Below are 247,507 nucleotides of genomic sequence, written 5' to 3'. Positions count from 1 at the left end.
TCCTCCTACCTCTGCCTCCCCAGTGCTGGGATTAAAGGTGTGTGCCACCACATGCCTTTATTAGATTTAAAAAAAAATAATAATAAAGGACTTTTTTAAAGCAGATGTGACATCCTTTTCTCAAAGTTCATCTGGAAAAATAACTGGACAAAAAATGAGCTAAGATATTTTTTAAATGTTTTTGTTACAATATACTGAAATATAATGCTATAGTAGTGAAAATGTGTTATTGATGCAAGAAGGTCCACATGATATTGTAGTATTCAGATTCCTGAAACACACCCATGTATACTTACAGGAATCTAGTACACATACACACACCCTTTTTAATGGAGAGCCTGGCCTTGTTACTGGAAAGAAGCACGTAACTGAATCAACTGTATAGGAGAATCATTATCACAGAGTCCCAATGGAGATGCTTTCCTGATACCCATCCTTGGCAACCACTCCTACACTGTACTCAGATCCTCCTAAGTGGGCAATGTTTGCCATGTTTATTTTTTCTGTCTTCATATCAACAGATGCTTATGATGTGCAACTTTCCAAAAGCCTCCTCAAAGCCTCAATTTCTCTGTTTTGTGAAAAAATGCCTAACATTATTAACACAATCAGTAGTCGTTTGGGACGAACTTCCCTCTAGAACACAAAATATCTGCACAGTGACCATTGCATAGAAGTAAAGTATGTTGCAGAGTATATTCACTCCAGGACAGCTAAGTAGTTGGCTCCTTAGCCCAAGTGGCTTAGAGATGATAGAGGATTTTGTGAGAAAACAACTAGTTGTAAATCAAACACGCATATATACAATAAAATTGGTATATTACAGATAATGTACTGATTGATAATGCTAAATTATGCTCTACTGACTGGAAAACTAAAGTTGTATCCTGAAATGGAACAAATAAATATGTTCCAGAAAATAAATAAATTTCCAGAAGTGATTATTTGTAGGAAAAAAAAAAAAAGCAGACTTTTAAAGCACTGGAAGAAAACGTTGGGTGGCTTTTAACTATCATAGTGGAGGAGATCTTCTAAAGCAGTATATAACACAGAAAAGATAACACTTAGACGTGACTTCTAGGATTCTACAGGTATAAAAAGTCTAATAGATAGGCTGGAGAGATGGCTTAGCAGTTAAGGCACTTGCCTGTGAAGCCTAAGGATCCAGGTTCAATTCTCCAGGTCCCACATTAGCCAGATGCACATCATGGCACATGCGTCCAGAGTTTGCAGTGGCTAGAGGTCCTGGCATGCCCATTCTCTCTGTCTCTCTCTCTCCCTTTGTCTCTCTGTATCTAATAAATAAATAAAAAGATTAAAAAAAACTTTAATGTCTAATAGAGCTTCTTTTAGTGAAAAGAAAAATGACACCAAGGGTAGAGTTATCAAGAGTGGCACAGGAGCCAGCAAATCCACCAAGGGCGGCCCATAAATTGAATGGACTGCTGCCATGGGCCTAAAGACTGATGGAGCCATTCGTGCAAGCCTAGGGGCTAGAGCTATGATCCAAGCAAGTTGAGGCTTGTCTTAGTTCACCCAGGCTTCTGTAGCAGACTGCCTTAGACTAGATGGCTTATAAACAACAGAAATGCAATTCGCACAGTTCTGTAAGACAAATCCAGATGCAACATGCTTTCTCAGCTTCTGTGCCTGGAGAAGATCCACTTCTGGGGACATTTCCAGCATCTACTCACTGCTCCTCATAGGACAGAGGTGTGAGGGGAGGGTTTGAGACTCTCTTTTATAAGGACATTCATCTCATGCATAAAGACTTACAATTGTCTACCAAAGGCCCTGCCTTTTAATACCATCACATTGAGGACTTAGATTTCCACATATGAATCTTGAGGAAATAAAGCCCTTTCATCTATAGCAAACAATAAACCAAAGAAAGTAAGTCTCTAGACTTCAAACTCACTTAAGTTCATGCTGCTTTATTTCAAAGTTAGGGCTAAAGACCTCTTTATATTAACTTTTCAAAACTGTGAAAAACTAAGAAACCCCACTTAAAGGAGAAACGTTGACTTTGGCTTATGGTTTCAGCCAATGGTCAGTGGCCATATTGCCCCTGAGCCTTTGGGCCAGACCATCATTGAAGGGAAAATGTGATGGATGAAAGTTCTCATTTGCCAGCAGGTGGAAGGAGGGGCCAGGGTCTTCATTCTCCTCCAATGGCATGCCCCAATAACCTAGTGTTGTCTACGAGGGTTTACCTTCTCCAGGTTCTGCTACCTCCAACACATGCTGTTGGAGTGGATAGAGACATTTGGAAACGTTGGGATGTAGTGAATGTGTTTTATATATAGCTAGATGTGAATTCTGGAGGTCAGGAAGGCACACTTAAGCAGGTTGAATAATAATCCCCCCAAAGATATATCCAAGAAGTATTCAGAAACTGTCCAGATGACCTTATAAAGAGACTTATTTAAAAACCTTGCAAAAGTTCTGTAGTTATAATTAAACATGACTTTGAGATGGGGGGTAGGGCTTTAAGTACAGTGACAGACATCTTTACAAGTGGAAGGAAGAGGCAGGTTGGCAAGATAAACACATAGAGTAGTTGTAGACAGAAGTAAAGATTGTAGTGATGTGTCCACCAGCCTTGAGAGGCTAAGGATTACCAGCCACCACAGGAAAGGCATGGAGTATGTTCCACCAGGGACTGCACAAGGAACCAATCCCACCCCATCCTGATGTTGGACTTTCAGCCCCCAGAACTGTTGAGAATAAATCCATGGATAGAGCCATTTAGCTGGTGACACTTTGGTGCTGAAGCTCTGGGAAACCACGACAGGTTCTGGCACTAGGAGGGTAGGGTGCCATAAGAAATGCTAAGAAGAGTAGAGTGGCTTTGGAGTTGGGGGCATAGGTGAGGAGAATTTTGAAATGTCTGGTAGAAAAATTTTCATTGCTTTGAAGAGCCTATTGGTAGAAATGTAGCTGCTTAAAAAAAATAAAATAGATTATGGTAGGGGCTTAAAAGAAATAGCACGTTAGAGAGCTGTGGAGGTAGCTGACTCGGTAGAGTGCTCAATTAGCAGCCACAGAGCCCTGGGTTTGTTCTCCACTGACCACGGTGGCACATACCTGTCATCTCAATACTCGGAAGACAGAAGCAAGAGGATCAGAAGTTCAAGGTCATCCTTGGCTACATAGGCAATTAAATGCCAGCCTGGGCAACATGAGACTGTCTCAAGAAAAAATGGTAAAGGAAGGGGATAGTGTGCTAGAGAAGGCTTTTGTCCTTCTAGAGAATGGAAACATTGAATGTGTCTTTCAAAAGCTTTTTCACTTGCCTTCTTGTTGCTGGAACAAAACACCTAACCAGAGGCAGCTCAGGAGGAAAGGGTTCACCTCAGCTTCCAGTCTCTAGGGGAAGTTTCATCATGGCAGGGAAAGCATTGCAGGCCTGAGCAGGAAGGCTGCATCACATCTCCACCTTAGCAGGAAGGGAGGTCTCAGTGAGCTAGCCAGTACTGACAATGGGACTGGGCTAATAAACCTTAAGGCCTGTCTCCAGTGACACACATCCTCCAGCCAGACTCCACTTCCAAAAGACTCCACCACTTCCCCAAACTGCCACCAGCTCCAGAGCAAGGATTCAAACACATGAGTCCATGGGGGATAGGAGGCATTTACATTAGTACCACAAGCCTCAAAAGAAAATGAGGAATATGTTATTGTAAAGCAAAGGGGAGAAATCTGCTTGTTACAACATAGCAACAAACATAGTTGAGTTGTGTTCTGTCACTATATGGAAAACAGAACCTGCAAGTGAAAAACTTGGACATTTAGCTGAGATTTCTAAGTTAAATGTTGGAGGTATGGTTTCAGTCTACTTATAGTAGAATGGGAGAAAACAGTGAATGAAAGTAGAAGAAACAGTAAAGTGAAAAGGAACCATTAGGACTTGATTAGTTGGTAGGTTCTCAGCCTAGTTAGAATTGCAAAGGATGCTAAAATTGGGAAATTCATTGTTGGTAATACTCTGATAGAAGCACATAGCTAAAGAAATTAGCTATGTGATTCATGGATTCAATCAATTATCTCAGAAGAAGGCAAGAATAGGAACTAAATAGATAAGAGTCCTAAATAATCCATTAACATACTTCAGTTAATATGTTAAAGTTGATGTAAAGTTATGTAATGAAGGGTAAATCTAGCATTAATTAAATGTCCTAAGCACCAACCTAAAGATTTTTCATTTACTTTGAAAAGTAATGAGGATATCTTATGACGGATTTCTTTCTTTCTTTCTTTTGTAAGTTTTTAGTGGATAATTGATGCAATGAAGATTTTACTTTTTGAAGAGAATTCAGCAGCAATGGGAAAAGTGAGCAGTTCTGGAAAAAGTTTATAGCTAAGAAGCCAAATATATCTGAGAGGGTTGCAGTTTGAAAAATTAAACCCAAACAATATACTTGTTTCAATTTATAGTAAACAAAGTGGTCTAATCTCTAATGCATGCAAGGATTGTTTACAGGAATTCAGCATGAGTATAAATGTCTAAATGTAACACTGACAGTGCTTCTTATCAGATGACATGATTAATGATGTTTTCTTCAGAGTGCCTTCAGTTCGTGTTTATTAAGATGCTTCCCAAATCCTAATGCTGTTTCAGAGATGCAGTCACTGATTATACATATGAGGCACCCTGCAAGAAAGAGAAAAGATAAGGCAGTGATTGAATGGTTTTAAATAATACATTTCATCCAGATTAATTATTATGCAACTAGTGAGTTTCTTCTGCTTTTTTACTCATCATTCTGTTTCTTTCTTTTCTAGGAAACCCATTAATTTTTAACCCTGATTTCATTGCAAATGCTATGTAATAATTGGTATAACTCATCAGTTAGTATAAAGGGAAAGGGTCTCTCTTTTGTAACATTAAATAGGTTCTGGTTTGGGGATAGACAATGAGGAAAGTCTGTTTCAGAGTGATAGTATGTATTTCTTCTTCCTCCTTGCTAAGAAACTGGCTTTTCTATTGAACAGACCTATCATCACTTAGGGTAAGATTAGGGAAATGACCCTGTAGACTTCAGGCACAGTATAAAATGTATGGGCTTGGGCAGCAACTGCAAAGACTGAGAAGGAAAGATGTACATTGTTATCATTAGTTTGTTATTAGTGTGACAAAAGTACCCAAGACAATTGGCGAGAGGCAAGGCGTATGTGGCTCACAGCTGCAGAGGTTCAGGCTATGGGTACTTGGCCTCCCTTGTTTCTGGACCTCAGTAAGGAAGAATTTCCTGGTGAGCAGTACGCAACGGAGCACTGCTATCCACCTTGTGGAATCCAGGGCAGAGAGAGAGAGAGAGAGAGAGAACCAGAAACAAGATATACTTCTTAAGGGCATACCTTCAGTGACTGACTTCAACCAAGCCCTATTGCCTAACAGTCCATTCGGCTATGAATCCAGCAGGGAGTTAGTCCATAGACAAAAAGAGAGATGTCATGATTCAATCTCCTCTCCAGGCCCCATTTCTGAGCAGCGTTGTATTAAGGATTAATCCTTCAATACATAAGTCTTTGGGGACATTTCTTACCCAGATCACAACATACATGTTTAGAGCAACAGGAAGCAATCCTGAAGTGAAAAAAAAAAATATTAACTCATAAAGATGAGCATAGGGTAGATAAACTATGGCAGGCTTCAAACTTCTCTGATCACCAATTACCATCAAATTGGTCCTTGTTTGTTACATACCTGTACATACTCAAGCCTCTACTGGGAAGATTGTATCTTAAATCATTACTATTAAGTAAATATCTATCCTTGTTGGTGGCTTTCTGAATAAAATAGCAATTCACATAGTTCCAAACTTTCCAGACCATGGGATTCCTGCCTCTTTCTTCATATCTCTTGAGCCTCCATGTGTGAGACTTGGGTAACAATTCTATAAACATTTACTTTCAATAATTCATATGATCAAGCAAATTTAGGAAACAGTAAGCTGGAATACCAGAAATATCTGAATGCAAAAGAGAGTTTTGAACAGAGGCTTCAAATCACACCCTAGTTAAGTAGCATTTGTGGTATCTCTGGTCAACACATAATACATGGGCTGCCACTTTACCTTCTCATGATAGTGGTCTCCCTCCCCAATGGATCCCACATGTTTTTCCTGCTGTCTCTAGACAGAACCTCAGACTGCTTCTCCATGGACGGATCCTGTCAGCCACTGTCAATTGACACGTCCTGGCACAGAAGATGAGACTTCCATGCCGCCCCTCTTACAAGCTAATCCTTAGGGCAGGGGAACTTTTCAATTGAATGTTAGTTGAGGAAATACTAGATTATGACCTAGCAAAAATTGTCTTGGGCTGGAGAGATAGCTGGACCTTTAAGGTGCTTGCTGGAAAAGCCAGAGAACCAAAGTTCAATTCCCCAATACCCACATAGAGCCCGATGCGCAGGATGGTGCATGCATCCGGAGTTCATCTATAGTGTCCAGAGGCCCTGGCATGCCCGTTCTTTATCCGATTCTCTCTCTTAAATAAATATGTAAGTTTTTTAAAGTGGTCTGTGTGTGAATCTAGAGGGTCAATTTTATGCTATTAACTCAGCAATAAAAAGATTGATCATACTCTAGAACTGTAGTTTCTGAAAAAAATTAATTCCATTAATTTTATTTTGTAAAAGTTGATAGCTACAAATATAATTCTGCAAGGACAATATGAACAAAAAGGATCTTCATAATCATAAGACCTTAATTTTAATCCAGCTACTTATTAGCTACATTACTAACAAATTAATGTGTTTAATTCTGATTCTGATTTTATAGATTATGAGCTTTACTGTATGAGCACCTCACATGTTGGTCATATTCCCATTGGATTATACTGTTATCTCACTTTGATTTTAATAATGAATAAAGCCCTCCAATTATATTAACAAGAGCCTTTGTCAGCACTCAGAAGCTTTAAACTTTTTAAAGGGTTTATTTTGGCTCACAATTTGAAGGTACAGTCCATCAAGGTGGTGAGATCATGATAGCAAGAGCTTGAGACTCCCACCAAAAAATTCAAAGGAGGAGGGAGAACCAAGAAATAAGATAAATGAACAGAGGGTGGTAATGGGCAGAGGGTGGTATGGATGGAGAGTGGTAATAGCCAGAGGGTGTTAATGGACAGAGGATGGAAATGGACAGAGGGTGATAATGGACAGAGGGTGGTAATGAACAGAGAGTGGTAATGGACAGAGGGTGATAATGGACAGAGGGTGGAAATGGACAGAGGGTGATAATGGACAGAGGGTGGTAATGAACAGAGAGTGGTAATGGACAGAAGGCAGCAATGGAAAATGGGTGGTAATAGACAGAGGGCAGTAATGGACAGAAGGTGGTAATGGACAGAGGGTGGTAACGGATAAAAGGTGGTAATGGACAGAGGGTGGTAATGGATAGAAGGTGGTAATGGACAGAAGGTGGTAATGGACAGAATGTGGTAATGGATAGAAGGTGATAATGGACAGAGGGTGGTAATGGATAGAAGGTGGTAATGGACAGAGGGTGGTAATGGGCAGAGGTTGGTAATGGACAGAGGGTGGTAATGGACAGAAAGTGGTAATGGACAGAATGTGGTAATGGACAGAAGGTGGTAATGGACAGAATGTGGTAATGGACAGAAGGTGGTAATGGACAGAATGTGGTAATGGACAGAAGGTGGTAATGGACAGAGGGTGGTAATGGACATAAGGTGGTAATGGACAGAGGGTGGTAATGGACAGAGAGTGATAATGGACAAAGGGTGGTAAAGGACAGAGGTTGATAATGGACAGAGGGTGGTAATGGACAGGGAATGGTATGGACAGAGGGTGGGAATGGACAGAAGGTGGTCATGGACATAGGGTGGTAATGAACAGAGAATGGTAATGGACAGAGTGTGGTAATAGATGGGCAGTAATGGACTGAGGTTGGTAATGGACAGAGGGCGATAATGGACAGAAAGTGGTAATGGACAGAGAGTGATAATGGACAAAGGGTGGTAAAGGTCAGAGAGTGGTAATGGACAAAGTTGGTAATGGACAGAGTGTGGTAATGAACAGAGGATGGTAATGGACAGAGGTTGATAATGGACAGAGGGTGATAATGGACAGAGTGTGGTAATGGACAGAGAGTGGTAATGGACAGAGGGTGGTAATGGGCAGAGGTTGGTAATGGACAGAAGGTGGTAATGGACAGAGGGTGGTAATGGACAGAAGGTGGTAATGGACAGAGGGTGGTAAAGGGCAGAGGGTGATAATGGACAGAGGGTGGTATGGACAAAGGGTAGTAATGAACATAGGTTGGGAATGGACAGAGGTTGATAATGAACAGACTGTAGTAAACAGCAGACATTTTGCTAAGTCAAAGCTGTTTGTATTTCAGTTCCTGAACTGTATTCTCTGGGCTTATCACTAGCAATGGACACTTCATTGTCAAATCTTTGTGTTTAATGATTGCGTCAGGACACGTGGGCATCCTGTCTATTACCTTTGGGCCAGTTGCTCTGACTATCCACCTACATAATGGGGGCTATCTTGCTCCTTATTCCTATTAATAATGTCTGTATTCTTGGACCAGTACAAGGACTACATCCTGTTCTATGTCTCCCACCTCTCCTTTTTCAGCTAGTCTTATAGGAATCTGCTCGTTTCTCCATCAGTTGTAATATTTATTTATTTAGTTATTTATTTATGTGCCTCTGTGTGTGTGTGTGTGTGTGTGTGTGTGTGTGTGTGTGTGTAGCTTTGTCACTGCAAATGAATGCTGGACTAGACGCTGCCGCACCTTTTGCGTCAGACTTTATGCGAGCAGCATGGGAGGCTGAATCCTGGGTTGGCAGGCTTTGCAAGAAAGTGCCTGTAACCATCTCCCCAGCCCCTTTTCAGCCAATTCCAACAAAGGTTTTGAGTCTGCAGTCTCGACACAGCTATACACAGTGGTTGCATCTCCACAAGCCTTCTACTTCCCCTTTACACCAACATGGTCTTTATACCACCTAAGTTCTGCCCTCTGAAGACTAAGCCTTGGGTTTCTGGACATTCCTTGGCTTGGCACATTCTGATGTACCTCCCCATGTCGGCCATTAGAGCACACGTTTCCTTTGCTTGTGTACTTCTCCCGTATTCCATCAGCTCTGTGACCAGCTTCTTATTTACACTAGGGCCGTCCCCTGAGCCCTGGTGGTGTCCAGGTCCCAGAAGGCCCTAGTCTCATGTCAGTGACTTTCCTGAGGACAGGCCTGAGGTGATTTCACTCACACCTACTACTACATCTTGCCAGCTTTCTTGCACTAAGTCCTAGGCCTCCATCATCATGTGCTGTTAATCAGACTCACTCTTCGGGTGCTGGCACTCCCAGAATCGTGCCCATGCTGACCCCACACGGTTTAGGTGCTCAGCTTCTAAAAGTCCAAGCAGACCACATGCAATCCTCATTCGTCCTATACCCTAGCCACCAACTCTGTGAGTTGTCCTCCATCAGTTTTGGCCTTGACCTACTCTATCCCCTCCTGAGATTCCCATGTGCTTTCTCGTAAGATTCATCTATTGTCTCTACTTGTTTCCCCCACTACTTATGATCTACACAATTTTCTCTCCATAATGCTGACAGATAGATCTTCGCATCTCCAAGGGCACCCGTTTAATGTTATCATTCTCATGCTCAAAAGCCCAATACAGGTTAATTATCCCTTATCTGAATGCTTCAGACTAGAAGTATTTGGATTTTTTTTTTTTTTCAGAAGCTGCAATGCTTCCACATACGTGGTGAGATAACCTAGGGATGAGACCCAATTCTAAACAATAAATAGATTTGTTCATTTATGTGCTATGCACAAAGGAAAAAGGAATTTGGGGGCTGAAGGGCTGGCTTAGTGGTTAGGGCACTTGCTGCCACAGCCAAAGGACCTAGGTTCAACTCTGCAGGGCCCATGAAAAGGCAGATGCATATGATGGCACATGCATCTGGAGTTCATTGATAGTGGCTAGAAGCCTTACCATGCCCATTCTCTCCCTCTAGATAAATTTTTAAAAATAAATAAATAGAAAAGTGATTAAAAAAAGAAAAAATTCACACAGTAATTTTAGAATACTTGCATTTTGACTGTGACATATCACATGAGGTCATGTGTGGGGGTTTGCACTTATAGCATTATGTCTGCATAAAAAATTTAGATTTTGGAACATTTTTGATTTCAAAGTTCTAAGTTATGGCTACTCAGTTTGTAATAGCTGCCCATGCCTGCTGCAGCTCCTAAGTTCTGCTTGGCTTTATAAAGGCTCACCGAGGCCTGGGGAGAGGGCAGGACCAAGCACCTGCCGCACAAGCACAGATACCTGCATTTGGATCCCTGGACTCACATAAATGTCAATGCAGTAACCCCAGCATCTGCAATTCCACTGTACCTAATGCAAGCAGGGAGGGACAGAAGGAATCTCATGGATGTCAAGGGTCAGCTAGCCTAGTGAACACAGCAGAGAAGGAGAAAAGAAACCGTGCTTTTGACATGGTAGAAGGCAAGAACTAATACCGGAAGTCGTCCTCTGACATGTACATACTTGCAGCACCCATGTCTGCACACACACACACACACACACACACACACACACACACACACACACAGACTTCCCAGAATCTATTCAGTAATTCCTTAGTTTGACATGTCTTCCTTGCAGAACAAGTCCTTTGCTCATGTTTTTGGCTCTATATAAACAGGCCTTGTCATTATGACATTATACAAACTTGAGCAGAAATCTCAACATTAGGTCTTTACTGAGCCGTCCAACTCCTTGGTAAATTGACAGATTTTTTAAAAAATAGTCTCATGTTTAATAACTTTTAGTTGCTTTATATGCTTTTCAGCCCTACCATTCACAAGAACATTGAAAAGATTCTGGGAAAAAAAAATGATCATTTTCTGTACTTTTGTACCTAGATGTGACCTAGACTGGTAAAAACAGATACATGCAGTTTAAACTACACTGTGGGCAGGGCCATTGTTTCCACCGAAAGCACAGTAGTCGTTAAGCTGCAAAGTCTCTCAGTTACAGGGTGCATCCCTCCGGTAGGTAAGATGACCCACGCATCAGAAAAGACAGAAGGATAAGGACTTCTGCTGTTGCAAAGCAGAAGCCACTGTTAGAACCGAGGAAATCTGTCTGGGGTGGATACTGAGATAGTACCTGGCCTGGCTCAGTTAAGGGTCCTGTAAGTAACTGTCTCATGATGCTTCATTGAAGGAGATTTTCCAGTATATTTAAAATATTAATTTTTTTTTAAATTTTTATTTATTTATTTGAGAGTGACAGACACAGAGAGAAGGACAGATAGAGGGAGAGAGAATGGGCGCCCCAGGGCTTCCAGCCTCTGCAAACGAACTCCAGACGCGTGCACCCCCTTGTGCATCTGGCTAACGTGGGACCTGGGGAACCGAGCCTCGAACCGGGGTCCTTAGGCTTCACAGGCAAGCGCTTAACCGCTAAGCCATCTCTCCAGCCCTAAAATATTAATTTTTGTAATGTTCATTTCAAATAGCTAGTAGACTGAGGAAAAGTGAGAGGTGATAAGATATATTTATAGGAAAGGGTGAGAGACACAAAGGGAGTAGTAGTAGGTGGGAAGGAAGAAGGGAGAGGGAGAAGGAATGAAAAGATGAACAGACAGACTCTTCTGCTGTGGCCCAGCTGAGATTTATATGAGGAGGCGCTATGGGAGAGCCAGGCCTAACATCACATGCCCTGTATAGGAGTGGAGTGCTGGGAAACATTTACAAACCGACTGTCAGGAAACCTGATGTCCTGATGCACAGCATTTGCAGCTTTCTGTGGAATGAATATTCCCAGTGTTGCCAACAAGCTGCCAACAAGGCCCCCAATGAACACTGGGAAGAGCTGTCTTGAGACCCGGGAGCCAGTAAGAACCCACACCAGCACAGCCCTATCTATGTATCTGCTAGAGACAGCCACTTGGAGAACTTCCTGAAATTAACTTAAGGCCTTGTAACCTCTTATTCCGTTTCCTGAGAGGGCAGGTAGTGAACCCCTTACTTAAAAGGGTTTAATTGCTTTTATCAAAAGAAGACCAATGAAGCAGAAGCAGTGTTCCAGGAAGACTGCATCATGTTCTTCACATAGTCTTTGGAAGCAAGCAGCCAGTTTTGCAGAATATATACAAATATTTCTTGTCCTTTTCTACCTTGAAATAGTATCAGTTTTACAATTAATATTATTCTTTCAGATTCTTGCACTTAATGTTCACTGAGACCTGCTTGGCTCAAGTACTGTTAGAGATTAAAGACAAAAATGAGAACTGGAGAGATTGCTCAGTGGTTATAGGCACTTGCTTACAAAACCTAATGACTTGAGTTCTATTCCTCAATACACATGTAAAGCCAGATGCACAAAGTGGGACATGTGTCTGGAGTTTGTTTGCAGTGGCAGGAGGCCCTGGCATGCCCATTCTTTCTCCCCACCCTACTTTCCCCTCTCATTCTTTGTCTCAATAAATAAATAAATATAAAAATATACCTTAAAATATAAAATAAAATAAATGAAAATGAGTGGCTTGGTCCTTGGCTTTGGTATCTAGTCTTTCCTTTTGGTAGATGTCTTCAATGATTCTTATTAGAAGTATTTTTTTTAATAATACCCATTCCACATGACCATTAGAAACAGGATGAGGAGTGAAGGGTAGTACTGAGCAGGAAAGAGCTGGGGAAGAGTGAGCTAAAGCAAGGAACATGCACTTTAACTGGAAAAAGAAAACCAAAACCCTTTTCCCCAAGGCTGAACAAATATCTTAGCTATGAGAATTTTAGAAAAGTTAAGGTAAGAGAACATTTAAGAATTAGTTGACAAAAGGAAAGAAAAAATGAAAATTGACTAAAGCTAAAGGTTACAAACATAAATTGATATTAAAGTGATCTACCCCAAAATTATTTTGGACAACTTTGATTTATTTAAATGAATAAAAACAAAATGTTAATTTATGGACATAATTCGGTGGGTTAATTAGTCATGCAGTACAGCATTGCCCTTAGACAGTTTATTTCCATCCACAGAATTAATCACAACACAGCAGATGTAGTAGGGACAATCCAAGGTTAAAACAAATGATACAAAATAATGAACTAGAGTACAAGATGATAACCTGAAGGAAGTCGTGATTTATTATTCTGCCACAGTCCTCTGTGGATTGTGCAGCCACTTTAAGTAAGCCTGTCTCCCTTTCAACTAGATCTCTCTGATTGTAGTGATCTTTTACTTTGCATTAATTTTATCTGCCTTTGAAGGTAATGTAACTGTGATAAGAGCCAATTAGTTTTGCACCATTGGGAAACACAATGAAATGTGACATAAGAAAACAAAGATAAAATTAACTGTCTAAATGAGACTACAAAGCAATCTCATCTTTGCTATACTCTTATAGGACTAAAGCACCATACGTTCAGCATCATAAACTGAAGGACAGCTATAAGGATATTTGAGTTGGTTCAAATACATGCTGTAATGAACACAATTCTTCCAGAGTAACATTAGCTAGTAATTTAATGCTTACTTTCCACAGAACTTGAGAGCTGCATCTATAGCTTACATTACAGACAAACACAAATGTCACGGGATATGTATGTAGAACCAGCTCCTTTTTAGGCTTATCATAGATACGAATTTGTTTTTGAAATAAATGATCAAGAGGCTCTTCAGGTAGAAATCATCTGGCTTCATTCTGCCATCATCATTTCCCTAAGCTTTGGTATATCCAGGAAGATTCTAGTGGCTCAATTATAGTAGCATTGCAAACGGTAAAAATATTTGGTGGGATTATGCTTATGCAGTGTTCTTCTTCTTACTATTTTTTTAAGCTTTACTTCTAATAAGACTTGGATGCAACTAATGGGTCAATAACAGAATCTGTTTACATTGTTCTAGATCTGATTTGTTTTTTGCTAAACATCATGCCTCCATAATCAATGTTCTTTTTTTTTTGCATTAAAATGCCAACAATGAAAGGGGGATGGTTTTGTTTTATAAAGTAATGGTAGCAAAAAAAAAAAAATTGAAAGGGGGATTGAGAACTCAGCTTAGTCTAAAGCGAGTGCAAAGCCTCCAGCTTTGTTTTTTAGTATACACACACACACACAGAGAGAGAGAGAGAGAGAGAGAGGAATAAATGAATTTTAAAAGTTTGAGCTGGGACTATAGCTTAGTTGGAAAAGTCCCTAAAATGCACAAAAAGTCCTTGCTTTGCAGAGTGAGGGGACCTGAGGTTGATCCTCTGTATCCACATAAAGGTCTGGGGGAGGCAGAGACAAGAGAATCCCAAGGGCTTGCTGACTAGTTAGTTTAGCTGAATCATTGCGCTTTGGGTTCTGTGACAAACCCTGTCTCAAAAAAGTAAAGTGGAAAAGGCTGTGGAGATGGCTCAGGGATTAAAGGTACTTGCTTGTAAAGCCTTCAAGCTCAGGTTCAATTCCCTAGCACTCATGAAAAGCTAGATACAAAGTGACACATGCATCTGTGATCCCAGTGGAATTTTGACAATAGCAAATAGAGCCAGAAGAATCCTAACCTCATGTTCATTTGCAGTGGCAAGAGATCCTGTCTCAAAGAAGGTTGAGCACAGACCCCTTAGAGTTGTCCTCTGATCTCCATGTGTGCATGCATGCATGTGCATGTGCACGCGTGCGTGCATGTGCACACACACACATAAATAAATCAATAAAATCTTTTAAAAATGAAGTGGGTGGGCTGGGAAGACAATGCAGTGGTAAAAGTGCCCACTTGCAAAGCCTTACAGAGCAGGTTCAATTCCCCAGGACCCACTGAAAACCAAAATGCACAAAGTGGCACATGCACCTAGAATTCATTTACAGATGCAATTGGTTCTAGTGTGCCCATAATCTCTGTCTCTGTACCTCTCTCTCTCTCTCACACACACACACACACACAAATAAACAAATATATGAGCAAATAAAAATATTTAAAAATTACAAAAAATAAGATAGAGAATTATGAACGAAGAAATTCACCATTGATGTCTGCATCCACACACATGCACATGTGCATGTGAACCTACACATGTGAGCCCACATGCATTTGGGCACAAGTAGACGAACACACCAAACACAAGTATACATACAAAAAACTTGTTAAGAATTTCTTGATAATATTTTTTAAAATATTGAAAATGGGTCTGGAGGAATGGCTCCATGGTTAAGGCACCTGTCTGCAAAGCCTAACAACCCATGTTTGTTTCTCCAGTACCATGTAAAGTCTGTGATTTAGAATCTCCAGAGATCTTTTATTACTTCCAAAGCCCAGGTCATATTCCACACCAGTTAAATTTAATTTCTGACAATTAGATGTAAGAAAAGAGAACTTTTTTTTTTTTTTTTGAGGTACAGTCTCACTTTGGCCCAGGCTGACCTGGAATTCACTATGTAGTCTCAGGGTGGCCTCAAACTCACGGTGTTCCTCTACCTCTGCCTCCCAAGTGCTGGGATTAAAAGTGTGCGCCACTACACCCGGCCTCAGAAAAAAGATCTTTTTAAGATAACTATGTATCATATGCAAAAATTGTTTGGGGGCTGGAGAGATTGCTTAGTGGTTAAAGAGCTTGCTTGCAAAGTCAAAGGACCCAGGTTCAATTCCCTAGAATCCATGTAAGTCAGATGTACAAGGTGGTACATGTGTCTGGAATTCGTTTGCAGTGGCTGAAGTCCCTGTTGTACCCATTTTCTCTCTCTCATAAATAAGATTTTCAAAAAAAATTCTTTGGGAACTATTTCATGGAAAAATTATAGGGAAATGTTTATTATCATAAATGATATTCACAAAATAATCGTCTATTATTTATTTTTTATGAGGTTTTTTTGGATACAGGATCTCATTTTTGTAGCATAGGCTAGCCTCAAACTCATGACAATCTTGCTCCCACAACTGGAATTACAGGTGTGAGCTGTGGTGATTTGATTCAGGTGTCCCCTATAAACTTACATGTTATGAATTCTGGGTGTGGCTATTTGGGAATTAGAGCCTCCTGGAGACAGTGTATTGTTGGAGATAGACTTAGGGATATTATAGCCAGCATCTCCTGCTGCTATTGTCCACCTGCTTTGACCACGAGACGATGTCCACCCTCTGCTCGTGCCATTGTTTTCCCCTGCCATCATGGAGCTTCCCCTCGAGTCAATAAGCCAAAAATAATAAAAATCATAAGAATTTTCTTCCCACAAGCTGCTCTTGGTGGGTGTTCTCTGCCAGCAACGTGAAACTGACTGCAACACATACCTTACTAAATAATTCTTTGTTTGTTTTTTTTTTTAAATAAATCCTATACGCAAAACAGAGAGTAATCTTCAAACACTGTGCCCTACTTACAACCCTTACAGAAAGGACAAAAAGCAAATAAAAAATAGCTTGAGCATGCCCCAGTTTAGGACCGTGAAATTTAGGTAAATTCCTAGCAATTGGAAATTTTTAAAATTCTAGTGAAAGGCTCTGTTAAGGATGGACTTAAATAAAATGTGGAATTTCCCTGGTTGCTTCTGGTCAAGTCACAGCAAAATGAATGTGAATAGTGCAGAAAAGGCCACAGGATGTCAGCTAAGAGTCAGACTTTTGATATCTAAAAGTCTGTTAGTCAAGATGACTTCAAGAAGAGCTGAGGTAGTGAAAATTCTGTTTTCTCTTCCTAGGAGTTTTTCAAGTTTGAGTGGAAAGTGCAGTGACAAAGTGAGTTTTTTAAATGTGTGTGTGTGTGTTTTATTTATTTATGTGCAAGCAGAGAGAGAGAGAGAGAGAGAGAGAGAGAGAGAGAGAGAGAGAGAGAGAGAAGAGAAACACACAGAGAGAAAATGAGAATGCCAGGGCCTCCAGCTGATGCAAACAAACTCCAGATGTATGTGCCACCATGCATCTGGCTTTATGTGGGCACTGGGGAATTGAACCAGGTCATTAAGCTTTGAAGGCAAGTGCCTTAACTGCTTAGTCATCTCTCAAGTGGAATAAACACCCCACTTTCAACACAAGAAGGTGTCACTCTAGTGAAGGGCAAACCCCAAGGCAAGACTCCAAGTCAACAGATTCCCATCAAGGATGCCTGGACATAATGGAAGTCTCCAGTGAAAACAGAGAGTATATCCAGACATAGAATCTAACAATGATGACTAGGTAAACATAATAAACAAAATTTATGAGACCATGAACAAATACATGGTGAAATTGGAAGAAAAATCATCAAAGAACCAACAAATGCATAAATGAAATGCCAGAGATGCATCAACAAGAGCACATAGCTCTCATTTCTTCTCTCAACATAATAGAATAAAAGCATAGAAATCTAAATAGACAGATAAATGATTAGAATATGAATCACCAAATAGATGATGTTGCTGGGCATGGTGGCACATGCTTTTAATCCCAGCACTTGGGAAGCAGTGATAGGAAGAGTGCCATGAGTTTGAGGCCACCCTGAGACCACATTATGACTTCTAGGTTAGCCTGAGCTACAGTGAGACCCTATCTCAAAAAAAAGATGATGTTATCAACCAGTGAATAAAGCTTACTAAGGAAATAATCAAATGTAGGCATAAATTCCAAGAAGTGACAAAAAATTAAAAAAATGAGGAACTCAATAGAAGGACAGAAATAATTCAGAAAAATACAAAAGAGAACAAAATTAAATATCCCTCTTAAAAGTATCCTTAGAAAGCCTCACTAACAGAGTAGACAATGTTGAAGACAGAATCTCAGAACTTGAAGACAGGACAGAGGATTTGGATTGGGAATCAAAAACTATGATAAGTTCATGCAAACAATATAAAGGAATTGTGGTATACACTAAAAAGGCCAGATATCCAGATCGTGGGCATACAACAAGAAGAGTAAATATAGGACAAAGGTTTAGAGAGCATCTTCAGCAAAATTATTTAAGAAAAATTCCCACCCTTGCAAAAGAGAGACATATAAAAATACAAGAAGCTCACAGAACAAAAAATAGACAGGAGCAAAGAAGACACTCTCCACATCACATTATAGATAAAATGCTAAACAATGAAAACAAAGAGTGCTAAAAGCAGCAAGAGAAAAACAGATAACTGTATACAAAGATAAGCCCATCAGAATTACCTCTGATTTTTCAACAGAAACTCTAAAAGCCAGATGGGCTTAGAATGAAGCACCACAAACCCTGAGAGACTGTGGCTTCCAACACAAACAACTATGCTCAGAGAAAGTATCCCTCATCATAGAAGATGTAAGGAAAATGCCGTATGATAAAAGTCTATCAACCAACCACAAGAACCTACAAGAGGGAAAAAAAAAAAAAAGTAACCAAAACTGGAACAGATGTGAAAATGTATAAAACTCACCACAGCTCTTAAACCCACAAAGCCTTTATATGACAGGATTAAATCCAACCTTACAGATATAACTCTAAACATCAATGGTTTCAGCTTCCCAGTCAAATACAGGTAAGCTGAATGGATTAATCTATCTGCTGACTACAAGAAACCCAACTCACCATCAAAAATAGACACCACTTCAAGGCGAAAGGATGGAAAACAACCTTCCAAGTAAATGGGAATAAGAATCAAGAGGGTATGAGTATACTAATATTTTACAAAATAGACTTCAAACCAAAAATAATCAAGAGACAAAGAAGGCCATTATTTACTCATGTAGAGAATGATCCAACAGGAGGGTATTACAATCATAAACCTATCAGCACCAAACACAGGTGTACGACATTTTATAAAGCAAAATGTACTTGATAATAAATGAGAAATAAATCCCAATACCATCATAATGGGGGACTACAATAACCCACTATCATCAGTAGATCATCCAAGCAAAAAATCAGCAGGGAAATAATGCAGCTTAACATCATCAACTAATTAGACCAAACAGACAGCTATAGAACATTCCACCCAACTCCATAGAGTACATATTATTCTCAAAAGTTCATTGAACCTTCTCTAAAATAGATCATGTATTAAGGCATAAGACATGCCTACATAAATTGAGGAAAATTGACATCATTTCCTGTACTATATCTGACCACATGCTTCAAAGCTATTGAAAATTAACAAGAGAAACAACAGAAAACACACCCATTCCTGGAGACTAAACAACTCACTATTTAAACAATGAATGTGTCATTGAAGAAATCAAACAGAAAATTGTGAAATTTCTAGAACTCAATGATAACGAAAACACATCACACCAGAAGTTATGGGATATAATGAAGGCAGTCTTAAGAGGAAAATTCATAGCACTAAGTGCCTTCATGTCAAAGAGAGATCCCAAATTAGTAACCTAACCATTCATCTAAAGGTATTGGAAAAAAAAAACAAAAACAAGAACATTCCAATCCTGAGAGCTCTAGATAGAGATAATCAAGATCAGAATAGAAATTAATGAATTGGAAATTAAGAAAACAGAAAGACTGATGAAACAAAGAGCTTGTTCTTCAAAAGAAAAAGATAAACAAGAGCAGTAAATCCTGGGCTAATTTGCTTAAAAGAAGAAAAAAAAAGGAAGTCTCAAATTAGCAAGATCAGAAATGTAAACGTAGAGGTCACAACTGACACAAATGAAATTGGAAGAATCATCAGAACATCCTTCCAAAGCCTTTATTCCAAAACATTCGATAATATGGAAGGAATGGATACATTTCTAGACACATACTAGATGCAGAGTAGATAAACTTCCTAAACAAACCTATCATATCCAATGAGATTGAACACATAATTAAAAAATCTCCCAACTGAAAAGGTCCACAACCTGATGGATTTTCAGTTGAATTCTACCAAACTAAAACCACTTTTTCTCATGTTATTTCACACAGTTCATAAAGAGGAATGCTGCTGAACTCCTTCTATGAAGTCAACATTATCATGATACCAAAACCAGACAGAGACACAGAAAGAAAAGAAAATTATAGACTGATATCCTTGATGAACCTAATGCAAAAATTCTCAATAGAATCCTTTTACCTTGAATTCAAGAGTACATAAAAAGCATTATCCACCTTGAACAAGTAGGTTTCACCCCAGGAATGCAGGGATAGTTCAACATACAGAACTCAATTAACATAATACACCACATAAATAAACTTAAACACAAGAACCACATACTCATTTCACTAGATGCAGTGAATGCCTTCAACAAAATGCAACAAAACACTGGAAAGACTAGGGATGGAAGGACTATATTGCAACATAATAAAAGCTATATATATATAGCATCTAAGGCACAACAAATACTAAATGGGGAAAAATTAGAAGAGTTCCCATTAAGACTGGGAACAAGCCTAAGTGTGGTTTGGGGAATAGATTGAGTAAAGGAAAGGTGGAGGAAAGGCCAATCAAAATCTAAGAGGATATGAATAACCCATATGGAAACATACTTTTTTGGACAGTGGCACATCCAGAAGCCATAGATTGTTACTAGAAAAATTTTCAGTGCCAGGGATGGGATACCTTCCAGTGAGTTGTTGGCCGGGGAGATCTCTGATGCCCCAAAACACTACAGGCCATTGCCAAGTTTCTTGGTTTCCCACCAGAAAAAGATGGCAAACCTCTATTGCTGATGACTCCACATGCTTGAGCTGCAAGGTCACTGAGAAATCTTGCTGGAGTTGAGCTGAAAACTCCCTTTCCATAAACCAGCTGACAGAAAGCTGAAAGAAGTTACACTGCATGCAGCTCCATGGGAGAGAGAGAAGTCATCAGTGGGTACTGCAAACCTTAAGTTTAGCCAGCCAGGCCAAAGGAGCCAACAGTTGCAATAGTGGCATGTCTGTTATGGGGGAAAACAGCTGCTCTCTAATTGGACTGGAGGTCTGCTCCACAGGATGGAATTCATGCCTGATACTGAAAACCTATGACTGGGGAGGTCATGAAACCTAGGGGTATAATGCCTGCTGGTGACTAGCTAAATGCATATATTATGCTCACCAAACTGCCCAGTAAGCACTTCTCTTAATGTTCATACCTATATATTAATGCTACTCTCACTTTTGGTTAGAGAAGCTTCTCTTTTTAAATGGCATTGACCTCTGAGATAACTCAAAAGGTACCATAGTGCTGAGAAGAAGTGGCAGAGGAATAAAACATCTCTATCACACATTCCAAGGCTCAGGATCCCTTGTGATGGAAGAGGTGGCAGAAACATTGTAAGAGCCAAAGGAAGGGTAGGACTCTTTAAAATGCCTCTTCCAGACACAAAATGGTCTGGATATCCATGACCTCACAGTGCCTGGTACTACGTATACAACATCCTCGTCATAGGAGGAAAAAATGATGACATCAAAATAAAAGAGAGACTGATTGAGAAGGGAAGTTCTACGATGATGATGGAGAGTGGAGCTGTGAAGGAGAAAGTGGGAGAGGGAAGGGAATTCTCACGGTTTATTATTGGTAGTTATGGAAGTTGTCAACAGAAATTTAAAAAAAATTTTTTTTGTTCATTTTTATTTATTTGAGAGTAACAGAGAAAGAGGTAGATAGATAGAGAGAATGGGCATGCCAGGGCTTCCAGCCACTGCAAACGAACTCCAGATGCATACGCCCCTTTGTGCATCTGGCTAACATGGGTCCTGGAGAATCGAGCCTCGAACCAGGGTCGTTAGGCTTCACAGGCAAGTGCTTAACTGCTAAGCCATCTCTCCAGCCCAGAAATTTTTTTAATTTTAATAAAAAATCAGGAACAACTTTGAGTTTCTACCTTACTCTAGTTAGGATGGCAATCATCAAAATAATCAAATGACAAGAAATGTTGTGAGGCTGTGGGGAAAGAGGAACCCTCATTCATTGCTGGTAGGAATGCAAACATGTATAACCACTAGGGAAAGCAGTATGATGAGGTGAGGGCTCTTGAAAAAGTAAAAATTGATTTATCATCTGACCCAGCCATTCATTCCCTGGTATACACCTTAAAGACCAAACTCTCTACGTCAGAGATAAGGTTCCCAACCTTGTTTATCACAACTCTGTTTGCAATAGCTATGAATCAGAATCAACCCAGATGCCCATCAACTGGTGAATTGGTAATGAAGATGTAGCACATTTACACAATAGAATTATACTCAGCAGTAAGTGGTGATGGTAGTGGGGTCTTGGGGAACCAGAGGGTAAGAGGTAAACTACACAAAACCAAAGGCTAAAGCAGTCAGAACAACAGGAAACTTCCTCCTAGAAACCAAGTGGATGGACCAGACCTAAACATCCAGTACAAGGTAGAGAAAGCTTAATCCTTAAACCATGGGCTTTGGCTTTGGATACCATGGCCAGATCTGAGTTAACTCCCACAGCAAGCAGTGGGTCAGGGTGAACTGTGTGATCCCCCCACACAAAAAAATGCAGGCATTTGCCCAGTGCTTGGTTACCAGACAGCGCTAAAAGATAAGACCCTATTGCTGAAGACAATATAGGCTGCCATCTCACAACACAGAGAGAAGGTGGGAACTGAGAGGAAAGCCAGTTCTTGCGTGGTAAACCACTATGGAGCTGAAAAGTGCTATGGGAACTATTGCGTGACAATGGTCACTAAAACCTGAATAAAGCCAGATGATCTACCAGGTGGACAAGAAGCACACACCTGTGCAATAATAGTACACAGTTTATGTGGGTAACCAACTGTCCTCTGATTGGACATGAGGCCCATTCAGTGAGTGAGAACACATAACTGGAACTGGGGACCAAGTCAGCACCCCAAGGTCAGGAAAAATCACAATACTCAAAGAGAATCCTCCAGTGTTCCCTGTACAGGTCCAAAATGTCTCTCAAGCTACTAGGCATATTGCCTTTAATCAAAGCTGCTCTCACCCTTGGTCAGAGAATCTGTTTTATCTTGCAGATGGCAGAGGTTACTGGGGAGATCCAAGGCCCATCAGCACATGAAAAGACAGTCAAATGCTCCCAACGAGATGTGCCACCTCTTCCACATTTACCAGGGTCCAGATGAAACTGGAGAGGCAGCAGGAGCACGAATATTGTTCCTAATACTAGCCTGGCATCTACATCCAGGAAAAACAACACCAAGCACTGTGGTGAACAGAAACACATCTTAACACAAATGCAGAGGCTGCAGAAAAGTCAACAGTAACCAATAATACACCTGCCAAGGCTCAGGTACTGATGTGGAAGAGGGGGTGAGAAGGTGGTAAGAGCCACAAGGCAGGTAGAAATAACCTGGGGCACAGCTCCTCCCAGAGAGAGTCCCTACTTATCCCACACCGAATACCAATAACACTACTAAGGAGGGGGCCCTCAGGGAAATGGGGACCAGGAAAGGGACATACTACAACCCATGTTAAAATATTAATTTTTAAAAATGGAAAGAAAAAAGGATAAATACTTCCAAAAATTAAAAAATATTAAATTAGGATTAAACAGCATAGTTACAAATGGAAATTATGAAAATAGGGAGAAAAGGGAACAATATATACTTTCTGACTGAAGTGGCTTACTAATACATTTTGTTTTTGTTGTTTTGTTTTTGGTTTTTCAAGGCAAGGTCTCACTTGAGTCCAGGCTGACCTGGAATTCACTATGTAGTCTCAGGCTGGCCTTGAACTCACAGAGACCTCCTGCCTTTCCCTCTCAGGTGCTGGGATTAAAGGCGTGCGCCACCACGCCCAGCTCTGATACATTTTAACATAAGTTAATGTGAGCATCAGATAACTGACATTACATTCCATTAGCTATATTCAAAAGTATTGTTAACTGCTTTAATTAAAAATGTTAATATTTTAATACTGTGGAAATGGCATGTCTTGCAACTATTAAACCCATGATAAAATTTTTAAAAGTTGACTCAAAATTAATACTAGGGTATCTACATTTTTCAAAACAGTCTTAGGGAATAATAAAACAAAGAACTGAAGAACCATATAAAAGAACACTCTATTTAGTATTTAGTATTTCCATGGCCATTATTGGTTTAAAGTACAGAAAACACTTGCAATATATGGCTTACTAAATGAAAATAATAGCAATCACATTTTGGAATTTAAAAAATTTAAAGGAAGTGACAAATTTTATCTTATTAATGCTGTGTATATCAATTACATAAGATATGTTAACAATATTATAACAAAAATATTAAGGACTACAATAAACAATATTTATTGGTAAGTAATAGAATTATGAGTAATTTTTATTGTTATTTTAGTTTATCTTTTTATAATTTTTATATTTTGAGTAACTATTATTTACACTTTAGAAAAAAAATATATATATATATTGTTTTTTGGTTTTGCAAGGTAGGGTCTCACTCTAGCTCAGGCTGACTTGGATTCACTATGTAGTCTCAGGGTGGCCTTGAACTCACAGTGATCCTTCTACCTCTGCCTCCCAAGTGCTGGGATTAAAGGCGTGTGCCATCATGCCTGGCTGGAAAAATATTTAAAATAAAACTATAATGTAGGTCTGGAGAGATTGCTTAGTGGTTAAGGCACTTGCCTACAAAGCCTAAAGGCCCAGGTTTGACTCCCCAAGACCCACGTAAGCCAGATGCCCAGGGTAATGCATGCATCTGGAGTTTGTTTGCAGTGGCTGGAGACCCTGGTGTGCCCATTTTGTCTATTTAACACTTTTTCTCCCTCTATTTCTCTCTTTCTCAAATAAATAAATATGTTAATAAAAAACTATAATGTATATGTTTTTACCTAGATATCAATGACTTAGCAAAAGCAACAATAAAAGCCCTGTAGAATTTGATTTCTTGGTTTAAATTTGAAGGCCTATCCATGATAAATACTATAATAAAATCTTGTTTCTTGATCCTAAACTCAGCTGTCTTTATTGAGGATTCTCAGGACATTTATTCTGAACAAAGAGTGCAGAATCAGGTCCCTAATAGCAATAGTACATCACTAAAAATATGCTGTATAAGTCTTTATAAAAAGGCCAATCAGCAGAAAACATATTTTACCCAGGAATCTCCCACATGGCCCTGAATTATAACTTACCTTAACTAGAAATTATAGAAATGAAAGAACACAGAAATAGTAGTCGGCTTACATTCTACATTAAGTTTGAATTATTATTCTTTGAGGAGTTCTGTGGCTGTTCAGTGTGTATTAAATCTCCAACAAGTTACAGGTTTTTAGAACTGAACAGTAATTGGTTTGTAAAACTGGCTTAAGCATTTCCATCTGCACACATAAAATTTTGATTAATTTTCTTCCTAGCTATGTGGTGAGGCATAGCAATGCATTTTGACATTGAGCTCTTATCCACATTTAGAGGACTGAAAGGTCATTATACTTTCACTCTCTGTGAAGACATTTCTCGATAATAATAGACTATACAAAAATAGTACCAGGTGATACTTGGCTGGCCATCAGATGGAGCCCTGCTCTGTCTGTAATTGTAACTTTCAAAGGACTCCAGTCTACAAACACTAGACTGAATACTTGTGCTCTCATCTTTGATTTTTTGGCAGTATCCTGGTCTGAGGACTTTCTGATAGCCTTGTTTCAATACTTCTATTTCTTGGCATTACACATGGATCCACAATTTCCCTTTAATTTAAAATTTTGGAAACAAAGTTTTACAGGAAATGTATGTAAGAACATTCTAATAAGCAAAAAAAAAAAAAAAAAAAACAACTTAATCTAGCTTGTAGATTGATGAAATGGTAATTTCGATGTCAAAAAAAAATGCAAGTCTGACCATCATACCTTGAATTCACATTTAGTACAAATGCTTAAGTTCTTTCATTCTATGACTTATACCTAAATACTTAGGAAAGAGATTAGTTGAGTTATATTTCATACTACTCCACTAGATATGGAACTTGGTTGAAGTGGAACCATTTTTGAATAAATAGTAATGACCACTTGTAATGTACTTGAATTTGAGATGTAGACCTACTGGAGAGGAGAAACAATACCAAACCTTGAACTTGCCACCAAAATAGACTCAACTTAGAGTCTACTTTCCATTTTAATAAATTACTTATTTCTCCAAGATATTTCTGAACATTAATATTTTTTTTAATTTTTTTGCTTATTTTTATTTATTTTGAAAGCAACAAACACAGAGAGAGAAAGAGGCAGAGAGAGAGAGAGAGAGACAGAATGGGCATGCCAGGGCCTCCGGCCACTGAAAACGAACTCCAGATGCGTGTGCCCCCTTGTGCATCTGGCTAACATGGGTCCTGGAGAATCGAGCCTCGAACCGGGATCCTTAGGCTTCACAGGCAAGCACTTAACTGCTAAGCCATCTCTCCAGCCCTGAACATTAATTTTTTAAAATTTATTTTTGTGCATTTTTATTTGAGAGTTACCGAGAGAGAGAGGCAGATAGAGAGAGAAAGAGAGAAGAGAGAGAATGGGCATGCCAGTGCTTCCAGCCACTGCATACAAAGTCCAGATGCATGTGCTCCCTTGTGCATCTGGCTAATGTGGGTCCTGGAGAATCGAGCCTTGAACCGGGGTCCTTAGGCTTCACAGACAAGCGCTTAACTGCTAAGCCATCTCTCCAGCCCACTAATTTATTTTTTAATGTGTGTGTGTGTATGTACACGTGTGGGTGTGTATGCAGGTGCACTTGCACATATGTGCAGGTGTGGAGGCTAAGGGACAACCTTGGGTGTCATCCTCAGGGCCACTGTCTACTTCCTTTGAGACAAGGCCTCTAGCTGGTCTGGATTTCTCCAGTTAGGCTTCCTTAGGAGGTCAGCAAATCTCAGGGGTTCTCAAGCTCTGCTGCTCCTGCACTGATAGGCACATTCCATTCACCTAGCATTTTTGAATGTGTTTTATTACTACATAAAATTCTCTACAAAAGCAGACTTTTTGTGTTAAATTTTGCTATTTATCATTTTCTATCATGGTCTCATACTATAATTGTTCAGAAAAAGGCCTCCAGAAACCTTTCCTATTTTAGAGTTTGACAGAGACTACCAGAATTATAGAATTCCTCCTGGTGATATCTTAGAAGCGATAAACTTAAACACCCCAGTTCTGATATAATATTGGATGGGTGTTTGACATTTGACAAATGACATAGACATCTATAATAGCAATATTCACATTATTCAGCAGTAAGGAGTAAATGAGAAGGCAGAAAAATTCCCAGTACCACCTCTAACCCATAATAGGTCTTCCAGAAGTACCCTCTCACATCAAATCTTTTTAAAACTTTTTATTTTTAAAATTTTATTTATTTGCAAGCAGAGAGAAATTGAAGAGAGTCAGAGAGAATGGGCACACCATGGCCCAGCCACTGCAAATCAACTACAGACGCTGCGTCACCTTGTGCATCTGGCTTACATGGTTACTGGGGAGTTGAACCTGGGTCCTTGGGCTTCATGCAAGTGCCTCAACCACGAAGCCATTTCTCCAGTGCCTCACATCAACTCTTGAACTGTCTCCAGTTGGCTGAAATCTGTTGAAAATTTACTGTGGTGGGAAAATCTCAATGTGATAACAGTAAAAAAAAAAAAAATCACTAAATATGTGAAAACAATATTTTTGTTTTCCAAAGTCCGTGAGTTTGAATCATAGGTAAATTTATATTAAACTGTGTATTTAAAAAAATAACGTGCTGGAGAGATGGCTTAGTGGTTAAGCACTTGCCTGTGAAGCCTAAGGACCCCGGTTGGAGGCTCGATTCCCCAGGACCCATGTTAGCCAGATGTACAAGGGGGAGCATGAATCTGGAGTTCGTTTGCAGTGGCTGGAGGCACTGGCTCTCTTTCTCTCTCTCTTTGCCTCTTTCTCTCTCTGTCACTCTCAAATAAATAAATAAAACTAAACAAAAAAAAAATTTAAAAAAAAAACTGTTTTAGTTACTTTTCTCATCACTGTGACCAAATACCCAAGAAGAAGCCCTTTAACAGAAGGTCGGGTTATTCTGGCTCCTGGTTTAAGGGAATATAGTCCCACATGTCGGGGGAGGCATGGGGGTAGGCGGCTCCGTGGTAGACTAGCAGCTGCTAACTCACATTTCAGTGGACTAAGGGACAGAGACAGGAGGACAGGAAGTGGCACAGGCTATAACCCTGAAGGTCCACCTTCCTCTCAGAGAGCTACTTCTTTGATCTTGGTCCCCTTCCAGCGACTCCATAATCTTACAACACAGCACTACCAGAGCAGGACTTGGGTGTTCAAAGGGGCATTTCACATTCAAACCATGACATATTGAATTTGATGCTTGGTTTAATCATACTCAAAGTATTTATCTTATTGACGCATTTGCATAATGGTATACTTAATAATTCTGTCAATGTCAATGCTATTTATTTTAAACTTTTTAATTGCCTTTGTGCTTGAGTTATCACAGCGTTGTTACATCAAAGATTGTAAGTGCTTAAGAATTTAAGTCCTAAACAAATATGGTTTGATTTAACTAAAAGTCCTAATGTAAATGATGAAAAAAATATTTTCTGTCATGGATGGATTTACTTTCAGTGAAGATCAAATTAATGAAGGCTTACTGCCAGGGAAATTTTATTAACGAAACTCTCTTGAATATGCAGGATTACGCACAAAGCAATTAATGAAGATGAGTATCACTCATTCATGAGTGGAGAAAGTATTATATGATCATTTCAATGCTGTGGTGACCTTTGTTTCCCAGGCAATGACAACTTAGGTAGCAATCAAGCTTAAGCAGTAATTATCTTAGTGAATGGGCCAATTCCCATCCAAAATTTTTCTGGGGATTCCAAAGGTTCTTTTCCCGGTAGAGCAATTTTCAAAAAGCAATAGAGCCATATGTAATACTTTTATGGAAATTCTCATGGATATGTTAACAAAACAGGTTCATCTAAGGAAGCAATGTAGGATTTCCTTGTCAACTTCTATCTGTGAAGATCTCATAATTGCAGCATACCTTCACTGAATAAAGCATACACAAAACAGGAAACAGAAGGGAAATTTACAAACTATTTCCTATTGGAAAAGTTCTAGCTCAGTTCTACTCTTAACTGCTACCCTAAGTAGATAAAAGCTCAATGTAGTAAAATCTCTACTTATGCAGTTCAACATCACCATGGAAACATCTCCCCCTCAGTGAAATAATGAGATGGTAATGAAAACAGCTGCCACATAATGAGCCTAGGCACAAACAGAGGCCGAGTTACTCATGCCAAAAAGTGAATGACAGGAGGGGTCAAATAGCTGGGGGGAGACATGCTCGTGGAGTAAGAAGAAAGCCCATCAGTGGGTGTTATGAGAAGGGGCGGGAAGAATTGCCTAAAATTGCAATGTTGAAACACTCAAGAGTTTGTTATGGCAAAGTTTGATGCTGAATTTGTGACATTCTCATGCGGAGACAATGGGTTGTACAACTAGAGTTTTGATTAACTGAATTCAGCTTAACACAGACTCAAAATCTGTGGCTTAACAATCTTAGGATTGTATGTTCTGTCGGATCTTAGAGAACATGTGTAAGATGGGAGCAGCATTAGGATGCTGAGAGGATAGTTCCATTTGCAGGAAATGAGAGGATATGATGCCTTCCTCTGAAGCACTCCCAAGTGAGTAGAAACCACAGCCTTCTCTTCAAGGACCATCAGAGTGCACAGATTGGAACTGGTGGATAGATTTGCATGTTGAACAAGGGAGATAATGAACAACTGTCTTATGGAGAAATCTACATTAAAGGACATTCATTCAAAAGGTCTGGGCCAGGAGAAAGAAGATTATTATGTAGCAATTGGGGAGAAAACAAGGAAACCAGAGTGTAACAGCATGGAATGTATATGTACATAAGCATATATGTGTATAAAATTTGTATGTTATTCATATTTAAATATATATTATATATTTATATATTATATATAATATATATATATATATATATATATATATATATATCTCACAAAGAATTAATCTCAAAATCTCTCTACCATGGATCTTGAATGTCCCCCAAAGGTCAATAAATTAAAGGCTCAGTTACCACTCAGTGGTGCTATTGGAAGGTGATGGAAAGTTAAAGAGGTAGGGTCTAGCAGAAGGAAATTAGGTCACCAGAAGCCCATGCCTGAAGAAGATATTGGGACCCTGACTCCTCTCCTCTTTCATTGCTTCCCAGCCACCCTGAGATGATTAACTTCCCTTCACCCCATAATCCCCATAATGACATTCTGCCTTGCCACAAACCTGAAAGCTACAGAGCCAGCCAAGCATGGATTGAAACCTTTGAAAAGATGAGCCAAAATAAATCTTTCCTCCTTTGAGTTGATTCCTCTCAGGCATTTCATTACAGTGATAGAATCTAACACATTCCCTTAAGGCAAGAATTGTTCTTGTTGAATGAATGCTTTAGATCAGCCCTAGGGTGACAAGGATTATGATGTAGCTAGTCACTAAAAATAAGCAGAAAATCGTGTCTTATCTCAGACTTTATAAACATTAGTCCCAGAGGAAATATTTCAAAGGAAAGTGGGAGAAAAAAATGCAAATTTCTTTATTTTCATTTTTTTAGTTGTTTGAGATAGGGTCTCACTCTATCCCAGGTTGACGTGGAATTCACTATGAAGTCTCAGGCTGGCTTTGAACATATGGTGATCTTCTTACTTCTGTCTCCCAAGTGCTGGGATTAAAAGTGTGAGCCACCACGCCCAGCACAAATTTTTTTATTATTATACTATATAAGCAATGCTTGTTGGGCTTAAAAATCTGGTGATTGCTGCATACACACACACACACATGCACACACACAGAGAGGAAAACTATTATGAAAACAGGCATGGAGCAGGAAAACAAGTGAGGGTTCACATCAATCGGCACCACCAAAAATTTAAACCTTGCTGTTACCAGACATGGTGGCTCATGCCCATGATCCCAGCACTCAGAAGGCTTAGAAGGATTTTCATAAGTTTGAGGTCAGCCTGAGCTACCTAGTGAGTTCCAGGTCAATCTTGCCTCTAAAAATAAATAAAAACTTAATGTTGACCAAAATTTTATTTTTCCATGCCATGTATCTCTCCAATAACTTAACAGGACTTTAACAAGTGCCTATGAGACTAGGAATTATGCCTAGCAGAAGGTGGTGAGGGGAGTCAGGAGAGCGGTAAATTATACAGATATGTCCTCTGCCCTCATGAGTCTCACAGTCTCAAAGGTTGAGGCGAGAAATGTGAACTACTCTTCCACTGAAGCTTGGCTATGAAAATGATAATGAAATTAGCTGTAGGAAGTGGCCACATTAATGTTGGATTGATTGAGAGGAGAAAGATAAGACCATGTGCAGATCCCACAACCAAAGAGCTGGCAGAGAGAGGTTATAGATGTAGGAGAGGATAAGCGGTAAAGACAGACAGGAGAATCTAGGTTTGATCATTCCCCAACACATATTACAGGAAAGATGGAGCTGGGTTTGGATCGCAGGGGAGAAGTAAATTGCACTCTAGGCTGCAGAAGTTGACTCATGCTGGAAGTTGAGAGCACCTTCTGGAAATAACTGGAGGGCAGGAGGAGTCTCAGGGAACTATAGGAGAGAGCAGTGAAAGTGTAGAACAGCCCACTGAAAAGTACTCAACGCCATTTGGTGCTTAATATACGTCCCCCCCCACCCCGCTTCAGAAAGCAAATAATTTGCACCATACTTTCTGAAATCATAACCTGGAACAAATGACTTCACATGTCACGTGCTGTAGCAGACAGCTTCAGGTCTCTGAGATAAACTTCCAGACCAGGCACAGTTATGGAGGAAGGGATCTGGGGAAGTTCCATAACAGCAGAAGAAGTTGCCCTCTCTTAAAGGACCAGGTGGGGGCTAGAGAGATGGCTTAGTAGTTAAGCACTTGCCTGTGAAGCCTAAGGACCTTGGTTTGAGGCTCGATTCCCCAGGACCCATGTTAGCCAGATGCACAAGGGGGAGCAGGCATCTGGAGTTCGTTTGCAGTGGCTGGAAGCCCTGGCGTGCCCATTCTCTCTTTCTCTCTCCTCCCCCTCTTTCTCTGTCTGTTGCTCTCAAATAAATAAATTTAAAAAAAAAAAAGGACCAGGTGGAGAGAGAGAGAGTGAGAGAAAAGCCATACCACAGAGGACCCTTCAGGAACTGTAGGAGGAACTAGGCACTTAGCTTATCTTTAGATTGGAAGTTCAAACCCACCACTACATTTTAGGGCTGGACCCGAAGATCCGACCGTTGACACCTCCTCCCCACAGGGAGCTAGAAACTCAAGAAGTTTTAATAAACTCCTGGATCTATGGGGGGGGGGCAGTATTTATTCAAACTACCACACATGCAAATGTTTTCAGTGGTAAAATGAGGTTAATAATAGTGCATGCCATATGTTTCTAATGAGGATTAAATGAGATGATGTTTGTAAAACATCTATCCTAAAGATTAAGTTTTTTTTTTTTTTGTTTTTTGGGTTTTTTTTACAACGACATAAGTAGGAGACCTGGCAGTTACTAAGCCTTGGGCAGGATGCATATGAACACAAGACTGCTTTGAGTGTTCTCACAGTAGTGAAGGCCCAACGGGGACTGGTAACTCACACTGGAATGGCCTCATACTATACTTAGTGTCAGGTAATGTTTCATAACTCTGGTTCATATGTTTGAAATAACAGAATAAAAGGCCAAACAAATGGATATGCAGCTGAATCTCAGCAGGCAGGAATGGTCTCAGAACCTTTAAAAGCCCTGCTGAGAGATGTGTCGTTCACTGTGAGGTACCTTAGCGAATAACAAGAGTTGTGGGAACTTGGTTGAGAATGATGGTATTAGGAGAAACAGGTATCCTGGGTATGGAAGAGAAGCAAAAAGGAAGTTATAAGGAGCTCTCTAACTGATGAGGAAAGAAGGTGATTCATGACAGTGGCCAGTAGAACTTCCTCACAGTCCCATAAGGGTTGTCTGAGAGGTAATGTGACTATGACAGCAAATAGACCTGGCTGAAAGTTCCAAATGTTGCCAGAAAAACCCACATCATGGAATGCCCAGTTTCTCCTGATAGACCACTTCCTGTGCCCTGCCTGCTCCTCAGATGACTCCAGGGCAATGTCCTTGGCCACTCCCTCGAGGTCCCCGGCCTCTGCCCATTCATTGTCTGTCAATCTCCAAAAGAGTTCTGCCAGCATCCTCTCATGGAGTCGTGCTGTAGCATTGCTCTGCCTCAAGGAGACGGTACAACCATTCACTTTACATCTTCCCACGTAGCTCCGACATTTTGTTTCATGTTTCATAACTTTATTAGACTATCCTAACTATTCCTTGCCTAGTGAAAGTGCTGTATTCAGTTACAAGTATGTTAAAGCTCACCACTCTACATAGCTGGTCACAGGGTGGACATGGCTGTCATCAGCTTTCAGGAATGTTGTCACACACAAGGAACCCTACATGCCAGCCACCAACTGTCACTCCAAACCCAGAGCTTTTACAACAAGGTGAGGAGGGGAAATGTGGGTAATGGGAAGAGTGAATATGAGTAAAGTGTATGTACTTTATTATTTTGTGTATGTCTTATATGATATGCATATGTGAAAATATAATAATGAAACCCTTCATTTTGTATTCAAACTTAAAATTAAGCCAGGCTTGCTAGTGCACATCATTAAGCCCAGTATTTAGGAGGCTGAGGTAGGAGGATCACTTTAAGTTTGAGGTAAGCCAAGTACTATAGAGTGAGTTCTAGGTCATCTTGGGCTAGAGTGAGCCCTTACCTCAAAAACAAAACAAAAGAGAGCCCTAAAAATTAATTAAATGGTAAGTTGTAAAACAAGATGTGGAGATGGCTCAAGGTTTAGAACACTTGCTACCTAAACAAGAGGGCCTCTTGGGCCAGACACTGACAAGTTCAGCTCCCCAGAACCACCATAGAAATCTGAGCATGACCGCACATGTCTGTGACTCCATTCTGTGGTGGGGGCGGGGGTTGGAGATCAGAGAATTACGGGGACCTACTGATTGACAGTAACTCCAAGTTGAGGGAAAGACACAATCTCTAGGAAACACATGGAAGAGCAATGAGAAGCATGCCTGACATTCTCCTCTGGCCTCTACACACATGTACATGGGGCACATGCATTTACACACACACACACACACACACACACACACACACACATGCATATATTATACATCACAGATCTCACACACACACAAGATGAATGGAAGGGCCTAGAAAGTGAGACTTGATTATGCTCTGATTATGCTTTGCAGCTTTCCCCTTCGCTGGAAAAGACTGAAGACCCCCAGCTCTCTGAGTACAGCCCACACATTGCAGCACAACGGTAGCAACATGTAGTCTGTAAGTCGTGAGAACAAGCTCCTGCCTTCAAGCGGCTGGCGACAGGAAGCACTGCAGTTTGTTCTGCGATGTTCAGGCTCCCCCTTAGAAGACAACATAACTTTTCAATAAAGCCTCCACCGGAGTGGTAAGTATATCAGCTCTTGTCCAATTGCTGGGACAAAATACCCCATCAGAAGCAGCCTAGGAAAGAGTTTGTTTCTGCTTAAGAGTTCCCCAGGGTAGAATCCGTCATGTTGGGGAAAGCATTGCAGGAGTGAGAAACTGCTATCACATTGTCGCAGTAACGGGGGAGGAAGTGGGGAGGGAGAGGGAGAGAGAGAAAAGCAAGTAGGGCATGGCTATAGCACCTTTCAGCCCTGCCCTGGTGACACCCTTCCTCCAGCTAAACGCCACCTTTGAGTTTCCACGACCTCCCAAACACCACCATCAACAGAGGGATCGAGGGTTCAAACACATTCTGCAGCCCCCACAGTAGTGAGGGCGAATGACAGCATAAGCTCCAAGTATCCACATGAATGAGCACAGATGAGAACAAACCACCAAATGCCGCCTCAGAGTCAGCGGGCCGGGCTTGTTCGTGATGAGTGCCACGTATGGTGACAGATTTTACACACCCCACTGCCTCCGGAGCTTCCAGGAGACCACCAGCTGAGGCTGGCCTGCATCTCCTCCCACTGACTGGTCTTGGTTAGGGTAGGCAAGGGGGAGTACCAACGATGTCAACTTCTGTGTGTAACAGTCATAAAACCTGTGTGGTGACAGGTGTGGATGATGTACGGCAGTCACCATGACCTAATGTATCACTTTGGCACTCGTGTTTAATAAGTTTAAATTCTGGAATCATCACTCAGATATGCAAAGGGTAAAAATTGCATGCATTGTCATTCTAATATCTTAAGCTCCCTTCTGTGTGATGCACACACATGTGCAGATGTACACACCCCACATGCAGAGACCAGAGGAAGACATCGGATGTTCCCTTTTGCCCTTCCACCTAATTTCCTTGAGATAGAATCTCACTGACCCTGGACCTCAGCACTGTTTTGATTCTACCAACTGACCACAGGGCCCCAGCCATCTTCCTTTCTCCGATTCCCTTAGCTCTGGGGTTACCGGGAGATGCGGCCATTCCCTGCTTGTGTGCGTTCCATGGATCGAGCTCAGGTCCACATGCTTGAGCAGCAAGTCTGCTTACCTGCTGAGTCATCCCTCTAGTACTGTTTTAATTAATTTTTTTTTAACTTTTGTTCATTTTTTAAAATTTTTTTTTTGTTCATTTTTCTTTATTTATTTGAGAGCGACAGACAGAGAGAGAAAGAGGCAGCGAGAGAGAAAATGGGCACGCCAGGGCCTCCAGCCACTTCAGACAAACTCCAGACACATATGTCCCGTTGTGCATCTGGCTGAGGTGGGCCCTGGGGAATCGAGCCTCGAACCGGGGTCCTTAGGCTTCACAGGCAAGCGCTTAACTGCTAAGTCATCTCTCCAGCCCTAATTTAATTTTTTTTAAATTTCATATAAATTATAACTGATCACCTTGCCCCAGCTCCCACTACCCTGGAGACCCTCCTCAGTGGGGTTATGTTATTCACTGTAGGGTCATGAAGGACTCAGTCAATCCCTGTGCAGTAGTGGGGTACCAAGCCTCAAGCTATTCCTACCCACTCTGTGGCTCCTACAGTCTTTCTGCTCCCTCTTCTGCAATGTTGCCTGAGTCATGGCAGGTCTGTTGGCAGTCTGCTTTATCTGCACCCTCTAGATTTCTGCTTTGTTGGGTTTTGATTGAATATCATGTTGAGAGGTAGTAGGGAGTTAGGGTGATTGAACCCCTGAAAGTGAAAAAGACAGGAAAATCTGTACTTGCTAGAAATCAAAGATGACATGCTTTCTTATCTCTTGCCTAGTTCCCCAAACCTGTTTTTCCACAAACAACCTGGGCCTCCCTTTGGGAGGGAGGTCTTTCTAGGAAACGCTGTGGTTGATCAAGTTCAGCACCCCACCCCCAGAACTTGGTCCTTGCTGTCAGGGCTGGCCTTTCCTGAGACAGCCCCTAGCCCTAACCAATGAGCTGTCCCTCTGGTTCACCTGAGCCAGAAGGCAGGGCCCACCATGATAAAATAAAAACATTTGGGAGGGGAGGGCACAATCTCTGAGCTGCCTGACCACTTCGAAACTTCCAGCTGCTGATCAGTTTCCCCTTCACTGGGCCTGGGCTAAGCCAAGGGGCGGGGACCCCTAGCCCTTACTCTCCACATGGGCTCTTTATCCCCCCGGTTCCCCACAGGGCAGGAGCTCTTTAAGTTTTCTCTCTTTTCCTTCCATGGTTTTCACAAGCCTTCCACGTGGTATCTCTAGCCACATAGATGCCTTTCCGTGGCTCTGTATTTCCCTCAATTAATATAATTTAATGATCATTCTTCTCAGTCTTTTTTATTCAATTTTTCATTAAAATTAGAAACAAACCTAGGGCTTAAGGTGCAAGGTCTTTCTTGAACCGTGAGCACCCCATCACAGTATCTGTCACCATCTCCCTGGAGCCGGTTGTCAGGCGAGCAGTAAGAGCGTATTCATGTCACCACTTCCTCTGTCATTTCTCCTAGGCCCTGGCAGATGTGCTAGAGGCGACGCATCTTTTGGTGAGTAGTTGGCTATCTTGTCTTATTGATGGTTCTTGGTTCTCAGCTCTCCTCTGTTTTCTTTGCCATCTGTAAAATGAAGTAGATTTTCAAAAAAAAAAAAAAAGAGTGAAAGAAGCTTGGGTTAATGGGTGTATGCAATTTTATTTGAGATTATTATTATTATTTTGGTGTGCAAACCTATGCTTCTTCTCTAAAGAGCAGTGAGGGCTTCTCTCTGAAGTTGAGTTTCCTAAGGGATTCTGACTTGGTTTCCAGTACCTGATATTAAATTCTCTCCCACTGAATGGGCCTCTTGTCCAATCAGAGAAAAAAATGGTTACCTGCCGAGGCACGCCACTATTGCACAAGTGTGTACTTCTTGACCAGCCGGTTGATTTTATAGTCTGCAGAATCCCCTGCTTATTCATGCTGTTGGTGACCACTGTCCTCCAGCAGCTCCCATAGAGCTTTCCAGCACTATTGGGGGCTAGCCAGGTGATCTCACTAGTATTTTTTTTTTTAATTTAGTCTTTCATGCAGATATAAATGAATAAGTTTTCCTTTTACTCTCTTTTCTCCTCTTTGGTCTTGTGAACTAAGTTTTTCGGGAAACTACTCACTTTGCTGTGGATAGACATAATGGTCTGTATGATACCTGAGCCTTGTGTATTTCTAGGTTTTCTCAACCTAATTTCATGCTTTTCTAGTCACCCAAGCCTATCAGTTTTCCTATATCCCCTTTACAGCTCAAGGGCTCTCAGCTTTTCCCTTTCTTCTGGAATATGGCCTCTGTGAGTGTGACTCCAATCGAGGCCTCTCAGGCACTTTTTAGCTGCTGCCATCAAAGCCTTTTCAGCAGCAACAGTTTTGCAAAGCTTCTCTTATAGAACTGTGTTCTCAAGTGTTTTCCTTGAATTCCTCCTCAGTGGGTTTGGGTTTCCTAGCTTAGGCAGGCTCTAACCTTTAAGTTATCATGTTCTTATCTTCTCGACAGCTAGAAGAATTTTTCTCTTTTCATAGTGTGGAGAAATATGTCATGAAACTTCATGGTAAATTCTTCCCATTTTGTCATTTCTAATATAGACTAGACATTTTTTAAAAAGCTGTGACCCATTGGTAGTTTCAAAAATCAACTTGTAGGGGAGGTATTACTATGGGATATTTTTTATAATTATGGAAAATGTTAATAAAAATTGTGAAAATAAAAAAAACAAAAAATGATAAAAATAAAAAACAATTTTCTATAAAAAAAATCAACTTGTTTTTGTAATTAAGATTTAAATAAAAATCAAACAGAATAGCAAACTCTACTTGATCACATAAAAGTGTACTTATTTTTTTGCCAAACGTCCATTTTAACTTGTGTAAAATTTATTTCTGTCAGTTGTTGACCGAATTTGAAAGAGTCCAGTAACAACTTTGTTCAATTCTCCAAGATCTGACTTTTTGAACCCTTTAAATTACTCAGTTCGTAGAAGTCAAAATGCTTTCACATTTGATTGGTCATGATTGTAAATTTCCAGAATCAATATTAGTTCTTCATTCCAAGTTTCATCTTATCCTTATCTGACACAATAAACAGCATTAGATGATTGGGTAAAGACTTGTGTGAGAAGAAGAAAAGAAAGAAAACAGAAGCCGTGGACTATATCTTTAAGTTTTCCTACTAGATACTCTCAGAATGCATGTCAACAATTGACTCCCCAGAGGGTGAAGGCAGAAGTATTCAGCAGCTTCTATTTATATGATGCTATGGCCATTTTATACAATGGCTACATCTAATATTGGTTGAGCATCTAGCATGTTACAAAGAAGAGAAGACAGGGAAGAATAAGCAATTTCTGCTCATATTCTAACTAGATAGACAGCAATACATAGTAATTCACTAAGTGCTAACTTTGTAATCCAAAGGAAGAATGCTGATTGCATAGTTTAGAATATCTACTTCATCTAAACTATTAGATAAGCAGATGTTTCCTAGGCAGCAATGACATAAAAAGTACTCCAAACAAAGGCTGTAGCATCGTGATATGTTCATGTCTTATGTATATGCACAATACATGGCATGTATTATGCATGTTCACAGTAATTAGGCAGAAGGTGCAAGCAAAAGTGTAATAAAATGAGACTGAAAGCAGAGATTGTTGGCACTTTGAAACATAGGAAGTTGTTAAAATAGGATGGCAACTGCATATATTATTAATTTTATTGTTATTGACATGTTCAATGTTCATTTAATTTGTGGGCAAATCGGGAGCTAGAAAAAACTTTAAGCAAGTATGTGACATGTTGATATATTTTTGAAAGAGCAGGGCAGGGATATTACTGCAAGGTGTATGTGTTACTACATAGAAAAGTGAGGAGAGGGCTGGAGGGACGGCTTAGCAGTTAAGGAACTTGCCTGCGAAGCCCGAGGACCCAGGCTTGCTGCCCCAGTACCCACGTAAGCCAGATGCAGAAAGTGGTGCATGCTTCGGGAGTTTGTTTGCAGTGACTAGAGGCCCTGGCATGTTCATTCTCTCTGTCTGTTGCAGTTACCTACAGAAGCTTAAGCAATTATCAACAACAAAGTGCATGCCTATCATAAAGTCGGGCCTCTTAATCTATGTGGCCGCACGAGTGTGGGAGAATACATAGTCTGGATATAATACTAGTGTGGGGCATGTAGTGAGGTAGTAAATAGCTGAAACTGAGGAAGCCTGTGGCACCTGACAGAGAGACAGGTAATAGATGGCATAATCCCCTGAAATTAGTGTTTGCCTGCACTATACCTATCGTGGTTTGAGGAAAACCTCCAAAGAGCAACTTAACACAATAACATAGGGTCCAGGGAAAGGAGGGATCCCGACAGGCAGACTAATAGTAGTAAAGCATGTCAGCCAATGGCCTATTTATTGCCTGGCACCTTGGGAAAGAATTACAGTATCTATAGACCTGAAATGAAATACTACATAGGCATGAAATAGTGTCTTAGGTAGAGGGAAAACACACAAACAAACAAAGATTTAGGCATAAAACTGAAGGTACGGTTTGGGAGGTGGGTCTTGGTTACAAAGTTAGAAGTCTACTATCTAGGAAAATGTTGGAGAAAAGGTAATTAGTACTGAGTTCAATAATTTGACAATTAGCTAGGTTTGGTGTTGCACGCCTTTAATCCTAGCACTTGGGAGGCAGAGGTAAGAGGATTGCCTTGAGTTTGAGTCCACCCTGAGACTACATAGTGAATTCCAGGTCAGCCTGGACCAGAGTGAGACCCTACCTCAAAAAACCAATAATAATAATAATAATAATAATAATTTGACAATGTTTATCCACCTGGTTAGTATGAAGTAATCATCTAAGGATATTTAAACAAAAGCTTAGCTTAGAACCCAACTATGGCAATTAAAACCAGAACTGTGGGGCTGGAGAGATAGCTTAAAAGTTAACACACTTGCCTAAAAAGCCAAAGGACCCAGGTTCAACTCCCCAGCACCCACATAAGCCAGATGCACAAGGGGATGCAGCATCTGGAGTTTGTTTTCAGTGGCTGGAGGCCCTAGCATGCCCATTCTCTCTCTCTTTCTCTCTCTCTCTCTCTGTACCTGCCTATTGCTGTATCTCTCTCTCTCTTTCAAATTTAAAATTGAAATAAATAAAACCAGAACTGTGAATGGAACCAGGGCATTGTTCTGTAAAATTAAAAGTATCCAAGTGTTCTAAGCACAAGTTACTTAGAACTAGAGTGTTCTCAGAATTAGCTGTCCACTATAATCACCTGGATTAACAAAAAATCCTGAGAGACTACAGTAGTTTCTAATTTGAAAGCTTCATGATTTTACTGAAGAAACAGAGATTTTTATGCTCCAGAGATGACTCTAGAATGTGGCCAAAATATAATCATAATCTAGAACTATACTGTACATTATGGGAGCCACTACCTACGTATAGTGATTAAGCACCTGAAACACTAAAGTCTGAATACAGGTGGGCTTCAAGTTTAAGTCTTACTAGACTTCAAAAATTAACAATGAAAATAATTATATAAAATAATTCATTAGTAATTTTAATTGATTGTATGTTGAATAATTGTATAAAGTAGATTAAACAAAATATATCAATAAAATTTTTTTGGTGGGGACTAGAGAGATGGCTAAGCAGTTAAGCACTTGCCTGTGAAGCCTAAGGACCCCAGTTAGAGGCTCGATTCCCCAGGACCCAAGTTAGCCAGATGCACAAGGGGGTGCACATGTCTGGAGTTCGTTTGCAGTGGCTGGAGGCCCTGGCATGCCCATTCTCTCTCTCTCTCTCCCTCTTCCTTTCCCTGTCTGTCACTTTCAAATAAATAAGTAAAAATAAACCAAAAAATTAAAAAAAAAATTTGGTGGGAGACATTAACTTATTCACTTTTTTGACATCTTCATACATGCATGTAATGTGTATATATACATATATATATGTGTGTGTGTGTGTGTGTGTGTATATATATATATATATATATATATATATATATATATATATATTGAGGTAAGGTCTCACCCTAGCCCAGGCTACCCTAGAATTCACTAGTCTCAGGGTGGTCTCTAACTCATGGCAATCCTCCTACCTCTACCTTCCAAGTGCTGAAATAAAAAGCATGTGCTACCACACCTAGCTTACATAATGTATTTAGCTTACATAATGTATTCTCCCCAATTACCCTCTCTTCTTCCTTCTTCCCATTAACACACTTTTTATTTCCCATTAATCCCCATCTCACTTTCATACTTTTTTGTTTATTTACTTATTTACTTGAGAGTGACAAACAGAGAGAAAGAGGCAGATAGATAGATAGATAGAGAATAGGCATGCAATGGGCTCTAGCCACTGCAAAGGAACTCCAGACGCATGCGCCCCTTGTACATCTGGCTAATGTGGATCCTGGGGAATCGAGCCTCGAACCAGGGTCCTTAGACTTTCCAGGCAAGTGCTTAACCACCAAGCCATCTCTCCAGCCCTCATACTTTTTTTTAACTCATTGAGTTAAAAAAAAGGGTTACCTGCATGATCATGAATGGAAGGCTATTTACTATGGAATGGGCAATTCACCAGTGTGACTATACTACCAATGAACCTGACTCCCCTCTTCCAGCAGCCATTAACTGCCATTGGCTACTCTGGGTGGTCTGGCATCTCATGTAACTTTCTTCCATCAGTGGTCAAATATTGACAAGCTCAATCTTGTTGGTGCATGAATGTAATGGCCATATCATATCCAGAAGATAATGTTTCATAGCATTTCTCCCCTCTTCCTGCTCTTATATTCTTTCTGTCCCCTCTTCCATGAGGTTGTCTGAACATGGGAGGGAGTGGTTTACCTGTCTTGTTTGAAGCTGATCACATACTAATCACTTATTCTTGGAAATTTTGCCTGCTCTAAATCTCCGCATTAACCACTGTCCATTGTCGTAAGAAACTTCTACGATTAAGGCTTTAAGCAGTACCTATCTGTGGGGACAAATACAGATACTTATAAGGCAGTTTGATAGGCTTTATAATTAACATAATCACAGTATTGAGTTCCTCCCTAGGGCCTACGTCCCAAGCCACAGGCTTCTGGCCAGGCTTATAATACCAAACATGGAATTTCTCCTGTGGAGTGTGCCTCAGATCCAATAGAAAGCAGTTGGGGGGCTGGAAAGATTGCTTAGTGGTTAACACACTTGCCTGTGAAGCCTAAGGACCCATGTTTGACTCTCCAGATCCCAGATAAACCAGCTGTTTAAAGGTGAGGCAAGCACAAGGTCGCACATGCACAGTAGATGGTGCAAGCATCTGGAGTTCGATTGCAGTGGCTGAGGCCCTGGTGCACCAAATCTCTCTCTTTCTCTAAAAATAAATAAATAAATGAATAAAAATAAGCCAGGTGTGCTGGTGCCTGCCTTTAATCCCAGCACTTGGGAGGCAGAGGTAGAAGGATTACCTTGAGTTTGAGGCCACCCTGAAACTGCATAGTGAATTCTAGGTCAGCCTGGGCTAGAGTGAGACCCTACTTTGAAAACCCAAAAAATTAAAAATTAAATAAGCTTTGCAAAAGCAGTTAATTCCTCCCAGAACATGCATGACACTATTGCGCTATCTGAACATATGCTTTCTAGCACATTTGTTGTGGGGTACACAGGGTCCAAAGCTGGCTAGGATGGCTGGTGGCTTTTCTCCCCAGCAACTTTCACAGCACCTTCTGGTACACGGAATGCTAACCCGCAGGGAGGAAGCTTCCAGCTCTCTTCCAGCTTATCTTCCCTGGGTCCTGCAGCTGAAACCTGTGGATTCTGCCATAATTCAGACTTACCATCTAGTTTTGGTGGGCAACCAAGGGCAATGGAAATAGCCTATATTGTTTGAGGGGCCTCTGTAGCTTCCCTGAGCAATAACTCATTGGGAGGTATCTCATCCTCAGCACTAAAATTTATGATAAAAACCTGTGACTTCTGGGAGCAGCTTTACTCACCCACATAAGAGGTCTTCATTCAAACACCTTTAAAAATATTTATATTTTAATTGGCTCAAAAAGTAGTGAGTTTTCCTATGGCTTATTCATAGACCAAAATTTTGATTTGTCCTCCCACCACTCCCTCCTCTCCCTCAATCATCCAACCCCACCCCTGCTTAAACTATTCTCTCCCACTATTACCACCCTTTATTTTTCATGTCCCCATGTGCTCTCCTATCTCCCAAATAACCTCCCCTTCATGGGCCCTTTCCAGCTTATTAGCCTCTATAGATATTCTGCCTTATAGCCACTAACCTAGCAATGTGAACCTTTTAAAATGTAGTTACCAGAAAATGTAAGATGGCATATGTGACTCACAGAGTACTTCTGTTAGGTAGGATTGATTTAGTGAATAATAAAGTGTATTGCATGTCTAAAGTCCAGATTGGTCTTCAGGTCTGCAGTTGAACTGACCCTCAGGTCACTCAACAATGGGGAGAAAAGGCCACAGAAACTAAGTTCCATATCCTGACAGCCTTTGTCCTCCAATACCTTTCCCTTACACAACCATTATTAGTCATAATGGTAAAGAATATCAGAGTTAAAGGGAACATCAGAAACTGCCAAGTTTAGAGCCTTCATTTTATAGTAGAAAGTATATATTTCATTCCATTGTGTATAATTTAGTTTGCTTTGCTTTTTGAAACAGGGTCTCATGTGGCCCAAGCTAGTCTGGAGCCTGCTATATAGCTGAGGACGACCTTAAACTCCTGACCCTCCTTCCTTTACTTCCCAAGTGCAGGGATTACAGGCAATCTCAACTGTACCTGTATTACCTTTCTGGTAGTGATTCTTTCCACTAGCTATTTTTTATAAAATAAGAAACATCTTCATTTTTTTAAATTATTTTTTTATTTTACAGAGAGCGTGAAAGAGTCAGAGAGAGAGAGAATTGGCATGCCAGGGCCTCAGCCACTGAAATCAAACTTCAGACACTTGTGTCACCTAGTGGGCATGTACAACCTTGCCCTTGCCTCACCTTTGTGTGTCTGGCTTACGTGGGATCTAGAGAGTCAAACATAGGACCTTTGGCTTCACAGGCAAGTGCCTTAACAGCCAGACCATCTCTCTAGGCCTTAAAAAGATTTTTTTTTTAAGAAACTTTTTTTTTTTTTAACAGTTGCTAACAACTTACCATTAAAGAAGCTGTTATTGGTAGAGAATTCAAACAAATTGCTTCAGATTGTTTCTTTCTAAAGGAAAGCTTTCAGGAGCCAGTGGCATTGCTTTCCTCACAGCACCCAAGGCGGGGCTGTGGGGCAAACGTTCCTCTGAACTGGAGGGGCGGGAAGAAGAGCGGCTGGGTTCAGAGAGCGCTCTGCAGAGCTGGCTGCGTCTAGGAAGGAGGTCTAGGAGCCGTCCTGCAGGAAGCACGTCCAGCTGGAAGACAGCCTTACCCGGAAGTCTGAATGGGCTGAGAGGCAATCGTGGAAGGGCTCCAGGTTTAAATGCGGCCTGGGGAGTCGGGCGCAGCTACAGCCCCGGCTGCTTGGGAGGCTAACGCAGGAGGATCGCCCTAAGCTCGAGTTGAAATCAGCCAGCATGGGAAGAATTTATCTCAAGACTGTAGAAGAGGGGACAGGGGGAAGGAGAAAGAAAGATTGATTGATTTTATTTTATCTTATTTATTTTTTAAACAGTTTATTTATTTGTTTCTTTATTTGATAGAGAAAGTGGGAGAGAGAGAGAATGGGCACGCCAGGGCCTCCAGCCAGTGCAGAGGAACTCCAGACGCCTGTGCCCCCCTGTGCATCTGGCCAAGGTGGGTCCCGTGGGATCAAACCTGGGTTCTTTGGCTTTGCAGGCCTTAACGGCTAAGCCATCCCTCCAACCCTGATTTTATTTTATTTTTGAGAAAAGCAATACACTTTATTATTCTCTTGAAATATTACATGCACTTAAAAAAAAATAGCCCTTTATTTAAATATCTCAATAGCATCTTAACAATTTGGTGGCAGTAGAAACAAATATTCTGAAAAACATGAAGAAAAACCCATGACACAAAGTCCTATTTTGCACCTTTAAAAAATAAATTTTCAATGGCCGGTCGTGGTGGCGCACGCCCTTAATCCCATCACTTATGAGGCAGAGGTAGGAGGATTGCCGAGAGTTCAAGGCCACCCTGAGACTACCTAGTGAATTCCAGGTCAGCCTGAGCTAGAGTGAGACTCTATCTCCAAAAACCAAAATAAATAAGTAAATAAATAAATAAATTTTCAAAGAATAAAAATTAAAAAGAAATTTCAAACTATCTCCACTGCAACCCCACAATTTAGTTGGATACAGGAAATTTCAACATGTGTCACGTGACCTGGCTCCCCAGTCACGGGCTCCAATCCCAGGACTGCTTCCCTTTGGGGGCTACAGCGCTCAAGGGATGAGTGCGGGATACCCCAAATCCTGAACTGTGAGCACAGCCTGGGGGTCCTTGTCTGCATTTGTGTATGCCAAGGCAGTCTTAACCAGCGTAACTTAACAATTCTTAAAGTAAAACATTTCCAACATTGTAAGTGCCTGGAAGGTGATCAAATTACCCAACCTGCTCACTGAAGGCTACATATTAAATATTAATTCCGACCAAACCGAGACTCCCAAGAGTCAGGTGAGAAGGGCCAGGGTTAGAGGCAAAGCGGTAAGAAGAACTCCTTACTGTTCCTTTTCAGCCAGGTCCAGCGTAGCCTGAGGGTGCCCGTGGGTGACATCTCTTGATTCCTATCTGTGCCCATGAATGCCAACAGGAACAGCCTGGCTTGAGACCCAAGCGGTCAGTAGGAGTGGTGTTTGGACCTACCCTGCCCTTTTGGGTCCCTGCTTGGGAAAGTTCTTTTTATTTCAAAATGTTGCCTGTTCCTAAAGAAACCAAGGAAAACTAGACTTCTCTTTCTTACAGGTCCCCCAAATCTAGTGCTACAGTATTAAAGTTTAGTGATATCAGAAGCTAAGCAGGCTTCTGTGATGTGAAAAGGGCCCAAGTGGCGTGCTGATTGCTGAAGTGGGAAATCTCTCTCCAAACTTAGACCTATGTTGAAAGGGGGCACCTGGGGACGAAACCCAGCGCACCATACCCTGAAGGGGGGACCTTCTGTTCGTTGGAATTACCGTCTTGTCGGGAACTAACGTCTTGAGTATTCCGTTTCCTTCCAGAACCAGGTTTGCCCTCGCGAGCAATTCAGAGCACCAAGAACAGGCCGTCAGTGGAAAATCCTAACTGTAATGGTGATTTAGGAACCAAAGATTTCGTCTTTAAAATCCCATTTCTCGTACCTAGAGAAAGAAGTTTCTCTTTTCTCCTAACCTCTCCACAGGTGTGATTGTTGATCATTTACAAAACCAGTTTTAGCGCTGGGGAGATGGCTCAGGGGCTAAAGGCACTTGCTTGCAAAACCTATCAGCCCAGTTCCGTTCCTCAGTCCCAAGTACAGCCAGAGGCACAAAGCAGTCGGTGCATGTGTCTGGAGTTTGCAGCGAATAGAGACCCCCTTGTGCCCGTTCTCTCTCTTTCTTTCTCTGTCAAATAAATAATTAAATACATATTCTTTAGGAAAAAAAAGGAAAAACATCTTTGGCAGAGTCCTAAAAAGAAACTCTAGTGAAGCAAAGGAAACTACATGGGAAAAAGTAAAAATAAAAAGCCTGGCATGGTGGCACGTGCCTTTAATTCCAGCACTCAGGAGGCAGAGGTAAGAGGATCCTCGTGAGTTCGAGGATACCCTGAGACTACATAGTGAATTCCAGGTCAGCCTAGGCTAGAGTGAGACCCTACCTCAAAAAATAGATAGATAGATAGATAGATAGATAGATAGATAGATAGATAGATAGATGAGCACAAATAATATAACTCTTTTCAGTTTTAAACATAATTAGACACCTTTGAGGAATGGTTAATTTTCACACTTCAGCTACTACTGGTATCACCACCAATGCCCACACCACCTGGCTTGTTCCTATGTTCTCTTAACACATAAGAGGATACAGAGCCAGAGTAGACCCAGGCCTGAAACTTCAGAAGCAATGTTCTTCATGAGCTTGCTTCACTGGCCAGCTTCTCTGAGGTTTTAATCAAACCACTGATTTGTAAAAGTCAGAACAGTGAGACTAAAAGTAACCCATGTGTGAGATGCCAGGCAGCTGCGCCCGTGTCCAAACACAATCTCCTTTTGCTCTCAGAACGCAAAGCCACAGAGGAATGTGTTGCCATCTTCATTTGAAAGAAATCCCGACTAACCGTAGGATCAAGTTTAAATCCTTTGTATGTGTTTCCTCCTGCTGCTGGGCGGGAACTCGGAAATGAAAGAACTGTGAAGTACAGCAAATTTATGTGATAAGCGCTGGGGAGTTATTTTGCATAGCCCATTGTTTGGTCCCTTACAAAAATAGAACAGAACCTCTCACAGGGATGCATTTAGATGAAGGTGGTGGTTGTTTGGAAGCATGCAGCTCAAATATTTTGGACCTTGACCATTGACTTCAACTGCAGTTTCAGCTATTTGCCATCAGGGAGATGCAAAGAAACACAGACACGTCTCCATTATCTCTTTTCAAGAACCAGATTTTTCCTTTGATTCAGTCAATATCCATAAACAATCTCGGAAAATCCAGAGTCCTGGGTAGGGGCTCATAGTTCTGAATATTAGTATATTCACAGAGAAATTATTCAAACTAAATTCTGTTCTGCATGGTAAGAACGTGGCTTTGATGGAGAACTATTGCCATGATTTAAGAGGATTACATTCTTCAAAAAAAATTTGGTTATAAGACGTTCCTCCTTATCTGTTCTCTTTTGCTGTATCCTAGCAAGTTAATGAAACCAAGAATGACAAGATACATGGAAAACCGGCAACTCGAGCCATGATTTTATTCCGAAAAATCAAATCTATTTTTAACAGATACTGAGAGCCAGGAACTAATTTTTACACAAAATTATGCATTCATGAAAAAACTGTGAATGAACCTACTGCTTGTTTAAAGAACAGAAGAAGTGATGGAGTAAACTGCCACCTAGAGTTGAGATTTGAATTCAGCTCAATATTTCACACATTCCTCTAAACCTGAAATTTTAAGTGTCTCCTATTTAACATGAACACTGACCGTCTTGGCTGTTGTGCATTTGATCTTAATCTACAGAGTCTGTGGCTCTACAGATCTGAAGTCTTACCAAAGGGGGAGGACATTCTAAGACTACCAGAATTAAAATGTTATTTTATTATTTATTCATAAAAATAGTCTTAGAGAAACTGTTACAAATACAAATGCTCCAAAAGCCAAAAGTTACTATCCAGAATGCTTTACAAGTCCATGAAACAAAAATAGCCTATTGCTTTTGCTGTTCGCTTACATCCCCACCTAGGGCCAGAGGTTTCTACTGCATATTGGATCGCATCAGAGTCTGGAGTGAAAGCTGGGAGAATGGTTCAGTGGTTAAAAGAGCTTACTGTGCAAGCCTGAGGACTGGAGTTCGGATCCCTAGAGCCCATGAAAAACCCAACACAGTAACATATGTATCTATAATCTATGTGTGCCTGAGAGCAAGATGGAATATATAGTCAGGAGAATACCAGAACCTCATGGGCCAGCGATTCTGTTGTACGGAGGGGGAAACCAGAGAGATTCTTTCTCAAGATGAACGAAAAGACCAACACTCCTTCGTTGTCCTCTGACCTCCACACGTGTATTGCATGCATGTGCCTCCCACCACATACAAATATGAGTGAATGACTCAGATTTAACTATTATCGTTCATTGTCTTAAGGCCTGCATAACAGATATTTTACTTCCATAACTTTCATTCCCTAAAATCATATCTTAATCTGAACTAAGATGAATGAACCATCAAGACCAGAACCCAGAAGACTTAAAAAATTGTCAAGAGCCGGCCATGGTGGCGCAAGCTTTTAATCCCAGCACTGGGGAGGCAGAGGGAGGAGAATCCGTGTCTTCAAGGCCACCTGAGATGACATAGTGAATTCCAGCTCAGCCTGAGCTACTTCAAAAAAACAAAACGCCAACAGCTGATTTCCACCCCCAATTTTTTTTTAAATTTTTTTAAATTTCTTTTATTATTTATTTGAGAGCGACAGACACAGAGAGAAAGACAGATAGAGGGAGAGAGAGAGAATGGGCGCACCAGGGCCTCCAGCCTCTGCAAACGAACTCCAGACGCGTGCGCCCCCTTGTGCATCTGGCTAACGTGGGACCTGGGGAAGCGAGCCTCGAACCGGGGTCCTTAGGCTTCACAGGCAAGTGCTTAACCGCTAAGCCATCTCTCCAGCCCTCCACCCCAAATTTACACATAGCCACAGCAGAAATATTTCTCCTCCTAACCTCCTGGGTGGGTTTTGCTCTCTCAGGGGATAATGGTATTGCTTGGCTCTTTAGTAGGGCCAAGCCCAGAGTGTCTGAGCTGAGCAATTGGATATGATCTCTTTTTATTCATGCTGTATGTTGGTCATCCGCATAGCTTTTTTCTTTTCTTTTCCAACTCTGGCTGCATACCTGGCTTATCTTTAAATCTCTTGTTGTGTGCAAAATAGTTGTTGAGTCTTTTCTGCTTCATATAATGACCTACTTATTTTTTCTACTGGAAGAGTTCCTCATTCCTGTTCTCCCCACCCACTTCTTAGAACAGAATTATTAGCCTCATTCTGCCCCATAAAACTCTCTTTCAACATTCCTTTCCCTTCATCTCAGCTGTTCTGTTCATAACCTCTTGGCCAGTGTCTGGAGGGCAAAAAAATTAAGATTAGGTTTGCTACTGCTTTGGTTTTATTTAAATTTTGCTTTTGGTTATCATAAAAAATAATGGGTTTCATTATGATGTTTTCTTTTTTTTTTTTTAATTGTATTTATTTGCAAGCAGGGAGAGAAACACAGAGAAAGAGAGAGAAAATGAGCATACCAGAGCCTTTAACCACTGCAAAAGAACTCCAGACGCACATGTCGCTTTGTGTGTCTGGTGTTACATGGGTACTGTGGAATTGAACCCAGGCCATCAGGCTTTGCAAGCAAGTGTCTTTAACTACTTAGCCATCTCTCCAGCCCTCATTATGATATTTTCATATGTATAAATCATTGTATTTTGTTTATATTTATCTCCCAGCACCCTTTCTTATCCCCCTCCGCCTGTTCCTGGCCCCCTCCCTTCCCCTCACAATGATTCCCCTTCTGCTTTTATGATATATGAGGTATTTAAATCTAGATTTCACATGTGAGTGAGCTCATGTCATCCGTCTTTCCTTTAAGCCTAGATCGACCACTTGTTTCCATTTCCCCTACGCTGTGCCCAAATGCCCTCGCATTTCTTCCATCTTCTGGAAGGTCTTATGTTCCAAGTGCAAGAAGAAAAATCAAGGCGGGCTTCTTTCTCACTCCCTAGAAGTTTCTATATGGCTGAACGCAATCTTTCACTTCTCTTTCTTTGACATTTGGACTTCAGTCAGTCAGTCAGCTTGCCTACAAGTACCTTTGTGTCTTCTGTCCCCTTCACTGACCCACTTGTGTCTATTTTAGAGGATCTCGGCTTTCATTGCCCTCTTGGTTTTTGTCCCCCCTGTTCAATCCTTACAACATCTTACGATATGGATCGACCACACTCTGTGTGAAAGACACTCAACATGCTTGGTATGATGTGTCTGTTAATTTTTTTAAAACATTCCTTGAGAGAGATATCATTATCGCTTCTATGCTGCAGACAACTAAACCTACGCATGAAGTTGGAGGAACTTGCCCAAAGGAACCCAGTGGATGAATGAACAGCTGGAGTTTGGACCTGCCAGTCCTCCGGTCTGCAGCCTCACCGGGCGGTGCTATTCTCAGGTCTCGCAGCGTCTTAACCCGCTTTCTTTTTTTTTTTTTAATTTTATTTATTTATTTGCAAGTGATAGACAGAGAGAGAGAAAGAGGCAGTTAGACAGAGAGAGAATGGGCACACCAGGGCCTCCCGCCACTGCAAACAAACTCCAGACGCGTGCGCCCCCTTGTGCATCTGGCTAACGTGGGTCCTGGGGAATCGAGCCTCAAACCGGGGTCCTTAGGCTTCACAGGCAAGCGCTTAACCGGTAAGCCATCTCTCTAGCCCATTAACCCGTTTTCTTAACTAGCATAATTTAGCCTTGACTCTCAAAACAGAGGAGCAAGCCCAGATTTAGGGTGCTCAGAGAAGGGTTAGGGAAAGTTGGCTCCCCTGAAACTGTGCCAATAACAAGCAGCATGGATGAAGGCAGCATGATATGAAGCTGAAAGCTGGTGGAAAGGATATGATAACAAAAGCTGGATTTCATTCTAGGCTCTACCACCCGTGTGATTTAGTGTGGTTCCTAACTTCTTGGGTTCCTCTTTATCCTCCTTTAACTGCTATTAGGAGTCAAATTCAAAGTTGAATCTTCCTCTTTTAGAAAATTTATTTTCTTTCCCACTTCCAATTAGTATGGCTCTTCCAACTCAACCCTGTCTTTCAGCTGCCGGCTATTTGAATTAGTAAAGATACTGAGCCCAGAGCCCTGATGTTTTTCCTTTCCAGTCTTTTCTAATTCTCTACTCTATTAATTTTTGACTTTCATTAAAGCCTGCTAAATGTCAGGCTAATTTTTTTATTGGAATTCAGAAAGATTATGTTAACCCATAGAGAACAAAGTAATAAATGGGAAAACTGCATGCAAATGCAGGGTAACTACAAGAATTTTCAATGTAAACCAAAGCAATGTGATAACTAAATATATAGGGCAGAAAAAGATACGCTTAGATTGTGCCATCTTTCAGTGAGTATTCAACTAGCTTATACACTGAATGGGGATCTACAGTTTGTGTCATAAATTTGGTGATTATATAAGATCATGAAACTCAAGTATGTCTCAAAGTGCTGGGCACTTGGTAAATGTTCAGACTACCTTCTGTTATTATTGTCATATATGTGAGTCTATGACAGTACTAGTAAAAGTTTGGCTAACACATGTGTTCTTCCTCATATGTAGATCCTAGCTCATATCCTAGTTTCAAATTTGTGTGTTTAAGTTGGAGTAAGAATGTTTATTGAGGCCAGAAATCTAGAAAAGGGCCATTGAGTGCTGGGAGCTATGAGCCTAACCTTGGCCATGTTGACAGAAACTGCCATATAGCAAGTTAAGTTTCTGTCTCCTCATCTAAATGCTCAGTTACTGGAAATGAAGAAATCGTACCCTTGGGTGATAAGTCCCCCTCCCCCCCGTGCTGCCGGTAAGTGATAAAGAAACAGAGATTAGCCAATAACTCTGTGATCTTTGGCCTGATTACGTCCCCTTTCCCCCTACAACCTTATATAAACCTACATGTACATATAAACTCTTGAGGCCTTGACCAGAAACTCGGCTTGGTCTGCTTCCTTGTGTCTGTTGGCCTCTTCCCATTCAGGTTAACTTCCCCTCGGGTCCTTGTTCAACTCCCCGCTGGCCGGGGCAATTGAGCAGGGGAGAGGCATTATGTCAGGGGCAGTAGACATATGTGATATGAAAACAGAGAGCAGACTACTGGGGGCGATAAGGTTTAAGTGAGATGCAGTAGGAAAGCAGAAAAAGGAGATGAGTGAGGGATTAATCAAAACTAAGAGTGGAAAATATAGAAAAGCCATATAGAAACCTACTACTGTGCAATGTAATTAAACATATTTAAAAAAACAACAATAGTCTGTAGGAAGGTACCCTGCCTGTGTGGGTAGACAATGCGGCTCCCAGAAGCCATAGGCTACTGAAAACATCTCAGTAGTAGGGGTGGGATACCTACCAATGAGTTGTTTGTCAGAGGGCCCCAGGCCCCCCAAATAATACCAATTATTGTCAATGTGCTTGGTTGTCTACCAGAACTAGATAAGACCATATTACTAAAAACATCGAATGCTTCAGTTTCAAAAAAGAGAGAAATCAAACTAGAAGCTTCTTCCTCACTGGCTAGCCCTCATAGTACCAGATGTGACAACTGGTGCAATAGTGATATGATTAGAATGGAGGTAACCACCTGCTGTCTGGATTTGAGACATGCTCCATGGGAAAGAATTCATGCCTGGAACTGTAAACCTGTCCAAAATCCCATGGCTGAGGAGGTCATAGGTAGGCCTTAGACGGGAAGTTGAATATACATTGTTATGGTAATGCCAATATAACTGCCTTGCACTCATGAATCCACAGCTTCTGTGGCTACTTGAACAAGGGGTTCGCAAGACTGTGCTTTCCATCATTCTACTGTGGATGGGAGTGAAGATCACGAGGCCTTACTCCTCCCTGAGGAGTTATTGGCAGTTTGTGGTTGCTGAGGCGGGAGGTAACATTTTCTTCAGTGGTGTAGCCAGTAACTAGTCCCCAAACTGCACTCATGCAAACAACCCTAGTTAAACTCAGTGGGACACACACACACACACACACACACACACACACACACACACACAAAGTCATGAAAGTAGAAGTGGAACTAGTAGGGAAGAAGGCAAATAGTGGGTGATGTTAAAAAAAAATAGAGAGAGAGTTTAGAGCAATATGGATTATGGGTAAAACTGAAAGACTCATAGACCAACAAAATTGTTGAGTAGTCCTGAACAGAATAGCAAACTCTTTGTTCCTGTTTCCTTATCTGTGGAATACAAGTAATAAACCTATGGCATAAAGTTGCCTAGAGAATTGCAGGAGATGATAGGCAGGTAGAATAGTTCTAGAACATGATGTTTGCTCATTACATAGTAGCTATCTCACCATCACCACCATTATTGGTATTTAAATTTAAAAGGGTTGAATGGACTTGTTCTTTCCAGTGCTACCAATTTGAAAAAAAAAAAAAATTCCATGTCCTATGAAGTGTTTCAACTTCATTGTGGAACATCATACATTTTCCTTTTTTCTTTATCCTGCAATCATGAAAGAAGCCTCAGTAAAATGTCCTTTGATACTAACAGATGAGACAGTAGTTATGCTGTTCTTGTGATTTATTCTAGTCTGGAAATTTTAAAACCATGTTGTCTTTCATGAGCACAGTTCATACACACACACACACACACACACAGTGTGAATATACACACACACAAAAAAGGTGTTTGAAAAGGGTTTGAAATTTGCAGAGCAACTCTCTGTATTAATTAGATGATATCTCTGTGAAGCAGGTCAATGCTTTCATCTTTGAGGGAAGATAAACAGGACACAGCAAAGTAAAACAGTAATCTGTCTCACGTCAAGAGCTTGCTCATGTTTGAATTGACTTCCTGCCTCACAGGCCAAGCTGCAACAAACAAAATATCAAAATACTAGTTTGTATATTGTTAAGCATTAGTGAGTCATCAGGGCTTCCTGGGCTTCACGACTCTGAACTTGGCGTTTCATGTTCTGGCTGCCTGAGTGACCTTCCTTCCCTAGCCCCTTATTTTTCTAGCTAATTTCTGCTTGAACTTAATTATTTGATGCATAAGCAGCTGTCTCTAAGAAGCCTTGCTTGGTCTTGCTGTGTCACATTTAGAGTTTCCTACTCATTGTTCATGCAGCATTTTGGAGCCGTAGCGTCATGTGGCTCTAATGGACCTGATTCTACAATGGACTTTGAGGAAAAGCTACATTTCTTCTCTTGTGTTTTCTATCTAGCACACTGCCTAGCATGTATTTACTCCATGAGGATTTTTGAATGAAGAATGCAAAAGTGGCATATACATTAGTCAGAATAGGGGGAAATATACCATAATATCAAACACAGCCTGAGTTTACAGCTCACTCTGATAATCTCCATGTTCAACGTGACTGGCTTTGCAATCACCTAAGTGGCACACCTTTGGATGTGTCTGTGAGGACATGACTAGGGAGGATTAACTGAGGTAGATCAACCCTGAATGTGGGTGCCACCATCTCATGGGCTGGAGTACCAGACAGAATAAAAAGGGTAAAAGAAGAAAGAGAGCTGAGAGCCAGCATTCATCTTCCTCTGCTTCCCAGCCCCAGAACCAGTGTGAGCAGCAGTTTCATTCTCTCTACCTTCCCGGTCATGATGCATCCCCTCAAACTGTGAGCCAAAGTAACCCTGCTTCCTTTAGTTGCTTTTTTTTTTTATTTATTTGAGAGCGACAGACACAGAGAGAAAGACAGATAGAGGGGAAAAGAGAGAATGGGCGCGCCAGGGCTTCCAGCCTCTGCAAACGAACTCCAGATACGTGCGCCCACTTGTGCATCTGGCTAACGTGGGACCTGGGGAACCGAGCCTTGAACTGGGGTCCTTAGGCTTCACAGGCAAGTGCTTAACCACTAAGCCATCTCTCCAGCCCCTTTTAGTTGCTTTTGCTAGATATTTTGTCACAACAATGAGAAAGGCACCTAAAGCACTTAATCTAAATGTCCAACACAGGTCAGAGAGGAATGACAAAGGGATGCAGAATGAGAAGACTCCACCATCTTGCAGGGTTGCATTTTCTAAAAGACAGACTTCTAGGTTGCCATAGCGAGAGGGAATAAATGACAGAACTTACCCTGGAGAGAAAACTTTCTAGGATAGCCATTTCCAATCAAAAGTCATTGGCTATAACTACTCATGATACCTGGAGCAGACACTGTCCTGTGCTTACCTTATTCAGTGCCCACCATCTGATTCTTTATTATTTTATTTTTATTTATTTATGAGAGAGAGAGAGGATGGGCCTCACCAGACAGATGTGCTGTCAGGTGCACCTGGCTTACATGGGTTCTGGAGAATCGAACCTGGATCCTTAGGCTTCACAAGCAAGCACCTTAACAATTACACCATCTCTCCAGCCCCATCTGTGACTCTTCAATAGTCAAAAACTAGAAGTGCCATTGACTCTTGATTAATGACTTCCATGTGCAAGAATATTAACACCTATGAAGAGAAAGCAGGTTGTTTTGCCTCACAGATTTGGAGGTTTCTCAAGTGAAACTTGTCATATCTACCCACTGTCAGACCTACGTGGAAATAACATGTGCACCTGTACGTGCCTTAACTTCTGAGTCATTTCTCCAGCCCCAGGAATTTTTTTTAATACATCAATTGCATACACATTTTTATTTATTTATTTTTAACAGATTATACTCTTTTATTGCTTCTCCCCTGTTCCTGTTTCTCTGGGGCCCTCCACAGTGGGGTATGGGATTCACTGTGTGGTCATGAAGGCCTCAGCCAGTCCCAGTGGAATAGTGGGGGCACTGGGCATCAGGGTATTCCCACCCACTCTGTGGCTCTTACATTTTTTCTGCCTCCGCTTCTGCAATGTTCCCTGAGCCATGGCAGGCCTGTTGTCAGTCTGATTTAGTGTCTAGTTCTTTGTAGCCTCTGGAATTTTGTTTGGATAGGCTTTGCTTGATCACTGTGTCTGCCGCCACCACCCTGGAGCTGGTTGTCAGGCTAGCGGTAAGTGCAGTGTTCATGGGGTCGCTTCCACTGCAAGTTCTCCTGGGCCCTGGAAGAGGTGGAAGAGGTGGCCAATCTCATGATGGGCAGTCAGTTATCTTCTTGTCTTACCCATGGATCTCAACTCTCCTCCGTCTTCTCTGCCATCTGTAAAATAAAGCAGATTCTCCAACCACGAATGAAAGCATCTTGGGTTAAAGGGGATTTGCAAAGTTATTTGAGAGATTTGTGGTGTGAGGCCCACTCCTCTTCTCCAGAGAGCAGTGGGGACTTCTCTCTGAAGTAAGAGTTTCCTGATTATGGGTATTTGACTTGGTTTCCAGTACCAGGTATGCATTCTCTCCCATCAAGCAGGCCTCATGTTGAATCAGAGAACAGTTGGTTATAATACAATACAATAGTGTGCCACTATTGCACAGGTGTGTACTTCTTGTCCAGCTGGTTGATTGTGTAGTCTAACCCTGGTCATTCATACTGTTGGCCACTGCTTTCTTTCAGCAGCTCCAATAGTGCTTCCCAGCACTATGAGGGCTAGCCACGAGGGAGCTAGTTTCCCTTTTGGTTTCAGCCTGGTATTCTGATATCTTGTGTCCACAGCCTGTAGTGTCTTCAGCAACAGGGTCTTACCTTTTAGCTTTGGCAGGAAATCCAGTATTTTAGCCATGGCCTACATTGCTTAGGGGACCTCATGTGTCTCCCTAGCCAACAGCATACATATTTTTGTCTTAGAAATTGCATGTAGAGGCAGTGTTATCTAAGTAAAATTTGAGCATCAATTTTATGGAGTGAACTTATACTGGAAAACACACACACACACGCAACTTATTATATTATATTATATATATATATATAATGTCTACCTCAGAGTAATCAATAACAAGGGTTAGTTGACTTGGGTCCAGGTATCAACTTCTAGCAACAAGAACTGCATGAGGAGGAGAAAACAGTATTACATAAGGAAAGGGTAACTGAGCAAGAGAGCTATCTGTGAGTAAGACACTGAGGAAGCAAAGCCAAAGACCAAAGTGCAAAGATGAAAGAAGCCAGAACATGCTTTAACAGAAGTCATCACTTGAGGAGAGTCAAGTATACAGTAATGATTTAGAAGATGGATAAGGAAGGGCATATGTTATGTCTGGGTACAAACAGTTTATACAGGAAAGTAGCATATCATAAGTTAATTTGATGGTAATCAAATTGTGGTTTACTTCATAATAGGTCCTTAGTCAGTGTCTAAGTGTGGGGTGGGAAATTAATGGCTAGGATATAATGTCATTGTAAGAAGATGGTAGGAAGTGCTGTATAAAGTCTCTGGGTTCTGGAAAAGCTTGTTAGAGGCTCTGGTTTGGGTGGATAACTGTAAGAAAGCAAGGTCAGAATCCTATTAACTGAAAAGAGCAACATTTTGAGAGTGGAGTTATGCTAAACCTGGCGGGAACAGCTTTGTCCAGATCTTAAGGACGACCCTGTTGGCTGGTTTTATAGCTGTGAGATTCTTCCTAGATACCTTGGGGTGGGGGAAGAGCTTTCCATGCTCTGAGGACAGGTTAAGCCTTCCATTGTATAGTGATTCCTTCATCGATAAAGACCACAAAGAAAACCATTTTGTATTAAAACATATAGTCTGCAAGATATCATTAGAAAGGCTTTCCCTAAGCCCATGTTTTAAGTGAATCCTGATTTTACTTAGGGTTTTGTACAGTTTAATATTTTACAGATGCATTTGGAGTCCTCTTTAGTATGGATAAAATTTGAATCTATTTTGCATTTGTTTCAAAAAAATTGGATTTTAATATGTATACATATTATATATATTTAATCCACCATTTCTTCAAGTGATTTAATTTGCCTTTCCTTTTGTCATTTACTAAACTCTATATACATTTGGGTGTATTTCTGGATTTGACATCCTGTTTCTCTAGTCTCTCTATCCATACATCCACAGTGGACTTGTGTTAATTACATAAGTCTTACAGTGTGGTATATATCATTAAGGCCAGTCTTCCCTCATTAAATTTTATTTATTTAGAATTTTCCTACCCATTCTTAATTTTAATGTTTTCCATATAACTTTAACATTATCTAGTCTTCATAAAATGATAATAATTTCAGGTAATTTTTAACGCCATCACATTCAGTATATGTATTAACTTAGAACTTGCATATTTGTTACTGACTTCCCCTTTTGAAGACCAGAAATGTTTTTCCAGTGCTTCAGTTCTACTTTCTGAAAATAGGATTATTTTAAATCTTGCCTCATGTAAGTTAGCACATTTTATCTTAAAATCATTTCTAAATATTTCATTTCTATTTTTATTAAAAAATATTTTCTTCAGTTATATATTTTAATAAGCTATTATTTCTGTGTAAACCTGGTTATTGTAGGTTAATCTAATCTCTGCTTCTTTGTTAATATTTTAAACTTTCTGTTAGTCTCAGCACTGAGTACCTTATGTACTTGGTATACCAACATATGTCATTACTCTTTCTTTTCCAGTTCTTCTCATTTTTTCTTGTTTTATTGCACCAGCGAATGACTCCAGCCCAAGTGTGAGGTAATGGAGCTCCAGCTGCCTTGTTCTTACTTTGTTATGATAGCTTCTAGGGATTTTCTACATATACTCATCATGTTACAGGAATGTGTATCAACCTACAGAACTGTTAAGATACATGCATCTAGGTCTGTGAGCAAACTAGGGCTTTGGCATCTGTTTTATTAAAAAAAAAAAAAAAAAAAAACCTTCAGGGCTGGAGAGATGGCTTAGTGGTTAAGCCACTTGCCTGTGAAGCCTAAGGATCAGGGTTCAGCCGGGCATGGTGGCACACGCCTTTAATCACAGCACTCGGGAGGCAGAGGTAGGAGGATTGCCATGAGTTTGAGGCCACCCTGAGACTACATAGTGAATTCCAGGTCAGCCTGAGCTAGAGTGAGACCTTACATTGAAAAACAAAACAAAACAACAAAAAAAGGACTGGGGTTCAATTCTCCAGTAACCACATGAGCCAGTTGCAAACTCATGGGGTCTGCAGGTGCTGGCATGCCCATTCTTTCTCTCTCTACCTGCCTTCCCATCTCTAATAAATAAATAAATAAATAAATATTAAAAAAAAAACAACTCCAGAAGTGATTCTAATATAAACTCATGTAAGGATATGTTCCTTAATGATTAAAAGTCACTTAATCGGCCGAGCGTGGTAGTGCACGCCTTTAATCCCAGCCCTCGGGAGGCAGAGGTAGGAGGATCGCCATGAGTTCGAGGCCACCCTGAGACTACATAGTGAATTCCAGGTCAGCCTGGGCTAGAGTGAAACCCTACCTAAAAAAACAAAACCACAAAAAAAAAAAAAAAACAGTCACTTAATCACATAAACTTCATTATTCACATTTTGTGTAGAACCTATGGATAAAAATAGGGATATTAATTCAAGCTCAGCTTAGTAAATGGGAATGACTGAGCAGCAAAGATCCATAGAATGTAATCACCATGTATAGAAAGTACATTATCATTGGCACCTTTGCTCGACATTCTAGAGTCCATAAAAATTTACTGATATGTTTTATAAAATTACATACTGTCAGTGTCTGCTTTGAAACATAATTCAAGGGCTGGAGAGATGGCTTAGCAGTTAAGGTGCTTTCCTGAGAAGCCTGAGGACCCATGATCCACTTTCCAGATAAGGTAAGCTAGAGGCACAAAAGTGAGTCAAGGGCTGGAGAGATGGCTTAGCGGTTAAGCTCTTGCCTGTGAAGCCTAAGGACCCCGGTTTGAGGCTCGATTCTCCAGGACCCACGTTAGCCAGATGCACAAGGGGGCGCACACATCTGGAATTCATCTACAGTGGCTGGAAGCCCTGGTGTGCCCATTCTCTCTCTCTCTCTCTCTCTCTCTCTCTCTCTCTCTCTCTCTCTCTCTCTCTCCCTCTTTCTCTGTCTGTCACTCACAAATAAATAAATAAAAATAAACCAAAAAAAAATTAAAAAAATAAAGTGAGTCAAGCCATACCCACTAGGTGGCACCTGCATCTGGAGTTCAGTTATAGTGGCTGAGGCCCTGGTCTGCCAATTCTCAGTCTCTCTCTCTTCCTCTCTCTCTAAAATAAAAAATAAAATAAAATATTTAAAAAATTCAAAATTCACCTTCATAAACAGTCACTGTTCAACATATTAAGATATAGAAAGCAATTTAGTTCACTGAGTGCTCTCATACTTACTTTAGGATCAAAGGCCAATCAACTCTCTCTTAAAGAAAAAAATGAAAATAAGCACTTTGAAACTAAGGGATTTTCTTGTTAAAGACTTACACTAATAGTTTATACTTTGAGGCTCATACTTCTCAGTGCTGGTTGGCTTCTTTTAAATTTCAAATTTCCAGGCACTGCAAAGGAACTCAAGATACATGTGCCACCACATGCATCTGGCTTTATGTGGGTACTGGGGAATCAAACCTGGGTCCTTTGGCTTTGCAGGCAAATTCCTTAACCACTATGCAATATCTCCAGCCCTCATCTGCTTTCAAATTTTGATGAGAATGAAGGGTGTACCTAATGGTTAGGGTTTGAATAGGAAGTGGGGATTTTTAACTATAATGGAGTAGAATTGTTTTCAATGAATACATCAAGGAGGTGAACATTTAGTTTCCATTTCACTTCAGCTTGAATTGGGGCAGCTTCTTAGTTCTTTCTCAGCTTCTTGAGTGCGAAGCAACTTCAGTTTAGAAGTTGGCTAAGAATCAGGAAAACACAGGGCTAAAAACAAGGCACAGAAAGGGAAAGTGAGAGGGGAGAGGTTCAGGACTCATGTTGGGTGCTGCACTGCAAGAGAGACTAGTCAATAGAGTTTCAAGGTTTTGTTTTCCCTAGCTGACTAAGTAGATTTTATTTTTTAAAAAGTAGAAGCAAGACAGGCAAGGTGGTTTGCACCTTTAATCCCAGCACTTGGGAGGCAGAGGAAGGAGGATCACCATGAGTTCAAGGCCACCCTGTGACTACATAGTGAATTCCAGGTCAGTCTGGGCTAGAGCAAGACCTTCCCTGAAAAACCAGGAAAAAAAAAAAAAAAAAAAGTAGAAAAGTCCCAAGATTATTAACATGGATAGGTTCATGTTTTGCCAAAACATATGCTTGCAAATGATGACTATGTAGGAGCCACTCAGTAGAAGATAATTCAAGAGGTCTCTCAGAAATGTGGTTAGCTATGGAAGATGTCTCATTTTTTTGCCCTGGAAATGGCAACATCAGTGGCAGCTTTAGTTGATTTTCAGCATTTATTAGCCACTTTCTGCGTCATAAGTAGTATACATGAAGAATAGGATTTGACCACCATGAGTTCATGACTCTTTTGTTTTTTTAAAAGATTTTTTAAATTTTTATTTGAGAGCGACAGACAGAGAGAGAAAGAGGCAGATAGAGAGAGAGAGAAAGGGTGCGCCAGGGCCTCCAGCCTCTGCAAACGAACTCCAGATGTGTGCGCCCCCTTGTGCATCTGGCTAACGTGGGTCCAGGGAATCGAGCCTTGAACGGGGTCTTTAGGTTTCATAGGCAAGCGCTTAACCACGAAGCCATTTCTCCAGCCCATGACTCTTCTTTTTAAAAAAATATATATGTATATACTCAAGGAGAAAGAGAATGTGAGAGTGAGTATGGGCACATTAGAGCCTTTTGCTGCTACAGGCACACTCTGGATACATGGGTGACTTTGTGTATCTGGCTTCATGTGGGTACTGGTGATTTGAACCAGGGCCAGCAAGCTATGTAAACAAACATCTTTAAGCACTGAGCCATTTCCCCTGCCACCATCATGACTCTTCTTAAATTAATTCCATGACATTTGGAGTACTATTCTTAATTTCTTTTTTGATAGTTTTTCTATACTTCATGGGGCAAATGTACTAAGCATGACCATAAACTGTGCATGTCATTTGCTTGTAATTTTCTCCTGGGCAGATGACAACATTCTGGCACTTGGTGACCTACCAGTGTGCAGTGTTTTACAACCTTCAGTATCTGTAAAGTCTTTGGTGTGAGGAGTTGAGACACAGATCTGTTATTTTACCTTCTAAATTGCATCTCCCTGTAACAGAAAATGACTTCATTGAGGGCCAAAGGTCAATTTTACATTATGCTGTTTAGTTCAAGATATCACTTTGGGACTGAGGAGATGACTCAGTTGGTAAAGTGCTTACTGTGAAGCATGAGAACCTGAGTTCGGGTCCCCAGAATCCATGTATATGCAGGTGTGGTAGTGTGCACTCATACCCCAGTGCTGTGGAGGCAGAGATAGGGAATCACTGGGGCTCACTGGCTAGCTCATCTAGCTCAATCACTGAGCTCTGGTTCAACAAGAGACCCTGTCCCAGGAAATAAGGTGAAGAGTAGAGGAAGACACCCAACATCCAACTCTGCCCTCCAACACACCTGCGCACACACATCCACATATGTATGAACATGCACATACACACATACAAATAAACAACAAAAATTTTACTTTGTTTTGAGGGCAAGGCACTTATGGAAAAAAATAATAATTTCTACAAGTAGGTAACAAAAATTAGTTACATACTTCTTTTCCCAAATCGGAATTCTCTCCATCTAACTTTTCCTTCTAGGAGTTGAACCTCCAAAGTTATGTTAATTTGCATTTCTATCATAATTTCCTACCATGAATATCTGAATTTTGTCAGGAATATACAAGGGGACAGTTCCTTTATCTAAAACTTTTCTCCTTTCCTGTTCCTGTTCCTCTCCTCTTTTCCTCTTTTCTTCTCTCTCTCTCTCTCATATGATGCCATCTTCATACCATTCTCTTTCATGCTTCCCTACATCAATCTACCTGTATATACACTTGAATTGATATAGCTAATGAGTAAGGATATTTATGAAGGAAAATATGGAGCTCAAGAACACAAGCTAGTTTTAAAAGTAAGACTACCTCAATTATTCATAACATAATTACAAGCAGCAGTCTTAGACCCAAAGAGAGAATCAACCACTGAACCTCATGAAATTAAAAATCTTTTGTATAGCAAAGGACACTGGAAATAGAGCAAAGAGGCAACCTACAGAATGGGAGAAAATCTTTGCCAGCTATACAACTGACAGAGGATTAATATCTAGGATATACAAAGAACCAAAAAAATTATAATAAGAAAATCAAACAACTCAATTAAAAAATGAGCCTCAAGGCTGGAGAGATGGCTTAGCGGTTAAGCCCTTGCCTGTGAAGCCTAAGGACCCCGGTTCAAGGCTCGGTTCCCCCAGGTCCCACGTTAGCCAGATGCACAAGGGGGCACACATGTCTGGAGTTCATTTGTAGTGGCTGGAAGCCCTGGCGCGCCCATTCTCTCTCTCTCTCCCTCTATCTGTCTTTCTCCCTGTGTCTGTCGCTCTCAAATAAATAAATAAAAAATGAACAAAAAAATATTTAAAAAAAAATGAGCCTCAGAACTAAATATAAAGTTCTCAAAAGAAGAAATACAGATGGCCTATAAACATGTGAAAAAAGTTCTACTTCCTTAGCCATTAGGTAAATGCAAATTAAAACTACTTTGAGATTCCATCTCACTCCTGTCAGAAAGGTTATCATCAAGAAAACAAATGATAATAAATGCTGGTGAGGATGTAGAAAAAGAGGAACCCTTCAACACTGTTGGTGGGAATGTAAACTGGCACAGCCATTGTGGAAATCAGGGTGGACGTTCCTAAGGAGGTTAAAAATAGATTTACCATATGGTCTGGCTATATTATTCCTAAGCATATATCCTAAGGACTTGTCTCATTACCTTACTTGCACATCCATGCTTATTGCCTCTCTATTCACAATAGCTAGGAAATGGAACCAGCCCAGATGTCCCTCAACTGCTGAATGGATAATGAAGATGTGGTACATTTATATAATAGAGTTCTATTCAGTAGTAACGAAAACTGAAATTGTGAAATTTTCAGGGAAATGTATGGATCTGGAAAGGATTGTACTAAGTGAGGTAACCCAGACCCAGAAAATCAAATGCCACATGTTCTCTCTCAAATGTGGATTCTAAAAAAAAAAAAAAAAACAACAACAAAAAAAAATCAAATGTGGATTCTAGCTACAAATGTTTAGACTTGTATGTGTGTTGGAATAAAAATTTGTAGCAAAGGCCAGTAAGCTAGAAAGGGGCCACAAGGGAGGGAGGAAAGGGGAGGACTTAAGGGGATGGTGTTGTATATATGTAAGTAGATGAACAGATTACTGGGGGTGGAGTGGCCTAAGTGAGGTCAGAAGAGAATGAGTAAAGGAAGGGTTGGGGAAGGGTTAGTCAAAATCTAAGACAGTATGAATAAACTGCATGGAAACCTACTTTTTTGGACAATGGCACACCTAGAAGCCATAGATTATTACCAGAAAAATTTCAGTGCCAGGGATGGGATACCTTCCAGTGAGTTGTTGGCTAGAGAGTCCCTTGATACCCCCCAAACATTACAGGCTATTGCCAAGGATCTTGGTTTCCCACCAGGAATGGATGGTAAGACCCTACTGCTGAAGACTGTGGAGTGCTTGGGCTGCAAGGTCACTGAGAAATCTTGTTGAAGCTGAGCTAAAGACCTCCTCCCTATAGACCAGCTGAGAGAAAGCTGGAAAAAGCTATGCTGCATGCAACCCTATGGGAGAGAGAGAGGTCATCAGTGGATATAAACAAACAGTGGGCACTTCAAGCCTTATGTTTGGCCAGCCAGGCCAAATAAGCCAATGAGTGCAATAATGGCATGTCCATTATGGGGAAAACTAACTGTTCTCTAATTGGACTGGAGACCTGCTCCATGGGAGGGAATACATGCCTGGTACTGAAAATCTAGCCAAAAGCCTATGATAGGGGAGGTCGTGAGCTCTAGGGGTGTAACACCTGTTGGCGTCTGGCTAAATGCATGTACTATGCTCACCAACTGTAAGCTGTTTTCTTAATGTTCATACCCAAATATTAATGCAACTCTCACTTTTGGTTAGAGAAGCTTCTCTTTTCAGATGGTGGTGATCACTGGGATGACTCAAAAGGCACCATAGTGCTGAGAAGTGACAAAGGAATGCTCAGCACTGAAACATCTCTATCATACTTCCTAAGGCTTAGGGCCCATTGCCGAAAAGGTGGCAGAAAAAAATGTCAGAGCCAAAGGAAGGTAGGAGTGCTTACAATGCAGTCTTCCAGACACAAAATGGCTTGGATATCCATGACTTTGAAGTGCCTGGTACTACCTGCACAAGACCCTGATAAGAGGAGGAAAAGATGATGATATCAAAATAAAAGAGAGACTAATTGAGAGACAGAGGGGATATGATGGAGAGTAGATTTGTGAAGGGGAAAGTGAAAGAGGGGAGGGAATTATCATGGTTTATTGCCTATCATTATGGAAGTTGTTGATAAAAATAGTTAAAAAGAATCTCAACTGGTAACTTAATGGCTTGTATGGTTTTGAGAACTAACAAAGAATTTCAGCTAATACTACAAGCTTAAGTACAGAATACTTCTTCATAAAGTGGCCCAGTTAACTTCCTAGCTTTATCCCATAAGGGCCTATCACTGGGCATATTTTGCTGTATTCCATATGTAAGCCTTAAACATTGGTTGTTCACGTCAGCCTGCATCAGATATTTATAGTGTCCCCTCTTGGATCTGAGGAGACACTTTTTATTTTATAAAGAAACTTAAATATACAACATTTTAATTTTCAAACAAAATATTATTTTATTGTGAACATTATGTTTTGAAAGAGAATCAAATAATTCTTTTCAGTGCAAGAGGTACAGTGAACCAAAACCCTTACAAAGGCTGGCATAATATTGCTTCAGTCAGGTGACAGGGACCTGCGAAACCTCATGTGTCATGCTTATCCAAGCAATAAATTACTTTTTTTAGACAAAACTCACCCTCTGAAATTGCTTTAGCTTTTCCCGAAGTAAAAGTAGTGAATGCATAGTTTGGGGAACACTTTCTTTTGCTTTTCATCAAGTTCAATTATTTTCTGCTTCAAGGCTAACATTGTAAGAGAACAAGATAGGTTTCTTGTATTTTACTGTTTCCTCATTCATATTGAGTCAGCTTTTAATTTGTTCCCAAAAAAGACTCTTCCTACTTTATAATCTGCCCTCTAAACATATAAATGTTTTTTGAAAAGAAAAAGGTTTTTTGATGATAATCTTTAAAAATCTGAGAAGCCGTTATTGAGGAAATCTGGGTGGGTGGGGAGGGAGGACCTCACCGTACAACACAGGCTAGTCCACACTCTCCAGTCTTCTTCCCCTCCTGAGCGCTGGGGTTGTAGGTGTGTGTGAGTGTGCTGACTTCAAACTGGATTTCAATGTCTAATATCACTTCCTTAAAAGTTAGTTCTTTTTTGTATGTTCATGTGTATTGTGCATGCATGTATGTGTGATCACATGTGTGTGGGTGCACATGTGTGGAGCTGCAGATACATGTGTGTGTGTGAATTTCTGTGGAGGCCAGAGGTTAATTTTGAGTATGTTTTTCAATGGCTTCTCACTTTATTTACTGAGGCCGGGTTTCTTACTTGAACCCAGAGCTCACTGGTTTGTCAGGTCTGACTAGTCAGCTTGCTTTGAGAAGGAGTTTCTATCTCTGCCTCCCAGGCTCTGGGATTATAAATGAGTGGCCATTTCTGCCTGACATTTACCTGGAGGCTGGGAGCCCAAAGTCAGGTCCTCATATTTCTCACACTTGTGCTGCGAGCATTTTATCTACACAGTAATCCTCATTGGCCTGAATTTTATTTTATTTATTCATTAGTTTTCCAATAGGTAGGGTGTTGCTTGAACCCAGGCTGAATTCACTATGTATGTAGTCTCAGGGTGGCCTCAAACTCATGGCGAGCATCCTACCTCTGCCTCCTGAGTGCTGGGATTAAAGGTGTGTGCCTCCGTGCCTGGCATCTGAATTTTATTTCTAAAGACACATCCAAGTCACTTTTGAAAATTTTGATAGAATACAGGTCCTGATTTGTTAGGTGTTCATCATCCTTAAAATTTCCCAAGTCAAGTGAATTTAGCAAGTGTCTCCTATTTTCGTCTCTTTTGAGAAATATGCTAACATGATCACACATATACAAATAGCCTAGTACGTGAAGAGAGCAACAAGGAAGAAACAGAATGAAACAGAAGTGCCTCTGGGGTTTGAGACTCTCAGGGAAGCCTGAAATCTAGGTTAAAAACATCAGCAAAGCCAGGTTCAGCTCCATGCTCAGGTGAATGCAGCCACCGCTGGGCTGTTGCAGTTGACACTGAGCCAATTCTGGACAGAAAGCTATTCTTTAGTTTATTTTTATTCACATGAACCTTAGTTTGCTTTTGTAGGCATCTAGTTCTTTTGTGAACCTAAGGCCTTGAAACCTAGTCACAGATGAAAACTGTGCTTAAACACAATCACACAAGTTTTCCATACAATTTCAGGTTTGTTTTTTTTTTTTTAGTTAGACTCTAATGTTGCAAACAAGAGAGAACAAAGCATGTTCTCCTAAGGCAAAGCTGAGTATATGGCTCTTCTGGCTGAGTGAACTAAGTCCATGACAGCAGGAAGGCCTACAGGAAGCACCGTGCACTCGGGACACCCTGTCTGCTGCCTCTTTCCACTGCCCTCTGATTGGCATACTAATCTTGTTTCCTTCTGCCAAGGTGCCTGCTCACATGGTCGAGAACATACCTGCCAGCTGACCCACTTTAGCAGGCCCAGGACAAAAACAGCTTTCCTGGGAATCCATGTGCAGGTCCAGAGAAGGAGTATTCCTTCTTAGGGCTGCCGTCCACTGGTGGCTGTTCTTCATGTCAATCAAGTCTGAGTTTCACTACCCACGGCAAGGAGGTGATGGAGTTAGTGTCTGTAACTAGAAAGAATATGGAACACTGTTTTCTTTTTTAACTTTTATTAGCAGCCTCCATACATATACACAATATACCCTGATTATAATAGCTCTCTCTACCCTCCTTTGACTTCCTTCTTGTATTCTTCCCCCCTGCACTGAACCCTTTCTTCTTTCCAATTGGTCTCTCTTCTATTTTTTTTTGTTTATTTTTATTTATTTATTTGAGAGTGACACACAGAGAAAGAAGCAGATAGAGAGAGAGTGGGTGTGCCAGGGCCTCCAGCCACTGCAAATGAACTCCAGACACATGTGCTCCTTGGCTAATGTGGGTCCTGGAGAATTGAGCCCTGAACCGGGGTCCTTAGGCTTCAAAGGCAGGTGCTTAAATGCTAAGCCATCTCTCCAGCCCTCTCTTATATTTTTAAAAAACATTTTGTTTATTAGAGAGAGAGAGAGAGAAAGAAAGAAGAGAGAGAATGGGTGTGCCAGGGCCTCTAGCCACTGCAAATGAACTCCACATACATGCACCACTTTGTACATCTGGCTTACGTGGGTCCTGGGGAATGGAACCTGGCTCCTTTGGCTTTGCAGGCAAGTGCCTTAATGGCCAGGCCATCTCTGCAGCCCCCTCTTCTATTTTGGTGTGATTTCTCGCCCTCATATCATGCATGTCTTGTGTAGGCAGCACTGTAAGGTCATGAATGCAATAGCCACTTTGGATCTAGAAGAAAGCATTACAAAGCTTGTCTCCCTAGCCATTGGCTTACATTCTTCCCGCCACCTCTTCTGCAAAGGTCTCAGAGCCTTGGAAAGGATGGAACACTTTAAACACTCTAACCAACATCCCTGGGTTCCTTTATCAGGACTTTAACACCAGGGAAATATTGACAAAAGATCAGAACTACTTCAAGTCACAACAAACCAAATGTGGCAGTGGAGGAGCGGGGACTTGGTGGCAACTAATGGGTAAACTGAGGCTGTGAGAGAGCACCAGGGTGTTTTGTCAGTGCTGTCCTGGTAAATTGATTCCCTGGGGGTATGCACAAAAAGTAGGCATATATACATCTACGTATTAAGTACAAAATATATTTTATTGATATAAAAAGCACACAATTAAAATAATGTTCACCGTTTCATGATTTCCACATAGCCAGTTAATAATTTTCCAGTTCTTTTGCTGACATCTGCAGAACTTCTCTATCCTTCTTAAACTACCGTAAAATTTGACAAGGATGAATGTTACTTAATGTTTTCTTCATTACCCCATAAGATGTCAAGACTTTACTCATTTGTCAATAGCATGAGCAATTCGTTTTTGCTGAATTGGAAAATAGTTTTTGAACACTTAAAGGGTAGTCCCACTTTTGGTGTTATTCATGGTGTCAAAGCCACCGAGGGCATCTTTTCAACTTGCTAAGCACATTCTTCATCACTTTCTTAGCTCAGGAAAGGCAACAAGTCAGCAGTTCAAGCCTTAGTCTGTGGTGTTTGCTGATCAACCACAGTTGATTCATCTCACCCCAGACTATCACTGAAGAGAGTGGGAAGAGACTCACACCTCATGCCCCACCATAAGAGCTTCACAGTACAGTAGTTGGCAAAGACTTCAGATATTACTGTGGTAGTTTGAATAGATGGCCCCCAACATATTCAGTTCTTTATTGTTTAGAGTTTGCATTCTGCAGCCACCTGGCTGGAGGCAATGTCACTGGGTGGGACTTTAGGTGTGGTGGTGGTTTTTAGATTTCAATCTAAAGATATGCAAAGTGTGCCTAGCTGGAGTTCCTGAAGTGTGCTGTGTGGCTTTTGGCTTTTGGCTTGTGCTTTTCTCTCTGTCTGCTTGGTCCTTTGAAGGCAGGCCAGCTTCTTCTGCCATTTATGGAACTTCCCCTGGATCTGTAAGCTTCAATAAATATCCCTTCCTCCATAACTGTGCCTGGTCTGGAAGTTTATCACAGCAAACCTGAATCTGACTGCTACAATTACCAAGTAGTAAAAGAGCTAGAAAGTGAAGAATTTTTAGTATTAGAGACCTTTATGTAGCATATAAGTTTATATACTTATTTTCTGAGATAGCATCCAGTAGTCTATCAGGTTGTCCTCCAAGTTCCTATATAGCCAAAGATAACCTTGAACTCTTGACCCTCCTGCTTCTACCTCCTGACTGCTGTGATTACAGCTACGTGGCACCCCCCATACACAATTTATATTCCTTAATTTTTTTTTTTTTTTTCATGGTAGGGTCTTACTCTAGCCCAAGCTGACCTGGAACTCATTATGTAGTCTCAAGGTGGCCTCAAACTCAAGGTAGCCCTCCTACCTGTGCCTCCCAAGTGCTGGGATTAAGGCGTGTGCTACCATGCCTGGCTTTTGTGTGTATTGTGTGTGTGTGTGGGGGTTCCTTGTATTTTCCCTTTTTTAAAAAAAAATGTGTTTTATGTTTAGCAGTGTTTTTTAGTTTATTTACTTCATTTATTTGAGGCGAGAGAGAGAAAGAGGCAGATAGAGAGTGCACCAGGGCCTTCAGTCCTGCAAACAAACCAGACGCATGCATAACCTTGGGCATCTGGCTTAAGTGTGTCCTGGGGAATCGAACCTGGTTCCATTGGCTTTGCAGGCAAATGCCTTCACTGCTAAGCCATCTCCCCTACCCTATTTTTTAATTTTTAAATTATTATTTATTTATTTATTTTCAAGGAGAGAGAGATGGTAAGCCAGGGCCTCTTGCCACAAATGCATGTGCCTTTGTGAAGCTGGCTTTAAGTGGGTACTAGAGACTTGAACCCAGGCTGTGGCTTATATAAATCACTGCTATGATTTATCTGAGAAAATAAAGTCAGTCACTATATTTAGGTGGATATCTAGTGACAAATATACTCAAGTTGGAATGGCTTTACATTTTTGGTGAAATTACAGGCTTTTTGATTTGTCACCATTTTGGGTTTTCCAAATCCAATTCCTCTTTTTTATTTTATTTTAGAGAGAGCAAGAGCAAGAGCAAGAGCAAGAGAGAGAGAATTGGTGTGCCAGGGCCTCAGCCACTGAAATCAAACTCCACATGGTTGTGCTACCTAGTGGGCATGTGTAACCTTGTGCTTGCCTCACCTTGGTGCATCTGGCTTATGTGGGATATGAAGAGTTGAACATGGGCCCTTAGGCATCACAGGCAAGTGCCATAACTGCTAAGCCATCTCTCCAGCCCCATTTTCTCTTTTATGAATGCAAATTATTAAGAGGTCATCATATCACATTTATAAAATGTTCTGTTTCCATACCTCATAGTTAAACTAAAAACAGGAAGCAAGAACAGACTCTCGAGAAGCCTTTCTTGCTTCACCATTGGTGTGTGACTAAAATATGACTTCCATTTCATTTTGTGAACTCTATCAGAATCTTTTTCATGCTCTAATAATCTTCTAAAAAACTGTACTATACAAAGTGTGACCTGGGACAGTAGGAATACACTGCTTAGCTGAGATCTACTACCACCTTTTAGTCAATGTGCTTTTTTGCTGAAAAAGAACACAGAAAGTAACAGTGAGAATCACTTTACTTAGTAGTGAAAGGAGAAGTATCTTTTTGGTGGCTTTTCTGCAAGCCAGCTCTCACATGCTTTAGGCGACAAGGAAACAAATGAAGGACACTATCTGAGGAAAAAGTTAACTTGGAAACTGGATACCCAGTGGTACTCAGTGTGGTGGTTAGTCTCAGTTGTCAATTTAACAGGATTTAGAATCACCACATAAAACAAATCTCTGGGCATACCAGCGAAGGAGTTTCTGTATTAGGTTAACTGAAGAGGGAAGACCTATCCTAACGTGGGCAGTGTGATTCTCCGGGCTGGGCTTCTAGACACTATAACAAGGAGAGAGTTAGTGCCCTCACAGCACTCATCCCCCTCTGCCTCCTGACTGCAGAAGCACTGGGACCAGCCACCTCAAGCTCCTGCTGCCATGCCTTTCCTACGGTGACAGACTATGGCCTCATACTGTGAGTCAAAATGAACTCTTCCTTCTTCTGTAAGTTGCTTTTGACACAGCGATGAGACAAGTAACTCATACACATAGTAATTATTTTATCTTTGGAATCATATTGAGTACCGGCCTGTTTAAAAATTCTACAGACATGTACCATCATGCTCAATTTTTTATTTTTATTTCCTTCTTTGAGGTAGGGATTCATCCTAGTTCAGGCTGACCTGGGATTTACTATGTAGTCTCAGGGTGGTCTTGAACTCACGGTGATCCCACTTCAGCCTCAGTGCTGGCATTAAGGGCATGGGCCCCTACATCTGGCCCTATTCTTAAGAGTGAAAATACAAACCAAACCAAACAAGCCAACAAACAAACCAAAAAAAAAAAGACAAAATGAGAATTATGAGACTTTAAAATTTTATTTTTCTTTAATTTTTATTTATTTATTTGAGAGAGAAAGAGAGAGAGAAATAGGCAGAAAGGCACACACACACACACACACACACACACACACACACACACAATCAGTGTGCTAGGACCTACAGCCTCTGCAAACAAACTCCAAATGCATGTACCTTCTTGTGCATCTGGCTTACGTGGGTCCTGGGGAATCGAACCTGGGTCCTCTGGCTTTGAAGGCATGCACCTTAACCGCTAAGCCATCTCTCCAGCCTGGAGATTTTTTTTTTCCAACCAGTAAACTTTCATACAAGCATGAGGACCTGAGTTCAATCTCAAGTATGCAGGTAAATACTGGGTATGGCAGCAAGCACCTGCAATCTCAGCAATGGGGACATGGAGACAGGAGGGTCCCTGGGATCTACTGGCCAGCTATACTAGCTGATCCAGTGTGTTCCAGGTTTAGAGAGAGACTCTATCTTAAAAAACCAGGGAGTGGGCTGGAGAGATGGCTTAGCAGTTAAGCGCTTTCCTGTGAAGCCTAAGGACCCCAGTTCAAGGCTCAGTTCCCCAGGACCCACGTTAGCCAGATGCACAAGGGGGTGCACGCGTCTGGAGTTCATTTGCAGTGGCTGGAGGCCCTGGTGTGCCCATTCTCTCTCTGCCTCTTTCCCTCTCTGTCACTCTCAAGTAAATAAATAAAAATTAAAAAACAAAAAACAAAAAAAAAAAAACCCAGGGAGTTAGTGAGGAAGATACTCAGTGTTGACCTCTGGTTCACATGCATGGACACTCACGAGTACACACACACACATATACACACATACACACCCATATACGCAAGGGGAAAATCATGTAGGATGATGTGTAAAACATTTCTAGAAAGTGAGAAGGAAATGGGATATTATAGTTAAGGAGAAACAATTGTAGTTTCATTCATAATACTGAACATAAACGTGCATTGTACTTTGTTCCTTCCGATAGTGACAAATCACATGATCATCTTTCTGCTCAAGTGGGGCTGACAGGTAGCCTGAGCTCCTAGTTGTGAGGAGGTTTGGAGTTGGCAAATGATAGACGTATCAATGTCATAACCAGGTAAGGGGAGGAGTATGCAATTTGCCCAGAAAAGTAGAAAAATGCAGGTTCCTAAGGGAGGAAAGTGAGAGAACAGAATTGCCACAACTTAAGTTTGGCACATCATTTGGAAGGGATGATAACCTGAAAGAAACAAAGTGGTTATGCTTAGATCACAGTATGATGCCAGGATGAAGCAGAGATTCATGGATACTACAGATATACACAGATCGTACTCATGGTAATGACAACGGGCTGGATGTATACTGTCATATTAATCCATGAGAAAAGTTCAAGCAAGCTCCTTTAACCACTGAGCCATCTCCCCAGGCCCCCTGAGAAAAATTCAACACATGAAAGATGCTATTTACAACCATGAAAGGGAAAGTTTGTTAGAGTAGAACTGTATTGTTAGGTTTCTGCAACTTAGCAAAAGAAATTAGATACTACTCTACTAGGCTCAAAGTCTTATTTCACCTTGCATGAAGGGAAAGAAAAGTGGTTGAAATGGAAAAACAAGAAGTCTCTAGATAGGTGGTAGTTTATTTCATCTTTATGAAATACATAAAATAAAAAGCATGAAATAGTTGGGGAAAGAAAGCAGGTTTTATTAAGCATTCAAATGGTATACTAACTCCTTGATCTCAAATTGAGTTTATGGAAACAGAGTAGAAAAAAAAGTATATTTTGATTGGAAAATTCTAGATTCAAATTGACTTGCCATCTATTATTGGAAAACTCATTCAAATAAACTTTGTCTTAATTTCTTCATTTGAAAAATGAAGACAGCAATCCTATGGCATGAAGTTTAAAGGTAACAAGGTGCACATCTGGCAGAGCAGGTGTTTAGTAGACATTAGTTCTCTTGTTCATCTAGGTGAAATGGTCAGCGTGGGAGACTCCCTCCAAGAGCGATAAGGAGCACCTGAAAAACACCCACAGGGCAAAGTCTGCCTGCCCAAGTCTACAGAACTATTCCTTGATATGGACCCCAGTTAATTGCATTCCCTTCCTTAGTTCTCATTTTGGCCACATCCTTGGTAGATAGCTATTCGAATTCTCTGGAAAGGCTCTGATGGTTCCAAAGCTGCCAGCTTCTGGTCTCAACTTGTTTCTTTTCTTTTTCTCTTCTCTTCTCTTCCTTTTCCCTTTTCCCCTCCTTCTCTTTCTTCCTCCCTTTCTCTTATAGGCAAGCACCTTAACCTTTGAACCATTTCTCCAGCCCCCCTTTCTTCTTTCATTCATTCATTCATTCTTTTTTTTTTTGTTTTTGGAGGCAAGCTCAACAGACTGGCATTTTAAAAATGTGTGTGTGTGTGTGTGTGTGTGTGTGTGTGTGTGTGTGTGAGAGAGAGAGAGAGAGAGAGAGAGAGAGAGAGAGAGAGAGAGAGAGAGAGGGGGAGAGAGATTGAGAGAGAGAGGGAGAGACAGAGACAGAAACAGAGAGGAGGAGAGAGAGAATGAGAGCGAATTGGCTTACCAGGGCCTCCAGCCTCTATAACTGAAGTGCAGACACTTATGCCACCTTGTGCACATGTGCGACCTTGAAGGCTTTTTCACCTTGTGTGTCTGACTTTATGTGGGTCCTGGAGAGTTGAGCATGGGTTCTTAGCCTTCTCAAGCAAGTGCCTTAACTATTAAGCCATTTCTCCAGCCCTATTTCTGGCTTTTTAAAGGCAAAGTATCAGTTTCTAGTTCAGGCTAACCTAGAATTCACTCTTTAGGCTGACCTTAAACTCACAGTGATCCTCCAACCTCAGCCTCACAAGTGCTGGAAATAAAGGCATGGGCCACCAGATCCGGTCTAAACTTGTTTCTTATTGACATATATTCCTCAAGATGCTTCATCTTGACTTTCTTATTTATTTATTTATGAGAGAGAGAGAGGGAGGGAGAGAGAGGGAGAGGTAGGAAAGAAAGGGCACACCAGGGCTTCCAGCCACTGCAAATGAACTTCAGATGCATGTGCTATGTGCATCTGGCTTATGTGGGTCCTGGGGAATTGAACCTGGGTCCTTTGGCTTTGTAGGTAAGTACCTTATCTTCTCTCCAGCCCTTCATCTTGAGTCTCTATTGTCTCAATTTATGCTATCCAAAAGCACTTGGGAAGATGAAGAGTAGGACCGCTATGCTCCACTGCTCAGAGACGGCAGGGAACCTTACCAAGAGAGGCTGAAGACGCCGTTGCCTTCAGTGCAGGAGAAGAGTGAACAGGTAAGCACACAGCACCGACATGCCACAATGTGCAGAGAGATTATGAACTACTACCTCTTTTCCAGAAACGTAGATTAACAACTTCCTTCTATTGAAATTAAAAAAAAAATAACCTTGGAAGACAGAAACTTAAATATATTTTAACAATGTGGTATTTTCAGGCTGATCACAACTTCTAGTATAAAGTTTAATAAAATACCCAGAGGCATGAATGCAGCTTCAGATAAAGTAAACACCCTGTTTAAGAAGTCTTTCACAGGGCTAGGGAGATGGCTTAGTGGTTAAGGTGTTTGCCTGCAAAACCTAATGACTCAGGTTTGAGTACCTAGTACCATATAAAGCCAGATGCACCAAGGGGCACATGCATCTGCAGTTTGTTTACAGTGGCTAGAGGCCCTGGCTTGCCTATTCTCTCTCTTTGCATGCAAATAAACAAATAAAATATTTTTTAAAAAGAAGTTTTTTACAGAGGAAGATGTCACATTTAAGACAATAGTTAACCAAATTTAATTTAAAGGCAACAGAATGACATTTAAAGAGAATTTTATAATTCCTATTTTAAGCTTAGGATAGTCTTTTTTTTTTTTTCTTTTCTTTCTCATTTCTTTCTTCCCTCCCTTTCATTCTTGAAAGAGGTCTCACTATGAAACCATGTGGCCCAGACTGGCCTCAAATTCAGTGATTGTACTGCCTCAGCCTCTCTAACGCTGGTATTAGAAATATGTACCACCATGTTTCTCTCCTTTCTTCTTCCTCTTCCTCCTTTTTTCTTTTCTTTTCTTCTTTCTTTTTTTCTTTCTCCCTTCCTCCCTCCCTTCCTTCCTCCCTCCCTCCCTCCCTCCCTCCCTCCCTCCCTCCCTCCCTCTCTCCTTCCCTCTTTCTTTCTCTCTCTCTCTCTTTCTCTTTCTCTCTCTCTTTCTCTCTTTCTCTCTTTCTCTCTTTCTCTCTTTCTCTCTTTCTCTCTTTCTCTCTTTCTCTCTTTCTCTCTTTCTCTCTTTCTTTCTTTCTTTCTTTCTTTCTTTCTTTCTTTCTTTCTTTCTTTCTTTCTTTCTTTCTTTCTTTCTTTCTTTGAGATAGGGTCTCCTATATAGCCCAGACTGACCTCAAACTGTGTAGCTCATATTGACTGCTAACTCATCTAACTTCAGCCTCCCAGTGCTGAGTCTACAGTCTTGAGCCACCCCGCCCAGCCAGATGGTCATAAGCACAGTTTATATTAAAGTAATATTTAGCAATATGTATATTTATCCCTTATGTTTTTTGCCCTAGAGAAAAGAATCATACTGCAATAATAAAGATGAACAAGATGGCTTATATTTTCTTTGATCATGGGATTTGAAAGCCAGTTCTTATTGATTTATTTATTTGAAGCTAAATTATATCAGGTGAAAATGTGCAAAACATAAATAATCTTCTTTGAACCTCCTTACCAGTAGACAGTAGACATGGGTGATAATAAATGTTGCTAATATGAATTTCATATTCTCATGATCTTTACATTTGAATAGTCAGCACATTTTAAGGTTAAGGGAAAAAAAAAGTGTAAACAAATGAGCAAATTCCATGATTCTATTAGAGGATTCTCTGGTCACTAGTCAATCATGCACCTCTACCCAGAAAGCAGACCACTCCCTTAAAGAAACAACAACAACAACAAAAATGTATCTCTTCATTCATCCTTCTGCCTCTGCTGCCAATCAAAGTAAACAGGTCCCATTCAGAGTGGAACATTTGCTTTCTGTTAGCAACAGAAAGAACTTCCCCAGCAACAGGAAAACCCGAAAAGGACATCTATTTTTAAAAGTAAAATGTGAAGCCCTCAGCATTATGTTGATTTAGTGAACAAGACAGATTGTAAATCTTATCCATCTGAATTAGGTGAATGTCCTATAGATTTCTAGAACAAATAGCCTGCTTTTACATGTCTTTTATTCAATTGTTTGTTTTGTTCTTCTGTTTCATAGTGTTTTTGTGACATTTTAAATTTCTCTGTTCATGGATATTTACACATATGGCCACTGTAAAGCAGGAGGTGTCTCATCTTCAGTGAAAAGGTGGTAATGCAAGTTCATTACCATAGGCACAACAGTTCTCAGCAGGAAGGTTTTTATAAAAGGTGAATATGCTTGTTGAAGAAAAGTGATGGGAAATGAGCTGCAACTTACTTGTTATCATTAGGAATCACAGTTTCAAACCATAATGAAACCTTAAGCAGCATTTATTTTGAGCCACAGGACATTGTTCATGGATTAAGATAACCGCCCACTGTATTAATATGTACATAATAGGGCTAATCTCACTGTATGTTTCAATTTCTTGCCTTTATAGTAAGGGAAACTGAAGCTCAACAAACAGTGAATTTTCACTTCAAAGATTTGGTTCTATTAATATCCAGGGCAGGGCCACCTTGCAAATATCATCAGCCTTCTTTTCACTTCACAGCCAGTGGGATGGAAACGGAGATGCAGTAGTGCCTCTGTACATTTACTGCAAATAGCTTCAGTTTTAATCTCTTCATTGTAAACAAAACAATCACATATGAAAGGGTGAAGGCATGCCAAGCAAACTGTGCCAACCAGCACACTGCTCTTTAAAAATGGTAATTCTTTGAATGAACTTTTCTAAAACCTTAATTGTTACGATGGTAAGTCACCCTTTCTCTAGGAAAATGAAACTAGCTGAGATAAGTCTTCTATGAGGTCTGGCCTAGCAGGACCGATTCCTATTCTCATTTCTGCCTTTGAGGACAAAAACAGGAGTGTCAAAGGCGACTCCAACTTATGATTTATGTAAAATTAGTAAAAAAGATGCGTGAACACTTTTAGTTTTCAAATTAGCTTATAATGGACTAGGGAGATGGTCAGTCAGTAAAATGTTTGTCTTGATAGCATGATGACCTGAGTTAGATCCTCAGAACCCATGCGCTTTTTTTAAACCAAAACCAAACAAACAAACACCCCCCCCCCAAAAACAAAAGCCCGAGACATGGCAGCACACACTGTAATTAAAACTCAAGTGTTAGGGAGGCAGAGACAGACAGATCCCTGGGGCTTGCTGACCACCCAGTCTAGTCTATTTGGTGAGCTCCAGGCCAGTGAGACTACAGTGCTGCAGGACTAACACCTGAGGCTGTGCTCTGGCCTTCCCATGCATACACAGATATGCACATGTGCACCTGCACGCACACGAACATGCACACACATGCATGCATACACATAAGTAAAATTAACTGAATATTTTTTAATATAAATACATGTCTAACAATTATACAACTCTACATAATGTTTGCATGTGCTTATATATACATAAATATCATGAATATATATATATATACATGTATATGTAAATGTGTATACATATATTTATTCAAATATTGGCAATACTATTGTCTGTGTAATCTTGGACCAAAAAAAAAAAAAATTGAACACTCTAGCTTTAGTAATAATGGTTCATGTCTTCATATATTATACTGATGCATTGCAGACTGACACAAAATATAAGCTTAATAAGAGGTAGGTAATTAGGTAGTATGAAAAATTGCTATGTGCTACTTGGGCAGCAAGGTCACTGAGAAATCTTACTGGAGTTGAACTGAAAACCTCCTCCATGTAGATCAGCTGACAGGAAGCTGGAAAAACCTATGCTGCATGCAGCTTAATTAGAGAAAGAGAGAAGTCATCAGTGGAGATAAACAATAAAGGACACTGCAAGCCTTAAGTTTTGCCAGCTAGCCCAAATAGGTGCAATAGTGGCATGTCTGTTATGGGGGAAACCAACTGCTGTCTAACTGGACTGGAGGCCCCCTCTACAATAGGGAATACATCATGCTGATACCAAAAATGAATGACGGGGAAGTCATGAGCCCTAGGGATAGAATGCCTGCTTGTGTCTGGCTAAATGCATATATTATGTTCACCAAACTGACTGGTAGGTACTTTTCTGAATGTTTATACCTATATATTAATGCTATTCTCACTTTCGGTTAGAGAAGCTTCTGTTTTCAGATGGTGGTGACCTCTGGAGATGCTTCAAAAGGCACTGTGGTGGTTTGATTCAGGTTGTCCCCCATAAACTTAGATGTTCTGAATGCTAGGTTCCCAACTGATGGAGATTTGGGGATTAATGGAGGGAGTGTATTGTTGGGGGTGGGCTTATGGGTTTTATAGCCAGTTTCCCCATGCCAGTGTTTGGCACACTCTCCTGTTGCTATTGTCCACCTTATGTTGGCCAGGGGGTGATGTCCAACCTCTGCTCATGCCATCGTTTTCCCCTGCCATCGTGGAGCTTCCCCTTGAGCCCGTGAGCCAAAACAAACCTCTTTTTCCCAGAAGCTGCTCTTGGTTGGGTGATTTCTACCAGCAATATGAACCAGACTGCAACAGGCACCATAGTGCTGAGAAGAAGTGACAGAGGAGTGCTCAGCACCGAACCATCTCTACCATGCCTTCCAAGGCTCAGAGTCCATTGTGGAAAAGATGGCAGAAAGCATGTAAGAGCCTAAGGAAGGGTAGACCCCTTAAAATGCACTCTTCCAGACACATAATGGCTTGGATATCCATGACCTCACAGTGCCTGGCACTACCTACACAAGACCAGTATAATATGAGGAAAAGATGATGACATCAACATAAAAGAAAGATTGATGGAGAGGGGAAGGGGACATGATGGAGAGTGTAGTGGTGAAGGAGAAAGTAGGGGGATTGAATTATCATGGTTTATTGTTTATAATTATGGGAGTTGTCAATAATAAAATAATTTAAAAAAGAACTGTATATGTGCACTACATATATTCAATAAAATTATCACTTGTGGGCAGGTGGATGGCTCAGTAGGTAAAGAGCATTTGCCATACAAACTTGAGGGACCTGTGCATACATGGCCACACCCAGCTTTTTATATACATGCCTGTAAACCTCAGTACTAAGGTGGGTAATTTGTAGGAAAATGGATGGATATGGAAAAAACTGTATTACGTGAAGTGACTCAAACTTAGGAAGACCAAAACTACATATTCTTGGTGTTCTGAAGGTCTCAGTTTATAATATCTATAAGTATGTACATATATGGAGCAAATGTGAATTAAACCTATAAAAATCCCTAATCCCTGGACTACATAGTGAAATCCAGGTCAGCCTGAACTAGAGTGAGACCCTACCTTGCACCCCCCCCCAAAACAAAACACAAAGTGGGTAGTGATAGAGTAAGATACCTGACATTGACCTCTGGCCTTCAGATGTATGCACACACATGTGAACATGCATTCTCTATGCATATACCACAACCCCCCCCCAAAGGAATCAGAGCCAACTTGTGACAACATGAGTATGCAGAAATTATTTGTTTCAAAACCAAATATAGGCAACCTAGATGTTTTTGGTCTTTGTTTAGAGGCCTGGCTGGAAGTAGCTCATGCTTAACTTTCGCCTCTGATTCTTCTTGTTACCCTTTCCTGTGTTGATCAGGCTGATCCAACACTGCTGCTGAGATCAAACCTTTTGCAGTTAGAGCCACAGGCACATCCTTATCGTACTTTTTAAGATAGCTTGTTTTGTTTTAAATTTCTTATTGATAGCCAAAGAACCCAGCACTGTCCTGTTCCATGTTTCCTCTCAAATGACTGATATGAATAGGATGTTTTTATGATCATATGGAATGAACTTGAACCCATTCCAAATTGGGTGCTTTTTAAAGTTTAAAAATTGTTTACTTTTTAAAGTTAGTTGCTTCTGTAAGCATTAACAGTAACTCAATTTCTGTAACTTTCTTAAACATACTTTGTTGCTTTCCTTGATAGCAAATTGGATTGTTGCACACTCAAGAATTCAGCAGAGGGCTGCAGAGATGGCTTACTCTTAAAGGCATCTGCCTACAAAGCCTAAGGATCCAGGTTTCATTCCTTGGTACCCATGAAAAGCCAGATGCACACAGTGGCACATGATTATAGAGTTCATTCGCAGTGGTTAGAGGCCCTGGCTTGCCCATTTTCTCTCTCTCTCTCTTTGCTTACAAATAAGCAAATAAAAATAAAAAAAAAAAAAATCCAGAAGAAAGCTAGCCCTGGCTGGTGCAGGTTTGGCATCTCTACTACTTGGGAAGCTGAGTCAGGAAGACAGAAAGCTTAAGGCTGGCTCTGGACAATTTAGCAAGAACGTGTCTCAAAACCAAAAATAAAAAGGGAGCTGGGGATACACTTCATTGGTACAATGCTTGCCTAGCATGCACTAAGGCCTTAAGTACAATCAGTATGAGGTTGAATGAATGAACGAATGAATGAATGGATGAATAATTAAATAAATAAAATGGCACAGCTAACAATTCTACATTCTCTATCCTAACCAGAGGCGGTAGAAGTGATTCCCCTATAACTGCAAAATAAGAACAGAAAATATTCTACTTTTTCTTTTTTTTCTGAGGTAGTATCTCACTCTAGCTCAGGGTGACCTGGAATTCACTATGTAGTCTCAGGCTGGCCTTAAACTCATGGCCATCCTCCTACCTCTGCCTCCTGAGTGCTGGGATTAAAGGTGTAAGCCACTATGCCTGCTCCCAACATGCAACTTTTAAGTAATTTAATTTCCAACACTAATGACTGTGCCTTTTGTTTTAATTAGTATCCTTTCATGCAGTCTTTTTTTGTTGTTGTTGTTTTGAGGCAGTGTCTTACTCTAGCCCAGGCTGACCTGGAATTCACTATGGAGTCTCAGGGTGGCCTCGAACTCACAGTGATCCTCCTACTTCTGCCTCCCGAGTGCTGGGATTAAAGGCGAGCGCCACCACGGCCGGCTTTCATGAAGTCTTTTAAGCAACAATTTACCCACTTACTTAAGAGACACTTATTGGACATCCACTTTATGCCTGATACACTTGTCTACTTTAGGCACAGAGGCAACATCAAGGAACTAAACAGAAAGATCACTGTTTTCAAGGAGCTTACATTCTACTAGCAGAAATAAAATAAGTCAAAAAACCCAGTAACTGTGTTGGACAGTATGACTACTATGAAAAAACTGAAGCAAAGAAGGAAGCACGCTAAGGAAGAGGCAATGCTTTAAACAGGACGGAGAAGAAGGCATCTTTGGTGACATTTGGTGTAGACATTCTTCCAGGTAACCTTACAGTGTTAAGGTCCCAGGGCAAGATGCTCTGTTGTTACAGACACAGAGTAGGCCTGTGTAGTTGAAACAACTCCTCAGCAGAAATAAGGTTAGAGAGGTGGGGAGGGGATGGAGTGGGGCGGCGGGGGCAGAGGGACTTGGGAGGCCATAGGAATCTTTAGGTCTCAGAAAGGACTGGCTGAGAAAACTGAGAGTCTGTTGGAAGGGCTAGAAACCTTGATTGGCTCTTAGGTTTGCAAATTTCTGAATGTTAAAAACATGTCCATATCATGTCAGGTTTATTCAGACCTTGTTATACCTGTACTTAATTTATCACCTGCAAAATGAATGAAAATGCCTTGGAAAAAGGAGGATGCAACCAATAAAACCAAATACCGAGATCAGACACCTAAATTCCAGCTTTAATTCACTAGGTGGTATCTTAAACATTGATGAGCCTCCTTCTCTGTTTTCTTATTTACAGGTTGGAACAGTATCTCTTTCGGGTTCCTTTTCTCTCTAGTATCTCTTGGTTTCCCTTGGGACCAGCCCAGGTTGTATTTTCCAATCTTATTTCCTATTTATAGATTAACCTGTCAATACCAGAAAATTTTATTGTACTGCCACAGGTTAGAATTCTGTTGGTCCAGCAATGGGGAAATTCGGTGTAAGATGCAGAAAGACTACATGACTGCTTAACTAAGCCAATTTGTTTTGCCTTGTAGGGGCACAATGGAATAGGCATAGAATGAAGTTTTGTGATGCTTTATACTTGCTGTTTTGAAAATTTAAGACTGCAACCAAAAATTACATTCTGCACAATTGAGTGCTCTCACCATTACTGAGTGAACAGAAAAAATTCCAGTGCAGGCGATGGAGGTGCACTGGTCTTGGTTTTCCAAAACCCTTGTCTAACTTTGGTAAGAAGGAAGTGATTTACTTTCTGAAAACTCACTTTTCAATTTCCTTGGAATTTATTTTCTTATGTAGGATACATTCTCACAATATGCTGGGGTAAGCTACTTCGTTCCAATGCAGGAAGAAGGGAGTGCTTATTTTGCAGACTGTAACCTATGTAGTGGTGACAGAAAGAGGACAGTCTTTAGGGTTCTATGCACAGCATTTTAGAGTCCAGTCCTATTTAATTCAGGAGGACATGCAAAGACACCAGGTGAAGTCTGCTCGCTCTGACACGCACACATTGCATGAAGATAGATATTAAAAAAGAAAAACAAAACGGCGTGGCAACTTCAGCTGCTTTATTTTAAGGGTCTCTTGCAGAAGAAAAACTTAAAGCCTTCAAGGTAACAGCAGGTTCTGGTCAATCAGCATCCGTCCCACCTCTTGCCAGGAACAGGGTAAAGCTGATAAGCCCAGGATCACATCTACAACCTGTCGCGCACCCTAGTCAAAACAAAACAAAACAAAACACAAAACTCACTGAGCATTAGTGGCGATACAGGAAAGCTCCTGTCAAGGCTTCCCACCACAGTGGGGAAAGGCAGCCCAGGGCTCTTCGGAGGCCGCCGGGGCCGGGGCCAGGGAGATGCGAGCTGGACGTGGGTCTGCAGAAACCCTGCCTCGGTGTTCCCCAGACGCGCGACATCAGTCCAGGCCTCAGATTGTCCCCCGACCCCGGCCCAGGTACGGGCACGACTCTCCACGGCCCGAGGTTCCAAGTTGTTCCGGGACGTCCCACCGCAGTGCCCAGGTCACCCGCGGCCCGGGCAGGGCTGCAGAACGCCGGCGGTCGCCGCTACCTCCAGCAGCGCACCCTCCCCCGCTGCGCGCGCCGGCGCTATGGAGACGGTCACGTGACGCGCGCGCCGGCCAATGAGAACGCACGTCGCGGGGGAGACGCGGACGTCGCTCTTCCAAGATGGCGGCGCGTCCGTCGCGAGCAACCGGGCCGGGGGGAAGCCTGCGAAGCCGAGTAAAGCCTCCGCCCGGGAAAGGATTGAAGGAGCAGTTGCCGCCTTTGGCGGCGTCCCGGGCAGTTTTCGCTGCTGCTACGGCTGTTGCCATGCGGCGAGGCTAGGGAGGAACCTTACTTCCCCGGGGTGTAATAATGTTAACGGAGGTAAGCGGCGACGGCGGCCAGCGTTGACCTGTGAAAGGGGAAGGAAGGGGCCGGCGCCTTGCCCGGGCGTCCGAGGACGGCGCTGGTCAAGTGGGCCCTGCCCTCGGCTGCGGGGGCCCGGGGTCGGAGGACCGGTGAGGCTCCGACAAGTGCCCCCTCCTCCCCCCGGACTACGAGCGGTGCTGACTCAACAGAGTTCCGCCGCCGGCCGCCCTGCCTCGCCGTTCGCAGTTGCCACTTGCCATAACCCTGGCACCGGGCTCCCTCGGTGCCGCTGACCCCACGGCGCGCCGCCCCTGCCCGAGGCCGCTGGGCCCCTGACGCTCCCCCCCCCCCACCTTCCCGGGGGTCTGCTCGAGGTTTTCCCTTCTCGTGTGCCCCCAGGCTTCCAGGGCCCTTCACCTCGAGCTCGGGATGCAGCATCCTGGGTTGCTGGGGTCGACCCCAGAGACTTGGTTTGTCACCTCCTACTTTAACTCTTTTATTTATTTTTTCTCCCCCACCCAGCGAACACCTTGTTCCGCCAGCTACCCTAGGACAACTCGGTTGTTTGGTCCGCACCCCGTCCGCCCACATACACTGTCATCTTTCACTTAACTTGTGGTGATCACAAAGTTCAGTTTAGCATCCACCTTACTGATTTCCGCCCCCCCCCCCCACCTTGCTGCTTCTGTCTGTGGAACAGTTTTCTCCTTGGATCTGAAATAGAAGTAGGGCAACAATGACAGACCAATCGGTTCCCCTCCTCCTCCTTTTTTTTTTTTTTTGTTTGTTTTGTTTTTTTTTTCCCCCTGTCTACTTGTCGGTTGCAAAACACTTTTTGAAGAAGTTGAGTTTATATTAGCAGTACTATAAGGGGAAGAACTAACTTGATGCAAGTAGTTAATGACGGGAGTTAAAGTAGCTGTCTGTAATGGGCTCTGCAGGTGTGGACATCACTGCATATAAAATACTGAAGCTTGTGGGTTTAATTAAAAATATATATTTTCTTAGAAGCTGCTCACTGTAAGTCCTGTGAGGATCCTGGTGTTGGCACTGGTTTGAGCTTATGTGAGGATAGGAAGCAGTACTAGTGGGCAGCGGGAAGCTGTCCTATGTGGGCTGAAAAGGAAACAGTATTTGTGGATGAGACTGGCTGCTATGTGAAAAGTGATGGGCACACTTGACTTTTCACACCTTTACAACTTGATTAACAGAGACACTAAGTACTTTTGGTGTTTGCACTTAACCTATGCACGCAGTATGGCATGTGATGTGTCTAGTGGGTACTATAGGTTGAGTGTTAACTTTTCCCGTAAATGATATTTTGCTGAGAAGTTAGTACTAAGTTCTCAGTAATATCTAATACATAATATGAAATCATGATTTGGTAAAACTTGCTGTAAACTTTTAAGGGATTTTAGTGTTTTCACATGAAAATGACATTGATTTGGGAGAGCTGAAAATTCTAAACTATTATATTTTCATATAATTGTGTGTATCCGCAATACATTTTAAACAGAAAGTCAATAGTGGTAGTAAGCTGTGCCTTGGTGTTATGTGTACCTCATAGGCTTGTAAGTGACAGAGCCAGGGTTCCAACATTGTCAGTTGCCACGGAGCTGTAATATTAACCAATACTTTGGGTTGCTTCTTCAACGGAAAATCAGTTTACATTGATCTCATGTATGGTTTTCAGTAGTAGCTGAAGCCCAGAGACTGGTCCAAGATCAAAAAATATTACTGGCATAGTAGCAAGAAACTGCACTCTTACCTTCTGACTCTCAGTTCAAAATATGATTTCTTGGGCTGGAGAGATGGTTTAGCGGCATTTGCCTGCAAAGCCAAACTATCCTGGTTTGACTCTCCAGGACCCACATAAGCCAGATACTCAAGGGGACGCTTGCATCTTGAGTTTGTTTGCAGTGGATGGAGGCCCTGGTTTGCCAGTTCTCTCTCCGTCTCTCAAATAAATAAATAAATAAATAAAATAAAATATGATGTCTTTGTTTATCTTTGAGTAGTTTTAACCTTTTCTTTTTTTTTTTTTTTTTTTTTTTTTGGTTTTTCGAGGTAGGGTCTCATTCTGGCCCACGCTGACCTGGGATTCTCTATGTGGTCTCAGGGTGGCTTTGAACTCACAGTGATCCTCCTACCTCTGCCTCCCGAGTGCTGGGATTAAAGGTGTGCACCACCACACCCGGCTCATTTTCAGCTTTTTTGATAGCTCTTTAAACGTATTACTTCATTGCCCAAGTATTGTACACAGTTGAACTGAAAAGAATTCTTTACCTTAGACTTGCATAACTTTAGCTTTTCTTCTTTTTATAAAGCCTCCTAACATAGTCCCACTTTAAAATATTTTAGCTATAAATTAATTAGATATTGGTAAGTGAAATATTAGTATTGTGAAACTTTTCCTCTTCCTCTTTCTTTTCACTGTTTGTCTTTGCTTAGACTAACATATTTTAGAGGATGTGATTTAATTCATTTTTGATCTCAAACTATACAGTGATGAACTTCACCTGTGATTGTCCTGTTCTGCTAGTTATACTCAGCAGACTATTTCTGTGATCTGAAAATGATGAGTTGTACTACTTATTTTATGTTCTGCCGTTGTGGTAGGTGATACTGTCTGCATTAGCTGTATGAGAAAGTAGGTTGAGAAGGTGAAAATAGCTTGATTACAATCATTGGGCTGGAGAGATGGTGTAGTGATTAAGGCACTTGCCTGGGAAGCTTAAGTACCAAGGTTTGATTTCCTCAATACCCACGTAAGAGAGATGCATAAAGTGGTGCATGCGTGTGTAGTTCCTTTGCAGTGCCTGGAAGCCCTGGTGCGCCCATTCTATCTGCCTTCTCCCCTGCTCCGTCAAGTAAATAAAATATGTTTTAAAAAAATTAATAAAAGGTTATAACAAGTGATGATAGTGGGGGAAGCCAAGAGTCACATTTTGTTTCTTATTATGACCTTGGTCTCTCTTTCACTCTTTCTCTTTCTCCTCTTCTGCCTCTATATATGTGTGTGTTTCTCAGTTTCTTTCCTCTCCTTCCCCTTTCTTTACTTCCTCCCTCCCTTTCTGCTTTTTTCATTCAAATTTGTACCTGTATATTGTATTTGTATGTTGTCACCACACTATTTTTTTGTTTTTGTTTTTAGAGGTAAGGTTTCACTCTTGTCCAGGCTAACCTGAAATTCACTGTGCAGTCTCAGGCTGGCCTTGAACTCATGGTAAGACACTTTCCTCTGCCTCCCAAATGCTGGGATTAAAGGCTTGCGCCACCACGCCTGGCTCTTTTTTTTCTTTTTTTTTTAAGTCCAAGGTGGGGATACATAGATTCATGACCAGAATAGCAGTGATAAGCCTCCATGAGAAACTTGGTTTCATGTTTGTCAAAATATATCTTTAACTGAAGCTTCAGAAATGAAAAGACATGTGAGTTATTCATTAAGGGCTATTCTAAGTAAGGGAAAAGGAAAGGTTCCTTAATTAAGCAAACTAATATGTTCATTGAACTTTGAAACCTGTGAATGATATTAAATTAGTGTTAATTGAAAGTATAGACCAAGTTATCTAGTCCTCATTTCTCATTCTTTGGCTTCAACTGTTTTTAATTTTGTTGATACAGTTGAATTAGTTGGTAGATTTGCTAGTCATGTATTTGTGTGGTTATTTTGTTTTGTTTTCCATTGAAGGTAATGAATCTATTTTTAATGTCCAATTAAATTTTATTCCTTCTGTTTTTTTTTGGGGGGGGGCTGTTTTAAGGTAGGGTCTCACTCTAGCCGAGGCTGACCTGGAATTCACTATTGAGTCTCAGGGTGGCCTCAAACTCATGGCAATCCTCCTACTTCTGTCTCCCGAGTGCTGGGATTAAAGATGTGAGCCACCACACCCGGCTGCTTTTGTTTTTATCAGGACTTTTAATGTTTCTCCTATATTATTTTATTATTATTTTTGTTTTTTCAAGGTAGGGTCTCACTTGAGCTCAGGCTGACCTGGAATTCACTGTGTAGTCTCAGGGTAGTCTTGAACTCAAAGCAGTCCTCCTACTTCTGCCTCCTTGAGTTCTGGGATTAAAGGTGTGTGCCACCATGCCCAGCTGTCCTATATTATTTGGTGAAAATTGTCTTGATGTATTTGAAAGTTTTTTTTAATACTCTCTCATTTATTAATAGTAAATTTTATATATCAAAATTAGGACTTTTTTAAAAACTAAAAATTCATTTCAATTTGGTTTAATTTTTACAGCATTAGAATGTTGTGAAATATCACTGAATTTTTGTTAATATGCTTTAAAGTTTCCTTGATATTTCAGAAGCTGTTAGGAATATGATTCTGAGCATATTTTATTACAGAGTAAGAAAATATGCTGAATTGATTCTGGTAGTGTGCCATGTTCTGGAGGTTGTTTTGCGTAAAAACCAATCATCAGCTTTTTGACATTTGTCTTGTGCATTTACAAATACTGAATAGGCAGAGTGGCACAGGTGTAACTCTAGCACTTGGAGAGTTGGGTCTGGAAGATCCGGAGCTCAAGGCCAGCCTCTCCTAAAATAGGGAATTTAAGGCCTACCTGGGCCACAAAAGCCAAAAGTTATTAGTTGTTTAGGTTTGTAAATGTGGGTCATTAAGTGGATGGTAAAAATAGTTAAATTTGTGTTGAATTACTTCACACAGCTTTATTGATTTTGATCTGTGTATACTGAGTCTTGATTTTGAGGTTAACAGATATGATGCAGATGGGAAAAGGCCTAATTGGTAGAACTTTTAGAAGTCCTAATTGTTTACTAATTGTTGAAGGATGAGAAGGCTTTGTGGTCCAGATAAATTCAGAGGATATTTACCTAAAGAAAATTAAATAGGTGCCTCCTTTGTAGGACTTTGTATTCCTTCTCATGGTTGATTTAGTTTTTAAAAAGTGATGTAGTTTGCCGCTTCTTGAACCTATTTAACCATGGAGCCTTACAGGCCTTCTTGTGTTTTATTTGGGGAAATTCCAAGTTGGACATCAAGGAAGGGTCTCTGAGCTTCTAGGGGAATTGATCCTGAGTCCTTAGACTTCACAGGCAAACGCCTTAACTTCTAAGCCATTTCTCTAGCCCGAAAAACAATTTTTTAGATTTCCATTGAATACCTTTCCTTGGGAGCTCCAAATAAGGAAGACTTCCACCACATTAAACTTTGAGGCAAAACTTTACTTACTTACTTTTTAATTTATCCCAAGGCCTTTTGCATGTTAGTTTAGTGTTCTCCCTGTCTACTATGCCCCCAAAGTTTGATGACCAGTTTTCCACAGAAACTGATAAATAATTGTTTCTTAAGTACATTGCCATAGTTATGAAGAAATACTGCAACATTAATTCCTACAAATGTTTAAACTTTATTTTTATTTTTTGGTTTTTCAAGGTAGGGTCGCAGCCTAGCTCAGGCTGACCTGGAATTCACTATGTAGTCTCAGGGTGGCCTCGAACTCACAGTGATCCTCCTACCTCTGCCTCCCAAGGGCTGAGATTAAAGGCATGTGCCACCATGCCCGGCTGTATAAATTTTACTTTATTTGAAGAAATATGGGTTAAGTTTGGGAGTGGGAGTAAGAAATAAGTTTAAAGATTTAAAGCCTTAGGCATCATAGGATTACTGCTTTTTATCTCAGTGTAAGCACTACTTACATGCATATACACTTGCAGATTATAAACAATGCTGTAGTTTTTTTTTTTTTTGATTTTAGAGATAGGGTCTCCCTCTAGCCTAGGCTGACCAGAAAGTTATTATGTAATCTCAGGGTGGCCTTGAATTCACGGGAATCCTCCTACCTCTGACTCCTGAGTGCTGGGAAAAAAGGTGTGCACCACCACTCCTGGTTGTATGTTTTAATTTAATACTTGTTAGATGTAGTGCTCATTCTCACTTAGGATCTCTGTCATTTTTGGTTTTACAGTGTTAAAATAGTATGAAAGGATGTTTGAAAAAAATTGTTTTAGGTAGAGTCAACAAAGTGGCAAGAAAAAGGAAGGGAATGAGTTTCTTGGAAAGGAAGAACATAGGCTCTCTTCTGAGACTTTCCAGTGTGAGACACTAACTAGCCACTTGATAGCAAAGCTATGTGACTTTACAGATTTCTTTCCTGAGCAAGGTTCTCAGTTGATGGCCTTTTAAATTGTGCTTTAAAATTCAGTGATGTCATAGGTCTTCAAGTATCTTCAGTTGACAGTAATCTAGAATTAACTTTCTATTTCTGAGTCAAGTTTAATTTTGATATTATGCCATCTTAAGTATTAAGGAGAGGGAAGTTTGAAGTAGGACATATGGACAGTGTTTAAACTGCTGTAACATTCATAAAGTGGTTGAAATTGAGCAAATGAATAGGTTGGAATAATGATGATGCATGCTGCATTAGTAGTGAGCAGCACATGAAGTAACCTATACATTAAGCATTGTGAAGGATGAGGCCCAACTTATTTATGTTTTTATGATGGGATGCTGTGGTAGTTCTTTGAACTTTGTAAGCGTTGGCTTCATGTGAGTCACACTGGGATAATAACACCCTGGTAAATTCCTAAAGGGGAAAAATACATACTTGTTTAGGATAATATTTATAAGGCTTTAGTTGTATGTTGAAGTGGAGATTGATTTTTTTCAAATTTTATTTGCAAGGAGAGAAAGGGTGAGAGAGAATGAGAATAGGTACACCAGTGCCTCCTGCCACTGCAGATGAACTCCAGATGCATGTGCCACCCTGTGCATCTGGCTCTTCTTTGGCACTGGGGAAGCAAACCCTGGGTCATTAGTCGTGGCAAGCAATCACCTCCAACCCTAGAGACTGATTTTTGTGGATTGGTTTGTTCACTAAACATTAATATGACTGTGTGGAGGCAGTGCTGGTGAGATCTGGTGGTGAGTCAGATCAGAAACCTCACTATCAAAGCTAAATTTAGCTCTGTGCCATTTTGGCTATCAAAGCCAAAGCCTTGAGATCTTTTGTCAGAGTAAAAGGAGTCATCTGATTAAAGAGTGAAAAATTAAGAGGAAAGGAAGCTTGGGGAATGTGGTTGAAAGGTGTGACTTGGATTAGCTTGAGGGCTCTGAGTTAAAGCTGCACTTGTGCAGTGGCAGCTCTGAACTTAGCTGCTTGGACCTGTGGAGCCTACCCTTATCTGTTGCCTGGGATTGTGTCCACTTAATTGAGAAGGGTGGAGATAGGGAGGTGGAAAAACAGTAATTTTGTGAATCTTGTCTTTTTTTTTATAAAGGTGTTGGGGTTTGATCCAGTACCTCACCCATGAGGTAAGCAGGTACTCTTTCACTGATCCAAACCCCCAGGAACTGAATTTGGTTTTTGTTTTTCTGAAAAGGCTCTTATAAGTAACCTTAGTGTAGTGAACAACTCAGCTAAATTCCATTCCCCTGGTGAAAGTAATACTTGGTACTTGGATCTGACCTCTATATACTATTTATTTATTTACTGTGTGTTTTTTCCTACTGGAGTGAGAACTCCTGAGGCTAGGGCGTAAAGCTTTATTCCCACAGCCCAGAGAAGAGCTTGACATTGAGTTCTTCTCACAGAATATATCTGAATGAATGTTAACAATTCTCTCAAGAAAAATTAAGATACAAGTGAAAAATAACTAAGATAAAGTTGTCTGTGATAAATTTAAGCTATGACATTATGTAATTCTTAAAGAATTGTCAACTAGAAATTTCATGTAGCTAAGAACTTGGGCTTGAATAGTGTGTTCGGACCACTTGGTTCAGAACACATCCCCCGCTCCCCTTCCTCCACATAAAACTGTAAGAAAAAGTTAGGCAGGAGTGATTTTAGTTAGAAATGTTTTCCTGCAGGAGAAAATCTGATAAGTTGTGACATGGATATAAACCACTTTTCTTTTCTCTTTTTTAATATATTTATTTATTTGAGGGGGGGGGAAGAGGCAGACAGAGAAAGAACGGGCATGCGAGGTCCTCCAGCCACTGCAAATAAACTCCAGATGCATGTGCCATCATGTGCATCTGGCTTATGTGGGTTCTAGGGAATTGAATCTGGGTCCTTAGGCTTCTTAGGCAAGTACCTTAGCCACTAAGCCATCTCTCTAGGCCATTAACCACTTTTCAATTCAAGGAGTTAGAATTTTATTTTCTTTCCTACTACCTGGTGTTTATTGTGATTTCATGAGTTATCTCTTAGAATGTTTTCCTGACCAAGAGAGATGTGTGTAAAGAAGACTTTGTTGACAGTAGTGTTGTGTAATGGAGCTGATTTTCATGACATTTTGTTGAGTATTTGTTTATATGATCTTTAATGTCACCTTGAAAGTTTCAGGTATGTCTGAGTAAAAATTACATCATGGATTTCAAGGTTGGAAATTTTTGGGGCACATTTTCGAGGAGGGTAACTTGCTACACAGATTATTTACTGAAATGCCGTTTATTGTCGTTGCTATGGATTACTGTTAAGTCATTTGTGCCTCTCAACCTCCATGATATACATCAGTAATATGAGCTGGTAAAATTCTGCGCTGTTCAACTATTTAAACTAGTACAATGATGTAGATGATGCACATTTGAGGTTAGTATGAATGGCTCATATATATCAACCAGGAAAGCTCCTCATTGTTGATTTCATGGTATATGCCTTCTCCAAGTTCTTGAGAGAACTTTAGTCCCATGCATCTGTTACAGCCCTGAAATCCTGATACCTTCTTGACCTTATTAGCCCTGCATTTTTGAATTGCCCTTGGGTGTTATTCTCTTTAATCCTGAATTGGTTTTACTCCTGGGCCATTGAGACTATTTATAGCCAGTTTGTGGTTTGGCACAACATAGATGTGTAATTCTTTGTATTGTGACTTCTTTTATTTTCCCATTACAGTTATTTAATAGCCAACATGTGGCCTTTGGAATCCCCATTTATTGAGGATTGGAAATTATAAAACTTATTCTTTTCTTGATGTAAATTAAAACTTATAAACTAATGATCTGATTTAAAGATATATTATCTGTCATCCGTTGTTGTTACAAGCCAGAATATACTTTGCAATTGGTTCTTTTCAAAAAGTTTATTTTTAGCCGGGCATGGTGGTGCACGCCTTAAATCCCAGCACAGAGGTAGGAGGATCACTGTGAGTTGAAGGCCACCCTGAGAATCCATAGTGAATTTCAGGTCAGCCTGGGCTGAGTGAGACCCTACCTTGAAAAACCACACAAAAAAATTGTTTTTATTTATTTATTTGAGAGAGAGAAAGGGAGAGAGGAAGTGGCAGAGAGAGGGAGAGACAGTAGGCACACCAGGGCCTCCAGCCACTTCAAATGAACTCCAGACTCATGCACCCCCCCCCCCCTTTGTGCATTTGGTTAACAGGTCCTGGGGAATCAAACTGGGATCCTTTGGCTTTGCAGGTTAATGCCTTAACCACTAAGCCATCTCTCCAGCCCTGGTTCTTTTAAAACTTGTTTTTTAATTAATTAATTAATTAATTAATTAATTAATTAATTTGTGGTTGGTTGTTTTGATGCAGGAGCTCACTCCAGTCCAGGATGACCTGGAACTTACTCTGTAGCCCCAGGATGCCCTCAACCTCACTGTGATCCTCCTACCTCTGCCTCCAGAGTGCTGGGACAGACTGAAGGTATGCCTCTCACAATTGTTCTTTTTTTTAAAAAAAAATTTATTTATTATAGTCAAGAGGGGCTGAGAGAGAGAGAATATGGGTGTGCCAGGGCTTCTAGCCACTGCAGACAAACTCCAGATGCATGCACCACTGTGTGCATCTGGCTTACGTGGGACCTGGAGAATCGAACCTGGGTCCTTAGGCTTCATAGACTTGTGCCTTAACCACTAAGCAATCTCTCCAGCCTCACAGTTGTTCTTTTTGTTAATAACCTCCAGACATATGGATAATATGGCATGGTTATTCTCCCCTCCTGCCATCCTCCCTTTTTCCCTTACTGAATTCCCCCTCCATTGAATCCTTTTATCTTTCCAAATAGTTACTTCTATTTTAATGCCATTTGCTTTTTCCCTGCTGTTATGCAAGTTTTGTGTAGTTAGGTAAGCCACTCTGAGGTTATGAATCCCATGGCCACTTTGTTTGGGAAACATTATACAACAGCTGGTTCTTGATTGTTCTTCTTGATTTTTTTTTTTTTTTTTTGGTAGGGTTGCACTCCAGCCAGGCTGACCTATAATTCACTCTGTATTCTCAGGGTGGCCTTGAACTCACAGTGATGCTCCTACCTCTGCCTCCGTAGTGCTGGATTAAAGGCATGTGCCACCACGCCCACTCTTCCTGATTTTTGAGATAGTCTTTATCTCATAATTTTTCTCAGCTGACAAATAACATTGATATTTACTTAGACTGCAGTGATTTTCATACACTAATTATTTTTGTATGTGGTTGTGGTAGTTTAATTCAAGTGTCCCCCATAAATTTATGTGTTTAGAAAGCTAGGTTCCCAGTTGGTGGCAATTTGGGAATTGAAGTCTCCTGTATTGTTGAGAGTGGGCACTCTGCTGTTGCTGACACTGGCCAGGAGGTGATGTCCACCCTTTGCTCATACTGTCATTTTCCCCGGCCATCATGGAGCATCCCCTCAAGTTGGTAAGCCAAAATAACTTGTTCTTGCCATAACTGCAACAGTGGTCTTTTCTTCCTATTTTATATAAATGTCCAGAAAGTGTTGCAGTAGTCTCGTAATTCTGTTAGGTTAGTAGAATAAACAGACTAGAGGGAAGTGGGAGAACACATACAGACAGGAGCACAGCAAAGACACAAACCAGACAATATACTTTAGAAAGTAGATGCTGGCTACAGAACTGCTTCTCAAAACTAGTAGTCTTTGAGATTATTTTTGTGATTTATTAAATTGTATTTGTGAACCAGAAAGCCCTATAATTAATGGCTGATATCTGGAATACTATGGAAGTCAGAATGTCTTTTTATGGTGTCTGATTGTCTATTTTAAGTTGTTGTCCCTTTCTTACTAAGAATTGTGTATACTTTTGGTTAAGAGTGATAGCTGGTGTCAGAATACCTAGATTTGAATTTAAATTTTGTCATTTTAAGCATTTTTGACCTTGGAATGGTTACTAATCTTTCTGAACCTGTTATCTGTATTCATGATACTTCTCCCATAAGGCTTTTATGGTGAAACAATACATGTTAAGTCCTGTGCAGTGTTTTCCAGAGGTAACACTGAGTAAATACAAGGGTTTGTTATTATTTTCTTAGCTATAACCAATGTTTTTCTTTCTTTCTTTCTTTCTTTTTTTTTGCCAAACTTGGAAATTAGTATTTGATGTTTTCTGTGTTCTGTCTTTATTTTACTGAGGAAGTTTTAAAATGTTGAACAAAGTAATCCTCATTGAACCCCCCAACACCTGTTTTTTATTCTTACTTTTTCAGTTTTTATTAACTCTCTAACTCATGCATTGCATTTTATATGTAATTTCAGGAGGAAATCAAGAAGGATACCTATATAATACTAATTGGCCAAAATCAAGAATTTTGGCTAACCATTCTCCTTCTTGTGGCCACTAAAGCTTTTAGTATAGACTAAATGGAAGAGAAAAAAATATAGTATGCTCCCATATTATACTTTAAAAATGTTGTTATGCAGTATTTTAATATGAAAAGTACTGTTGTTTGTTCACATTTTGATAGTTTCATGTAAAATAATTTCACATTATTATGAAGGTCATAGAAAATTAAATAGATGTGAATATTTTAGGATTTATTAAATTCTGTTGAGTTGTTTGTACAGTAAGGAGCAGAAAGATGAGGAATATAAAAATCATCCTCGGGCTGGAGAGATGGCTCAGCAGTTAAGGTGCTTGCCTACAGAGCCTAATGACTCAAGTTCGATTCCCTAGTACACATTGTAAAGCCAGATGCACAAAGTGGCCCATGTGTCTTGAGTCCATTTGCAATGGCTGGAGGCCCTGGCACACCCATTCTCTCTGTCCATCTCTCTTCTATCTCTGCTTGCAAATAAATAAATAATATATATTTAAAAAATCATCCTCCCCTTTTTTCTGTATGTACTTATGGAGGTATTAATACTACTAGGTAGTAGGTTAACAAAAGGATTTAGGACTAAGTTATCACAAAAAATTTTGTGTATATAAATTAGAATTATGGCCATTTAAGCATATGTAATTTCAATGACTTTATCCACAGGTGTGTATGTAGTGTCATGTACTAAAATTAAAATTGTAAACCATGTTCTTGTGGGGGGGTATTCTGTCACAACCACACTTGACTAGCTGTGGATTAGGCATCAAGGTCCTTTGTGGGGGAATTCATGTCTGACTACTTTCCTGTCTATATTTAGCTTTTCTTTCTTGTCACTGTTCCTTTGTGCATGTGTTGAGTTTTCTCTCCTGCTCTGTCTCTCTGTTGTTCCTTTCTGTCTGAAGGGCTGCATGCAGTGTGCAGTCTTGTTTTTTTCCACAGCTTCCTTTTCCTCAACTATATTGAAAAGGTGGGAATAGCACTTGTAACATTTACTTGTAATTTTTATTTATTTATTTATTTTTCTTTTTTGAGGTAGGGTCTTGCTCTAGTCCAATCTTACCTAGAATTTACTATGTAGTCTCAGGGTGGCCTCGAACTCATGGCGATTCTCCTACCTCTCTGCCTCCTGAGTGCTGGGATTAAAGGTGTACGTCACCATGCCCAGCTGTAACTTTAATTAATTTTTTTTGTATTTTTTAACTTACTTATTTGAAAGTGACAGACAGAAAGCGGCAGCTAGAGAGAGAGATAGAATGGGTGCACCAGGGTTTCCAGCCACTGCAAACGAACTCCAGATGCATGCACCCCCTTGTACATCTGGCTAATGTGGGTCCTGGGGAATCAAGCCTTGAACCAAGGTCCTTAGGCTTCACAGGCAAGTGCTTAACTGCTAAGCCATCTCTCCAGCCCCCAGCTGTAACTTTTTTTTAAAATTTATTTCCAGCTGTAACTTTTTAATGTCACATTTCATTTAGGGTTTAAAATGTTTTCCATTGTTAATTTGCAAGCTAAGAAAGAGAATAATTTAGATAATGTTTCTGTATCGTCTAATATAGGTCAGTATAATTTATTTGTATGGCTTATCAGAATTTATCTTGATTTAAAAGAGTTATTAGGGCTGGGGCAATGGCTTAGTGGTTAAGGCATTTGCCTGCAAAGCCTAAGGACCCTGGTTCGATTACCCAGGACCCACATTAGCCACATATACAAGGGGGCACATGCGTCTAGAGTTTGTTTGCAGTGGCTGGAGGCTCTGGTGTGCCCATTCTCTCTTTCCCCTCTTTAGCCCCCCCTTCCAAATAAACAAAGAAATAAAATATTTTTAAAAAGATTTATTATCTTTGAGCAAGTGAACACTGTTCAGCTTTAAAAAAATTGTAAATTAAATATTTTCGGAGGCAGAGCTGGGCATGGTGGTGCATGTCTTTAATCCCAACACTCAGGAAGCAGAGGTAGGAGGATTGCCGTGAGGTCAGGGCCACCCTGAGACTACATAGTGAATTCCAGGTCAGGCTGGACTAAAGTGAGACCCTACCTCAAAACAACAACAACAACAAAATATATGTGTATATATATGAGTTTCTTTTTGGAGGCAGGATCATTGTTCTGATACTGACTTGTTACTGTGCATATCTCAGGATTATGAAAGAAATGTGTATAGAATTCTAATAGTGCTAGAACATACACTTTAAGTTTTCTTATTACATACAGAACCTATATATGAATCTTAAAAGACTGTCTAGGATTTAAAAGTAGCAGGACCAGCTTGGTTACTTCCTTTCATTGATTATTGAATTTTTTTTAAATTTTTTAAAATTTATTTATTTGATAGTGACAGACACAGAGAGAAAGACAGATAGAGGGAGAGAGAGAGAGAATGGGCGTGCCAGGGCTTCCAGCCTCTGCAAACGAACTCCAGACGCGTGCACCCCCTTGTGCATCTGGGTAACGTGGGACCTGGGGAACCGAGCCTCGAACCGGGGTCCTTAGGCTTCACAGGCAAGTGCTTAACCACTAAGCCATCTTTCCAGCCCAATTATTGAATTTTTATTTGATGGTTCAGATTGTGTGTGTGTCAGTGTGTAGGTGTAGATGCATGTGCCCCATGCACAGATGTGTAGAGGCCAGAGATCACTGGGTGTATTCCATTGCTCGTTTGCATGTTTCCTTGAGATGGAGTCTCCCTGGACCTGGAGCTGTTTTAATTTTTTTTTTTTTTTTTGGCAGTCTGGTTGACCATGAAGCCCCAATGATTCTTGTGATTCTACTGTCTGAGAGCCCCATGTGTGTGACGTGTGTGGCCATGCCTACCTGTTTATGAAAGCCCCGAGGAATTGAACTCAGAGTGAATCTGGCCTTCTCAGGCTCTCATGTTTGCATGACAAGCGTTATTACCATCTGAACCATCTCCTCATCCCTGTACAGAAAGTGTTTTTAATTTTATTTGATTATTCAGATACTGTCTATAGAATATTGCCTGCCCCCTTTCAAATAAACGTACTTGATAGTGTAAAACAGTAATCCAGAACACATGTGGATTTTAAATCAATCCCAGTTCATGCTCTTTGTTTATTTTGTGTCTGCATCTGTAAAATATATAATAGTGATAGAGTTGTCAGAGTAGACATACTTAAAAGAGTTAACAAAGGTCCTGGGCCAGCAGTGAGTAGTTATTGAATAACAGCTCGTGGTGCAATTTTTAAAAAAATTTTTTTGTTCATTTTTATTTATTTGAGTGTGACAGAGAGAGAAAGACACACACACACACACACACACACACACACACACACACACAGAGAGAGAGAGAGAGAGAGAGAATGGGCATGCCAGGGTTTCCAGCCACTGCTAACGAACTCCAGTGCGCCCCCTTGTGCATCTGGCTAACGTGGGTCCTGGGGAATTGAGCCTTGATCCAGGGTCCTTAGGCTTCACAGGCAAGCGCTTAACCACTAAGCCATCTCTCCAGCCCTCATGTTGCAATTTTAGAGGGTGTTCTTTTCTTGGGAAGAAATGAAGGATTTACAGATGGATGACAGTTCGGTGCTGCCCTGCATGATGGGGACCTTGTTTTCTCTACTGACTGATGGGCTTGCCTTGTTTTGATTTCCTTTTGGGCTACACATTATGGAGAAAAGCAGAAGTTGGGAGGCGAAAGTACCCACGCTAGCACTTGGTATTGGTATCGTCCTCATGAATGAGGGCTAAGTGGGCCCTTTATAAATATGGTTTGAGCTGCTGTGATGAACTTTTTTGGTCTTACTAGAGGAACACTTGGGAATGGATTTTTTTAAAATTTACCCTAATTTAGTTATGCTAAAAAAAATTAGGTTATTTTTGCATACTTGAGCTTATCTTTTAAAATGAGATAACTATAGTGTGATTTTGATGTTTGGAAGATATTTAAGTACTAGAATTCCTTCTATATAGAATGGGTAGAGAGTAGGAGACAAGTGATTGCATTAGGAATACCAAGTATAATACTGTATTGTTTCAAAATTATGTATTTTATTATAGTTTAATAAAACATCGAGAAAGACTCTAAAGAGAACAGAGAATTAGTAAATAAGAAATTATTAAGAAACCTGAGCTTTCAGAGATTTTAATTTTTTTTTTTTTTTCTTTTTACCTTAAGGTAAGGTCTCTCTGTAACCCAGGCTGACCTAGAATTCACTATGTAGTCTTAAGGTGACTGCAGACTCATGGTGATCCTCCTACCTCTGTCTCCCAAATGCTGGAAATAAAGGTGTATGCCACCACACTTGGATAATTTCTTTTTTGTTGTTTTCTTTCTTCACATGGAAAATATAGTGGAATAATACCCCTGTTCTGCATTAAAGCATTTCCTTTGTAACTGACAAAAGGATATAAGTTTTAAGTTAACTAGCAACATAATTTTCAACCTTTTAAAAATGTCATGAATGTTGAAGAGAATGTGGGTTTCCTTTTTTTCTTCAACTAGACATATTAACCTAATAGGTGGGAGAGTATCATAACTTAGAGATCATATCACTTGAATTCAGAAACTTGCTTTATTTGTTGAAGCTTTAGATAGGTTATACAAAAATCTAATTTCTTCTTGTAGACAACCACAACTAATTATTTTTATGATACATGTACACACTAAAAATGGCCTCACATGTTACAAATTTGTAACCTGTCTTCTTTACTTACTATATGTTAGGTTTATAGAACAATTTTACCTGTAATATTCATGTAAAAATTATAAAAGAAAGAGTAATGTCAGTTTATTTTTTCCATTTTAAAACAATGTGAGTATATCCTTCCATATTTTTACATATTGGCATACAAGAGAATTTTTATTAAATTGAGAAAAATTACTGAGCTGCTGTGAATTTGTTTCCTCTTTTTTAATAATTTCACAAGTGTTTATATTTTTAAAAATATTTTTATTTATTTGAGAGAGATAAGGAAATAGAGAGAGGGAGGGAGGGAGGGAGGAAGGAAGAGAGAATGGGTGCGCAAGGGCCTCCAGCCACTGAAAAGTATATCCAGATGTGTGCATGCACCCCCTTGTGCATCTTGCTTACATGGGTCCTGGGAGTTGAACCAGGGTCCTTTGGCTTTGCAGGCAAGTGCCTTAACCACTAAGCCATCTCTCCAGCCCAAGTGTTTATAATTTTTAATAGTTTTTGTTTGTTGTTACATTCTTTTCTCTCTGCCAAATAAAAAGTATTTGCTGAGTGAATTGATTTAACAAAATTTAAGGGCAAGTGGATCATAAGTATAAAGGTGGAATTTAATGCTCAGAAAGTGAAATGAACAGTTGACAAGTATCACTGAGCTTGGGAAGAAGATAATCTCACTTTTCAAAACAATGGTATAGAATGGTGGGCAGAGGAGATAGCTCAGTTTGTAGTGGTTTGCCTAGAACCTGAGCTTCATTCCCAGCATCCACATAAAAAGCTAGGTGTGGCACACACTTGTGACCCCAGCCATGAGGGGGTTGGAGACAAGAAAATCACTGAGGTCACTGGTCAGACATTCTGACCCCAAACCAGCAGCTCCAGGTTTAGTAAGAGACTCCATCTCAAGGAAACAAGCAGAAGAGCAATAGAAGGAAGGCCTTTGCAAATGTGTGCATGTGTCTGTGCTTATACTGTACAATTTGTCAGAATGGCAATATGCGCCTAGTCCTGGGGAGGTGGACATGGGGATCCCTGGAGCTCTGGACAGCCAATCTAGCCTAATTGGCAAGCGCTAGGCCCATAAACGGCCATGTCTCAAAAAGAGAAGGACATAGTTGCTGAGGCTAACACTAGAAGTTGTCCTCTGGTCTCCTTTTGCATTTACATACATGCATGTGCACTCATGGGTGCCTACATACATACATGCATACATCCTACACACATGAAAAGATTCGTGTTTCTAGCTTACTTACTCAGTACCTGCTGGGAGTCTACTGTATTTGTCATATGTTACACTTGGCATCATACCTGTAACAATGAACAGGGCACATTACAGTTTTGTGTACTCATAAGCCTTACTGCGTCTACATATGGGAAAGCATACAGGCTATTCCAAAGTAATGCAATAAATGAGGACACTGGAAAGACAGGGTTTGAAATGTTTCACTGTGGAGTTCAGTGTAGAAAGGATGTGAACAAAGAAGTGGGCAAAGGAAGGAAAAGGTAGAATAGTCTGGCTTCTAGAACACTGTCACAGTGAAAAATAGATGGAGTTAAAATAACCGACTTACAACTGAAAGAAGGTAGTGAGAGAACAAGGGAGATAATTTTTGCATTTCTCACTCAGAGAAGACAAGGTGATAATGAGGTTTAGTGGTGTGGGCTTGTTATGTTTAAAGTGAAGTTGCAATGAATGTGGTTAAGGTGATGTGATTATTACATTAAAAGTAGATGTTGGATGTATATGTTGAAATGACTGAAGGTTATATAGTATGTGTTTTAAAGAAGAATGTTGTTTGCCATATATTAATATTTAGTGAATGATTAGCAGAACCAGTGGATTCCATGTGACTGCAGATTGGAGTCACCTGGAGAATTTCATAAACTACTTGTGTGTCTATCTTAATTCTGCTGCACATTGGAAATTCAGGTGCTTGGCTCCCCTCCCCTTAGCTATTCTGATTTAATTTCTATGTGGTGTAGTCTGGGATTATGAATGGGATTATGAAATACCTTCCTACCCTTCTTCTCCTTAAGTAATTCTAGTGCTCAGGAATTACATAGGAAGGTCTTATCATCATTTTATAGGACACTGGCCAGGGATTGTGGCTTTCATTCTGAAGTTGGGGTGAGAGTGAGGAATCATGATGACTGAAAGAATAAGCAGACTTTGTTTTTGAGGGCTGTAGGTGAAGAATCTTTTACTTCAAGCAATGTATTGAAGTTGTTGGTGATAATAGGGTGTTTGTTTTTACTATGGAACAAATTGAGTCTGAAGGGAAACTTCAGGAGCAAGGGAAGAAATAGGAAATTGTATAAAGGGAAAAATCAAGAAGAGTGGATAACAGTACGAGAGAGGATTGATAATAAATTTAGCTTTTAGTTGTGACCTAGGATAACAGGGCTTAGTGGGTTCAAAATTACTGTGGAAAATACACACATTAGTCCTGTGTTGGTGTATTTGGTGTAATAGGGCTCTGTAGAGAAAACAGAACCAATAGAATGAATTGTATTAAAAAGGGAAGTTAGTGGATTAATTTACATCAGTCCAACAGCAGTAATTTACAGGACCGAGAGTCATGGAACTGGTAGCTGCTTAATCCACAAGGCTGGATGCCTCAGCAGTTCCAATCTAGCACTGAATGCCTAGAGACTTCCTGGAGAGCTGCAGTCTTCAGTCCACACTGGAAGGCAGCAAGCAGCACCTGCAGGCAGATGGAGGGAAGGGATTCTTTTTTCCCCAGAGTTTCCTTAAATAATGCACCCCCTCCCCTTCACCACCACACACTTTGGGAGAAGGGCTTCTTCCTTCAGTTAATCCTTCCTGGGAGCAACCTTAGAGACACACCCAAGAAAAATGTTGGTGAATTCCTAAACAGATCAAGTTGACAACAGAACTGTCAGACTTGGGAATTGGATGTGTGGTTCTCAGGTGTCATTTGAAACTGGGTACATTGAATTTCATAGAAAGTTCTAGCCTTTACTTTCCATAAGAAGTATGGATTGGCATGTAAGATCTGTTGAGAGGCTCAAGGTTCTGGGTTATTTCCCCACACTTAGAGTTAGAGACTGTTTTAACACTGACCTGTGAGTCTCCAGAATCTCAGGGTTTTGTCAGTTTGCCATAACATGGTTCTTTTCACTCTCATGTGCTGCTTGAGGGCAGTGTACATCATTTCCTCTCCTCTGTTCTGCCTTCTTCTCTTTCTCCTTTTCCCTTTCTTCCATTTTTGAAATAGGCCCTCTGCTAGCCAAGGCTAGCTTAGAACTCTTTGCAGCCTAGGCTGGCCTTAGAATTAGTGACTCCTGACTCAGCCTCCTAATTCCTGGGATTGCAGGAATGTACTACCAAGTCCAGCCAAATCATTGATGCAGGATTTTTAGGGTTCAGGGGGTTCCCCCTAGTTTGAGTTCTGTCCTATCTTGTAAAGAATTGATAAAGATGGACTTAAGAACGATAAATTATGAGTTATTAGGTAGAACTCACAAATTGTGGGGTTTAAGGGAGCTTGGGATTTAGGAAGGGAAGTTAGAGAAGAGTCATAAACAGGTAAGAAGTAGGAAGCATGCTCTCATGTAGAAATATTGCATAGTTTACAAGGTTCATTAAAGAGAAATTGAGTTTTTGGGGAAAAACTGGATTTTTATAGAACCGCAAGCATGTAGAGGGGAGTTAAACTGAAGCTTTCCAGGAAAGTGTGAGATAGGACTGCAAGCACATAGAAAGAAGTTAGGAGCTTGTGTAGGGAGACTTAGAAGGACATACATGGCAACTGCCATGTGTTTTACTGTACAGGGAAGTTAAGAGGGCAAATGGTTAGGCTCAAGGGAAACTATCAAAGCAGAGACCAAGAAATCCAGAGGAGAAATGAGTAATGAAGAAAGTTACACTCATAGTTATTTCAAGTTTTAAAGAAATTACCCAAGTAGCAGACCTAGAGTTAGTGAAGGCACCCTTGTAGTAGATCTGGTATGTAAGAGAACTATGCACATGGTAGATTAGGAGATCAGAGGAAAATCATGCATGTAATCAAGTTAGGAGGTTACCCCAAACTATAAAGCAGAAGCAAAGGAAGAGTTCGCTGAAAGAAACTTTTTTTTTTTCTCTCCCCCACCCTGCCAAGCTGGGTGACGGGGAAGCTAGACTCATGTATGTCCCTGTGGCCTGAACTAAGAGAAGGCAGAATAAAGGGGTGTAGCTGAGAGGAGTGGGGTGGAACTGGGTGGAACTAGCAACAGGAAGGTCTTCCCCTTATCTATAAAGGCTGCTGTCTTCTTCCTGTTAGTTATATGCCTCTTTCCTATTCCTTGTTTTAGAGGCACTTCCTAGTGGGATGAAAACTGAGGAGCAATTACATAAAGTAGTAGCTGTTTTACCTTCTTTTTTGAACCTCTTTTATTAATTCACCTGTTAGGTAGATATGTGTGTTACCCACTTTTGTGAAGCTCAGTGAATATTTGTTAAACAACTCTGCTCAGCAAGTCAGCTGTCTTAGTTAATTATCTGGGGTATATTTATAGTTTAGTTTTATGGATACAGGTCAAGACTATTTGCAGAAATCCTGCTCAAGATCTTTCTCTAGGGTTTGGGAAGATGGCTCAGCAGTTAAGGGGGCTTGCTATTGATCCAGATCATTAACAGTGGCAAGAGACCTTGGTGCACACACTCTCTCCCACTGCAAATAGATAAAAATATTAAAAAATATTTTCTTTGTCCCTGATAGGTAGCATCATTTTGCTAAAAATTTCTAGGCCAAATTATTTCCCTGTACTGGCTAGTAGTACCTGGGAGGAAACGAAGTGAACATGCAGCACACAAAATATTATTTAATGGAGGGATGCCTGAGAGTCCATGATTGGTCCTCTTAAATGAAGGTAAAGGTGCTGGTTGGTTCATGATGCATACAGTACTGTGAAAGTTCTAGAAAGCGCTCAGCTATATACTCTATCAACTCTAATAGAATAAATACCGAGGATCATAACAGGCATAGGGTGCCAATACTCAGTGACCCTGGACTATATGTTTGCTTAATAGGTCTCAAAGCCTGAGCAAAACCTACTGATGAAAATGACTTCAAGTTATCCAGATTTCCAACCTTCTAGATCTCTATTTTGAAATTATTTTTGTCTATTTATTTTTAATTATGGTTAGATTCTCTGCTTTCTTGGGATATAGTTTGACTCTTAGAAGACTAAGCTCTTATAACCAATTATTTGTACTTTTTATAGGAATTGCCTTCATTGCATTTTTTTGATGCTTTTGCTTATTTTTACTTAAATCCATCATAAGAAACTATTATGGTAAACCTCTCAGTTGCTTTCCTGAAAAAGTACTGGTGAGGTAAGTAGCTGGCCTTGCAACTTGGCCTAGAAATATGTCTTCTAATACGTGACATAAATTTTTTACTATTTTTTTCTTTTTAAAAAATATTTATTAACAAGATGTTTCGTATGGATACATCCTGTGTTAGTACCCTCTTTTCCCTTGTCCCTGCCCCCCATTCTGTTGGGAACTGAGGAGCCTCAGAGAGGTTGAAAATATTCCTCATGGGGTTGTAGTTTATGCATTGTGGGAGCAGGAGTCAGTTATTTTGGGCGGGGGAATGCCTCTGGTTTAAATTTTAATTTATGATAAGGCTTCTCCCAATATACTTTCTTTTTTCAAAAAAGTTTTTATTAACAACTTCCATGATTATAAAAAATATCCCATGGTAATGCCCTCCCCCCCACTTTCCCCTTTGAAACTCCATCCTCCATCATATCACCTCCCCCTCTCAATCAGTCTCTTTTATTTGGATGTCATGATTTTTTTCTTCCTATTATGATGGTCTTGTGTAGGTAGTGTCAGGCACTGTGAGGTCATGGATATCCAGGCCATTTTGTGTCTGGGAGGAGCACATTGTAAGGAGTCCTCCCCTTCCTTTGGCTCTTAAATTCTTTCCAATACCTCTTCTGCAATAGACTCTGAGCCTTGGAAGGTGTGATAGAGATATTGCAGTACTGAGCACTCCTGTCACTTCTTTCCAGCACCATGATTCCTCCTGAGTCATCCCAAGGCCCCTGCCGTCTGCAAAAAGAAGATTCTCTACTAAAAGTGAGAGTAGCATTAATATGAGGGTATGAACATTAAGAGAAGTGCTTACTGGGCAGTTGGATAAGCATTGTATATACATTTAGCCAGACAGCAGCTGACATTACACCCCAGGACTCATTACTACTCCTGTTTTAAGTTTTCAGTATCAGGGATGTATTTCCCTCCCACAGAGTTGGCCTCCAGTCCAATTAGAGGGCAGTTGGTTTCCCCTATAACAAACATGCCACTATTTCCCCCTTTGGCTCATTTGGCCTAGCTGGCCAAATATAAGGCTTGGAGTGTCCACTGTTGAGTATCTTCACTGGTGATTTCTCTTTCTCCTGTTGAACTGCATGCAGAATGTTTTTTTCTAGCTTTCTATCAGCTGGTCTTCATGGAGGAGGTTATCAGCTCAGTTCCAGCAGGATTTCTCAGTGGCCTTGCAGCCCAAGTATGTGGAGTCTTCAGCAATAGGGTCTTACCATCGATTCCTGGTGGGAAACCAAGGGCCTTGGCAATGGTCTATAATGTTTTGGGGGCATCAGGGACCTCCCTGGCCAACAACTCACTGGAAGGTATCCCATCCCTGGCACTGAACATTTTCTAGCAACAATCTATGGCTCGTGAGTGTTCCATTGTCCAAACAAGTAGGTTTCCATATGCTTTATTTATATCTTCTTAGATTTTGATTAGCCCTCCCTCCATCTTTCCTTTACTCAATCTCTTCCCATGACCTTACTTTTGGGCCTTTTCACCCCTATTAATCTATTCCACTTACATATATACAATACCATCCTATTAAGTACCCCCCTCCCTTCCTTTCTCTTCCCTTTATATCTCTTTTCTAGCTTACTGGCCTTTGCTACTGAGTTTTCTTCCTACTCATACAGAAGTCCAATCATCTGTAGCTAGGATCCACATATGACAGAGAACATGTGACGCTTAACTTTCTGGGTTACCTCACTTAGTATAATCCTTTCCAGAGCCATCCATTTTTCTGCAAATTTCATAACTTCATTCTTCTTTACCGCTGAGTAGAACTATTGTATAAATGTGTCATATCTTCATTATCCACTTATCAGTTGAGGGACATCTAGGCTGGTTTCATTTTCCAGCTATTGTAAATTGAACAGCAATAAACCTGGTTGAGCAAGTATCTCTGAAGTAATGAGATGAGTCCTTAGGAGATATGCCTAGGAGTGCTATAGCTGAGTCATATGGTAGATCTATTTTTAGCTGTCTCAGGACACTGATTTCCACAATGGGTGGACCAGATTGCATTACCACCAACAGTGGAGAAGGGTTCTTTTCCCCGCATTCTCACCAGCATTTATGGTCGTTTGTTTTCATGATGGTGGCCAATCTGACAGGAGTGAGATGGAATCTCAATGTAGTCTTAATCTGCATTTCCATGTTGACTAGAGATGTAGAACATTTTTTTTTAGATGCTTATATGCCATCCATATTTTTTCTTTTGAGAAGTCTCTATTTAGTTCCATAGCCCATTTTTAATTGGCTAGTGCGATTTCTTATTATTTAGTTTTTTGAGTTCTTTGTATATCCTAGATATTAGCCCTCTATTAGATGTATACCTGCAAAGATTTTTTTTTCCCTTTTTGTAGGTTGCCTGTTGGCTTTATCCATGGTGTCCTTTGCAGTGCAAAATCTTTGTAATTTCATGAGGTCTCAGTGGTTAATCTGTGGTTTTATTGCCTGAGCAGTTGGGGTTGTATTCAGAAAGTCTTTGCCAAGACCAATATGTTGAAGGGTTTCCCCTACTTGTTTCCTTTAGCAGTTTCAGAGTTTCAGGTCTGATGTTAAGGTCTTGAATCCATTTGGACTTAATTCTTGTGCATGGAGCAAGAGAAGAATCTATTTTCATCCTTCTACAGATACATATCCAGTTTTCCCAGCCCCATTTGCTGAACAGGCTGTCTTTTCTCCAATGAGTATTTTTGGCATTTTAATCGAATATCAGGTGGCTATAGCTACCCAGACTTAATCTGGTTCCTCTATTCTGTTCCATTGATCTACATGTCTGCTTTTGTGCCACTACCCTGCTGTTTTTGTTACTATGGCTCTGTAGTATAAGTTAAAACCACCAGCCTTATTTTTGTTGCTCAGTATTGTTTTAGATATTTGAGATTTTTGTGATTCCAAATGAATTTTTGGATTGTTTTTTGATGGAGATTGCATTAAATGTGTAGATTGCTTTTGGTAAGATTGCCATTTTCACAATATTGATTCTTCCGATCCAGGAACAAGCGATGTTTTTCCATTTCCTATTATCTTCTGCAATTTCTCACTTGAGTGTTTAAAAAGTTTTCTTTGTAGAGATCCTTCACTTCCTTGGTTAGGTTTATTCCAAGGTACTTTATTTATTTATTTATTCATTTATTTATTTAGCAATTGTTAATGAGGGTGATTCTCTGATTTCATCCTCTGTGTGGTTGTTGTTAGCATATAGGAAGACTACTGATTTCTGTGTATTTATTTTGTATCCTGCTACATGGCTATAGGTGTTTATCAGCTCTAACAGTTCTGCTGGTAGAATCTTAGGGTCCTTTATGTACAGAACCAATATACTTTTTAAAACCTCTTCAGTGTCTTCTTCATGAAATGTCATTTAAAACCTCTTCATTGTTTTCCTCCTGGAATATTGTTTATTGCTTCAGCAACTACTCTCTCTCTGTCAGGAACTGTGTATTTTACCTGCTCTTACATTGTCTATCAAAAATACTTTGTCTGATTCACCTTCCATCCCCTTTGCAATGTGTCATTTTTCCTAATGCCTTTTAATAGCTGATTAATGTCTGTTATTTTACTTACTGCAAATATATGTATTTTCTCCTACGCATAAATGATTTCTAGTGTTTAGTGAATGAATAAATGGAGCTGCCAGTCTAAAAGAGGTAGGCATACATAAATAACTGCCATAGAATTTTATATAACACAAGAGAGGCAGAGAATGTTAAGGAGTTGGCATTTTCTCTGGTGGGGTGCTTATAAGGAAAGATTTGCTTCTTGGGAGAGAGAAGATCCTGGTTCTTGAAGGGTACTTTATAGAGTGTGAAAGTAATCTATCTTAGAAACAGAAACAAGAGAACTGGATTTGTGTATGGAAAAAAAAAGTCAGGCATTTCAGAATCTTTATCAAACATTATTTTGACAACAAAGAGAATGCAGGAGAGATGGGACTTCGAGTCAGGCAGCTTTGCCTCAGGCTTTGGTAGCAACAAGAGGAGAGCCCCAAAAGATACTTAGGACATAAAATGAGGCTTTGCTAACTAGGAGAATCCAAGACAACTCTTAACATATTTTTCAACTGTTGCATAGAAACTGATACCTCATTAAAAAAATAATTGTGTGCATGCGCATGTGCCAGAGCCTCTTGCCACTGTAAACAAACTCCAGAAGCATGTGCTACTTTGTGCATATGGCCTTATGTAGGTGTTGGGGAATTGAGCCCAGGCCAACAGGCTTTGCAAGCAAGCACCTTTAACTGCTCTGCCAACTCTTCAGTCCATTGCTTCCTTTATAGTAAAGTATAGGAGATATTTGATGAATGCAATGAATTTAATTTTGGACATGGTGGTTTATGGTACCCATGAGAAATTCAGACGGAAATACTTAAAATGTAGGTGAATATAAGATTTTGATATTCAACAGGTAGATCTGAGCCAATGGCACATTATATAGTTGAACTATGAGAAGGTGAAAACAACCTTGAGAATTAGAAATTGTAGGTTTCTTTTGTGTAAGCATAGTTACAAATAAACATGCAAAATAGTATTAATTTCTTTTGGTTTTTTTATTCGTTCTTATTTTAACAAATTTAGAAAATTTCTGGTTGTAGCCTTATTTGTGATTTCCTTTTTTTCTTCCTTCACTACACGTTTATTCTCAACATCAATTGAGATTGTTAAATCAGACATGTGAACGCAAATACCTTTGTGAAATGGTCATATGTGTTTTTGCCATAAATTCCACTAAGAAATAGTAGAATAAAATATATTTTTATCAGTTTGTTTTATCATCTTCATTGTCTATTCTTTAGTTGATGGAAATCTAGAGTCTTTCCATTTCCTAATTATCATGACTAGAACAGAAATAAATATGGGTGAGTACATATGTCCGTAGTGAAGTCCTTAGGGCACATGCCCAGGAGGAGTATAGCCGGCTTACACGGTAGGTAGTTCTACTTTTAGCTTTTTGAGAAACTTCCCCACTTATTGTTTCCATAATAGCTACACCAACGTGTACGCCCATCAATAGTGAATAAATGGTCTCTCTTTTCCCATACCCTCACTAATATTTGTTGTCATTTGCTTTCTTAATAACAGCCATTCTAATGAAGTGATAGAATCTCACAGTAGTTTTAATTTGTTAAAGATGCTGAATACTTTAAAAAATATTCATTAGCTATTTATATTTCTTCTTTTGAGGAACAGTCTGTTCAGTTCCATAGTCTAGTTTTGATTGAGTTGCTTGATTACTTATTATTTAGTTTTTTTAGTTCTTTGTATATTCTAGATATTTATTAGTCATCTATCAGATATACAGCTGGCATTTTTTCCCCCTATTCCATAGCTTTCCTCTTCCATTGTCATTTCTCAGCACTATGGTGAGTTTTAAGTCACCCCAGTGGTCACTATAGTGTAAAAAGAAGCTTCTCTAACCAAAAGTGAGAGTTGCATTAATATATGGGCATAAACATAAATGTGCAGGGGGAAGTTTGGTGGCCATAATATATCCATTTAGACAACATTAATTGTTACTCCTGGAGGGCTTATGACCTCTGTGGCCATAGGCTTTTGACTAGGTTTTCAGAACCAGGCATATATTCATTCCCATGGAGCCTGCTTCCAGTCCAATTAGATAGCAGTTGTTTTCCCCCATAATAGACATGCCATTATTATGCCTGTTGGCACATTTGGCCTGGCTGGCCAGACATAAAGGTTGTGGGAGCCACTGCTGGTTAACAAAGTTGATGACTTCTGTCTCCCCAAAGGCTACATGCTGCATAACATTTCCCGGTATTCTGATAACCAGCCTACAGAGAGAAGGCTGCCAGCTTAGCTCCAGCTTGATTTTTCAGTGACTTGCAGCCCAAGCATGTGGAGTTTTTAGCAATAGAGTCTTAATATCTAATTCTGATAGGCAGCTAAGAGCTTTGGCAATGGCCTGTAAAGTTTTGGAGGCATCAGAAGCCTCTGTGGCCAAAATCGCACTAGAAGGTATTCCAACCCCTGGCACTAAAATATTTCTAATAACAAATTATGGCTTCTGAGAGCACAATTATCCACTCCATAGGATACTTATGTCCAAACTCACTCAATCTTTCTCTCTCTTAACATGTATATTGTTAGGTAGCAAAGAAGTAGATTTTCATATGGCTTTTTAAAATAACATCTTAAATTTTGATTAACCCTTTTCTCTCCCATCCTCCCTTTCATCCCTTCCCTGACTCCACTTAGACCACTCCACACCCAGTATTTTGCTCTTCTACTTACATATCTACCATAAGCCCTCCTCTCTCCTTTCTCCCCCATAGTCCCATTCTAACTACCTGGCCTCTACTACTGAATTTTATTCCGAATCACATATAAATCTAAACATTTGAAGCTAGGAGCCACATGTAAGACTGAATTTACAACATTTGATTTTCTGAGCCTGGGTTACCTCACTTGGTAACATCCTTTCCAGATCTATGCATTTCCCTGCAAATTTCATTTTTCTTTTCTTTTTCTTTATTTATTTGACAGAGAGAGAGAAAGAGAGAATGGGCATGCCAGGGCTTCCAGCCACTGCAGACGAACTCCAGACACGTGTGCCCCCTTGTGCATCTGGCTAATGTGGGTTGTTGGGAATCGAACCTGGGTTCTTTGGCTTTGCAGGCAACTGCCTTAACCTCTAAGCCATCTCTCCAGCCCCATTTTTCTTTATAACTGAGTAAATCTCCATTGTATAAATATACCACGTCTTCATTATCCATTCATCAGTTGAAGGGCATCTAGACTGGTTCCATTTTCTAGCTATTGTGAATAAGAACAACAGTAACATGGATGGGCAAGTATCTCTATAGTAATAAGTGTAAGTAAGAAGGACTCTTAGAGCATATGGCAAAGGAGTGGTGTAGCTAGATCATATGGTAAATCTGTTTCTAACTGTCTCAAGAACCTCCAGAATGATTTCTACAATGTTTGTACACGTTTACATTCTCACCAACAGTATAGAAGGGTTCCTCTTTGCCCACATTCTCACCGGAATTTATTGTCATTTGTTTTCTTGATGATAGCTGTTTTGGCAAGAGTGAGATGGAGTCTCAAAGTAGTTTTAATTTGCATTTCCCTGATGGCTAAGGATCTATAACATGTTTTTAGATATTTATAGGCCTTCTGTTTTTCTTCTTTTGAGAACTCTATTCAGTTCCTTAACCCACTTTTTTTAGTTGGGTTGTTTGATTTCTTCTTATTTCGATTTTTGAGTTCTTTGTATATCCCGGATATTAATCTTCTGTTATATGTATACCTGGCAAAACTCCCCCCCCCCATTCTGTAGGCTGCCTCTTTGCTCTATTCTATTTCTGGTGTACAGAAATTTTAATTTCATGAGGTCCCAGGGGTCGATTACTGGTTTTACTTCCTGAGCATTTGGAGTTATATTTAGAGTCATTGCCTATGCCTGTATGTTGAAGTGTTTCTCCTACTTTTTCCTCCAGTCTTTGAATTATTTTTATTTTCAAGATCCGTCCCATTGCTAAACAAGTTTCAAATTGGTTTTTATCTGTCAAAAGAAAATGTTTATATATTTTTATTTATTTATTTTAGAAAGAGAGAGAGAGAGAGAGAGAGAGAGAGAGAGAGAGAGGGGGGTTGAGAAAGAGCAAGCATGAGTATGGGCATGCCAGGTCCTTCTAACTACAAATGAACTCCAGATGCATGTGCTACTTTGTGAGTCTGGCTTTATGTGGGTACTGGGGAATTAAACCTGGGCCATCAGGCATTGCAAGCAAGCTCCTTTAACTGTTGAGCCATCCATCTTTCTGGCATGAAAAAAAAAATACTTGGAATATTTGCTCAGAGCCTGTTAGGATTGTTTTTCCTGTACAATGCTAATAGCATTTTAAATATTCATATGTACTTCCAGCATCAGAGAAAGTATCTAGTAAATACAACCTTTTGATTTTTTAATACTTGCTTCTAGTATTAGTTCTAGCAATAGTTGCTTCTAGTCCTTAATTCTGTGATTTCTGTCAGGCTGTGGAGCAGGGAAGAAATAATGCAATCCACCTTGGGTTTTATTTTGAGTAGTATACACTATGATTGTATGTACTGTTATTTCAAGTGTGCATAATTATTTTATAACTGATAGATCCACTCAAAAAACACTGAGTTCATAGTAGCTTATTATCTTTTCTTTATCACTGGATGCTGGGGTTCTATTAGCATGTGGGAGATCATGACCACCTCTTACCACTGCTTTGGTAGTTGCCTATGTATATGTACAGAATTTAGTTTTGGAAATGGTTTTGGAAATGTTTGTAGTTGAACCATGAGGAAGTTGGTTTTATTACCAAAAAACACCCCACTACATAGGGATAGTGATGATGATGGTGACATGTGTGTTTATGTATGTGTGTTTATTAACTAAATATTGTGGTCACCTCTTACCCCCATTTAAATAGGAAGGAGAAACTCCACAGGTATTTATTGGTAATCATGTTTGCCAGCTAGTTAGCTTTGAGACAGGGTTAGTTGATTGAAGTGTCTATTTTTTTTTTTTTTTTTGTTCCCTTGAGCAAAGGAAGGACCAAGCTCTTGAGTGGATTTTGTTTTTGTGTGGGGTGTTGGCATGGTCTCTGCTGGTAGGACTGTGTAATGCTGTCTAAATCCATAAGGTAAGGTTAAGAGGGACATTTGGGATTAGGGTTGCTTTTCACATTCTTTTTGAAGTCCTTTTCTTTCCTCCTTTCCTTTATCCCTTCTCTTCCCATTCCCTGTTCTGTGTATCTTCTTCAGTTAGTATGGTAATTGGAATCCGATGTCACTCATAAACTCATGTGTTCTGAGTGCCCAAACTGGGGGAGTGTTGTGTGTGTGTGTGGGCGGGGGCAACCTTGAGTTTTATTATCTCCCAGTTTGCCTGTGTGAGTTTGGCTCACTCTCCTGCTACTGTTTCCACCTGCTTTGGCAGAGGAGATGTTCAGCTTCTGCCCCTGCCATGTTGTTCCCTCCATCGTGAAGCTTCTCTTCAAGACTTTAATCCAAAATTAAAAACACATCAAAAACTTTCTTCCAGTCAGCTGCTTTTGGTCAAGGGCTTTGTCCCAGCAACAAGAAAGCAACTACATACAAGGGGTAGAGAGATGGCTGAGCAGTTAAGGCACTTGCCTGCAGAGCCTAAGGACCAGGTTTGATTTCCCAGGATCCACATAAGCCAGATGCAAAAAGTAACACATGGTCTGGAGTTTTGTTTGCAGTGGCTATTGGCCTTGGGCCACCCTTCTTTCTGCTTCTTCCCCTCTATTTCTCTCCCTCCCTCCCTCTCCTCCCTCTCTCCTTCAAATAAACAAATAATAAATAAAATAAAATAGAAAGTACAATAGTTAGTGGATTAATATTGAGTAAGTGCTTGCTATGTGCCAGGCATTGATTAAATTATGATGTGTTCTTGAATGAGACTGGGTCCCATATCATGGAATTTAAATTACCTAGAGAATATCTTGTTATTTACTATAGATAGAGGAAGGTGGTTAGAAACCAGGCTATTCTAGTAATAAGGCCATTCTTAGAGCTGTTTTGGTTATTGAACTGTGTATACTTTCTCTGACTCAAGTTTGCATTGAATTCATATGAACTTTATCATATCTGTTTGGCTGTCTTCTAGGTGTAATATATTAAAATATACTAGATTATTATAACTCTGAGTAGTTTACCACCTACAGTGAGACATAGATCCAAACCCAGGTTACTATAGCTATGGGAGTTCTGACAGATCTCTTCTTCCAGTGATTTAAAACAGCTGTTTTTACTTGGCCCTTCTGCCTAAATGAACCAGAAGATTCTAGGACTGCCTGTATAATTGAATTAGCTGTACCTTTATGAGCACAGTATTGTAATCTGTAATGGTTAAATCTGATGTGAGAGATGATTTTTTCTGAGAATTCTGGATTTAAAAGTTTAATAATTTTGTATAAACAATACAGACCGTTACCAGCAAAGTCAGATCTGTAATTTCTGAATCATTTGTAGTACTACAAGCTTTCCTATAATTGCATGTGCCAAGCATCCAACGTAAGTATTGTTATGCTTTGATAGGCACAAAATATCACAAGGTAAATTATCTCTGCATGTATTATTGTCATTTCTTGATTCTTCTAAGACCTTTGAAATAATTATTGTTGTCTTTGTCACTGAGCTTAAGGCCAAAACGTGAAATGTACATAGGTTTCTGTCTTGGCATAGTAATGAATTGACTAAAAATTGAAATTCTTTCCATTGTTTATTTAGGGTACAAATGGATAAACTTATTTTCTAATAAAAAGTATATGCTTTATTTTCAAAACAGAGACTTATTGTGGTGTTTTCTGATAGTTCCTTGGGAGACATTTTTAGCTGATTTAATTGAAAGAAAGCACTTATGATGTTAGCATTTTTTAATCCTACTTTGACTTTTAACCTCAGGCTGGCAAATTGAAGTTTAAGAGCCAGGATTTGCCTTTCATCAGATTTCATTTTTATTAGCTGTATGACTTTTGACAACTTTTAAAGTTTCTGTACCTTGTTTTTTTGTTGTTAAACTAGGTACAATAGAACTGATTAAGTTAAAATTGACCAGTGGACCATGGACTCATTGTTCCTCCTAATACCCACATAACCTGTTGAGGAAATGAAGGCATGCCACGATTGCACAGCGAAGCAATAGTAAAGATGAAGCTGAACTTAGGTAGTACAACTCTAGAGTCTTTCTATGCTTTCTCTGAGGAGTGAATGAAATGGTTATATAGAATGCTTATTAATTTTGGTTTTCAAAACTTTTCTGATTTTGGTGGTGTGAACAAGGTTTTATTGACTGGAAGACTAATTTAGGAAGAATTATAACTATAAAGTTGTCCTTGGTTCTAGACAGTTCTGGCAGCTTGCTAGACATTAAAGAATCAGAGACCCTACCCTAGGCATGTTGGATCAAAATTTGAATTTGAATTTTAGAATTTGCATTTAAAGATAGATAAAGTTTGAAAAGTAGTATAGTAGATAACCATATGTGTTTCTTCCAACTGATGGTTCTTGTGAATGATTCTTGAACAAACCAACATGATATTTCATTGTTGATATGTACATTTAGTAAAGAAAATGATAATAAAGAATTATTATTACTATTATTATTATTTGATTTTCGAGGTACAGTCTTGCTTTACCCCAGGCTGACCTGGAATTCACTATGTAGTCTCAGTGTGTCCTTGAACTCACAGCCATCCTCCTACCTTTGCCTCTTGAGAGCTGGGATTAAAGGCATGTGCCAGTATGCCCAGCTTTCAAGGATTGTTTTAATGTAAACCAACTGTGTAGATTTATTTCTGTTTCTTAGCATCCATTTTAGGTCAGATCTGTAAGTAAAAAAGATGTCAGACTGCCAGCCTGATGCAGCAGAACTGGAATTCAGCATCTGGTCTAGTCTCATTCAGTCAATTCTTTTGTACCCTACTCAGGCGTGCAGCTCCCTTCCTGAGTCTAGACCAATCAACTCCCTCCCTCTGCCGCCTCAGGTGTGCTAACCTCTTCCTGAGCCAGGCTACTGAGCCTAGATAGTAAGATTTATGGGAGGGGGGGGGAGGAGGCGGGGGGAGGGGGAGGCGGAGGGGGCAACTTCCTCTATTTATTTTCCTCTTCTTGGCTACCCATATTTCCATGCCTGAGTCTTGGGGGTTCCAGCACCAGTAAGACCATGACTTTCTCACTCTGGCAAGGAAAGGATAATTTTTTAAGCTCTAGCCTTTTTTTTTTTTTTTTTGAAAGTCCTAGGCTGGCCTTGAACTTGCAGTGATCCTCCTACCTCTGCTTCAAGAGTGCTAGAATTAAAGGTGTGTACCACCACACCCTGAAAGCTGTAGCCTTTAATCCCCTCTGAATAAATCCCCTTCTGGTATCTTTCCAGGACCATCTGGATGCAATCCAGCCCTTTCCCTTGGTTCTTAGACTCTCCTTTACACCCTTGACTCCCCCAAATAAATGCAATAAATTATAATCTGTCCTTCTCAGTCTGTTTTAATTCTTTGTAGTTTAAAAAAAAAAAAAAAAAACAACGGGAAAACACCAGGGTTTGGAGTTTAAGGACTTTCCTTGAACCCCCAAAGAGAGTAATATCAAAGTAAATGGAAACTTGAATTGCTTGATTAGAGTTGTTTAATTTATTAGTCTTTGAAATTTAAAATTTTTTCTTGAGGCTACAGGTATAGCTCTGAGAGAGCACTTGCTTAGCATGTGTGAGGGCTGTGTTAAGAGGGGTAGATCCTTAGCATTGCAAAAATCAAACCATAAAAAAAATAAACAAAGCTAGGCCAAATGAGAGAAACAAAACCACAACAAACAAAAACAACAAATTTCTCATTTAATTAAGAAAACTATTGTTACACATTTTATTAATGTCCCAGTAATGTCTGATTAATTGTTAAATGGTACATTGTAGTTATTTACAAATTTTGTTTGAGTTGAGAATAGGGTTTTGGGAATGATTTTGCTGCTCTTTTTAGGTAAGAAATAAGATACATCTAATAATCTGAAAACTTGCCATGCATGGTGGTGCACATTTGCCTGTAATTCCAGTCATTGGAAGGCTGAGGCAGGAAGAGTGCTAAGAGCTTGAGGTATATAGTGAGAGTATCTTAAAATTATCCCCCTGCCTCTTCCCAAATGAGTCAGAAAATTTGAGATTTTAGACACATTGGAGCTCTTCTCGGGTAACTATGTATTTTGTTAATTAACTATATTAAGTAATTGATTACATCTTTGAAAATTTCTTTGTGAAAGATATACTTCAAGCATAAGACAAATAAAAGACTTATACGATTTATACAATAAGAATGAATACCTGGGGAGGAAATAGAAGCAGTGGAGAAGGTTTTGTGTTCTCTCATGCACATGTTCCTGTAGTCCCAGAGATAGCCACATTTCTCTCTCTCTCTCTCTCTCTCTCTCTCTCTCTCTCTTTCTTTGAAGGTTTTAAGGTTTACAGAGACTGTATAAGATTAAGAGAAGGAAAGAGATTATCAAGAGCTTCTGTTCATGAGAAGGCAGAAGTAAAGCCCACCTCGAGACCCAAATTAAGGTCATTTTTAAGTTTGGAATGGCAGCTAAGCTAACCAGTTTATTTCATTTTAAAAACCTCCAAATGTATTATTGAACAGTGAGCTGTTTAATTTTGAAACTGACTATCAAGCATAAATACAATTATGCACAGAAAGGTGATAATGCTAATCTTAGTTCAGATTTCACTGAAGAGTCAAGTTTAACAGCATCTGGACCAGGTTTGGCTTCTACATTATAGAGCATAAAGGCCTTATTGCAGTCAGGTTTGTAGTGCTGGCACAGTCACCAACCAAGAGTGGCTGTGGGAAAAAGGTTTATTTTGGCTTCAGGACTTGAGGGGAAGCTCCATGATGGCAGGGGAAAATGATGGCATGAGCAGAGAGGGTGGACATCACCACCTGGTCAACATCATGTGGACAACAGCAGCAGGAGAATATGCCAAACACTGGCAAGGGGAAGCTGGCTATAACACCAGTAAGCTGGTCTCCAACAATACACTGCCTCCAGGAGGTGTTAATTCCCACATCTCCATCAGCTGGGAACCCAGCATTCAGAACACCCAAGTTTATAGGGACATCTGAATCAAACTGCCACAGGCATCTCTCTGGAAGCTGATGGGTAAGGTTTTGGCAGGTTTTGGGCATAGCCTGTGTTTTCCTTTGTTGGGCACTACTGTGGATGGATGGAGGTGCTGTATATTCCACAGAAGCATCAATGACTGGGCTGGCTTGCATCATTCTAAATCACTGTGTTCTCCTTTCGGTTCTTGGGAGGAAGTCACAGGTGATCACTTCCGAAGGTGAAGGTGTTTGTCTTAGCTGATTCAGGGAGGAGATCATGAAGGCAGAACAGAAACTTAACTTTAGCAGGAATTCTGTGCTCCAACTAACAGTGGCCAGGATGAAGCAAAAGGGTAATACAAATACAAATGAACAACAGTTGTGCCAGCCCTAAAGGGGATACTTCCAGTGAGGAACACAGAAGATATAAATAAATGAAAAAGAATGCCATTTTGCCACAGAAAGAGTCAGTGCTACAAATTTTCCCTTAAGTAAATCACGTCCAGGATTTCTGTCAGTGTCCTCTCTAACCACTCAGCTACTTAGACAAGACCTCTACAGTCCCTATATCTTTCTCTGTGGAACTATCCCTATCCAGGGTAACTATTTAGTTCCTAATTTGGGGTTTTCTCCCTTCTAGATTGTAGGTTGAGGAAGATATGTGAACCTGTGCTTGTGATTCTCTCCTGCTAGACTGTGGCCTTAAGAAGGGTGTGTTTTGCTCCATGTGGTATCAGCACCTTGGATTGTGCTTTTAGCACACAGGACACAGTCAGTGACTGGTGAATGAATAAACAAAACTCCCCTTTCTTCCACAGGCCACAACACTTACTGTCTGTTCCATAGTTTTTGCCATTAATTTTGTTTAGCATCTTATAATGCTTTCTATTTTCTTTTAGTTCAGTGTCTAATTGTTTCATTCCTATAAGACTTACTTCTCTGTGCTCCTTGGTGGCAGGGGTGGGACAAATGCTTTCTTTGTATACCTCTCAGTGCACAGCAAATGTATGTAGGGATTTGATGAATGGAATACCTTTATTCATTATGACTTAAATTGCTAAAATCTAGTTTTCTTGCAACAAAAGGAATATTTTTGCTAGATAAAACAGGGCATTTCTCTATGACATCGCTTTTTCTAAAGGATGAAGATATTTTGGAAATACTTTCTTGAATATGATAAGTTTTGGGAATGGAAGTTGGAGCTTTTACAACTACACTTTCATGAGTTTCTGCATACTACTTGATTAAATTAAAAGTATAGTTTTTAGTGAGGGATTTCTTACATTCAAACTTTAATTTAAAGAGATATCTTCTTATGTTATATTGTTGAGACTTAGTTTTAAAATGAAATATTCATCCTAAACAAATATAACTTCATAGACTAGTTACCTACTCAACCTTTTATACATGATTTTGCAAATGTAAATATGTAGTTATTTTATAAATACCGTTTCTCATGCTAGCTTTTCATTCAGAAATTTCTATGACTAATTCTTACTGTACCTTTGTAGTACAACTAGATTGGTTTTTAAAAATTTTTTTTCTTCATTTTTATTTATTAATTTGAGAGCAACAAACAGAGAAAGAGGCAGAGAGAGAGAGAGGGAGGGAGGGAGGGGGAGAATATGGGCGTGCCAGGGCCTCCAGCCACTGTAAATGCATTCCAGATTACGTGTGCCCCATTTGTGCATCTGGCTAATGTGGGTTCTGGGGAATCTAGCCTCGAACTGGGGTCCTTAGGCTTCCACAGGCAAGCGCTTAACTGCTAAACCATCTCTCCAGCCCTAGATTGTTTTTTAATATTTGTTGATGAGCTGCAAATGATTTGTGTATTGTTTCTTGGAGATAAATTTCCAAGAGTGTATTAAATTTTCAAAAGTAAAAACTTTTGTAATGTGTAAAAGGATAAGTTTAAAAGTATGTAGATATTTTGTTTTTCTTGTAATTCATATGGAGAATTAATTATTTTGTTTTTATTTACTTTTTTCCCTTTTCTCTTTATTTCAGGCCAGTCTGTCCATATGGGGATGGGGAAGCCTTGGCATTGTCCTTTTTCTAGTAACCTTTGGACCATTTGTCATATTTTGTTTGGCATTTTATATCCTCTGCTTTGTGGGTGGGTAAGTATAGTTTACAATTATGTGCTATGTCTTGTTAAAAATAGTAACAAAGTACCTATGAGAACTGGGAGTATGATTTATTTGTGAATAATGCTGTTTTCACAAATAGTGTTTATCAAATTCTTTTAAATTATGAATTATTAAGTTTATTTAAGGAGAAATTATGAGTCTTATGATAAAAAAGGGTAGAATTAAGACCCACTGTGGGGCTGGAGAGACGGCTTAGCGGTTAAGGCACTTGCAAAGCCAAAGGACCTAGGTTCAGTTCCTCAGTACCCACATAAGCCAGATGTACAAGGTGACACATTCATCTGGAGTTCAGTTGTAGTAGCTGGGGGCCCTGGCTTGCCCATTCTCTCTCTCAACTAAATAAAAAAAAAAAAAAATCCACAAGTATCTTCTTCAGGTCCTTCGAGGTCCTCTGAAGTCTTTGGTGTTCAGTTGAGAACTCAAGTCATAATCCTCCACGTTTAAGAAGAACAAAATACTTCTTTGCATTTTACAGAAACACTTACTAAGATTAAACATAGTGATCTTTTATGATTCCTTTAATTACAAAAAAAAAAAAAAAATCCAGTGTGGAGGCCAGTTGAATGCCTCAAACCAGAGGAGAATTCTCCTTGCCCAGCTGGAAAGGGAGAGATGAGACTGGGAGATTCTCCACCAAGAAATCTTTGGGGTATCAGTCTTGTTGAAAAAGGAAATTCAGGTGTTCATTTGTGTCAGATATATAGGTGATCAACTTCAAAAATAAAATTTCAGTTGCTGAAGATACATTTTTTGTGATAATATCAAAAGTTAAGGGCTGGAAAGATGGTTCAGCGGTTAAGGCATATGCCTGCGAAGCCTAAGAACACTGGTTTGATTCTCCCAAGTCCCATATAAGCCAGATGCACATGGTGGTACATGTGTCTGGAGTTCTTTTGCAGTGGCTAGAGGCCCTGGCATGCCCATTCTCTCTCTCGTCTCTCTCTTTCTCTCCCTTTCTCTGTCTCAAATAAATAAGTAAAAAAAATTTTAAAGTCGGGCGTGGTGGCGCACGCCTTTAATCCCAGCACTCTGGAGGCGGAGGTAGGAGGATCGCCAAGAGTTCAAGGCTGCTCTGAAATTACAGAGTAAATTCCAGGTCAGCCTGAGCTAGAGTGAGACCCTACCTCAAAAAAAAAAAAAAAAAAAAATTTTAAAAAGTTAAGATTACTAAAATTTATTTTGGTGTTACTTCCTCCTTAAAGATGAAATTTTTTATCTATTATAATACTGTCAGTTAATTTGATATAACACATACAGTTTTGCATTATCGATGGTACTGTTTCGTTGCTTTGGCTTTGGATAATCAGTGTGTCTTGTTCTGGAGCATTATAAATGACAACTCTATACCACAATGTCATGAGGTTGGACATGCCTATGAGAACAATTCAGATAAATACCTAATTTTGAAGTTTTCTCTTCCTGGTTACTTGGTTTATAATATTTATGGTTTTTTTGTTCTTGTTTTGTTTTACTTCAGCAGCTAAAACTATTATGTAGGTTCTTTGTACTTTCAACTCTTCTTAAGCTTTCTAACTACTATGCCATGGGCAAAGGTTAATGTATAGCATTTTTTTAAGAATACAAGTTTAACTGAATACTAACCGCTTTATTGTGGTTGTAAATGTATAATAATCAGTGATAGTAAAGGACAGGGCCAATTCTACTCAGGAATGATATCGGGAACATGGGCGGGGCACAATGATCTGATAATCCTGAAGCCAGCCTCCTATTAAAAACAAGAAGTAGCAAGAGTCACTTTTGTGTGGTCTCCTATTAGTATCAGAGTATCTGAAAGTTGTGATTGTGATCATTGAAAGAGCAGTAGTGACAAAATGAAGGCTGGCCACATGTGATTTTTCATTACCTTCTTGCCATTATTAATTTGTAAACTTACTATGAGATTGTACTATGAAATCTTCATAAATGTTAACAAGTTTTAGCTTATTAGCAAATTTAAAATACAGGAAATAATGGTAACATTTAGTATATACTTATTTTGAAAAGCTTTTAAATCAATATTATGGCAACTTGTTCCTCTAATTATTTTATTTTATATTATATTTATTTATTTTATTTTTTATTTTATTTATTTTATTTTTTAATTTAATTTTACTTTATTTTATTTTATTTTATTTTATTTAACTTAACTGCTAAGCCCTCTCTCTATGCTAGACATTTGTATTTCTTTTCATGATTCCCGCCTCATTTTAAATAAGTTATGAATTGGATTGTTTTTTCTGTATAGTCTAGTTTGATTGCTCTGTGGTCATAGCTACATGTTACTTTTATATTAATACTTCACCTTAGTTGTAGAATTTTGTCACTTAACTATAGATCTTGGTCTTACTTGCTAGCTGACCTATTTATTTAATCAGGGCTGATTTTTCTAAAAATTGAAAACAGATTTTTTTTCTTTTTTTGGTTTTTCAAGATACAGTCTCACTGTAGCCCAGGCTAATCTGGAATTAGTCTTACGGTGGCCTCGAACTCGCAGTGATCCTTCTCCCTCTGTCTCCCAAGTGCTGAAGTTGTGCTCCACCATGCCTATCTGGAAACAGATTTTTTAAAAAATTATTTTATTAATTAGAAACTTTATTGTAAAGACAAATGGTGTGTTGTTCACATTCTGCTCATATTATCCTGTTAGTTCTCTTCCCTACCCTCGGGAGGGTTCTTAGTGGGGTTACTGGTATCACCATGGGGTTATAGGTTAAGTGCAGCAGTATGTCTATGGGGCGGGGCACAGTGCCTCTGGATACTCCTCCTTCCCATTCTTTGGCTCTCACTCTTTCTCCTCCCTCTTCTGCAGTGTTCCCTAAAATAGATTTTTTTAAAAATGAAATGTGTTTGAGTAAAACTTTGAAAAGCATTGTGTATTTCAAAAAATGTTTAACAAAAGCCACCAAATTCTTACTTTTCCAAGTTTTCGGACTGAATTTTAAGGAATGATAAACTATAAAATCTGAAAAGTATATTTAATAATAGATATATTAACTTACAGAAAAATATTTGTTTTCTGTGTACGATGACTTTTTTCTTTCCACCTAGGGGTTTAGTTGTTACTCTCCTGTTTGGGAAAACAAACTCAGAAAAGTACCTAGAACAGTGTGAACACTCGTTTCTTCCTCCAACATCAACTGGGGTTCCTAAGGTAAGTAGTGTGGTAGAATGTAAAAGCTTGAAGCACAGTTCTTTGAAGTAATAATTGGATCATCTAGATGACTTAGCAAGGCATTCTGTTCACCAGTGCTTATAAATTTATGAGGAATTGTTTGATCTAACTTAAAATATGTATTTTAAGCATCCATTTTGAAAACTTAAAAATGTTATTTATTGAGGGGGGGCAGAGAATAGGTGTGCCAGGGCATCTACTGCAAACAAACTCTAGACTTACACGCCACCTTATGCATCTAGCTTATGTACTGGTACTAGGGTATTTAACCTGGGTCCTTAGGCTTCACAGTAATTGTCTTAACTGCTAAGCCATATCTCCAGCCCATTCATCTTAAAAAGTTTTAATGTTAGGTGTCAAAAGTGGGAATACAGGGTTGGAGAGATGCCTTAGTGGTTAAGGCACTTGTCTGCAAAGCCAAAGGATTCAGGTTTGATTCCCTAGGACCCCACAAGCTAGATGTACAAAGGGGTGCACACATCTGGAATTCATTTACAGTGACTGGAGGTCCTGGTGTGCCCATATTCTTCTTCTCTCTCTTTCTGTCTTTTTCTTTCCCCCTGCCTATTTCTCTCTCTCTCAAATATATACAAACAAAATACATGTAAAAAAGTAGGAATACAAATTTGAAGGAAAGATAGATAAGGCCATAGCTTGATTTGTTTTCCTGTTGCTTTAACATGGACTGTCAAAGCACCAACCACATTATCATTTGTATGTATGTCAAATAGTCATTATATATATTTTTAATGCAAGAGAGAGCAAAAGAGAGAGATTGAGAATTGGCATGCCAGGGCTTCTAGTCACTGCAGTCGAACTCAAAACATGTATGCCACCTTGTGTGCATGTACAACCTTGTGTGCATGTGTCATCTTTTGTGTCTGGCTTACATGGATTTTGGGGAGTTTAACCTGCGTCCTTAGGCTATGCAGGCAAGCATTCTAGCTGCTAAACTGTCTCTCCAGCTCCATATTCTGTTGTTTTAGATTTTTAAAGTTTATTATTATTTTTTTTTTTGAAAGAGAGAGAAAAGCAGAGAGAGAGAGACAGAATGGGTGCATCAGGGCCTTTCTGCCACTGTGAGTGAACTTTAGACATGTGTGCCCCCTTGTGCACCTCTGCAACATTGCATGCTGGTGTTATTTTGCATCTGGCTATGTGGAACCTGGAGATTTGAACATGTGCTCTTAAGCTTTTCAGGCAAGCACCTTAACTGCTAAGCCATCTCCTGAGCACCCATATTCTTTTTTAAATAAATAAATTGAACTGGAATCAGAGGGATCTATATACTCTCTATACCTTTGGCTTAATTACCTTGAAAAACATAGCTTGAAATTAAGCTATATGGAAAGTGTATATAGTTTGAGTGATTTAGGTCTAATTTTTATGATTTTAAGTAGTGGTATTTTTCTGTTTTTAAACTACCACACTTTATAAAGGGACTATTTATTGGGCGCTGTGGATAGACAGATCTCAGAGTTGCAATGCCTTCCATTTTTTTGAAGTAGTATGGTTTCATCTTTATATGAAGAGAGACAAATGGCCTAGAGTTAATGCTAGTAGCTTAGTTCTACAGTCCTTATATGTTAAGATGAAAGATATGGGGGATAAGTAATATATGGAATTATTTTGCATACTAAGAGAATTTTACTCTGTTTTACATCAAAAATTAAATTTTATAATTTAATATTTAATTATTAATGCATATTGTTCAGATTAATGGCTTTTACTGTGGCATATCTGTATAAGCACATCTTATGTTTTGATCCTATCTACTTCCAACCTTTCCCTCTTACCTCTCTCTGTTCCTTTTCCTATTCCTAGGATTCTCTCTTCTACTTTCAGAGTGCCTTTTATTTTCTACATGTTAGAGAAACCACACAGTGTGTGACACTGGTCTTTCTGTGCTTGTCATATTTTACACAACATGGTGTGCTTATGCATCCATTTCCCTACAGATGGCATGATTTCATTCTTGATGGCAGAATGCTACTTTCTTTGGTGTTCATAGTATATAGTACTTTATCCATGCAAGTATTAGTGGATTGATTCTGGAGACTGACTCTTGTAAGTAGTGCTGCAGTAAGCATAGTTATACAGATGTCAGTCTTGTAGATGGATTTAAGTTCCTTCACATAATACCCAAAGTAGTATAGCTGGATCTGTTCTGTTCCTTTAGAACCTTCATTAATAGGTATTCTTCAGTTCTGTTCACAAGTCTTTGAAAAAATGGGCCTTTTCTTTTTGTGAAATATTTTTTAGCCACCTGTAGTTTCCATTGATATGAAAGGTACATAACAAAAAATGGGAAATATTTTAAGATTTGATATCATTAATTGTAATAAATCATAGTCAAGACTTTAATGGGTGGTATAAAATAGCTTTGTCATTTCAAAAATGTGATTTGTTAGTGTATTTTATGAAGAAAAACTTAAGGGTTTCATGCTATTCTTGAAGCATTTTTTTTTAAAATTTTTATTTATTTATTTGAGAGCAACAGACACAGAGAGAAAGACAGAGAGAGGTAGAGAGAGAGAATGGGCGCGCCAGGGCTTCCAGCCTCTGCAAACGAACTCCAGATGCGTGCGCCCCCTTGTGCATCTGGCTAATGTGGGACCTGGGGAACCGAGCCTTGAACCGGGGTCCTTAGGCTTCACAGGCAAGCGCTTAACCGCTAAGCCATCTCTCCAGCCCTTGAAGCATTTTTTTATACGCAGCTGTAGATGGTTTTGGCAGTGTTACAGAGTACACAAACACATACACATCTTGGTCGAGCTTGTTGCTCCTAGGCAGCAAACCCTATAATATGTTGCTGCACCAAATATTGGAGTCAATAGTACCACAATGGTAAGTATTATCTAAACATAGAGGAGATTCAATGAAAATACGGTCTAATAGAGTAAAAGGAAATTCTCCACCTCTGTATGAGGTGCTGATTATGAATGGAGCTGTAGGGCTGCAAGTTGCTCTGGCTAAAAGAACCAGGGAGGGAGGGAGGGAGGGATTGGGAACATGAAGGTCACACCTGGCTGTACACTTCCTACACTTTATACGCACTGTGTTCTTTGGTCACACTAAATTTGTAAGGTAGTTTTTTTCTTCAGGAATCAGTCAACCTTGTATGACTGTAATTTTTTTACTTTATAGGCTTTTACATTTTTTTAAACATTTTGACTTTTGTAAGTCACATGGCTAAAACACAGACACATAGTAAATGTAGAAATACACACATTAATCTCGACCTGAATGAGGTTAAGATCACCACACTTGTCTTCTCTCTCCCCCACATCTTGTTCCCCTGGCGTTCACCAGGGCAGTAAATGCATGGAGCTTTATGTCCTGTGACATGGTGCTTTCTTCAGTACTCCTCTGCTGTGTCCTCGTGTGTCTTTTCATGCCCATGGCAATTTGCTTGCTTTCCCTTTTTCTTCTTGTATTTGCTTATAAGCAAGTAATGCACCATGAGCATGTCGTTGTGGTAGTGAAAACAATTTCTGTTAATTTTATTTTGTTGCTTTCAGATTTTCTTTCATTAAGGAAATTTTTGAAGGAAGTTATTGAGGTCTGATCAGATTTCTGCTAAGCCTTTCACTTTTTGTTTGTTTGTTTTTGTCTTTTTTTCTCTTTTCTTGCTCTCTCTCTTCTGTATTTTTCCTTAAGTGTGTGCCCACTAGGCTTGGGAAATTTGACTCTTCATATTTTATTACTTAAAAAAAAATAAGTATGCTTGATTTGATTAAGATGTTCAAATTAGGAACTTAAGAATTTTTCAGCTCTTTATAATCTTACAAGACCACCATTGTATGTTTGGCCTACAATTACTGAAATGTTACAGTGTATATGACTATGAATGTGTACTTAGGTTTATATTTTTAAGAGTATTCTACTTCCTTTCTTCCCCTTTTCAGAAAGTTGATCTTTCTGATGACTAAGGAGGATGAGAGGAATAAATTTTCCTTAGTTACTTAAAATTGTCTTTACTAAACTTCATTTTGTAGCTGATATACTGCTGGCAGCTGGGCAAAGGGAGGAGACCTAAGGGAGTGTCAGTAAAGACCATTATTAGTACAACTCACCTGCCATACTAGCATCATAGCTTGAGGTTTCTTTGTTGGATAGTAGTAGTATATCTGTGCATTTTCAGTTTTCTCACTTTCTAGTAACACTTGCTGATCTTTTTTTTCTAGGATAATAGTAGATTTTTTTTTCTAGGTTTGTATTTTTACTAGCGTGAGAAATTGTTTTGGCTTATACTATTAAAAGAAATTGTTTATGACTAGAAAGTCATGAAGGGAAGTTAAAATGAATATTCAATTTAAAGTAAACTAGAGTGACTTTTAAATCCAGAAACTACTCAATAAAATATTATGGCTTGTTTTAAGTGCTTAGAAGAAATGAAACGTGAAGCCAGGACTATTAAGATCGATAGAAGATTGACGGGTGCCAATATAATTGATGAGCCTCTCCAGCAAGTGAGTTTCAGTATGTGGTATTTGAATTTCATGTTGAGCTATTGGAAGTACTAAGATATGCCTTCTAGCAATACAATGTGCTGAATGCTTATGATGACGTTTTCTCTGGATTTTGTATTTAAAGATGGTGTTTTATTAAGCATCCATAGTATAATAGTTTATTTAACACAAAAGCTATTTTTTTAAATGAACATTTTAAGTGTTTTCTGACATCTGATATTTTAAATAACAAAAACAAAGCATTGCCCTTGCATGCTGATGAGCAAGATGGTGGCTTGGGAAATTTGGCTCTTCATATTTTACTACTTTTTTAAAAATAAGTATTCTTGATTTGATTAAAATGTTCAAAACTCAGAACTTAAAAAATTATTTGCCCCTCTGATACTTTCTGTTGATGTTTTTGATTATATTATATAAATTTAACATTTACTTTATAAATGAAGGCATATTTAACCTAGCTCATTTTATAATTACACATTTGTTATTTATATATTTACTCTGACTATTGAGTATATCAAAAGTGTTACTAGAATTAAATGAGTGCGTGTGTTTTTTTTTTAATTAAACAGCATTGGGTCTAATAATAGCATCTTAGGAAAACTTTTCTGGGCAATTATTATCCTTCGGAATTATGCTGCATCTCATCCCATCAAACTAATTGAGCTGCTCGTTATATTATAGCATTAAATATGAAATTTATCCACACACTTTCTTTCCCTGGAGTGATCATAATGTTTTGTTTTTGCTTATGTGTGTATGCATGTGTATATATCTGTGTGCATCCTTGTGTATGGAGCTGCATGTGTATGGAAGCCAAACCTGCTTTCTTACCTTATTTTTTGGACAGGGTTCTCTTATTTGAACTGGAGGCTCACTGGTCTGGCTAGGTTAGCTAGCCACCAAGTCCAGGGGATCCTTCCATCTGTACCCTCACTTAGATTATAAGTATATGCCAGTGCACTGGACATTTACGTGGGTGTTGGAGATCTGAACTCAGGTCCTCATGCTTTCACCGTAAGCCTGTTACTGATTGAGCTATCTCCCCAGGTCCCATATTTTAGATGCTAAAAGGAAAAAAAAAAGGGGGAGGTGTATAAGTTAGCATGAAAGTTTTTGCAGTAGTTTTTTACATGATATTTTTATAAAGAAGACAGTATTTTATTACCACAATTTAAGATATAGCATGAAATATAAACTGACAGGTAATCATCTTAGTGTTTAAATGCTCCTATTAGTTTTAAGACCTACAAAATTGTATATTTTCCCAACACTTTGTTGTAGGTCATCCAGTTTTCCTTGCGGGATTATGTCCAGTATTGGTATTACACACTCAGTGATGATGAGTCTTTCTTGCTTGAAATCAGACAGACACTCCAAAACGCTCTCATTCAGTTTGCTACCAGGTGAGATTGCTGTCTTGCTTTTATGTTTACATCTATTGTATGTTAAAGTGGGTTAGTGACTTCTTTTTGAATATTTATTTATTTATTTATTTGAGATGGGGGGGAATGCCCCACAAGGTCCTCTAGCCATTGCAAATGAACTTCAAACACATGTACCACCTTGTGCTTCTGGCTTTGTGTCAGTATTGGGGAATCGAACCTGGGTCCCTTGGCTTTGCAGGCAGGTGTCTTAACCACTGAATCATCTCTCTATCCCAAGGGTTAGTGACTTCTGAGTAATAAGGAATTCCATAAAGGTAAGTGGGACTAGAAAGGTATTATGGACTAACTTCCAGGTCATGGAACTGGAGCCCCTACAAACTTTAAATTGCTCTCAATTTGAAGATTTTCTAAAACATTTGATTACACATTTTTTTTTCTATCTGTGTGCTATTTGCTGTTTTTTTTTTTGTACCCAGCACCTAAGTTGGTGACTTCAACTCATTGTACCCCAACTTATCTTACATCTTCAACAGATCATTTATTTATCTGTCTTTCCTCACCAGTTTTAGTATGCCTGTTAACATAGTGATACAGTTGGTAGAAGTCCTCACAAGGAGGTGAAGGAACTAAAGGACCTTAGTCAGTGGAAGATATTTAGTATGTTCATTTTTTTTCAGAAGAAAAGTAAATATTGATTAATTTGATACATTTTCCCTGTCATATGGACTAAATATGGACTTTACTAACCAGCTGTGCACTTCTTTCACATGACAAAGATGTTGTGGTTAGTATCCTTAATACTTAAATTTTTTGATGTTTGCAGAATGTACATGCCATATGCTTAATTCATATTTGTTACTATTATTATGTGTTTTTTGAGATGGAGTTTTGCTGTATCCCAGGCTTACCTGGAGTTGACTATGTAGTCTCAGAGTGGCCTCAAACTCTTGGCGAGCCTCCTACCTCTGTGACCCAAGTGCCGGGATTAAAGGTGTGCACCACCACACTTGGCTTAGCTTTATTATTTTTGAAAACCTTTTAATTGCTAACATTATATGGAAGAGAAAAATTGTGCTCCAGAAGTCACATAATATTTTAACCATCTGACTATGTTGTAATGAGTTTGCAGGTCTTTTTTTTTTTTTTTTTTTTTTTTTTTTTTGAGGTAGGGTCTCAGTCTAGCCCAGGCTGACCTGGAATTCACTATGGAGTCTCAAGGTAGCCTTGAACTCACAGTGATCCTCCTGCCTGTCTCCCAGTGCTGGAGTTAAAGGCGTGTGCCACCATGCCTGGAAGATCTCTATTTTTGTTTAAATATTTCATTTGTTTATTAGAGAGAGAGAGAGAGAAAAAAGAATGGTGTGCCAGGACCTGTAGCCCTGCAAATGAACTCCAGACACATGTGCCACCTTATACATCTGGCTTACAGGGGTTCTGGGAAATAGAACCTATGTCCTTTGGCTTTGCAGGCAAGTACCTTAACTGCTAAGCCATCTCTCCATCCCAGACCTATTTTTTAAAAGCTATACTGCCTGACAAATGATTTCTCCAATGTTCTCAAGGTATACCTCTGAAGTTTCAGTGTGGTGCTCTCCAGCCCTCTGTTCTTCCTTCCATTTGACTCCTAATAATTCATTCTTGTGATTCTGAGAGTCCTTGAGAACAGAGCTTCCCCCCTGGGTCAGTACTGTGATTTTATTTGTGTGTGTGTGCATGTGTGCATTAATGTTTTCAGCTTGTGCTGCCCTGTGTGGGCCTTTCCTTTCTGATTCAGTTGATCCTTAAAGCTTTAGATTGGGAATGCAAAGGAAGAGGGAATATGCCTGTCAGCCTTGGTCATTGGGACATCTGCAGAATGTGCTTTCAGTATGAATTCCAGTGACAGAGGTAGATTGTCCTTCTCTTCCCTCAATTTAGAGGCAGCAGTTTCAAAGTAGCCAGCAATTACAGATGCAGACTTGCTCTGGAGTATTGTAGATATAACTGGTCTAATCAAAGAAATTATTTTTTCTCTCTTGAACTTCATATGTACCATTATTGAACTCATCAAATAATTATTGCTTTCTATAGTAACCTTACCCCAATGATCTTTAATGAAAAGATAGGAACAGGAGGAGGTTTTATCCTTGTGTCTGACAGCATAAAGTATGGGAAAATACAACACGTGATAAATGGAAAGAGATTTGTAATAAACTTTGTATTTATTTAACTGTGGACTCTAATCAGGTATTTTAGCCTCTTTTCTACCCCAGGTTTTAATTTATTTATTTATTTTTATTTTTTCCCTCCATTAAAAGTGAGTTTAGTAGTACCTGCCCAGTGCTGCATTCCTCACAGTGTGTGGTAGGTAAATTCTGTTGTCAACTTGATCAGATTAGGAATCTGGAGAGGAATGATTCCTCTTGGGTGGGTCTGATGTTGCTTCCCAGAAGGATTAAATGAAGGAAGAAGTCTTTCCAGCATAATCCTGAAACTCACAGGCCAGATAGCCTGTTGAAAGCAACAGCAAGTGCTGCCTACTCCCTTCCCCCGCAAACAAGGTAGAAAACATAAGCCAATACTCAAGGTTGTCCTCTGACATCCATGTGTGCATCACATATGTATGTGTGTACACCAGCATTCATACACAAACTCACACCACACACATGCAACATGAAAATAAAGTCATTTAGCATATAGTTATTTTCCTGTAATTTTTAACTTTCCTATTATTGTTTGTACTTTGTTCCTTGTTTATATTCTTTGACTTTGTCTTAGCTTATTTAGTGAGACACACAAGGAAAGAAAATGAAAGCATATCATGTAGAGACAAATAAAGTCCTTATGTATGTTGTACTGGAAGTGTTTTGTCTTGCCCAGGTAAAGTGAACCAGAGGAGCAGGGAAACCCTCATTTAGCTTGAGGCTGAAATAAGGCTTGAAGAATGAGGATATTGAGAGAGCTGAAGGTCATGTTAGGATAGAGGAGTATTATCAGCAAAGCTCTAAAAAGGAGGATATAGTGTAGCAGACAGCTTCAGGTTTGCTGAGATGAATTTACAGACCAGGCACAGTTATGGAGGAAGGGATTTATTGAAGCTTACAGATCCAGAAGAAGTTCCAAGAAGGCAGAAGAAACTGGCCTTCTTTCACAGGACCAAACACAAAGAGAAGCACTAGCCTAAAAGCCAAACAGCAGTGTACACTTCAGGAACTTACTTTGCATATCTTTAGATTGAAATCTCAAACCCACCACCATACCTAAGATCCACCCAGTGACACCGCCTGCAGCCAGGTGGCTACAAGATGCAAACTACAACCTAATAAAACACTGACCATATTAGAGACCATAAGGAGATTGAGGAAAGAAGGAATCTTGTTTTGCTCTTGAAAGTGGAGCTTCCATCATCTCTGTTTGTCTTAACACTCAGTTGTATCACGTATAAATGCATTTGATGGCACTGAGTTTCTTCCTGAAGGATTTTTTTTTTTTTTATTTTTTTTTTTTTAATTTTTATTAACATTTTCCATGATTATAAAATATATCCCATGGTAATTCCCTCCCTCCCCACCCCCACACTTTCCCGTTTGAAATTCCATTCTCAATCATATTACCTCCCCATTACAATCATTGTAATTACATATATACAATATCAACCTATTAAGTATCCTCTTCCCTTCCTTTCTCCACCCTTTATGTCTCCTTTTCAACTTACTGGCCTCTGCTACTAAGTATTTTCATTCTCACACAGAAGCCCAGTCATCTGTAGCTAGGATCCCCATATGAGGGAGAACATGTGGCGCTTGGCTTTCTGGGCCTGGGTTACCTGACTTAGTATAATACTTTCCAGGTCCATCCATTTTTCTGCAAATTTCATAACTTCATTTTTCTTTACCGCTGAGTAGAACTCCATTGTATAAATGTACCACATCTTCATTATCCACTGATCTGTTGAGGGACATCTAGGCTGGTTCCATTTCCCAGCTATTATAAATTGAGCAGCAATAAACATGGTTGAGCATGTACTTCTAAGGAAATGAGATGAGTCCTTTGGATATATGCCTAGGAGTGCTATAGCTGGGTCATATGGTAGATCAATCTCTAGCTGTTTTAGGAACCTCCACACTGTTTTCCACAAGGGCTGGACCAGATTGCATTCCCACCAGCAGTGCAAAAGGGTTCCTTTTTTTCCACATCCCCGCCAACATTTATGATCATTTGTTTTCATGATGGTGGCCAATCTGACAGGAGTGAGATGGAATCTCAATGTAGTTTTAATCTGCATTTCCCTGATGACTAGTGACGTAGAACATTTTTTTAGGTGCTTATATGCCATTCGTATTTCTTCCTTTGAGAACTCTCTATTTAGCTCCTTAGCCCATTTTTTGATTGGCCTGTTTGATTCCTTATTAGTTAACTTTTTGAGTTCTTTGTATATCCTAGATATTAATCCTTTATCAGATATATAGCTGGCGAAGATTTTTTCCCATTCTGTAGGTTGCCTCTTTGCTTTTTTCACTGTGTTATTTGCGGTGCAAAATCTTTGTAATTTCATTAGGTCCCAGTGGTTAATCTGTGGTTTTATTGCCTGAGCAATTGGGGTTGTATTTAGAAAGTCTTTGCCAAGACCAATATGTTGGAGGGTTTCCCCTACTTTTTCCTCTAGCAGTTTCAAAGTTTCCGGTCTGATGTTAAGGTCTTTAATCCATTTGGACTTAATTCTTGTGCATGGCGAGAGAGAAGAATCTATTTTCATCCTTCTGCAGATATTTATCCAGTTTTCAAAACACCATTTGCTGAAGAGGCTGTCTCTTCTCCATTGAGTATTTTTGGCATTTTTATCGAATATCAGGTGGCTATAGCTACTTGGGCTTACATCTGGGTCCTCTATTCTGTTCCACTGATCTACATGTCTGTTTTTGTGCCAGTACCATGCTGTTTTTGTTACTACGGCTCTGTAGTATAGGTTAAAATCAGGTATGGTGATACCACCAGCCTCTTTTTTGTTGCTCAGTATTATTTTAGATATTCGAGGTTTTTTATGATTCCAAATGAATTTTTGGATTGTTTTTTCTATTTCCATGAAGAAAGCCTTTGGAATTTTGATAGGGATTGCATTAAATGTGTAGATTGCTTTAGGTAAGATTGCCATTTTCACGATATTGATTCTTCCAAGCCAGGAACAAGGGATGTTTCTCCACTTTCTAGTGTCTTCTGCAATTTCTCGCTTGAGTGTCTTAAAGTTCTCATTGTATAGATTCTTTACTTCCTTAGTTAGGTTTATTCCAAGGTATTTTATTTTTTTTGATGCAATTGTGAATGGGAGTGATTCTCTGATTTCATCCTCTGTGTGTTTGTTGTTAGCATATACGAAGGCTACTGATTTCTGTGTATTTATTTTGTATCCTGCTACATTGCTGTAGGTTTTGATTAGCTCTAACAGCTTGCTAGTAGAGTCTTTAGGGTCCTTTATGTATAGAATCATGTCATCTGCAAATAGTGATAACTTGATTTCTTCCTTTCCAATTTGTATCCCTTTTATGTGTGTCTCTTGCCTTATTGCTATGGCTAAGACTTCCAAAACTATACTAAATAGAAGCGGAGACAGTGGACACCCTTGTCTTGTTCCTGATTTTAGTGGAAAAGCTTCCAGTTTTTCCCCATTTAGTAATATGTTGGCTGTAGGCTTGTCATAAATAGCCTTTATTATATTGAGATATGTTCCTTCTATTCCCAGTCTCTGTAGGACTTTTATCATGAAGGGATGTTGGATTTTGTCAAATGCTTTCTCTGCATCTAATGAGATGATCATGTGGTTTTTGTCCTTCAACCCATTTATGTAATGTATTACATTTATAGATTTGCGTATGTTGAACCATCCCTGCATCTCTGGGATAAAGCCTACTTGGTCAGGGTGAATGATCTTTTTGATATACTCTTGTATTCTGTTTGCCAATATTTTGTTGAGAATTTTTGCATCTATGTTCATGAGGGAGATTGGTCTGTAATTTTCTTTTTTTGTTCTATCTTTGCCTGGTTTTGGTATCAGGGTGATGCTGGCCTCATAGAAGGAGTTTGGTAGGATTCCTTCTTTTTCTATTTCCTGGAAAAGCTTAAGAAGCAATGGTGTTAGCTCTTCCTTAAAAGTCTGGTAAAATTCAGCAGTGAATCCATCCGGGCCTGGGCTTTTTTTAGTTGGGAGATTATTGATAACTGCTCGGATCTCCATGTTTGTTATAGGTCTATTTAAGTGATTAATCTCATTTTGATTTAATTTAGGTAGGTCATATAGATCAAGGAAATCATCCATTTCTTTCAGATTTTCATACTTTGTGGAGTATATGCTTTTATAGTATGTCCCTATAATTTTTTGAATTTCTCTGGAATCTGTTGTGATGTTACCTTGTTCATCTCTGATTTTATTAATTTGTGTCTCTTCTCTCTTTCTTTTGGTCAGATTTGCTAAGGGTTTATCAATCTTGTTTATCCTTTCAAAGAACCAACTCTTTGTTTCATTAATTCTTTGGATTGTTCTTTTTGTTTCTATTTCATTAATTTCTGCCCTAATCTTTATTATTTCTTCCCGTCTACTACTTTTTGGTTTGCCTTGTTCTTCTTTTTCCAAGGCTTTAAGGCGAAGCATTAGGTCGTTTACTTGCGACCTTTCTAATTTCTTAATATAGGCACTTAAGGCTATAAATTTACCTCTTAGAACTGCCTTCATTGTGTCCCAGAGATTTTGGTATGTTGTGTTCTCATTATCATTTGACTCTATAAATTTTTTGATTTCCTTTTTGATTTCTTCATTGACCCACTCATCATTTAGTAGTGTATTGTTTAGCTTCCATGATTTTGTGTATGCTCTGTAGCCTTTCTTGCTACTGATTTGTAGTTTAATTCCATTGTGGTCAGATAGAATGCAAGGAATTATTTCAATTTTCCTGAATTTGTTAAGATTTGCTTTGTGTCCTAATATATGGTCTATTTTAGAGAATGTTCCATGTGCTGCTGAAAAGAATGTATATTCTGCAGCCTTTGGATGAAATGTCCTGTATATATCTGTTAGGTCCATATCTTCTATGACCTCATTTAGTCCAGATGCCTCTCTGTTTATTCTTTCCCTGGATGACCTGTCAATTGATGAGAGTGGGGTGTTAAAGTCACCCACCACCACCGTGTTTGGTGTTATCTGTGACTTTAGTTCTAATAGTGTTTGTTTGACGAATTTGGGAGCCCCCATGTTAGGTGCATATATGTTTAGGATTGTAATGTCCTCCTGTTGGAGTGTGCCCTTAATCAATATAAAGTGACCTTCCTTATCTTTTTTGACTAACTTCGGACTAAAGTCCACCCTGTCTGATATTAGGATAGCAACCCCTGCTTGTTTTCTAGGCCCATTTGCTTGAAACACCGTCTTCCAACCTTTCACCCTAAGATAATGTCTATCCTTTGTAGAAAGGTGAGTTTCTTGAAGACAACAAATTGTAGGATCCTGCTTTTTAACCCAGTCTGCAAATCTATGTCTTTTCGTTGGGGCATTGAGACCGTTGATATTAAGAGATATTATTGAAAGGTGTGTATTTATGTTTGCCATTTGTGTGTGTGTGTGTGTGTTACTTGTTCTACCTGTGCTCTCTTCTGTTAACTGGTATTTGAGTATGGCTGGTTTTTTCTAGGTTCCTTATATGTGTGCTTTTCCTTTTGTTCAGCATGGAGGATTCTATCAAGTATTTTCTGTAGAGCTGGTTTTGTCTTCAGATATTCCTTTAACCTGCTTTTGTCATGGAATGTCTTTATTTCTCCATCTATTTGGATGGATAACTTTGCAGGATAAAGTAACCTTGGTTGACAGTTGTTATCTTTCAGAACTTGGAATATATCACTCCAGGCCCTTCTGGCTTTAAAAGTTTGTGTTGAATAATCTGCTGTAATCCTGATGGGCTTGCTTTTGTAGGTAACTTGATTTTTCTCTCTAACTGCTTTCAATATTTTTTCTTTGGTTTGTGTGTTTGGAAGTTTGAGTATAATGTGGCGAGGAGAGTTTCTTTCTGGGTTTTGTCTGGCTGGGGTTCTAAAGGCTTCCTGTATCTGTATTGGCACCTCTTTCCCAATTTGGGGAAAATTTTCCTCTATGATTTTGTTGAAGATGCCTACTATGCCTCTGGAGTGGAATTCTTCTCCTTCTACTATGCCCTGAATTCTTATATTGGATCTTTTCATAGTGTCCCGAATATCTTGAAATTCCCACTCATACTTTTGTATAAGTTTGTCTTTCTCTTTGTTGGACTGCATTAGGTCTGCCACCTGATCTTCTAGCTTAGATATTCTGTCTTCTCCCTCATCCATCCTACTGGTGAGATTTTCTACAGAGTTTTTTATTTCATTAACTGTGTTCTTCATTGCTAGTAATTCTGACTGGTTTTTCTTTATTATTTCTATTTCTCTATTTATGTCTTGTATTGCCTTCTTTATTTCATTAAATTGGTGTCCTGCCTCTTCTTTGATTCCTTTGATTTCCTCTTTGATTTCCTCTTTGATTTCTTCTTTGATTGTTTTCATGTGTTCTTTGACCTCTTTGAACATATTTATAATTATTCTTTTGAACTCTTTCTCAGGCATTTCCTCTAACTCTTTCTCACTGGAGGACATTTCTGATGCATTAATACTTTTAGGTGGATTTATATCGTCTTGCTTTTTAGTGTTTCTTGTGTTATAATGTATATATTTTTGCATCTTGGATTAAGTTAATGCTTGGATTTTCTAGCTAGCTGTGTATTCTTAGCTGTATCAATTGATTTGGTGTAATATATTTTCAGGGTAGGACCTTAAGGTATTAGGTGTGGCTCTTAAGACTTTCAGAGTATCTACAAAGATGTTCTTAGGGGTTGAGTTTCCCTGCTATAGGAGTATTCAAGCAGGCTGAGTGGAATAATATACTGGTAGATTCTAAAATTTAGCTAAACACTGTACCCATTCCATCAAAAACAGCCCCGAGTATGTATGCAAGAGTAGTTATTATAATGACCAGATCCTCTATCAACAAAGAGGTTTAGATTTCTGGTCTGTTGAGGGATCCAAGTCAGCTTGTGACCAAGTGAGACCCTTCCCTGGTGCAATCCCAGTTACCTTGGGTGATTGTGGTCTCAGTCAAGTTGCTGCCTGGGTCGTCGGGCTGCTGTTCTGATTTCTGGAGCTGGGCACTTGCTTTTCCTACGGGGCAAACTGAGCTGCTGCCGCCGCCTCTGCAGCTGTTGTAGGTGCCACCCCCGGAGCCCCCACCGCTGCTGAAGCTGCCGTTGCCGTGTCCCCGAAGCCGCTGCTGCGGGATCTGTCACCGCTGCCGCTCCTGGGTCCGCTGCTGCTGGGGCCACTGGTACCGGTGCTGGAGCCGCTGAAGTTGCTGCCAAATTCTGCTCCTGCTTGGGTCCCGCCGTCAGCCCAAGTTGGCGTGGCCGGGTCCTGGGCCGCTGCTGTGTTCGCTGGAGCTGGGTTCAGGCGGCAGGGGAGGGGAGGGAGCCGCGCTGTTCTGGTTGTATCGCTGTTCCACGCGTGCTTTTACCTCGCGGTCTGCTCCTCCCTCCGTTGCTCGCTGCCGCTCTCCCCTCACGTTTCCTGAGTTGCGGAGAGCGCGGTGTGAGGGGAAAATCCCGCACCTGGCTTGTCCTGCGGCTCGAGCCGAGAGTCCGGCGGCTTCTGCCGCTCCGCGGTTGCGGCGGGTAGCCGAGCGGCCCGGAGCCGCTGTTCCCGCCTGTGCAGGCTCTGGATGCTCTGGAACTCTTCTACTTCTCCGCTGCCGCCTCAACTTCCTATACACCTCACTTTTTAGTAAAAGTGTGTATTTTGCTGAGTTTTTTTTGGTCTTCCCCCCCCAGGCTGTTTTGGCGTGGTACCTACGCCGCCATCTTAACCGGAAGTCCTCCTGAAGGATTTTTTTTTAAATAGAGGAATGAAGTACAAATATGTAGGATTTACTAACCAAAATACTAGTAATTTTATTGTATTTGGAATTTTACCATCTTTCTTACTACATTTTACTATAGGAATAATGAAATGCTATATCCTGAGGCTTGTCTAAACAATGGACATATACTTTTTCCTTATTCTCTGCCATTTGAAAACTTAGAACTGACATTGCTCAGAAGGAAGGCTATTGCTGTGTTTACTCCAGTAAAGAAAAAGACTAAACAACTATTTAAATAGTTAAAAAGAGAACAAAGCTAATGCTTTCATATTTACAAAGTAGACCTGGGAATAATTATGTATACATGTAGTTTACAAACCATACATAGTGGCTTTGAGTATATTCAGGTAGTAACTGCAACCTTATGTTGACTAAACAGTCAATATAAGTATATTAAATGTTGCGAGCTGGGCATGGTTGGCACGTGCCTTTAATCCCAACACTAGAGAGGCCGAGGTAGGAGAATCACTATGAGTTAAAGGTCAGCCTGAGAATACAGAGTGAATTCCAGGTCAGCCTGGGCTAGAGTGACACCCTACCTTTACTCTGTTCCCCCCTTCCCTGCATGATGTCACAAAGAAACTTGTCCATCTCAAATTACTTTGATACTCTTCTGCTTCTAGCTGTAGGTACCTACTAACCTTTTTTAAAAAAAAAAATTTTAATTTTATTTATTTGAGAGAGGCAGAGAGAAAGAGGCAGAGAGAAAGAGAGAGAGGGAGAGAGAGAGAGACGGAACATGGTGGGACCTTCAGTCACTACAAATGAGCTCCAGATGCATGTGCCACCTCGTGCATCTGGTTCATGTGGGTCCTGGGGAATCCCATCGAGGTCCTTTGGCTTTGCAGGCAGATGCATTAACTGCTAAGCCATCTCTCCGGTCCTCAGCTTATTATTATTTCTATGCATTTGCCAATTTTTGCTGGTTGAGCTGTTGATTTCCTATTCATATATTCATTGCCCATGTCTGTGTTTTGATGTGTTTTCCTATATTTTCATCTCTAGCACTTTCAGATGGAAAGGGCTAGCATTATGGTCTTTAATACACTTTGGTTTTATTTATTTTTTTGTCTTCTATGTATACGCATCCAGTTTTTATATTCTTGGCATCTTATATGAATGAAATTTTATATGTGGTCATTTGTGACTATTCTTTTATCTGTCATAATATGTGGCATGATTTAGTATACTGTTTTGAATACCATTCTACTTTGCCTATGATTTGCACCACTTTTTATCAATCAGTTAGCCTAATCTATTTAATCAATTAATCTACTAATGAGAGTGAGTTCAATCTGTTTATTAGCTAATGGACATTTGGGTTTTTACTTTTTGGATCTTAAAAATGATGCTACAATAAATATTGATACGTAAAGTTTATGAGAACAAATGGTTTCATTTTTCTTGGGTTATATGTGTGTGTGTGTGTGTGTGTGTGTACGTGTCTCTATATATACATATATAGAGACACACACACAGATACATATATAATATCTTTGTGTTTGTTTTTATTTATTTATTTGAGAGCGACAGACTGAACGAGAAAGAGGCAGAGAGAGAGAGAGAGAGACACAGAATGGGCGTGCCAGCAACTCCACTGCAAATGAACTCCAGTTGCTTGTGCCCCATTGTGCATCTGGCTAACATGGATCCTGGGTCCTTAGGCTTCACAAGCAAGTGCATAACTGCTAAGCTATCTCTCCAGCCCTGGATATATTTTTATAGGTGTAATTTCTGGGTTACATATTAGTTAATATTTTGAGGACATGTATATGGTTTCTTTAATATTTTTTGTTCATTTTTATTTATTTATTTGAGAGTGACAGAGAGAGAGGGAGAGAGACAGAGAGAGAATGGGCACGTTAGGGCTTCCAGCCACTGCAAACGAACTCCAGATGCATGCACCCCCTTGTGCATCTGGCTAACGTGGGTCTTGGGGAATCCAGACTCGAACCGGGGTTCTTAGGCTTCACAGGCAAGCACTTTAACCGCTAAGCCATCTCTCCTGCCCATGTATACTATATGGTTTCAAAGTGGCAGTATTGTGTTATAGTCCCCTTAGCACTGTAGAAAGTTTTCATCTTTGCCATATCTTTATCAACACTTGTTTTTTTTATAATAACCGTCCTAGTGAAAGCTGGGTGATTGTTGTAGTTATGTCCTTTTATTAAAAAAAACTTTTAAAAATTATGTTTATTTGTTTTGAGAGAGAAAGAAAGGCAGATAGAGAGAATGGGCATGCCATGACTTCTAGCCACTTATAAATGAACTCCAGATCCGTGTGCCCCCTTGTGCATCTGGCTTATGTGAGTACTGGGGAGTTGAACCTGGGTCCTTAGGCTCTGTAGACAAATGCCTTAACCGTTAAGCCCTCTCAACAGCCTTAAAATATTTTTTGATATTTTAGTTTTATATTTATTGGAGGGAGAGCAAGAGAATATGGGCATGTCAGATCCTCCTGACACTCCAGATGCATGTGCCTTCTTGTGCATATGAGTTATTTAGGTCTGAGAAATTGAACCTACGTCCTTTGACTTTGCAGGCAAGCACCTTAACCACTAAGCCATCTCTCCAGCCCAGTTATCTTCTGTTGTAGTCAGGTTCGAATTGCTGGTAGAAATCACTCAACCAAGAGCAGCTTGTGGGGAAAAAGAGGTTTAGTTTGGCTTACAGGCTCAAGGGGAAGCTCCACGATGGCAGGGGAAAAGAAAGCATGAGCAGAGGGTAGGCATCACCCCCTCACCCACATAAGGCGGACAATCGCAACAGGAGAGTGTGCCAAACACTGGCAAGGGGAAACTGGCTATAACACCCATAGGCCCACCCCCAACAGCACGCCGCCTCCAGGAGGCTTTAATTTCCAATTGCCATCAGCTGGGAAGCTAGCATCCAGAACACCTAAGTTTATGGGGAACACCTGAACCAAACCACCACATCTTCTTAAAAATAAATTATTTGCAAGCAGATACAGACAGGTCAAATGGGCATGATGCTAGGTCTTCTTGCCACATGCAGATGAATTTCAGGTGCATGCACCACTTCGTGCCTCTGGCTTTATGTGGGTACTGGGAAATCAAACCCAGGCCTTCAGACTTTGCAAGTAAGTACCTACAACCACTGAGCCATCCATCTCTCCAGACCCTGTAGTTATCTTTGTGTTGCTGTGGCAAAACATGTGACCAAAAGCAGCTGTTAGGAGGAAATGGTTTGGCTTATAGTCTCCAGCAGAAGCTTCATGGTGACAGGGGGATACATGGTTGAGCAGTGGCTGGACATTACCTCTGCCAAAAGCAGGTTGAAGACAGAAGAAGCTGAGCGCTGGCAAAGGGTAGCTGGCTCTAACACTCTAAGGCCTGCCCCTAGCAGTATACTTCCTGCAGCAAGGCTCCCCTTCTAGGTTGTCACCAGCTGAGGACCATGCATTCAGAGCACATAGGTTTGTGGGGAACATCTGACTCAAACCACTGCAGTAGTCTTTCCTTTTGGTTGGAGTTGCATTTCTTTGATAGCTAAAAATCTTGAGCATCTTCTCATGAGCTCATGGGCCATTGATAAGGAAATGACTACATACGGTTTCTCTGTTCTAAAATCTGATTCCTTGCCATTTTGTTATTGGCTATACTACTGCTTATTGCTTTGTTAATAGTTTTCTTGGGTGTTCATGTTCATTTCTTCCTTTTGAAATGGAGATGATGTGAAATGCAGTGCAATAGATGGTATTTGGCTCTTAGGAAAATGTTCCCTGATCTAGAAATATGCAGTTTTGTGGCCATTTAAGTATGACCAGCAATATTAAATGTATAGGAAATGTGTTTAAGTGAAATCATACAAAGTGCTGTATGCTATATAATTGTAACTTTACACAGTTTGTAAATATATTTACATAACAAAGGCATTTAAAAAATACAATAAATGTTAATGATTGGAACTTTCTGTTGCTGGTTTATGACAGAGTAGAGCCATAGAAGAAAAGTATAAAATGGGTATTTATTACTTTGGAAACATAGGAACATTTGTTAATCAGCAATAAAGATATCTAAAGTGGTTTATATTCTTTCTCACTCTCTGTCCAACTCTATCCACTTCCCTCTTGTTTTTTTTTTTTTAATGGATGAGGTCTCATATCCTAAGGTAACCCTCAAACTCAATATATAGGCGAGGATGATCTTTAGTTCTTAATTTACGTACATCTGGAATGGGACCTAGTTGGGTGATGAGGGGAATGAACAGAAGTTACAGGATTTACTTTCTTGTATGGTTGTTAATGTGTTAATGTAGTTTTTATTAAAGAAGAAATCCCCATGTATTTTTAATGCCTATTATGGAGGAAAATAGTGAATTGAATTGTGATGTCTTGATTTCAGGTGTCCCCCATAAACTTAGGTGTTCTGAATGTTAGGTTCCCAGCTGTTAGACATTTGGGAATTAACACCTCCTCTAAGCAGTATATTGTTGGGCGCAGGCCTATGGGTATTATAGCCAGTTTCCCCATGCCAGTGTTTGGCACACAATCTTGTTGCTATTGTCCACCTTATGTTGGCCAAGGAGTGACATCCACCCTCAGCTCATGTCATCGCATTTCCTGCTGTCATGGAGCCTACTCCTTGAGCCTGTAAGGCAAAATAAACCTCTTTTTTCCCCACAAGCTGCTCTTGGTTGGGTGTTTTCTACCAGCAATATGAGCCTGACTACAACAGTAAAGAGGTATCGGGGAGTGGGGTTGCTGCTAGACACCTGACTCTTTGGGCTCTTAGAGCTTATTTTCAAGAGGAATGTGGAGGGATTTGAAACCTTGGCCTAAGAGATGCATTGCAGTGCTGTAAGTACATCTTGATGGGCTATTCTGGTCTGAGCTGAAAGACCTGAATGTAGTGAGAATTATGGACTGAGGTTTGGTTTATGAGGGTGAGAAAGAGCTTGCATGGACTGGGCTAGCAGTTTGTGTAAGGCTTGCTGTTATGCCCGTGTCCTGAGAAGTTGTGCAGGTATTGCTTTGTGTAGAATGAACTGGTGTGAGCAGAGGGATATGGCACAGAAAAAGAAAAAAATCTTCGGGTGAACTGCTGCCTGTCGAGCTGCAATTGAGAGATTACAACCTTTGAGCTCGGACCAGCTGACCTGCATGGGGCAACAGGAAGAATTTAGACTCTTGAAGGGGTGCTCAAGGAGTGTCCTGTTCTGTTCTTCAAAGTCTGCTTTATTCCCCCCTGGATTAACATATTGGCACCCTTCCTGTTATTGTGGAGTATAAAAAATGCAGGAAAGAGAGGGTCATTGAGGTTGCAACATGGTCTTGTGTTTTGGAAATGGCCTTGAGCAGTGTGAAGCAGGATTACTTACATGGAGACCCTATGGGGCCATGAGGATGAACAGTGGATTGCAGTGGAGACCCAGTGGAGATGCCAGGACCACAAGATGGCTGCTAAGGAAAGCTGCTGACCCCAGATGAAGTTTCCCAGGGTTGTGAGTAGCCTAGCTGGAGGGGTGGAATTGAAACTCCAGAGACTTTTTGCTGGTTAGAATTATCAGATTTGGAGACCTGTAACTGACTAGAGTTGTTGGACTTCGAGCTACAGAGTTTGTTTAAATTGTATATTGCTTAAGTATTTCTTTGCTATGCCCAATGCCATCTTTTGCAAAGTGAATGTTTATTCTGTGCCATTATGTTTTTTTTTTTTGAGGTTTTTTTTTTTTTTTGGTATTATGGCTCAGTTAAAAGATTTTAGACTATGGGGAACTAGGAAGATCATTGGAATGAATTGTTAAAAACTATGGAGACTTAAAGTTGGACTGAATGCATTGTATTTCACACTATGCTTGGTTATTAGTTTATGGGGGCCAGGGGCAGAATGTGGTGGTTTGTTTCAGGTGTCCCCCATAAACTTAGGTGTTCTGAATGCTAGGTTCCCAGCTAATAGAGATTTGGGAATTAACGCCTCCTGGAGGGAGTGTATTGTTGGGGGCAGGCTTATGGGTTTTAGCCAACTCTCCCTTGGTAGTGTTTAGCACATTCTCCTGTTGCTATTGTCCACTTTATGTTGCCCAGGTGGTGATGTCTACCCTCTGCTCATGTCGGTGTTTTCTCTGCCATCATGGAGCTTCCCCCTCTGTGATTTTTACCAGTATTGTGAACCTGACTCCAACATGAAACTAAGTTTATAAATGACTATGAAAAATTGAATTTAACCAATACGGCTAATGAAATTTTTTAAATGATAAAACGGGGAAGGTCCACTTTAGGGAGGTGGTTGTGAGAACATGGAGTGCTAATGAATGATGGAGATAGAACATTGGTCTAATGGATTTAGGAGCAAGTTTATAATTTTGTGCCTCTGTAGTTCTGTTCAAAGTCAGTATAAGACTGAGTTTTTGACACTGTATAAAGTAGCCTTTCAAGGAGTCTTAAAGTATATAAGCATGAAGATTGCCTGTGCTCTAAATGGTCTTCTTTTCAGCTGTTGTAAAGGACATGCATACATTTGTTCATTTATTGTAAATAATACATGCTTATCAGGATTAAGTATGATCTCTTAGTGAAGCCTCTATAAAGTGTGATGCGTCACTCATTTTCTACTTATATCTATATGCGGTTCTCTTCAACAGAGTTTTCAGCTATTTTAAAAAATATATATTTTTATTTGCCTAAGAGAGAGAAGTTGGGCATGGTGGCACACACCTTTAAGCCCAGCACTCGGGAGGCAGAGGTAGGAGGATCTCCGTGAGTTCGAGGCGACTCTGAGACTACGCAGTGAATTCCAGGTCAGCCTGAGCTAGAGTGAAACCCTACCTCAAAAAAAAAAAACAAAAAAAACAAAAAAAACAAAACAAAAAAAAAAAACAGAAACAAGAGAGGGAGGGAGAAGAAGGAGGCAGGGAGAGAGAATGGGTACTCCAGGGCCTCTAGCCACTGCAAATGAACTCCAGATGTATGTGCCACAATGTATATCTGGCTTATGTGGGAGTCCTGGGGAATTGAACCTGGGTCCTTAAGCCTCACAGTCAAGTGCCTTAACCACTAAGCCATCTCTCCAGTCCTTTCACCTCTCCTTCCTTCCCTTCCTCCCTCCTTCCCTCTCTCTCTCTTTCTGTCTGTCTTTTTTATGATACCAGTTCTACACTATAGTGAAATTCTCTTACCTGATGGTTAGTTGCACCATATTCTCTAGTCCTTTTGTATGTTGTGGCCTTTCCCTGTAGCATCAAGACTAGACTATCATACTACTAATACTACTACTTCTGTCTCTGCCTTCTGCATTTTAAGCTTATAAAAATTCAATTGTAACATCTTGTGCCCATCATCAGAAAATCTGTCTAAGCTTTGCTGGTTTAGGGGAGAAAAACACCCAAGCATGGTGAAGGCTGTAATTGTAATTGTGCCCATGTTTGTGCATTCCAGTTGTACTTTCTCTCATGGCCACAGAGTTTAATTTACTCTTAATTTATATTGAAGAAATAGAAGTATGGCAAAGGAAGTTTCTATGAAAACTAAGTTTCTTGCCTTGTAATAACTCAAAGCTAGTTGAAGATTAAGTTTGGACTAATGCATACACTGTAGCTGAAGAGGACATCTTAAAAGACCCTGTGCTCTTATGTCTCTGCCCCCCCCCCCCGGCATGCAAGTGCCATGCATTTTAAATTTGTGAGAAATATGGCTTTTTAATTATAGAGGCAATTTGTGTTTGTTCAATACAAAGTGGCATATTCATATCACTTGCAAAAGAGCCACAAAGAGAGGGTCTTATATTAAAGATTTAGATGTAATCTTAGTTGAAATGACATGTATTCATGAATCTTTCTTTTGACCAAATATTGACTTACTAGCCAATTACAAGCAGATTTCTGTATACACTGTGTGTATTAATTTTGTGTTGTTTAGTTAGTATATGCATAGATGAAAAGCCCACATGTCCTATAGGAAATAAGCACAAGGCTGTGATCTGACTTGCAGAATTCCATACCTACTGAATTGGTAGGTCTTTTACCCAATCAAATAATATTTTCTAGAAATAACTTCTGTGTTGTCTTGTTTCTTGTGATGAACAAGTGACATTGCTGAGGCTAGGTAGAACAGTTCACAGAACAGCTCAGCCCACATGTATGTCTTCCCCAGCTTTTAAAGGCATGAGCACTGAGTAGGTTTGAAGAACAGAGCTTCTCAGTGTCTGTGCCATCTTAGAACACTGTGGAGCATAAAACAGCTGAGTATGAGTCTCTTGTGGCCATTCCTTAAAGCACCTATTAAATATGTTTTGGCCCCAAAAGAAGAATCACTAATCATTATCTATTGAGGACCAGTGTTCAACACATTATTTAGTCCACTGGGGGTACATTTGTAACTGAAGCAGAGAGACAAACAAAACGTTTGCTTTCCTGAGTAAAAATATTTAACATTAGGTCATGCTAAGAAGTGCATAGTTTGGTATGATCAGAATATATGACTGGAGAACCTAAGCTAGGTGAGGGAATACTGGAGTGTGGGAGTTAATGGAGGCTGCTGTGTGTGGTTAGAATATTAGATGTGGATATTTGAATATGGGATTTACAAGGCAAGTTTGTGGAACTGCAGAAGATGCATGAAGAACAAGGGTGAAATGGATAAGGAAGGAAGCAGGGCTTTCAGGTATGCAAGAACTTCAAGCATATATTCTTCTACAGCCCTGACAGTTAAGGGGATACATTGAAGTATTTGTAAGGCTCTCATTGTATGTGGGGGGGAGGGGGAGGAGGACCTAGTAGTAGAAATAGTGAGTATTAAAATGGAGGTATTTTATAGAAATAAACGTATGAACATTTGTAATTAAGAGTCTTACATGATTTTGCTTTGTGCTGCAGTAAACTTCACTGCATGTTTTATTTCTAGCTACTCTTCCTGATTATTTCTTGCTACCATTTTTTTTAAAATATGTAAGCTTCCGGGACAACTGCATTTTTTTTTTAAGGTTAGGCTTGACTCACCATTTATTTTCCTGGTTAGATAGAAAAATGCCCTTAGTTTTAAATAAATTAAATTTAAAGATAATAACATGAAAATGTCAATAACAAGATCCATTATATTATAATGTACATATGTTAACTACAGAGGTTACATGTGGGGCATATTTTTGAACAAAGTGAAAAAGAAAGCATAATTAAGAATCACTGACAGAAAGAGCTTTACTAGAAAGCTGTGTATTAATGCAATAAAGGTAGTGGTGTCTGCTAGCTAATTGAATGGTTTTTATTTCCATGCTGCTTCATATGTGTTTATCACACACATCCATTTCAGAAAGTACTTCACTGTTATCATATTATTTTCCCTTTTTGGACAGACAGGCATTAGAAAACATTATTTTCTATTGAAAAACTGAAGCAGTGAACTGTTTTCTTACTACTAATCTGGAACATTCCTTTGAGTTGTGATTTCTTTTTAAAATTTAATTTAATTTATTTATTTGAGAGAGACAGAGGCAGAGAGGGAGAAAATGGGTGCACTAGGGCCTATAGCCACTGCAGACAAACTCCAGATGTATGTACTACCTTGTGTTTACATGGGTACTGGGGAATTGAACCTGGGTCCTTAGGCTTTGCCAGCAAGCACCTTAACTGTTAAGCCATCTCTCCAGCCCTAAGCTGTGATTTCTATTAGATTTGCAGGTATTTATTGGTAAAGAGCCAAGGAGAGCTGGACGGAGTGACACATGTCTTTAATCCCAGCACTTGGGAAGCAGAGGTAGAAGGATCACCCTGAGTTTGAGGCCTTTAAGGCCACCTTGAGAGTAAGTAGTGAATTCCAGGTCAGTCTAGCCTAGAGTGAGACCCTACCTTGGAAAACTGAAAAAATAAAATAAACAAATAAATAAATACAGAAAACAAAACAAGAGAGAGAGAGAGAGAGAGAGAGAAAGAGAAAAAGATTGTTTTCCTACTTTCCCCACTCATGTTTTACAGTGAAAATGAAATCTATCATTTGAGGGCCAGAGAGACGGCATAGTGGTTAAGGTACTTGCCTGTGAAGCCTAAGTACCCATGTTCGACCCTCCAGATCCTACACCAGCCAGACACACAAAGGTGAAGCAAGCACAGGGTTGTGCATGCCTACTAGGTGTTATAAGTATCTGCAGTTAAATTTCAGTGGCTGAGGCCCCAGTTTGCCAGTTTTCTCTCTTCCCCCTCTGTCTGTCTTGCTCTCACTGTCTAAAATTTAAAAAAAATTAAAGAAATATTTAGAAGTTTAAAATTTGCCATATTATTTCCATTTCTAGATGATTTCATTCATTTTCAATGTAATTTTATCCTCTAATGAAATGAGATGGGTTTGGAATACCTTCTAAAATTTTTAGGTTTTATTATGTTTGACAGTTTAAATCAATAAATCTCATATCTCCAAAAATAAATATAATTTGAAGTATTACATATTATTTTTTCCTGTGAACGGTGTATAATATGTAAATTATGTTCTTATCAAAGTATGGATGGATCAAATATGGATGAATTTGAGTAGCATAATACATGTAAAGATTTTTGAAAGGTGCTCACACACATTGTTACTTAATGTTTATTTAAGACAGAGTCTAACTGGAACTGACCATGTGTTCCAGGCTGTTCACAAATTATGATTCATTAGCCTTGGTCTCTCAGATACTATGGATTCCAGGAGTATGCCACTATGTCTGGCTTGAATTTATTTCTTTTGTTTTTTTAAATTTTTTATTTATTTATTTGAGAGTGACAGACACAGAGAGAAAGACAGAGGGAGAGAGAGAGAATGGGCGCGCCAGGGCTTCCAGCCTCTGCAAACGAACTCCAGACACGTGCGCCCCCTTGTGCATCTGGCTAACGTGGGACCTGGGGAACCGAGCCTCGAACCGGGGTCCTTAGGCTTCACAGGCAAGCGCTTAACCGCTAAGCCATCTCTCCAACCCTGAATTTATTTCTTTAAACAAGGGGCTGGCAGTTTAGAGACTGGTATCTTTATTTTTATTTTAGATTTTACTTGGAAGCTTAATGTTGTTGTGAAGCCTAGTTTGTTATTTACATGTATTTATTTTTATTTTTGTAGTCAGTGAATACATTCAAGTTGGTACCATTGTTAGCCTCCTTCATGTTCTCCTCCCTCCGCCAGGACCCTCCTTGTTGGGGTGTATGGGTTGTGCATTGTGGGGTTAGCCTTTAGTTTTTGGTAGGAGGAAATGTCTCTGTGTATCATGACCCAGCGTGGGGCTCTGACATTCTTTCTACCCCTTCTTCCACAAATTTTCCTGAGCCATGTTGGGTTCATATTAGGTCTGCTTCTGTGTTGTGATCTTGGGTTCCTCTGTATATCTGGTTTGGTAGGGGTTGATTATTCTCTGCATCTATCTTCTTCACCGTTGTTCTGGTTCCCTGTTCACCAATCAAACACCATTCTTACATGTTTCCCCAATTATTCTTAGTTTCAGCTGGGGCCCTTTTGAGGTATGATGGGGTGGTTCACTCCTTAGGATCTGCATCTATCTAAAAAAGAGAAGCAGATTCTCCAATGGAGAGTAAAGGTAGCACCAAGTAAATGTGATAACCATTGTTTTTTAGGGACGGTTTAGTAGAGAGCAGGTTCATTTTTGGATATGGTTCTGACTTGTTTCCCAGCTCCAGTTAATGGGTTCCGTTCCACTGAGCAGATCATTTACCCAAATTGAGAGCAGTTGGTTTCCCACCATGGCTATGTGTAACTATTGCACTTATATGAGCATCATGTCAGGTTGTTTGCTGCTAAGTAAGATAGACCATGCGTTGCTTGGACAGATATTGGTCTTTATTCCCCAGTGGCTCATGTAGCACCTTCTGGCACTAAATGCGCTATTTGGGACTGACTCCCTTCCAGCTTCCAGCCATGTTGCTCCATGCTACATATGAACAGTAGATGGTGTCTTTGGCAGTAGGGTCTTACCACTAACCTATGGTGGGTCCTCAAGTGCTCTGACATAAATTTGTCTTGGAAAACCTTGTAGATATCTGTGTTCAAAAGCTCATTGTGGATGGTAACCACCTGCTGGTACTGGGACTTACAGGTCAGCAGCTAAGAAGAGAAGGAAGAACTGGATAAGTGATATAAAAGATAGAGGAGAGAGAGAGAGAGAAGCAGAAATAGGAGATAATGAACAGTTTTTTTCATACCCTCTCCATGGCCTTATGAATCTGGTGTTCCCTCTAAGGGCCTGATGGAGTATTATCTATTTGGTCTGTCTTTTAGGAGGTAGAGTTTTATAGAACCATTGCCTTTTGGGTCCAATTTTGTATACCCCCTCCCTTCCTTATCCTCCCCTCCTTCCCCACCCTCCCTATTTTCTGGTCCTTGAGGTGATTGGTAGGTATGTCGGCGACTTGGGTAGATTCAAGTTAGGAGCTATAGATGAGTGAAACTATGCAGCGATTATCTTTCTGTGGTTGGGTGAGTTCATGGAACAAGCTGTTCCAGGCTTGACCATTTTTCTTCAAATTTCATTGTGTCGTTTTTCCTTACTGCTGTGTAGAATTCCATCATGTAGATATACCACGTCTTAGTTATCCATTCATCTAGTGATGAACATATGGGTTGATTCCAGCTCTTGGCTATTATGAATTGAACAGCTATAAACATGGTTGAGCAAATCTCTCTGAGCTGAGGTGTGGAGCTTTTAGGGTATATGCCCAGTAAGGGAATAACTGGGTCTGTTGGTAACTCTATAGCCAGATTTTTTTAGGAGCTTCCACATTGCTTTCCAAAATGTTTGTGCCATCTTACATTCCCAACAACAGTGGACAAGGGTACCTATTTCTCCACATCCTTACCAACATTTATTTTCTTTGGATTTTTTGATGTTTGCTATCCTTACTGTGGTAAGGTGGGAATCTCATAGTAGTTTTAATTTACATTTCCCTGATGATTAGCGATGATGAATCGGAGAGAATGTAATTGTAAAGGTTTATATCTTAACACAATAAAGGCTATATACAAAACTCCTAAGGCCCAAGTAATACTTAATGGAGAGAGACTGAAGGAATTACCATTGAGATCGGGAACAAGACAGGGGTGTCCACTCTCACCTCTGCTCTTTAATATAGTACTGGACGTCCTAGCTCAAGCAATAAGACAGGAGAAATAAATAAAGGGAATACAATTTGGAAAGGAAAAAGTCAAGTTAGCATTATTCGCAGATTACTTGATTCTGTATGTAGGAGATCTGAGAACCTCCATCCCAAAACTCTTAAAAGGTGATAAACTCCTTCAGCAAAGTAGCAGGATACAAAATCAGTAGCCTTTCTATATGCAAATGACAAAGATACAGAGAAAGAAATGACATTATCCCATTTTCAATAGCTACATGTATTTTTATATTTTACTCCTGTTTTGTTTTCAAGTCAGAGTTTCTCTCTAGCCCAGGCTGACCTAGAACTCACTCTGTAGTCTTAGGCTGGCCTTGATGTCACAGAAGTCCTCCTACCTCTGCCTTTGAAGTGCTGGGATTGAAGGTTGTATGTTTATATTTTAAATAATGTTAATACTTCCTCTGATCCTGGAGGTCAGGGATATCTAATGTTTATTTTTTTGTGTTCATGTGTTTATTGCTTATTTTTTTCTACTTATGTGTATAACTTACCATAGTTGTTCCTTAAAAAAGTTGGTATCTGAGTTTTTATTTGAATGTATCACTTGCTATTTTCTTGGTACCATCTCTACCCTTCAAAGTTTACTCTCAGCAAGAACTAGTAATGCACTCAACTTTTGCACAAGCTGTTTATTATCATAATGACTTATTGAGTACTTTTCTCTTTTCCCCATTGCCCAGTATCTTTGTGAATAGAATCTTTGTTTTCTATGGACTTGGTATGTTATTGAAAGAGTAAATCAATATTTAGCACAGTTTTAAGAAACAGTGCATTGAAATGTGTGTGTTAAAAAATATTCTAGGGCTGGAGAGATGGTTTAGCGGTTAAGCGCTTGCCTGTGAAGCCTAAGGATCCCGATTCAAGGCTCAACTCCCCAGGACCCACGTTAGCCAGATGCACAAGGGGGCACACGCGTCTGGAGTTCATTTGCAGTGGCCAGAGGCCCTGGCTCGCCCATTCTCTCTCTCTATCTGCCTCTTTCTCTCTCTCTGTCCGTTGCTTTCAAATAAATAAAAATAAAAATAAATATTCTATCCAAGGAGAAAGGTAATTATACTATGTGCTGTTCTAATCTGTTCCACTCTTAGTGAGCTGACAGTGCTTCTTGAGGTATGTTGCTTTATTACAGAGTAGTAGATAATTAAATGAAACTAGTTATCAACTAATTGAAAAGGTTTATACGTTTATGTTTTATATCAGCCTCTTAGTACATCATTTCTGTGTTTCAGCCTATTGCTAATTGTTAGGTTTTAAAAAATTATTTGTATTTATTTATTAGAGTGAGAGAGTGAGAGTGAATGGTCACGCCAGATGTGTTGTCACTACAAATGAACTATAGATACATGCACCACGTTTTTTTTTTTTTTTTTTCCGAGATAGGGTCTCACTCTAGCTCAGGCTGACCTGAAATTCACTGTGTAGTCTCATGGTGGCCTCAAACTCATGGCAATCCTCCTACTTCTGCCTCCCCAGTGCTAGGATTAAAGGTGTGCACCACTACGCCCGGCTATGCACCACTTTTGTGTATCTGGCTTTGTGTCATTACTGCAGAATTGAACACATGCTGTCAGGCTTTGCAAGCAAGCACCGTTAACTGCTGAATCATGTCTTTAGCCCTAATTGTCAGGCTTTTAGGTGCTATTCTCATCACAAGGATTTTACTCAGAATGTGGATTGAATAAAGGAAAGAGCATGGAAACTTCAGAATGGGTTCAGAAGAAACAAACAAATGTATAAAACTTTTAAAAGAAAACATAGACATTCTTACTTTCTTATGTATTTTTATATCTGGACTGGGAAATTATGTGATGTATCTGTAGTCAGACTCATCTCAGATTTAATTGGAAAAAGGCCTGATTTTTTGCTTATTGAAAAATATATGGCTAGAGAGATGGCAAGGTACTTGCTTACAAAGTCTTGTGGCCCAAATTCAGTTCCCTAGAACCCACATTAAGCCAGATCCATCATGTGCCATATGTATCTGGAATTTTTTGGAGGAGCAAGAGGCCCTGGTGTACCCATTCATATTCTCTCTCTTTCAAATAAATAACAAATATTTTTTAAAGTTGGTTTGTATATATTAAAATTTAGACATTACTTTTAAGCTCTCATGTATAAACCAATTAAAGTAATATTGTCAGAATGCACAGTGCAATAAAGTTGATCTACTTGGGGTCTAGTGAATGGGATCTGAGATGTAAAAACAATTAAAGACCATAATCGCAACATGAGAAAATGTGCAGTCTCTGAGAATCATGTTTACTAATAGGCATTACAGTGAACTTACATGTTTATCAAGCATTTATATGATGCTCTTATGTAATATGTTTTCTGTAAGGTCAAAAGAAATAGATTGGCAACCTTATTTTACTACACGCATTGTAGATGATTTTGGCACTCACCTACGAGTATTCAGAAAGGCTCAACAGAAAATAACAGAAAAAGATGATCAAGTAAAAGGTAATGTATTTATTTCTGTTTGAACATGAAAATGGCAAAATGTGTTTTCTCTTTTCATTGTATATCTTGAATCATTTGTTGTTTTTTTTTTTTTTTAAATTTAATTTATTAGTTTTCTTTTCAGTAAATACAGGCAGTTTGGTACCATCATTTGTTGTTTTTCTAGGTACAGCAGAAGATCTTGTAGACACCTTCTTTGAAGTCGAAGTTGAAATGGAGAAGGACGTTTGCCGTGACCTAGTGTGTACTTCTCCCAGAGATGAAGAAGGTCTTCTTTCTAATACAACTTTCTTGAAAACAGTAACTGGTTAAAAACAAGTTAGTAGAAAAAAAATTGAAGATGAAATTATTCTTATACAGGATAGGTAGCATAGTGAAGCACTGTTCATTTTAGCTTAACTCTTACAAGTAGGTTCTGCATTCTTTATTCATTTTTAAGCATTACTATTAAAGTCTAAGCTGTCTTTAAAATATAGCAAGTGTAAACATTTTGTGATTAAAATTTTATATTTTAAGAACTAAAGAAACTTTTTTCTCCTTGAATTTACTATTTATACTTTTAGTATATCTATTAACCTGTTTTTTCAGGTTTCAGTTAAATAATTTCAAAAATAATTTTTGATCTGAATGGACTACCTTTTCTTTGTGGGAAACTCAACTAGTTGTAGTTAAGGATATTTTTTTCAGTTAAGTCTTACAATTAAGTCTTTGCTAATGACGCATTTTATCAAAAAAGTATCCATTTGTTTAGTGAATGGTAACTATTTGGACAATAGTGAAGGTATTTTTTCATAAATACTGATGTATGTTAGTTATTAAAGCAATAAGCTGACTTAACTAGAGAATTTCTCTACATATTTAAAAATGTCTTAAGAATAGATGGAGATTGATTTTCTAATGTTTTTATAGCTACTTTTTTTGGTCTATTTTTAGGATTCCTAAGGGATTTGTGTGAGGTTTTATTATATTTATTGCTACCTCCTGGAGACTTCCAGAACAAGATCATGCGATACTTTGTCAGGGTAAGCCTAAATTCATTCCAAATAATTACTTCACAGAAACTTGAAGTTCTTCTCAAAAGTTTTGGCTTCAAGAGTCAGTAGACAGTTAAATACATCATCATCATCATCATCATCATCATCATCATCATACTAATAATAGGAAAAGTATTCAGAGCTAATTGCTCTTTCTTAATTTAATGGATTAAAAATTATCCCAGTGTAAACTGAGTTTCATCTGCACATTCAACATTTATTTATAAAACACTTAGTGTACATGGGTTCTATGATACTAATTGTAGATATACACTGCAAATGACATATGTAACCTAATAAAATAAACCAATAGATTATAGATTATATATAATTGTAGTGCAAATATAAAATGGCCTTTGTTAGGCTGGAGAGATTGCTCAGTGGTTAAGGAATTTACCTTCAAAGCCTAATGACCAGGTTCAGTTCCCCAGGACCCATATAAAACCAGATGGTGCATGTGTCTGGAGTTCATTTGCATTGTCTAGAGTCCCTGGCATGTCCATTGTTTTTTTCTCTCTCTCTTGCTTTCACTATTATTATTGGCCTCTCTTCTTTCTCTGCTTAACAAATAAAATTGTATTTGTTCTCAAAACTGGCACATACAAGAAACAATTATGGTAAACATTATTTTTGGTCAGGCGTTAGCAAGAATCATGAAGTTGATACTTAAGTTAGGCTTTAAATGATAAAGCACTGAAAAGATAAGGGAGTATAGCATAAGTGGAGGTAAGGGAGAGCAGGAGTATTAGAGCAGGATAAGAAATATACTCTAAGAAGAATCAAGGCAGAAAAGTATGTATACATTAGATGCATAAAGGAAGACAAAAGCTTTGAAAATACCCAAGCTAAGATTCTGAGATTTATTACACAAAAGAGTTTGATTTTCAAGCACCATAGCCACGTGATCAAAACCGATTCAGAAAAATCTTAAGTGATATATAGAGCACACTAGAAGCCAGTAGATGATTGGTTAAGATACAGTGAAAGTCCAGGCGAGAAATAATCAAAGTAGAAGCTAGTGTGTTAAATACAGAACTACAACAGATGTGATGTGTAGCATGTATTAGGCATATATTTTATGTTCTGTGTTTTGATGCTGTGATATTTTGGTCCTCTCTGACTCTAGAGGGAGCACCACCCCTCAAGGGTAACCAAGTCCTAAAGACTAGCCTGACCTGCAATCATACCTTCATTCTCAGACCAACTAAGTTAAAGCCAGGGACACCAGTCACCTTTATCAGCAGGCTGCTACAGAACTCTTCTCTTCTTGGTCACTACCCATCTACCATCATCCAAGGAAAAAACACTAAAAGACAGAGGGTGAGAACCCATTGAAATGATTCATAGTGGACAATCTAACCCGATGCTGGCTCTGCCTGACCTACCTCGCCAAGTGTTTCCTCACTTCCTCCCCAATGACATGTCATTCTTCCTTTTTCAAGATGTCTATAGCAATTACAAAAACATTTCCTCAATAGCTGTTTGATTTTACCATATATTGTCAAAATAAATTTTGCTGACTCTTAAGATGGCAAATATAGAATTTATAAAAACTTCAAAGTCAAAAAAGTCAACTCAGGGCTGGGGAGGTGGCTCAGTGGCTAAAGGCACTTATCTTACAAAGCCTGCTAACCTGGGTTCAATTCCCTAGTACTCACATAGAGCCAGATATAAAGTAAGGCATGAATCTGATTTCAGCATGCCTATGACAGGGGGAGGTAGAGCCAAAGCTTATAGGCCTTTAGTTTAACTTTTTTTTTCTTTTTCTTTGGCAGTCTGCCAGTTTATTGGTAGCATCAAATGACTTTGTCTCAAAAAAAAGTGGAGCACAGGCACCTCCAAGTACACTGACAGCTACACATGGGCTGTGGCATGTGAATCCATCAATCCATCCATACACACACTCACACACACAATAGTAATATGACCACCCAAAAAAAAAAAAACTTGACGATTCCACAGAGGTTTTTGAAATTTTTTTTTTTTCTCTCTGAGGTAGGGTCTCACTCTAGCCCAGGCTGTCTTGGAACCCTCTCTGTAGTCCCAGGCTGGCTTCGAGCTCACAGCAATCCTACTTCTGCCTCCCAAGGTCAGGGATTAAAGGCCTATGCCACCATGCCTGGCTTTTAAAATGCAGCTTTTCTTTATAGTATTTTAAAAATATAAAACAAAAAGAAAAATTTTCAAATATAAGGATAGTCTTTTTAAAATTTTTTGTTTATTTTTATTTATTTATTTGAGAGTGACAGAGAGAGAGAGGGGGAATGGGCACGCCAGGGCCTCCAGCCACTGCAAACGAACTCTAGATGCGTGCACCCCTTTGTGCATCTGGCTAATGTGGTTCCTGGGGAATTGAGCCTCTAACCAGGGTCCTTAGGGTTCACAGGCAAGCACTTAACCACTAAGCCATCTCTCCAGCCCAAGGATAGTATTTTTAAAATATAAAACAAAAAGAAAAAATTTTCAAACATAAGGATAGACAAGTATGCATTCCACTATCTGACAGGTTGATGATACTGTGCCATTATGTCCTTTTGAAAAATCTCACTACGTGCTTGTTAGAGAATGAGAATAAGAGAATGACAATAAAAGGTAAATAATGTCTTAATGTTATTATAAAGATGATTTTTTTACTCTGTTCATACATCTAGACAGCATCTTGGGGACTTTTTCTGAATTTCCCAGAGATCACTGCTAGTACTTTGAGAACTCCCTGTCTTAGAGTAAGATACTTTTTATGGTTATAACAGTGGTGTACTTTTAAAATTTTCTTTGTAATGTTGCTTTACCTGAATTAGGCTACATAAAGATACCATTTCTAGACACAAGCTTTAAATTAAGTATCAAGTAGCTAAGATTCTGTTGATGCCAATCAGAATCTGGCTAAACTAGATGAGAACAGTAGTCTTGAATTGTATTTCACTAGTGGGACTGCATTCCCTGGCTTTGGTTGCTGATTATGATTGAGTACTAGTAACTTAGATTGTTTGTTCCCTTGTTATATGTGTAAATTGAAAGTACATTTTCCTAAATGAAATCTGTCATTAGTCTCTCTCCTCCTGAAAATAGATACCATTTCTTGAAGCCAGCTTTGATTGCATGTGTGTTATTGTTCAGTCAGTACTTTTCATTCTCTAAGATGAACTACAAATTCCTTGATATGGGGAATATATATATTCATAAAATCATTATATACCTAGTGGTAAGCACTGTATCTGGCACATAGTACATACTAAATCAGCGACTCAGTTGTGATGCAAGAAGAAAGTCATTGTGCTCTCGCTGCCTGTAATATACCTACCTGATGGTGCAGCTCTGGAGGATTAAGCTGAGTCCTAACAGCCGCAACTGAAGACGGGATGTGAAGCTGTCATTTAAATAGAAATTAATGAACAAATGTCTTTTGCTTTAGATTCTTTTTGATGCCAATGCATCATTTCTTTTTGTTCCACTTGTGTTGAGTAAGGATAATTGTAGAGTACTGCATTGAGCAAATCAGTTTTTGGTTCTTTTTACTTTTAGCCCTTTATCAGCTGCCTTTTACCAGTAAATAAATGCAAGTTTACCCAAAAGATTTTTTTTTTTGTTGTTCAGATTAAATAACAGATGTAAGAGCTCTTTCCTCTCTCTCTCTCTCCCTCTCTCCCTCTCTCTCTCTCTGTGTGTGTGTGTGTGTGTGTGTGTGTGTGTGTGTGTGTGTGTGTACAGAGAGAGATTGTACAAATCTAATGCAAATCTAATGGAATTGCTATTTAATTGCCTCTACTATCTTCCTGTTACTGTTTTATTCATTTGATGATTCATGGATTTAGTACTGTCTTATCTACCAAGCTCCTATATTGACAACTGGTACTGTTTTTTGGAAATGGAGGTCCTAAAGTAAGAATTACATGGAATGGCTTCTTACTTTGAATTGCCATTTAGACCTTTCACTAGGACCTGTACAGGAATTGTAAACTAATATGATTACCCCTGATTCAACCGAACTTTCTTAGGAAACAGATTAGGAGACCAAAGTAATTTTCCAAGACACATCAACTAATTAGCTAATCACAAATTTTACACAAAGTTCTTTCTTGTGTGTTATTTTTTTCTTAATTTGAAAAGAAACCTTTTTGAAAAAAAAAAGCATTTGAGCAGATCAGAAATGTAACCTGAAGAATGAATTTTATAGATAAATACATTTTTTAAGAAGCTAGGAAGCTGTGTATTGTGACTAATACCTATAATTCTAGCACTTGGGCAGGCGAGGCAAGTGACTCTGGGAGTTCACAGTCATCCTTGGCAACATAGCAAGTTTGAGGCTCACCAAGTTCCAAGTAGTCCAGAAGTTTAAAACTAAGACTAGCTCTGAAAGAACTAAGCTTTTGTAATGTGGAATGAATTGGTCTTTTACTTAGAAAAATGACCATCTTACTACTTTGCTACTTTTACTACTTTGCCTCACAGCATTTTCAAGAAGAAAATTTTGTAATGTTACGTATCTCAGGCAATAAGGAATGAAGGATAATACCAAGTGAAAACTTTGTGATGTTAATAGAATCAGTTTTAAGGTCTTAGTTTCTTTTTTTTCCATTCATTTAACAAATGCCTCCTTTGGTCTTGAGAGGACTGGAGGATGTTTTTGAAGAAAGAAGTAAAAAGATCAGTTGGCCATTCTACTCATATGTAGAGGACTCCTAGATAGTGCTGAAATATATAATATATAGTAACAAAAAGTATTAAGGAATAAATACTATATCTTTAGGATATATATGTGTGTGTGTGTGTGTGTGTGTGTGTGTGTGTGTGTGTGTGTGTATTGTATAATATGTATACTTTATGCAATATACAATTATATATAATATATAATGTAACATATATAGTTACATTACACACACACACACACACACACACACACACACACACACACACATATTTTGCCATAAGGGCAACATTTTAATAGGTTGGGACATAAGCAGCTCAAAGAATGGAAGGTGTATTCTACAGGATGGTGTGTCAATTTTGTTCTTTACTTTGAACATTTTTCATTAGGAAAATAAAGTATAAGACCCAGCTCAGGTTACTCAGTGTGGAGCTTGTGCCCTGGCTGCTCACTGTCTTCCAAAGTAAATGTGTGAATCCATAGACAACTCAATTGAATGTTCTGTCTTTATAATCTTGAGAAAATGCAAATATATATCTTCATTTATTCTTTTTCATTAAACTCTTGTGGTAGAGATCTGCCCAAGTTAAGAGAAGTAATTTTATCTCATTTATTTTATGTTAGGCGTAGTAGCTCACCTTTTTATAAGATTGCATTGATAATCATGCCTTACATTCATGTGTATCATAACTGTTGGTTATAATATTGTATTGAGAAATTTATAGAATGATGTTTTTGTAAGATGAATGCCAGGTTAAATTCATATGTTTTGTAATTTTATTTTTAGGAAATCCTTGCACGAGGAATTCTTCTTCCATTAATAAATCAACTCAGTGATCCTGATTACATTAATCAATATGTCATATGGATGGTAAGTACTTTAAAAGTCCCAACTTGTATTTGAAAGTTTTTTTTAATGCAAAGTATGGTTTAGAAATCAAAGTGATTAAACAGCAATTTTTTAAAGAAATGAAAAATTTAAAGAAATTCCATCATTGCAGATATTCATACTTGTGTCAAATTTTCTTCTTCATATGTATTACTTTCTTTACCATTCCTTTGATGCTGGTTGGTATTCATTTAAAAATAGTAGTCTTTCCTTTTTTTGTAAATGATGAATAATATTAACAAAGCTACAACAGGTTATATATTCTTCACCTCAAATGCATAAGACTCAAAAAGGCTCTGGAGTTTGGAATATTTCCATACACATACTGAGATATCTTGAGGTAGGATTAAGACCAATCATGTTATTGTAATATGAAAGTAATTTTGTATAGTAATTTCATTGTGTTTTGACCAGTCATATGAAGACACATAATGAATTTGTCTTTTTTTGTCCTTTTTTTTGTTCTTTACCTCCCTCCCTCCCTCCCTCCCTTCCTTTCTTTCCTTTTCCTTTTCCCTTCCCTTCCTTTCCCCTCTCCTCCCCTTCTCCTTCCCTCCTCTTCCTTCCTATTTTTCAAGGTAGGGTCTCATACTAGCCCAGGCTGACCTGGAATTTACTATGTAGTCTCAGAGTGTCCTTGAACTCTCAGTGATCCTCCTATTTCTGCCTCCAAAGTGCTGTGATGAAAGATGTGTGCCACCACACTCAGCTTTTTTTTTTTTTTTTCCTTCAAGTAGAACCTGTGTGTGAATATATCATGTGTTGCTACTTTCATTTCCCTCCTCCCTGCCTCTATTCCACCGAGGTCCCTCCTTGGTGTGATTGCTGGTACTCAATATTACCTCCCACTCTGTGGCTTTTACATTCTTTTCAGCCCCTTTTCCTCAAAATTCCCTGTGCTTTGTGTGTGTGCTTTAAGTCTACATTAGTGTTGAGCTCTCAGCAACTTCTAGATTTGTGCATTTTGAGTATCCTCAGTGTCTGTCTTCATTACCGTGGTGCAAGTTGTTAGGCTCACCACGGAAACAGCATTCTTGATCATCTTTCAATTCCTGAGGTTCGCCTTGGCCCTAGCTCCTGTGGTAGGGGTGGTTCATCTGCTGACAGGGAGTCAGCTGTCTGTTCTTGTCTTGTTGATAGATATTGGTTGTCCTTGGGTTCTCACTGCTTTTTGAAATAGAACAACTCTCCAGTGGAGAGTGAGGTCAGCAGGATAGGTTGAAGGAGATAAGCATTGTTAATTAAGAGAGGTTTTGAAAGGTGTAGCCTCACTTTTGACCAGAGACAAGTGGGAGCTTCTCCTAGAGTCCCCAGTCTTGTTCTCCATAGGACTCTAACTTGGTTACCAGTTCCAGCTAATGGGTTCTTTTTCACTGAGTAGATCTCTTAGCCAATTAGAGAGCCATTGATTTCCCACCTAGGCTGTGTGCCAATATTGCTAAGGTGAGTTCATCTTGTCAGGCTGGTTGCTTTCATATAGTAGGGTCCCCTGCTTGCTCACACTGTTGTTGGCCTCTCCCCCTAGCAGCTCATGTGGTGCTTTTCAGCCCTATATGGACAAACCATCTGGCAGCTAGCTGGCTTCCTTCTAGATCTCTCCATGTTCTTCACTGACAGTGTATGGTTTCTTCCAGCAATAGGGTTTGACCTTTCACCTTAGGTGGGCAACCAAGTGTTTGACAGTAGCCTGTCATGTTTGGGGGACCCAATTTCTGATATTGAGAGTTACAAACCAGTGTCAAATATTTTAGGGTTAGGTTTCATCCCACCCTCTCCAGGGCCCTTCTTATGAGATGATCCCTCTATACTCCTATTGAGGGTTATATTTTTTAGTATGCTCTCTAGGAGGAAATTTTCTATGGTACCAATTTATTTTGAATTTGGTTTTGTGTATAGCTCTCCACCCCTCCCCCAACTCCCCTCACTCCAAACCCTTCCATCCCTCTTATCTGTCTACTGAGTAGCTAATTAGCTATGCCTGCAACTCAAGCTGTTCCAGCTTAGGAACCACAGATGACAGAGATCATAAAGTGTTTATCTTTCTGTGCTAGTTTGAGTTCACTTCGTGTGATTTGTTCCAAGTCCTTCCATTTTCCAACAAATTTCATTATATCATTTTTCCTTATTACTGAATAGAATTCCATTGTATATATGTCCCCATCTTTATTATCCATTTGTCAAATGATGGGTATCTGTGTTGATTCCAGTTGTTAGCTGTTGTGAATTGAGCAGCTGCAAACCTGGTTGAGCAGGTATCTTGGCCATTGAGAAGTGGAGCCTTTAAGGTAGATTCCCAATAGAGGAATGGCTGGGTCAGTTGGTAGCTCTATTTTCATGTTTTCAGCATTCTCCATATTATTACCATGGTGAATATACACGTTTGCACTCCCAGCAGCAGTGAATTCCTCTTTGCTACATCCTCACCAACATTTACTGTTTGATTTCTTAATGATTGCAATACGTTGTGGAGAAAGGTGGAATCTCATAGTTGTTTTAATTTGTATTTCCCTGATGGTTAAAGTTGTTGAGCATTTTTTTAGTTGAGTTGATTTCAGAATTTTCTTTATGATTTCTTCTCCAACCCATCCATTGTTTAACAGCATGTTGTGTAATATCCAGGGACTGGTGCGTTTTCTCTTGCTAATTTCTAGTTTTAAGTTATTGTGGTCCCATATAATGAGGGAGTGACATCAATTTTCCTGAATTTATGGAGGCATGTTTCATGTTCTAATATATGATCTATTTTGGAGAAGGTTTCATGGGCTCCTGAAAAGAATGTGTATTCTGTAGAATTAAGGTGGAATGTTCTGTAGATGTCTGTAAGGTCTAATTGATATATGATGTTGATATATGATGTTGATAATACCTATTAGCTCCCTGTTGATTTTCTGCTTTGATGATCTGTATATTGATGATAGTGGGGTATTGAGCTCTCCTAATATAATGGTATTGGAATTTATTTCTGTTTTTTTGTTGAGTAGGTTTTACTTTGTAAACTATGGTGTACCAGTGCTTGGTATGTATAGATTTATGTTGAATCATTCCCTTGATGAGTAAGAAGTGTCCTTCTTTGTCCTTTTTGATGACTTTTGGTTTGAAGTCTATTTTGTCAGATAATAATATAGCCACACATGTTTCTTATTTCCATTTGCTTGGAAAACCATTTTTTATCATTTTACCTGGAGAAGGTGTATCTATCCTTAGTGGTGAGGTGGTTTTCTTGAATACAGCAGATGGAAAGGTCCATTTTTCTTGACCATCCTGTTAACTTGTGTCTTTTGATGGATGAGTTAAGATTAGTAATATTTAATGCTGTAACTGTAGGTTTGATTTAATCCCTGCCGTGTTGGAGACTTTATCAGGCTTGGTGCTTTCTTTGGCTTGGTGCATTGTCATGCTTGCTCTCATTCTTCCTCTTGTGGGCTTTTGAAGTTGGTTGTTTGATTCTTTTGTGTAGAGTAGTCCTTGTAGAATTTTCTGTAGGCTCGACTTTGTGTTCATATAATCATAGAGCTGGCTTTTTTCACCATTTATTATGGGGGATACTTTCACTTGAGTGTAATAGCTAGGGTTGGAAGCTGTTGTAGTCAGGTTTATATTGCTGATAGAAATCACCCAACCAAGAGCAGCTTGTGGGAAAAAAAAGAGGTTTATTTTGGCTTATGGACCCAAGGGAGAGCTCCATGTTGGCAGGGAAACATGGCAACATGAGCAGAAGGTGGACAGTATCCCCTAGCCAACCTCAGGTGGACAATAGGAGAGTGTGCCAAAAACTGGTAAGGGGACACTGGCTGTAATACCCATAGGTCTGCTCCCAACTATACACTCCCTCCCGGAGGCATTAATTCCCAAATCGCCATCAGCTGGGAACCTAGCATTCAGAACACCTAAGTTTATGAAGTACACCTGAGTCAAACCACCACAGAAGCCATGTGTGTGTGTGTATATTTTTTTGAGGTAAGGTCTCGCTGTAGCCTAGCCTGACCTGGAATTCACTATGTAGTCTCAGGGTGGCCTCAAATTCACGGCAATCCTCCTACCTCTGCCTCCCAAGTGCTGGGATTAAAGGCATGTGCCACCACGCCCAGCTTTTTTTTTTTTTTTTTTTTAGATTTCGAACCACTCCATTCTAAGCCCTTTTGGCTTTCAGGGTTTTCATTGAAATATTTGAGATAATTTTGATGGAATTAGTATTGTATGTTATGAATTGTTTCTGCCTAGGTGCTTTTAGCACTCATTGTTTTCATTGTGTAATGTTTTCACTATGATGTGCCTTGGAGTGTTTCTTCTTTGGTCGAGTTCATTTGCTGTTCTGTGAGCTTCTCGGATGGGTCTTTCTCAGAGAGATTGGGAAAGTTTTTTTCAATAATTTTGTTGAATATGTTCTCCTTGCCTTTGTGTGATGGGTAATTCTATTGTCAACTTGATTGGATCTAAGACAAATCTCTGGGCATGTCTGTAAGAGGGTTTCTAGATGAGGTTAATTGAGCTGGGAATACCCACCCTAACCCTAACCATGGGCAGTACTATTTTATGGGCTTGGAGGGGGGGTCTCAGCTTGACTAAAATGAATACAAGGTGGGTATTAGCATTCATCTCTCTTTCCAGACTGGGGATACAATGAAACCATCTGTCTCAGCTTCTGTCACAGACCATCCACACCATGATGCAGGGTACCCTGGTAGTACCTTTCAGTTGTGAGCCAGGGTAAACCCTTCCTTATTGTTACCAGTTGTTTTTTTTTCCCTTTTCAGCAATGAGAAAAGTCTTCCAAATTTTCATGAGGATGCCCAAAATATAGTTTCTTTCTCTTCTAATATGGGTTCATGAAAGAGAGTAAGCATTCTTTGGATGCCTAGGCCCATGGAGTCCAAAAATGGGGTCAGCAACTTGTAGTTGGGTTTAAAGACTAAACATTTATTGCAGGTGGCAGTTGGAAGAACTCACTGTGATTGGTATTAATTGCTTAGTTCCTGACCTCCCATGAGAAGGGAGGAGAATACTTTGGGATTTTAGAGAGGCAAAATTCTCTCAGTGTAATTGAGCACTGTTGAAGTGAGCATCGTGAGCATGGCTATACACACTACTAAGAACACAAAACCTCAGCAGTTTGTTGAATCATCAAAGAATTTTTATTACAGTGTACACCATTAGATAGAACAATGGTTTGTAATCTGAAAAGGAAACCAACAGGGAAATTATGAGGGAGATTATACATAGACAGCCTGAGACAATGTAACCCTTTAGAAACTTTGAGAGATTCCCAGAACTTCTGCTTAATAAAGGTCTTCTCTTGTGTGGAGCCACTCTGAAGTATGGAAGAGGTGGGTACCCATCAAAAGCTACAAGATGTGAGTGAGGTATGTGAAAAAACAAAATATTTAGAGACAGAGATGTGTGGATAATTTGGCAAAGAATTCATAATACATAGCTACAGACACTCATACAGAAGCTCATGAAAATTAGAAAAACAATGCAGGAAGAAAAATGAGAAAAGCAGCAAAAAACATTTTAAAAAAGAATAAAGAAAACAAGATTCTGAACTGTAAAACCCAGTAATAGATTTTTTTTTTTTTTTTAATTCACCAAGGGGTGGAGAGATGGCTTAGTAGTTAAGGCACTCACCTGTAAAGCCTAAGAACCCAGGTTTGATTTCCCCAGTTCCCATGTAAGCCAGATGCAAATGGTAGTGCATGTATCTGGAATTTGTTTACAGAGGCTGGAGGCCCTCACATGTCCATTCTGTTCCTCTCAGTCTCTTTCTAGTAAATAAATAAAAATAAACAAATTCACCGATGACATCATGATTTTTCTTGATTAAGCAAAAGCATGAATTGGTACACTTGTGGACAATATATTGAAATTTATTGATGAAAGGAATGATAACAGAAAAGATAACAGAAACCAAACCAATATGTGCATTTGTGAGATTCCAAAATGAATGATAGGAGAATGAACATACACTATTTGAAGAAATAATTGGTTAAAAAGGAACCTCCCTATCTGAGGAAGGAAATGGGCATCAAAACTCAAGAATTCCACACAGGAGGATTTCCAAGAGGACCTCCTAGAGACTCATTAAAGTCAGATGGTCATAGTCAATGACAGAATTTGAAAAAAACAAGTTAAACTAATCAGGGAGTATGTATGAACGTTGGCTCAGTTTTCAGCAGAAACATCACAGATAGAATGAAGTATATTAAAAATGCTGACAGAAATAACACTGCTGCCAGAGAGTGAGCTAGCCATCCTGTCATTCCTAAGGGAAGGACAGGCAAACACAAGCTGAAGGAGTTCATCAATACTAGACTCCAACTAGGTACCACTCCTCATTGCCCATTCTGCTGTGATTAATGCTTTTAAGAGATTTGTGACCTCATGATTCAGTTTACATCTCAGTAGCACCATGAGCTTGGGCCCAAGTCTTTAATGCATGAACATTTGGGATCATTTTATATCCAAACCTTAGTAGGTAGCCATACTTGTACCACAGAAACTACATTTTAACTCAGCTGATAAAGGAAGAATATTATATAATGATAAATGGGTTTATTCACTACAAAGATAGGAGACTTTACTTTCTTACTTTCAGTAACGAATACATCTCCCAGACAGAAGACCAATAAACAGAAGCCATGAAAACCACTTTAGACTAATTAGCCCTAACAGACATGTTGAGAACATTCTTTTCAACAACAGTAGAACACACCTTCTCTCAAGTGAAGATAGAATGCATTACAAAGATGGAGCACATGTACAAAATGGAGAACTGAAAAATTCAGAGATGTGTGTGTTAATACACTTTTACAACAAATAAAACAAGAAATTATAAAGAGATTTGATACAAATTAAGGCAAAACTGCTACTGTAAGAACATATGAAGAAACCCTTGATTTCTCTTACTATATTCTCATCACACAAAGCATTTATGTGACCAACATGTTTGATATCCCCCATATACCTGGGTATTTGTGCATTTAGTCCAATCCTGTCACTGTTTACCTTGAAGTAAGGTCAGATTCCAAAGGTTGAAGGTTTAGTCCAGAAAGACATTCCATTACCACAGTGATACCACTTGAGTGTTTGGGGTTTTGGAACTTCTAAATGGCCACTGTAAATTCCCAGAGGTTCTTCTTAGTTAGTTTGCTGGAATAGCACATACAGTTCAAAGAAATACTTGTGTTTACTTACACAGGATATTACAAAAGATACAGATGGAAAACATGCATAGGAGTATAGAAGAAAAGGCCTAGAATGTCCTTTCCCTTATTCCCTCTAGGGTTCTCATGTTCAACTCCATGGAGGACAATCCTTCAGGTTTTTCTGGACCTGATTAACTCTGTAGCCATAGGTTTATGTATTTTTTTCTTACATCTCTCTATCCTGTTGTGCCGGGGGGGGGGGGGGTCAACCCCAAAAGTTCTAACCTCAAGATTACAAAGTAGGTTTCTCTTTGAACCAGCCTCAGGAAAATAATTTCTGTATGGCTCTTGCATACCATTTTGAAAATTTTTAAGTATTTTATCATTTTCAATGTTTTTAAAAATATATTTTATATATTTTTTGAGAGAGAGGCAGACAGAATGGGCATGTCAGGGCCTTTAACCACTTTACAAAGTCCAGATGCATGCACCACCATGTGTATCTGGCTTATGTGGGTACTGAGAAGTTGAACCTGTGTCCTTAGGCTTTGCAGGCAAGCACCTTAACTGCTAAACCATCTGTCCAGCCCATGTCAGTGTTTTACATAAATATGATTAAATTTTCATCTTGCAGTTATTTGCTGCTAGTATGTAGAGATTGAATAAGTGTATTTGTGTATTTTTAGCTCCTACAAGTTCATTTATTAGTTTTTTTAAAATATATTTTTATAGAGAGAGAAAAAAATTGGTACATCAGCACCTCAGCCACTACATTTGAACTCCAGACACTTCCACCACCTAGTGGGCATGAGCAACCTTGCACTTGCCTCACCTTTGTGCATCTGGCTTACTTGGGGTCTGGAGAGAGATCAAACATAGGTCCTTAGGCTTCACAAGCAAGCACCTTAACCACTAAGCCATCTCTCCAGCCCCATTTCCTAGTTTTTATTTTCTTTTTTTCCCAGATAGGGTCACACTCTAGCCCAGACTGACTTACTCTGTAGCTCCTGGCTGTCCTCAACCTCATAGTGATCCTCCTACTACAGCTTCCAAAGTGCTAGAATTAAAGGTGTGTTCCACCATACCGATAGTACTTATTAGTCTTAACAGGTTTGTTTACTTGCTTCCTTGCTTTGATATGTTGAGGTAAGATCTCACTACAGCCCTGGGTGACCTCGAACTTACTCTGTAGCCCAGAGCTGCCTTGAACTTACAAGGATTCTCCTACCTCAGCCCCTCAAATGCCGGGATTATTGTAGGTGAGAGCACACATGGCTGTTGTAGCATGTGGTCTGTTAATGATTATTAATATATTTTTCTTTTTAAATTCTTCATTTCTTTAGCCTAGTCTCATTATTTTGCACAAGAATTTTCAGACTATTTACATTTGATATAATAACCCTTCTAGTTAGATCATTCTGTTACACTTAAAAAGTTTTTTTTTTTTTTTTTTTTTTTTTTGGTAGATTGCGGGAAGAGGGATGTTTTTGGCACACTGTATGTAAGGCTACTTTCTTGCGTTCTGTTTTGTTAATTGAATAATTTTTAGTATTTCAATTACTCAAATGGCTTTCTAGCTAATATTCTTCTTCCTCCTCTTTCTTACAACTGTTTGTTCCAGCACATGCGTGGTACTTCACTGCCACAGGGAAGGTGGTGCCTCCCGCAGGATTGCCGGAACTCCGTGTCCTGTGCACTATGCCGTCACATAGTTTACATGTACACACATGAACTGTCCCACAGCTACATGTGTATGCATGATCTGTCTCAAAATTTACATGTGCATACATGAGTTAGCCCATGGTCTAAACTTGAGTTTTTATGTATTGAACAGTTGTTTTCAAAGGAACTCACCCACATATGTGCCATTTTCAGTGCTTTTCATTCTTTCTTATAGGTTTAAATAGAAATTTGTTATTTCTTCATACTGAACAACTTAATTTAAATTCTGTGTATTGTAAGGTACTATCCTCAAAATTTTCTAAGCTTTTTTTAAAAACAATATTCTTTTTATTTATTTATGACAGAAAGAGAGATTGTGCATGTACATGTGAGCAAATGGGTGTGCCAGGGCCAGTAGTCACTGTAAATGAACTTGAGACACATTCATCCCCTAGTGCTTCTGGCTTATGTGGGTATTGGGGAATTGAACCTGGGTCCTTAGGCTTTGCAGGCAAGTGCCTTAACCGCTAAGCCATCTCTCCAGCCCCAAAATTTTCTAAGCTTTTGAGTAAGTGAAAATATCTTCATGGTGAACTTTGAAGGATATTTCAATTATATCTCAGGTTCTACTTGACAGTTTTATTTGAATACTTTTAAAGACATTGATTGAAAAAAAAAAGTCTTCCATTAATTCTAATGAAAAACAACATCTTTAGTGTTATTTATCCCATGTGTTATCTTTCTTTTTTTCATGGTCCTGTACTTGTGTTTGACATTTTATTGAGGCTACATAATATTCCAAACATCCTATGTCTTCACAATGATGAAATGTTTAATGATTAAAATGTTTAATCTAAACACCTGGCATACTTATTAATAAAATAAGTGACACCTTAGTCATTTACTGGTGTTTACACAGGCCTGGTTGAATCTAACTTAAATTTTTATTCCATTCATCTTTCCAGCCATTGAGTGGTTGTCTGGGTGGGAAAACAAAACAAAACAAAACAAAATAGTCCTCCTACCCTGATCTCATTTTTAAATTATTTATTTATTTATTTGAGAGTGACAGACACAGAGAGAAAGACAGATAGAGGGAGAGAGAGAGAATGGGCACGCCAGGGCTTCCAGCCTCTGCAAACAAACTCCAGACGCGTGCGCCCCCTTGTGCATCTGGCTAACGTGGGACCTGGGGAACCGAGCCTCGAACCGGGGTCCTTAGGCTTCACAGGCAAGCGCTTAACCGCTAAGCCATTTCTCCAGCCCTGATCTCATTTTTAACTCAGGAGTGCTAATTTGTTTGTGGCCTTTCTTCCCATTTTCTTTTCCTTACTCTTGAATAAATCTTTTATACTTCCATATTTTCCAGTTTAAAACAGTTACTTGCTTGGATGTTTAGAACAGGACCCTTGTTTTTTAGGCTTTTCTCAGTCTTGTGCTTCTGTGTTTTATCTGTTTGTCTTATGATCTTTTCCTTGATCAGTATGTATTCATCTCTTGATAATTACTGTGCAGTTTCATGACTTATGTGTTGCCTATATACCAGTGATAGAGAAATTGTATTTCTGCCTAGTCCTGTCTGACTCCTTGCTTTTCATATTTAAAATATGCCTAATGCCTTCCTGTGGCTGTTTAATGGCCAAACTGAGGATCTGATGATCTGACTTCTCCCCTTTTGTGAATGTTTACTTCATCTTCTGTAATGGTAATTCACTGTTGTGTGATTCACACCATCAATCTTGTTGTAGCTCTTAGTTTTTTTCATTTGCACCTGTATCTGATTTTTCTCCCAATTCACTTGGCACCATTTGTACAAAACATTTTGTACCACAAAACACCTCATAAAGAACATCGAACAGTAGACTTCTTACCACAGTCCCGCTTTGTTACCATGTTTTACCTTTTTATTTCCAGTCTTTACACCTTCATTATGTCTTTATATAACACACAATGCATTCTGTTATATTTCAGGGTGTAGATTATCACATTTCTGTTTAAAACTTCTGGTAGCATGTGGTTTCTTTCAGAATATAATTGTCATGAATACACAGCCCTTTCTTTTTATTATCAAGACTGGGTGTCTATTAAATGGTGCACAATCCATGGCTGGCACTCAAGATTTTATTTTCACTTTTTCTTTTGCATGTATATAAGTGTTTGTTACGTATGTGTATTCATATGTGAAGGGTTGCACTTGTGTGTGCATGTGTGTAAAGACCAGTGTTTGGCATTAGGTATCTTCCTAAGTCACTTTCTACCTAACTTTAAAAAAAAATTTTTTTTCGTTTATTTTCAATTAATTAATTTGGAAGTGACAGAGAAAGAGGCAGAGAGTGAGAGAGAGAGAGAAAGAGAGAGGGGGAGGGAGGGAGGGAGAGAATGGGCGCGCCAGGGCCTCCAGCTACTACAAACGAATCTAGACGTGTGTGCCCCCTTGTGCATCTGGATAACGTGGATCCTGGGGAATCGAGCCTCGAACCGGGGTCTTTAGGCTTCACAGGCAAGCACTTAACCACTAAGCCATATGTCCAGCCCTCTACCTAACATTTTTTTTTTGAATTTTTATTAACATTTTCCATGATTATAAAATATATCCCATGTCTACCTAACATTTTGACGCAGGTTCTATTCTTAAACCTAGAGCTCATTATTTGGCTAGACCAGATAACCAGCAAGCCTCAGGAATCTTCCTGTTTTTCCTTTGTCAACTCTGGGATGACAGATGCATGCTACCTTCCTGGGTTTTACATGGGTTATGTGGCAGTCACTTTACCAAGTGAACTATCACCCAACCTAAAATTTTTATATTTCTTAGTAATCAACTTTCTCTTTTTTTAACATTATTTTCAGATCCGTGATTCAAATTGCAACTATGAGGCCTTTATGAACATTATTAAATTAAGTGACAATATTGGAGAGCTAGAAGCCGTCAGAGATAAGGCAGCAGAAGAATTACAGTATCTTAGATCCTTAGATACAGCTGGTGATGGTAAGTGATTTATTTAAATTAAAGAATGTTTTTTAAAAATGATTGCTATATCTTTAAAATTACCTAAGTGTTCTGTGGTGGCTTGATTAGCTGTCCCCCATAAACTCACATGTTTTCAGTGCTTGATTCCCAGTTGGCTATTTGGAAGGTAGAGTCTTCCTGGAGGAAATGTATTGTTGGGGGCAGATTTGGGTGTGTTATAGCCAGTTCTCCTTGGCTAGAGTTCTGCTCACTCTCCTGCTGCTGCTTACCTGATGTTGGCCAGAAGGTGATATCCAGCCTCTGCTGTACCATTCTTTTCATGCCATTGTGAAGCTTTCTCTTGAGACTATAAGCCAAAATAAATTGTTTTCACCCATAAGCGGCTTCTGGTTGGGTGTTTTATCCTAGTAATGAGAAGATAACTACAATATGCTGCTCTATGTTTTTCTTTTTTTATGCTTGGACTAAATCTTCCTTATTGTATTAACATGGACTTAAAAAGAAAGGCATTACTTTCTGAGTGTGACTCTGTGATTATTGTAACTGTCCCGAAGATGCAGATAATGAGTATGATTTGATTTTAATAAATTAAAGTTTTAAATAGACAATTTCAGATTGTCTTTTTTTATTGGAGAGAAAGTTGTCCAACTGGTTATTTTGTTATATTCTGATAAGTATATGTTGAAAGTACTTCAGAAATGCTACAACCACCTTCTAGCTCATAATCAATTTGATTCTTTTTTAGATATCAACACTATCAAAAATCAAATAAATAGTTTATTATTTGTAAAGAAAGTATGTGACTCAAGAATACAGCGTTTGCAGTCAGGCAAAGTAAGTATAAAGTTCTTTTGAATTATTGTTTAGTTGTCAATACTTCATAGTGATTAAAATACCTACTCTATTGCAAAAGGTAGGACATTCACCAGTGTAGCATTCTATACCAGGATTAAGCAAAAGTAAGATGTAGTATGATGATTGTTTGCTATAAAGCAAGTCAAGGAGATTAGCTAAAGCATGGCTTAAGCTTTTTCTCCTTAAGGCTGCTGGGCCTGCAGGTCTGTGTTTAGCCATCAGTGTGGATCTGTTTCATAGGTTGGATTTGCTAAAGTTGTCAAGAATAAGGCCGACTTTAAAAATATTTATTAATTTACTACTTTTTAAACTTAATTGTTAGAGAGTAAGAAAGAGGGAAAGGAGGAAGGAGAATGGACAGACAAGGGCCCCTCTCCCTGTACATGAACTCCAGATACATGGGCTACTTTTTGCATCTGGCTTTCCAAGAGTACTGGGGAATTGAATCAAACCTGGGCCATCAAGCTTTCTAAGCAAGTGCTTTAACCTCTGAGCCATTTCCCCAGCCCAGGCCTGCTTTAAGAGATGCCAAGTGAAATTGAGAAGAAGATAAGGAAGGTAGAACTGATGACTGCTGGGAAGTACTTGGTGATCCAGAACAAAAAATTAGTTTAGCATGCTCTAGTAGAACTGATAGTAGCTATGAACAACAAATTTCATTTGTCACATTGTTTAGGAACACAGAGAGTATGATATACACTCTGTGTAGCACATGCGCATGAACTACCAGAGTATGCTGTGAAAACTATTCTGACAAACTAAGCTGTAGCACATTATATCAGCCTACTGGTGACTCTCAAGTTGGCATGCGCCAAATTCTTGAAGGTCAAATGGAGGTGACTGGAGCTGAATATAACAAGGAAAACACTGATGCTCTCTTGCTATTTGGATGTGAGCTTGCCAGAATTCTTACTGACAACAGCAATTTTGGCATCCTGAAGGGAGCTATGGATGGAGCTTGTCTGTCCCACATAGTACTGATGTTCTTCTGATTATAATTCTGAAGTAAGGAGTTTAGTGCAGAATTAGATCAGAAACCTAAAATAAGTTAGAACATTGTACCTTATGCATGTTATCTATTAGAAATGATGCTTACAAGAAGTAATTATTTCTTGATTTATTTACAGTTGTTTTCAAAATGCATTAGTTGAATTTTTTTTAGATACCATTTTAAGTGAGCCAAATGGATCAGCTTTCTTCATGCCTCAATGGAGCTTATATTTTAGCTGTAAAGCCAGAAAATAAATAATAAGCAAATTAATTCATGATATCAGGTAGAAATAGCTACTATGAAATAATTAAAGCAAAGTAGGATACAAATATTTTAAAATGCTTCAGGTATTGAGAGAATTGATGACTTTGAACATAGAGAGATCTGAACAAGGAGAGTACTTTTCATCTTTATTTTTCTTGAGTTTTGCTTTTGGATCTTCCAGGTGGGCATGAAAGCAAGTTTTGAGATGTCCTTGTGAATTAGAGTAGATAGCTTGGTGAGTAAATAAGGGATTCTGCTAAGATTGAGGTAGATGAACCTGAGTGACATGTAGATCACTACTATTTTACTGGCAATACTGAGGTTTTATCTTAATTCTAATTGTGTAAATCAGTTGGAAATTAGATATTACAGGTGATATGCTGTGACTTATGAATTAGTGATGACCTTAATTCTGTGAAGTATGGTGGTTATTAGTATAGAAACTTATACTGTTTATAATACTGCATAAGTCAGGTCAGAGATGTCTATGGAGGTGGTGAGAAGCAAGTACATAATGCAGAAAGTGCTTACTGGATTGGCTAATGGACAACATATAGAGAAAAATAGAAAACCAGAACTCAAGAATGATTCCAAACAAGTGTATGAATGGGACACTATTTATAGAAATGTAAAACTAAGGTGGAGGTTTGAAAGAGAGTATCAAGTTTTAGATACTTAATTTGCTTTACATGTTTGACATTCAAGTGGCCATGCTAATTGTAATCTCAGTTCAAGGGAAAGTTAGGGATAGAGATATTGGCTGTAAATCCAGAGACTTATCAGATAATTGTTTATTGATTAGGGACTAGTTGATGTTATCTGAAAGTGTCAGTAAAACCATAAATAACTTTCTTAAGCACTACAGTTTCACTGAATGTAGTTTAAGATAAGGAAAGAATCCAAAGTAAATGCAAATAAACTTAAGGAAACTTTAGGGTGTGACATCCAAGAAGGGGTGTGTGTGTGTGTGTGTGTGTAAAAAGTACATAGAGAAGAGAGAAGTCATGGGCCTCAAAAGCACAGTGAGTAAGAGGATGATAACTGATCATTTGGTTTGCCAGCATGGGGATTGTCAGTGATATGGTGAGAGCAGCCTGGGGAAACAACTAGAAAGAAGCCTAGTTGCTGCTTGTCCAGCAGATAATAGAACAGGATGCATTTGAAAGAGTGATAATAAATAGTTCTTTGCAGGAGTCTTACTACAGTTGAAAGCAGATATTTGGTGGTTTAAAGAAGAAAACATTTTTATTGTCTTTAGTTTTTGGCATAGTGACATTAATAATATTTTATATATTTTATTTTTATGAGAGAGAGAGAATATGAATGGGTGTGTCAGGGCCTCCAGCTAAAGTCTATTTGCTGAGACACTTTTCTTTTTCTTTTTTTTTTTTTTTTAGTATTGAGCCCTATTGAAATTGTACATACTTTGTTTCAATACCTGTCAATTCCATTTTGAATATCAAACTTTGCTTTTTTTGTTAGCTCAGGTTATATAAAATTGTCATTTTGAAAGTGGTCTCTGAGTCTCCATAGACAGAAAGGTTTTTTTAAAACTATTACTGACAATTTTCATGTACATATTGTATTTTGATTATAATCCCCTCCTAATATTTTTTGACCTGCAGTCCTGTTCCACTGAATCCCTTTTTCTTTTCAACAAGCCCACTTCTGTTTTAATGTCTTTACAAAAGACATTTTTCCATTCTCCATCATCGATGATGATATGGATCCAATATTGTGCAGGTAACAATAGCCACAGTGAGGTCATTAATGCAACAGACACTTCATGTCTTGAAGACGGCATTCCAAAGCACTCCTCCTCATCCTTTGGTTCTTAATTTTGTTGTTGGTGGTGTTTTTTTTTTGAAGAAGCTATTCACTCTGGCTCAGATTAATATGAAACTGTGTCCCAGGCCAGCCTTGAACTCATGGCAATCCTCCTACCTTAGCCTCCTGAGTGCTGAGATTAGAGACATGCATCACCACATCAAGCTGGACTCTTACATTCTTTCACAGGGTTTATTAGCACCTCTCCCCTTATTTACCTTGAAATCTTAGAAGGCCTTATGTCCTTTCATATACAAAAGAGAGAGACTTCAGTAAATGTTCTTCCCTATGTCATATCTGCAGTGCAGCCATGGGACAGCAGAAAGAAGTAATGACATTTGAAGTTGAGAGACTGCAGTGGACATGTGCCCCGCAAAGTCAGTAATCTCTTGCTATCCAGCATTTCTGAGAAGGCAAACACTAACTACACACAGAGTTGGGTGTTGTTTTTTTTTTCAAGTTCTCTGCCTTCTCCTCCTGCACACCTTATACTCAGTTTAGTATGAATGAGGAATGAGGCAACCTGTCTGATTCCACGATCTTTTTAAAATAGAAGCTGTGAGGTGTAGATTTGGGGAGGTCAACCCATCCACAGAGACATCCTAGGTTTTAGTGGAAAGGCAGTAGCATTTGGAAACTCAGACTTAAGTTTATTTATCTCCCTGTTTTGTAAAACCTGCTTAGACTGGTGGTGTCCTTCCTGCAGACTTGCTGTGCAGCTTGCAGCTAATGTGTGCAAGGTAACCAGCACAGTGCAGGCTTTTGAACTTTAGCTAGGATGCTAGGCACTTGGAATATGTCATTCACTGTTGAAATACTTTGAGAAGAAATGCAGTTTCCCTAGCAATGGAAGAAGTTTCACTCTGTTACGAGCAAAATTGCCCTTTAGGAATGTTTTGTTCATTTGTTTTCCTAGATGGTAGATGTTAACCAAAGTTATTAGTATTGGCTGTGCCTATTCTTGGATATAGTGAACATTTTACACATCCTTTTACACGTTAGTCCCTGAAGTGTTTGTCTTCATTTGGAGTGCATAGTAACATAGACTACTTGAAAATAAACTGATTTAGATTTATTTATAGATGGAAGAAATTGATGTTTGTCTTACTTTTATATGTACTAACTACTTAAGTAAAAATTTTGTTCACTCTCTGGAGTATTTTATTGGGCATCAACATATAGGAAATGGATACATCTTTCTTTTTGTCCTGTTTGGATTTAATATTGGATTTTTCCCCATATTTATATATTCTCACCCTAATGATTGATTGAATGAAATGCTAACCTGCACTCGCTTTTATCTGTAGGAAATAAATACTGTGAAACTGGCAGCAAACTTTGGAAAGCTTTGCACAGTCCCCCTGGACAGCATTCTGGTAGACAATGTTGCACTACAATTTTTTATGGGTAGGTAAAAGTTTAAGTATATAGCTATTAAAGCTTTTTATATTTTAACTTATAGAAAAATATAAGTAATATAAAATTTCAAAATTCAGTCCTTTTTGATATTTTATTGATTGATTGACTTGAGAGAGAAAGAGAGAGGGAGAGGAGGAGTCAGAGAGAGGGAATGGTTGCAACAGAGCCTTCAGAGCACTATAAATGAACTTCAGACACATGTGCTACCTAGTGCATGGGGCTCTATGTGGGTAGCAGGGAATAGAACCTGGTTCCTTAAGCTTTGTAAGCAAGTGCCTTAACCACTAAGCCATCTCTTCAGCCCAAATTCAATCCTTTCAAATGTACATTTTAGTAATATTAAATATATTGTTAAGATAAAGCCATCCATATCTAAATTGTTTTTGTTTTATTCTAGGTAGGGTCTCACTCTAGCCCAGGCTGACCTTGAATTCACTCTGTAGTCTCAGGCTTGCCTTGAACTCATGGCAGTCCTCTTACTTCTGTCTCCCAAGTACTGGGATTAAAGACATACTCCACCACGCCTGGCTGTATCTCAATTTTCTTAATGACATTTTTATTTTCATTTATTTATTTATTTTGTTAGTTATTAGAGAGAGGTGGAAAGTGAGAATGGGCATGCCAGGACCTCTAGCTAATGCAAACAAACTCCAGATGCATGCACCACCATGTGTATCTGGCTTATGTGGGACCTGGAGAGTTGAACCTGGGTCCTTAGGCTTTGCAGGCAAATGCTTTAACTGCTAAGCCATTTCTCCAGCCCTAAATTGTTTTTTTTTAATCTTATAAAACCAATATTCTGTATTCAAAGTACCTAGATTATTTAACATGGTATTCTTAGATTTCATCCATGTTACAGTGCAAGTCATACTTTCCTGCCTTTCTAAGGCTCTCACATCTATAGACACAGACACACCAATTAGTGCATGTACACACACACACACACACACGCACTTTGTATATCCATCAAGGGAATCTTAGGTTGTTTCCATGTTTTAGCTAGTATGAATAATGTTACAGTGACTGTAAATATGTATAAATAGCTTTTTGCAATTTTTTTGGATATTTTTGTATATATGCTAAGGATCACAATTACTGATCCATACTGTAATTTTATTATTAGTGTTTTGAAGAAACACCATACTGTTGTTTTCAGTGACTGTTTCATTTTACATTCCAGTCAGTTTAACCTTCCAGGCCTTTACTATGGAATTTTTCAGTAGACTTCTGAGAGCTAAATTATTTACATCTGATACATCACAAATATGGAACTGGCACCTAACTCTTAATATCTTCCTTAAATTTTTTTTGGTTTTGTTTATCAAAACTGTACCCCAGGGTTACCTAGAATTCACTCTGTAGTCTCAGGCTGGCCTCATACTCACATCAATCCCCCTACCTCTGCCTCTGGAATGCTGGGATTAAAGGCATGTACCACAAAGCATTACTCCTTGAACTTTTAATAATTTCAAGTATTATTAAATCCTGGATTGGTGTTAATCCATACTTTTAATTTCTAAATTTGACCTGTTCTTAGATTCTTTGAGATCTGTATTTTACTTTAAAACCTATAGAGATACATATTTATTTTGTTTTGAAAGAAATACTTTTCATAACTAATGAGGACTTGCTGTATTACTTTAAAATTATAGATGGCTCTAGTATGAATTTAAATTCATTGAGAAATAGTTCTTTCTTGACCTAGCAACTGGGAGGAGGAAGTTGGAGGAGTTTAAGATTATCCTCAGGTCCATAGCCAATTTGAGGCTAGCCTGGTCTGTATGTGTCCCTGTCTCAAAAGAAACAAAAAATAAAAGCACTTTATTGGAAACACATAATGTATATATAGTCTACTTAGATCATTTTTATTCATTTATAAATTAGGGTCTCTGTTTTTATACCACTTTTACTCATATATTACTTTGTTAATATTATAATAAAAGTAGTTTTATCTAGTCTAAGTCTGAGTTTTTTTATGATTAATAAAAGAAATACATGGTTTGTTGTGCTAATCATAATTTTAATATATCTAGAAAAATGCATTTTATGACTAGTATTGGTTCAGAATAAACGTTGAATGTTGGTAGTTTACATTTAAAAAAGTCTTGCATAATATATTCACTAGAGATTTTATCATAAAAACTTACATTTAAAATGTTTAAGCTGCATATGGTGATGTATTCTTATAGTCCCAGCATCTAGAAAGATTGGGCAGGAGAATTTTGAGTTGCTGGCCAAGCGGTGTTACTTAGTGAGATCTTTCTCACAAACAAGAAGAAAATGAGCAAACAAACATATTTTCTACATGACAGTGGTTTAGCTGGACTAGCTTGTAATTATAAGTATTTCTTTCACCTCAGAGGTTTATTAAACATTTTTTAAATGTAGTGTTTTAAATATTTGAAACTGTTCTTGTTATATAGCAACATGGACTGAAAATGGCGTGACATCCTTTCTTCTGGGTTTGTTTGGTAGATTACATGCAGCAAACTGGAGGTCAAGCACATCTTTTTTTCTGGATGACAGTGGAAGGATACCGGGTTACAGCCCAGCAGCAGCTAGAGGTTTTAGCAAGTCGTCAGAGAGATGGAAAACAGCAGACTAACCAGACCAAAGGTCTTTTAAGAGCAGCTGCTGTTGGAATCTATGAGCAGTATTTATCAGAAAAGGTGAGGATGTTTCTCAGTCACTGTTTTCTTGTCTCCTTTGGCAGCAGCATTGAGAATAAATAACTTGGGGTTGTGGTTCACAGATGTGCATTACTGCTGCTGGCATGATGGCCTTAGGGACATGAAATCATTTACTCTTAGGAACATCTTCCTGTGCATCATTATCCCCATTGCCTAAGTGAAGAATTTGATGTAAATCCTGAATAATAAAGTTAACATTGATGGCTTTATACATAACTTAAAAGGCATAATAGATTGAAAGTAAGCAATTAAAGCAAACAGTGAAAAAAAAAAAAGATAAATCAGGCAAAAGTAACAGAAGAGACCCAGGAGGACCATACTAATATCAAAGTATAATTTCAGATAAAAATTGTTATTAAAAGGAATATTCTATAGAGTATCACCTGATCAGAGTGATAAAATGAGCCTAACAACAAATTCCCAGATTCATGAAATTAAAGTTTACAAAATTGAAGGGAAGAGGCATTTCAGTAAAATTTTTTAATGCCCTATTTTCAGTAATTGATAAATTTTTAGATGGAAAACAACCAAGAATATTGTGTGACTTTTCCTGGGGAGGTGTGAGCAAATATATTCATTCCAGATAGGATGCTGATGATAGAACAAAGAAACAGTTCCACTCATGTCTGGCTTGATGAACCAGTGAGTTCTTGGGGTTACCTACAGGAACATGACCCAGGAGGTCTCTTTCACAGTTGTGATTACTCAAAAGCAACTACTTCCCTGAAAATGTCACGACTCAAAAATCACCATAATGTTGAAAAGAATTTACAGTGGAGTGTTCAGCACTGAGATATATCTCTATCACACCTTCTAAGGCTCAGGGTCCATTGCAGAAGAGATGACAGAAAGAGTGAAGCAGCCTAAGGAAGGGAAGTACTGATTATAATGTAATCTTCCAGACACAAAATGCCTCGATGTCAATGGCATCACAGTGCCTGTTACTATGTACACAAGTCCCTCATAATAGGATGAAAAGATGGTAACATCAAAATTAAAAAGGACACTAATTGAAAGGGAAGGTGATTTGAAGGAGGGTGGATTTGAGAAGGGGAGAATAAGGGTAAGGGTTGGGAATTATTATGGTTTATTTTGTATAATGATGAAGTTGTTAATAAAAAGTCAAAATGTCAAACAAGGGAAACCAAACCAACCAGCCAACCAACCAACAACAACAAAATCATCCTAGTGTGGGTAATGATTCATGAAAGCTAGACCCCCTAACTTCCTGCTCAGTGGCTAGCCACCTCCACTGAAGAGAGTCTGTCTTTCATCAACAATCCGTTTCCTGCTTATGTAACCATGGGAGGGGCCTCCTGAATCTTACAACTTTTGGAATCTTGTAAGTTTTCATGAGCTTCCCGAGCCTTGTATGCCTCAATCCAACCTCCTTCAATTTTGGAAGAAATAGCTATATAATATATAAAATACTTTTATCTAACATATATGCAGAACATGTTATCTCACAGAAAAGTGTGCTTTATAGACCATTCAGAAATTTATAATATACTTGTATTGAAATTATAGGTCCTTTGATCTGTACAAAATCAAATTATAAATCAGCAGAAGAAAATATGTGAATTTATAAATTATCAAAAGTTGAAAGAAACATAATTCTAAATGGCCTATGAATCAGTAAGAAGTCACAGGTAAACTAGAAAGTTGTTTCCTACTTGTGTTTTATATTGACAGATAAAATTGTACGTACTGTATACAACATGATGCCTTGAAACCCTAGAAAGAATTTTAGTTGGAAAATAAATGTGAGATGCAGCTATAGTCATTCTCCAGTGCCTTGAAACACCCATTCTCTCTCATAAGTAAAAATATAACAGACCTTTAGCTAGACTATTAAAGAAAACTAATAGACATAGATTACCAAAATCATGGGTAAATAAGATCTCACACCTGGCTCTTCAGAAATGTAAAGGAATATAAACAAGCATTTTAAACAACTATGTAACAGCAAATCAGATAATGTAGATGAATGATCAAGTCAACAAATTGACACAAGAAGAAATAGAAAGCAGTAATATTCTGCAGAATAATTGAGTTAGTAATTAAAAGTCATCTCACTGGGCTGGAGGGATGGCTTAGTGGTTAAAGCGTTTGCTTACAAAGCCAAAGGACCTTGGATTGGTTTCTCAGAGCCGGGTGCACAAGGGTTCACGCGCATCTGGAGTTCGTTTGCAGAGGCTGGAGGCCTTGGCACACCCATTCTTTCACTCTCACTCTCTTTCTCTGTTAAATAAATAAATAAATAAATAAAATAAATGAAAATAAAATATCTAAAAAAAAATCATCTCACAAAGAAAAGCTCAGAACCAGGTAGTTTTACTAGAGGATTCTATCAAACATTTCAAGAAGAAATAATACCAATAGTTCCTAAACTCTCCTGAAAACAAAATGAGATTTTCATCTCATTTTCTAAGGAAATAGTATACTAGTATCAAAGATATTTGTTAGAAAATTAACGATATCAAGCCAGGTATAGTGGCACAATCCTTTCATCCTAGCACTCAGGAGGCAGAGGTAGGAGGATTGCTTGAGTTTGAGGCCAGCATGGGACTACATAGTGAATTCCAGGTCAGACCCTGTACCCCTGAGCTCCATCCTTAACTGTGAGTTTTTAATGGCCATGCTACAATGCCTTTGAATTCTCACTGGTATAGTTTTAATGAATTTAATATGAAACCTGTTCATTAATGCATGTGTTGGAATTTTTTGCCCTGTGAAACATCTTAAAGATTAGTTTTAAGAATAATCTTCAGTGCCCTACACATCATGCAGCTGAAAAACAGCTAAATGGCTTGCTGCGCTTATGAAGCTTCCAGGTAGTGTCTTCACTTCTTCTTACCTGTTGTGCCCCGTGCCCCCCTTCTTTGTTTCTTTTCAAGGTAGGCTCTCACTCTAGCCTAGGCTGACCTGGAATTCACTATGTTGTCTCAGGCTGGCCTCAAACTCACAGTGATCCTCCTACCTTAGCTTCCTGAGTGCTGGGATTAAAGGTGTGTGCCACCATGCCCAGCTGAAGAGAGACAGAGAGAATGGGTGCACCAGGGCTTGGGCTACTGCAAATAAACACCAGATGCATGTGCCACTTTGTGCATGTAGGTTTGCATGGGTACTGGGGAATGGAACCTGGGTCATTAGAATTTGCAGGCAGGCATCTTAACCACTGAGCCATCTCTTCAGTCTCCTCCTTTCTTTCTTACTTCCTGCTAAAGCTAGTTATTCCCTTGCCTTCCCAATGTTTTTTAGCATTAGTATTTGTTCTCTAACAATGTAATTAGTTAGCTCTGTTTTTGGCTTTAGTAAATGGAAGAATATAATACACTCTATTTGCTTTCCTTGTACTGTTTTATTGAATTCCATCCATGTAGATGCATACAGCAGCAGTAGCAGGCTTTTTTTTTTTTTTTTTTCTGTTTGTTTGCTTAACTGAAGTATTTTTGCTTGGATATTTGGGAGGTTATGTATCCTTGATAACTATGGCTTGACTTTTGGGCAGCTCTTTAAGAAGCATAAGAAAAATACATGACACATACTAAGGCCCATTATATATTAGGTCTACTAGGTTAATACAAAGTACTGATAGCATACATTGTCTATCTTTGCTAGCCATTGCTGTTTCCCTTGAGTGCTAACATGAGTGACTTAGGCTTGTTACTTAACTGTCATGGCACCTGTGTTACTGCATTATCAGTGTTTAAAGCTGAAATTCCTCATATTGGGGCTCAGTGGCCTTTCACTCTCCCTTTGTTTTGCTTTGTATTATGATAGAAATTATTTCAGTTTTTAAATTTATCAAAATAGAGCTGTGGATATAGTTCATCTGGTAAACTTTTTTTCTTACAAGCATGAACACCTGCATTATATTCTCAAACCCATGTGTTTTTAAAATTTTTTTGTTCTTATTAACAACATATTTCATATGGATATATCATATGTTGGTACCCTCTTCCTCCCTGTCCCTGCTCCCATTCCTTTGCCAAACCCATATTTTTAAAAAGTACAGACATGGTAGCATACACTTGTAATTTGTATATTGGAGGATCCCTGGGCTTGTTGGCCAGGAAGTCTAGACTATTGAGGTGAGTCCCAGGCCAGCAAGAAACCCTGTCTCAAAAGAAAACACACAGTTGATGGCACCTGAAGAGTAACACCAGAGGTTGTCCTCTGGCTTCATGTGTGTGTGTACACATGAACTTGCACACAAATAGAAGAATGAACTTGTTTAAAAGTTTGAGAACTGTGGCCACACTTCAGAATTCTGTATAAATTAGGATGGTTATAATACCAGTGCCAGCATTATCTAGACAAAACCAATAAAGAAGGCTAAATATCTATGTGATTTTAATTTCAAATGGAAATACACATAAAATTGAATTGGAGTGCAAAAACAAAATACACCGTGCAACCCAAATTGCAAAAAGAAAAAAAATCATGGTAGAGAAGAGAATATAAAAGCACAACTAAATGAGGTGTGTCGTCCCCCCCCCACCCCCCCATCTAATAAGATCAGTTAAAAACATTGTCTGTTGGGGCTGGAGAGATGGCTAAGCAGTTAAGGCATGTGCTTGTGAAGCCTAAGGACCCAGGTTTTATTTCTGCAGAACCCACATAAGCCAGATGCACATGGTGGCACAGGTGACTGGAGTTGGTTTGCAGTGCCTAGAGGCCCTGGTGTGCCCATTGATCTCTCTCATACATAAATAAAATACTTTTTTGTACAAAAAATGTGTCTGCTGAATTATCACTTGGGCATATAACACAGGTGAACATGCCTATTATCTGATTGCTATCTAAAACTTAATAAGGTTAATTTGCTCACTCAAATTTCAATGAAAATGTCATTTGGCCTAACAGTTTGGTAACTTATATCCCTTTAAGTTTTTGTCAGATTTTACTAATTATGTTTCTTTCAGTATAGCAAGTAATTTCTCAAATCACAATTATAAAAATATATTTTCTGTAACACCTGTGTTCTTTGGCTTGAAAAATGGAGTTCTAGAAATTCTTGATTTCTAAGATTTTAGTAATTTAAGTCCATCTTTATCTATCTGCATATTTAGAATAAAGACATGAATTTTGATAAATTTGTCTATAAAGTTCTTACTAAAGAACTTAAGCAGCTGGTGTTAGGTAGGTATTGGGGAATCCAAAAGGCCTTCAGGTTTGCAAGCAAGTGCCTTAGCCGCTGAGCCATCTTTCTAGCTCAGAATGTTCTTTTTAAATCAACTATACATAGTATCTATTTTTATATGTATACCTTTTATGTATGTACATCTTCCTTTGAAATTTTTACACTAATGTATTTTGAGGATACAAATTAAGATGGCCTACAGAATTTATAGTCTTATTGTAGTGATACTGCCTAGATCACTCAAGGCACTGAGTTCAATATCTAGTTTCACACACAAGCAAAATTAGGCTATAGGACATACAGTCTTGATTTTTTATAAAAGGAGTCTCTTTGTCCCCTCCTTCTCTCTCCCCTTCCCTCCCTCCTCCTTCCCTCTTTTCCTTTCCTCCCTCTTGGTGTGCTTGTGTTTGTGTATGTGATTCTGGTGGTGCAAGAGCTCAATCCCAGAACCCGCTCTTACTTCCTTTAAGCTACGGCCTCGTTCATTAAAGACGTAAGTCACTGTATGAATGGACAGAACATATGCTGTTACTATTTTTTATGCAACTATTTGAATAAGTTTTCCTATTACTACTATATGCCACTGCTGATGTTATTGTTATCTATGTAATAAAAAGTAAAGTATACATATCAGTAGATACTTTTATTAAAACATTTCCCTATTTTTCTGTCAAAATGATACTAGATGTATATCATTATTTCATAGCAATACTTTCTTTTTTAGGAGAAAAAGTGTTTGTTGGCTCTCTAAAAATACTGGTCACCCTTGATAAAGAATGAGGCCTAGTCTGAAGTTAAACATTAAATACATCTCAAATATTTTCAAATTTGCTTCTTTTTATTTTCTAAAAACTCAGTTTAGTGTATGTAACAGGGTAAAGCCTTGGACAAAATCAATTGCCTTCATAATCTCCCCATTCCTGTTTTGGGGGGCTTTCTACCCCTGTCCAAAACAAAGGAGCACTTTCCACTCCTCCCTTAGGTCCAACCATACTGCCTAGTGTCATTAATAAGATATGCTGAATTGAAAAGGGATATAAGAAGTTGTGTGGTTTTCGTACACATTTCTGCTCTGTTCTTTTTCTCCTTTCTTGATTTATCATCTCTGTTCCTTAAATATCTTATTGGGTAGAATAGGGAAATGATTTAAGAATTTTTTAGATAGTTCCTCTAAAAGTTAGATTTTTTTTTGTTTGTTTTGTTTTGTTTTTCGAGGTAGGGTCTCACTCTGGCCCAGGCTGACCTGGAATTCAGTATGTAGTCTCAGGGTGGCCTCGAACTCATGGCGCTCCTCCTACCTCTGCCTCCTGAGTGCTGGGATTAAAGGCGTGCGCCACCATGCCCGGCAAAGTTAGAATTTTTGTACAACCTTCAGAACCAATACAAATGTTGATGTGCCAAAGCTTTGGATGCTTTGGGCTTTTCAGCAAGTCTGGGCTTTTAGTAAGTCAGTTTTTGAAATTGAAAGGTCAGGTTGTGTCATGTCTGGTGATAAGAGCCTGTGATCATTGTTACTGGGGAGTGTCAGGCAGGAAGATCACAGGTTTAAAGTTAGCCTGGGCTTCAGAGTGAGTTCAGGGATAGCCTGTCTGAGTGACTGACTGACCATGTATTAAAACAGAAAGTAGAAACAGGGCTGGACATAAAACTCAGTGGCACAGTGTTTACCTAGCTTGAGTAATGCCCTCGGTTCAATACTGCATAAACAGGCAACTGCAAATTTTATATTTCTTAACATTTATCACGTGTATATTGAAACATACGCTCTCTTGAATCAAATTGCTTTTTCAGATTTCTTTCCTTCCTGTGTTGCATTGGAACTCTGCTATAGCATTGGTTATTAAAAACAAATGTGAGATCATGGCAGTCTCTTATCAGCCATCCTAAAGGGTTCTTGAGTGTCAGTCACAGTATGCACAGCCAGCATAGCTGCTGAATACTGAACTGGTGTTAGAAACATTGGCTAATGATAGTGTTTCCTGCGTGCCAGATGTTATATGAGTATGTCTTAACACAAATCTCTCTTAATCCTTAACAGTGATCTTCAATATCCTTATATAGTATTATCTCCATTTTCCAAACAAAGTGAGACTTGGTCAGTTTTGCTGTTTATAACAATAAATAACTTGTATTTAGAAACTACAAGCATTTTTATCTTTTTATCTGTCTCTGTTGGTTAGGCATCTCCAAGAGTCACTGTTGATGACTATCTAGTAGCAAAACTAGCAGATACTTTGAATCATGAAGATCCAACTCCTGAAATCTTTGATGACATTCAAAGAAAGGTATTACATGTTGTATGTTTCTTTAGAAAAACATTTCTGTGTGTCTGTAATTTTTAAACAGTTACTGAAACATCTAAAAATGTATAACCATTACTAAAATGGGACAAAACACCTCATAATTCCAGAAATATAATTTTTTAGTTCTTTAAATGGTCAATAATATTAATAATAAATGAGCTGGAGAGATGGTTTAACGGTTAAGCACTTGCCTATGAAGCCTAAGGACCCTGGTTCGAGGCTCAGTTCCCCAGGACCCATGTTAGCCAGATGCACAAAGGGGCGCACGCATCTGGAGTTCATTTGCAGTGGCCCTAGAGTGCCCATTCTCTCTCTTTCTCTCTTTTTCTCTGTTGCTTTCAAATAAATAAAAATAAACAAAAATAATTTAAAAAAATAATAAACCCTTCTTATTTTGGGTTGTTTTATTTGAATCTTCCCAAAGATCCTGATGCTTTAGTCTTGGAATTTGGTGAATTGATGATTTTTTTTTTTTTTTTTGAGGTAGAGTTTCATTCTAGTCCAGGTGGATCTGGAATTCACTGTATATTCTCAGGGTAGCCTCAAATTCATGGCAATCCTCCTACCTCTGCCTCCCAAATGCTGGGATTAAAGGTGTGCACCACCATGCCTGGCTGATGATATATTTTTATACATGCCTCAAAAATTCATATTAGCCTTCACATGTACTTCTTCCTTAGGAAGCACAACCAGTTAGAGCATTATAGGTGACATATTGTCATTTTTGTTGTAGGAGGTCCCTTTTCAATATAATTTAGTTATTACTAGGGCTAGAAGACCCCTGTTTTCATGACATTGTCTTACAGTATCTACCTTGTCACTGTGATACATTACAGCACAGCCTAACACAACTTTAGTGTGACTTTATTTGGTGAAAATTGTTAAACAATATGTATTAATTGTGATTCTTTCAACAAGGTATATGAACTGATGCTACGAGATGAAAGGTTTTATCCTTCCTTCAGGCAGAACGCCCTCTATGTGCGCATGTTAGCTGAGCTTGACATGTTAAAAGATCCTAGTTTCAGAGGATCAGATGATGGGGATGGAGGTAAGGTGCAGGAGTGTTTTTGTGTGCGTGCATCCCAGTGTCTATTCTGCTTGCCAAAAGAATCTTTTAAGTATGACAAAAAGTATTTTTAAGTCAAATTTAAATTTTAACATATTTTAAAATGTATAAATGAATGGCAGTGTTTTAGTAGTTAAAATGTTGAACATTTAGTTAATGCAATAAAACTGTTGACGTTTTAAAATTCCTAAAGAATGTCTTCTTGTCGTGGGCCACTCAAAAATATTTATCAGATGATTTTCCTTTTGTTTTGTGTTAGTTATCTAATCCTGAAGTGGTATCCATGGTTAGCAAGTGGGATTATTGAAAAAAGTAAATGAGATGATGAGTAACGATTCTGAGGGTCTACCACAAAATAAAACTGTAAAATACTGCATGTGTTTTTCCCTCTCTTTAATGATACCTTTTCTAACTCCTGTACAAAATAAGAGAAAGAGATGAGTCACTGAGTCATTTATTCTAACCTGTTTCAAAATGCAGGTATTGGGACCAATCAGCATGCTACTGTGTAAAATTCAGACTTCATGTATCAAAGAATGTTTGGATTTTATTTGTACTTAGCACCTTAGTTGCTTTAAGCCTCATTTTCTCAGTTGTAAATTTGGAATAATATTCTTGTTATAGTATCTTAACTCAGTAGTCATACTTAAATTATGTGTTTGAAAATGAAATGTTTTATGACCTAAAACACAAATGTCTCCTTTTATTGTCTTAGTAAAAAATAGTGTGTTACTTTAAAAAGCATGGAGAATGAAACCTTCAGACACTAGACATTCAAATTCTTAAGGCCAGTGAAATGCTGGGGAGAGTACCATAGTTACTCTTCTGTCTTGGGTCATGTAGCTTGCATTCTTGGTAATTTTATATGTTGAAGTTTTTTTGTTTGTTTTCACTGTATACTAAGTTGAATTTCTCCTTTACAGAATCTTTTAATGGCTCTCCTACAGGAAGCATAAATTTGGTGAGTACTATTATGGAAACTTTAATTATTAAAGTGAATTGAAAATAATATGGAAAGCTAAGCCTTGACATGTGCAAATAAATGATGTTGTAGAAGCCCCAGCTTGTCCACTTATGTTATAAGATATTGGTAGGCTTTTTAAAAAGTATTGTATTTGTGTATAGGCATCTGCAACTTAGAAAGTACTTTTTGTAAAATATTGTTTTTATTTTATTTATTTGCAAGAGAGAGAGAGAAAGTGGCAGAGAGAAAGAGAGTGGTAGGCCAGGACCTCTAGCCACTGCAAATGAACTCCAGACACATGTGCCACCTTGTACATCTGACTTTACGTGGGTACTAGGGAGATTGAACCTGGGGCCTTTGGCTTTGCAGCCAAGCACCTTAACATCTAAGCCATCTCTCCATCCAGAAATTTCATTTTAGGAAATGGAATTAGGCTACACCTATATAATTGCAGTATATTTTATAAGGGGATTCATTATTTTAGATCCTATATTTAATAGTTTAAAGCACTGGAATATGTTTTCTCCCATTTAGAAAAGAAATTTAATAGTAGTTGGGATAATTGTCCACTTGTACATAATAAAGTTTGCACTGAAACAATTCAATCTACTGCAGTGATGCTTTCATCCATAGGGTTTTACAGCAATTATATTATTATTTAGGAAATTGAAAATGATAAGGATTTTTAAAACATACTGCTAAAAATGGCATTCTATGTTGAAGTCTAAAAAATAGTAGTGTTATATAAGGTATTAAATTCAAACCTTTTCTGGGTGAGGGTGATGGGGAAGGAAAAAAGGTGAAGGACTGCTTTCATGCCGCTTGCTTTTCTTGTTCTTTTAAACCTTATCTAATAGATTTGCAGGTATGTTTTCTTCTACCACCAATTACACTACTACTTAGTTCTAAAATAACCCCATTAAGTAAATGCTTTATTATTATGCATGGTATAACCTTAACAAAACACAGAGCAAACTAGCCACATGGCTATGCCAGATAATTGTTATGTTTAAAATGCTTTCCTCAATTTTGTGTGATATTTACTTGTTATATTCCAAAGTGGTATCTCAGAAAGAATTGCCTTAGAGCACTGAGCATTAGCAACAATGTTTATCATATAAAGTTTGCAGGTATTTGGAAAAAAATTTCTGGGTTTAAAATTGTCTGGAATTCACATTTCTGATGTTTTTACAAGTGTTTAAACACTAGAAAAAAATTTTTCCATATCTGAAATAAATGCTTTTTCAAATAAGAGAACTCCCTTTTGTCACATTGTAACAAAGCAGAAGTCTCTAGGTCAAAAAGTCTCAGTTGAGGTTAGTGACTTGCAGTATTTTGTTCTCATAAATCTTTTATATCCACGCTTTTACATAGTTGGAGTCAACTTGATTCCTTTTTATAATAGGTATAAAATTTTAGTGACTGTCTATATTTTAAAAATAGCTTAAGATTATCAACAAAATTATAACCAGTAGAGATAATTAGTGTGTTGAGTGTTTACTATATTGGACAGTTAGAAGGGGAGCTAAATCGATTCTACCATCTTAGCAGTGCCATTGTAGCTGTGTTTACTGAACCACGGTCAAAGCAGCATATTGTCCTCAAGACATTGTATCATTAGCTACAAACAGCAGCATGTGCCACAGGACCACTCTGTGGGCTGTGGCAGGAGGAGCCCTGAGCCCAAGAGTTTTATGCCATCCTGGACAACACAGCAAGACCCTGTTCTCAAAAAGAAGATGGAAGGGAGAAATTTTACATTCAGTGTTTTTCTTAATATGTTAAAAAATACATTTTTTTCCCAGGAGTTTAAAAGTTTTAGCTCAAGGCTTACTGTGTCAGCTCTGGATATTTCAGGAAAATAGTAATATTCATTTTCAACTCATGTTCGCTTCTGTGTGTGTGTATGAATATATTTATATAATATTTTACATACCTTTTCATTGAATTTTCATATAACTATGATACATGTGTCATTACCCTCATTTAAAAATTTTCTTTTGTTCATTTTTATTTATTTATTTATTTGAGAGCAACAGACAAAGAGAGAAAGAGGATAGAGAGAGAGAGAATGGGTGCTTCAGGGCCTCCAGCCACTGCAAACGAACTCCAGACATGTGCGCCCCCTGGTGCATCAGGCTAACATGGGTCCTGGGGACTCAAGCCTCGAACAGGGGTCCTTAGGCTTCACAGGCAAGCACTTAACCATTATGCCATCTGTCTAGCCCTACCCTCATTTTTTAGCTAAGCAATCTAAATTAACTGATAAAATCATTTCTGTCTTTACACACATATTAAGTTAGAGACAACAAAGCTGGTTAGTGTATATTTTAACATTTTAAAATTCTAATGCTATGAAGTTTATTTTTATCCAATTTTATTTTTCTTGCCATGTGTTGAAAATAATTGAAAAGTAGCAAGTTACAGTGTGTGAACAAGCACAGAAGGAATGATGTGATATATCAAGTTGATTACTAAATCATTTTGATTCCTAGTTCTTTCATGTGTTTTTAAAATTCTGACACAAGGACTTACTATGTAGGCTAGGCTGGCCTCAAATTCAAGATACTGATGCCTCAGCATCCCATGTACTAAGATTATAGGAATGTGTCACCAAATCCAGCTAGAGTTTCATAGTCATAGCTTTTCCCTATATGTACATGAAGAGTGTTACTGTATGTGGGGGTGTGGGAATACAACTAACAAAATTTTTGTAAAGAGACTATGAGCATTTTTGGTGTCAATTTTTTAACCTTGTAACTGTAAAATTTTAAAGTGTTCCTATTTTTTTTTTTTCCAGTCTTTAGATGACCTTTCAAATGTACCTTCTGATGATTCTTTACAGCTTCATGCCTACATTTCAGACACTGGTAAGAGACTGTGTAGTGGAACTACCACGTTAAAACTATTGATTATTAAATACTTGTTATTTTACACATTTAATTTTCCATACAGTTTGTGTTACAGTCATAGTTTTCAATTGTTTTTTTTTTTCCTGAACTATGTTCTTCATTCAGTTCTATGATGCTCATTTGCATATAGAATTGGGTACTTTACTTCTAAGGCTACCACTATAAACATTTGAAAATGCTTATATTCTAAGCATTATGTCATTTCTAATAAATTCTTAAAACTGTCATTTCCTCTTTGTACTTGAATCTGGTTGAGAAGTGTTTCATAATTCTCATTTCTGTTGCACAGAGATCTTAGAACAGTATTTCCTTTCATACATAATGTCAGAATAGACATCTACAATGACTAAAACTTCTGAGTATATGAATTCACAAATGTTCAGGAAAGTTCTAGGACATAGGATTGTTAGTGTACCGTGGAAAGACTCCACCATTACCATTAAGTTACTAAACAATACTGGCTTTTCTCAGTAGTGCATACTGAAGTATGAACACACTGTGGTGTAGACCTCAATTCCATTTCATGTTTGCATTTTAGATATTGAAATGATATTTTATAGCATATCTAATATAAAGGTCTTAATTTACTTTTTTTTAAAAATCATGTTTTCTTTGCTTTTGAGTGGAGCTGGAGACTCATCTTGCATGGACTTCCCTGCCATGCTTCAGGAATGTATCAGTTGTTCATTGCTTTTCACAGGGATTTGCTTCACAACTTACCATCCTCTTAAAAGTCAGTGGAAAACACTAGTTTCAATAAAAGTCTTACTACTTTTCCTTCTAACTTTGACAGTGTTGACCTATTTTTTCCCATAAGTTTTTCAAACTCTTTAGAAGCTCCCCAGTCTTTGTTGTTTTATCTTCTAATTGTGAGTGTCTTTATTGGGGAAATGTTTAGTTGTCATCTTATTTTTTAAACCTTTCGTCTAGAGGAGGACACTTATGTCTGTGATTCTAGTATTAATATTTCTTTTAAAAACTTCTATTTTCTAGTTGTTTTACCCATTTATTGGCTCAAGAAATACTTATTACTTCATAAAATGGGTGGAAGTTTAAGAGTAGGCATTGGAATACAATGTTATTTCTGTCAATCAAGCATGCATAGATCCTGAAAAAGGCAGCTTCGTGTAGTGGGTTAAGAGCACCACTGACAACGTTAATGGGCTCAAACCTCAGCTCTGCCGCTTAGTACTTAAGAACAACCTTAACTTCCCTATACTTCTATTTCATGGAATAGGGATGGACCTAATTAATGACATGAGTTATACATGCTAGGCATTATATATGAATGTTTCCTCAGTAAATATTTCTTTTTCTAGCTGGATACATGATTATTGACCCTATGCGCTTAATATTTCTGTTTTAAAAGCAAAACCTATAGTCTAATGTTGCCTTCAGAGTGAGGAGTGGTCGCTTTTGTCTGCTTTTCCTTAATTGAGAAATCTGGCTAGCTTGATCAGTGTGCTTAGTGATGAGACCCATTTAAATTCTGGCCTTAGTTCCTTTCCTAATCATGGATGAATAACTAATGATTTGCAGATTACCTGCCAGGCATAGCACTGGCCCAGTGGAAACAGATATTCCATTTATATCAGTGTCTTCTCAAAGCCAGTACTCCTGTGTGTATTGTCCTTTAATATCAAATTACCTGTCTGTCATCTATATTTTAAAATACACCTCATTCTTCTTGTAGTAAGTATATCTGAGTGATTTCCTTTGCCTACCAATTTGTAATAAATCCTGGTTATTCTTTTTTAGAGTGCCTTCATACATTACTCTTTCTCCCTTTCTGTTCCTTGATATTCTGCTTCCTCTTGTTAACTTGGAATTGATTATGGTTAGCTGACTAATTGGCCTCTTTCTTCTCTTTTCCTTCTTGAAGCCCGTTTTACACCAGTGGATTAAGCCTTGCCCTTGTTGCTATAACCACCCTGTTTAGAAATAGTGTTCTCTAGTGTGATGAAAAAGTGTTACACTACTAGAGTAGCCTGTATGTATGTAGAACAATCCGTTAGTAGAACAAGATGAACAAAGTCTATTCCTATTAATGATAGTAATAATAGCAATTATTAACCAAATCAGAAATACTGACACGCTGACATTACATGAAAAGAAAATGAAAGATGATTTTGAATAGACAGTGTAAATCTTAGAAGGAGGCTTCTATACACTTCTACTTAACAATATATATGTCTGGCTTTTGGCTTTTGTGTTGTTAAAATAATTTGCTGGTGACTCGAGGGATGACTCATGGTTTAAGGAACTTGCCTGCAAAGCCTAACGATCTGGGTTTGATTCCCCAGTACCCATGTAACTCCAGATGCACAAATTGGCACATGCATCTGAAGTTCGTTTGCAGAGGCTGGAAGCCCTGGCACACCTATTCTCTGTCTCTCTTTTCTCTCTCTGCTTGCAAGTAAGTGAAAATATCTAAAAATTTACTAAGCTACATAATTTACAGGGCAGCCAAAGTTCATCTCATTATTTAAGATTAGTATAATACAGGAACAGGCTTTGCTTCTTGAAAGACTCATTGGCTTGTATGTAGGAAAGCAGTTAGAAACATGATTATTGTTGCTAAATCCTTAGAATAAACTTTTAAATTATTGAATATTATCAGAAAAAAATTCTAGAAGGTAATTCTTAACCTTAGTTTTTCACTGTTTAGTTGAATAAATTTTAGTTAGAATACTTAAGAATACAACTAAATTGTGAAAGTTAGTATTTTGTTTCTAGTATTCCCCCTATATGAGGTGGTACTGTAAGTAAAAGTATCGTAAAAATAAGCAAAAGCTCTTGAAAAGAGTCCAGTGTAGAGATCAGTTCATGGCATACTGTGGGCATGAACTCGAACTTCACATTACATCCGTCATCTGCATTACCTGATACATAGTCACAGGCTGGAAGTCTGTTTCACTTTTGTTGCCATTCTGTCTATTTCAAATTCTTCATTTCATGTTGTCTTTTTGTGTTTGTTTTCGTTCTTCATCTTCCTCCTGTTTGTGTCTTTTGTTCCTCTTCATTTTGTTCTAAATGACTAGTATATGCTGACTGTGACCCATATGCTGTGGCAGGCGTTTGTAATGATCATGGCAAGACATACGCACTGTATGCCATCACTGTACACCGGCGCAACCTAACCACAGAGGAGATGTGGAAAACCTACCGTCGTTACAGTGACTTCCATGACTTCCACATGAGAATCACTGAACAGGTAATGTGGTTTTGAAAGTCTGGATACTTTACATTGTTTCTTGACTCAACATGGATTCTAAATTTTTCTAAGGATATTCAGATAATGGTTGAATAAAGCTAATGAAAGTAAATAAGGTAAGAATATTTTATGCATTCATGTAAGTGTTGGGATGAATTTGAGCAATTACCAAATGAATCATGTGGAAAACCAACTAGTCTTACTTATTGTGGACTGGCAATAAAATAAGAGTGGTAAACCTGAAAAAATTAAAATGAACATATAGTTCTAATTTTAAAATGTGTTGTGTGTGTGTGTGTGTGTGTGTGTGTGTGTGTGTGTGTTGTGTTGTGTTTTGCACAGGTGTTTGGCTTGAAGAAAAGTGGGTCATTACTGTGATATGGACACTTTTAGGGGAGTTCAATGCTATAATTGTTTTAAGTATTACCTTCAGCAGTTAAACCCTGGAACCTTCACTTAAGTTATTTTGAACTGCAACCTAAAATAAACTTAACATTGACCAAATACTATTTTAAGTTCTTAATAAATTTAATCCTGTTTTGTAGAATTAACTATAAGAACATTTATGAAAATAAACTCTCCCTTTCTATTTTTTGGTTAGCTACTTTATCTTCTCCAAACTTGGAAAAATCAATACCAGATGAATTGTACTAAATCAGCTATAAAATTTATTTTAACTTAAAAAAATCTGTGATTGAGTCAGTGTATCTAAATATACAACTAGTATTAAGCCAATATAAAGCAATTAAAATAGGATTGGATATCAAGGATATCAAGTAGTATTATACCACCTCAGAAGTCAGAAAATGCCTTTTTTAGTTAATATGGTAGAAAAATGTGGTTAGTATCATGTTAGTATGCCAATAGAGTGAGATCAACTATTACTAGTTTTAAAATGATTAAATTCAAGAGATTATGATATACTACTGAACTTTATTAGTTTTGAACTATAACTTAATATCATTGTACATATCTGTTCATCTTTCTTATATTGAATAGTCTTTTATGTTTGACTTGACTTGTTTAAGGTGAAGGAACTTTCCTACTCACATTGAGAAAATAATGCCTTTACTTAGTACATACTTGATAATTGTCTTAAACGCATATAGCTCACATGTATCTTCCTGCCATGCACATTAACCAAATATGATTCAAAAACATTTTGAATTGCTGAGAGTAGTTTGACTTAGGAATTTGGTTTAATATGTTATTTCCCTTGTGTAAATAAGTGTAATTTTCTTGTACTAGTAAGTTGCTCAATTTTAAATGTTCCAGATAAGGACTATAAATATTATGTTCCCATGTTGACATATAGAAGAAAAGTTTTTTTTGCGGGGGGGGGGGCAGAGGATAACTCTCAGTAAGACAGTCCATACAGAAATTTCACATTTCAATAAAGCAGTAAAAGTTAAATAAAATTGATATAAGACAATTTTCCAGATAACTCAGTGCAGGTGAGATGAGCATACTTAATATAGTATTTCAGACAAAGTCACAGTAGCTTTTTTTAAGTGTTTAGAAGGTTTGCAGAACTTAAGAAATTAAAACACAAAATAGCAGGTGAAAGTTAGGTTTTACATAATAGTAGTTGACAACTTCTACGGCTTACTCATCTGTATTTTGTAAACTCTAGTCTTCTATAAAATAGTGAAAGAAAAATCCAGTCTTGTAATTCACTCTTCATAACAGTGCAACCTGCTAACATGAATAAATGTTAGCTCCATAAAGCCTGTAAGGTAAAATGATTTTAAAACAGGTTTTGTTTTCTTTAATTTAGTAAGAAATGCTATTTGCCCATTGTAATCAAATGGACCATTTTCTTTACAGCCCTTAGTATTCTTATGTTTCATGGAAAAAATTGATAAAACGAAAACAATTAAAAATTAACTGTCGGGCTGGAGAGATGGCTTAGCGGTTAAGCTCTTGCCTGTGAAGCCTAAGGACCCCGGTTCGAGGCTCGGTTCCCCAGGTCCCACGTTAGCCAGATGCACGGGGGGGCGCACGCGTCTGGAGTTCGTTTGCAGAGGCTGGAAGCCCTGGCGCGCCCATTCTCTCTCTCCCTCTGTCTGTCTTTCTCTCTGTGTCTGTCGCTCTCAAATAAATAAATAAATGAAATTCAATTAAGAAAAAAAAAAGAAAGAAAGTCATCAGGCAAGAATTCTTTCAAAAAAAAATTAACTGTCATATGCTTTTAGGATCAGCCTGCCTTCATTTATTTATTCAACAGATATTAAATTTTCTGCATGCCTGCCTCATCTCAGTGCTGGGAAGACAGCAGTGGGCAAAATCAGATAACCTTGCCCCTAAGGATATACATTCCCTTAGATCTGTGCATTTCTGTTTTCTTGGGGGAAATCTATAGAAGTACTGATAAGCATGCTAGTGATTTAAGTGATAATATTAAATATTCATTATGCAACTGAATAAAAATGTTTACATGCTTGATGTTAACAAATTGTGAAATCTTCAATTTCAGACCTGCTTTTAAAAAACTTTTATTAGTATATTAAGGATGTAAACCTGGTATGTTTAATGTATGTTTAATGTATAGTAAGGTAAAGTCTTTGAGCTTAGCTTCTATATATAGTATTTGAGTTCTTTGTAAACATTGATGTGTCACTTTAATTTGTGTAAATTTTTATTTTCTTGGGTAAATTTCTCATTTCTCTCATGTACTTTAAAATATTCCCATAATTTTTTTCTTTTTTCTTTCTTTGTTTTTTTTGAGGTAGGGTCTCACTGTAGTCCAGGCTGACCTGGAACTCAGTATGTAGTCTGAGGGTGGCCTTGAACTCACAGCTATTCACCTACCTCTGCCTCCCAAGTGCTGGGATTAAAGGCGTGTGCCACCACGCCCAGCTCTCCATAATGTTTTGATGAGTTATATAGCATAAAATATATTCCTTCATTTTATTATACTATTTAAAGAAATTGATTTATGTCTGTTCTAGGCAGATAATCTTAAAATATTTTTAATTTAGAATTTTCTGAGTTAAATTGCTTAAGGTTTTTCCATATTTTAAAATTTATTGAAGAAATTTTGTTTAATGGGAACCATCATGTTTCCATGGGGTGTTAATTTGCTAGGGCCACCATAACAAAACATTACAAATAGCAACTCCTAATATGTAGTTATAGTCTAAGGTATTAGAGGTAAGGGCTGCAGCATCAACTTGAGGGAAATGAGTTCAGGACTTTGGTAAGGTGAGATAAGCTATGTTCTCTGGAAAGCTGAGTCAATTTGTATAAGAAATGATTTGAGAAACTATATTTTTTTAAAACAGCTTAAAAAGTAAATCAACTTTTATAAAGTATAACTGCTTTAAAAAACTGCTTAATTGATAAACCAGATACTCAGCCTATGTCATATTCAACAAAGACTCATATCTATAGATTTATGAATCACCCAAATTGTGACTTCTCATTACTTCACAATAGTTTTTATGTAAACTGCCTGTATCTTTTTTGTGTTTTCATGCTATGAAATTGGAGTAAAAAAAATTTACTACCTTACTTTTTTTGTGTGTTTTGTTTTTCACGGTAGGGTCTCACTCCAGCCCAGGCTAACCTGTATTTTACTATGTAGTGATCCTCAGGTTGGCCTTGAACTCCTACCCCTGCTTCTCGAGTGCTGGGATTAAAGGCGTGCACCAACACACCCAGCACTTTACATTTATAAATAATAAACCTATTTATATTTTACCTCTAGTTACTTTCTCATTGCTGTGATAGAATATCTCACAGAAAGCAGCTTAATAAAAAAAGGAAAGGGTGCATTATTCTGGCTTACAATTTTGACAAAATACAGCTTTTCCTGGGGGAGAAGGCTTGGCAGCATGAAGAGGAGCTGTAGGCTGGTTACATAGTGTCTGTACCAAGCAGAGAGAAATGGATTCTGGTTCCTTTTTCTTTAGTCCAAAAGACCCCAAATCATGGCATGGTGCTGTTCACTATTAGGATGGGTTCTCCCACCTCAATCTGATCTCGAAAATTCCTCACAAAAAATTTTCAAAAATTGTTTCCATGGTGATTCTAAATCCTGTCAACCTGATAACCCACAATCAGCAACCATTAGACTTTCCATTACATGAGTACTGGGAAATTGAACCCTGGACTGGCAGGCACTACAGATAGTTATCTTTAGCAGCTGAGCTACCTCCTCAGCCCCTTGCTCTTGTTTTTAATCTCGGTACCAGGAATTGGCTTTCTCTCCACAGATTATGTAGCTGTTTTGAACAAAGAATAGCTTCATAGAAGTTACTGTGTGTCACATGGAAGAGAGAGGAAGCTGCTTGAAGTTCTAAGTACTGGCTGTGGGCTAGGCCACACGGAAGTAAATGACTTTGCTCTTGTACTTTTAGCACCTGATATGATTAAACACCCATGTTTCAGCAGTCGCCGATATCTGAAGATGTACTCAAATGTTAGATTTATGAATGCTAGGCTCATATAATCTCACATGTTGTATTCCAAGGGAGAATATGCTATTGGCTCCTCAGTTTTATTCTACTGCAATCTCCTTTTCATGTGATGGGGGCAGATTGTCAGTGTCTCATACAGTTGTATAATACAACTGCTGAATATACTTTGAAACCTGCCTTTTCTCCTTGTTGCAATCAACTTTTTTTTTTTGGTTTTTCGAGGTAGGGTCTCACTCTGGTCCAGGCTGACCTGGAATTAACTCTGTCATCTCAGGGAGGCCTTGAACTCATGGCAATCCTCCTACCTCTGCCTCCCAAGTGCTGGGATTAAAGGCGTGCGCCACCACGCCCGGCTGCAATCAACTTCTTGTTGCTGGCAGAAAACACATAACCAAGAGCAGCTTATGGAAGGAAAGGGTTTATTTTGGCTTACAGACTCAAGGGGAAGCTCCATGATGGCAGGAGGAAACGATGGCATGTGCAGAGAGTGGAGATCAGCTCCTGGCCAACATCACGTAGACAACAGCACCAGGAGAATATGCCAAACACTGGCAAGAGAATGCTGGCTATAATACTTATAAGCCCACCCCCAACAGTATATTGTTTCCAGGAGGCCTCAGTTGCCACCAGCTGGGGGACCTAACATTCAGAACACCTAAGTTTATGGAGGACACTTGAATCAAACTATGACATTCTGCTGCTGACTGATAACCATCCATGATATAAAATTGCAATGCATTCAGTCCAACTTTAGAACCCCTCAAAGGTTTTATCAATCCCAGTGATATTCAAACATCCCCATAGTCCAAGGCATTTTTTAAATATATATATATATGTGTGTGTATATATATAGATACACACATACATATATATACACATATGTATATATTTAAATGTAACATATAAATATATATTTAAATATGTAATTATATATATATATATATATATTTTATTGACAAATTCCACAATTGTAAACAATATCCCATGGTAATTCCCCCCTCCCCCCATCCAAGGTCTTTTAACTGAGCTGTAATGCTTTAAAAAGGGGGGGGCGTTCAGAATAAACATCCACATCGCAAAAGATGGTATTGAACACAGCAAAGAAATATTGAACCAATGCAAGATTTAAAACAAACAGGGCAAACATCAAAATCTGTAGCTCCAAGTCTGACAACCTAGCCATTGACAGGTATCCAAGTTTCATAATTCTAACCAGTGACAGGTCTCTGGAGTTCCAGTTCTGCCCCTCCAGCTAAGCCACTCATAGTTTCAGAAAACGTCACCTGTTGCTGATAGCTCTCCGCAGACATCCCATAGTTCTGGCCTTTCCATTGGGTCTCCATTGCAACCCACACATAGCTCCATTGGGTCTCCATCTGGGTAATCCAGCAAGCCTGTTTCACATTACCTATGGTCATTTCCAGAAAACAAAACCATGTTGCAAATTCAGTGACTCTCTTTCTTGGTTTGTTATACTCTATAGTACCCAGGTGGGCTACTAACTTGTTAATCCAGGGTGAATAAAACTGACTTTGAAGAACAGCAAAGTCCTTCAGCATTCAGGCTTGTTACTTCAGAGTCTGCATTCTTCCTGCTGTCCCTGTACAGATCAGCTGGCCCGATCCCAGTGGTTGTAATCTCTCAAACATTTTCAGCCAAATAGGCAGCAGTTTTCGCCCAAAGATTTCATTTGTTTCTGTGCCATCTCTCTCTGCTCATCCAGTCCATTTCTACGCAATGCAACCCTACGCAAGTTCTCAGAACATGGACATAACAGCAAGGCTCTCTCATAAATGGCTTTTAGCCGAGTCCAGGCAAAGCTCTTCTTCCTGTTAAGCCAACTCTCAAAGTCCACATTTCTTTTTCTTTTTTTTTTTTTTGAAAATTTTTTCCTCAATTTTTATTAACATTTTCCATGATTATAAAATGTATCCCATGGTGATACCCCCCCCACTTTCCCTTTTGAAATTCCATTCTCCATCATATCCCCTCCCCATCTCAAGTCTCTCTTTTATTTTGATGTCGTGATCTTTCCCTCCTCTTATGATGGTCTTGTGTAGGTAGTGTCAGGCACTATGAAGTCATGAATATCCAGGCCATTTTATGTATGGAGGGAGTTGTAAGGAGTCCTACCCTTCCTTTGGCACTTACATTCTGTCTGCCACCTCTTCTGCATCAGACCCTGAGCCTTGGAAGGTGTGATCGAGATGTTACTCAGTACTCCAGTCACTTCTTTCCAGCACTATGATAACCTTCTGAGTCATCCCAAAGTCACTGCTATCTGAAAAGAGAAGATTCTCTACCCAAAGTGAGAGTAGCATTAATGTAAAGGTATAAATACTAAGAGAAGTGCTTACTGGGCAGTTTGATAAGCACAGTATATACATTTTTCCAGACATCAGCAGATGTTACACCCCTAGGGCTCATGACTACCCCTGTTTTAAGTTTCCAGTATCAGGGATGTATTTCCCTCCATGGAATGAACCTCTAGTCCAATTGGAGGGCAGTTGGTTTCCACTATGACAGATGTGCCACTATTGCACCCTTTGGCTCATTTGGGCTGGCTGGCCAATTATAAGGCTTGTAGTATCCACTGTTGAGTATCTTCACTGGTGGTATCTCTTTCTCCCATTGAATTACATGTAGAATGGCTTCTTCCAGCTTTCTGTCAGCTGGTCTACATGCAGGAAGTTACCAACTCAGTTCCAGCAGGATTTCTCAGTGGCCTTGCAGCCCAAGTATGTGGAGTCTTCAGCAATAGGGTTTTACCATCGATTCCCAGTGGGAAACCAAGGGCCTTGGCAATGGCCTATAATGTTTTGGGGGCATCAGGGACCTCCCTGGCCAACAACTCACTGGAGGTATCCCATCCCTGGCACTGAACATTTTCTAACAATGATCTATGGCTCCTGAGTGTTCCATTGTCCAAAACCAGAGGATTCCATATGATTTATTTGTATCCTCTTAGATTTTGATTAGCCCTCCCTCCACCTTTCCTTTACTCAATCTCTTCCCCTAACCTCACTTTTCACCCCTGTTAATGTATTCTTAAAAATATAGAATGCTTCACAAATTTGCATGTCATCCTTGCGCAGGGGCCATGCTAATCTTCTCTGTATCGTTCCAATTTTAGTATATGTGCTGCCGAAATGAGCATAAGTCCACAGTTCTTAATGCATTCAGGTCTTTCAACTCTGACCAGAATAGTCCATCAGGCTGTACTTATAGCACTGCAGTGAGTAGCTGATGCAAAGGTTTCATATTCACCCACATTCTTCCTGTAAAGCCAAAAGCCACACAGGTTTTTAACAGCTCCACTTCTTGGTACTAACATTACTGTTGCAGTCAGTTTCTCCTTGTTGTGACAAACACCCACCCAAGAGCATTTTGTGGGAGGAAAGGGTTTATTTTGGCTTACAGACTCCAGGGAAAGCCTCATGATGACAGGAGAAAATGATGGTATGAGCAGAGGGTGGACATCACCTCCTGGCCAACATCATGTGGACAACAGCAGCAGGAGGCTGCTGGCAAGGGGATGCTGTCTATAACACCAATAAGCTGGTGCCCAACAATACACTGGCACCAGGAGGCTTGAATTACCAAATTGTCACCAGCTGGGAAACCAGCATTCTGAACACATAAGTTTATGGGGGACACCTGAATCAAACCACCACACTGTTTTTTAGAGTTATGTATTACCTTGATCATTTTATAGTCATTAATAATAAATATACTCTATTTATTTGTTTTTTTGAGGTATAGAGTCTCACCCTAGCCCAAGCTGACCTGGAATATACTCTGTAGTCTCAGGGTGGCCTTAAACTCACATCAGTCCTCCTACCTCTGCCTCCCAAGTGCTGGGATTAAAGGTGTGTGCCACCACACCCAGCTCTGTTATTTATTTTTAACAAGCCAGAATCTATTTCAAATTGGTCATTGTTGTAGTCAGGTTCTTATTGCTGTTAGAAATCACCCAACCAAGAACAGCTTGTGGAAAAAAGAGGTTTATTTTGACTTACAGGCTTCAGGGGAAGCTCCACGATGGTTAGGAAAATGATGGCATGAGCAGAGGGTGGACATCACCCCCTGGCCAACATCAGGAGAACCATAGCAACAGGAGTGTGCTAAACACTGGCAAGGGGAAACTTGTTATAAAACCCATAAGCCTGCCCCCAACAATATACTTCCTCCAGGAGGCATTAATTCCAAATCTCCATCAGCTGGGAACCTAACATTCAGAACACCTAAGTTTAAGGGGGACACCTGAATCAAACCACCACAGTCATTAAGGTGTGTGGTTTTTTTTTTTTTTTTTTTTTTTTTTAGGTGGGGGTCTTGCTATAGCCCAGGCTGACCTAGAACTCAACTATGGAGTCTCAGAGTGGCCTTGAACTCTCGCAATCCTTCTATCCTTCTACCTCTGCCTCCCAAGTGCTGGGATTAAAGGCGTGCACCACTACGCCCGGTTGGTCGTTAAGATTTTAATTTGTTACTAATTTACTCACAAATCAAATAATTGTTTGAAAGATTGCTCAAAATTTTTTACCATGAAACTTGAATGCTGTGAAATATTAAAAGAAATGATGGCCATTTCTCACCTTTATCCATACTTACCTTTATCATTCTTGACAATTATTTATTATAAATAACATCAGAACTTATTTAAATAATATTTTATATTTCTGATTTGTATTTAATGTAAGAAAGTCTATCCCAAAATTATCTGAAGATACTTTTGACATGGAGAATAAAAATGTTTTTTTCTTATAATAAAAAATGTTTTCTTGTACAACTAAGAAAAGCTTGGATGTATTTTGTCTTTTAGTTTGAAAACCTATCAAGCATATTGAAGCTTCCTGGTAAAAAGACTTTTAATAATATGGATAGAGATTTTTTAGAAAAGAGGAAAAAGGATCTAAATGCCTATTTGCAGGTAAGTTTATGTTTATTGTTTCCCATACAGTTTCAATTATTTACTAGTAATATTTGGGGGCTAGAAGTAGCTCAATATTAGAACATTTGCTTGGCCTACATAGAACCCTAGCTCAATTTTTGGTATTATTAACAATAAAACACTCAAAAAAATTTTTGACAGTTTTCAAGCTTGTGTTTGGTCATAATCCCCTCCATTTACTGTCGTCTTCCTACCCCATCCTCCCACCCCTGAGTCCCTTCTTTCTCTTTTGACCCTCTTCTACTTCTGTGTGTTTTTATTTTTGTTTTTGTCCCTACCCTATCATTGTGTCTGAATGTTGATGGGCCCAGGACTCTGCAGGTCTGGTGCACTGACCACTGCTGAGAGAGAACATGTGGCATTTGCTTTTCTGAGCCTGAATTACTTTTGTATATTTTCCAGACTTGTCCAGTTTTTGCAAATGTCATGATTTCATTTTTCTGAATAAAATTCCATTTTGCATATCACATCTTCATTATCCTTTCTTTACTTAATGGGCTGCTTAATCTAGGCTGATTACATTTCCTAGCTATTGTGAATAGGGCAGCAATAAACATGGTTGAGCAAGTATCTCTGTGGTAAAGTGTAGAGTCCTTATGCTATAAGCCCGGGAGTGGTATAGCTAGATCATATATGGTAGATGTATTTAAGCTTTTTGAGGTATCTCCACACTGGTTTCTATTATGGATGCCACGGTTTTATACTCCCACCAACAGTGAGTAGGGTTTCTCTTTCCCACACCCTCACCAGCATTTGTTGTTATTTGATTTTAGCCCTTCTGACTTGAGAGTTACGGAGTATTAGAATAGCTGTAATTTGCATTTTTCTGATGGCGTAAGATGTGTTGAATATTTTTAAAATAATTTTTAGCCATTTGTATTTCTTCTTTTGAGAACTCTCTTAAGTTCCATTGCCCATTTTTGATTGAATTGTATGATTGTGTAGTTTTTAGAGTTTTTGAATATTTTAGATATGAATCCCCTTCTAGATGCTTATTGGTAAAGATCTTCTCCCATTCCTTAAGTAGTCTCTTGAATTGGATAATGGTTTCCTTATGGTACAAAAGGTTTTTAGTTTCATGAGATCCCACTGGATGATTGTTTGCCTTATTTCTTGGACAACCAGGATCCTATTCCAAAAACCCTTTCCAATACCTGTGCCTTGAAATGTTCAATGAATTTCCAGCCTTGTATTCCAGTCCGTAATCCATATGGAGATGATTTTTGTGCTGGGTGAGAAATGAGGGCCTAGTTTCATTTCTCAAGCAGATATCTAATTTTTGTAATACCATTCGTTGAAAATGCTCTTTGTCTAGTTTATTTTTTAGCATCTTTGTCAAAAACCAGGTGGCTATGGTAACATGGATGGATACCTGCATCCTGTGTTCTCTTCTATTGTGTGTTCTTGTGCCAGGACTCTGCTGTTTTTTATTCCTGTGGTTCTGGAGTAGAGCATGACATCAGCTGTGCTGATAGGCCAATTGCTGGGAATAGCTTGTAATAGTGCTAGCCACATTTGTGGAGTGTATCAAATGTGACATGTAGTGTAATCTAATTTTTAAAATTTCTGTAGTCTGTGATTTAACTTATTTGAGAATGTAGTCTTCATATTTAGCTCAATATGTACAATGTACACACTTGTTTCAGAATACTGTAAACAGATGATTGAATGGTACATGAGACAATTAAATGTTCCCAATTTAATTCTTAGTAGTTCTTCATGTTGTATTAAAAACTGGACTTATAGTCCCAGATAAATAAATAAATGTAGCTGTTTCCCATTGCCCAGAATAATTCTAAGACTTAGATAATCGTAGAATAATTTGAGAGGAGTGGATCTGAAAATCTCTGTCACAAGGACAAACAGTTTGATCTTTGAAAATAGCAAAATATATTACATTTCTCAAGTTACTTATTGCATAAGCTGTTAGAACTGTTAGAAATATGTTTTAGACCTGTATACCCAGGTGCTAGATGGAATAATAAGTTCCCTTTTCAGTTTTGTATCCTAGCTATTAGTTTATAGATTTTTCACATGCTTTAGAAAAGACATCAGGCTTATAGTGTTCCATTGGAGCTCCTCTAAGCCAGAGGTCCACAATCTATAGACTGCAGGTGCTAGCCACCTGCCACCTGGTTTGGGCTGAGTTGTATTGGAGCACAGTCCGATTGTCTGCTGTCTATCAAGCAGCAGAGATAAGTAGCTACCTGGCTGTTACAGAAAAGTTTGCTAACCCCTGCTTTAGAGTTTATTGAAATTTAGCTGATATACTGGGTATTTTATTTGGAAGATTTTTTTCTTTTACTCTTTTCTTCTCTATTCATAACTATGACTAGATTTGTTGACAAATATAGTTGTAGTGCCCTGTTGTTATTATGAACTGAAAGTACAACAAAAATGTAAATTCCTGCCATTCCTAATTTCTTTCCTCTCTTTCCTTAAAGCTGAATATGTGAGTGTCATATTGGCAAGATCTTCATCAAGCATTTACTTCTTTTAAAGTACCTATTTTTGGTCCCTTAATATCTATATCAGTTATTTATAAGATTTAGAAAATTATGTTTTCCAGAGGTGATACTCAATGTTTTTTCATGTTACAGTTCTGTACTTTTTAGCTCATGAATTCAGTATATTAGTTGCACTAAAGAAACTAAGCTATGATGTTGAGTTAATTGGTAATTGTGAAAACAATATATTGTTTGCCACTTCTTTAGAACACTTGAAAGTTTTTGTTTGAATTATTGGTTATATGTTCTGTATCCTAACATTCTATTTCATTGATATGTGGATATCCAGTTTTCTAATGTGTATCTTCTTAATATAAATGCTAAGACCACAAAATGGGCAGATCAAAGAAAGTGTAGAGTTGAAATATTTCACCTTCTTAACTTGTAGTGACATGAAAGTACAAGCAGTAACCCTCTCTCTTATCAGTTTAATGTACCTTCTCTTCTGTGTTAGTTATTATTAGCTCCTGAAATGCTGAAAGCATCTCCAGCACTGGCTCACTGTGTGTATGATTTCCTTGAGAACAAAGCCTACAGCAAAGGGAAGGGGGATTTTGCTCGCAAGGTAAGCAAGCAGGGAAGTTTCAGTTTTGGTCTACCTGCTTCTATACTTTTCTTTGTCATGAAAGAAAAATCCAGGGGCTGGAACAATGTCTTAGTGGTTAAGGTGCTTGCCTATGAAGCCTAAGGACCCAGGTTCAATTCCCCAGTACCCATGTAAGCCAGATACACAGGTGGCACATGCATCTGGAATTTATTTGTAGTGACTGAAGGCCCTGGTGCATCCATTCTCTCCCCCCCCTTCTCTCTAACTCTTTCTCATTCTCTCTCTCTCAAATAAGTGAATAAACATTTATGTAAATAAAAATATTTAAAAAATACAGATGTACATTTTTTAAGATGAAACAGTGTTAGTGAGTTCTCAATGGCAGGCATGCCCTCTCTGCTTTATGCCATGTGCAAAATCAGAGCACCTCCCTTATGCAAAAGTGTTCTTAGCACAGTTTTCTTATGTGGGTGTTCTTAGTATAAGCTCTAAGGCCAGAAAATAGAACAGTATGAAGTATTTTCTTACTGAAAGTGTGTGTATCATAGAATTATTTTTAAAAAGAAATCTTAAGTAATTATCAGTTATTTCAGCTTTCTGTTTGTTTTGCATGCTTGCTTTCTTGTTATCTATTTAACTATCTGACTATGTAGTAGCTATTCCCACATGCATCACTTTATTAAGAAAAGTGAAAGCTTATATTCCTTTATGACAGTAACTCAGTCAGTCAAATGTTTAATTTATATATGTGATTGTACAGATGCATTTTAAGACACACCAGTGATAATACTTTTAAAATGTGATGGCATAACATTAACTGGAACATCATTTTATCTTTTCATGTGTTGCATTCTGTATTTTCTCAGGCTTCTGTGTTGAGTTACAAATGTAATATGAAGTCACTGATAACAACACCTTTTTCTCTTTAGATGGACACTTTTGTAAATCCACTTCGCAATTCTATGAGGAATGTTTCCAATGCAGTTAAATCCCTTCCTGACAGCTTGGCAGAAGGAATGACTAAAATGTCAGACAACATGGGCAAAATGTCAGAAAGATTAGGTCAAGATATAAAGCAATCATTTTTTAAGGTAAGGCACTTTGAGTGATATCTAAGGCAAACTATTTTTTTATGTTTATATTTTACTTCATTTGCAAGAGTAACCTCTTTACCATATAAAAATCCCTCTATGCTGGAAAGCCAAACCAACAAAGAGGTATGAGTTTATGTGTTATGGCCAGGTTTCTAGACCTCATAGATAGTCACACTTTTATTCACTATAAGGACAAAACACATGGGAGAAGGTATTCTCTCTCTCTCTCTTTCTCTCTCTCTCTCTGTCTCTCTCTCTGTGGGTGTGTGTGTATTGGCTTTTTTCTTTTTTCTTTTTAGATTTATTAGTGGGGAGGAGAGAGAGATTGGTTGCACCAGGGCCTCCAGCCACTGCAAACAAACTCCATATGTATGCACTCCCTTGTGCATCTGGCTTATGCGGGTATTGGAGAATCGAACCGAGGTCCTTTGGCTTTGCAGGCAAATTCCTTAACTATCTCTCCAGCCCTCTGTGCATATTTTTAATATAGTTGTGTTAGCCAGCTTGTCATTACTATGACATAATGCCTGTGCTGATCATCTTAAAAAGAAAAATTGTTTTCAGTTAAAGTTTCAGTTGGGCCTACAACAATGCTCCTCATAGTTTGGAGCATGTGGTATATTAACCTATTGGCTGGAGTGGGGAAGAAAGAAGCAAAGAGGGGCCAAGGCACCCGTACCCCCTTCGAAGGCTCCCCCTTAACATCCTAACTTCCCTCCACTAGACTCCACCTCTTAAAAGTTCTGCTGCCTGTCAATAGTGCCAACTCATGTCCTAACTTCCTTCCACTTGATTGCCTCTTAAAAGTTCTGGAACCTATCAATAGTGCCAACTCATAGTGCTGGGGAGCAAGCCTTCAACAGTTTAATTAACATTTACCATCCAGACCACAACACCTAATGTACTGAACTTCTGTCCCAAGCCTGCACACACAGTCTGAAAACTTGTAAAGCTAAAGAAAACATTCCAGTCACAATCACATGTTTTATAAATCTAGTCAACCTGTTTTGTTTTTCTGTTTGTTTGTTTTTTGGAACACACACACACACACAAAATCTAGTCATCAGCCTCCGGTGTTATGGTACAGATATTTAAAATTGGTAAAGCTAATATTTGTACTGTTTTACTCTATTCTACAATTTTCATTCTATAATACTGTAAATTTCTTCACAAGAAGTTGTATTTGCAAATGAGTTACATCAATACTCACTCATGAACCGTTTTTATCTTTTACTTTTTTTTTATTATTTCAAAGTGACAGAGAGAGAAATAAGCAGGTAGAGAGGGAATGGGTATGCCAGGGTCTCCAGCCACTGCAAATGAACTCCAGACACATGCTCCCCCTTGTGCATCTGGCTAATGTGGGTCATGGGGTCCTTAGACTTCACAGGCAAGTGCTTAACCACTAAGCCATCTCTCCAGCCCCGTTTTTGTCTTGTTAACTGTGGGAAAGGACACTAACATGGAAAAGAGTTCCACCTTTGTTGACAGCTACTTGCACTGTGTACTAATATTTATTGAATATTCTAAGGCTTTTTTGTCCAGTAGCTTTGAGGGGTTAAAATAGCTGACCTTGGTAGTCCTTTCTATACTGTCAGACGTCTTAAAGTGACTTTAGTCTTTCCCTTCTTCTTTTGCACTATCAAACAGTTGATTAATTCCTTAAACCTATTGACATGCAATCAAAAGACCTTTATGGTAAAAGATCTGAACTCTGTTTTGTGCCTATATTACAAAGTATGTGGCCTTCATGTCACTTTTTCAAGATCTGTTTTTGTTTTATTCTTGTACAAAGTATGAGAGTGTGACTAAGGAATTTCTCCTTCCAACTCAAAGTTAATTCTTTTTTAAAAGTTAAAAAACCCTTTGAGTGATTAAAGAAGCACTCTTATATTTGGTTTCAAATTCTAATGTTAAATTCACTATAGATTTAACCAAAACTCACACCCAGTGCTGAAGCTTATTTTGGTTTATGGCAGTGTGTATTCTTTTACTTAGGCTGTACCGTACCCACTCTTTATGTCTTCTGTGTTTAGGTGCCTCCTTTAATTACTAAGACTGACTCAGATCCTGAGCACTGCCGGGTCTCGGCTCAACTTGATGATAATGTAAGTGAACATAATAGTTGAAGTTGCCAGATCATATCTGTGTGTGTGTGTGTGCGCGTGCGCATGCGTGCGCATGTGCACACACACACACACACTTCACATTAACATTCTTTGTTAAGCTTGGTAAATTGGATTGAAAATGTTAATGTACTTTGCACTCTAATCAAAAGAAACAGTTATCAGTACTCCAAAAAAATCCCTATGTTCCCTTCCTGTCAAAGCCCTCCCTCCCACCAGGTATGAATCATTATACTAAATTTTACCCTGCAAACAAGGCAGTAAATGATATACTCCTTTAAGTCACCTTGCTCAGCATTGTGGGGTTCTTTCACATGGTGGTGTTTGAGTGCTCTTGAGCTCCTATGGCTTCATAATATTTCACCTTGGCACAACTTATTGATAGCTATGCATATGCACGTCTTATAATTGAAGAGTAATTACACAATTATTTTTTAAATTATTTATTTGCAAGTGTATGTGTGTGAATGTGGGTTTGTATGGGTGTGCCAGCACCTGTTGTTGCTGCAGAGGTACACCAGATGATTGTACCACTTTTTGTGTGTAGCTCACTTGGTTAGTTTGGGAATTCAACCTAGACCAGCAGGATTTGCAAGCAAGCACCTTAAACTACTGAGCCCAATAAGTACACATTTCTACACCTAGGAGTTAAAGTTTCAAGTCAGAGAATATGCATAAATACAGGTGTTTAGTAGGCACTACAAAATATTTTTGAAAATTTTGCCACTGAGTTTTTTTACTTCAGTCATCTGGTTGTGGATCCACATTGCTCTGAGTACTATCAAGGTGCTGAGCCCTCTTCATATTGATTGTGTGCCTGGTGTCCTGTCTAGTGTGCCTATTTAAGTCCTTTTCCCATTTATTGTTGACTTAGAGGTCTTGTTATTACTATTTTTTTGGAATTAATGAGAGTGCATTATGTAATCAGGTATGTATTCTTTGTCAGATATACATACATGCATACATTCATATATATGTACATGCCGTAGCTTTTACTCTGGTTACTGCAATCTGTGCCTACTCAAGGATAACAAAGATGTTCTCGTTTTTAATTTATTTGTGCGTGTGTGTGTGTGTATATGAGAGATTGAGAGTTGGGGGAGAATAAGCATGCTGGGGTCCCTTGCTGCTGCAAATGAACTGCAGACATATGTGCCAGTTTGTACATCTACCTTTCTGTGGATACTGAGGATAAAACTCGAACTCGAGCCATCAGACTTTCCAGGCAGCACCCTTTGTAACCACTGAGCATCTCTCCAGCCTGATGTTGTATTGGGATATTCTTTAGAAACATTTTTTCCTTTACCATGCCAGCATTTCAATTTGTAGTCAGTCTGCAATTGATGTGTGTGCAGTGAGGCTGGGTTAGCTGAGCCCAGCACAGTGTAGTGGAAGGCCCTCTGAGCACATGCATCTGCTTAGGCTCTCCTCTGTTCTCAGATCTGGCTCTTACATCAGTTGTAACCACCACCCCTCATTTTCTAACAGCATTTCTTCATAATAAACTGTCTTAAGTAATATCTTTTTGTTTCTTCAAAATTATTTTTGAATGCTTTCCAATTTATCCTTTGTAATATCCATAATATCGTGTCATACCCTTTGTTATGCAAGCTTTACAGTTTATCTATTTAAAAAATGTCCTTTGTTACTTACTCATGTAAATACACTTTACCAGAGAATGGAGCAGTATTTATTTTGCCTCACAATAAAATGTGTCTCCATCTCCCCTCTAGTTTGTTGAAGGCATAAGTCTCAATTTTTGGAGTGGAAATACACCATGAAATGCTTACACCATGATAATGAAAAATGTAAAGCCCATATTTTTTAAAGTGATTAGAATGAATGGTAAGGGTGAAAGCTTATAAAGCTAATGGCAGTTATTTGCAGTCCTAAGTCAGTAATTGTTTTCTACTATATACATACTTATTTCACATCATATGCATTCCAGTTACCCTCCATTACACTGTGTTTTATTGATTTTATACTCCCATAATAAAAGTAAACTAATTTGAGTTGTTAAAAAAATAAAAGAAAATTTTGTAGTAAAATACACCATTTGCTTACAGTATTAACTTAGTTGTGTGCTCAATTGAGTCTTAGTTTTTTTCTAAAAATATCTAAATATATGTGACTTATTAAGCAAACAAAACACATTCTGTCTGCTAAATACAGATAATAAGAATTTTTATTCTTATGAGAAAAATAGACCAGTAAGTCAGTAGTAGGCCTAGCATTACTTTATTAGACTAGTATAGCCTTCATTAAAGTTACCAAAGAGAAATTCTTTCAAGAATTCTTTCACGACTTTCAAGCTTTTTAAAAAATACAACCTTAGGATTTGCTGATCATTATAATGTCATAAAATTCTATATTCTATAAAATTACTGTCAGATGCTTTCATGAATCATAATGAAATGACAACCTATTATTTTGCTGTAATTTTTTTTTTTTTTTTCCTTTTTTGAGGCAGCGTCTCTCTCTAACCAGGCTGATGTGGAACTCATTCTGTAGCTCAGGCTGTTCTTGAACTCATGGGGATCATCTACCTCAGCCTCCAGAATGCCAGCGTTAAAGGCTTGAGCTAATACTTTTGGCTTTGAAATGTCAGTTTATACAGGTTATAACCCTTTTCTGACTTGATACAGTGCACCGGTCATTTCATAATAGTAACCTTGCATGGTAGCTATCTAACACCAATAATCTTATTCTGATTGCTTCTCATGTTTTCTCAGGTGGATGACAACATTCCACTCAGGGTAATGCTACTTCTAATGGATGAAGTATTCGACTTGAAAGAGAGAAATCAGTGGTTGCGAAGGAATATAAAAAACTTGCTTCAACAGCTTATTAGAGCTACATATGGTGACACTATTAATAGGTACTGTTCTTTTTGTCTTTTTTTAATTTACCTACTTAGAGTCTGATTTTAGTTAGTTTTAAAATTTTGCTTAAGTAAATATATTGCTCAACTTTGATGGCATAATTTTGTCTCTGAACCTTTTGAGGTTATTGGAACAGTCTCTTCTCTTTAACGACGTCCTGCTCTATGAAACTCATTTTTGTTTAATCACGTTTTAAGGTTTAAGCTTACTCATCCAAATCTTTTCACTTTTAGAAAAATAGTTGATCATGTTGACTGGATGACCTCACCGGAGCAAGTTGCCGACTCAGTGAAACGTTTCAGGTATATCTTAAGACACAGTCATCTCTCAGGTAGTACAGAGTTTAGCATTGTTACAATTCACTAACATGTAACTTTCACTATGTGTGTTTCCTTCCTGGTCATAATGTGGGCCGTGACAGCAAAGGCTTGGAAGAATTATATTTGTTCTATGGACCTTTTGTTCTTTATTACTGTTTAAGATGGTAATTTAGTGTTTATCATAGTACAATAACTCTAAAATGATTGAAATATTGGCATAGAATGCTGTATATGGTGATACATACCTGCAATTCTATACTTGAGGGGAAAAAGCAAAAGGATGGAGAGCTAAAGGTCAGTCTCAACTGCATAGCAAGTGCAAGGGCCAACCTTGTCTACACGAGATGATCTTATCTTCAAAAATTAAAACAGATAAAAAAGAGAGATGTTAGCATATCATGTAATTAAATACATCCAAATTGTGGAGATTATATTTTTCTAAGTTGTACTTAACTCTATTTTAAGTGAAAGACTTTAGTAAAAAGTCTTTGTTTATGGCCTGATTTTTAATTGAATACTTGAAAATAACACAAACTAATTATCATTAGCACATTATTCATATGTTCATGCTACAAAATATTATTGAGGCACAAGTGGGAGTGGCAGAATGGGAAATGTGATGCAGCTTCTTCAGAAGAGGACAGATAGTGGAGAAAAAAAACCTCAGCCTATAAAATGACGAGGAGAAATTCGGAGTAGCATGTGCTTTGGAGATAAGAAAAGGGACTTGTCAATATTGAACACTAACTGTACTTGACCTTTTTTTCTGATTTTTATCCTAATTTTTCAGGTAGGTATTTTTGTCTTTATTTTGTTAGAATGAAATTGAAGATTGGAAAAGGAATTTTCTTTAAGGCTGTGAATGGAAATTGAGGAATGTGGCTTTTCTGCTTTGAAACTTTCTCCTTTCAGTAGTTGAATTGCTTGCCCGACTTTTCTCACTTTAATTGAGCCTAAGGTGTGGTCTTCTGTATCTGTGCTCCCCAGCTTTTGCCTCAAACTGGAATCACCTGGGGAGCATGAACAGCACCCATCTCCCTTGTCCAGAGATGGCTGTGCTAATCAGTCAGGTGGAAGGTCTTAAGAGTAGGGTTTTTTAAAGTCCAAGGTGCTCCTAATGTAAGGTTAGGAACAATTCCAGAGAATTTTGTTCCCTCCCACCAATTCCATCCTGATGCCTTTGGAGCAAACAGTAGAGGGCAGGAATGAAGCACTCTGAAAGCCAAGGGAGGATGGGTGATATGTATGTCATTTACATTGTGGGCATCAAATGTGGTCTGTGTTGGTGGAGTTAGAAGGGGAGTGGAGAGACTTAACTCAGGTAGAGTCGCTTTTGACCTCTGAGGTATCCATATCCAAGATTCTGTGGGTGCTATTTGGATGGCATGTTCAGTTAATAAACATCCAGTTTTGAGTTTAAATGCCTGTCATATGTCTATATATTCCATAGTGTTGTCTCTGCTAGTATTTATGAACTCCCAGAGGGCAGATTTTACCTCTTAATTTCCCTGTGTGTGTCCTGGTATATGTGAAAACCTAGTCCTGCACTGTTGTTGTTGAATATCAGGATATAAAATTTTATGGAATGCTTATATAAAATTTTGGATTGTTTTTCTGTTTGAGTTGATGTTTACTATAGAAATTTAAAATTACTTCATCAGCTTATATCATTAGAAAATGAAAATATTTACAAAATTCATTCACTCTTCATAGAGATGCATTTTGGCCAAATGGCATTTTAGCAGAGACTATTCCATGCAGAGATAAAGCTATTCGAATGAGAACAAGAATAGCAGGAAAAACGAAATTACTTGCAATCATGCCAGGTGAGTAATCATGTTTGATTGAAACCTCATCACTTTGTGGTGCTTCTAAACTCTTGGTATTTATCATGTTACTTTAGCTAATTTTTATTGTGCTAGCTACCGTGTAATAGTGTTCTGTCTACCAGGCATAGTGCTACATGCTTCTCATACGTTCTTCGCAGGAGAATCTCCTACAGTTCTATAAAACAAGTCACTGTTAGTAATACAGTGTCACGTGTGTGGAAACAAGCTCAGGGTCATCACTCCAAGATTTTTAGCTAGTAAGTGACAGGACTCTGACTCATCTTTGAATGATTTGAAAGCTTTTTCCTTTTACCACTTCATTCTGCTGCCTTGAGACATTTTGAAGATATCGTTTTGAAGTAAAAAGAGTATGTGACAGATGAATATACTAATTTAAATGAAAGGTCTGGATTTTTTGTGAGGAGTGTTCTACTTGGGAGAACATGAGCCAGTTTACATAGAGACAAATGATTTGTCATTTACTAATCTTTATTCATTAAAGCATAACACTAAAGGGAACATACATTTTGTTGGCCTGACTTGAGTTATTTAAGATAGAGATACATTACTAACCTAGTCTGGGTTTGTCTTGTCTTTCTATTCCCAGTAAGGGAGGCTGTGTAAGGACCAGTGGGTTTTTTGTGACTAATAGACAATGATGGTGGTTTTAGCCCTTTTTCAGCCTAGATAGTAAAAGAAGCACCTAGCCATGTTTCACTTGTACATTAATTATAGATGAAAAGAATAAAAAACAATATTTATAAGTTCAGTAATATAAGGATTTACCTGTTCTTAAAATTTTGTTTTATTTTTACTTTTTTTTTTTTTTTTTTGAGATAGAGTCTCATACTGTAGCTCAGGCTGGTTTGGGAATCATGGCAATCCTCCTGCCTCACACTCCCAAGTGCTGAGATTATGGATATGAATGCTCATCCCCAGCTTGTTTTCTTATAACTTGAAATTGTATTTTCTTTTTATTTATTTGAGAGAGAGATACAGAAATAGGCAGGGAGGGAGAGAGAAAGAGAGAATGGGAATATCAGGGTCTCCAGCCACTGCACACAAACTCCAGGTGCATGCGCCACCTTGTGCATCTGGCTTATGTGGATACTGGGGCATCGAACTTGGGTCCTTTGGCTTTGCAAGCAAACTCTTAACCACTAAGACATCTCTCCAGCCCTTGAAATTGTATTTTCATCATAAAGCTTGAGTGTCCAGTTTTCTCTTCCATCAACTTAGAAATTTGACATTTGATTATTAATTTTTCCTCATGTGTGGTTGCATTTTGTGGTATAAAGCAGAGAAATAATGTTTTATAAAAATAAATGATAACTTAGGTTATTATTAATATGCTATTACAGTAAAGCAGATTATGCCATAGACTGACATTATTAAGCTGGAAGAAATCTTAATTCACTTAGTAGGTATTTATTCAAAATGTATTGTAGGTTAATAGTAGTATTTCTTGTATATTCCTTTATTTTCTTCTAGCTTACATTCTTACAACAAGCAAAACAAATACATAAAGCATAGTATGCTAAATAGAGGTAAGTTCTTAGGAAAAAATAAGGCATCAAAAGGAAATTGGCAGTCAGGTGAGGTGCCACTGTAAACAGTGTTGTCAAAGAATGCCTCACTCAGTACAAGTATGAAGACCTAAAGGAAGTGAGGGCAGATATGAAACTATGTGATTTTATATGCACATAATCCTGAACCTGTTTTCTGATAAAGTCATGTGTGTGCACTAAATTATTTTGTAGCCTTCTTAGGTACAAACATTTTAGAAGTTGGACATTCTTTTTTATTATTGTTGTTTTAGTTGGTATACAGAGATTTAGGTATAATTCCTTCAGGCAATTTAGTTTTGTTGGTTCCTGTCCTCCCTCCTATCTCTAACCTCTTCTCCCTGCCCATCACTACTCTCCCCTCCCACTATCTTCCCTCATTTTGTTCTTCTTTATGTTTGCTTTTGGTTGGTTTTGCTTTTACCTTTATAGGTTTTTCCTACATTTTCTCTTTATATATCCATTCTTGTAGAGATTATAAGCTAACACCTACGTATCAGAGAGAACATAGACATCTTTCTCAAACAACAAAATATTGCTTATACCCTTGGGGTCCTGATCAAGAATAATTCCAGGGTAATCATGTGTGGTTGTCCTTTATCTGTGGCATTACCCATGGTAAACTCCAAACTTTCTTGCTCCTAATAGTCATGGCATCTTTTTTACTTAGTCTCCACTTTATCTTATAGACATAACAAATTCAGTCAAACTGTTCTGCCCTCATTGCCTGTTGCTTTTGCATTTACTACTTGTTTGTTTGTGATATTCTTTGTACCAAGGAGAATGCTTCATCTCTTTGTTCCTGTCAGCATCCTGCTCAGCAAAATCTTCCACAGTCATTCTTTCCGTAAAAGGAATTTCCTTACTTTAAGCATCTGACTGAAGACTTAGAAATCCATACAGCTACAAGAACATTGGTTTTTAGAAATGCAAACTTAATAGATGAGGAAGTAGAGTCAGAGTGAGTCTTGCATGGGTATTACGATACAGTATTTTGACTGTAATTTGGAACTACGATGCTGTATTGTCTTCTGGTGTGTGTTGTCTGGATGGAGGGAAGATGTTGACTTGCACAAGGTATTATTACAATATAGAACTGGAACTCATTAACTAAATTCTTAAGACTTAGGAGTTAATCTGGTATACTTCATATGTTTCAATGGAAATCATAATTGAGGTGTGCATTTCCTATGTGTGTGAGTAATGAATTGAACCTATTTTACCCTCTTCACTTAGATGAATTGAAGCACATTATCGGAGCTGAGACAACACGGAAAGGTATTCTTCGTGTTTTTGAAATGTTTCAACACAACCAGCTAAATAGGAGAATGGTTTATGTTTTCTTGGAAGGCTTTTTAGAAACCTTATTTCCACAGTATAAATTCCGTGAACTATTCAACAAACTGCATTCACGGTCAAAGCAGATGCAGAAATATAAACAGAAACTTCAAACTACTCAAGCGCCTTCTTTACAGAAAAGGTGACACTCCAGTCTATGAAGCTGGTATTCATTTTGTCCAAGGCTAATGGTATGGACAGATCTTCTGGGGCTTAACTCATATACCGTTGTGTCTGCACCAGTCTTTTAGTGTCTCCAAATAGATTATTAGTACATCCATAAGACTGGTTCTTTTCATCCTTGTCTATAATCCAGCCACTACCAAGAGAGATTCCTGTGTCTTAAATGATGTGGTGCATACTCTGCAACCTTGAGAGAATACTGCCCCCACCTCATGCACGAATGGATCTCTTCCGTTTCAAAGTAATCAGCAGCATTTTCCAGCAACGACAAAGTGCCAGAGTACATGAGAGCCGAGGAAAGCACAAAGCAGTGGTTCACAGACAAATTGACTCATCTGCTAATAGTTGGGAACTATACGGTATATGGTTTGGAGAGATTTGTTTTCCAGAAAGATCTTGTAGGTCTGTGTCAGCATTTTGTATCATGTGAATTCGCCAGGTGAATGATCTTTGAAACAGCTGTTTCAGGTCTGGGACAAGTGACAGAATGCCCTGAAAGTATGAAATAACCCTGTCCCTGAATTACAGTTTTGTGGCATAAAGTAAAAGTATAAAATAAAACCAATCAAAACCAGAATTTGATTGGATTTCTTGTTCATTGGCATAAACTTTAATTGATTTATGTGCTGCAAGGGCTCTTCTCTGCCCGTATGGGACTCATCTGTTACTTTTCTTTTGGCATTCTGTGCAAAAGGAAGCATGTGGTAGCTCCCATTTAAGTTTCAGAATTATTAGTTTTGTCTTTTAACATATTACTGATTATACAGAAGGGAAATAATTTGTTGGAAGAACTGCCAAACACATTCTGTCCTTCTAAACATTGGAAATTAAAAGAAAAGAATACTCTAGTGAAAGTTACCATGTGATAATTTTAAATCGTATGATTTAGATTTGCCTTAGGTAACTGTAAAAATAGCAAATCAAAGGATTAATAAGCTTATTAGTCATATGTAAACATACAAATGCCTAATTCTATTGTGTATATATATGAAAATAAATAATAAAAACAGAACTGTACTATTTTTAAATATGCTTTTATTTATATTCTGCATAATGTAAAATTCTAAATAAAGCTAGTACATTAAACCCTTTGGAGTATACATGTAAGTCCCTAATCAAATTTTATACCAACAAGAAAAAAATGACTTTTCCAGTTTGGAAACCTCTGCATTTCCTAGTTTTCTCTCCATTTTATCGATCTGGGAAGTCCTTATATCCCATGTGTGCAGGATTCTGCATAGTTTTAAATACTTCCACTGATTAAGGGTTTGGATGTATTCACTTTTTGTTTTAAAATATTTAACACTAAATCCTTAAAATAGTGAAGCTACTTAATCAGACCACTGAGCCAATATGTATTAAAAGAATGTTTGGGTGCTTAAGATAAAGGGACAGAGTATTTGTATCCCAGTTATTTTGGGAGTTTTAAGACTGGAACAAGATATTAGTATCTTGTTTTCACTTAGGTCCTACTTACAAAGTAAAACCTGTTGACAGAATGAAGCCTTCCTTGAAAGTGTACACTCATATTTATTCATAACGCTGCTGTGCAGACATGTATTGTGCATATTCAGCATATATTGCATGTCTTCAGAACTTCACAAGTGAACTCCCTCCCATTGCAGCTTGCAAGTGAGAAAACATTCTGTTTCTCTGTTAAAAGAAATATTTCTTGGACTCAGTGTATCTCCTCCTGGCCATTGCTGTGCCCTGGCGCTGAAATGGGAAGTGTAGACTAGTGTGTAGGGAGCATCAGCATGGCCGTAAGTGCAATGATTTTCATGAATACCCTTGTCCATTTTGAGTGTTTTTTGACATGAATAAGGATATGCACAGAAGAATTAATGTAAGAGCCTAGTGTATACATGTGAAAATGCATTTCTGTGTAAAGTAAGAAAACTGGCTGTCAACCTGAGAAAAAAGGACATGTAAAATAGAAATTTTCCTACCAGCCCTGCAAGACAACTGCAAGCATACCAAAAATCTATTTGAGTAAATGGGTTTGTAAAGTAATTTTTGTTTAAAAGAGTTTATATTTCAAAAGCTGAGATGTCAGATGCTAATCTGTATGAACAGTGGTGCACACCTGTGCACATCCAGTGTTTTGCATCAGAGAGAGCCGTGGTCATGCTGAGCCTAGAGATGACTTTCTGAATGACTTGGTCAAACTGTGTAAAATATTTAACCTATAAGTCAAGTACAGTGTACTACGTTGAATAAAGTTACGGCATTCAATGCATTCTTGCATACATGAGTATGTATATGAAGAGGCTTTATGTCTTCTGATGTTCTGTTTCTGAATGTTTTTAAGTCAGTGGTGCCTTTAGGCAAGAATCTTCAAAATTAATCATTCTTTGGGTTTTTTTTTTTTTTGATTTTTCAGATAACATGTAAACTTCTTAGAAACCATCATAGTTTATTCACCTAAAATTGATTGTATGATTTAAGGATAGCACTTAGATGAGCATTTCCTATAATTAGGATGTTCCAAATAGTTGCTGAAAACAATTGTGCCATTGACCAATGGATGCACTTGGTTAGCCTTAATTTAAAACAAAAAGTTTCTGGAATAAATATTTCACTTTGCTCATTTTAAGTTTGTGCTGCTGGTGTTTTGAAAAAAAAAGTCAAACAGTTAAGTACTACCAGAAATTGTACATTTTTTTAAAATGAAGAATAATATAAATTTCACAATCTAAAATTTTAATTTTGTGCAATATTTTCATTTAATGCATGTGTATTTGAGTAATTGTAAAATAAATGAATTTTTAATGTTTTAAGATGTAGTTCAACTGTCTTCTTAACCCAACAACTTACATTCCGTTGTTGCTGCATCCTCTTATTTAAGGACTTGTTTTAAAAGTCTTTCTGTCACTCCTTATTAAAAAAAAACTTTTTAGTAGCATAATTTTCTTATAGGAGCATGGCTCCTGTATTACAAGGGAAAACTATAAAGAGCACATTTGAGGATTATAATTGTTAAAAGGATACCTTGTGCATATCATTGTACAGTAAGTGTCAATTGTGTGCCTGTCTATCAATACTTTCCTTCTTTAACAAAGGAAAAACAATCAGAATGTCAGTTATTTTATTAACTAAAAAAATTAGAATTTTTATTTGGTTTGTTTATGTTCTGTCTATTAGAAAATACTAATAAAATATTAACAAACACTTTTGTTGAATTTATTTGGAAATATATTTCTGCTTTTTAATGCTTTTTCAATAGTCTTGTTTTGCTTTCTCAAGGCAAGGACTCATTCTAACCCAGGCTGGCCTCAAACTCATAGTAATCCTCCTACCTCTGCCTCCCAAGTGCTGGGATTAATGGCATGCACCACCATGCCCGGCAGTAGTATATTTTAGTATCATTGTAAGGGATTATGGATGAGCTATTGTAATTAACTAAAATAATTTAATTTAATAAATCAAATAAATGGTTATCACAGTGTTAAGAAGTGGATGGGGGCTGGAGAGATGACTTAGCAGTTAAGGCATTTACCTGCCAAGCCATAAGACCCAGGTTTGATTCCCCAGGACCCACATAAATCAGATGCACAAGGTGGTACATGCATCTGGAGTTCGTTTGCAGTGACTGGATGCCCAGGTGTGCCCAATCTCTTTCTCTCCCTCACTCACCCTCTCTTTGCCTCCCCCCCCCACAAATAAATAAATATTTTTAAAAAATCGTGTTTTCCTGTTATAGAATAATACAGTATTTTCCAGACACGTAAATTTGACATTTTAAATTCATATTTTAAGCAATTTTAGACTTATTCTAGTCTAAAAGGCACTCATGAATAGGCCTGTTCATAGTTGGTCATAATTTTTATAGCCTTTTTGAAGCTAGATCCATAGACTTCTCAGAATCAGGTGTGATAGCACCCACCTCACCAAGGACTTACACATTTCTGAGAATGACATTGTCAAATATTGTTCCCTTTAAGATGTTCCCAAGTGAAAAGTTTTATGTTTTGTAGAACTGTCTACAGTACTATCCAAAATACCAAAATGTTCCTTCACAGTTAAAAATATTATATGAAAGGCTCTGAGAAATTTTCTCAAACTTACTTAACCATGGAATTGTGGCATAAAAAAATTTAGGGATCATGTCCCCAGTGTTAAGCTGGAAAATCTCTAGTAGATGAGAAACAAAAGTTGTAGCATCTTTAATTAGGGCATATAAACTGGACTGAATAAAGCCAATGGATTTGAGACACAAGACTTTTTTTTTTTCAACAGTTTCTTACATGTGTATATTTTTGGTGATATTCATCCCCTGCTACCTTTTCTTGTTTCCCTCACCTCCCTCTGGATGACTAGTCTGTTCCTACATTCATGTCTCTTTCTGTATGTGTGAGACTCAGTAAGTTTCTAGGGGTGTTTGCATGGGTGGGGAGTTATTTACCACAGCATGGGCAGCTTACCAGTTACTATGTCACTGAAGAAAATGTGTGCCCTCCATCTGCAAACACTGACTGCCAGTAGCTCCTCAAGAGGGGTAGGCATCATGATGGCATGTTGATCCCAATCAAATGTGTGGGTCTTCAACAGTTAACACAATTGCTTTGGGTTCATGCATACAGAAGCCATATTATGTCCTAAAGTCAGTGTTCCCTGAACCTTGGAGGGGGTGATACAGATGTCCCATTTAGGGATGAGCACTTGTTTTCATCCATTTGACCATATGAGTCTCTTCAGTAACCATCCTTCTCTGCAAAAAGAACATTCTCTGACCAAAGCTGAGAACATTGCTAACTGATGAGCATAAACATAAATATTTAGAACGTAGTTTGATGGGCAGACCATGTCCATTTAGCAAAACAATATGTCCCCATATAGGGTGTGTGAATTCCCTAGCTATTGAATTTTGACCATGTTTCCAGTACCAGGCATGAGTTCCCTTCTGTGGAGCAGGCCTCAAATCCAATCAGAAAACAGTTTCTCTTATTATTTTCATGTCACTATTTCATCTGTGGGCATATCTTGCCTGGCAGGTCAGTTATGTAGCATGCAGGGTCCACCATTGGGGTAGATTGTTGATAAAACTTTTCTTTCAGCAATCTGCATAGCACCTTCAGTATTATAAAAGTCAGCAGAAAGGATGCCTCTATCCATTTCCAGCTTGGGTGGTGTCTCAGCAGTAGGGTTTTACCATCTAGTTCTGGTGGGCAACCAGAAGCATTTGCAATAGTCTGTACTGTTTTGGAGACCTTTTTTTTTTTTTTTCAACCACTGTAAAATGTTCATTCTCTAGTGGGGAGGGGTAGGAGGATGGAACACATGGAAAGCTAACAGCTGCGATTATATAGCAGATGTTAGAGAGGCTCATGACTGAGTACCAGAATAAGTCAGTAGGGAGGATAGATTGTGTTTCAAGAGAAGTAGGAAAGCTATTTGCCATGGATATCATTAAAAATAGTAACTAGAAAATTCAAGGGGAAGAAATAAATATACATTTCAGTTTATAAAACGTTTGTCCTGGAGATTGACACCTGTCAGATAACGAAAAATTGCAGCAGCTAGAAAGAAAACTATCAACACAATATATGAGAAATGTATTAAATGTGATATATATATATATATATATATATATATATATATATATATGGTCGGTAACACTTTTTGCGTATTGACTAGAATGAAATGATAGATTCATGGGATGAAGGATAGGAGGAATGAAGCTTAAAGTTCCAAAGAGTCTCCCAAAGGAAGTCAAACACGATGCAGTTAATTCTCCCAGCAAGGAATCAGGACAAATTGTGACAAGTGCTCAAAACCAGGGAAGATCATTGAGACTTTGTGCTGAAGGCTTTGTGGGGCAGTCCCCTTCGTCGCTTTACTGCAAGTACAGACTCGAAAGCATGTCTTAGCATCAGTCATGGTTTGTTTTGGATAGGTTCTGCTTGTTTACTTTTACTAGTTTGGGTAATTGGTGGGCAGATCCCTAGAAATCTAATTCTCAGGCAGCTGGGAACAGGGGCTAACCCAGTCAGCAGACCTGTGTTCAAGGGCAGCAGTGAAGCTAGCTCAATCCAAGGTAGGAAGAAATGGGGAGTTACACATGAGTTTACTAAGATTTATTCTTGTGTTGAAGCCATACCTACAAGTGGAAACATGCTACCCACCCCCCCCCCAAATTAGATGTAGATAAAAGGAGAGAATGTTCAGTTGATTAGGATATCAGTATATATTGTAATCCAGGAAATGAGAGCGTTGACTTGCATTTCCAAGAAAGTCTACCAGAGTTAACACATAACACTTGATGGTCCTAGCAGTCACATGAAATGCCAATCTATTTGATGATCCAGTTTACAGGTGGAAAACTCTTAGAGGGAAGCTCAGTTGTCCAAAGTTTATGAACTAGGAAGTAGGGTCAGACTAAACTGATCCCAGGGGTCCTGGCTCTTGGATTTGTGTCATGATTTCTCAGCACAGGCACTTGGCATTTAGGGCTATATAATTCTTGTGGGAACTCTCCTAATAGCATCCCTGGGACCGAGGCCATAGGATAACACCAGTGGCACTCCTTTCCATATTTTGACAACCAAAAATACATCCAGACATTGCCAAAATGATGTCTGGTGTCAAAATTGCCCCAGCTGAGAAGCACTTTGCTCTCAGTACAAGCAAGATGAGGAGGGACTAAACATTTCAACTCTGGACATCTAAGAGTCTTTAAACGCCTAGCAAAATTGTGGCTTTCCTAGTAGAGATCATGTAAATAACTACCTTGAGTGGGGTGGGCTAAGGACAGTAAAACAAAGTGCTTGTCCTTGCCTTGCCTTCATGTCAGCCTTCCACAGCTGGGAGTGGTAGTCCCTGCATCCTCAAATAAATAAGGAAAGTTCATGAAGGTACTCGGGAGATTTGCAGTGAATGATGACATCAGAAAATCACTCTTTTGTTTCCCAGATTGATTAGTACCTGAACAACAGTGGTACTTACAAAAGTTGGGAGGCAAAAGTAGGAGGATCACCATGAGTTCAACGCCACACTGAGACTCCAGAGTGAATTCCAGAGAGAGACCCTACGTCAGGGACAAAAAGGGGTGGGGGGAGTGTATTTTTCTTTCAGTTAACTAGTATCCTTGAATAACTGCTACTTAAAAATTATTTTTCTTTCAGGTAAGTAGTATCCTTTTTATTTCTCATCTGTCCTAATGCCTGAAAAATCCTTTGTAGTCTTTGCCTTTCTAAAGTAGCAAACCTTCCTTAGTGCTTTTGACTCTGAGGTTTGTTTTCCTTTGACAGATGGTTTTCTGAGATGTCACATTGACAGGTGCCAGGATGACTTTACCTATGAAATGTCCCTCATTGGCCCTCGGAACACCTGGCCTCTCACCAGCAATGAGAGCTCATGGCCTTGTGGAGTGTCTCCTGGGTCTTCGTCCAGTCTGGTTCTGCTTTTGATTAGCACACACCTGCTTCATTTCATCAGTGGAAGCAGTGTTCAGAAGCCTGTGTCTGTGGTCTGTCTGACAGCTGTTTGTCTTGTTTGTCCAGCTTGAGGATTCTGATGAAAGCCTGGTAGGCCAACAACTGGTCTCACCTGGTGGGATTAAGCCATGCTTGTTGAAGCCTACACCAGTGCCTTCTGCAAGTGGTGAAATCATCCATGTTGTCTTACAAATTACCAGGAGCCTTAAAAAAAATATCAGGAAAGTCAATTTTGCTATTGATGGGAAGAAACAGCTTCTTGCAACTTTTCACATCCTCTACAACAAATCGGTAAGTTCCGTTATTTTTTTTTGGTGCATGGTGAAGTTGTAAAAGCGAGGCTATTTGTGTGTGTGTGTGTGTGTGTGTGTGTGTGTGTGTGTGTGTGTGTGTACATGCACGTATGCATACATAGTGATTATAAATGAAAAGCCTTTTGTTCTTCTAAAAGCCAAAAAATACCTTTTACAATCATTTCTTATGTAATCCTTATTTTTACAAGTGGCATATACCCACTTCATTGTCTCTCCACCTCTTCGTTGGACATAAAAATTAGTCATGTATAAGCAGTACTGAAGATAATTACAAAACAGATTAGCCATCAAATCAGAAAGGATACATGCAGAGATTTATGAAAATAATTGAAATTAGAGTCTGTATGCTAAGGGCTTACGGTGAACTTTCCTTGCCTTTTACAATGATATTGGTGAGAATGTCTGTGTGACAGGGAATGAGGCTGCAGATTGGGAGAGATTATATTCAGCTCTTTGGAGCATTGTGACTAGAGGCAACCTGAAGCATGTTGTGTAATTTGTCTTCCAAAAAAATAATCCTATTATTTAAAAAACGGACCAGATTAAAGTGGACAAAAGCTAGTGTTACAGCTGGGCATGGTGGTGCATGCCTTTAATCCCAGCTCTTGGGAGGCAGAGGTAGGAGGATCACTGTGAGTTCAAGGCTACCCTGAGACTACATAGTGAATTCCAGGTCAGCCTGGGCTAAAGAGAGACCCTACCTTGAAAAACTAAAAAAAAAAAAAAAAAAAAAAAAAGATAGTGTTACAAATAAAACATGCATGTATATGTACTGAAATTGGAAAGAAATTCACTAAACTCACTTAGGTGATCCAAAAGTTAAGATAAAACTCTTATTACATGGGCTTAGTGGTTAAGGCATTTGCCTGTGAAGCCTAACGACCTAGATTTGATTCCCCAAAACCTATCTAAGCCAGATGTACATGTTGCCACATATGTCTGGAGTTTGTTTGCATTGGCTGGAGGCCTTCACGCACCTATTCTCTCTCTCTCAATCTGCCTGTTTCTCTCTCAAATAAAATAAAACTCTTATCACATAATTATGAAATATTTTCTGCATGTGTTTATTGGTAGGTTTGCATGCCTTTGCTTATCTCTGGAGATAGATTTTAAGGGCTCATGAATTTTTTGCATTTTTCTTGGCAACAGTTCTCCAGTGTAATTCAAGCTTCCTTCCCTCAAATTTACAATCCTCCTTCCTCAACCTCCTAAGTCCTGTATTTACAAGCGTACATCACCATGCCTAGTGTGTTCTTTTGTTTGTTTGGTGGTGTTTTGGGTTTTTTGAGGTAGAGTTTCATTCTCTAGTCCAAGCTGACCTGGCATTCACTATGTAGTTTCAGGGTGTCCTCAAACTCACAGTGATCCTCCTACCTCTGCCTGCTGAGTGCTGGGATTAAAGGAATGAGCCACCACATCTGGCAGTGTGTCCTTTTAAATTTAAAGGAGACTGATTGACATAAAGAGACCTAGTAGGATTTATGTAAGTTTAAGAGAACCAAATAATTTTCTGAAAAAGTAAACACAAAAAGCCTAGTGAATAAGTTTGTTCAATGATTTAAGGACTTCTAAACACCTAGGAAAGAAGTTACATGGAAAAGCTTAACTATGATTTAAAATAATGGTCTTGATTGCCAGGTTACATGAAACAAAATTGTACATATGTTATCTATCTACTGCAGGAAGAATAATAATAGAATCAGCATTTTTAAATAAAATACAAAGTGTTTATAATTGCATGTGTAAGTATAGAGAAAAAGCTTAATATTGCTGAACAAAGTGAGTACTTGGATAAGTTAGATAGGTTTGATAATTCTGATTTAAAATAACCCTATGTCTTTGTCTTAATATGAAAAACAGTATCACTGTAAGATTTCTCATTATGTAAAACTTGGCTGTTCACATTGTGAAGCATGATCTGAACACTGTTTTCTCATGTGGCTTGAATGGTTTAAGTTATTTTTGTCTCCACAAAAGATTTTGAGATTATGAAAATATATTCAGCTAAATTGTTTTCACCTGGTAGTTATTCCCATAGAACATTTTGGAGTACGTGTCGACATTTTTTGATAATCGTAACTGGGGAAATTAGGTATTTTAATGGGCTGAGGCCAGAGATGTTATTAAGCTTCCTACTGTATCCTGAAGTAAAGAACAACCAGATCCATTTAATGTCAGCTGAACTGAAGTTGTGCAACCTGAATAATGAATCCACCAAAAAGAAAAAAGATGGTTCCTAGGGCTGTTGGAGAGATGGCTTAGTGGTTAAGGTGCTTGGCTGTGAATCCTAAGGACCCATGTTCAACTCTTCCAGATCCCACGTGAACCAGATGCACAAAGGTGAGGCAAGTGCAAGGTCACACGTGCCCACTAGATGGCACAAGCATCTGGAGTTAGATTGCAGTGGCTGAGGCCTGGCACACCAATTCTTTCTCCCTATCTCTCTCTAAATTTTTTTTTAATTTTAAAAAATGATCATTTATCTGAGATTATGCCTTCTAAGACATTGCCATACTGATACATAGTGCTTATCTTTAAAACGTGTATATGTTGTTGCAACCTTTAATTGTTAATAAAAAACTGTTGTTTGGATGTTGTATCAGTTTATTTTATCCATTCACTGTTGGAAGTCATTTGGGTTATTTGAAGGTTTGGTTGATTGTTGATAAAATTCATAGGCATTGTTGTATAATAAAGAATTTGACTAGCCTTTGTCTCTGCTTTCTAGGAGATGAACTCTAAATATTTCAGAAATGAGTGTCTTTTTTTTATTATGAGGTGAAATAGGATACCATCAACCATGTAATGAGGGAGCTGGGGCTTGGAGCCAGCTGACCTTGAGGAGAAGAGAGTATAGTGGAGGTTGAGTTTAGTCCTATACCTAATCAGTTGTGCCTGTGAAGTGAAACCCCAGTAAGTCAGCACAACTCAACATGCTATGTTCCCTGGTTGGAGAATACATCAGGGGTGCCTAATGGATATCGAAGAACAAAATTACAACAATCTTAATTTCAAAGATCTAACTGGCTTATCGTGGTAATTCATGAACCAGCCAGCATCCAGTCTACATAATCAAAAGGGTCTCCAAGGAGCTAGACCGGGCACAAAAGTTTGAAAGGCAGGAGAATGCAAAGGGTAGATCAGACAGTGAAGAGCATGGTTATATTAAGATTGTTTTCCATGTGAGTGTAAACAGAGCATCAAACCTTAGAAGTAGACAGCCTAGATTTCAGTTTGGTGATGGGGAACATTAGTATATGGGGTCTGCTGCCTTTTCTTTAACAACAGTGACACCCCAATTCTACAGGAAGAACTTTTGGAAGCTTTTTCATAACCTTCTGTGCTATCTTTGGCTGGTTCTTTGTGTCGCTTAAAATAAACTAGAGTTATAGGCATGTGCTCTCCTGAGTTGTGTGATTGACTGTTGAGCGTCAAACCCTCTGAAGAAGTTGTGGGAAATCCTGAGTTATTTATTTATTTATTTTTGATTTTTTTTTTTTTTTTAAGGTAGGATCTCACTGTAGCCCAAGCTTACCTAGAATTTGTTATGTTATCTCAGGCTGGCCTTGAACTCACAGAGATCCTCCTGAGTGCTGGGAATAAAGGTGTATACCATGATGGCTGACAAAAACCTGAATTTATAACTAGTAGATCAAAAGTCCAGATGGCCTCAGAAGTTAAGGACAAGTCTTGTTGAAAACAGGTGTTAAGCCTGTCAAGTCTGATGTTAACTTTTGCGTTAGCATTCAGAATTGAATTACAGTACACCAGTTGGTATCAGAATAAACACTCATGAGCAAATCTTTGGACATGTGTTTATCATCTTGGATAAATTCTTAGGAGTGGATTTCTAAATTCTTTTTTTAAAATTAATTTATTTATTTGAGAGCGACAGAGAAAGAGGCAAATAGAGAGAATGGGTGCGCCAGGGCTTCCAGCCACTGCAAATGAACTCCAGATGCATGTGCCCCCTTGTGCATCTGGCTAACGTGGGTCCTGGGAAATCAAGCCTTGAACCAGGGTCTTTAGGCTTCACAGGCAAGCGTTTAACTGCTAAGCCATCTCTCCAGCCCAGGATTTGTAAATTCTATGATAAGTACCATATAATTGTATGAGAAATTACCAAATTATTTTAAAAAGTAGTTACAGGGTTTTATATTCCTATCAGCAGTCTACAAGTGTTTCAGTTATACCTCATCCCTGGCAGCACTTGGTCTTTCAATCACTGAGAAGGAAGTGTAGCTGTTCAGGGGTAAATAAATTTTCATTCTGTTTCCGCCTAGTTCTATCAGATTTTGCATTGGGTTCTTGATGCTTTGTTCTTAAATGCATCCATATTTAAGATTGTTTATGTCCATATAATGAATTGATCTATTTTTCATAACTTAGAATTCCTCATTTTGCATTTAATATTCTTTGTTCCGAAGTATATTTGTCTGATGATAATGTATCCAAACCAGCTTTCTTTGGGTTAATGTTTGAGTGGCATAATATTGTTATTCTTTTAGTTTATCTGTGCCTTTGTTTAAGTGTTCAGTATGCATATAAAAATGCTCAATATCCTTAGCCATTGCCGAAATGCAAATTAAAACCACATCAAGATTTCATCAGACCAATCAGAATGGTTCTTAAATATTGATGATATGAGGAAAATGGGAACACTTAAAGTATACACTACTGATGGGAATGCCAATTTGGCTCAAACATTTTAGAACTCAACATGGAGGTTCCTAAAAAAAAAAAAAAAAAAAGACTCAACCTCCACATCAGGGTATATACTTGAAGGACTCTGAATCAGCATACCACAGAGATACCTGAGCATCTGTATTCACTACAGCACTACTCACAGTAGTCAAGTTACAGAATCAGCCCAGTTATCCATCAGATGTGTAAGGAATACAGAGTTTTATTCAACCATAAAGAAGAATGAGAGCCAGGCGTGGTGGTGTGCACCTTTAATCCCAGCACTTGGGAGGCAGAGGTAGGAGGATCGCCGTGAGTTTGAGGGCACCCTGAGACTACATAGTGAATTCCAGGTCAGCCTGGACCAGAGTGAGACCCTACCTTGAAAAACCAAAAAAAAAAAAAAAAAAAAAAAGAAGAATGAAAGTATGCCTTTTGCCAGAAAATGGAAGCAACAGGAGATCATCCTGTTAAGCAAAATAAGCCTGACTCAGAAGGACAAGCGTCATGTTTTCTCTTACTTACTTGTCCTAGAGGGGCTGACCAGTTGACCCAGAAACACAGGGTGTAAAGAACAAAAGTTGGGGATGGTTGACTCTAACTGGCTCAGCTCAAACCAATTTCAGGGACTTGCCCACCAGAGAAACACACTCAGAGTGCACTTACCCTCTCCCCTAGTCAGTTTTACAACACTAAGGGGACTTTAACCCCTGTACTTATTCTTGCATCTTACACAGTTACTTAGAATGACTTCTGGGTAAAATGGACATCCAAGAAGAACACACCTCCTTCCTGGAAGTGCCCACCCTAGGGGAAAGCACAGGGGAGGAATAACAGAAGGAAGAGAAATAGACACCCTCATGCCTGCCAGGGTGTTGCTACTGTGCTCCCCCCACCCACTCATTTTGAGCTCCAGTTGCTTGCTTTATTACTGTGTCCAATTTCAGTTCTCTTTCGGGAGCGTAAGCACCAATATTGCTGCTGGGGTCAAGACCAGAGGAAACTCTAAACTTCCCTGTAACTAATAATCATTCTATTTTCTGTCTGCCTGTCTGTCTATCATCTATGTTTTGTTTTGTTGTTGTTTTTCAAGATAAGGCCTCACTCTAGCCCAAGATGACCTAGAATTCACTCTGTAGTCTCAAACTGGCTTTGAAATCACAGTGGTCCTCCTACCTCTGCCTTCCAAGTGCTGGGATTAAAGGCGTGCGCCACCATATTTGGTTGATATATATTTCTATCTGACATGAAGGCAGAAAGGAGACTGGAGGGAAGGAGGAAGATTAGTGGGAGGAGACTGAAGAGAAGGGACGGGAGGCATGGACATGGTCCAAGTATCTGATATATTTGAAAGAAATTGTGAAACCCCAAATTATGTGCAATGAATATCTGCCACTAAAAATGAGACAAAGGCATTTTAGGCTTGATAGGTCACATTAAGTTTTGTTAAATACACCTCCCTTACACTTTAAAAGCATAAAACCATCTTTTTGCTTTTAGGCCTCAAAACCTGATAAAGTCTAAATTTTGCCCATGGGTTATGTGTATTCTTTTAACAGATCATTGTGACAAAATAAAGTTGACTTCAAAATCAGGAAACAATGATCACATCAAAATAGAAGAGTGACTACTTAGAAGAGATTCAATGGAAGATGGGTTTGAAAAGGGGAAAATGGAGGTGGTGGGAGGGAATTATCATGGTTTATTGTCTATACTTATAGAAACTCTCAATAAAACATATATATATACATATGCACATATTTTATACATACATATATATATATACACACACACACATATATACATACATATAAAAATATATGTGGATATACACATACATACATGTATATATATTGGTTTTTTGAGGTAGGGTCTCATTTTAGTGCAGGCTGACCTGGAATTCTCTATGCAGTCTCAGGGTGGCCTCAAACTCACGGTGATCCTCCTACCTCTGCCTCCTGAGTGCTGGGATTAAAGGCATGCACCATCACACCCGGATTAAAACAAAAAATTTTTGATCTCTGCCTTTTTAAAGTAGTTAAGCCATTTTTATTTAATACTTGAGAGTTAAGTTTAAGTTTGCCATCTTACCTGGCTATTTTCTATTCATCCCCTTTGCTCTTTCCTTTCTTCTTGTGTATTACTACTGTTTTTGTTTCTGTGATACAGTGTCTCATGAAGCTCAAACTGGCTTCACACTTGCTGTGTAGCTAAAAATGACGTGAGCTTCTGACCCTCCTGCCTCCACGTCCCCAATGCTGGGGTTATCTTCCGGGTTGTTACTAATTCCATTTTATCTCCTGTAGTGGCTTTAATTGTTACTCCTTTATAACATATTTGGTGGTGGGCTGGGGATATAACTCTGGGAAAGTGCCTATCTAGCATGAATAAAGCCCTAGATCCAATCCCTAGCACCACACACAAACAAAATTTCACAAAACCAAACAACTAGTGGTACTTTTAATGCTTAAATAGTTATCTTTTAATTGTTTTAATTTCTTTGTGCAGATCCAGCTTTTTATCTAGTAGCATAATCCTGCCAAAATAGTAATAACATTCCTATGACAAATGTCTTTTGCCATGGAAGTATCAGATTTTGTTTTCTCAAAAATCTTTTATTTCACTTTATTTCTTTCTAGTTCTAGGGACTGTACCTAGGCCCTTGTGCTAGCCAAGATGCATTTTATCGCTGAGCTAAATCCCCAGCCTCTTGTCTTCATTGAGGGATTTCAGTGGGCATAGCATTCTGTGTTAGCTACACGCTCTTCCTCGGGACTTTAAATAAGCAATCCGCAAGTGGGGAGTGATCAGTGGTTACCAAGAACCTGGGGAGAGAGAAGGGAAGCATGAATAGGTAAAATCAAAGGTGCTTTTATGATAGTCAACTATTCAGTGTGAAACTGTAGTGATGGATACATGTTATTCAGGTGTCAAGTTGACCCATTGAATGATGCAACATAAGGAATAACCTTTCCTTAATGAACACTGTGGACAGTAGTTACTAATGATGTCGTAGCTGTAATGGCTTTCGTTACCATAATCATATTATGATGAAAATCTGGTACACAGGTACTATACTGGTATAGGCTGTTAACAACAGGAAAATCTGTATGCCAGGTTGTGCACTAAGGATAGGGTTTGGTTGAGTGTACAGAATTCTCAATTATTATGTGTCTCTATTTTTCTATTAATAAGTGATATGATTAATGACTTTCTAAACTATGCCCCTTCAGTGTCTGCTATATTTTTTAATGCATGTGTGTTCGTGTGTGTGCAGGTGCATGTGCACATGTGCATGCGTGCGTGTGCAGGACAAACTTCAGGCATCATTGCTTAGCCACCATCCACCTTTCTTTGGAGACAGGGTCTCTCATTGGCCTGGAGCTTACCAAGTGGTCTAGACTGACTTGTGAGGCAACCTCTAGGACTACAGGTGTGCATCCCCACACCCAGCTTTTTCACATGGGCTCTGGGGATCAAACTTTAGATCCTCATGCTTGCAAGGCTTGCTGACTGAGCCATCTCTCCAGCCTTTATACTATTTTGTTTTGTTTGTACTACATATTTTTCTTTTTTCCTCATTGCTTGATCTTTTCAAAATTATTTTTTAGTCCACTAGGTTACTGTAGCTTCACCACAGGGTATCTTTATTTCTGTCTGTGTGGGTTTTCATTTGGTCAGGTTTGAGTTACTTAGATCCATAATATTATGTCTTTCATTATGTTAAAAATAACTTTGTGTCTTTCTTTTCTTGTCTCCTCTATGACTCTGTTGCTAGTCATATGTTTGTTTTATTTATGGTATTCTATTCTTTTTCTTTTTTTTCCTCGTCCTCAGTCCAGGAGAGAATTTGATTGATTCAGCCAGTCAGTGTCAAATTTAGTGCATTCCTATTGGGTGAAATTTTCAGGATAAACAAGCTTAAGTTTGGATTAGGAGCTACTTATCACTAGTAGCGATACTTTAGAGCATGGAAACTTACCACCAGTTCCCTCAGGGAGACATCACAGATTAGCAGGTTGTTATGGAGAGAAGTCATGTGCATGGCCAGCATCCCATGTGTGGCAGTATCGCACAGTAATACTGTGCAAAAGCTCTGAGTACCAGTCCACATTCAAAGGAGACAATTACTTCTGCTTCATTTAGAACATATTGGAGTTGGAAATAAGAGTGTTACCTCTGAGGAAGCAAAGTGTAAATCATACCTACAATCGTGTGGCTAATAATACCCTGGGGAACAAACACCAGGTCTGGTTTCCCAATACAATAGTATCACACATCCACCCAGACTACACTTGGGTGAAGTTGGCTCAGAGAAAACAGCTTTTAAGGAAATCATTAATTAATCCCCTCTGCTGAAGCGTAATTGTGGGGAAAGACATTCCTTTCTTCATTGTTGTAAGACCCTGCCCCTTTGTAGCTACAGCTCCTACTAATAAATTGATGAGCTATTTCACAGAGTGAGTCCAAATGTGGTGAAGGAAACCATCATTAACAAGACATTGGCATAATAACCCACTCTGGTCACTGACAAAACCATTCTAAGGCACAGGCTAGGCAGAGCTTGGCTGTGCTCATTCTAGAGTTATCGCACCTGAATTATTGTTGGCTATGCATATTAGTTTGGGAGGTTTTGTTATATGGGTAAAATAGCATCAAGGGCTGAAGAGATGGCTTAGCAGTTAAGGCATTTGCCTGCGAAGCCTGAGGACCCAGGTTCTATTCCCCAGCATCCACATAAACCAGATGCAGTAGGTGGCACATACATCTGGAGTTCGTTTGCAGGGGCTAGAGGCCCTGGTGTGCCCATTCTCTACCTGCATCTCATTCTCTCAAATAAATATTTTTAAATTAAAAAAAAATAACTCTGAAAAAAAAACACTGAATTAGCAAGTTTGTGCTACTAAAGTCTCTGACCCCCCAGTCAATCTTCTGGCCAATACTCAGAGGCCATCATCTGGTCTTGGTGTGGTAATAGCTAAAGTGATCACTTATCCAATTATGAAATCAGTTTATTTCAGTCAGGGTGCAGGTATGGAGATAAGTTTAGAATTTGCTGCACAGGACTTCTCTTTATTGATGCCTAATGACATGGCTTTTCTTGAATAGTGATAATCCCAGCTAATATTTGAGGAGTGTTTGACATGTGCAGTGCTTTGCATGTTTTAGCTCCTATAATCCTCAAAACAGTCACCATCCAGTAATTCTGAGTGTGATCCCATTCCATACCTGTAGAGACTTAATTACAGGGGAAGTAGACATATGTATATCACACAGCTGCAGGTAGGTAGAATGTGAATTCCAGCCTGTCTCCAGTCACTCTATAATCCTACCTATGAATGGCATGGGAAATGCTACCAGTTTGAAAGCCAGGCTTGCAAGCAAAGAGCCTCGTTTCTGAGTCACACACCATGGACCATTGTCTAGGACAGGAAGATCTGGAAGTGAGCACACTTGTCTGGTTTCTGAATCTGGAAGCCCTGAGAACTTGATGCTGCGTGGTGATGTTGTATCATAGATGTTTGACATGTAGGAGTGGGCCTTTTTCTGTGAAGTGGTAGGAATGGAGCCAGACCACTTCCTTTACACTATTATTATTATTTTTTTTTGAGGTAGGGTCTCACTCTGGTCCAGGATGACCTGGAATTAACTCTATACTCTCAGGGTGGCCTTGAACTCATGACAATCTTCCTCCCTCTGCCTCCCGGGTGCTGGGATTCAAGGCGTGCACCACTACGCCCAGCTACTCCCTTTGTATTATTAATTCACCTCACTGACTACAGAGAAAGAGATTAAAGGAGCTTCTAGTATTTGTCAGATGTGAAACTTATTTTCTTAATTTTATTTATTTTATGAGAGAGAGCGAGAGAGAGACCTAAAGAATGGGAAATAGCTGGGCATGTAGGCAGAAATGAAACCAGGATGGAGGTGTGAATAAATGCCCCCTGGCACCTGTCATCTTAGTGTCTTTCTTCTCACCACATTTTACACCTTCTAATTTAATTTGTATCTGGCCTCCTGTCCTCCCAGCTGTCCAGACCTAGAGAGCGTGTGCATGTATGTGCACATGCGCGCGCACGCGTACACACACACACACACACACACACACACACACACACACACACACATATTCCAGCTGCAAGTATTGCAGCTTAATGTGGGGCTAAGGTTAAGCCAAGAGCATTGGCCAACTCATAGGCAGGCTTTGAGGACTAGCATGCTCACTAATTCATCACCAGCTCATAACTCGACATCATGGGTCTGATATGAATTTGGCCAAGCTTAAGAACTCAGGAAGTTTATCCTACTTAAACAGAGCTTTTTAGGAGACTTAAGGGGACATTATTGTGAGAGTGGCCCATGCAAGAGCTACATAGTGTGAGCAAGTGCTCTGAGCTGTATCCTTGTCCCTTGTCATGTGAAATGTGACTTTGGTTAGAGCAGTCTTCATGAAATTCTCATCAGATTTCTGAGTTAAGCTATAGTTTTGGTGGAGTTTCTGGGGAAGGAGAAGATCCTAGGAGCTGGCAGCAGGAATATATACCTGGGAATTTGAAAATTTAATTTTAGTCCTAGACTTCTATCCAATACCAAGTAGATGTAAATGGGGACTGGTAGTAGACAGATGCTTCTTGATTTCAGATGGGGCCATGTCACAGTAAACACATTTGAAGTTTAAATGATCATAAGGTGAGAATACGACTAATACACCTGACCTGCCAAACAGCAACATAGAATACTGTCGATTGTGTGACTCATGGTCCTGTGACTGACTGACTGACTGACTAGATGAGTAAAAGATAAAGATTCGCTGGCCATGGTGGCACATGCCGTTAAACCCAGCACCTGGGAGGCAGAGGTAGGTGGAGGATTGCCATCAATTTGAGGCCACCCTGAGACTATATAGTGAATTCCAGGTCAGCCTGAGCTAGAGTGGGACCCTACCTCAAAAAACCAAAAAAAAAAAAAAAAAAAAAAAGATTCAAAGTTTCAAGCATGGTTCTACTTTCAAAGTTTCAAGCATGGGTTCTACTGAATGACTCTTGTTTTTGCACAATGGTAAAGTAAAACCATCATTAATTAGGGACTGCCTATACTTTCTGCTTGGGTTCACATATACTATGACATTGCCACTAATTCTCTCTATTACTGTTTCTAAAGGGGAGGTACAAGTGATCTGTAGAGTTGGGTAGACAAAATGATAAGAACTTGAAAGTCTCACCTGGTAGGTAGTACCATATCCCATCACAAAGAGCAGTGTCTCTCAGCTGTTGGATAGTACAGTGTCCTATCACAAGGAGCAGTATTTTTCATTGGGTGGGTAGTATAGTGTCCTGTCATGAGGAACAGTGTTTCTCTGGGCCTGTTTCCTGCTGAAGCCATCACAAGAAAACCACTTCTGCAACTTCTCCAGGAGGATAAGGGATGCTGGCAATAACGTGGCACATTAAACACACCATAGACTTATGGCCAGGACTAAAATTAGAGATAGACTACACAGAGATACAGGAGATCCAAAAATCAGTCAGAACACATAGAGAACTTACTGTACAAGAAAAAGGGCATCTCAAATCATGGCAGGGGGGCTGAAGAGATTGCTCAGTGGTTAAGGCACTTGCCTGCAGAACCTAAGGACCCAGGTTCAGTTCTCCAGTACCCATATAAAGTCAGATTTGCTAGGGGTCACATGTGTTTAGAGTTTGTTTGCAGTGGCTAAAGTCCCTGGCTGCACCCATTTCCTCCATCTCTCCATCTATATGTATAATCAGGATTGTGACTGGTCAAATTTAGCCCCCAGTTCAGCAGCTTGGCTGGCCTTTTCATGAGCCAGCCCCTAACCCAGACCAATCAACTCTCACTCTGGCTCACCTGAGCCAGAAGGTAAAACCCACTTCAGTAAGGTTATAAATATGATTAGGAGGGAAGGGCAAGCTTTCTTAGCTGCGGGTTCGTTACTACTGAACCTCCAGGTTCTGGTGAATGCCCACCCTGTCTCTGCCCGGCTGGGCTGAGATGAGGGGAAAACCCTTTGACTCCTACTCCTGCGTGGACACTCTCCTGCCCTCCACATGCCAGGAGCTCTCTGTACTTTCTCTTCTCTAAATCTCTTCACGTTTCTTCCAGTCCTGCCATGTGGGCACTCTGAACACAGGGGTGTCTCTCAATTTTCCTTTCCTTGGTTTTATACTTCCTAAATAAATATAATAATTTAACAATTGTCCTTCTCAGTTTGATTTGCTCAATTATTTGGTTACATACAAACACAAAGCTAGGGTTTGGAGTGCAAGGAATGTTCTGGTCTCCTCACAGACCCCTTATCAGAGAGATAGGAAAAGAGTGTCAGGGCAGAAAAGAGCACAATTTAACATTGCAGGAATGACAAATAGTGAAGTCATATATATCATGATAAACTTAACATATATTGGAAAAAAAATCAAATCCTAAGGTCACCAGAAGAAAATATTGGGAGAGTTAATGTGTATCCTTGAAGTGGGGAGGTGTTTGTAATGACAACTTACAAATCCAGGAGATGGGAAATAAAAGACTCAAATATGCACTAAAAATTTTTGCATGATGAATTATTCTGTAAACTTATTGGACAAACTGCCAAACATTATAAGTCAAATAACAACACAAAGACCCCAAAATGCAAATCTCCTCCCATATACCAATTTTAAGAAATGAACAATTTCATCCATCAGGGCAGTCTACTAAACACATTCCACACCTGTTCCTCAGCTCAGTGACAGCTTCTTGGACTTTCCCAGAGCTGTGTGTTGCTGGAAGAGTCATTGTTCTTTTGAACAGTCCACTGTTGACGGTCATGTGGGAGGCTTGAGGAAATAACATCTTCCTTTTACCTCTCTCACACAAATGGGTCTTAAATATTATAAAGGCTATTGCAGGACTTTTCCTGGAGGAGACACTCACAAAAAGCTGATCTGGCACCAACTTTTTTTTAATCAGTAAATGATTTTGTTTTTCAAAAAGAAGGAATGCAGTGTTCAAGAGCTTAGATACTGAGCACAGAATGCCTATGGGGTAGAGTTTTGGCCCTACCATTTTTAAGCTACCAGCAAAACGCACAACTCTCCTCCCCTCAAGGGAAATAAGAGTTTATTCTAGAGCTAACTTAGTGACCATGACCTGGGGTCATGGATCTGGGTGCTGCAAATACCATTTTCCAACATGGTCACAGTTATACAAACCAAACAAAAAGTCATAAATCCAAGAACTTTTCCAATACCTTGGTGGAAAGTTAGAGTATATTTGAGAGTTACAGTGAGGCAGGGAAATCGGCCTCTGTGGGCTCCCAGATGTTATCTGATGACACACTTAGCCTTTGGTAGTGTTCCATTGGTACACTTCCAATGGATTTACCTGATAGTCACAGGATATTTGGTTAGACACCAAGGTGGATGACGATTGGCTATGGGAGCTCATGATAGCCCCAAGATAATTTCTGGACCTGCACCATAACCATCTCCCAATCACGGAAGTTTTTGTCAGTCGGCCTTGTACAATCTTTATGTATTTGAGAGAGAGAGAGAATGGCACTCCAGGACCTCTAGCTGCTGCAAACAAACTCCAGATGCATGTACCACCTTGTGCATCTGGCTCCTGTGGGTCCTGGAGAATAGAACCTGAGTCCTTCGGCTTTGTAGGCAAGTGCCTTAACCGCTAAGCCATTTGTCCAGCACTGCAATCTTTAACAGAAAAATGTCGTTTCTTTTTCCTGGGAACTTCAGTTCATAACCTTGAATAAATTTCCTCATATGTGCAGTGGGTTTGAAGCTAACAGTATCAACAATGGGCTATTGTGAGGATCTAGTGTGTCAATAGATCGGTAAAAAACTTAGCACCTGGCCCCTGATGTTGCCATGGAGACGTTAGCTATTATCAGCATCAGATTCTGGAACAATAGAAGTTTTGCTGACTTAATCAACTTCTTCTCTGTTGTAAAACTGTGTCCATGGTGGCGTACACCTTTAATCCCAGCACTCGGGAGGCAGAGGTAGGAGGATCACCATGAGTTCGAGGCCACCCTGAGACTACAGAGTGACTTCCAGGTCAGCCTGAGCTACAGTGAGACCCTACCTCAAAAAAGCAAAAAATAAATGGTGTCCTTTGGGCAGGACATGTCCATTGTCCTCTTGAAGTGTGAGCAGCTGTGATGATTCTTAAGAGACTCACAGGATTGGACCCTCATGGAAGAAGAACAAGACACACACAGCGACACACGAGGCCCTGACCCTCCCTGTGGACATATAAGCAATTGGCAGTTGCTATGGGGAGGAGACTTTGAACTGTTCATCAGTTGCCCACACGACTGTAACCCCAGTTAACCTCACTGGTTCACCAAGCTGGATTGAGATAGAACAGTTTCTTTGGTCTGTCCACTTGGTGTCCGATGAACATCTCCCTGGGACAATTTTGCGTAGCCTTTATAATATTTAAGATGTATCTGTGTGTGTGTGAGAGAAGTTACAGAGAAGTGCTGTTTTCTGAATCTCAGAGAGTTCTCGCTTTCTGGCGAGGACCTGCTTAGAAGCGCAGCCTGCCAGCCCTGCCCACACATGGAGCCAGGACGCTATACGCCAGGAGCCCGCTAGGGCAGTGCATTGCGTGGACATGCAGATAACATTCTGAGAATGTGCTGCTGACTGTCCTCTGCGTGGGTCATGCCAAAGTTGGAGTCTAAGATCTTGGGGAAATTGGTCAATTTCAAGTTGATTAAACATAAAACAGCCCAGAGGAGAGTCAGCAAAGTATCAGGATTTACCTGGTGACTTTCTTGTGGCCTTATCTCTTTAGAACTGCCTTTTATTGCGCTGCTTGTGGGAGGCTTCATCCTCATTTGCATGGAAGTCAGGAAACTTGACTTTCAGCCTATCTCCCCTCCCGAGTCCAATACTTGCTCTCTTGACACATTCTTGTTCGTGTTTGAGTGTGTTTTCATGATACTGAAGAAGGGAAAGTTTGGAAGCTTGGCTTCCTGCTGCTCTGTAGAATCAAGATTGATGGCATCACCCAAAAAAACACAGCATCATAATTAGTCAAATCCCAACTATTGGTTACCAAACCAGGAAATGTTGAGGGTGTGTCTGAATGTCCTTGAAAATCCATTCCTTTCTTATAATCTGGGAATGCTAACACTTAATGCCCACAGATAATGTCTGAAGAGAATGTGGATAAGTGGATGCTGGGCAAGAGGCCTTCCCTGAATGGTACACACAGGCTAACACAGACTTCTCCAGGGGATTTTCTTCTGGTTGTTTGATGCCCCCTCCTGGACAGTCCAGAATGTTGCTTAAGTAAGGGTCAGCATCACTTGCTGGCAACTGAAGATCATATGAAATCCAGAGGTTAGAAGGAAATGCATTCAACCTCCTGCCCCCCAATCCAGTTACTGAAGAGTTCTGTGCAGTGGATCTAAAGAAAGGAAGGAAAAGCTAGAGGCATTTTCTGAGTAATGATATCAACTGCTACCATTATTTCTGATGATATTTACATTATCAGAGTTTGTATTATCCCATTGAGTCTCACCAAAATGCATTTAGGACACAGAAATAAATCTTTAATGAGCTCTGATTAGGCAAAATTTTCTTAGCCACAACACTCCAAGCACAAATAAAAAATAAATCAGACTTCATCAAAATAAAAATTGTGGTTCAAAGAGCACTAGTAAGTGAAAATGATAACCCCCAGGGAGAAAATACTTGCAAATCTTAATACATATGTTAAGAAACTTGTGCCCAGGATGTATAAAGAGTCCTTGCAACTCAGTTGTAAAGATGACAAACTACCTAATTAAATTTGGTCAAAGGAACTAAGTTGACTTTGCTCCAAAAAGATACACAAGCAGCTAATGGCACAAGAAGCTGCTCAGCACCATTAGGGAGATGAAAGTCCACCCTGCTACCAAATATTGCTTCATTCTCAGCAGTATGGCTTTAATTAAGGAGACCATAACATTGGCACATTAGAAAACTATTTGGCCATTTCTTCAAAATGCTTCACCTTAAGCCTTAGCAATTCTATTCCTGGGTGTATACCCAAGAGAAATAAAAACATGCTTTGCATCAAACCTGTCTGCCACTAGCCACTACAAACAAACTCCAGATGCATGCAGCACTTTGTGCATCTGTCTTTATGTGGGTACCAGGGAAT

At 38.9% G+C, this 247,507-nt stretch overlaps 1 protein-coding gene, 1 long non-coding RNA gene and 1 other non-coding gene across 7 annotated transcripts; 1 reads left to right on the top strand and 2 right to left on the bottom strand.

The window, feature by feature from the left end:
* Window positions 1-56,398: 56,398 nt before the first annotated feature.
* Window positions 56,399-85,044, bottom strand: LOC123455339. Its single transcript, XR_006633849.1, has 3 exons — window positions 84,738-85,044; window positions 68,379-68,559; window positions 56,399-56,841 (listed from the first exon to the last, which is right to left on the bottom strand). It is a non-coding gene; the product is annotated as an uncharacterized LOC123455339 (long non-coding RNA).
* A 125-nt stretch (window positions 85,045-85,169) lies between these two features.
* On the top strand, window positions 85,170-225,980 carry Snx13 (sorting nexin 13). Of its 5 annotated transcripts, none has more exons than XM_045135750.1 (27): window positions 85,170-85,376; window positions 122,465-122,577; window positions 125,656-125,758; window positions 130,162-130,251; window positions 131,533-131,654; window positions 157,019-157,140; window positions 157,307-157,408; window positions 158,074-158,162; window positions 163,607-163,690; window positions 175,363-175,501; window positions 176,229-176,317; window positions 180,728-180,827; window positions 183,315-183,508; window positions 190,856-190,960; window positions 191,897-192,029; window positions 192,971-193,008; window positions 195,812-195,881; window positions 198,965-199,137; window positions 208,384-208,491; window positions 211,474-211,584; window positions 212,496-212,657; window positions 214,697-214,768; window positions 217,519-217,664; window positions 217,902-217,970; window positions 219,702-219,814; window positions 222,619-222,660; window positions 223,037-225,980. In XM_045135750.1, exons 1-27 carry the CDS (start codon window positions 85,365-85,367, stop codon window positions 223,093-223,095), a joined length of 2,760 nt encoding a protein of 919 aa, XP_044991685.1. In that variant the 5' UTR covers window positions 85,170-85,364; the 3' UTR covers window positions 223,096-225,980. The 5 variants fall into 5 exon arrangements, with proteins under 5 accessions (XP_044991685.1, XP_044991686.1, XP_004652895.1 ...); XM_045135751.1 differs by adding an exon at window positions 117,396-117,537 and having other exon boundaries at window positions 222,619-225,980; XM_004652838.3 differs by having other exon boundaries at window positions 198,998-199,137; window positions 222,619-225,980.
* Window positions 206,609-206,715, bottom strand: LOC123455488. The gene has a single exon (XR_006633949.1). It is a non-coding gene; the product is annotated as a U6 spliceosomal RNA (small nuclear RNA).
* Window positions 225,981-247,507: the final 21,527 nt, after the last annotated feature.

Source organism: Jaculus jaculus, chromosome 16 (genome assembly GCF_020740685.1).
Source record: "Jaculus jaculus isolate mJacJac1 chromosome 16, mJacJac1.mat.Y.cur, whole genome shotgun sequence".
In the NCBI taxonomy this organism is placed as follows: Eukaryota; Metazoa; Chordata; class Mammalia; order Rodentia; family Dipodidae; genus Jaculus; species Jaculus jaculus.
Note: the sequence above shows the minus strand (reverse complement) of the source record. Positions and strands in the feature narration are given on the sequence as shown.

What these genes read in the sequence shown, in the direction of transcription:
- Snx13 (XM_004652837.3), top strand. An exon ending in ATCCTCTGCTTTGTGGGTGG is followed by an intron (nt 122,578 to 125,655) that starts GTAAGTATAGTT and finishes CTTTCCACCTAG; the next exon opens with GGGTTTAGTTGTTACTCTCC. An exon ending in TGCCTACATTTCAGACACTG is followed by an intron (nt 195,882 to 198,964) that starts GTAAGAGACTGT and finishes CTAAATGACTAG; the next exon opens with TATATGCTGACTGTGACCCA.